Source organism: Panthera pardus, unplaced genomic scaffold (assembly GCF_024362965.1).
Source record: "Panthera pardus isolate Hobbes unplaced genomic scaffold, ASM2436296v1 HiC_scaffold_8, whole genome shotgun sequence".
In the NCBI taxonomy this organism is placed as follows: Eukaryota; Metazoa; Chordata; class Mammalia; order Carnivora; family Felidae; genus Panthera; species Panthera pardus.
This window is the reverse complement of record NW_026527013.1, coordinates 64,564,495-64,808,287: the sequence shown is the minus strand read 5'-3', so window position 1 is coordinate 64,808,287 and position 243,793 is coordinate 64,564,495. Positions and strand designations below refer to the sequence as shown.

The 243,793-nt window shown below is 44.5% G+C and overlaps 1 protein-coding gene across 2 annotated transcripts; it reads right to left on the bottom strand.

Annotated features, from left to right (window-relative positions):
- Positions 1-11,409: 11,409 nt before the first annotated feature.
- On the bottom strand, positions 11,410-135,987 carry VWC2 (von Willebrand factor C domain containing 2). Of its 2 annotated transcripts, XR_008420198.1 has the most exons (5): positions 135,878-135,987; positions 133,121-133,943; positions 110,548-110,677; positions 11,528-11,922; positions 11,410-11,442 (listed from the first exon to the last, which is right to left on the bottom strand). XR_008420198.1 is itself a non-coding variant. In XM_019451004.2 (4 exons), exons 2-4 carry the CDS (start codon positions 133,838-133,840, stop codon positions 11,771-11,773), a joined length of 1,002 nt encoding a protein of 333 aa, XP_019306549.1. In that variant the 5' UTR covers positions 133,841-133,943; positions 135,878-135,987; the 3' UTR covers positions 11,410-11,770. The 2 variants fall into 2 exon arrangements, 1 of the variants encoding a protein (XP_019306549.1); XM_019451004.2 differs by having other exon boundaries at positions 11,410-11,922.
- Positions 135,988-243,793: the final 107,806 nt, after the last annotated feature.

The following is a 243,793-nucleotide window of genomic DNA, read 5'->3' as shown; positions in this document are numbered from 1 at the left end:
TATTGTAGTGCTTGTCCTATAATTGGCATGCAATAAATGGCAGTTTGTTTCACATGGCTTCAGGAAGACTGGGTCATAATATCTGGTCATATTTTGTAAATCTCAGTGGAAGGACCATACCTACAAAAAAGATATATAAAACACCATTGATGCTTGATTACAATTTTAACCAGAAATCTAGATATCATTCGGTTAGGAATCAAAATATATGACCAAGGTTTAGACAAGGGAGGTCATGATATTTTTGTGAGGATCTGCCCTTCACTTCATTGAGCGTCAAGATCACCAGAGCTGAATGACGGGGTTAGGGGGACATCCATTCCTTGTATCTGTGGGGAGTACTGTACAAGAGCATTTTGAAAATCTGGTCATAGAGGCCCGTGTTCTAAAAGTGAATGATAATACTTCAAATCCCAGGACCTAGTGTAACGCAGAGTTTGGTTCTTAACCCCATCATTCACTAGCCTGAAATGTAAACCTATTTTCCAACTTCCCCAAGCCCACATATACTTCTCTGCAAAAAAGGGGAGAATATTAACCTGTGAGGCTAAATGAGGTAATAAATTAAAGCACCTAGCATAATTCTTGGCTTAGAGTTTATGTTTATCAATTGTCTAACAGCGGGTTTTTAAAAACTATTTAATAACCTATTTTGCTATGTATATATACATGTATATATATATGTATATACATATACACACACACACACACACATATATATATATATATATATATATATATATATATATATAACATTAATGGTTTCATAGAAAAGCATTACTTACTGGATAGTTTTCACTTTTAAAATTCTAATTTGCAAGAAATACATGCTTAGGAAGGGAATAATGCCTGAAATCAAATAAAAATAGAATGTATTGACTTGATAACATAAATATAATATATAAAGGAAAATGGGAAAAGGAATAGTTCCATAAAGTGTATTTGAAAACAGTTCTGCCTAAGATTTCAATTGCAGGAATTTTTGAAATAGAAAAGTAATCATTAAATATTACTAAAGTTTAAATGAGGTTGAGAAATGTTTACATTTCCTGAAAATTGAATTTAAACTAAGGCAGCAATACTTACAATTGCTTTCACTCATCAGACTGTGTCAATGATATCCTAACGTGACTTCATTTATATCCTTTGATTGCTGTTGGGAATTCTGAGCCTGTATAACGCATAAGTCATAGGCTTTGTGTACTTCTCTGAACTCACAGGAAGGAGTTATCAATACACATCTCTTGGGCCATCAAATGTCCATGTGCCAAGCAGAGTGCATTTTCTGTTAAACCTTCCTAATCTGATTGACCGTTTGGGTGAACACGTCTAGCATGAATGTCAGCGTCACTTAATGTTCAACGGGATTTATTCCTTTAAAAATGAGGCATTTGGCACCCAAAATAATAGGATACCTAGGAATAAACCCAACCAAAGGGGTGAAAGACTTGTACTCTGAAAACTAGAAGACACTGATGAAAGAAACTGAAGACGACACAAAGGAATGGTAAGACATCCCATGTTCATGGATTGGAAGAACAAGTATTGTTGAAATGTCTATATTACCCAAAGCAATCTACACATTTAATGCAATCCCTATCAAAACACCAACAGTGTTTTTCACAGAATGAAGAATCCTAAAATTTGTACAGAACCACAAAAGACCCCACATAACCAAAGCAATCTTGAAAAAGAAAAGCAAAGCTGGAGGCATCACAATTTCGGACCTCAAGTTATATTGCAAACCTTTAGTGATAAAAGCAGTATGATACTGGCACAAATATAGACACATAGATCAGAACAGAATAGAAAACCCAGAGATATATGGTCAAAATTAATCTTTAACATAGCAGGAAAGAATATCCAATGGAAAAAGACAATCTCACCAACAAATGGTGTTGGGAAAACTGGACAGCAACATGCAAAGGAATGAAACTGGACCACTTTCTTACACTTCACACAAATATAATTTTAAAATGGATTAAAGACCTAAATGAGAGACCTGAAACCATAAAATCCAGAAGAGAACACACACAGAAACTTCTTTGACAGTGGCCATAGCAACTTCTCTCTAGATATGTCTCCTGAGGCAAGGGAAACAAACAAACAAATAAACAAAACTAAAACCGAAATCAAAATCAAATAAAAAGCTTTTTCACAATGAAAGAAACAATCAACAAAATAAAAGACAACCTATGGAATGGGAGAAGATATTTGCAAATGACATATCTGATAAAGGGTTAGTATCCAAAATATATAAAGAACTTATCAAACTCAACACCCAAACAACAAATAATCCAATTTAAAATGGGCAGAAGACATGAATAGACATTTATCTAAGAAGACAGCCAGATGGCCAACAAATACACGCAAAGATGGTCAACATCACTCATCACCAGGGAAATGCAAATCAAAACTGCAGTGAGATACCACCTCATTCCTGTCTGAATGGCTAAAAAAACCCCAAAATACAAAACATAAGAAACAAGGGTTGGTGAGGATGTGGAGAAAGAGGAACTGTCTTGCACTATTGGTGGGAATGCAAACTGGCACAGCCAGGGTGGAAAACAGGTGGAGGTTTCTCAAAAAGTTAAAAGAGAACTACTTTATGATTCAGCAATGGCACTACTGAGTATTTACCCAAAGAATACAAGAACTCTAATTCCAAGGGATCCATGCGCCTTGATGTTTATAGCAGTATTATCTACAATAGGTAAGTTATGGAAGCAGCCCAAGTGTTGAAAAGCTTTAGTAATCAAAGCAATATGATACTGGCACAAATATAGACACATAGATCAATAGAACAGAATAGAAAACCCAGAGATAAACCCACAACTATATGGTCAAAATTAATCTTTGACATAGCATATACATATATATATTCCATTGACATAGCATATACATATATATATTCCATCGTATATATACTCAGCCATAAAAAATGAAACCCTGCCATTTGCAATGACTTGCATAGAGCTAGAAAGTATTATGCTAAGCCAAGTAAGTCAGTAAAATATGATTTTGCTTATATGTGGAATTTAAGAAACAAAACAAATGATCAAAAGGAAAAATAGGGAATCCAAGAAACAGACCCTTAACTAGAGAGAACAAATTGATGGTTACCAGAGGGGAGGTGGGTGGGGGTGGGAGGTGATGGGGTTAAGGAGGGCACTTGTCGTGATGAACACCAGGTGATTTATGGAAGTGTTGAATTATTATATTGTATACCTGAAACTAATATAGCATGTAACTAATTAGAATTAAAAACATAAAACAAAAAATAAAAAATAAAATAAAAATTAGGTGTTTGGGCTTAATTTCTACATTTTTATGTTAAAGTTAAAACAGCAGGTGCTTTGCAAAGCTCAGAGGGAATTCTGCGGTGGAGTTCAGACAACCACCACTTTCTAACATGTCTCCAACTGCTTGTGGAAATCTGTGTTTTTGCAGAAATGACTCAGTTCACTGGTTTATGATTTTATTAGATACCTATCGAGGTTTAATTATGTTATGTAAGAAGATTCAAATATGCATATAAATACTGGACAGTGAAAGTCTAAGGCAAGAAACTTATATTCTAAAAGTTGGAACAAAGTAAATGAACGCTGCAAATAACAAAACTGTTAAACTTGACCTGTTTTATTGTCACTAAGCACCAGTGTCTCCTCGGTATAAGAAATGATGTTCAACATGACAAATTTTACACCAGAAACCGTTTGTTTCCTGACCTGCATCAGAACTGGCCAGTGGCCGTGTAATGGCTGTTCACCATAAACCCTGCAACAGTGGGCATTCGTATGTCTCAGGATGCTGCAACCTGGACATTCAGGTTTGCAACTCAACCGAGAAACCAGGAGACAACAGGGAAGGCAAACAGTCATGGGAGCTTTGAGTTGCTCTTGAAGATGTTCACTGGCCTTAAGTAAGGACAGCAAAAAAACTCCGAGTTAATATATTGAAAACAAGTCAGCAAGCCTTTAACATAAAGGTATACTAGATGATATTCTGGGGACCGAATGTTCCATAGCCTGAAATAAAGAGAGCTTAGCATAAATAGTAGAGCATACGGAAAAAATAAATTGTGATGCAAAAGTGTGATATGATCTCTACATCAGGCAAAGGTAAAATGCCAAATGAACAGTATGGCAGGGGCATAGACAGTCCGATTAAGAGCAAAGAATTCTTCTCAGCAGTGACGGCCCTTAAATTGGATATTGGAAAATGGCTAATACCTCAAAATGCTGACAAGGCAGGGACTTGGGATGTAGCGGCCATGTTCGAGCATGGTTGGAGGCACCCAAAGCCTAAGGCTCTAACAGCCAGTGGTAGACAGGGGCAGGGTGTGGGCTGTGACCTCACAGTGAAGATTCCAGTCCATACACTGAGCTTGGCTGTAACTCTGGGTGCAAGTGGCGAAATTCAGTCAAAGATGGCATCTGTGTTTAGGAAATTCAACTGGGAGACTGGGGAGTCTGGTTTGGAATGGGAAGGATGAACCAGCTGTATGTGGGACAGTGAGAAGTGGCCCCTGGCATGGAAAACATATGGGTTGTGAACTCCCATTTATTCTGGGAGGAGCAAATTGCTGTCTCTGAATATGAGTCTTCAGAAGTGACTGCCCCAGCCACCCACAGCGGCTACCAGTGGGAACAGAGTGGGTGGGTAAGCCTAGTAAGAACATTATGTTGCAAGTTATACTGGCCAGTGAAGCCCATATGCTGGTGCCATAGGTGCCCTGACTGGTATCTCTGCAACGGCCTCCTTACTCAGATGACAGGGAGCCTTAATCACCTTTCCTTATTGTTTTCAAGTGAACTATAACCCCAATGTGGGGCTCAAACTCACGACCTGAGATCAAGAGTCACATGCTCTACTGACCGAGCCAGCTGGGTGCCCCCTCACCTCTCCTTATTACCTTGCGTTGGAGAAGACCGTCTGATTTTTTAATAATTAATGGAAGTAAACTTGATCTCTTGCCTATTAAAGCAAATATGGTACATTGTTAATATTTGTGAAATTTGGCTTGTGTCACGTACCAGTTCTAGCACTTTTTGGGTGGACTCTTTCGGGTTTTCCATGTAGAGCATCATGTCATCTGTGAAGAGTGAAAGTTTGACTTCTTTGCCAATTTGGATGCCTTTTCTTTCATTTTGTTGTCTGCTGACGCTTGGACTTCCTACACTACGTTAAACAACAGCGGTGAGAGTGGACATCCCTGTAGTGTTCCTGATCTCAGGGGGAATGTTCTCAGTTTTTCCCCACGGTGGATGATACTAGCTGTGGGCCCTTCATATACAGCTTTTATGATGTTAAGGTAAGTTCCTTCTATCCTGACTTTCTTGAGGGTTTTTATTAAGAAAGGTTGCTTTGTCAAATGCTTTTTTCTGAATCTATTGACAGGATCATATGGTTCTTATCCTTTCTTCTATTCGTGTGATGTATCACGTTGATTGATTTGAGAATATTGAACGAGCCCTGCAGCCCAAGAATGAATCCCACTTGATCATGGTGAATAGTTCTTTTAATATACTGTTGAATTCGATTTGCTGGTATCTTGTTGAGAATTTCTGCATCCAGGTTCATCAGGGACATTGGCCTGTAATTCTATTTTTTCCTGGGGTCTCTGTCTGGTTTGGGAATCAAGGTGTAATGCTGGCTTCATAGAATGAGTCTGGAAGTTTTTCTCCCCTTTCTATTTTTTGGAACAGCTTGAGAATGATAGGTATTATCTCTGCTTTAAATGTCTGGTAGAATTCCCCAGGGAAACCCTCTGGTCCTGGACTCTTATTTGTTGGGAGATTTTTGATAACAGTTTCAATATCTTTGCTGGTTATGGGTCTGTTCAAATTTTCTATTTCTTCCCTTCTGAGTTTCGGTAGTGTGTGGGCATCTAGGAATTTGTCCATTTCTTCCAGATTGCCCAGTTTGTTGGCATATATTTTTTCATAGTATTCTCTAATATAAAATCAATGTACAGAAATCAGTTGCATTTCTATATACCAGTAATGAAGCAACAGAAAGAGATATTAAGGAATTGATCCCATTTACAATTGTACCAAGAACCATAAAATACCTAGGAATAAACCTAACCAAAGAGTAAAAGATCTGCATGCTGAAAAATATAGAAAGCTCATGAAAGAAACTGAAGAATACCCAAAGAAGTGGAAAACCATTCCACGCTCATGGATTGGAAGAATATTGTTAAAATGCCGATACTACCCAAAGCACTCTACGTATTCGATGCGATCCCAATCAAAATAGCACCAGCATTCTTCACAGAGCTAGAACAAACAATCCTAAAGTTTGTATGCAACCACAAAAGACCCTGAATAGCCAAAGTAATGTTGAAAAAGAAAAACCAAAGCTGGAGGCATCACAATCCTGGACTTTTAGCCTGTATGAAAAAGCAGTCATCATCAAGACAGCATGGTATTGGCACAAAAACAGACACACAGACCAATGGAACAGAATAGAGAAAGGAGAAATAGACTCACAAATATATGGCCAACTAATCTTCGACAAGGCAGGAAAGAGTATCCAATGGAAAAAAAGACAGCCTCTTTAGAAAATGGTGCTGAAAGAACGGGACAGAAGCATGCAGAAGGATGAAACACAACAGTTTTCTTACACCATACACAAAAACAAATTCAAAATAGATGAAAGACCTAAATGTGATACAGGAAACCATCAAAATCCTACAGGAGAAAACAGCCAGTAAACTCTTTGACCTTAGATGCAGCAACTTCTTTAAATTTTTTTTTAACATTTATTCATTTTTGAGACAGACAGAGCATGAGTGGGAGAGGGGCAGAGAGAGAGGGAGACAACAGAATCCAAAGCAGGCTCCAGGCTCTGAGCTGTCAGCACATGCCCCAATGTGGGGCTCAAACTCATGGACCGCGAGATCATGACCTGAGCCGAAGTCAGACGCTTAACTGACTGAGACACCCAGATGCCCCTCAGCTGCAGCAACTTAATACTTGACATGTCCCCAAAGGCAAGGGAAATAAAAGAAAAAATGAACTACTGGGACCTCATCAAGATAAAAAGCTTCTGCACACCAATCAACAAAACTAAAAGGCAACCAACGGAATGGGAGATGGTATTTGCAAATGGCATAGAGGATAAAGGGTTAGTATAAAAAATCTATAAAGAACTTACCAAACTCAACACTCAAAAACAAAAAATCCAGTGAAGAAATGGGCAGAAGACATGAATAGACACTTTTCCAAAGAAGACATCCAGATGGCTAAGAGACACATGAAAAGATGCTCAGCATTGCTCAATATCAGGGAAATATAAATCAAGACCACTCTGAGATACCACACCACACCAGTCAGAGTGGCTAAAAGTAACAACTCAGGAAACAATAGATGTTGTCGAGGATGTGGGGAAAGGGGAACCCTCTTGCACTGTTGGTGGGAATGCAAACTGGTGCAGCCACTCTGGAAAACAGTGTGGAGGTTCCTCAAAAAATTAAAAATAGAACTACCCTACAACCCAGCCTAGCACTTCTGGGAAATTATCCAAAGGCTACAGGAATGCTGATTTGTAGGGCCACATGTACCCAATGTTTACAGCAGTGCTATCAACAATAGTCAAATTATGGAAAGAGCCCAAATGGCCATCAACTGATGAACGGATAGAGAAGATGTGGTTTATATATACAATGGAATACTACTCGGCGATGAAAAAGAATGAAATCTTGCCATTTGTAACAATGTGGATAGAGCTGGAGTGTATTATGCTAAGTGAAATAAGTCAGAGAAAGACAAATATCATATGATTTCACTCCTATGTGAATTTGAGAAACTTAACAGATGAACAGAGGGGAAGGGAAGGAAAAATAAGTTATAAACAGAGAGGGAGCCAAACCATAAAAGACTCTTGAATATACAGAGAACAAACTGAGAGTTTGTGAGGGGTGGGGGGTTGAGGGGTGGGAGGTGGGTGATGGGCATTGAGGAGGGCACTTGTGGGGATGAGCACTGGGTGTTGTATGTAAGTGATGAGTCACGTTAATCTGCTCCTGACACCAAGACTACACTGTATGTTACTAACTTGACAATACATTTTTAAAAAATGGCTTGTGTCCTTAATTCTGTTTTCTATATAGTTAAACTATATTTTAAACGAACAGGCATAGTTTTCAACAAGTCTCGGCTGTTGTGTGCATTGTGCACATTCCAAATAATGGACACATTAAACACAGTTCACTGCTCAAAATCAAAACAAAACCCAAAATATGAAAACACCTGAATTCTCTGAAATTTTTGGTTTTTTTTAAACATTGTGTATACATATAATGTTTGTATTAGGGGACTAGAGAGTTTCTACTTATTTATTTATTTATTCATTCATTCATTCATTTAAGTTTATTTTTATTTTGAGAGAGAGAGAGAGTGCGCAAGCAGGGGAGGGGCAGAGAGACAGGGAGAGAGTGAATCCCAAGCAGGCTCACACTGGCAGTGCAGAGCCCAACCAGGGGCTCGATTTCATGAACCGTGAGATCATGACCTGAGCTGAAGTCAAGAGTCAGAGCTTAACCGACTGAGCCACCCAGGCACCCCAAAAGGAGATTTTCTTAAACATGTTCATGATGCTACAAATTTTAAAATGGGTAAGAAGTCGTCTCTTAAACATGTTCGACCACACAAAGGAGATGAAGAAATTGAAAGTCTCAAAAAGTCGAAAGAAAAATACTGAAACAAAAGATAGTTTCGAGGCATATCAACCCCTTGCGGTCAAGGATGCTCTCGCCTCCGCATTTGCTCTAGCCTCTGGCCCAGTATGGATGCATCTAAAGTGTGCTGTGTGCAAGAATAAAAGGCAAGGTTTTAAAATTACGCAAGCTTCTGTGGAATGTGGAAATACTGACATCCATCAATGGCGGATGGGAGGGATTCTGTGACTGAAAGAATGAATCTCAATAGAAAGTCAGATTAGATCACTTCCAGAATCATCCTGTTGTTTACATAGGTCACTTCCCTTTTGCAGACACACAAGTTGGGTAATTTGGAACAAATTCATGTAATACATTTTAAGCACAGTTTCTTCTTTCAACGTGAATAAGTCCCCTAACAATTAACGGGACTCGTGGGGCAGGCTGATTGGAATACTAAGAATGATGGCTCTCCAAAAACGTCTGCACTTGAGCTTGGAGGCTCCTTGTTCAGGACTATGTCCAAACCAGAATATTTTGCAATCAGATAACTTGGACTTGTATTTCCCTCTTTATAATGCACGTATTAAGGTTATTAAACTCATTGAATAGTTTCGTTGTTAAAATCTCGGTAAAATGTTCTATGGGAAAAAAGAAGAAGAAAATAAAATTTCGACCTGCTATAGCTTTATAGATGTGGAAGTCTACACTAATGGCAAGAAATAACCTAAGTGTAATAAGCTTCTCTTAGACAAAAATGCAAATCATATCATTCCATATTAAGGATATGCAGTGTCGTCAACCCGGGTTCTGCCATGTTTGGTTTCCATATTGTTCTTACGTGGAAAGAGGACCGTGGGGTTGAAACCAGAGACAGAGTTACTCTAACAACAGCCACTGCCCTCCAGCTCTCCCAACCGTGCTGGGGACAAGGGTGGGTCACATGCCTTTACAGCAAGTGAGAGCCAGTTTCCCAAGATGGTCTCCCGTTCACTCTCTCTGCAACAAAGTACCAGGTTTCCTGAAATTCTCACAGCACTCAAGGTCCCCTTGCCATCACTTCAGAGCTCACCGCCCATCCGGGTAGGGGCTGCATCACCAAAGGAGGCAGGGAGGCTCTGCACCTCATCCACTGAGTCTCTAACGGCTGCATGCCTGATGGGGAGAGAAGAGGCTGTTTGTGTAGCGTTAGCGATAGCTAATGACCCACCTCCTCATGGGGACTGGTGCCCATTGTTGGCAAAACCATCACTTGTAGGACCCTGTCTCAAAAAAAAAAAAATCTACCTTTGGATAATAGAATGCTGATGGCCAATGCCTAGTAGGCTTTAGTGGCAAAGGTTAAGTTTTGGAAAGCAAATAGCTAATACTTCCCCTGAGTATTTTCTTGAAAATCTATGTGTGTGGAGCCCATATGGCCCACAATGTTCTTGATAGACAAGATTAAAATTAAGTGTAAGCATACGGAAAGTTCTTGAGGCTTCATTTAGGGCTGGCTTTGCATTTATTAAGGTGCACAGTGGCTCACGTTTTCACTAATGACAAATATATCAATTTTTCTTGATTATTCAACCTTTAATGATGGAATGATTTCTTAAGATACTGGATGATATTTTGGTATTCTCTGCTCTTTTTAGGAAAGCTTTCCAACCTCCCTTTGCTGACCTCTAACTGGGCTCCTGCCACAATGCACTATAATTTCTTACTCATGTCATGCCAAGGGCCAAAAGCCCAGGAAGGCGAGAAACCATGCTTTATTTCCTGTTTTTGTCATCAAATAATTTATACTATTAATATGTGCTTAATTCAAGCTCTGGGGGTAAATAAAAGTATGGGGGGAAAACTTTACAGATTTCAAATCGTGATTATAATTTTCCTTTTTCACCTTACACCTTTTCAGACTGAGAACCTTTTCACTAGTGTGCCAAGTGTCGATGCTAATGGCAGAAATATTCTCTAATAGGCCCTGCGCAAGGGTCAGGATTTGTGGCGGCAATTGAAGAGAAATCAAATTGATTTGGAATTACATGTTAACTACACAAAAGTCACAGAGCGGACATTGCCTTTAGCGCTGTTGTTTTCACATCCTGGATGGGACTCCCTTCACTCTGCTTTCAAAATACAGGGCTATCTTCTGATTTTACTCTGTCTTGTATGGAGGGTAGGTGATCATTCCAGTGAGAAACATGTGTCCATCTAGTGGAGAGCTGGGATCCCTGCACCAGGTGTAGACTTGTCTGGGGTCTGTTTTCCTCCACTCTGCCCCAATCAAGAAATCCCCCTCTCTCCCTGCACGCTTCAGCTTTACAGAACAATGCAAACTGTCCAGCCTACCCTGTTGCTTAAGTTATGAGATGACTAAAGGGCACGCTCAGAAGAGAAAGTAATGAACAGAGGATGAACCGTATGTGTGTGTCCAAGTACGGTCCCCAACGCGGAAGCATCGAAACATAGGAAAAGTGCATGCCTGTTGTCTTGGTATGATTCATCAGTGACTGAAAACGGAGGTGGTAAAACCTGTAAGTCATCAGAAGAAGGAAATGTATTTATGTGAAGTAGACTGGATCTCCTAAGGACACTAGATCGATCTCTGTGATGAAACAGAATGGGGGCAGGATTTCCAGATTTCATCATCGTATGGGCCATCGACGGGTGCAGTGTTCCCAGAGGTGAGGCAGAATCAGCCACCACAAACAACCTCGTGTGATGGAATCAGAAAGGAATCAGATATGCAGGTACGCAGTGAAGGCGGTTGACAACACAGCATTTTTAATCTGTATCTATAGAAAACATTTATATAAGCTCTCTAATAGAGGGATTATAGAAATACATTTAATATATAATAGTGTACTTCGGTGTACTTACTGTGAAAATAGCACATTTATTTAGAGAGGGGGTTTTGTGCCCAAAGTTCTTGTGGATGTTTTGAAATAGACCCATTTCCTTCTTCTGCAGGAAACGGTTACCGAGAAGCGCAAAAGGTACGCACAACTTTGCACACTCCTCATCAAAAGTCTTCTCCTTTTGGATGACATTCCCCAGAGTCATCTAGAGTGTTCACGTCTGTAAAATATTCTAGAAAAACGTCTGTTTTTTACGGCCCCGTGTCTACACCTGCCGGCATTCGTGCCTCGTGCACATGGCCTGTCTTTCAATTCTCCACGTCCCTTCCTCGTAAGTACAGTGACATATGGTACACTCGTCCGTCTTCACTTCTCTTCCAGCTGGGATGACAGCAGTTTCTGCAAAGCAGTTTGGACCTGGAACGCAGAAAAACGTGTTATACTCGCAGCGAGCGTTAATCTATAATGTATTTAATTAGGCAGTCAGCTTCACAGGATATGTTGTATTCACTGTCCCACGGATGACAGTGGGAAACCTATGCTTTAAATAATACGAAGTACCCCCACCTTTTTTGTGTGTGAAATGAAACTGGCATTATTTACATGTTTTTACGAGTGGCAATACTGTGATTTTCACGAACGGTTCCGTTTTGGGGCCTTATATGTAAGTCACACTGGCAACCATTGGATTTAATTTTAAGTAATCATAGGAAAAAGTTAGTGAAATGTAACTTTCAAAGAGCCAGGCTGAGTCTGATTCTCCAAGGCACTTTTACAAGAGAGAGCTTAAATAAGCAAGCAGCAGGTTTCTAGATGTCACCATACGAACCAATGACCTGAGGGGCTCCTGAAACACTGGCTGCTGGTCCCACCCCCAGAGCGTCTGACTCATGAAGTATGGGATGGGGCCAGAGGATCTGCTTTGATGACAAGTTCTCAGGTGCTGCTGCCACGAATGGTGGTCTGGGGCCCACGCTTTTGAAAAGCACCGTCTTAGCGTTTACCAGCCTGTGCGTCTTCCCCAGGCTTCCACGTGGGCCAAAGATCCCTAAAAATCTCAGCGTCAGCCGTAAGCTTCTCTGCCACCTGCATCATGCTCTATGGAAGGTCAGGGATATGAAGGAATGGTTGCCAACGTGAGTTGACACGAACTGTTTTTATGTTACGCTTCACGCAGCTGATCTGGATCTGAACAGCTGCCTCCAAACCTCCCTCCAGAGTGGAAATGTCAGGAATTACCGTGGCCTCAACAAGGGCTCCCAGCACTGAACTTCAGCAGCGAGTCACATTCTCATTCTCCCTTCCTTTGCTTCCACGGTCTTTGATAATATGCCCGCTACCAAAGTAGGCTGAACTGTGATGTGTGAAGTCATAAAAGAGATGGAAGACATTCACCGACACCATTTGTCAAAATAAACTAATCCAAACAAGCTCCACGATGAAAACAGAATAATTCTAGGGGTTCCTGGGTGGTTCAGTCAGTTAAGTGGCTGTTGATTTCAGCTCAGGTCACGACCTCATGGTTCGTGAGTTCAAGCCCCACGTCAGGCTCCCTGTTGATGGTGTAGAGCCTGCTTGGGACTCTCTCCCTTCTCTCTCTCTTAAAATAAATAAACTTAAAAAAAAGAAAAAGAAATTTGTAAAAAAAAAACACAACAGAATAATTCTAGGCAGAAAAACTCATGTTTTTATGGCTACTGTTTTTCACATTAGCCAAGCTGCAAAGTGTACTAGCTCCTAACTATCACACACTGGAACCTATGTCCCAGTGCACACAGCCCCTTCTCCCTCCAGGAACTCTGCTCTCTTCTTGCCCTCGGCCTCCCCACCCAGCCCTAGGATTCATCTCTTGACTTCATTTTTTCTCCCTTGGAGACCTTGAAATGTTAGCAATCATCCATCTGGGGAGGAAGCCGTGTTGCAGCTCCAACCCCCTCTCTGCTGAGCGCTAGTCCTGTGTCTCCAGCCTGCTGGTGCTTCAGTCTTCCCAGGGGTGGTCAAGTCCCTCCCCTCTGTCAGCTCTGGTGAACTGCCATATTTCACTTTATTTTTATTTTTTAAAAATTTTTTAGTGCTTATTTATTTTTGAGACAGAGAGAGGATGAACAGGGGAAGGGCAGAGAGAGGGGGAGAGAGAGAATCCCAAGCAGGCTCTGCACTGTCAGTGCAGAACCCGATGATGATCTCACAAACTGTGAGCTCGTGACCTGAGCTGAGATCAAGAGTTGGACGCTTAACCAACTGAGCCACCCAGGTGCCCCAAACTGCAATATTTTAAACACATACATACCCTTGCCCACCCAGTAGGCCAACATGAGGTCCTTTGTCTCCGCACATTCCCACTAAACCCACTCGGGACTGCCTTCCAAGCTCCTCAGGGAGGGATGGCTTCCTCAGCTCTGTGAGGTCAGAGCCGGCCAGTGCCATGGCCATGCTCTGGGAAGGACTCACTTTGTCAATACCTGCCCTACTCGGCAAGTGAAACACCCATGAATCTTATATTCTCACTCTCTTTGGCATGCTTTCTTTCCATTTGTCTCCTTTGCAGAGTTTAATTTAAGGACACAATCTCCTAATTTGCCCTAAACTCTGTCAGTGTGCTTTGCACACAGAAGACACACCATAATTGCCCAGAAAACCCATACTCATAGGTATAGGTATTTACAGGTCTCTACTCCAGAAAAATCTGGATTCAAAGTCTGATACCACTGCTTGATAGTTATGTGATCTTGGAATAAGCAATATAATTGTTTTGAGCTTCACTAGCCTGAATTACAGATGGGCAGAAGACCTGAATAGACACTTCTAATGAAGACAACAGACACATACAAAGATCCTCAACATCAACCATCATCAGTGCATATCAAAACCACAATGAGATATCACCTCACACCTCTCAGAATGGCCAAAATCAAAAAGACAAGAAATAACAAATGTTGGCAAAGATGTAGAGAAATGGGAACCCTTGTGCACTATTGGTGGGAGTGCAAATTGGTGCAACCACTGTGGAAAACAGTATAGAGATTCCTCAGAAAATTAAAAATAGAACTACTCTACTGGGTATTCTGCTACTGGGTATTCACCCAGAAAAACAAAAACACTAATTTGAAAAGATATTTGCAGGGGCACCTGGGTGGCTCAGTTGGTTAAGCATCCAACTTCGGCTCAGGTCATGATCTTGTGGTCCATGACTTTGAGCCCCACATCGGGCTCTGTGCTGACAGCTCAGAGCCTGGAGCCCAGTTCATATTCTGTGTCTGCCTCTCTCTCTTTCCCTTCCCAACTCACACTCTGTCTCTGTCTCTCTCTCTCTCTCTCAAAAACTAAATGAACATTAAAAAAAAAGATATGTGAACCCTTATGTTGTTGCACCATTATTTATAATCACCAAGATATGGAAGCTTTCTGAAAGTCCATTGATAGGTGAATGGATAAAAAAAGATGTGGAATATATACACAATGGAATACTACTCAGCCATCAAAAAGAATGAGATCTTGCTATTCGCAGCCACCTGGATGGACCTAAAAAGTATTAATTCTAAGTGAAATAAGTCATTCAGAGAAAGACAAATACTGTATGGTTATATATTTTTGCATGCGGATGCCTAATAGTTCTACCACCATTTATTAAAAAGATAATCTTCATTGTCCTGTGTTGACTCCTTTGTCAAAGATCAGGTCACTATATGTGTGCAGGTTTATTTCTGGGTTCCCAATTCTGTTTATTGACCTAGTCATCATACCACACTGTCAGTTCATGTAGATTGTCAAATTTGTAGGCACAAAATTGTTCATTGTATCCCTTTATTATCTTTTTAATATCTGTGGGGTCTGGAGTGATGTCTCCTATTTCACAATATTACTAATTTGTGTCCTCTCTCTTTTCTCTTTAGTTAGCCTGGCTAGAGGCTTCTCAACTGTATTGACTTTTTTCAAAGAACCAAATCCTGGTTTCTTTGACTTTCTCTATTAATTTCCCATTTTCAATTTAATTGATTTCTCCTCAAATTTTTATTAATCTTTTTTCCTTCTGCTTATTTTGATTTAATTAGCTCGTCTCTTTCTAGTTTCCTTAGATGAAGTTTAGACTGATTTTAGTACTTTCTTATTTTCTAATATATGCATTCAATGCCATAAGTACTCCTCTAAGCACTGCTTTTGCTGCACCCCACAAATTCTGATTAAGTTGTGTTTTCATTTTAATGAAGTTCAAAATTAAGTTTTCAAATTTCTCTTGGGACTTCTTTTTTGATCCAGGTGTTATTTAGAAGTCTGTTGTCCATTGCCAAGTATCTGGATTTTCCAGGCATCTTTCTGTTGCTGATTCCTGGTTTAATTCCACTGTGGTCTGAGGGCAGACACCATAGGATTTCTATTCTTTTAAATGTATCGCAGTGTGTTTTGTGGACTAGACTGTGGTTTATCTTGGCAAATAATCCATGTGAACTTGAGAAGAATGTGTATTGTGCCACTGTTGGATAAAATACTCAATAGATGTCAATTGTAACCAGTTGATTGAAGGTATTGAGTTCAACTATGTCCTTACTGATTTTCTGTCTGCTGGATCTGTCCACTTCCGATAGCAGATGTTGAAGTCTCCAACGTAATAGTGAATTCATGTGTTTCTTCTTGCATTTCTATTGGTTATTTTCCCTCATGTATTCTGACACTCTGTTGCTGGTGAATATCACATGGAGGATTATTATGTCTTCTTGAAGAACTGACCTATTTATCTTTATGTTAATTACCTTCTTTTTTTAAAGAAAAAAAATCATGGTTATTTATTTTTGAGAGAGACAGAGACAGAGCATGAGCGGGGGAGGGGCAGAGAGAGAGGGAGACACAGAACCCGAAGCAGGCTCCAGGTTCTGAGATGTCAGCATAGAGCCTGATGCAGGGCTCGAACTCATGAACTGCAAGATCATGACTTGAGCCAAAGTTGGACAACCAACCGACTGAGCCACCCAGGCACCCCAGACCTTCTTTTTATCTGTGATATCTTTCTTTGCTCTGAAGTCTACTTTGAAATTAATATAGCTACTCCTGCTTTCTTTTAATTAGTGTTAAAATAATATATTTTTCTCCATCCACTTCCTTTAAATATATATGTGTTTTATATTTAAATTGGGTTTCTCATGAACAATAGATAGCTGGGTCTTAAAGTTCTGATTCACTCTACTTCTATCTTTTAGGCCATTAATATTTAAAGTGGTTACTGAGGGGTGCCTGGGTGGCTCAGTTGGTTGAGCATCTTATTCTTGATTTTGGTTCAGATCATAATCTCACAGTCATGGGATTGAGCCCTGCATCTGGCTCTGTACTGTGTGTGCAGCCTGCTTGAGATTCTCTCTCTCTCTCTCTCTCTCTCTCTCTCTCTCTCTCTCTGTTCCTCTCCTCTGCTTGTGCATGCTCTGTCTCTCTCTGAAAAATAAAATGAAAGTGTTTATTGATATAATTAGATTTCTATCTACCAGATTTGTTGTTTTCTGTTCCCCTTATTCTTTGTTCTTACTCTTGTTTCCTTCTCTTCTTGCCTTTTCTGGATTTAACTGAGCATTTATTATGATTACATTTTCTCCCTTTTTAAAACACATTTTATACTTCTTTTGTATTTTTTTAAACTGTTAATGCTAGAGTTTGTACTATACATTTACAAATGATCCAAGTCTGCTTTCAAATAACACTATTGTGTCTCCAGAGTGGTGTGAATAATGACAAATAATAACAAATAATCCTAATTCCTCGCTCCCAGCCACTGCATCACTATTATTCATTTCACTTCTCCATAAACATAAAGATAGCTATCCAACTACATACATCAGCATACATAACTGAACACATTGCCTCCTGAATCATTTGGAATGGACTATTATCTGGTAGATCATTTAAGAATATGAAAAATAAAAGTTTTTGTTTTGCTTTTACTTATTCATTCTCTGGTGCTCTTCCTTTATGTAGATCCAAGTTTCTGCATTTCCCTTCTCTCTAAAGAGCTTCTTTTAACATTTCTTGCCAGGGAGGTCTCTTGGCAGAAAGGCCCCTTAATTTTTGTTTGCCAGAGAAAGTCTTTATTTCTCTTTCACTTGTCAAGGATAATTTTGCAGGGCGCAGAATTCTCTCAACACCAACTATTTTTCTCTACTCTACTTGCTTGGATGGTTTCCTAGGAGAAGTCGAATGCAGTCCCTGTATTTGCTCCTCTGCAGGAAAGGTGCTTTTACCTCTGAATTCTTTCAAGATTCTTTGCTTATCTTTGATATTCTGAAGTTTGAATATGGTATGCCTAGGTGTAGGGGGTTTTCTGGTATTTATTCTGCATGGTATTCTCTAGGCTTCCTGGATCTGTGCTTGGTGTGTAACATTAATTTGGGGGAAATTCTTAGTCATTGTCTCAAATTTTGCTTCTGTTCTTTTTTAGGCATCTTCCCCTTCTGATGTCCCCATCATGCATGTATTACACCTTATGTAGATGGTCTATGGATCTTGGATATTCTGCTTATGAGCCCATCAAAGGAATTCTTCATTTATGTTACTGTTTTTGATCTCTAGCATTCTTCTAGCATCCTGGCATTTCTTTTTGATTTTTAGAGCTTCCATCACTCAACTTACATTACCCATCCATTCTTGCGCATTGTCTGCTATTTCCATTAGAACCCTTAGGATATTAATCACAGTTATTTTAAAATCCTGGTTTGAGGGGCACCTGGGTGGCTCAGTCGGTTAAGCGTCCGACTTCAGCTCAGGTCACGATCTCACGGTCCGCAAGTTCGAGCCCCATGTCGGGCTCTGGGCTGACGGCTCAGAGCCTGGGAGCCTGCTTCTGATTCTGTGCCTCCCTCTCTCTCTGCCCCTCCCCCATTCATGCTCTGTCTCTGTCTCAAAAATAAATAAACGTTAAAAAAAATTAAAAAAAAAATCCTGGTTTGATAATTCTAACATGCCATGCCTGACTTGGATTCTGAGGGTTGCTCATCTGTGTTTTTGACCTTTGAGTATGCCTTGTAATTTTTTTTTTTTGACAGTTAAATACATAGTATATTGGGTAAAAGGAAGTGCTGTAAATAGAACTTTAGTAAGATGATGGTAAGGTAAGGGGTGGAGGGAGGGGAAGCATTCTGTATCCTATGACCAAGTCTCGGTCTTTCCATGAGCCTTTGCCTCTGGACTGTGAATTTTGCAAGTGCTTCTTAGTCCCCACCCCCACTTTGGTTGTCCAGGATGGCTAGAGTGGGCTGCACTTGGGTGCTTCCCTTCTCCCATGTGGAAGGCTGAAGTGAGGAGTTGGGTACTTCCCCTACTCCGGGTCAGTTATGTCCTGATAAAACTCCAGAGGGTTAGGCTGGCTCTGGTCAAATATTTTCCCTGGACGGCAGACCTTGTTGAAAAGAATAGAATGACCTGAAAGATTTCAAAATGGATACTTGGTCCCTCTACCTTCCATAAGACATCAGAGCGCATAAAATTATGGGAACCCTCTCCCAGGACCGGGTCCTGCTGGCATTTTTGACTGTCAGACTCATCCACGCTGAACCTCCAGCAATTTGTCAGTTACAGGCTGTGACCTCAGATCTCTGGTGGGTCTAAGAAGAGTTACTGACTTTTCAGTTTGTTGAACTTTTTACGTTTTTAGGATAGAAAGGCACCTGGAAACAGCAATGACTGATTTTTGAAGACTGAACCAGTTTTACATACCTGGAATAAATATCACTTGGTCACAGTGTAAAATTCTTTATATATATTAGAGTATTTTGTTTGTTACTATTGTAGTAAGAAATTTTGTTTACATTTATGCGGGATGTAACACGGACTTCATTGAATGGGTTCGAAAGTGTTCCCTCCTCTATTGTTGGAAGACATTGTGTTGAGGTGGTATCAATTTTTTAAATATTTGGTATTATTCTCCAATGAAACCACATAAGTGGTTTTGAGGGGAGTTTTAAAAATGATGAATTCAATTTCCTGAATAGTTTTCATATAAGTTATCGATTTCCTATTCAGATGATTTGGGGTAGTTTTTATTTTTCAAGGAATTGGTTCATACCTTTTAATTTGTGAAATTCATGTACGTAGAGCTACTGACAGTATTCCTTTTAATGTCTGTTGGGTGTAGAGTGGAATCTCTTGTTTTCTTTCTTTTATTAGTAATTTGTCTCTTCTCCACCCCTAAAATCTTTTGTTTTGCTGGAGGCGTTTATCAATTTTGTGAATCTTTTCAAGGAATCAGTTTTTGTTTCACTGATTTTTCTCTAGTGACTTTGTTTTCAATTTTATTGATTTTTGTTCTCATCTTCATTATTTTTTCTTTCTACTACTTTCGGTTTATTTTGCCTTTCTTTTTCTAGCTTCTTTAAGTGACTTAATTGACTTGAGAATTTTCCTCTTTTTTAAAGTCAGCATTTAGTTTGGTAAGTTTTCCTTCCAGAATTGCTTCAGCTGGTGTCTCGCAGGTGTGGATGGGTTGTATTTTTATTTTCATGAGACATTTAATTTTACAGACTTGTAACTCAAGAACTATTAAGGATCTTGATGGGGGAAAAATGCTCATGATAAGTTGGTACACTAAAATACAAATTACTGCAGAGAATCCTGATGACTAGAAATAGATTCTGGCCACTACTGTCATTCATGGGCAAATAAACCTCCATATAGTTTACCTCCTTAGTAACTAGGGGAATACAGAGAAACAGTTTTTAATCTTTATCAATTAATCTAATTATAAATTTAACTTTCATATTTATATGCTACTTTAACAGAAACATGAAGCACACCGAAAAATTTCACAAACATGGAAAACGAGATTTAGACCAAGTATGAGTCAAGTCACATGGCTCATGTTAACTACTGATACATTACATTATGTTCACCTGGCCTGGTTGTTATTAGAGGACGCTGGCTAAAGACGGCTAATTTCATAATGAACACAGTACATAATGCTTTTCTTACCTCTGGGACAGCCATTTAAGTTAACAGCTGATAGACATTGATAAACTCAACCTCTCTGTGTTAATTTGATGTCAGGGCAAAGGATTTGCAATTGTTAAAGCTGTTGTTTATACCATCTGGACCCCATGAACAGGTGCACCCCCTTCTCTGTGGCTGATGCACAGAATCAGAATAGCTCAGAGCCAACGGGCATGGTGCCTGCTCATGGAGGGCCGTCCACGGGAAGGAGCGTCTCATTCCCTTCAGGGCCTCCACACTCCATCTCTTCAAGTGCAGTCTGTGTTGAGTTCCCCGTTTTGCCCTGGTTACGAGCACAATTAGCCCATGATGGGTGTTCATTTAGGGTGTACTGAACTCACAATACTTTAGGCTGAAGCTCACAAATTCTAAATCAAGCCTGAACCTGCTGGGACATTTGTCATACGAAGGATCCCTCCTGGCTGCTCCTGGGTCTCCCGCAGGACCACCTTCCCCAGTGACAGCCTCAGTGCCCAGCGATGGGCTGGGAGCCCCCGGGGACAGGAGCCACAACTACGCTGCCATTTCATCCCAGGGTCTAGGACTGTAGGCAGCACAGGGCTGGAGCTCAGGAAATACACAATCAGGTTACAGTTTTAGAATTAAATAATGAACGGACATGACTAAAATAAAACTAATACAGCCCTGCTGATGGGTAAGTTGCCAATATCCTTCAGATTTTGACAGCAAGAAATGGAAAGCAGCAATTAGACATGGAATTAATGAAGAAAGGTCTCCACAGGTGCCTGGAGGCATATCTCCTTCTCTTCCATCAAAGACCAAACATTGAGGAACAGCCCAGCGCACGAGAATGACAGGGCAACGGAGCAGAAATCCATACGGTGTAGGAGCCCAGCGGGGCCAGCACTGGCTCAAGGCAGCTCATTTTATTTCAGGCACTAGACTATTGGCATTCTTTCCTTTGGAGCCATGCATTAAAATAAGATTAATTCCCAAGTATACCGAACTCCACATCAGTTTCCCATCTTGAAACAGCTACGTCTTCCCTACCCTGTTGTAAATCGTGTTCCCTACCCCACAAATCTGACTTCTGAAGATGAAATCTCCCGCTGTTATTTGCACAGAGGAAGCAACATCTAACGCATTTCAATTTCCCTCTCATATACCTGGTGTATGTTAGATTCGTAGGGCGTTGGTCTCAAAAAGCCAGGAAATACTGTTTTCCTAACATGCATTTTCATCTCCCCGCCAAGTCAAATGAAATAACCAAGTATATGTTCACGTGTTTGTGTGTGCATACATGATCACGGGCACATGCATGCTCTTCTGGGAAGGGTCTAGTACAAAATCATTTTTTAACCAGAAAGTGGGAAAAAAAAGAGCAATTAAACCAAGGAAAAATCTTAAATGGCACTAAATTATGCATGAAAACTAAACAGACTTGGTCTCTGTAGAAAACCTTCTTCTTCAAAAGAAACAGGACACACAATGTTCCACACAGTTTATGATTCCTTTCGGCTTCCTGGGAACCCGCCCTTATTCTGATTCCCGGACCTTAGGGGATAACTGCTGGGTCATCTTTCTCCTGTTCTTCCAAGTGGATCCAACTTATCATATACCACCCAGTCTGCATTGGAATTCAAGAAACAAAATAGTTCTTCATTTTTTTTTTTTTTGAGAGAGAGAGCGAGCGAGCACACAATCGGGGGAGGGGACTTCAGGGGAGTGGCAGAGGGAGAGAGAGAATCCCAAGCAGGCTCCACGCTCAGCACAGAGCTGGACGTGGGGCTCGATCCCACGACCCTGGGATCGTGACCTGAGCTGAAATCATGAGTCAGACAGACACTCAACCAACTGAGCCACCCAGGTGCCCCATTCCTTCATTTTTAAGTGAAGCAAAAGTTCTCAGAAAACGCTTTGGGGGAAATAATACGGCAGGCTCGAAGGAACGAGAGAAGTATCTTCCAAAGTTCTGAGAAATGGCGAAAGGTTTGCTGTTTAAAAAAAGTCCCCACTGTTAAATAAATTGGGGTCAGGTTTCATTAAACAACTCAGATGGGGTTCCTCTCCTGAAGATCTTTCCGGAGGCTTCACTCTGCTAGTAGGTGCTGATAAGCTTGGAGGAAGGGCTCGAGTGTGCCTGTTCTAAACTCACTTGACCATGAAGGCCTTTATGCACAGTTATTAATACCATGATGGCCATTTCTAGTCCGCAGATCGGTGTCTGGAACAGGAGGCAATAAAATACGTGTGGAAAGGATGGCTGACCCCTTCGCATGGTGCATGCAGAGCCCCCAGGTGGACACTGGGGGGCAGCACAGGACAATGCACCTGTAAGGATGCCCCGCAGGCCCATCTCCCAGCCCACACCCCCCCAAATGTCTCTAACACATTTTTACTGAACTTAGTTACAGAATTAACTTAGTTACAGAATTACAGTTGCATTAGCAACTGGTAAGAATCCATTAAAACCAGGAGAAGAAAACGGTTGACCTCAGTACTGGACATGTGTTTAAGGCTGTGTTAAAAGCAAGAGATTGGGGGGCGCCTGGGTGGCTCAGTCGGTTAAGCGTCCCACTTTGGTTCAGGTCATGATCTCGCAGTTTTGTGGGTTTGAGCCCCGCGTCGGGCTCTGTGCTGACAGCTCGGAGCCTGGAGCCTGCTTCAGATTCTGTGACTCCCTCTCTCTCTGCCCCTGCCCCACTCATGCTCTACCTCTCTCTGTCAAAAATAAATAAACATTAAAAAAATATTAAAAAAAAAAAAAAAGCAAGAGATTGGGAATGTCCTGTCGCCGGTGAGCGTGTGAGGGGGACAGTCTATGGTGTGTGCTAGAGGAGGACCAGCAGAGGAAAGGCCTCAGCGAAATCATACACGGCGGGTGCACAAGCAGGAGAGGGAGGGACAGAGCCCGTGCACCAGCGATCCAGCAAGCAGTAAAATGATGATTAATTTTTTTTTAATGTTTTATTATCCATTTTTGAGAAACAGAATGTGAGCAGGGAAGGGGCAGCAAGAGAGGGAGTCACAGAACCCAAAGCAGGTTCCAGGCTCCAAAGCAGGCTCCAGGCTCTGAGCTGTCAGCACAGAGCCCAACGTGGGGCTCGAACCCGTAAACTGTGAAATCATGACCTGAGCTGAAGTCTGACGCTTTACCGACTGAGCCACCCAGGTGGCCCTAATAAAACGTCGATTGCAGTGAATAGAACACTCTATGTGCCTGTGAAGAAAAACGTGTCCCCAACACACAGACGACAGCAGGTAACCATTACTTGTTGAACATCGATACAGACCCACTGTTGTGTGAGAAGCTTGCTGGACCCTCACCTGGTAAGCTCCGCAAGGTACTGTCTTGTTGACCTTTTTACATACTTTTCATTGTCCAGAAAAATGCACAAACACTTAGTTGTAGCGAACACAAGTCAACACACCCCTGAACCTGCCACGCCAACCAAGGATCAGGACAGGACACTGCTGGGACCTGAGAAGCCCCTGGTGCCCGGGGCCTCGAGGCTCAGCAGAAGTTGTAAGGGTGTCCGTGTCTGCACGTCGTAGGCTCAGAATCATCGCGTGCACACCCGTCCAGAGCATGCTGTCCCCAGTGCAATGCTCATGTGATTCACCCAGGCTGCTGCATGCGGCTGTATTTAGTTCATTCTAGTTTTTTTATTTTTTATTTTTGAGAGAGAGAGCATGAGCAGGAGGGGGGCAGACAGACAGAGAAGGGGAGAGAGAGAATCTAAAGCAGGCTCTGTGCTCAGCATGGAGCCCGACTCGGGGCTCCATCCAGTGACGGTGAGATCATGAACTGAGCAGAAATCAAGGGTCGGGGACTCAACTGTCTGAGCCACCCCATCCGTTGTACCGTGTTCCATTTTGTGAATATTCTCCAGTTTATTTATCCTTTCTATTATTGATAGGTGTTTGCCTTCCAAATTTGCGTCAATAGTAGAGGCTAGAGTAGCATAGTGGTAGCTGTCATGGGACTATAAGCTGGTATAAACATTCTTTTTTCTTTTTAAACTATTTTAAGTTTATTTATTTTGAGAGAGAGAGAGAGAGAGAGAGAGAATCTCAAGCAGGATCCGTGCTGTCAGCACAGAGCCCGACACGGGGCTCGACCCCACAAACCATGTGATCATGGCCTGAGCTGAAGTCGGACACTTAACTGACTGAGCCACCCAGGCGCCCCTGCTATCAACATTCTTAGACACGATGTTGGTAGTGCTCCCACCTCAGGAGTGGGGTGCTCAGGTATGTGACCTTTCAGCCATAGCAGAAACGCATATATATATATTTTCCCAAAGCACTTGTGCCATTCAGACTTCCAGAATCAGCACGTGGTAAGTCCCGTTCATCCGGATTCTTGGCAACATCTTTTACTGCTAGTTTTTATTCTATCTGATCAGGTCTGGTGGATGTGTCATAATATTGGATTGTGGTTTTAATTTGCATTTCCCTGATCACGGATGACTTCAATCTTCCCTTTCGAAGTGCACCATCCAAATCTTTTGTCATTAGTGTCCACTGGGTTGTCAAGATTTTCTTCTTCATTTGTAAGAGATCTTCACATCCCACGGGTGGGTCCTTTGTCTGATATGTGACTGCGAGTCAGATTTCCAGTTATAATTATGAAATTGCTGTCTTTCCTTTTGGCTCTTCCAAATTTGCTTCACATACTTTAAGGGTATGCAATTAGGTACATATACATTTAGATTCGTGACGTGTTCTTATTATAGTGATCCTTTTAGCGCTGGTCTCTCGTGATGGATCTTGCCTTAAAATCTAAGTCAGGGGCACCTGCGTGGCTCAGTCGATTAAGCATCCCACTCCTGATTTCGGCTCGGTCATCATCTCACAGTTCGTGGGATTGAGCCTTCCATCAGGCTCCAAGCTGACAGTGTGGTCCCTGCTTGGGATTCTCTCTCTCTCCCTATCTCTTTGCCCCTCCCTCGCTCATGCATGCACGCTATCTCCCTTTCTCAAAAATAAATAAACTTTTTAAAAAATGATACATTATCAGACATCAACGTAGCACCAACTGCTTCCACTAGTTAGCTTACAGGGTCCGTCTACATTCAACATTCAAAAAAGTTTTTTTTAAGTTTATTTATTTTGAGAGAGAGAGAGAGAGAGAGAGAGCATGGACAGGGGAGGGGTAGACAGAGAGAGAGTCCTAAGCAAGCTCTACACTGTCAGTGAAGAGCCCAAGGGCTTGAACTCACAAATGTGAGATCATGACCTGAGCCAAAATCATGAGTTGGACACTTAACTGACTGAGCCACTCAGGTGCCCCAACATTTTTTTTTTGTCTTATAGTTAAAACATCTTTAGAAAGCAGAAGATAGAGTTAAAAGAAAAAAAAACACCTCTGTGAAAATCTTTATCTTTTAATCATACTGAATTTTTATTTGACACAATGCTGAATACATTTGGGCTGAAACCTATAGCCTTGGGACTTACTTTCATTTGTCCCATCTGTTTTGATTGCTTTTTCTTCCTCTGTTGTCTTCTTGGGGATTAATCCCGCACTTCTCTTCCCTTTGATCTCCTCTCTTAGCTTGGATATTTTTCTGCTTGAAATGCTCCTTCGAGTGGCCTCTGTAGTTTGGGGCCCACTGGCCACACCCCACGATTTCTCTTCTGTTGTGTTTTCAGGAGGACTAGAAGTATTTTTGGGGAGCCTTCATTTCCGGAGGATACTTCTGTGGCTTGTGGAGTTCTAGGTGTGAATTCTTTTCGTACTTCAAGCCCCTGCTACACTTTCCTGCCCTCTAGAACCCTCGCTGAGCCGTTGGTGCTGGATAGGGCTTTGTTCCCTCAAAGATAAAATGTCCCTCCTTCGGTTCGCTCCCAAGACTTCTGGGCTCCTCTTTGGTTTTCGATGGGTTTTTACTCTTTGTGTTGCTGTTGGATTTCTCTGGGTTTATTCTACTCCAGGTGAGTAAAGTTTCTGGACTTGTGACTTCTGTTGGACTTCCTTGACCAGCTTTTTTTCAGGGTTGCTTTTTTTTTTTTTCCCATTTCATTCTGTCCCTTTATTCCTTCTGCGATGAAAACAGTCATGCATCAGACCTTCTGTCTTTCTATGAACACTTTACATTACTTTTGTCCCCACTCTCTTTCCTCTGTCTACCTCATCTGGGTATTTTCTATGGTTGGGCTTTCTTTTCTTTTTCTTTCTTTCTTTCTTTCTTTCTTTCTTTCTTTCTTTCTTTTCTTTCTCTCTCTCCTTTTTTCTTTCTTTCTTTTTTCTTTCTTTCTTTCTTTCTTTCTTTCTCTCTTTTCTTCAATGTTTATTTTTACGGGGAGAGGGGTCAGAGAGAGACAGAGAATCCCAAGCACATTCCATGGTGCTGTCCACGCAGAGCCTGATTCAGGGCTCAAACTCGCAAACCACGAGATCCTGATTGGAGCCAAAGTCAAGACACTTAACCAGCTGAGCCACCCAGGTGCCCCGACGGGTGCACGTTCTAGAGTACCTGCTCTCTGCTCTGCCTCCTCTTTTTAGTAAACCTTCTACTGAATTCGGAGTTTCTTTTTGCATTTTTCAATTTTACAACTTTTTCAATGCGATCCGGTTCTCAGGGACATTCTCCAGCTTTTCTTCTGTCTCCTTGAGCATTAACAGAGTTCTTCAAAAACCCCATGTGATATTTAATATTTCTTGATACACTGTGAGTCTGTTTCTTATTTCCTATTCTGTGGTGCTCTTCATCTGGGTCATTTGGTTTTTTTTCTTGGCCTGCCTGGCCATTTTTTATTAGATGTTAGGGCAACATTGTGAAGGCTGTGGGTGATGCCTTTGGCACGGGTGGCAGGGGACGGGAGTGGTGTCTTGATCCAGCTGACAGCAGACTGTTGGCATTGTTGGGGCTGGTCTGCTGGTCTCCCCATCACTCCCTGGGATGTCTCAGTTGAAAGCCGCTGATGTCTGTGGGGGTTCCTCCACCTTGGAGGGCCCTCGATGCCGTCCCCGTCCTCAGCCCTGCGATCCCCAGAAAGATCTCTGCCCAAGTCCCAGGCACCCGCCGCTGCTTTCTGCTTGGGTTCTGCTGGCCTGGCCTTGCACATGTGCGGCTCAGGAGTCTGGGAACGCTTAGGAGTCGGATGCTTATCCGACTGAGCTACCCAGGCACCCCTGTTTTGTTTTTGTTTTAAATGTGTGTATACTCAATCCAGCCTTAGAGCTGACCTCAGTGGGACTTTTCTGCATACACCTGTTTCATCATGGCTAAGAATAGAGCACGGGTTTAGAATTTTGTTGCCCACGTGTATCTGACTCACCATTCTCAAAGGAGAAAGGAACAGATCATAGGTAGCCCGGGAAGGGGGCACGTTCACCTGCAGAGGCCGGTAAGATGTTACCATCGTATAGGCCAGAGAAAGGAAACCCAGAAATATCAAGAGAGTAGAGCCGAGGTTAGATATTAGACTTTCTTTTGCAAAATGTATATTTGTCTCTGGAGTTTTCTGGAGGCCATCTACCTACCGTGCCAGATAGCCTCTCTGTTTCAAAATCTCAAGTAGGAATGAGTGATGGTGACACACAGGGACATGTGTGGGCTGTTGCTGAAGACCCTCAGAGGCTTCGGGAATTCAGTGGGCTATTTACAAGCCATGTTGATTCAGTCTGTCATTCCTTTCCAATTTGCACTTTTCCTTCCAGTAAAGGTTCAGCGGTCAACGGCAAAAGCCACGTGTGGGAGCCCCGAGGAGGAGTTCCAGGTCTGCAGGGATGTCCTTGTGTGTTCAGAATTCTGCCCACCCCCTGGGACCGGGGCTGCACTGAGACAGGGCTCCCAGCTTCAACCTGGCCTTCAAAGTCCCAGCGGTGCGTCCCTCCCTCCCCCCTGCGGGTGCCCCCCACCGAGCCTGCACAAAGGCTGAGGGACTTCACCAAAGCCTGGGATCAATCATAATTTTGTGAAATAGGAAAAAAAAAACAAACACTATAGTCCTAACAGAATAGCACATACCAGAACCGTAACTTTATAGCCTGATACCACACCTAAATTGTTATCTGAACAGGATCTCAATTTTGGAGGGGTGCCTGGGTAGCTCAGGTGGTTGAGCATCTGACTTCACAGTTGGTGAGTTCGAGCCCTGGGGTCAGGCTCTGTGATGACGGCTCAGAGCCTGGAGCCTGCTTTGGATTCTGTGTCTCCCTCCCTCTGTTTCTCCCCTGCTCACTCTCCGTGTCTCTCTCTCTCAAAAATAAACATTAAATTTTTTAAAAAAAAACAATGCACCTGCAGACAGACTCTGCCATGGACACAGAATAGTCCTGAAATTGAGGTGAAACTCCAACGGGAACCAAAATCAGATACTTTTTAAATCACTGAAAGGATAAAAGCAAACAAAACATAAAACTGAACAAAACCCACAAAAACTAACCTAAAAAAGGACCCATAAAACATAAAGCAGCAAAGTCTCATGGGGTCCCACAGTCGTTAAGATGGAGATCTCTGTGTCTACTAAAAGCTGAATCTTTTTAGTTAAAAGCAAGGAAGAAAAACCAAAAGAAGAGAACCAAAGGGTGGCTGGCAGGGAACATAAATACAAATCGACCATCAGAAAATCTAAATAGAAGGATTAATTTTAAGCAATACCTCATTCCTACAGAAAGCAATTCATCATATTATACAGAGAAATGAAGAGGGAAATCTTGTAATAGAAATGAAATGAAGAAAGAACATTTTAGCCTTTACGCATGCCAAAGAGCATGCCCGTGAAATACTTGAAGAAATACCCATTTGGAATCAAAATCAGAAAGTACAGTCACATCAGTTTAAATTGCCTCTATAACACAAGGCATTTTAACTCAAGGGTTTATGGCTACAGGAAACGCCATTATTGTTGCAGAGGTCAGGCTAAAACAGCGAACCCGCACCTTCTAGCACGAACATTCTTTATGTCTGAATTCTCCAGGGCTTTTACGAAAAGTGACTCAGAGCCGTGCAGACTCAAGCCCAGTTTGCCGGGGTTTCTTCTTCCATCACCACACGGTGGTGCCCGGGATGCACTTGGCATTCACCTAGCCTGGTAGCTTCAGACACCACCCAGCTCCCCGCCCTCCCTCCCCTGCGGCTCCCCAGCCTCCGGGCTCCAGCCGGTCCCCTCGGACACCCCCAGGGCCTTTTCGAATTTGCATCAGAAATTTAACTCTGATCTTCCCCAAACTTCCTTATTCTGCAGCTCTCCCCTTGGCGGGAACCTCTGGTTGCACAGAGCTGAACCCAGAGGCATCTTGGACTCCTGTCTCTTTCTCAGATGCCGCCCCCAAGCACCAGCACCCTCACCTGCTTTACCCTGCAAAGCATGGGGTGACCACTGACTCCCCACAGCCTCCAAGGCCTCCCGGGGCCCCAGTACTCTAAGCCTCAGGGCCTCTGTGCTCCCCCTGGGCCACCCTGGGCTTCCCGCTGGCCCCGCCCCTGTCCTTGCAGGTGAGAAGGGCAGAGGGATGCAGCCAGCAGCCAGCCAGCCCATCCCTCCTCTGTGCTGCCTGCCTCCTGCCCCCCTTCCCATCTGTCCCCAAGAGAGGGTCCTCCCGCCCCCCCTTCCCATCTGTCCCCAGGAGAAAGGCACCTCGGCAGTTCCTGTGTACCGCGTTCACGCCACACCCCCATCCAGACGCATGCCTGGCCACAGCAGCTGAACAGCATTTCTTTCTTCGCTGGATGCTTATCTTTCCTTCCCTTCCCTGCTTATCACTGTTCCCTAAAATTCCACTTTGTATAGTGTATCTTGGATCCAAAGAACAACCAAATTCTGTTATGTATTATGTTAGCTTCCCATTAATTTATTTGGGGGGCTGTGTAATTGAATAATTTAGGTTACTCTACAAGCATCCTTTTTGCCCCCAGTATTGTAACAGATAAAAGGAGAACAGGTATTATTTTCTTAAAAAGCGTATCTTGGCATTTCACTCTTAGCGTTAGCCTGAGTTGAAACAGACATTTCTTGTAGTTAAAAAAAAAAGTTTTTAGAAAAAATCCTAATTATTTCGGGAGCTATTACATTTCAGAATATATTTTGCTTATATTTAGTTCACTGTCATATCTCTATCGAAACATGGGATTTTTCTGCAGTTGGTCAGAGCAATTTTCTTTTTAATTTGGTTGTGGTGTAATGATCCTAATTTTATTAAATTTATCGAGACACTTTCTCTCCTTTTATGTGTTAATTTTAACTAGATACCTATTATTTGCTTCTTGAAAGCTTGCAAAAAGTCACCATGAGAACTTTTCTGAAACTAAATTAACAATTACTTCAATTTCTTACAAGCTTTTAAGACCATTCTAGTTTTCTACTTCTGCTTTTGGGACATTTTAGTAAGCCCAGAAGTATCCCACTTTTTTGAGATTTTATTTATATATTTATTTATTTATTTAACTTCTTTGAGATTTTAATATTTTATTAAATAATCAACTATGTATTAAAACTTACAATTGTACAATGGATTCCTCAGTAATACAAATTCAGCCCCACAACTCATAGCTTGTATTTTTCCCCAATTTTATAAATTAATGTTTTTCTTCTTTTTATCTGACTTGTTAGAAGTTAGACCTTTATCTTTGGTTTGGTCAAAGAGTTTGTTTTCTGAGTATCAATTTCTTTCTTTTTTTTTTTCTTTCAATGTTTTTATTTATTTTCAAGAGAGAATGACAGAGTACAAGCAGCGGAGGGATATAGAGAGAAAGAGACACAGAATCCGAAGCAGGCTCCAGGTTCTAAGCTGTCAGCGCAGAACCCGATGTAGGGCCTGAATCCACAAACTGTGAGATCATGACCTGAGCCGAAGTCAGTAGCTTAACCGACTGAGCCACCCAGACGCCTCTGAGTGCCAATCTCTGATCTTGTCTTAGTTTCTCTGTCTCAGAGGGACAGCCTGGCACACTGGGGCAGAGAAACCCTGGGCGACAGAGCAGCGGGGGGACAGGCCAGAGGACATGTAGATCCCTGCCAGTCCTGTCGAAGGGCGGACTGAGCCTTGGGCTGGCTGCTGCTTCAGTAAGCAGGGACGAGGTGCAACAGAATTCAGACAAGAAAAATACACAATTGCTTCTTAAAAATTGCCTTAATTCCCTTTTTAGGAATTAGAGCAGAGAATCCGATTCCGTTACGATTAGTTCTTTTCCCATGCTGCTTGAACGTGACATTTCCAAGCGTTCCACATTAATCTCTCCATCTGAAATCTGGGGGTTGGGAAGCCAAACGTCAGTGTGGCAGCACAACGCTTGGGCTTGTCTGTCTGTCTGTTGCTCTCCCTCCTCCCCCCACCTCCCCCACCTTCTTTTCCTACCCACCTTACACGGTTGTATACAACCATTAGAGTGGAAATCTGAACTACACAATGTACACGGTTAAAGAATAAAAGAGAACAGGGTGATGAACACAGTGGCAGTTCATTGATATGGAAAAATAATGTTTTCCTCTCTCTTTTTCTAATCTGCTCCTTATTGCCGCAATGTTACAAGATGAGGTGGGGAGCCAGGGGGCAGGCTTTGCGGAACAGAGAGAAATATTCAGGAACCGATGATCCTACTCCCTTTTGAAAGCGTTCGACAAATTCCCCATCAGGAAGGGGTTACCGCTCCGTTAGTTGTGTTTTCTGTGAATTTGATAAAAGAACAGAACGAATATTAATGATACCTCCAGTTTGTTAAGTTTTACGGCATGTGTAAATACATTCTTAAATATTTAGGCACAATCATCTTCTGTTTTGAATAATTTTTAAAATGGGAAAAACAATCTGTGTGCAACAGTTAAGCAAGCAGGTGGTGCTTGGATGCTTATCGAGAAGCTGTGTTCATTTGCTCTTAGGCATATAAAATGATGTAAAAACATAATTTATTTTCAGGACTACTTTAAACAAAGAATAGCAAAACTTTGCTCAGAGATCAACTATAGTGAATAATAAACATTTTTATTTTAATGGGTGTTCATTGCTTATAAATATATCCGTAAATTCAACTATAAGGCTGTAATAGTGCTAAACTAAATTACTAAAAATTGTTCTTATTAGATAAAAAGTAGTTTCAATCACTATTTTAAGAAGAGGGATGTTCTGACTTTTTTTTAAGTTTATTTATTTATTTTGAGAGAGACAGAGACAGTACGAGTGGGGGAGGGGCAGAGAGAGAGGCAGACAGAATCCCAAGCAGGCTCCGCACTGTCAGCATGGAGCCCAATGCAGGGCTCGAACTCATGAAACTGTGAGGTGAAACCAAGAGCTGGATGCTTAACGGACTGAGCCAGTCAGGTGCTCCACAAAAAGAAAAACTTCCTTTCAAAAGCCTATCTGTAGTTATGCTAAAAGGAATTTAACCAAATCAAAGGCATATAGGGAAAATTAATATATCCTAGAATAATATTGTGATGTGTTCCACTGATACATCAAGGCATCAAAGAAGACATCCAGATGTCAACAGACATGAAAAAATGCTCAACATCACTCCTCATCAGGGAAATACAAATCAAAACCACGATGAGATACCACCTCACAGCTGGGAGAATGGCTAAAATGAATGACTCAGGAAACAACAGATGTTAGCGAGGATGCGGAGAAAGGGGAGCCCTCGTTGCACTGTTGGTGGGAACACAGACTGGTGCAGCCACCACGGCAAATGGTATGCAGTTTCCTCTGAAAGTTAAAAGCAGAACTACCCTACAATGCAGAAACCACACCACCGGGTATTTACCCCCCAAACTACAAAACCACTAATTCAAAGGGACACATGCACCCCAATAGCCAAGATATGGAAACACTCCAAGTGACTGATGAATGGATAAAGATGTCGTCTACATACAATGCAATATTATTCAGCCATAAAAAAGAACGATGTCTTGCCACTGGCAATAATGTGTATGGAGCTAGACAATAATGCTAAGTGAAATAAGCCAGTCAGAGAAAGACAATGCCATGTGTTTCACTCACATGTGGAGTTTAAGAAACAAATGAGCCAAGGGGAAAAAAAAGAGAGATAAACCAAGAAACAGACTCTTAACTATAGAGAACAAACAGATGGTTACCAGAGGGGAGGTGGGTGGGGGATCGGGAAAATAGATGATGGGGATTAAGGACTGCACTTGTTGTGATGAAAAAAATAAAAAATAAAATGCTTTAAAAAAAGAAGTTCTCAAAGAAACTATGGCACATATTTTGTGGGTCTAATAACACATATCTTGAGTCTCCTTCTGATTATTTCCCAAGAGGACAGAAACAACTAAATCCACAGCAAATGAAGACAAAGAGATGTTTTGCCCACGGTTAGAGGTGTAAGGGTGAGCTCTTTTAATTTTTTAAGCATTTTATGAGTTCACTGTCATCCAGACTTGCTGTTACCCCCAACGTAATTTCAGGCCTGGTCTTCTGAAAGTCTCCATAGGAGAAGCTATCATACCAGATGAGGTGGAGTATCTCGTAGGCAGGCGGCACGCTCAAGACCTGAGCTGGGAAACAAAAGGGGAAGCCAACTGGGAGAGTCAGGGCCCAGGCAACGCAGCCAGGCTCTCCTCCTTCTGCTCAAGCATATTTATTGTCACCTCGTCACATCCTGGGCCAGTAACTCCTGAGGACAACTGAACACAAGTGAGACACGGAACTGGCTCCTTCAGGAAAAAGAACTGTGCCGGGATGGGTCTCTGGACAAGATCTTGGCTCCCGAGGATGGAACGGAGAACCCCAGAAAGGGCGAAACACCTGAATAGGCGAGTTACCATAGAAATGATTGACATTCGACTCTTCGATAAAGACACCAAGGCCAGGTAAACTGACATTTGATTTCAATGTAACCTCCAATCCCGCTGTTCTTTAAACTCCTCTGTCTCATGGGGCGCCTGGGTGGCTCAGTCGGTTAAGCGTCCGACTTCAGCTCAGGTCACGATCTCGCGGTCCGTGAGTTCGAGCCCCGCGTCAGGCTCTGGGCTGATGGCTCAGAGCCTGGAGCCTGCTTCCAATTCTGTGTCTCCCTCTCCTCTCTCTCTGCCCCTCCCCCGTTCATGCTCTGTCTCTCTCTGTCCCAAAAATAAATAAACGTTAAAAAATAAAATAAAATAAAATAAAATAAAAAAAGAAAAAAGAAAAAAACTCCTCTGTCTTGGGAATAAATGAAGAGCCTCCCAGGAATAGCATGAAGCCAGGAGGACTGAGTATCAAAGCCCGATAAAGATGGTAACCTGAAGGAAATCCAGATTCATCCATAAATAGAAATATAAAAGTTTATTTTATTTTACTTTATTTTACCGAGAGAGAGAGAGCATGATCTGGGGAGGGGCAGAGGGAGAGAGAGACAGAGAATCTTAAGCAGGCTCCACACCTGGCACAGAGCCTGACACGGGACTCGATCTCGCGACTGTGAGATCATGACCTGAAACTGAATTCAAGAGTTGGACACTTAATCAACTGAGCCACCCAGGTGACCCGGAAATACAAAATTTTAAAAGCAAATATAAATATATAGAATTCAGCATTATATAGTAACCAGTATAGGATGATGGACTGAGAAATAAAAGTGTGGTTCAACAGAAAATGTATCATCATGTTTTATATCAATACTTAGAACAGAAAAACCATTTTCATATGAAATTATTTAGCAGATACTCTTAGTAAAACATTGCAAAAGCAGAAAACCTTTAAATAAGAGAATGGTTTACTGAAATCTAATGGGAGTTATTCTCCTGAATGATGAGGCATAAAATTATTTCAATTAAAACCAAGGACTAGAAAAGGATGCCCCCCTGTCACCACTGTTTGATTTAAACTCAGAGACAATGAAACAAAGGAATAAAACAGCTGTACCAGACACCAGAAGCCACTAGGAGTCCATGGGGATGCTGGCAGCAAGAATGATACTCAGAAAACCAAGTAACTTTCTGAGGCTTTAAAATAAGTACACAGAAAAGAGAGGGAGAGAAATATTCCACTGACAATAGCAGGCACACCTAAAAATTAGCAAAGATGGTAAAAAGCTTCCTTAAAAAAAAAAACAAAAAAATAGTCAAAGAAATGAATCAAGAACCAAAGAGAGGTGTCTGGGTGGCTCAGTTGGTTAAGCATCTGACTTCAACTCAGGTCATGATCACACGGTCTGTGAGTTCAAGCCCCATGTCGGGCTCTGTGCTGACAGCTCAGAGCTTGAAGCCTGCTTCGGATTCTGTGTCTCCTTCTCTTTCTGCCCCTCTCCTGCTCATGCTGTCTTTCTTTCTCTCCCTCAAAAGTAAATAAACATTAAAAAAAAAAAAGAACCAAAGAGAAAGACCTACTGTGTACCAGGAAGGGGACATTTCAGATCACAAAGATTGCAGCCCAGGGACTTCCCAACTGGGACTGGGACAGAGCTGTTGATGAACGCCACTCCCTTTGGGTCAGGCCCCGAATTACCTACCGTACCTGCAAGTAGGAGTAAAGCAGAAGGAGATGACGTCCACAGGACTAAGCCTCTGCCTGATCGGCCTGCCGTATGTGCAATCTGTCTATGAAAATATCAACCCTCTCTGGGTATGTTAACATCATCGTTAGTCCCAAGTTATTCCTACAAACTTCTGCAAAGAGACTATCCAGCAAACAGTAAAAAATGAATAAATACCGAGACCAGACAACAAGAATGAAAGGTACAGAATAGAAACATAATTGCTTCAGAGATTGGAATTATCTGACACAGAATGTAAATGAAGTTTGCTGACTATATTAATGAAGGTGAAAGACGAAAATTGAGAATTTTGGAAGCACACTAGAAACTATTAAGAAAGAATCAAGCGGAAGTTCTAAAACTGGAAATATAATAGTCAACATTAAGAAGGCAATGGGTAAGAATGACACAGAGTAGATACATCTGAAAACAGAACGAATGAGGTGGAACGCAGTCGGTTAAGCATCCGACTCTTGACTTCAGCTCAGGTCCCCCACTTGTGAGATCGAGCCCCAAGCTGGGCCCTGTGCTGACAGCACAGAGCCTGCTTGGGATTCTTTCTTTCCCTCTGCCCCTCCCCTACTTGCATGCATGTTCCCACTTTCTCAAAGTAAATAAATAAACATAAAAAAAAATACACAGAGAGTATGTAATTGACATAAAGGAAATAGCAAGAAGCTGAGACTCTGGGAGTTAGCAGACTTTTTCTGTAAAGGGCCAAAGAGCAGACATTCTAGGCTCTGTGGACTAAACAGTCCTAGCCAACTCAGTTTTATCATGGCAGCAAGAAAGCAGCCATACACAACATGTAGATGAGTAAGTGTAGCTGTGTAGCTGGGCAACGTCATTTATAGAAAGACGCAGTGGGTTGGACTCAGCCAGTCGGCCAGCTTGCCAGGTCCTGGTCTAACCTATGTGAAATTAAAGCACCAATAGTTGATTAGAAAATAATGCCTGAGCAATTTTTTAAGAGATCGGGAAGAGAATTTTCAAAACTTATGAAAGGCTTTATGCCAGAGATTAAAAATATCTCCATCAAAGTAAAAGAGAATAAATAAAAAACAAACTATAATCTTGGAATATCATTATGAAACTGCAGGAGAAAGAAAACAAAAACAAAAACAAACAGCCCAAGAAAAACCAAAAAACACAAAGACAAAATCTTAACATTGAACAGAGAAAAACAGAGCAAAAAGCAGCCCGTGAATAAAGCTGAACACGGAGAGTAAAAGAAAATGAAAAATATCTTCCATTTTCAAAGGAAATGACAGTAAAACTAGAAGTACACATTGAGCAAATGTTCTTTAAGGATTCTTTCTATAAACTGAGGAAGACTTTTTGAGATTCTATATATAAGTGAACTCAGGCTGTATTTGTGTTTTTTTTTTTTAATTTATTTTTGAAGGATAGAGAGACCGAGCATGAGCAGGGGAGGAGCAGAGAGAAAGGGAGACATAGAATTTGAAGCAGGCTCCAGGCTCCAAGCTGTCAGCCCAGAGCCCGACGCGGGGCTCGAACTCACCAACTGGGAGATCATGACCTGAGCCGAAGTCGGACGCCCAGACGACTGAGCCACCCAGGCGCCCCTCTCAGGCTGTATTTGTAAACAGTTTCAAATGCACAGTGCTGAGGACATTCATTGCCACCAGACCCTTACTAAAGGGTAGTCTTCAGAAAGACTGTTATCATCACAAACACGTGAGTTAATATACATGAGTGCTGTCCAAGGAAAAGGACAATATTAATGCATCGCTATACATAGAACAAAGCTGGAGGCATCAAGCTGCCTGACTTCAAATTATATTTCAAACCCATAGTAGTCAAAACAGTATGGTGCTGGCAGAAAGATTCACATCTAGACCAATGGACTCAAAGGAACCAACACATGAATGGTCAACTCATCTTCCACACAGGTGCCAAGGATACACAGTGGGCAAGGATAATCGCTTCGGCATATGGTGTTGGGGAAGCTGGATCGCCACATGCAAACAGATGAAATTGGACCCCTATCTCACACCACACACAAAACTCAACTCAAAATGGATGAAAGACTTAAACATAAGACCTGAAATCATAAAACTCCTAGAAGGAAAGTTAGAGGAAAAGCTCCTTGACAGTGGTCTTGGGGATGATTTCTTGGATGTGACACCAAAAGAGAAGGAAAAGAAAAGAAAAAGCAAACATAAACAAGTAGGACCATATCAAATTTAAAAGTTTCTACAGAGTAAAAGAAATAATCAACAGAATGAAACACAACCTACAGGATGGAAGAAATATTCACAAGCCGTGTAATCCAATTAGGGGTTAATATCCAAAATATATAAGCAACTCAACAACTATATTAAAAAGCAAATCAGGGCACCTGGGTGGCTCCGTCAGTTAAGTGTCCGACTGTGGCTCAGGTCATGATCTCACAGTGGGTTCAAGCCCTGCGTCAGGCTCTGTGCTGGCAGCTCAGAGCCTGGCGCCTGCTTCGGATTCTGAGTCTCCCTCTCTCTCTACACCTCCCCCACTCACGCTCTGTCTCTCTCAAAAATAAACAAACATTGTCAAAAAAAAAAAAAAAAAGAAACTCAACAAAATATATAAGCAGCTCAACAGCAAAAACGCACAAACAAATCGCCTGAATAAAAATCTGGCAGGAGACATGAACAGACTTTTTCCTAAAGAAAACAGAGACGGCCAACAGGTACATGAAAAGATGTTCAGCATCACTCATCATCATGCAGGAAATGCAAATCAAAACCACAGTGAGGTACCACCACACACCTGTTACGATGGCCACGGTTAGAACAAAACAAAAAAGAAAAGTGTCGGCAGAGACGTGGAGGAAAGCGAGCTCTTCCCCACGGTGGGTGGGAACGTAAGTTGGAGCAGCGGCTACGGAAAACGGTACGGAAGTTGCTGAAACAATGTAAAGTACAACTACCATATAACCCAGTCACACAAAGGAAACAAAATCACGGTCTCAAAGAGAGATCTGCACCTTCATGTGCACTGCAACATTATCCACAATAGCCGAGATACGGAAACAACCTAAATGTCTCTTGACGGGTTAACGGGCACAGAAAATGTGATACGGGGGCACCCTGGTGGCTCAGTCGGTTGAGCGTCCAATTTTGGCTCAGGTCATGATCTCACGGTTCGTAGGATCAAGCCCCACGTTGGGCTCTGTGCTGACAGCGTGGAGCCTGCTTGGGATTCTCTCCCTCTCCCTCCCTCCCTCCCTGCCCCTCCCCTGCTCATTCGCTCCCTCTCTCAAAAAAATAAATAATAAACTTAAAACATGAAAAAAGTAATAAAGGCTTAAATGAAAGCAGCTAGCTGAGAGTGACTCTCCTGGGTATAAAAGTCATGACTCATAGATAGGAGGATGGTAACCCCCCAGTTCCTGGCTCTCTGTGTCCACCTCCTCCCCTCCCCCATACTAACAGATAAACCACAGCCGTCGCAAACCAGGACCTGTCCACCCTCAAGTCTGGGCAAAGCTGGACAAGATGAGTTAATGAACACGTGACTCAGGGGACACATCTGAGCACCAGCTCCACGCCAGAAAAGCATCTGTGTGTGCCCACGTATTTTTCTCATTTGACTTTCGCACCACCACTGATGGATCAGGCAGCAGCAGCAGCCTTCCCCCCAAGTTTCTTCTGGCATTGTCTCTAATTCTGGAAGGGAACTGGCCTTCAAGGAGAGAGTCCTGCAACGCCAGTGCATGCTAAGGAATCAATGTGGTTAAAAGCACACCTTCCAAACCTGTCAAAAGGAATTCAGCAAAGGCACCAGGAAATGAGCCCATCGAGAGCACCGCGCTGATAAATTTAGACTTTGTGTTTTAAGTTGACTTGGCAGGTTGTGTCAAATTCCTCAGACGTGAAGGCTTAGCAAATAAAGCAACTCTACAACAGTAATTAAGAGGATCGTTTTCAAGCTAATTATGCCGTGTTTCTGCATGCCAAATAAAACCGCCGTGACAGGTGACGATTGAACACAGATACCAACTGTCAGAAAAAAGGCAGGAGGAAGGGGATCTTAAAATAGGATGAAACGTCAAGGCTCATGAAAAGGAAACTTCGTCCCTTGACCCCTGTGCTGGGGCGGCTCTCAGTTACACTCATATAGTTTCGTCAAGTCGGTATTTGGCCCAAGGACTACATTAAGTATGAATTATGTAAAGAGCGTATCCCTGGATGCACCTGAAGACTTATACGATACTTAGATGAGAGTCTGTGGTCTTAAACGAACTTTTGCATACATTTAGTTATTTTTAGAACTCTGTGAGACAAGATGCTATTTTCCCACTTTATAGATGTGAAAACTGAGGTGCACAGGTAATCCGTGACTTGCCCAAACTCGTCAGCCACGAGGTGGCAGACAGAAAATCAAAATCCGGTCTTACAATGATTGTTTATGTTTTTGAGAGAGAGACAGAGCATGAGCAGGGAAGGGGCAGAGAGAGAGAGGGAGACACAGAATCCAAAGCAGGCTCCAGACTCTGAGCTATCAGCACAGAACCTTACGCACAAATTGTGAGATCATGACCTGAGCCAAAGTCAGATGCTTAACCGACTGAGCCACCCAGGTGCCCCCAAAATCCGGTCTTTTAAAATGGTGACGGGTATTGAGGAGGGCACCTGTTGGGGTGAGCACTGGGTGTTGTATGGAAACCAATTTGACAATAAATTTCATATTAAAAAAAATAAAAAATAAATGGAGGGCATATGTAGTCTCTACTGAACCAGCCATAACTGTTCCTCACGTGGAAAAATTCTCTGTATTTTCCAATCTCCTTGCACGATACATTTTAGCGTCCTACCACACAGTTGTGAATGACTCAGCCGTGGAGCAGAGGTCCTCACCAATTACTTATGTATCTGAGCCAGACTTCTGTAGGTCATGGCCTACAAAGTGGATTATTTCTTCCGGATAAGCTTCTAGAAGTACAACCCCCAGGTCACAAATTCTGAACATTTTTAACACTTGATACCTGTTGTCAAGTGGTTTTCCGGAAATATTACAGGACTTGCATTCGCTGTACAGAATGAGTGCGTTAGTGAAGCACTGACGCCTTCTGTTCATTCTTCGGCCCCTGCTGACCACGTGCCCGCTACGTGTCGCCTACCGTACAGACGCCAAGGATACAGTGGCGAAAAGACCAGGCATGATTCCTCTCCTGGAGGGATAGAGCCTAGTGGGAGACACAGACACTACCCAACACCAACAGTAACAAGTAGCCACCCTCTGTGTGTACTTACTAAGGCTGGGAGTTGTCTTCTGCACTAAATATATATGAAATAACACGACTCTCAAACAGTCCCTCACATACTATCACTGCCTCCTTGCAAGAGCAAAGTGGGGTGAAGCGGCTGACCCCGGGCCACTGAGCTAGGAAGGAAAGGGGCGTGTGGCCCCCGCAGACCGTGACCCCTCCCACCAACAGACTAACCACTCACGTGACGTCCAACCAGAGTGTGCAGCATCAAGGACACTCCCTCTCTGGTGCATCTCGCCCTCAGCACAGGGGGCCCCCACCTTGTGAAAGGAGGGGATCCAAACACTTGTATTTCTTCCCCTGTTATTTGTCTATTACAAACTCTTTTGTAGAAACAATATCATCAACAGTCTCTAGTCCTGTCTCCGAGACTTACTTTACCCATTTGGATCGACGACGTTATAAGGATAAAAGTACTTCAACTACACCTTTGCATCAGTTAAAACTAAGCTCCAGGGGAAACTGGAAGTCCAGGAAATTCCCTCCTACAGGGAGGGACGGGTGGAAGGCAGGAATCTTCAGTGGTGGTTGGAGATGGATGCACAAAGGAGGTGAAGATCCACGGCCGACTGACTCCTGGCCCCACGGGGCTTAGAAGGAAGGCGGCCTGGCCTGGGGCTGCTGATAGCCTTTTCCCATTTTTACAGCAAAGGTGTAAGTTCCAGAAAAGAAAAAGGAAGAGCATAAATGCCCCCAGGCCTGCTGCCAGACCTAGCGGCTACATTACCTTCTAACTGTTCTATCTGAATGTGTGTGGATGTGGGCAGGTGTGTGGTTTGCTGTTTCCAAACCGTGGCCCTGACACGCAGGGCAAGGGCTCACCAGGCCCTCCATCGGTCTCATTCTGTCCCCTGCCCCAGAGAAAACCTCCATCAATCTCTGCTGTGTGTGCTGTGGCTGCTTAAAGCGCACACACACACACACACACACCCCAATCGAAATAATGCAGATTTTAATTTGGTTGATTTTTACATTTAAATGAATTTAAATTTAAAAAAATTCAATGCTTATTTAGTTTTGAGAGAGGGAGAGAGAGCAAAAGCAGGGGAGGGGCACAGAGAGAGGGAGACACAGAATCCGAAGCAGGCTCCAGGCTCCGAGCTGTCAGCACAGAGCCCGACGGGGGGCTCAAACTCACGAACCGTGAGATCATGACCTGAGCTGAAGTCGGACGCTTAACCGACTGAGCCACTCAGGTGCCCCTACATGAACTTAAATTTAAATACGAACGCCTCTTGCTTATTATATCGTTACTTAGCTACCACGTCTTATGACCTTCTCTCCCTGTTGACAGAAATACAAACGCTGGGGGCACCTGGGTGGCTCAGTCCACTAAGCGTCCAACTTTGGCTCAGGTCATGATCTCACAGTCTGTGAGTTTGAGCCCCGCATCACGCGCTCTGCTGTCAGCACAGCACTGTCCACTCACATCCACTGTCCCCGCTCTCTCTGCCCCTACCCACCCTCAAAAAGAAATAAACATTTAAGAAAACACAGATGCTGCATATCAGTACATTACAGGAGTGTGGCATAATTCACTTCTCTGTCCGGCCGATGACCACTGTTTAGACAGTTTCCATTTTTTCCCCGTTATTAACAACAGTGATTTAACAAATACACATGTTCTAGTGTCCCTGTATGAAGTCCACTAGGGATTCTCTACCTACCCAGAATCAGAAACACACGATCTCAGCACGTGGCCTTGCTGTGCACGCTTAGAATTTTAAAACACGCCGCCAGACTTGTTTCCAGAGCAGCCCTTTGGATTCAGGCTCACACCAGCTGTGCACAACATGGTCTGTCCACATCCTCGCCACTCACTGTCACCCTTCTTCCTCACGGTACCGGCTGAGAGTCCGCTTTCCCCCATATTGCTTCATGGTTCCGTGAAAACCACCAAGTTTCAACATTTTTTTCACAGTGTTGTTTTCATCAATATTCCCTGTACTGTATCTGCTCCTTCCTCAAATATTAAAAAAAAATTTTTTTTTTTAGTTTATTTATTTTAAGAGAGAGAGAGAGAGGGAGAGAACACATGAGTGGGGTAGGGGCAGAGAGAGAGAGAATCCCAAGCAGGGTCCACACTGTCAGCGCAGAGCCCAACGCGGGGCTCGAACTCGCAAACTGTGAGATCATGATTGGCACCAAAATCAAGAGTCAGGCAACTGACTGAGCCGCCCAGGCAACCCTCAAATATTTTTTTATTAATTTATAGTTTTAAGTCTATTTGGATGCCAAATCCTTGCCTTTGCGTTCTTTATTGTTATTTTATTGTAGAAAAATCTCATATGGTATTTTTTTTTTGTATTTTAGTTTTTTGTATCTTGATGGAGAAAATTTTCATTCCCCTTGATATAAATTCTTACAGATTCAATGACTTACTTTTCACACGTAGACTTCTAAACCACCTGGGACTTACGTTTGCACAAGGCGCGAGGCTGTCTGGGAAGCTGGCCTAATGGGCCTTTCTCCTCCAGGGTTCTGACGGGGACCCTGCCCTCTCTCTGGGTAGGGACGGGCTAACCCCCAAAGCTCCAGCTACTGCAGCATACCTACCGCCAAGCTTTTGAAAAGATCACCTTGTAAATCTTTTCCTCTAGGGACATTCTCGGGTACGTTCCCTTCCTGCATGAGCAATGCTGCTCTTGCTGGCATGCAACTTCCCTGTGTCTTTCAGCAATAATGGGGTGGGGAGGAGTAAGCTCTCTTCGTTCTTGTGAATGTGAAAATGTCTCTGGCCTTAAATGTGAAAACGTCTCTGGCCTTATTCTGGAATGAGAGTGTGATGACCTTCAAATTCTGGTTCAGAACTGTCTGCTCTCGGAACTTTTTTTAAGTACACTATACCTCCAATGCAGAGCCCAGGGCGGGGGCTTGAACTCACGACCCTGAGACCGAGACCTGAGCTGATATCAACAGCTGGAGGAGCTTAACTGGCTGAGCCACTCAGGCACCCCACTCTGCACTTTAAAATAGGTACAGTATGGGGGCACCTGAGGGGCTCAGTCAGTTAAGCATCTGACTCTTGATTTCAGTTCGGGTCAAGATCTTACGGTTGTGAGATTTAGCCCCACATTGGGCTCTGTGCTGACAACACAGAGCCTGTGTGGGGTTCTCTCTCTCCCTTTCTCTCTGCCCCTCCCTTGTTCACACACACACCTATGTGCTCTCTCTCTCTCTCTCTCAAAATAAATAAGGTAAAAAAAAAAATTAAAAAGATACCAACAAGAGATGTTACCACTCATCTTACTTTTACTAGTAAAGTTTTCCTATAAATGGATACTATAATCTTTTATCCCTTTATGTATTTCTAATACACTTGTCCGAGGTCCATGTTGGAATGCTCTATTAGCTCTATATCCTTAGGGGTAAACTCTCCAATGCATTGGGTTCCATGGCATGTTTTCCATGGCTTTGTATTTTTTTTTTAGTATGTGTCATCAATTTTGACTATCAACTCATCCTCCAAAGGATTTTCTTCTAAGAAAGTCTGACACATATCCTGGAGCGAGTACACAGGTGTTTTGCCTGGGCTCTGTGGAATTCACCCATTCATTAGTCAGTTTTTAAAAAAAATTTTTTTAAATGTTTATCTATTTTTGAGAGAGAGAGAGAGAGAGAGAGAGAGAGAGAGAGAGAGAGAGGCAGGGGCAGGGGCAGAGAGAGACAGAGACACAGATTCTGAAGCAGGCTACAGGCTCCGAGCTGTCAGCATGGAGCCCGAGGCTCGAACTCCGTGGAGCACAAGATCATGACCTGAGCCAGTCAGACAGTCAGCTGACTGAGCCACTCAGGCACCCTCATTAATCAGTTTTTTGATAGTTTCTTGAATTAGGATGCCCCCCACAAAGATCAGTATAAAATGAGAGGGAAGAGCTACATTCCTCTCCTGTGAAGGACTCGATTGGAATCATGGTGTATTATCCCAGCCCAGGTTAATGGGGCAAATTTTCTGTTATCTACTCATGATAATATCATGGCTTCCCAGCCCTTTCTTCCAAAGGGGGAGCCTAGTTTGGCGTCCCTCGTGCACAAGGCACCTGCAACCTCAGCTCACTCGGGCAGATAAGAAAATCTCACCCCTCAAGACACTCCCTGTCCATTATTACCCAGGTAGCTATCACTACTATCATTTACGCATCTTTGAACATTTTTAGTTGAATCAACAGTAAAACAATAGAAATCTTACAGGTTGGATGAAGATTTTCCATATGTACATACTTGTGCAGCTACAACCCCAGTCTCCAACAGAAAATTTATTTCCCCAGAGAACTTCCCCATGCCCCCCACTAGCTTGAACTTCAAATACATAACATCGTACAGTATGTATTCTCTTATTCAGGGCTTGTTTTCCTCAGAATCTTATTTTTGAGATTCCACCATGTCTTGCCCATAAGAAGTAGTTCATTCCTTTTGACATCTGAGTGGTTCTGTGCGGTATGAACCTGTCATAGTTTGTTAATCCATTCTCCTCCTGATGGGCACCGAGGCTATTTCTAATTTTGAGCTCCTATGACTAAAACAGATATGTACGTTTTGGTAAATGTCTTTTGGTGGACACGTGCAGTCGGCCCCCTTGGGTGAGTAACCAAGAGCAGACGCGCTTGGCCACGGGAGGCACAGGTGTAAGTTCGCAAGTCAGTTCCTCACCATCATCTACTATTGCCAGGCTCTTTCATTTTGGCCATTCTGGTGAGGAACATCGCCATTTTATACTTTGACCAAAGTATATCAAAATAAGGATCTAAAGTTTTGCAAAAGGATCAATATAGAAAGCTATGCTATTTATTTACTTACTTATTCATTCGAGAGAGAGTGCGCATGTGTGTGTGAGTGGGGGAGAGAGGCAGAGGGAGAGAGAGAGAGAATCTCAAGCACGCTCTATGCTCAGGGTGGAGCCTGACACAGGGCTTGATCCCACGATCCTGGGATCACGACGTGAGCCAAAATCAAGAGTCAGATCCTCAACTGATGGAGCCACCAAGGCGCCTATTTATAATATATATACACACATACATATATATGTATGTGTGTATATATACATATACATTATATACATATACATTATATATATACATATACACATACACACACACACACGCAAATATATACATTATATATACATATATACATTATATACATACGTATATATATACACACACACATATATGTGTGTGTGTATATATTTATATATATTTATATTATATATGTTTATAATATGTATTTATAAATATATATTTATAAATATATTAATATATGTATAAATATTAATATATATTTATATTATATATTAATGTTTATAAATACATAAATATTCTAAATATCAATATATATTTATATATTATATGTTAATATTTATAAATATATATATTTTTTGCATGGACCTGATTTTTAAAATCTTTCATCTCTTGGACTCCCGCTCTTCTACCTGGACTGACACCTGGACTGGTGAGCCACACACTTTCAGACCTGCTCCATATTAATTCCTACCATCCCTCCCTGGAGCCTGGGTGAAAGAGTTTCTCCATTCACTGTGTACTTCGCACATGCTTAACCCACAACAATTATCGCACAGAACAGAATGATGAATCAGTGTCCACCTCTTCTTCCAAACTTCAGGATGCCATGAATTACTCAAATATAACACCACAGCCTCCTTCAGGGGTTAACCACATAGCTGGAGTTTCTAAATATTTAGAGCCTGGAGCCTGCTCCAGGGATGAGCACTGGGTGTTGTATGTAAGTGATGAATCGCTGAATTCTACTTCTGAAACCAATATTGCATTGTATATTGATTAACTAAAATATAAAAAATAAATAAAACTAGGGGCGCCTGGGTGGCTCAGTCAGGTAAGTGTCTGAATTCGGCTCAGGCCAGGATCTCATGGTTCGTGGGTTCAAGCCCTGTGTCCGACTCTGTGCTGACAGCTCAGAGCCTGGAGCCTGCTTTGGATTCTGTGTCTCCGTCTTTCTCTACCCCTCCCCTGCTCATGCCCTGTCTCTCAAAAATAAATAAATATTAAAAATAATTAAAAAAAACGAAGGCTATTAACAATAACAACAAAAAAGAAATTCACTTGGCCAAAGAAGACCAAATCTGGTATCTGCCTAGAAACAATAAAAAACTTTTAGGGGCATCTGGTTGGCTCAGTCAGGTAAATGTCCGACTTTGGCTCAGGTCATAATCTCGCGGTCTATGGGTTCGAGCCCCACGTCGGGCTCTGTGCTGACAGCTCGGAGCCTGGAGCTGGCTTCAGATTCTGTGTCTCCCTCACTCTCTGCCCCTCCCCTGTTCAAGCCCTGTCTCTCTGTCTCTCAAAAATGAATAAAGACATTAAAAAAATTCAGATAAAAACAGTAAAAAATTTTTTTAAAGGAAATAAAGAAAGCAGTATATGCCTCCTGCTAATTAAACCTAATGTTTCCATGACCTCTAAGGAGGCAGTGTCATTAGTGTTACCTCCAAAGACAAGAACTCCGTTATTGTAGGGAAACTAGACTATCAGCTGACTCTTTCTCACCTAAGATGTAATTTTCCCGGAAAAAAAAAAAACAGAAACAAAAAACCATGCTGCTAATGATTCCTAATACAAGAAACTGTCAGAAAACTGATTAATGAACATGGACCACGGGCACCTGGAAAGAGTCCACTGTCCCTACAGGTGTCTGGGGTTGGGGGAGGACATTCCCACTGCCAGTGCGTGGCAGACGGACAGGTGGTCTTTGGATCTTCAGCCCAGAGTCCTTCCCGGAGCCAGAGCTGGGAAGGGCGAGCTTCTCAGGCACCACACAGAACCTTCCCCTCCGCAGAGCATCTAGGGAAGCCACTCATCCCTTCATTTTTAACAAATGAGTGTCAGTGCGCGGGGCCTACTGTATTTAGCGTGGGCCACCGCTTCTTAGGCGGGGATGTGGTCGCCCTGCTGCCTTCCCGTCACACTCCTGTCTGCTCCTGTCCGGGTGCAAGTAACACATTCTGACGCTAAATGAATTCATGAGAACACAGCCCCCCTCGTTTTCTCATTGCTCGTCCTTTCCTGCAATCTTCAGGAGTGAAAAATCTCCAACTAGATCTTTCGGGGAGATTTTGGTCAACAGAAGCTCCTGTGGAATCGGTAAGTGATGTGGACAAATGAAGCCCGAATCCCTTCACAGCACGTTGGCTGAAATGGAAAGCTCTTCCTCACGCTCGACTCTATCCATTGGACTCCGGAGAGGCCATCCTGACATATTTGCAGGACCACTGGGTGCTGCTATTTAAATTTCATGAGCCATCTGTCTCTCGACAGTGAGTTACAGGATAATGAGGGTCATCAGTTCTGGCTGAGCCCTGCTCCTGTTTGAAGTCTCACTCATGAGTCTCTTAGCAAGAAGAGGACACAGAAGGGCTTCTGGATCCTTCTCAGAGAAACGGGGCTTCGCTTGGTTGCTGTTCCTCACTGGAACCACTCGAGGCATGTCCCCATCTCTGAGTGGGAAGGAAGGACACGTGGATCCAGTGCAATAACACAGAGGCCCGTAGACCCTGACGCAGAGCTGCTTTGCCCAGAAGTCCAGCTACGAGCCAGTGTTCATGACCATCCCATGAGGCAGCAGCTTACATCACCCCTTCCTTCCCACAAATGGGGAAACAACGGCTCGCCAGCATCCTCCACGGGAGGCACCTGACCACCCCTTTGTGATGAGACTCTGGGCCCCCTGCCAGGAAGAACTGGAGTGTGTCTCTCCACCTTTTGAGCCAGGCTGTGGCCGTGTGACCTGCCACGGCCAGCAGGGCATGAGCAAATGTAACATGAGCGGACTTGCCAAGGGCTCACACACTGGGCTGGCCCCGTCACCTCCTCCTGCAGCCCCAAGGCCACCACGGAACAGCTCCCAGCTGTTGTGGGGCATTAGGGTTAGAGTGCAGAAACTGCCGGTCAAAGCAGGTGAAAGGACAGCCAGCGTCAGGTGATGGTGACACTACTGGCACATGTCACATCTGGGACAGCTCGAAAGGGAAAAAAGGCACCTCCTTTGCTCTGGGATGTGCCTGAGAGTCGGCTGCTCTCCCAGCTGCGTACAGCAAGGGACTCACATGAGGGTGAGGCATGAGCCCGAGGAGGAACTATTTAGCTTTATAAGCAGAATTTACAGGAAACACAGGGAGCCAGGCATTTGTGGGTTGAAAAATGATGTTGCCAACTGGAGAAAGACTCTCAGAGGAAGAAACAGCCTCAGGAAAAACATACAGCAAGGAAAACTAAGGCTAGAAAGATTTCAGGCGACTCCTAATGGAGTCTCTCAACTAGTCAAAATGTCTGCCAAGCATCATGAAGTCATTGCCTTCACAAAGGCACCGTGAGATGCTGGCTGGTGCCACCAGAACATGGAGACCAGTGGGCGACTGGATAAGAATGGGGTGGGGGTGCTGGGAGCCAGCAGGTGAGGAAAATGAGGGCTGAAAGGCTGCTGAGTTTAAGCAATTTATCAAAGATTACCAAAGGGATGGGAGAGAATTCATGATTTGATCCAAGGGAATCTGATTTCAAGCACAACTCTGATCACAACCTGTCAAGATGCTTCCAACCTCCCTGCCTTGCCCGTGGCCCCTCTTCCTGACCTCTGTGTTCTTTTTCTTTAATGTTTATTTATTTTTGAGGAGCGGGGGAGGGCAGAGAGAGGGGGAGACACAGAATCCGAAGCAGGCTCCAGGCTCTGAGCTGTCAGCACAGAGTCCGATGTGGGGCTCGAACTCACGAACCACAAGATCATGACCTGAGCCGAAGTCGGACACTCAACCGACTGAGCCACGCAAGCACCCTGAATTCCGTGTTCTTATAAAGTCAATATGCAAAATTACATGTCCACACAAGTTTCAGTCGGAAAACATGACACTCACCATGTACCATTTACAACAGAAAACAGGACCTTTAAGAATAAATAGAGAGGTACCAGCAAAATGGCCTGGCAGGTGGCCCCACACTCCCATCCTCCTGCAGAAATGCTGAGAAACAAGCAGGAGCTGGATAGAACTGGAAGACTGTCAAAGGTTTACAGCAACCAAGTGGATTCCGTGCCAAGAAAAAGGCGATGGAAAAATGAAAGTACCGCTCCTCCCCCCTTCCCTTATGCGCTCCCCAGTGGGCCCCTGGCCCTGGTTGTGGGGGAGGCAGAACCCTGTGTATCTGCAAATTAGTGTGTATGTCTGTTCAAAGCTGCTTGAGGCTACCAGAAGGATCCTCACCAGTCTCTGCTTCTCCTAGCTCAGAACCCGCTCGCTCAGGGTCCCCAGAGACGGAGGGGGGAGTCTGGGGACAAGTGTACTAGGGATGTGGGGGCATTCAAAAGTGCCCAGGTACATGAGGCGTGGGGTGGGAGCTAGAGATCCGTGAAGGCACCCAATGCAAGAGGCACGATCAGAAAAATTCTGGAAAGACCCTAAGCTTTCATCCCAGGCTGACAGATCCCAGGCTCAGCAGAGGCTCGGCACAGACGGGGCCAGTCTGCGGACACTGGGAGCCGTCTCCTTTCCCACGTCTCTCCAAATAACAGCTAGCGTACAGAGACGTCAGTGACACGACGACAAGCGACGCGTTCTCTGCAAAAGCAGCGGAGAAAAGCCCCCAAACAAACCGACGGCGACAGCCTTCAAACACGGCATCCCAATCAACATGCCGGGGGAAGCCGGGGGATCTGATCTCTCATTTTATCACATGATGGTCACCATACGTCCAGTCCTTCAGAATAAATTAATGAGAAAGTATGAAAACATGTTGCCAAAATGTATGGGATGCAGGGAAAGCAGTGGAAGAAGGAAATTTATAGCTATAAATGTATACATTATAAGAGAAAAAAATCTTGTGTCCATCACCTAACTTACACCTGAAAGAACTAGAAAAAACGAGTACCCTAAACTCAGTGCCAACAGGAGGAAGGAAATGATGAAGATTAGAGCTGAGATAAAACAGAGAACAGAGAGACAATCGAGAATAACCAAAACCAAGAGTTGGTTCTTTGTTGGTTTTAAGTTTTTATTTATTTATTTTTGAGAGAGACAGCATGGGCAGGGGAGGAGCAGAGAGGGAGAGACAGAATCCCAAGGAGGCTCTGTGTTGCCAGGATAGAGCTCAAAGCGGGGGCTCAAACTCTGGAAACCGTAAAATCATGATCTGAGCCAAAACCAAGAGTCCGATGCTTAACTGACTGAGCCACCCAGGCACCCCCAAGAGTTGGTTCTTTGTAAAGATCAACACTACTGACAAATTTTAGCTAGAGAGACGAAGGAAAAAAAAAAAAAAGACAAAAGACACAGAAACTAAAGTCAGAAATGAAACTGAGAACCTACAGAAATAAGGACTGAAAGATGCTACCATGAATACTCGGCCCCCCAAATTAGATGAAATGCACAAATTCCTACAAACTAACTACTGAAGCTGACTCCATAGAAGTAGAAAATCTCAAAAGACCCAGAACAAGTGAAGATCCTGACTCAGTAATCAAGACCCTCCCAAGAAAGAAAAGTTCAGAACCCGATGGCTTCACATTGAAAGCACAATTTGCCCAAATCCTTATCAAATCTTTCTGTATAGTACAAGAGAAAGAACGATTTCCAACTCTTGGAAGAGGCCATCCTTGTCCTGATAACCGAAGCTGGACAGAGGGACTAAAAACAATACAGACAAATATTCCCAATGACTATATATGCAGAAATTCTCAATGAAATATCATCAAACCAACTCCAGGGGTGTACTGAAAGTATTATACATCGTGGCCAAGTCAGATTTATCCCTAGAACACAAGGATGGTTACACATACAAAAATCAATCTGTGCGGTATGGATCACATTAACCAATGGGGCGTGGGAACATATGCGATCATCTCGACGTAGAAAAGCATTTGATAAAATCCATCGATTCGCCATAAAAAACCATTAATTAGCTAGGAAAAGAAGGCAACTTCCTCGACGTGATAAATTGTTTAATTGAAAAACTCAGTGCTAACGTTGTGCTCAATCACGAAAGACCGGCAGCTTTTTCCCCAAATCAGGGACAAGACAACGATGTCTGCTATTCAACATTGCACTGGAAGTCCTAGCCAAGGCAGTCAGGCAAGAAAAAGAAATAGAAGACATCCAAGCTGAAAAGGAAGAAGTGAAACTATCTGTTCTCAGATAACACGATCCTGTGTATGGGAAATTCTGAAGAAATCCTAAGAAAGCTACTACAGCTAAACACTGAACTCAGCAAAAGTCACAGATCAGCATGCAAAAATCAGTTGTGTTTCTACACACCAGCAGTGAACAGTCCGAAAAGACATCTAAGAGAGCGATTCCCTTCGCAAGAGCATCGGAAAGCATAAACTATCTGAGATTAAATTTAATGAAGGTGATGAAAATCTTGTACACAGAGGACTGCAAAACACTGCTGAAAGAAATGAAAGAGTATACAAATAAATAGGAAAAAAATCCACATCCATGGCTTGGAAGACAGTATTGTTAATAAGGCAATATGCCCAAGGAAACCTACAGACTCAACACAATCCCCATCAAAACTCTAACACCCTTTCTTAGAGAAACAGAAAAGCCGATTAACTTTTAAATTCCTCGGGAATTTGCAAGAGGCTCCAGAGAGCCAAAATAATCTTGAAAAAGGAAATCATTGGAGACGCACACTTGGCAATTTCAGAACGTACACTCTAAAGTGTTAACAGTCAAAAGGCTGTGGGGTACAAGAAAAATGAAACGGAACGGAGTTCAAGAATAAACCCAAATAGTGAGTCAAAATCACAATGAGATAACCTTACAACTGTCAGGCTAGTTAGAATCAAAAACGCAAGAAGTAAGTGTTGGCGAGGATGTGGAGAAAAAAGAAACCCTCACGCACTGTTGGTGGGATTGTGAACTGGTGCAGCCACTGCGGAAAACAGTATACAGGTTCTTCAAAAAATCAGAAACAGAGGGGCACCAGGGTGGCTCAGTAGGTTAAGTGTCTAACTCTTGATTTTGGCTCAGGTCATGATTTCACGGTTCGTGAGTTCGAGCCCCCATGTCGGACTCTGTGCTGGCAGTGAGGGGCCTGCTTGGGATTCTCTCTCTCTTTCTCTCTCTCTCTCTCTGCCCTTCTCTGGCTCTCACTCTCTCATAATAAAACAAATAAATAATTAAATAATTTTTTTAAGAATGAGAAATAGAAATACCGTATGATCCAATAATTCCACTAATCGGCATTTACCCAAAGAAAATGAAAACGTTCATTTGAAAAACATATGCACCCCTATGTTTATTGCAGTATCATTTACAACAGCCAAGGGAAATGGAAACAACACAAGTATGCAATAATAGATGGATGGATAAAGCAGATGTGATTTACATACACAATGGAATAGTACCGAACCATGAACAAGAATGAGATTGTGCCACTTGCAATGACATGGGTGGAGCTAGAAGGTATTGTACTAAGTGAAATAAGTCAGCAGAGAAAGACAAATACTGTCTTATTTCACTTATATGTGGAATCTAAAAAATAAAACAAATGCACAAACGAAAAGCAGAAACAGACCCATAAATACCAAGGACAAACTTAATGATTGCCAGAGGGGAGATAGGGTTGCTGGGGGGATAGAAAAAATGGGTGAAGGGGAGTGTGAAGGACTGACATGCAACTGTGGAATGAATAAGTCACAGGGTAAAATCTGTAGCTGTAAAAGCTACCGCATAGGCGATAAGTCATGGTACGTCACCATCGTATGGTGACAGATGGTTGCGACACTTGTGGTGAACACCGTGTGACATACAGACTTGTCGAATCACTAGGATGTATACCTGAAACTAATGTCGCATTGTGTGTCAACCCCATCTCAACATAAAGATGTTAAAATAAAAAGAATACATTCAAAGAAACAAATCTATAGCTAACTGATTTTTGACGAGGTACCAAACCCATTCAATAGCGAAGGACTGTGTCTTCGGCCGATGGTGTTGGGACAGGTGGACAACCATATGAAAAAGAATGAAGCCGGACTCCTACTTCACACACTATACAACAATTAATTCAAAGTGGATCTTTGGCCTAAATATAAGAGCTGAAGCCATAAAATTCGTACAAGAAAAGAAAGGCATACCTCTTCATGACCCAACATTTGGCAAGAGTTTCTTGGCTGTGATGCCAAAACATGAGCAACAGAAGAAAATAAAAACAGAATTTCATGAAAATTAAAAACTTTCATGACATCAAAGGCCATTGTATGAAGACCATGAAAAAACAACCCACAAATGGGAGAGAATCTTGGCGAATCATTTACCTGATAAGGGCTTGCTATCCGGAGGAAAAATTACTCCTACAAGTCAACCATAAAAAGACAAACAACCAACTTTCAAAAATGGGCAAAATATACGAATAATCCTGTCTCCAAAGAGAGTGGCCAAGAAGCACACGAAAAGATGCTGCAGGGGCGCCTGGGGGGCTCAGTCGGTTAGGCATCCGACTTCGGCTCAGGTCTTGATCTCGTAGTTCGTGGGTTCAAGCCCCACACCAGGCTCTCTGCTGTCAGTGTGGAGCCCGCTTTGGATCCTCTGCCCCTCCCCAACTAGTTCTCTCTCTCAAAAATAAACATTAAAAAAAAAAAGATGTTCAACATCATTAGTCATTAGGTAAATGCAAATCAAACCACAATGAGATACTTCACATGTGCTAATTTGGCTGTGAATTTGTTTTTCTTTTTTAATATGAAGAATAACAGGTGTTATTGGAGAGAATACAGAGAAACCGAAACCCTTGCAAATTGGGAACCTCTGTCCACTGCTGGTGGGAATACAGATTGTGTAGCTGGTGTGGAAAAGTTTGGTGGTTCCTCAAAAAGTTCAACATAAAGTTATTGTGTTGCTTTGCTAGGATGGGTGTCCCCAACACCAGAGACTGGGTGCTCTGAACAACCGACATTCATTTCCTCACAGCTTTTGAGGCAGGAAGTCCAAGCTCAAATAGAGTCAACAGGTTTGGTTTCTCCCCAGCCCCCTCTCCTGGGTTTGCAGATGTCTGCCTTCTCGCTAGGTCCTCGCATGTGAACTTGGCGGGTAGACAGTTCAGTCTGCAACGGTTACCATATGACCCAATAGTTCCACCTGTGCGCACACGCCCAGAAGTGAAACCAGGGATTTGGAAAGATACTAGTTTATGCCAGCATTCACTGCAGCATTCGTCACAGCGGCCAGAAGGCGTAAGTCACCCAACTGTCCACGAACAGATGAACCGATACACAGAACGTAGCATCAGCACCCGATGGAATATTACTCAGCCACCAAAAGGAATAATAAAGTACTGGCTCATACTATAAGATGGACGAGCCTTGGGAACAGAATGCTAAATTAAATGAGACACAGAAGGACAAATATAGTATGACTCCGGTCATAGGAAATAAATAGAATATGCAAATCCTCAGAGTCAGAAATTAGATGAGAATTTACCAGGGTCTTGGAGAAGAGGAAAATCAGACTTATTACTTAAGGAGTACGTTGTTTCTGTTCGGGGTGATTGAAAGGTTTTGGAAATAGATGGCGATGATAGTTGCACAACACTGTGAATGTAAAATGCCACTAAACTGTATGCTTAAAAAACCGTCCAGGGGGTACATAGTCAGGTAAGCATCGGACCCTTGATTTTGGCTCAGGTCACGATCTCACGGCTTCTGAGATCGAGCCCCATATCAGGCTCTGCACTGACAGGGTGGAGCCTGTTTGGGATTCTCTCTCCCCTCCTCCCAACCCTCGTTGCCCCTCCACCACTCACACGTGCCCCCCGCCTGTCTCTCAAAATAAATAAATTAGCATTTAAAAAATAGTCCTGGACATGAACAGCGTAATGATCATAGACAAAAATACTGTATTATAAACCTCAAAGTTGCTAAGAGACTAGATCATAATTGTCCCCACCGCCACTAAAAAAGAAGTGATAATTATGTGATGTGATAGAGGTGTTAGTAAATGCTACAGTAGCAATCATATTGCAATACATAAATGTATCAAGATGGGGGCGCCTGGGTGGCTTAGTGGGTTAAGCATCCAACTTCGGCTCAGGTCATTATCTCACGGTTCGTGAGTTTGAGTCCTGCATTGAGCTCCGTGTTGACATCTCAGAGCCTGGAGCCTGCTTCGGATTCTGTGTCTCCCTCTCTCTCTGCCCCTCCCCTGCTCACACTCTGTCTCTCTCTATCTCTCTCTCTCTCTCAAGAATAAACATTAAAAAAATTTACATAAATGTATCCAGTCAATACATTGTACACCTTAAACTTACACAATTATATCACAATAAAAATAAGTTTAAAAATGGTTAAAATGGCAATTTTTACGTCATGTATTTTACTATAAAAACTCTTTTAAAAATATAGCAAAGTGGCATAAAACTCTTCTATGTATAAAATCATGAAACTTGAAGAAAGCCATTGACGATTTATTACACATATATACGTATATATGTGATCCATAGATAGGAAGCCTCAAAAAGGTGAAGTTCCTAACTTTCCCCAAACTAACCCACACATTCAATGCAACTATAGTGAAAATCTCAACAGAGTGTGTGTGTGTGTGTGTGTGTGTGTGTTGAGACATCACAAAGACACCTGTACCGAGGAACAAAGGGAGAGAACAGTCAAGATCATCTTGAGGGGGAACGACTAGCCTCACCAATTATCAAGACTAGTGTAAATTTACAGTCATTCAGAAAAAGCATTGACACGGCAACAGACACACGTCAGTGCGACAGAATCAAAGCCCAGTGTTGACCCTCCCATACGTAGAAAGCTGCGCCCTCACTGACTCACTGCGAATCAACGAGAATCAACACGGGGCTCTCCCCAGGGACAGTGACTTGACCAGAGACCGCCACTGTTTGCTGCTGTGCCCATTAAGATGTTGTCCGCACATTCATGGGTGATTTCTCTCTCATCATATGAATCGAGACCACGGATACTGGCTATTTCAGGTGTGGACTGACATGAGATGGAAGCGGTGCCCTGCCGCATCGGGAGGAGGAATCAGAAGGTTCTGGAAGGCCTGCGTGGTCTTCCCTCTGCCTGGAGCACGATCACCACAGGCCCGTGGAAACCAGAGCTCAGATGCCCACAGCACGGCCTCCACAGACCCTGGGGCAGACCCCAGGCTGACATGACGTGAAGTCATGGAAGCTGGGGGTCCACCTGCGTGAGTGTGGCTTGTCTCTCAGCGGGGTGGTGATTGTGGGGACAGAAGACTGCCGGCCCTCTACATCCAAGCCAATCAGAGGTCAGCACTGTGCAGTCAGGTCACACACATAAGTGAAGCAGTCTCGTCCATAAGGAGCAGCCGGGTCCCCATCAAGTCAACGAACCCACGCACGGACGATGGGGCATCTGCTGAACCTGGGCTGTCAGGGACAGTAAGAAGGAGCACGAGGTTTCACTGAGAAAGAAAATCTACTGTCAGTTAACCGCGATCCAACGTCTCCTTCAGCCACTCGTTGCAAAGCATCCCAGTGTCAAAGGTAACGGCATGCAAAAAAGGAAGAAGGGCCTTTTAGGGGTCATGAAACATGCTCGTTGCACTCACTGTCGAGAACTTGACGTGCGTGTGCTTCTTGCCGTCCCGTCCAGTCCCGACTTCACACTCTACTGAGAAACGTACTCATTTTTCTGTTTTAAAATATAGAGTCTGAGGGGACGCCTAGGTGGCTCAGGCAATTAACGTGTGACTTCTGCTCAGGTCATGACCTCACTGTTCATGAGTTCGAGCCCCACGTCGGGCTCTGTGCTGACAGCTCAGAGCCTGGAGCCTGCTCCGTGTCTCCCTCTCTCTCTGCCCCCCCCCCCCCCCACTCACACTCTGTCTCTGTCTTTCAAAAATGAATAAATGTTAAAAAAAAATTTTTTAAATAAATTAAAAAAATGGGCAGGGGCGCCTGGGTGGCTCAGTCAGTTAAGCATCCAACTTTGGCTCAGGTCATTAACTCGCGGTTCGCGGGTTCGAACCCTGCATCAGGCTCTGTGCTGAGAGCTCGGAGCCTGGAGCTGGCTTCAGATTCTGTGTCTCCCTCTCTCACTGCCCCACCCCCCACTTGCACTCTGTCTCTCTCTCTCTCAAAAATACATAAATATCAAAACAGTTAAAATACGGAATCTGAGAAGTCCTGATCCCTCCCCAACAGACAGGGCAGTGTTCAGCCTCACATCTTTACAGACTTTCTAGTTTTCTTATGACGGAGACAAGTATGTCCCCTCACTCGCCCCGGAACCAGGCAGTTCCAGCACGTGGCACTGGCCAAATTCCTGCAGCTTTTCCCTCTGAAGACATGTGGACAGCAACAGGGACCTCGCCAGGCGTAGTGGCAAACGGGACCATGCACCTGGAGCACGCAGCTGGCTCGCCGTATGGCTCTGATAACGAAAGGTAGGAACATAGATGCACCTGAAAGTACTGTACATTCTACCATGTTCTACCAGGATCAGGAAACGTTGGCACGTCTTCTCCCGCTGCATCCTCAAACTGCCTGACACCTGACGGCAGATGCCCGGGTTTCTGGTGCCTCGATGTCCTCCCAGTGCCCCGAGGAGCACCTGCCACAGACTGGCCACGTGGCCACCCAGCGCAGCCCGCAGTCAGTCGCCCATGGGAGGCCTGGTCTGCAGAGCGCGAGGTGCCCCTCTTCCCTGGGCAGTGCTCCCCACTTCCAACAGGGGTCAGAGCAGACACCGTGGCCATCGCCAGTGGCTGTCCCCATTCCAAGGTCTCCCCATCACCGCTGTGATCCTATCGAGGCTGGGGCAAGGTCTGGGCCAGGTTGAGTGCCTGGGGCTTTTGCTTCCGTCCTGTGTCCCTGTTGTTTTTAGTGAGTGTGGCGAGGAGGAAGAGGGAAGAGAGCTGGGTCAGAGCAGATGTGTGGTCACGAAGGGCTGTATTTTTATGAAAGCTGGTGACCCTCCACTTATTCTGGTCACCCCTGTCCTCAGCCCGCGGTGATTTGCAGGTGGCGGCCTGAGCCTGCAGTTCAAGGATAACGCCACCAGATGGCGCCGCCATCCAGGGCACATTTGTTTCAGAACTGAGGGCAGTCAAGTTCGGGGAAGCCCTGGAAAGCCCAGGTCCCAAATGCCTGTGCGGGATCAGGCTCTGGAGGAAGTGAATTAAGCCAGAGACACTTACACCCCCCAGACATAGGTCTGGAGGAGCGAGACCCAGCCCTGTCCGCTCACTGCAGGGTGACCAGGCTCCGACGGAGGACAGATGAGCCGTGTTGCCCTCAAACCATCATTTCCTCCGAAACGAAAGCGACAACCATACAAACAGGAACAACTGCTAAATATTGTGATCTCGGGTGTCTTCAGGCCTCTGACCCCAGAGTTTAAGAGAATGATGAAGGTTTAAGTATGGAGTGAAATCATCTCCCTTTAAAGGGCTGGGCTGGGGGCGCCTGGGTGACTCAGTGGGTTAAGAGCCCACTCGTGGTTTCGGCTCAGGTCATGATCTCACAGGTTTGTGGGTTCGAGCCCCACATCGGGCTCTGTGCTGACAGCACGGAGCCCGCTTGGGATTCTCCCTCTTTCCTTCTCCCTCTCTCTGCGTCTCCCCCAATCCCTTTCTCTCTCTGTCTCTCTCTCAAAATCAATAAATAAAAACTTCAAAAAGAAAAAAGGGCTGGGCTGCGTGTCAGAGTGAAGCAGAGACAGGGGCCATTGTTTCAGTCAATCAGCAAACACCACTGACAGCTGCTTGGCCGGGCAGAAAGTGATCTGCAAAGGTCATCCTTGATCCTCCAGGATCACAGCAGCAGGCTGCCGTGCTGCCCCAAGACCAACTGGGCAAGTGACATCCTGGCAGCTAGGTCACTCACCTGGAAAAAGGCAGAGGCTCTGAGGTTGCCATGGGGGCCCCAGACTCCGCTGGGGAGGGTCGGGGACCAGGCTGGGGCCGAGGCGTGGAGAATTCCCACGCGCTGCATGACCGGCTCCCTCCTCGGGGACACAGCTGTGCAGCCAGCCTCTGGTTGGCTTCCCGAGGCCCTGACTCCCCAGGGTACTTGTGTTTCACTGCTGCAAAGCTCAGGCAACACTCAAAGCTGGGCCAAAGATGGGACGCAGGTGACAACCTATGGGGATGAACACGTCTTCCCCACTGAGCGTCCTGCGAATGGCAGTGGGGGGGGGGGGGGTGGGGGGAGCCAGCCTGACCTCAGTCCCTGCGTTGTGGCTGGGAAGCTGTACAGGGACCGGTGGTGTCACTGATGGGCTTTTTACCCCAGGCTTAAGTCCCAGGTTCCGGACTCTCTTCCTTCACGCATGGCTACACACTGTCGAAGCCACTAGTCACTTTAAAAAAAAGATTTTTTTAAGGTTTATTTCTTTATTTTGAGAGAGAGAGAGAGAGAGAGAGAGGGAACCCCAAGCAGGCTCCACACTGTCAGCACAGAGCCCGATGCGAAGCTCGAACTCATGAATCCTGAGATCATGGTCTGAGCCGAAATCAAGAGTCAGATGCTTAACCCACCAAGGCATCCAGGCTCCCCAAAGCCACCAGGCACTTTTTTTTTTTAAGAGTTGACATAGTTCTTTAATGTCCAAATTTCCATGCAGAAGATCTCACCAATCTGCCAGCAAGTTGGTAGTCTCTGATCCTATATTCTATTTCCTGTTACAATGAAATACATTTCTCTATTAAACGCCAGAGGTAGTGAATAATAATATAAATTGTCATCACCTTTTAGGTAATAACATAATGACTTTTACAGTGATGTGGCATTGAACTCACAATCTTTTGGTCTCAACTTGGTTTCTTCTCCTTTCCTTTTTTTTTTTTTTTTGTTTCATACATGTTAATTACATTAAAAAAATTTTTAATGTTTTTTTATTTTACTTTTAATTTTGAAAATTAAAAAAATTTTTAATGTTTTTTTATTTTACTTTTATTTTACTTTTGAGAGACAGAGTGCAAGAGGGGGAGGAACAGAGAGAGAGGGAGACACAGAATCCGAAGCAGGCCCTAGGCTCTGAACTGTCAGCACAGAACTCAACACGGGGCTCGAACCCACGAACCGTGAGATCATGACCTGAGCCAAAGTCAGACGCTTAACTGACTGAGCCACCCAGGGGCCCCTATTTTTTAAATTTATTTTTTTAAATTTACATCCAGGTTAGTTAGCATATAGTGCAATAATGATTTCAGGAGTAGAACCCAGTGACTCATTCCCTACACAGAACACCCAGTGGTCATCCCAACAAGTGTCCTCCATAATGCCCCCTGCCCATTTAGCCCATCCCCCCACCTGCAGCCCCTCCAGCAACCCTCAGTTTGTTCTCTGTATTTAGGGTCTCTTATGTTTTGTCCCCCCCCCTCCCATTTTTATATTATTTTTGCTTCCCTTCCCTTGTGTTCATCTGTTCTGTGTCTTCAAGTCCTCGGATGAGTGAAGTCATACGGTATTTGTCTTTCTCTGACTAATTTCACTTAGCAAATACCCGCCAGTTCCATCCAGGTCGTTGCAAATGGCAAGATTTCATTCTTTTTGATTGCCGAGTGATACTCCATTGTATATATATCCCACATCTTCTTTATCCAGTCACCCGTCAATGGACATGTGGGCTGTTTCCATACTTTGGCTATTGTCAATAATGCTGCTGTGTGGCGTGCCCCTTGGAATCAGCACTCCTGTGTCCTCTGGATAAACAGCCACTGGGCACTATTAACAGCAGTGTCATAACAGCAGTGTCAGCTGTCACTGCTCTGTTCCCGTAGTCAGGCCTCCATAAATGCTGGTCTGCTACGAGCCAGGCCCTGTGGCACCAGTTCCACGGTGGCCCGTAAGATGTACCCACCTAGGACCTGTCAATGTGGGCTTTGTAGATGTGACTAAGTTAAAAATCTTGAGATTTTTGAGGGGCTTCGAATCCAGCGACAAGCGTCCTCATGAGAGAAGAAGACGCACAGGGGGTAGGGTCACGTGAAGGAGGAGGGAGGGGCTGGGGGAGGGTGTAAACAGCAGGACCGAAGCATTACGGTGACCGCAGGATGGCAGGATCGGATCCGGCTAGTTCTCCCTCCAAACCCTGTGAAGGCACCAGCCCTGCCTGCAGCCTGGCTGGACTCTGGTCCCCAGAACTGTGACGGCGTGAGCTGGGCTGCTAGAGACTGCCCGCCCCTGAGCACGGCCCCGCCGGCAGGTGGTCTGGAAACGGAGCCAGAGACGGCACGTCCAAGCCCGTGCCCTGGATCCCGTGGGAGGAGCACGGCTCCGGCTTCCTGTGCTCTGCGGGGGCAGGGATGGGGTGCACGTGGTCGCGGGGAGGCTGCGAGCCCCATACTGCGGGGAGCAGGACCAATGGGCGGGGCGGGCCGCACCTCAACCTGTACCCCCGACCTAACACTCACACGACAGGCACAGGCACCCCGCTGGGCGCGTCAAGCAGCACCAGCCTGGATGCACAGAGGATCTATATCCTGTGTTAGGGGGTGGGGGTGGGGGGGTTTATATCCTGTGTCCTGTACCTTGTGTTGGGAGGGAGGGAGCTATATCCTGTGTTCCTGGGTGGGGGGGAGCTATATCCTGTGTCCTGTACCCTGTATTGGTGGGGGGAGGGATCCATATCCCATGTTCCCGGGAGTGGGGTGGGGTGGGGATCTATATCCCGAGTCCTGTACTCCGTGTTGGCTGGGGGGTGAATCTATATCCCGTGTTTCAGGGGGGATAATCTATATCTTGTGTCTTGTACCCCGTGTTCCCAGGAAGGATCTATATCCCGTGTCCTATACCTTCTGGGGTAATCTATATCAGGTGTCCTATATCCCACGTTCTAGGGAATCTATATCCCGTGTTCTGAGGGGGGAGTCTATATCCCGTGTCCTGTACCCCGTGTTGCAGGGGGAGCTATATCCTGTGTCCTGTACCCCATGTTGGGGGGGAGCTATATCCTGTGTTCCTGGGAGGGAATCTATATCCTGTGTTATGGGGTGAGGGGGCCTATATCTCGTGTCCTGTACCCCGTGTTGGGGGGTAACTACATCCCGTGTTTGAGGGGATCTATATCCCGTGTCCTATACCCTGTATTGGGGGGGGGAATCTATATCCCATGTTCCCAGGAGTGGGGTGGGGTGGCGATCTATATCCTGAGTCCTGCACCCCGTGTTGGTGGGGTTGGGGGTGAATCTATATCCCGTGTTTCGGGGGGGATAATCTATATCTTGTGTCTTGTACCCTGTGTTCCCAGGGAGGATCTATCTCCTGTGTCCTATACTCCATGTTCTGGGGGATCTATATCCTGTGTTGGGGGGGGTCTATATCCCATGTTCTGGGGCGTCTGTATCCTGTGTCCTATATCCCGGGGGGATCTATATCCCGTGTTCTGGGGCTTTGTCCCCGTGACCTGGAGAGACCACTCTCCCAAGACTACACAGCTGCCTACATAGAGGTAGCAAACAAGTCCCATGGAGTGCTTTCCAGAAGCACAGCAGCCAGTCCAGAGCCACCCTCAACCCCTCCTCCACGGGGCTTCAGGTCACCCTACCGTGACACAGATCACATTAGTCCACCAGGTTAACAGACAATATATAATTTGTCAGAAGTCACATACCTGATCCCAATCAGATAAGGAATTTATTGTCTGACTCAGTCATGATGTTATAAAATGTTGTCACTTACCACTTCTTTGTTTAAAAAATTTTTTACGTTCATTTATTTTTGAGAGAGAGAGAGAGAGAGAGCAAATGTGAGTGGGGGAGGGGCAGAGAGAGGGGGAGACACGGAATCCAAAGCAGGCTCCAGGCTCCGAGCTGTCAGCGCAAAGCCCGATGGGGGTCTCGAACCCACAAACCGTGAGATCGTGACCTGAGCTGAAGTCAGATGCTTAACCCACTGAACCACCCAGGCGCAGGAGTGACCCCTTTAAAATCCGTCTATTCTTACAGCAAGACCATCGCCACAGCTCGCTGTCCTTTTAAAACACTTTGCAAATAAGAAGCCAACGTTTTCAAAGGCAGCCACAATTTGTAACACAGGCCTTCTGCTCCGTGCAAGCCAGAGCTGAATCCTGCGTGCAGGAAATTCACAGCCTCACACTGAATAATTCACAGATGCAATCTGTCAAACTGCTAATTATTCTTCCAAAGACAAACAATCAGATATTTGTATCATAATATTTTACCTCAGCCAGGAGAAACTGCCAAGGTGTCAGGGTGATTAGGAAATGTACTTGTCTGTCTGTCAGACACCGCTCGGGAAATCTGCATACGTATCAATACACAAGGAGGGAAGGCGTATGCATTGCTCTGCTGTGAAATCGTGAATTAAGTCGCCAGACAGGCAGTGAGGGACGAACGTGTCGGAACCTTTTAGGCCCTGTGCGTGCGGAGATGGTAAAGTCTGTGTGGTGCTACAGCTGCGTGCAGGAAACAAGCAAGGCGGTAACAACAACGTCACGAGGATAGAAGCGGAGAGTTGTCTTAGACGCCAAGCGTTCTAAGGAGAGGCTGCATGAGCAGAGTCCTGAAGGGCCACCGCCAAATCGGGAAGGTGGGGAAGGGCACCGCGAGCACAGGGAGCAGCAGGTGCAGAGACAGAGGTGAGGGAGTAGGTGAGGCCATTCTGCAGATGGCCCGCAGGCCCGGGGTGCAGCATGGCCCGGGGGCAGCAGCAGAGGCTGAGGCCACCCAGTACAAGTGCTTGAGTGAGAAGCTGGTGCCATGTGCACATTACAGCTGATCCCCCGGGACGTCAGGGAAGGACGAGCACCGGGCAGTGAGGTACAAACATTTTCACCTTAGATACTATTTCATCTGTCAATCCTGCAGTGGAAGGCAGAGGTGGGAGGCCAGTGTGGCAAGGTCCCGATGGATGGAGAAGAAAGGAAGGACATCAGGGATGGGAGGAGATAGGACAGAGACGCCGAGGGCTGATTTGATGGCAAGGGTTTCTGGGTTGGGCCGCGGAGCCCTCTGGATGGCGATGCATGGACACGGGGAACCAGGGATCAGGACCAGAGCCAGAGTCGTGTCGTTGCGAGCCTGGTTACGATGCTCTCTCTGTCTTCCTCTGCCCCTCTCCCCTGCTTGTGATCTCTCTCTCTCTCTCTCCCTCTCTAAAAAAAAAAAAAAATAACAATAAAAAAAGACTGAAGCAAAAGTAAGCCAATGCATGAGAGAGAGAGAGAACACAGAGAAAGAGGCAGGCCACGCATCTGAATGAAACCTGTCAGATGCTAACACAAGACAGAACCTTCGGGGCCAAGGACAGGGGTCAGTCTTCACAAATAGAAGTCCCTAACTTCAAGATAACAACCCTCCGTGGTACTTTAGAGACCAATTATAATTCCTAATAGAAGGTGTTGACATGTTAACAAGATGAAACTCAAGGATACTTTCCCAGTACAAAACACTCCTCCTCTATGCGGGACCACAGTTCCAGAAGTCTGTCATGCTGGAGTGGTGGACAGAAGCATCTAGGAGGGAAGGATTGTGTGTGTGTGTGTGTGTGTGTGTGTGTGTGTGTGTGTGCATGTGTATGCACGCTCACACACATTTCTCTTCTAGTGTATTGACCAATGAAAACTTTTTACCCTTGTGTCTGGAAAACCTGTCCCTGCGGATATTTTGATCTGAGTGCTTCCTTGTGACACTCATTATAAATCACGGCTCTACTCTGAGGAGTTGATCTGGCATCCTCATTTCCAAAACATATCTGGGGTGGCTTCCCAAAACAAGCATCGCTTTGCTTGACAACATCGCACCGTCTCAGAGGGGTCCTGGTCCCCAGATCTAGGCACGCCGAACGAGCCTGCAGGTGCACTGTCCCCCAGAACACGGGCCTGGTTCCGGGACCTCCCCTCGATGCTGGTGCAGAAGCCACCACTGCCCACGACTGGTCTCCTCGGCTCACGGCTGCCGCCTCTCTGGGAATCGGACAACAACAACAACAAATGCAGGTAAAATGCAGCCACTTGGGATGGGAAACCTCTTCTGTACCTACTGAAATCATTCACTAAAGGGTGATTCTTAGAGAGTTTTTTGTTTTTCAGTTTTTTGGTTTTTGGGTGTTTTTTTTTTTTTGCTTTTTTTTTTTGACAGAGAGAGAGAGAGCAGGGGAGGGGCAGAGGGAAAGAGAGAGAGAGAGAGAGAGAGAGAGAGAGAGAGAGAATCTCAAGCAGCCTCCGCACTCAGCACAGAGCCTGATGTGGGGCTCCATCCCACGACCCCGGGATCATGACCTGAGCCGAAATCAAGAGTCTGACGGAAAGTAGGAGAGTGCTCTGGGGCCAGTGGTCTGCTCTGCATCATGGTTGACTGAATTAATTAGCAGCAGGTTCCTTATTTCCTGAATGATAACAAAGGCACATGCGCAGAACCTCCAGAAATGTGCGCCTCATCAGTCGCTGGGCCTCCCTGAGTCACGCCTCTTCTTGACCCAGGACTCTGGGTCAAGTCAGGGCTCTGATGGTTCCTGATCTGCAACCTAAGACCTTCACAGACCTGGAGTTAGCAGGTATTAAGAAAAGTGGCTCATCCATTAAGAAAATGAAGCTTAAAGCACAACTTGAATCTGAACTTTCATGGATAGGGCCCAAGACTGGAAGTTCCATGCTGGCTATCTCTTATCGGTTATAGTCGTCAAGAAATTTTAAAGCCAAAGCCCATGGATAATCTCACGGGGTATCTATTGTTAAGCTGGAGAAACACGACTTTCCTGTAGGGTCACACCGGCCTCCACACTCTGGTGGCAACATGGCCAAATTCACTGAGACTTTCCTCTTTGGATTGGCAGGGTGCATTCTTCCATCACCTCCCGTATTTCTTCCCAAGAACGTTAGTGACAGTTCATCAGTATGAAAGTGTACAGGCTATTCTGACGAGAACGTCTCGATTAAGCTCACTGACACAGGTCCAGGGTGAGCTTTTTCTGGAAGAATCTGATAGATGAGGGTCTGCGTTCATTTCATGTCCTCAAGTACCCCTGTGTGGACCTTCCCAACATTAGTACTTTGTTCTTATGTTATCTGAGATTTTATGTTCTCCCGTATTGTTTTGTCTGAACCAGCATCTCTAACAGGCGTCCGCTTAAAATTAAAACAGAATAAAATAAAATAAAACACAGTAAAGGAAAACAAAACAAAATACAAGTAAGTCATGGCATGTTTTTTTTTTCTGAGTGAAAGTGGACGAATAATAGATTTTTAAATATTTTTTTCATTTCCTGAATGATAGTATTCTCATGTAAGTTATGGTGTCATGATAGCTATTTATTCATGCATGCATATGAACTAACATTTCGTGTCTGTTTACTGTTTACAGAATGCTAACGACGTCCCCTAAAAGAGTGGACTCTAAAAGGGTCTCCTCATAACAGTGGCTCATTTTCTAATCCAGCAGAATGTGACACTTGTCCTGGCGATCACTAATGCCCCACAGACAGGTTCTGGCACTCAGAAACGTGGAGAGGTGAGCACTGATTTCCCACAGAAGCGGGCTCTGTGCAAAACGTCCCCATGAATTATGACACGTTATGAGACCTGTGGACAAGGACACTGACTAGGAAGAAAGAGGGGCAGAAAAGTGAGCCACACTAAGTAAATCGGTACTGAAAATCTTCCCCCGTGTGCCACACAGAACATCTCACCTACTACAAGGTCCGAGGGAAAAGGCTCCATGTCCAAATCATTTCAGGAAATTGCTCTACCGGTTCTGGGAGATTTCTAATATGCACTGCCATATTGGTGCTCTGAGACGTGAAAGTCCCAGAGAAAAGACACTTGTTCATTTGCGTTTAGGCAGAACTTTTACATCCACATTTAAGTGGTGAATCCCTCACTTAAATTACCCCAACACGTTTCATTGCCTTTCTCCCCTCAAATCTTTTATTTCCACTTGCCCACAGTACCTTGAGCTCATAATTCTGCTTATTGATTTTTGCCTGATTCTCTTACTTAAAAAAAAATGCAATGTGTAATGTCTTAGGCCACCTAGCTTTCCTAAATGGCCATGAGCCTCCTCTGTGGTTGTCCGTGTCAACAGGGAACTGTCAGGGTCCTTTGGGGAGTTGCACATAAAGACCACTTTCTCTGGAACTCTTCCCAGGCCTGAACAGACAGCTTCACTCCCACACGTATTATGTCTCATCAGAAAAAATCCCAAACCGCACTCCTCCGTTCACTCAAAATAAGACCAAGTATTTCTAATTCCTCTCCTTTCGGGGGGGCGGGGGGGTGGATCCACTCAAGAAGAAAATGTTCCTTCTAGTTCTCCTGATGCCTTTCCGGTCTGTCCTCCCCCAGCCCCTCTAGTGCATTCCTGGCCCACTGATGATTGGTACCAGGAGCTGACCTGCCTGCGTGCAGAGGCTACACGTTGCCTCAGCGGCCGGAGAGAAGGTGGAGAGAAACAAAGTAAGTATACGAGGGGCTTGGCTCCTTGTGAACCTGAGGTCTATTGAAGCTGGAGTTGAAAACTCATGAGAGTTTTCCAGAACAGCTGATCCACAAAAATCAGCAAAACAGTGAATACATAGCTTATGATGCATAAAGCTTTCCTTGGAGCTACATTGAAGTGCATGTCTAAGCTCTTTGGGAAGAAAAAAAAAATCTTCCAATACCCCTTCTCTTCTCTAAATAAATAAAAGCAAAGGTATTCCCAAACATGTACTTAATTTGGGCACCTAACTCTGATCGTGCTTAGTGACCCACAGCACCCCCCTCCCGCTGCTGAACATTATCACACAGCACTGGAGTTTTACTAAGGGGCCCCCCACGAAGCTGGGGGCTAACAAGCAGCAGTAGCACTTCTGCCAAGCAGGTGGATGGGTAGAGAACTAGGCACTGATAAGGTCTGATGCCCCCATTAAGCAGCTGCTTCATGATGACCATAACTTCAATGCTGCCGTATATATTCTACAGGACTATTTTGCACTGCATTTGGAGAGACCTCCCCCAGCTCAGGTTCTCGGCAGCTCCAGAACATGGTGGCGATTCTAGTAGTTTGCATTTAGTATCCAAAGAAACATGGACTCATCTATGAGCCACGTTAGGAAAGAACTTCCGAGACTTACTCGACCACTAATCAAAGAACGATAGCTTTCTCAGGGTAGCCTTCCTTACCGGGAGTCACTGTCATAGGAGGGAGGCAGTAGGTGTCTGTGCAGGAAACTCAGTCAGCCATGTGGGCCTGAGTGGTCCATACAGTGAGAGAGAAGTGTCCCAGCATCCACTTCCGGGAAGGAGACACTACTCCCTACTCCCTGGGGTCTCACCATGGCCTTGACTTTAGGAAGACACGATTTGACCCTGAGGATCATTCATCTGGGAAAACAATGGTGGATACTTAGCTCAGAAAACACTACACCTGCTTTGAATGTTTATAACTTGAGGTTCTAGAAACACATGAATTCACAATGAGAAACGTGGAGTCCATGAATGTTAAACTTCAGTTCCGGTCAGAGGACCCCCCTTTGTCAAGTGACTCTGTCTTTAGGCAGCTCTTTTTTCTCAGGATGTTTCCAGCGATCCCCAAGCCCCCACCTGCACGGATCTGGCACGTATTATCCCGGACCTCCCAACCACGGGCACGACACAAGGAACCTTTGGCACCAGAAAAGGAAAGTGCACCTGGTTTCTATGTTACAGCCCTGCCTTATTGAAGTGGTCTCCTCCCCAGATCACGTCCAGGTGCAAGCTGCCAGGTGTCTCAACAATTATCATGCTGGTTTCTCCGCACATCAGTCCCAAAATGTGACACATGATTTAGTTCAAACAAGAATTCTGATGGGATTCCAGACATTTCCTAACAAGCAAAGCCTTGATTCCCCTTCAGTGCTGGGGACCTTAGACCATATGTGCCGGATGATGTTGCTTCTTGTGAGTTATCACCTTTGTCTGCGAGAGCTCAGGGCATCAGCTCAAGACGTCAGGGGACGCAGAGTCCGAATTCCCATCCTGCCTTCGGGTCGGGCCGCCCTAACAAAACGTCACTGACTGGGTGGTTTAAACAACAGAAATGTATTTCTCACAGTTCAGAAGGACAGCAAGTCCCAGATCAAGGTGTCGGTGACTCAGTTTCTGGGAAGAACCCTCTTCCCGGCTTGTGGACAGCCACCTTCTTGCTGTGTTTGCATCTGCAGAGAGAACTCTGGTGTCTCTTTCTCTTCTCATAAGGACACCAGTCCTATCAGATTAGTGTCCCACCTTTATGACCTATTTAAGTTTTAACAATCCTCACAGGCCCTGTCTCCAAATACAGTCATATTGGGGGTCAAGACTTCAACATGTGAATTTTGAAAGGACATAATACAGTCTGTAGCACCCCGTAATAGTTGTGTGACAATGAGCACCTTCTACACTACTTCTAAGCTTTGTTTTTTAACTTACAAAATGCACATTACATTTCTCTTGTAGAGTCACCATCAGGCTTAAATGATACGATCCTGGGGCACCTGGTAGGCTTCGTTGGTGAACCAACTCCTGATTTCGGCTCAGGTCAGGATCTCACGGTCGTGGGATCAAGTCCTGTGTCGGGCTCTGTGCTTAACATGGAAAATGCTTGAGATTCTCTCTCATTCTCTCTCTTTCTCCCTCTGCCCCTCTTCCCTGCTCGCACACTCTCTCTCATTCTCTCTCTCTCTCAAATAACTTAACTAATAAAATAAAATAAAGTAAAATAAAACAAGGCAAAACAAAATAAAGTAAAACAAAACAAGGCAAAACAAAATAAAATAAAGTAAAATAAAACAAGGCAAAACAAAATAAAAGAAAGTAAAATAAGACAAAACGAAATAGAAGAAAATAAAGTAAAATAAAATAAGTAAAGACAAAACAAAATAAACTAAAACACAGTAAAATAAAATAAAGGAAGACAAAACAAAACAAAACAAAATAAAATACAGTAAGTAAAGTAAGATAAAAAAATGAAATGAGATGAAATGAAATGAAATAAAATAAAATAAAATAAAATAATAAAATAAAATAAAATAAAATAAAATAAAATAAAATAAAATAAAAATCTCCCAGAAAATCCTGGAAAATTTTGGGTCTTTAAAAAAACTTCAGTTATTATTATGACCATCGTGACTTTAGGAAGATGTTAGTTCATCCCTCCCTCAGACCACTGCTTGCGCACGGTACGGTCTACTCGAGGAGCAGCATACAACCAACCGCACAGTTTCCAGGCCGGAGCACCCGGGGGCCCCGCTGACGCAGACCCCCTCGCCCCCAGCCACTGGAGGGATCGTGAGCATCACACCCTCAGCACCTGTCCCTGGGCTGCACTTCCCCGCGGACGAGATGCCAAGAGACAAGAGTCTGCTTCCATTCTGCCCTCACTCGGCTCGATCGCCTCTGCCAACAGCCAGACCCCCTCAAATGTCCAACCCATCACCCTAGGAGGTGAAACAGAGGGCCAACCTGCAGACCAAGACAGGATCTGAATAAGAGATTACAGGTAAATCACACTGTCAACCTCAGGAGCCTCCAGTGAGAAATGCGTCACACGCAGCACCCCAACTTTCCTGGTTGCAGACCTCCAGCACTTACTCACCAAAGATGCTAACCCCAGGCTCTGTTTCCCAGTTCTTATCATGGGCTCATGCACAGGACGGGGATACGGAACAGAACCTTCGGGAGAGTCCCGCGATCCCACAGCACGTGTACATTTAATACTTGGATTAACCAGACCCATGGACTGAGACTCCACGTCTGGGCTGGACAGCTCGGGCTTGTCTTCGATTTGCTTCCACTGAGCCATGCTTGGTCCTGACCCATCACAGACGCGGAAGAAGGCGGTAAACAGATTCTTGAACTTTGTGCTTGCCTTTTTCATAAGGATGCTTTTCATTATGTTCTACCATAAAGACCAACAGGAAACTTTCTCCGAGGTCTCAAAAAAATGAAGACATAGGATCCTCCTAAGCAATACGTTTTGTCTTACGAGCGCCACGCATCACGTAATGGACTAGATCTCTCCCCCTTGGGTACTAGAAAATGCAAAACAAAATGTGTATCTCATGTCTAATAAGTGTGTGTGACCTCTGGAAAGCATTCAGGGTCACAGCCTTGCTATTAGATTTATCTATTTTTCTCCTTTCTCCCACATCACATCATTTTTTACATTTTAAATCTTTCCCACTTTGCATCTTGGGTGCATGTTGTCCGGTCTTCTAGTTTGTCTCGGTTTTATTGAGATACAATTGCAAGTCTTTTCTGAAGTGAGGTGGGGTGCAGAAAACAAAGCTCCTTTTTCAATGTACCTTTCCCAACTTGAGTTTCCATGCATTCCCCACGATGCCAGTGATTGCCCTGAGTTTCGATGTCTGGCGAGGTTCCTGTTCTGAGCAGGTGGGCTGGAGACACGTTCAGGACTTTTCCATGCCCCCACCGAGCCTTCGGGACGCCCAAGGCAATGCTTTGAGTGAAGGATCTTCATTTTTAACCAAGAAGGGGGGACCCAAAAGTCCTTCACAGGTGCTCTCGCCTCACACAGTAAAGCACATGATCCGGTCACTTGTTATTGATTTCCCCATGTTGAATACCAGTTTTTTGCAAAAGACAGACACAATTTTCAGCCATTATTCGAAAAAATGTCTGAATTTAATTAAGTGTGATTACACAAGGCGCTGTGAAAAACGTTTGCATGGTCCATTGAGTTTCTCAGAGCGCCGGTTATTTAAATATTCTCTCACTGAATATCACAGTTGCAATTCTTAATTTAAAATCTTCACATCTCTATGGAATATGTTTAATAAAAATGTTTGAAAAGAACTGGGTCATTTTCGTTACGTTTCCCAACTCACTTCAATGGTTGCCACGTAATATCATCTCGAAAGCCAATTTTTCATGTCACACAAACCAAATAACTTAGACTTCAAAGACTCAAACTTCAAGTAATTACTGACTATATTCTTTAGCAATTAGTTGTGCACACATTCGCATGTCCTTTGAATTTTGTTCAAGGGCAGGGACAAATGTAGTATGAACCCCTGACCTGACTTCTCCCTGAGCAGAATGTATGATATAGATGTACCCACAACTAAATAGGCATTTGAGGGGTGTCTGGGTGGCTCAGTTAGGCATCCGACTTTGGCTCAGGTAATGATCTCATGGCTTGTGAGTTCGAGCCGCGCGTTGGGCTCTGGGCTGACAGCTCAGAGCCTGGAGCCTGTTTCGGATTCTGTGTCTCCCTCTCTCTGCCCCTCCCTCCCCTGCTCACGCTCTCTCTGTCTCTCTCAAAAATAAGTAAACATTAAAAAAAAAAAACGTTTTTAAATAAACATTTGACTCCTCTTTGAAAGAACAGATACCCTTTTGCATATCAAAATTCTGAAATATTTTGCCAGACCCCAAGAAAGATATTTATAAGTTTTGTGCACGCTGAAGTGTAGGTTTTGGAGGTTGGAATAGAGCCATAGGCAAAAACATTACGTGTAAAAATATTAATGAAAGCCATCAACCTATTCATTTATCTTTTCATTTTACTTCAAAAAGTTTCGCTGGTATGTTTCACACCAGTACACCTCTTGGGTGATCTGGCTAAAATAATGTGTCCAAATTAAAGTGACGGCTTGATGCCTGTATTAGATTAATCTGGAAATAGCATCACAGGCTTTTGTTAAACCCTGAATGAAAACAAGCCACTTAATGAAGCCTCCTCCTGCAGTTTCTATTCATTATTATCTATAAATTATCACGTAACGTCCAGGAATGGAAAGCCAAGGAAAATGTATTTTCATCTAAAGCAACTTAATTCATCTTCAACTGTTTTGTATAAGGAACTTGCTCATAAAATGGTAAAGGCTTCAGCGTCTTCTTTCTTCTGACTTAAAAAATTATGGTCATTATAACAAATAGGAAAAAAATTGTAAAGAAGGAAACAAAAAGTTAATAATTGTCTAAGCCAGATAGCCAATGACAATAGTTTGTGTATGTCCTTCCAGGGACAATAAATCCATAACCCATTTATTTCACTTTCAATCAGTTGTTTTTTTTGGTGCATAGGAAAACCACTGATTTTTTTTTTTTTTTTGTACTGACAATTTAGTGAACCCTCTTACTAGTTCTGATGGTTTATCTCTAGAATCTTTGGATTTTCTACATTCTGTCTTCTGCGAATAGAACTGAAACCATGCCCCATAGGCTGAACGAGTTTAAATTAACAGAAAATTGACAGTTTGTTTTTTTAGAGAATTGTTTCTCCCTATTGGTTCTTTCCAGACCCCACTAACAAACTCACTAGGCTGTCTCTGGAGAAGCCTGGACTCAAGGTCAACTGATATGGTTCCAGCTCATGCACAAGCAAGGCCTTGCATCCCTAACCCAAATGGCCTTAGACCCCAGAAGATCCCCACAGTATCTATGGGCAAACAAAGAACTAGCCAGCCGAAGGCAGCCTAAACCAGCTTGAGCTCAGCCACCGAGTCAACATCAGCACGAACGAGCCAAGAAGTATCAACAGTTGCCTTGGCTTCCTTATAAAGTCTACCTTAGGAGAAGCACAAGTTTCATTAAACATACGATGCAGGGGCTCCTGGGTGGTTCGGTTGGTTAAGCGACCCGCTCTTGATTTCAGCTCAGGTCATGATCTCATGGTTCCGGGGATCGAGTCCCATATCGGGCTCTACACTGAAAGCACAGAGCCTGCTTGGGATTCTCTCTCTTCCTGTCTCTCTCTCTGTCCCTCCCCCACATGCGCACTCTCTCTCTTTCTCAAAATAAATAAATAAACTTAAAAAAAAAACCCAGCATACGATGCGTGTACAGGCATGTTTTCCAAGTAAGCCCGTGCAACCTTACGCCCTGCTTCACATATGACAAAACTCTGCTTTCTGAGTATGCATTCATCCGAACCCTCTAAATAGAAGGAACCCACTCACTCCCACTCACGGAGACACGGCTTTGGAAGTTACTCCCCGTGATCTCTTCATTTGCCGCAAATAAAGTTTCCTTTGTGTGACGACTCCCCCGATGTGGTCACGAGATGCAACTCACCACAGAGCGGACTCACGCTGGTCCAGTTCCAACACCTTCCTTCCTTCCTATTACAATTCTTGTCCCCTCATGTCTACCTGTCTCATTGTATTTGTCAGGATTTCCACTAAAACTCTGAATGAAAAAATGAAGATAGGAATTCCTTCCTTTTCCCTGAAGAGGAGTCTTACCATCTTTCACCTTTAAGCATATTTGCTTAAGTTTCTATTTTGTCTTCATAATGTATCAGATTTTAAACTTTGTTTTTATTCCTTATTTAAGGTGGATTTTTATTTTTATTTATTTGAAGGAAAGAGAGAGAGCGTACATGCCTGAGCAGGGGAGAGGAACAGAGGGAGAGACAGAGAATTCTAAGCAGGCTCCAGCTCAGTGAGAAGCCCTAGGGGGGACTCGATCCCACGACCCTGGGATCATGACCTGAGTGGAAAATAAGAGTCTGACGCTCAACCGACTAAGCCACCCAGGTGCCTCTGGATTTTATTTTTTAGTCATGAATATGAACTGTTTTGTCAGAAACTTCTTTTAAGCATGCTGAAGCAATCCCACATTCCTTCATTTTAATCCCTTAATGTGACTGATTATCTCAACGAATTTTCTTATCTTGGCCAATCTCTGAATTCATGAGGAAATGGTACCTGATCATCAAGGGGTTTTTGTTTCATTTTGATGGATTTGGTTTGATGATATTTTCTGTAGCAATTGTTTTTGTCTGTGTTTGTGGGACTGAGTTTCAGACACTACTTTTTTCAAGGATTTTTTGCCTCATGAAGAGCTGAGTCACTTTCGTATCCTTTATTCAACCACGCACTTTATAGGAGCACAATAGATACCTGCTTCTTCAGAGTCTGTAAAACAACCTGGACCTATTATTTGTGAGCCAACTTTTAAAAACAAAATCACAGATTCCATTTTCTTTAATGTCTACATGGCTGTTTAGATTTTTATTCTTTTCTTGGATCAATTTTAGAAATTTATCTTTCTCAAACAATGTTGATTTTGGGTGCCTGGGGGGCTCAGTGGGTTAAGCGTCCGACTTTGTCTCACGTCACGATCTCACGGTTCGTGAGTTTGAGCCCCACGTCGGGCTCTGTGCTGACAGCTCGGAGCCTGGAACCTGCTTCGGATTTGTCTCACTCTCTCTGCTCCTCTCCTGCCTGTCTGCGCACACTCTCTCTGTCTCTCAAAAATAAACTTAAAAACAATCTTTAAAAATATGTTGACTTCACTTACTTTTTCAGTATTTTTGCCTACAATTATTCACCGTGTTCACAACCTCGATTATAGTTGGTGCTAGGTCTCATGTCTTTTGTCCATTTTAGGCTCCATCTTGTGAGTCCATTACTACTTTTCACTGTGATCTTATTTTCAGTCCAGTCTTACATTTTCAGGGGTTCTTTTGTTCCTGACTTGGGACAAGGTCCCTGGAGCGGTGTGAGCTTCCTTCCACCAGGGTTCCATGTGTCTAAACGTTAATTTGTGAGTCTTGAACTCCCAAGTGGAACAGGACCTCTGAGACCGTGCAGAGACCCACCTGTCTGTGGCCAGCTTCCACCTGTGTGGCCCACTGAGGCCACCCCAGCTCCCCCAGTCTTTGTGGAGTCTCTGCTCACGGAAACTCGAAACTGCTCAACGCTACGCCATCCAACCCACAGCCAAGCCACGCTGGCCAACTCTCTACCACCCTTCTGTCACTTCCCATTTCCCCCAGGCCTCCTCACCTCCTCTTTGTTCCTCCTTTTTCACCTCCCTACAGCCCCTTTTGTTCCTTCTGTTCTCCACTAGAAACCCTCTTACCTGTCTTGGCCCGGAGTTGAGTTCAGTCTACACTGGTCTCTCTCCCCGAGATGCATGGGGCCGAAGACAGTCGGTCTTGCCCCTTTCACAAGTGCCCACTGCTGCTGCCCCCTGACGATTCTAACCCGATTTCTTCCTGTCCCCACCACGTACACAGAAAGATCTGTACCCCAAGCCCATGTGTGTGAAGGGGAGCAGAATACGCCACCCCCAAAATAATGCCTTTTTGGCTCAAGGATTATTTGGAGCTGATCATTTTTGAAAGGACAGAGGCACAAGAGAGTCTCTGCAAACAGAAGGTGCCCTTTCAAGAAGAAAATTTATATTTATAAACCACCATTTGCATCTACAAGAGATGGAAGGCTAAATCACAAGAAACTCTTATCATTGGGGAAGGCAGTGCCTTAAATCTCAGATCAACCTTATGCTTGTTTACTGGGTTTTCCTAGTCACCTCCCATAACTGGGTCCCCTGCACCAGCATCTCTGTCTGTAGCTGAGGATGCTATTTAAGGTGGTGGCTTGGGCCATCCTGGGGAGTTACCCAGTTTTTCTGGGTCTCTCCAGGTAGATAGGAGAAGTATAGTCTTCTCTCCTTTTCAATCTTTTGTTGTTACAGGGGCCTCGGGCAAGAACTCATAAAATTAGAGGGAGAATGATGTTTTCTCCCCTACAGGTGTCACCTATAGCCAAGTGCCCTGTCCCAAGGAGGCCAATTGTTGGGGCCTCTAGGCAGTCCCAAACTGCCAGGTCACTGTGGTACTGACTATCTGATATTAATCTGGGGATGTTAGTTACCTTTTCTCTTTCACCTAAGCTACATATTTTAAAAACAAAAAACACATATTTACCCAGCATTTTTTAAATGTTTATTTTTGAGACAGAGAGATGGAGAGATGGAGCACGAGCACGGGAGGGGCAGAGAGAGAGGGAGACACAGGATCCGAAGCAGGCTCCAGGCTCTGAACTGTCAGTACAGATCCCGACGCGAGGCTTGAACTCAGGAATTGCAAGATCACGACCTGAGCCAAAGCTAGCACTTAACCGAGCCACCCGGCCACCCCTATCCAGCATTTCTTATGTGCAGTTGTGGGGGTTTCATGAGTCTCAGCTCTGTCTGCCATGTTGCCAGAAACCCTTGTATTTTCTACTAATACTTCACATACGTTGACATTTAGTAGGACTAATGAATCTGCTGAATAACCAACTTGCTTATTAACTTGTTGCATGAACATACATTTTCTAACTGGAATCCTACTCTTAAAGCTTTGTATGAGCTTCCAGCATGAGCTTCCTAATGCGTGATGAAAGTTCTCTGCTTAGCTTCAGTCTCCATATAATTGAACTCTTTGATTCCCATGGAGTCCCTCCTGGAAATGAATTAGCCACTGGGGATGAGGAACGGAGGACAGAGCAACATACAAATGAACTGCATCAAGTCAACCTTGAAGTTTGCCCCAAGGCCCACATAACCCAAAAAATGTCATTCAGCTAATCACAATAGCCCTGCTCAAGGATCAGAGGGGATTGTTTGGCAAAATAGGAACCCTACCTCACCCCCAAATCCAGGACTCCTGAGGACCTCTGCTAGTCTTGCCCAATCAATATACTGTCCCCAAGGTGCAAGGGCAACTTTCCAGCCCCTGTATATGATCATGCAAAGGCCACTTCCACATCCTCCTCTCTGGCCTGGATGCCTCCTGTGGGTTCCAGACTCCCCATTCCCTATGGGATAAAACCACTTGGATCTCTAACTGGCTTGCCAAGCTTAACTCATTTACAACTGGACTCCTAACCCATCCCCCACCATCTTGATGCATTCACATTCTTCTCAGCATCAACAAATATCAATCCCGTTCTTCCAGCTGCTCAGGCTGAACTTGTTGCAGTTCACCTGGACGCCTTTCTTTCATGCCCCAATCCAATCCATCAGCAAATCGTGCTGGCCCCACCTTCCTGGCATGCTTTTAGTCCTGGCTCTGCTCATCCTGATTTCCTGGATTTTGTGCATTTCCAACTCAAGACATACATAGTCTATAGGTGCAATTCTGGAAATGGCTTTTTCCCTGGAGCACTTTTAGCGTGATCTCCTTGGGGCAGGGTCAATTTATGAGCCACACCTTTAACCCCAGGGCTAGTGGAACACCTGATGGGCATTTGGTAAATGGCTTAGGAAAGGAAAATAACTCCTGGGCACAGCTCATTGCCAAGAAGCTAAGAACACTTGAGAAATCTTGACAACGTTCAATTTTATCTGAAGGTCAAAGAATCCCCACACCCTTCTGCGTTCTGGAAAATGGCTGACAGCAAAGGATTACCTCTCCCCCACATGACTTCAGTGAATTTCACAGATACTCCCGGTTTACCCATGATGAAACCAGACACAGAGCCTCCAAATCCTCATTCTTGCCTCATGAAGGATTAGCCGAACTGCTTCATCCCCAGTGACCAATCAGAAGGAAATGCGTATCAACCTCTCTCCAGGGTCCTGAATTTGGGGCCACAGTCAGCCCGAGCAGCAGCAGACAGCAATGCCTCCACCCGCACCACGCTGGCCATGTTCTTGGATGGACTATCCAATCATTCCTCCCCTTCACCCCATGGTCCCACACCCAGTTCTCTCTGCCTTGCTTCCTCTCCACCATCAAACAAAACCTATGTGGCCTAACTGGGGACATGTGCCGCTCTTATGGCCACAGCATTTTGGCCTATTGCAATGGTCCCGCCCCCCACCTGGCAGTAATCCTTTCGAATGAAAGTCTATTCTTCCTAAGTTGGAATTTTTAAATTTTTTAATTTTAATTCCATTACAGTTAACGTAGCGTTGTATTAGTTTCAGGTGTACAATATAGTGATTCAACAATTCTGCACTCAGTGCCCATCATGACAAGTGCACTCTTAGTCGCCTTAGTCGCCTTCACCTGTTTAACCCATGCTCCCCCCACCCCCCCGAACAGGTTGTTGCTGTAGTCAGAATTTCTTCTCAGTGTCAGAAAGACACGGGCACCCAGTCTTTGACCACCTACGTACAAATAGTTGGAGATCACCGCCCCCTCAGTGTCCATTTCAATGGGGAGCAGTTCTCATTATGAGAAGTCTCGCTTTACACTGAGCCCAAATCTGCCAACTGTGCATTCATTCTACCCACAAGGATCCTCTAAGCTACCCGGAATAAAACCAGTTCCTTCCCCGGGAGTACTTGGTTATTACATTTCTTCCTCGAAACCTCAAAACCTTCTCCTCTCCAGATTACATAATTACATTAAAGGAATACAACACTCATCCTCTCGTCCCTGAATCCTGGTGTCCACGCAGTAGCGAATGGTCCTTTCTATGACTGTGGGTGACAACATTTCAAATGTTAAAGTATCAACAATCAAAAGCACAGAGTAATATTTCACAACAGAGAATAATATTTCACTCAGAATTAATTAGAACAACTCCAAAGAACCACTACGATGAACAAGTTTGTTAAGAATAGCAGGAGAAGGGACACCTGGGTGGCTTGGTTGGTTAAGCGTGTAACTTCAGCTCAGGCCATGACTTCATGGTTCATGGGTTCAAGCCCTGTGTCCGCCTCTGTGCTGACAGCTCAGAGCCTGGAGCCCACTTCGGATTCTGTGTCTCCCTCTCTCTCTGTTCCTCCCCACTCATGCTCTGTCTCTTTCCATCTTTCAAAAATGAATAAACATTACAAAAAATTTTTAAAAAGTAACAGGAGAAGAGTGGGTGGCTGGGGACAGCTACCCTCCACTTGGGACCCATGGGCAGACTCCCAAAACAAAAGAAGAGTCACTCCCTACAGGAGGTGACAACACATGTTATTGCATCACTCATGTTAATACATGAATTCTGGGGCACCTGGGGGGTGGCTCAGTCAGTTGAGCGTCTGACTTTGGCTCAGGTCATAATCTCACGGTTGGTGAGTTTGAGCCCCAGGTTGGGCTCACTGCTATTAGCACAGAGCCCACTTCGGATCCTCTGTCTCCCTCTTTCTCTGCCCCTCCCCAACCCACTCTAAAAAATAAATAAATATTAAACAAACAAACAAACATGGATTCAGGAGACATGGAGATTAATGAACTTTCCAGGTTAAAACCACCGACTAGAGAGGAACCATGAAAGATTAATGTTAGATATACGCTAGTCCAGGAAAACTATCACCAGGCGAATGGGCAGGAAGGCAAGAGTAACACAAAGCAAATTCACAAATTCTGCAATCGCATCCAGTGAACTCCACCTATGATGAAATCATGATGTCAGAGGTCAGAGAACCCTAACCACACAGGGCACCTAGCACCCCATGGGGGAAGCGGTTCTGATGGAAATGGCTTCACTTCTACTCTGGGACTTCTACTTAGCTAAAGACATTTTCTTACACTTTACAGAAAAAAAAAAAAGAAGAAAGATCTACAACTTGCAAGAACAGAGAAGAAGAGAATGCCTCCGATTCGCTCCCGGGGACTTTGAAGAAGGGGGGCCCTGGAGGGAAGAGCTGAACACAGTCACGAGACAGAGGAGTCCCCACTGCAAACCCCACACCCCGTTGTGTTGACTGCTCTTTCGAAGGTGGAAGAAAAACGTCTCGGTAGCTGGAGGACAATCTGTAAAACACACCCCCCTGGTTGTAAAAATCATCACAAGCAGCAACAGAGATCTGAGAGAAGATTAACCGGAGGGAATAACAATAATGCAAAAGATAGCTGCCGATCTGCAAATGAGCCTAGAAAGCTCGGCTTCCAGTTAGCATACAAAATCTCGGGACACCACCCTTCCCACCAAAATAAGGAGCTGGATCCGCTACATAACCATAGGGGGTTTCTTGTTTAATGTGTTACTCATTTCAGAGGCAAGGGCCCCAGGTGACGAAAGACATGAGCCTCGATGGGAGAAAAGATGTCTTCGTGGCAGCAGAGTGACTGGCCAGGAGGGGGTGGCTTGTGCAGTCACCAACTTTAATGGCCACCAGGGACGGCCTGATCCTTTACACCAGCTCGGAAGCAGGTCTGCACCCAACACCTGCCCCTTTCCACAGGTTCGTCAGTGGCACAGGGGAAGTTTGGGGCAGGGCTGCAGAGCTAAGAGACCCTACGAGGCTGTCTGGGCCCTAACCGAGTGCTGTGTATGCCCTCCTGGGCACAGAGCAGACAGGAACCGCCAAAGCCAAGGAAGCCAGGAGCACAGCTGCAGAGGGAGGGGAGCCCCTCAGGGACCCAAAAGCCAGCAGCCAGGTTGTAAATGGAAAGAGACCCTGATGGTTCAGAAAGCTGGCCACGGGAATATAACACTTAAAAAAAAAAAAAATCTCAGGTCAAACTGGGCTAAAAGGATCACCATGGCCAAGCCCTGAGGACGTGATGCTGGTGGGGAATTGACTCCACCGAGGAGGCACCACAGTGCAGACATCGGGAGATACCACCGCACAGACACCAAGGAGGCTGAAGGTTCTAAGTGACAACACCAAGCCCTGGTGAAGAAGTTTAGCAACGGAGAGTCTCATACGTTGTTGGCAGGAGTGTGAAGGGGTACGAAATGCTTGAATACCTCCCGTTTCTTGTGACTTTAAAATTCTTTTTAATGTTTATTTTTGAGAGAGAGAGAGAGAGAGAGAGAGAGAGAGAGAGAGAGAGAGAGACAGAGGCAGAGTGTGAGCCGGGGAGAGGGGCAGAGAGAGAGGGAGACAGAATCGAAGCTGGCTCCAGGCTCCGAGCTGTCAGCACACAGCCTGACGCGGGGCTCCTCGAACTGTGAGATCATGACCTGAGCTGAACTCAGATGCTTCACCGACTGAGCCACCCAGGTGCCCCAATTTCTTGTGACCTTGAACACAGACCTAACGCGTGGCCCACTCCTCACTGCTCACCTAATAGCCACAGAAGTTGAATGTCCGTGCAAAGACTGGTACAAAACCGTTCATGGGACTGAATTCATTACAGCTGGAACTGGAAGAGACCCGCATGTCCATCAGCAGAGAAATGTATCTACAGACTATAGTATATCTGTACAACAGAGCACTACTTAGCAAGAAAAAGGAGCTGATATACAAATAAGCACAGAACCATGGAAGAATGTCAGAAATACTGGTTGAGTGAAAGAAGCCAGACACAAAACATCTCACGTCTGACTCCCCTTATACGGAGTCTATAAACAGGCAAAAATTACCTACAGAGATAGAAACGAGAAAGTAGGTTCCTCTGTGAATGGAGTGGGAATTCAATGGCATGTACACGAAGGGATTTTCCGGGGTGATGGGTAGGTGGATGCCTAGGGCTCTGATTTTTACAACTATCACTCAGAAGATACCTCCAGATCACCTAGATGAGAGGCCAGCGGGCATTACGATTGTGGTCTCATAGGATTGAATATGTTCGCCTACTTTATAATCTGCTGCCTGTTGGTCCTCGTACTTCCAGCCAGCCTGAAAGGGGGTGCCGAGATCCTTCCTTGTGAAACACGGACACCCTCAACACCTTGGAACTATCAAGAATAAATCAGGTCCCTTCAAAAATCACCAAGGTTAGAAAGACAACCAAATGCTAGGGGAAGGTGGAATGATAAGATTCATCTTCTCCCCAAGGCCAATCCTTCAAGACTAGCAGCCATTAAGTACATACCTCCCAATAATTACTTTACATTTAAATGGACTAAGTTCTTCAATCAAAAGACATAGGGTGGCTGAACAGATTTCTAAAACACAAGATCCGTCTATAAGTTTCCTACAAGAGACTCACTTCAGATGCGAGGACATACACAGACTGTTAAGTAAAGGAATAAAAAAAGAATGCTTCATGCAAATGGAAATGAAAGAAAGCTTGGGTAGCTATACTCGTATGAGACAAAACAGACTTTATTTTATTTTATTTTGTTAAGTTTTTAAGTTTATTTTGAGAGGCAGGGACAGTGCGAGTGGGGGAGGGGTAGTGAGACAGGGAGACAGAGAATCCCAAGCAGGCTCCACGCTGCCAGTGCAGAGCCCGATGTGGGGCTTGAACCCACAAAACTATGAGACTGTGACCTGAGCTGAAACTAAGAGTCAGACGCTTAACCAACTGAGCCACCCAGGTGCCTTTGGATAAAACAGACTTCAAAACAAAGATCGTAATAAGAAACAAAGAAGGACTTTACAGAATGATTAAGTGGTCGATCCAACAAGGGGATATAATATTTGTAAATATTTATGGACCCTACATAGGTGCAGCTAAATATTTAAAGCAAATATTAACAGACCTAAAGAGAGAGGTTGACAGCAATACAGTAATATTGAGTTTTTAACACCTCACATCAGTGGATAGATCATTCAGACAGAAAAATCAATAAGGAAACAGTGTGTCCTTGAACAACACGTTAGACCAGAGGGACTTAATAGATATATACAGAACATACCTTCTTCTCTAGGGCACAGGGCTCAATCTCCAGGATAGGTCATATGTTAGGCCACAAAACAAGTCTCAATAAATTTCAGATTGAAAGCACACTGAGCATCTTTTCCAACTACCTTGAAAGTAGAAATCAATTAGAAGAAAAAAACTGGAAAAGTCACAAATACGTGGAGATTAAACAACATGCTAATGAACTTCTATAGGTCAACAGAGAAGTCAAAGGAGAAATCAAAAAATACACAGAGGCAAACGAAAAAGGAAATGCAACATATCAAAATCTATGGGGTGCAGCAAAAACAGTGCTATGGGAAAAGTTCACAGTGACACAAACCTACCTCAAGAAACGTGAAAAACCGAGGGGTGCCTGGGTGGCTCAATTAGTTGAGCAACTCTTGATGTCAGTTCAGGTCCTGATCCCAAGCTCATGGGATCAGGCCCCACGTGGAGCTCTGTACTGTGCTTGGAGCCTGCCCAAGATTCTCTCTCTCTCCCTCTGTTCTTCTCCCCTGCTTATTCTCCCACCCCCCTCTCTCTGTCAAGCAAATTCCAATGGTATTTTTCACAGAAATAGAAAAAACAATCCTAAAATGTGTATGGAACCACAAAAGACCCCAAAGAGCTAAAGCAATCTTGAAAAAAAGGAACAAAGATGGAGGTATCCTGCTCACTTATTTCCAATTATACCACAAAGCTACAGTAATCAAAACAATATGGTATTGAGATAAAAATAGCCTCACAGATCAATGGAACAGAATAGAAAACCCAGAAATGAATTCATAGACATATGGTCAATTAACTTATGAAAAAAGAATGAAGAATTCAAAATGGCAAAAGGAGAGTCTCTTCAATAAATGGCGTTGGAAAACTGGATGGCAACATACAAAAACACGAAACTAGATTACTATCTTATGCCGCTCACAAAAAGCAACTCAAAATGGATTAAAGACTTGAATGTAAGACCTGAGACCACAGAACTTGTAGATGAAAACACAGGCAGCAAGTTCCTTGACATTGGTCTTGGTGATGATTTTTTGGATTGGAGTCCAAAAGTAAAGGCAGCAAAAGCAGAAATAAGCCAAGTGGGACGACATCAAACTAAAAAGTGTCTGCACTGCAAAGGAAACCATCAACAAAGTGAAAAGGCAATCTACTTAATGGGAGAAATATTTGCAAATCATGTATCTGATAAGGGGTTAATATCCAAAATAAATAAAGAACTTACACAACTGAAGAGAAAAAATGATCTGATTAAAAATGGGCAGAGGATCTGAATAGATATTTTTCCAAAGAATTCATCCAGATGGCCAACAGGCCCATGAAAAGATGGTCAACATCACTCATCAGCAGGAAAACACAAATCAAAACCACTAAGAGATATCACTTCACACCTATTTGAATGGCTGTTATCAAAAAAGACAGGAAATAACAATTATTGGCAAGAAAGAACATGGAGGAAAGGGAACTTTTGTGCAGTGTTGGTGGGGATGTAAACTGGTACAGCCACTATGGAAAAGAGTGTGGAGTTTCCTCAAATAATTAAAAATAAAACTACCATATAAGCCAGAAATTCTACTTCTGGGTATTTATCGAAAGGAGACCAAAACAATAATTTGAACAGAGATATACACTCCTATGTTTTCTCAGTAATTTTTACAAAAGCCAAGATAGAGAAACAACCTAAGTGTCTACTGATGGATGACCTAATAAAGAAGATGTGATGTATATATATACAACTGAACACTACTGAGCCATAAAAAGAAGGAAATCTTGCCATTTACAACAAAATGGATGGATCTGAAGTTATTATGCTAGGAAATATGTTGGACAGAGAAAGACAAAAAAAAAGTATGATTTCACTTATATGTGGTCTAAAAAACAGAACAAGTGAGCAAACACAACAGAACTCATAGAGACAGAGAAGAGAATGATGGTTGCCAGAGGGGGCAATGGTTGGGAGGTGGGTAAAATGGATGAGGGGGGGTCAAGAGATACAAAGTTTCAGTCATAAAATAAGTCATGGGGACGCAATATATGGAATTGGGACTATAATCAATAACATTGTGCATATTTGAAAGTCGCCAACAGAGTAAATCTTAACAGTTCTGACCACAAGAAAAAAGTTTGTAACTTTGTGTGGTGATGGATGTTACTTAGACTTACTACAAGTGATGTCTCGCAGTGTATACAAACGCTGAATTATTGTGTTGTACATCTGAAACTAGCGTGTCAATTATACCTCAATAAAAAAAAGAGTCAATGAAAGACTAGCAACAGTGTTGAACGTATGGGAAAATGGGATTCAGTATTAATAAAATACTAAAATGGGCTGGACTCTTGTGTAAAAAATTAGACCCTGCTGCCTTTAGGATGAATAATAAAATTCAAAGCAGTTCAAACAACTTCTCAAACTGTTAAAAGACACTGAAAATCAAAATACATACATTACAATTCTAGAATGCGCAAAGCTTCAACAAACCTGCACGAGTATAAATGTATGAGAACTGACTATTAAAACCCAAGAATGTTGAAAAACACATACAAATCTAAACATACAAAACTATAAGCCCTACTCAAAAACACAAGTGCAATCTGAGATGTCTAATTCCATTATCAGAATATGAAACACCATGCTAAGCAAGAAATTATAAAAATAGTCGAAAATATATAATATTATATTTAAATAAGGGAAGGTTATAGGGATAACATGTATACACTTAGGTGTAAGTGTTCATAAGACAAGGAATAATTAATTGCGAATAAATTATTTTTCCCTGACTTGCTAAAGATGAAAAGCTTTGCCTAAGAAAATACACATGATTCATATAATATTAAATTTACCATAAGGCAAATAATATTTTGTACTTGCTAAAAAAATACATATGGAAATCTATACAGTACACCTACTATGTGCCAGACTATATTAAATATCTTAGGTCAGTTTTTGTGACAATGTTTTCCAAAGTTTCAAAGATGCATTTAAATCTATCCAGATGTATAAGAGCTTTCCTAAAACTTAACACGTACCTGCTGAAAACTTCTGATGGTAGTGTACAAAAGTATTAATAATAAAAATTATCATTTTTTGGACAGGTAATATTTATTTCCACTCATTTTTTTCATTTTCATTTTATTTTAGAGAGAGTGTGTGAGTGGGGAAGAGGGACAGATGGTGAGAGACAGAGAGAGAGAGAGAGAGAGAGAGAGAGACAAATCTTAAGCAGGTTCCATACCCAGTGGGGAACCCAATGTGGGGCTCAATCTCATGACCCTGGGATCATGACCTGAGCTGAAATCAAGAGTCAGACACTCAACCAACTGAGCCACCCAGGTGCCCCTATTTCCATTCATTTCTGAGCAGTGTTTAATTTCAGTATGATTATTTCTTTAAGCTAAAAATAATGGAGAGGATTTTTCTTTTTTAATTGGAATTGTTAGGCCATATGTGTCTGCACCTCCAGACACACACCTTATCTGCCTACCCTATGTTTAGAACCACATCTGGTGTATTGTGGGTACACAACTGACAATCATAGATTCCCTCATTATGGGCTTTATCTTTTTGAATCCATAAATAATTTAGTAATGGCCTAGTATATGATTAATTTTTTAAAATGTCTTATGATGTTTAGCTATTTATTTTATTTTTTTTTTTGCTATAAGATTTTATGTGTGTATTGAATTTGTTAAAAAATTCTCACATCTTCATTTTAAAAGCTAAAAGTATGGGGTGCTTGACTGGCTCAGTTGGTTAAGTGTCTGACTCTTGATTTCGGCTCAGCTCATGATTGCACAGTTTGTGGGTTCAAGCCCTGGATTGAGGTCCATGCTGGCAGTGCAGAGCCTGTTCTGGATTCTCTCTCTCTCTCTCTCTGCCCCTCTCCAGCTCATGTGAGCTCTCTCTCTCTCAAAATAAACAAACTTAATAAAAATAACTAAACTTAGACTCACTGTAATGGTAGTGTAGTTGAAAAACCCTCATACATTTGACAATGAGGAAAATGACATGAGAAGTAACTATTAGGAGGTACTGGAAAGCTACCCAATGCAGGAAAAACCCCGAGTGTTTACTCTCAACAGACATGGCCAACACAGCCAAAGAATGAGGACTTGTAGCTTTTTGCTTGAAGGTGCTCCAAACACCCCCTTTCTTCTCTAGTCACAGAAAGATCAGTCACTGCTCCAGGGACAGAGTCAGAGCTGGTAATTGACGGACTTGAAGTAAGAGAGCCACAAAAGGTATGCAAAATCCAAGTACAGATCTACCTGTGTTCCTAGCGAGCACATGGGCAGCACAGAGTCTGAGGAGCTAGCTAAAAGGAAGGTGCAGGTGAGGGAGAAGTCTATCCTTGAAAGACAGAGTATATCGACTACCATCTGCAAATATGCTGCTTTTGGACAACGTGCATTTCTCAGCACGTGTGTAGTTCATGCAAAACAAAGCTGTAGCCTTACCGGCTGGAGGGATCAGAAGACACAGGTGGGATGGGCAGAGCAGCTGGAAATCTGGAGAGAAACTTGGAAGCAAGAACGCTGATAGATAGGTTGGACTTAATAGTAGTATGAAGTGAGTACGTGGTTGGCCGCTAAACTTCCCAGGCACAGTGGGACCCAAGAGGGCCAGGCTGGAAAAGAACAGTCGTTAAGCACTAAGGACAGGGTGCGGCTGCCGCACTCCTGGGGACGTCCACAGTTACGGTGTGAGTCCAGGTAAGTCTAGTGCCCACTGGAGCAGAAGAGCATCGACCCTCAGGAGAAACAAAAGAACCCAGAGTTGTTGTGGCAGCATACCTACAATGTATAGGGGTTTTGTTTTTGTTTTTGTTTTAAGTTTTTTTATTTGTCCTGAGAGACAGACAGAGCAAGAGGGGGAGGGGCAGAGAGAGAAAGAAAGAGAGAGAGAGAGAATCCCAAGCAGGCTCAGCACTGTCAGCACAGAGCCCAATGTGGGGCTCAAACTCACGAACCATGAGATCATGACCTGAGCTGAAACCAAGAGTCAGACGCTTAACCAACTGAGCCAGCCAGGTGCCCTTATGATGCACAGCTTTTAGACAAGAATTAGTAGCCACAGAAAGAAACAGTAACAAAAAATAGGTCTGCCCCAAGCAGAAGGACAAAGGCTCTAGAAACCAAGTCTGAGAGGATATAGGTGTTGGGTGCCACAGACAAAGTCATCAAAGCAGCTATTAAGAGATGTGCATGTTTTCTAAATATGGTCTTAATGAGTCTTAATGACTGGACACATAGAGAAACAAAACAGAGAGATGAAAACTGAAAATAATTTAGTGGAATTCCTGGAGATGAAAAGCACAATAACTAATATGAAAAAAATGCACTACGTAAACTTCTGCAGCAGATTGGAGACAGCAGAGGAAAGAACTGGTGAACTTAAGGCATATCAATAGAAATTATTTAATTAAACGAAAGAAAATGAAAAACGATTATGCTCTCAAAGACTCATGGGACAATATAAGAAATTTTCATATTGAAGCTGGAATCCAAGGACAAAAGACAGAGAGAAAAAGGGGTGCTTGGGTGTCTCAGTCGGTTGAGCAACCGACTTCAGCTCAGGTCATGATCTTGCGGTCTGTGAGTTCGAGCCCCACATCGGGCTCTGTGCTGATGGCTCAGAGCCTGGAGCCTGCTTCAGATTCTGTGTCTCCCTCTCTCTGGCCCTCCCCGCTCATGCTCTGTCTCTCTCTCTCTCTCTCAAAAATGAATAAATGTTAAAAAAAACTTTAAAAATAGCAGGAAAGTAACTTCAGAAATAATGGCTAAAAAACTCACAAATTTGTAGTGTATTTAGTAAGGTGGGAAGACGCAAGTGAAGAGACAAAAACCAAATTTACTTCTATACCAAAGCAACAAACAACTGGAAAATGAGATGTAATAACACATTTTCATTTAATATTGGGAAAAAATAATACTAGGGACTGAGTTGTGCAAGACCTATACAATAAAGAGTCTAAAACATCACTGAGGGAAATTAAAGAAGACCCAAATGGAGGGACAGACCATGTTCAAGGGCTAGAAGACTCCATCTAGCTAAGTTCTCTATTCTCCCTAATATTCACCTTTAAACTAAACACCTCTCAATCAAAATACAAATAGGCTCTTTGGACGAGCTGAAACTTGATTAAAATGCTTATGACAATGCAAAACCAAAGCAATTTAAAAGCAAAGTTGAAAATCTTGTTCCCAACTCCCGATTGTATCAGACTTAACGTTAATTCTACAGTTGTCCAGCGTCTGACACTGACATAAAGATAAACACGTGGATCAGTGGAACAAAATAGATGATCCAGAATTAGGCCAAATTTCTACGAATCGGTTTTTGACCCAAAAATGTCAAGGTAATTCAACAGGGAGAAGATGTTCTTTTCAACAGATGGTGCTGGCATATCAATATGGGATTAAAGTAAGCATCACCCTTTCCCTTCCGCTATTTACTAGAAGTATGGACCACGGTCAATGAATCTGAGACCTAAAATCATAAGCCATCTGGAAGACAACACAAGAGGAACTTTCATAACCTTTAATTAGGCAAATATGTCATAGATCGGACACAGTGTAAACCATACCAGAAAAATCAATAATCAGACTGCACCAAAACTTAAAACTTCTGCTCTTTGAAAGATGCCATTAAGAAAAGGAAAAGGAAAGGCATGGACTGAGAGAAAATTTTCACTATGTATACCAATGGATGTGTATCAACCTCTCTAAGCCAATTATAAAAATCAAACAGCTCCATAGAAAAACGAGCTGGAGATTTGAGCAGGCATTTCATGAAATAAGCAATACAAATGGGCATAAACCACGTGGAAATATACTCAGCATCAGTCAGCCATAAGGGACAGTCACAATGAGGTCCACTAGAGCCACCAGAATTTCTAAAATTAAACACTGCCCATGCCAAGTGTTGGCAAGGATGTGAAGTAAATGTATAATATATTTCACAAGTGCGCTGTTGACCCAGTTTTGAAGTCACGGCTGAGAACACACAATCCCCCTTCGAAGGCAGTTGGCTAAGCTCCCATTCCAGCTCCTTCCCTTATCAGGCACTCCCATTCTGGAGTTGGAATACGTACATTTCCAGCTGCCAAAGGCCCCAGTAACTCACACCCAGGAATGGCCACTCCTTATTTGGGACCATGGAATTATTCAAAATACCAACCCCCCAGGAAGCCCAGGTAGCTCCACCTAGCTAAGGGCATGCCACCTACTGTCCACAAGGCACCTCTTGTGGTTCCAGTTTGCTGTCACCCTGTCCCTGGATGCAGACTGCTGTGTGGCCCCACCCGGCAGCCTTCCCCTTTGGAGTTGTAAGAGTTCTGCCTTTCAACTATCTAAATTCCTTTGTGTTGTGTGTGACAGAAGTTAAACCCTCACTCTTGGCAGTTCTGTTCCTGGGAATCTGAGAGAGGCTTATATATGAATGTTTATAGCAGCACTATTCACACTAGTAAGAAACTGGAAACAACTCAAATACCCATCAAGCAGTCAACGGATAGACTGCAGTAGATTTGTAACCGGAGTTCAATAACATCTGATGTATCCATACAGTGGAATGTAATAAAATGTGGTATATCCACACAGTGGATGCTACTCAGCAAGAAGAAGGACAGATTTGATGCCTGCAACAACAGTGTGATGAAATCTCAAAAACCTGGCAGGTGAAAGGAACCAGACACTATGACTCATACTCTATGATTCCATTCACATGAAATTCTATAAAAAGCAAGTAAAAGGAGCTCCTGGGTGGCTCAGTCGGTTGAACGTCTGACTTCGGCTCAGGTCATGATCTCGCGGTTTGTGAGTTCGAGCCCCGCGTCGGGTCTGTGCGGACAGCTCGGAGCCTGGAGTCTGCTTGGGATTCTGTGTCTCCCTCTCTCTCTGCCCCTCCCCTGCTCACATGCTGTCCTTCCCTCAAAAATAAATAAAGATTTTAAAAAAATATTAAAAAAAAAGAAAACTATTGTGACAGAAACCAGATCAACAGTTGCCTGGGAACGAGGTGTATGATGGGGACTGAGAAGTAAACTATTCAGTTAAAAAAAGGGGCTTTTAATTACATGTAAACTAAAACCACTAAAACAATGTAAACACTAAAACTGAACTGAAAACGCTATACAATCAATATGATAAAACAAAACTAATTTAACCAGGAAGGAAAATCCATACAAGCCAGTATTTCTAAGCCACCCTTTTCTTCCTAGTACTTTTTTTTTTCAATCTCTACATCCAACATGGGGCTTGAACTCACAACCCCGAGATCATGCTCTTTCAACTGATCGAGACTGGTAGTACTTCTAGGACTTCTTCAACACTGACTACCCCAAGCCCAAATCCGCTTGTCAATTCTTCACAAATTTATTGTTTCATTTTTTTTAACGTTTGTTTATTACTGAGAGACAGAGAGAAACCGAGCATGAGTGAGGGAGGGGCACAGAGAGAGGGGGAGACACAGAATCCGAAGCAGGCTCCAGGCTCTGAGCTGTGAGCACAGAGCCTGATGCGGGGCTCGAACTCACAAACCACGAGATCATGACCTGAGCCATCCAGGAGCCCCTGTTGTTTGTTTAAAAGGTCAAAAGCTGCCTGCACTGGTCACTTCCTCAGATCTTCGTTCTCTTGTAAGACTCCCATAAATGTGTACAAATTTAATAAAATTTGTGTGCTTTTCTCTTGTTGATCGATCTCTGTTAGTTTTCATTTCAGACCCAGCCGGGGATCCTAAAAGGGGCAAGGAAAACGGTTTCCTCCCCTACACTAGGAATAATTATTTTTGGTATAGTTCACAAACTTCATTCTGTTAATGATACAATCTCGTTTGTGAGAGAATTTTTTAATAGTCTTACTATTTTAAATGTTTCCATAAAATTACCTGGAATTTTTGTCAAGTTACATTTTATGGCTTATAAATTTGGAATTATTAGCATATTGAATTGGCTCCTCTGAAGTGTATCTTTTTAGTTGAGAAAATTCTCTCCACAGATGCTGAGATACGACACAACAAACCCAGAGAAAATACGTTAAATGGAAAGACATGCTCATTTCTAATCATGGTTTGCATGGGTATGCCAAATATTTTCATAGGTACTATCTTTATAGTAACATAGAGCAACCTTCCTCAATACCTATGTTTTAAGACAAAATTCACCAAATTTTTGTTTCTCTTGACAATTTTTTTGAGTGCTCACTGAATTCAAATGTTAGAAAAATCACAGGGCTTCTTAACTTTGTGTCATTTCTGTACAGGGTATCAAGAGATCCAATTTAGCATATGAGCTCAATCAAAATAGTCTTCCCACACACTGATATATCCCAACACACAATGATTAAGTCTGAAAATTAAATCAAACACAGTGGTGGCCCCGCTGTGCAATTCGCTGTCTCTCCAGAGCCATCTAAGTACCGTCTGGATCACAGGTTTGGTTTTCACAACGGTAACTTTCTAAAGCGCCAAAAGCTAAAGTTTTTTTTCTATTTTTTGAACACCGTGATTAAAGATTTTGAATGATTCTGAAAGAAATATACAGCCAAAATATAGACAATGCCGTTATTTAAAAAAAAAATACGTTGGGGCGCCTGGGTGGTTCAGTCAGTTAAGCGTCTGACTTCTGCTCAGGTCATGATCTCGTGGTTCGTGGGTTCGAGCCCCATGTCGGGCTCTGTGCTGACAGCTCAGAGCCCGGAGCCTGCTTCAGATTCTGTGTCTCCCTCTCTCTGCCCCTCCCCTGCTTGTGCTCTGTCTCTGTCTCTCTTTCAAAAATAAATAAATATTTAAAATATACATCAAAAAACACCATTAGGCACTTAGGTTGACTCTACAGATCTTCTGAGATTAAACTGTTTCTGAAGAAAATCCAACTGGTGAAAGAGGCACCAACGAATCTGCCAGGTTTTTTTAATTCACAAAATGATGTGCTTAGATTATTTTTAAAATATTGGCAATTACAGCTTCCGTATTTATTTCTAGGATATCACAGTTTGTTTGGACGCAATTACAAATATGTGTGCCACAACGAACTTCAAATGCATTTCGACTCTACTGGTTTATTAAGTTAACAATATTATGTTTTTTTTAATAATGCTCTGCTCTGCCAAGAATGTATTCATAATAGCAAACAATTATTCTACTTCCGACCTTGAACTTTTAAAAATACGTTTAGAACAGAATGAGCAATTGCTTTAGATGTTTTACCTTTGATGGAATTAATTTCCAAAAGTTTTGCTTTGATCCCAGGAACGGAATTTCAAACAAAACAAAATGAAACAAAACAAACAAACAAACAAACAAAACCCTCACTTTGTTTTTGTTCTGAATTGATTTTCTATCTGAAGCATAGGAGAAACTGACAGAAAAGGGACATTATTTAATTTTTTTGGTGTGTTTTTCTTCTGCTATTGGAGACAACACATTGCCAGCTGTTGGTTTACCTTTTGTACGACTATAAAAACCCTGCAATGGAAAATGGGTGGTGTTCACCCAGAGTAAGTGAGCTCTCCATGAGAATTCATGGTTCAGAGATGCACAGGTAAGCATACCTTCTATCATCACACATGTGAAATCACTGTCTTTAGACAGTCTTCTTAAAATTACTACTAACTTCTGAACTGGAAGCGATGGTTTCTTAAGTAGATTTATGTGTCCCAGTTTTTCTGTATCTGTTCAGTGAATTCACTGTGGCCCCATCAGCAACTAGACAAAGTTTGTGAAAATTACAAGTCCATTATCAATAGTCTCGAGAAACAGAAAGTCAATACTATTTGCTAAATTCTCCCTTTCTTTATAATTTCATTCTTTTCCTTCCTCTCTCTCTCCCTCTCTCTTTTAGCTCATTGCTAATAAAATGATTAGTTGCAAAACAGGAGAGGTCCACGCTCAGCTCCAAGCTCTGGCATGGCTCATTTCTGTGCACACCAAGCACGTTCTCAGGATCCCCCATAGTGCCAGACTTCTACATGTACTTATGAGACTAGGCTTGTGTTGCTTCTTCGGGGTAGGGTTGTCAATTTTCATCTTTTTGGTAATTTCAAATGGTTGATGTCTTCCAGTTGACTTAGAAACCGTAAAGGCACTGTCATCTTAAGTCATGGAGAAGAGCTAATTCCAATGAGGTGAACTTTACTTGCATCTCAACATATGCATTAAACATACTTACATTCCTTCAGAACACAAAACAAAAACCAACTTCTCATCAGGCTGGTTAGAATTTGTCAACATTTCACCAGTAGGTAAAAGACCCCTTTCTAACAGGCACTGGATTTCCTTTTAATTATTATTATTTTTTAAATACATTTACTTTCTCTACAAAGTTATTCTAATGTTAAGACTAGACTGGACAAAAATGGATTTCTTGAAAACAAGTATCTTTTTATTCTCCCCTGCTTATAAAATCTTAATGAATGAGCCCTTCCTTCAGGCTTTTCATTACTCATGGGGCCTGGAGGGAATAACTCAATATCTTCATTATTCTGCGGCTCTTATCTGAGATAATGAACGTCAGGCTGCCTTGGTGATAATCATTTCATGGAGCCTGGGGATTGAAGCCGTTTCATGAGAGATGTTTCTGGCATTCAAGATGGTTCAGAGCCCAGAGAAGACATGGGGTCGAGGGTCAGTAAAGTATTCACAAGAGCTAAAGAGACAAAATTTCCTCCCAGGGTTTCTAGAAGCATGGTATGGTCAGTAATTCTCTCAAGGCAAGGATGGGCAGCTGGTCTCCCTCAGTTTACTTTAGTTAGATGAGATCAAGACCTTGGGGATACATAATCAAGAAACGTTATATTTTACATTTTCATCTGCCCAGCCATCCCCACCTGTGGGCATGGCAGGGGACAATGGAGTATGAAATGAGCAAGTTCTGTCCCCTAGCCCTGGGGCTATCCACTGCCATTTGGGAAAGACCAGGCCAACAAAGGATGGCTCCTCAGGGTGGTGGATGCCGGGGAGGGGTGCCTGAGAACAGGCCGGTAAGGAGCTTTGGCACTGGTCCTTGAAGACAGATGGGTTTTGCTTCTTCCAGAAGGGCTGCAAGGCATTTCAGGTGAACTGAGCAACCAGGGAAAAGCAGGGGTAGGAATGTGCCCACAGGTCTGTGTACATTCACCACGGGGAAGGCAGGTAGAGGGAGACCAGGCGGGGGTGCTCTGTGGACAAGCTGGGAAGCTGTGTGGGCACTGAGCCTTTCCTTCCAAGGGGCCACTGAGAGGGCTCCAAAAATCTAACTGCTAGGAGATAAATGAATTTGCGGTTTTCAGGGGGAAATGTGCCACACTTTTTCTAAATACAGTTGACCCTTAAACAACATGGAGGTCATGGGCACGGACAATCCACACAGTCAAAAACCTGCATATAACTTTTGACTTTCCTGAAACTTGACTACAAAGAGCCTACTGTTGACCCAAAGCCTGACCAATGACATGAACAGTTGATGAATGCATATTGTGTATGTTATATGTAGTATGTACTGTATTCTTATAATAAAGTAAGCCGGGGAAAAGAAAATGTTTTTCAGAAAATTATAAGGAAGATGGGGCACCTGGGTGGCTGGGTCGGTTGAGCGTCCGACTTCCGCTCAGGTCACTATCTCGCGGTTTTTGTGTTCAAGCCCCGTGTTGGGCTCTGTACTGACAGCTCAGAGCCTGGAACCTGCTTCGGATTCTGTGTCTCCCTCTCTCCCTGCCCTTCCCTTGCTCTCTCTCTGTTTCTCTCTCTCTCTCAAAAATAAACATTAAAAATTAAAAAAAAAAAGAAAATTAAAAGGAAGAGAAAAGGCATTAGAGTCCTATACCATGTTTATTGAAAGAAAATCTCTGAAGTGTGCAGTTCAAACCCGTGTTGTTCAAGGGTCAACTGTATCAATCACATTTATTTTATGTGCTAAGGCATTTCTTCTGATTTAAATAATAGAAGTTTTAAAATTTTCTAAAGGTACATGTGTGTGTATACATACCATTTGATCTGTTTCCTTTTTTAAGTTTATTTATTTGGAGAGAGACAGAGACAGTGCAAGTGGGAGAGAGAGGGGCAGAGAGAGAATCTCAAGCAGGTTCCGCACTGCCAGCACAGAGCCTGATTCGGGGCTCGAGCCCACGAAGAAGCCGTGAGATCGTGATCTGAGAGGAAACCAAGGGTCGGACGCTTAACCGATTCAGCCACCCAGGCGCCCCTGATCTGGTTCCTTTTAGAGATGAGCAAAGTGAGGCCCAGATGTGTTCGGTGGAACCGTCAGCAGCCGCGGTGGCTGGAACCGAAGCCAGCAAGCCTGCCGAGGGCTCCAGGCTGTCTTGGGGATTCTCAGATCCCCCTGCCCGGCTTTTATGTGTCTCTCGGTCCGCATGAGTGGGAGGTGACAGGGGGCCTTCTGTCTGTGGATCTGCAAAGAATAACTGCGTACTTTCGTTTTAAGCGATTATCTTGTTAATTTACAAAATGACTTAACGCTAGAAAATGGGAAAGACAAGAAAACCTGTGACTTGACAGAGCAAAGAACACTGTTCTTTCTGTGCACCCAAAACAGACTGCTGAATAATGACCTCGGAGACATTTATGCATTAGTCCCAAAGAATAATCGAATGTTAGCCCTCTAGGGCCCTCTAAGTCACCTGGTCCGGTCCATACCTGAATTCAACACCACGGACTCTGAATGCTTTTGAGGAACTGTTCCAACAGTCAGAAGCATCTCTGTCAGCCTTTCCGTGGCCACCCACACACCGTAGCCTTTTCTCGCAGAGGTGACCTGCATGCAAACGCACCAGCATTTGGGGGTTCTCGAGGGTGGAATCTAAAATATACCTACCGTGGTCCGCTCCTCACGTGACCACAGAGTTGTTCAAACAATGGCTACTGTCCCCCCCCCCCACCCCCCTCCGCCAGCCGATGTTCGGAGCATTCGAGTCACAACACAGGTTAAAATACAGACCATGTCCTCATGGGCCTACATTTCTTATGATCTATGACATCTGATTGCTTCTCATTAAAGAATTGGTGATATTTTTCTCCCATCTGATAATGCTTTACTCCATGATGGCTGATGTGCTTTTAGTAGACTCTTCGCAAATGTGATTAAAGATAAATTCCGTACACAGCTGTCAGGGTTACCAAATTGCAACCCCTCTTAAGTGAAGGCATTTGTTTTGGAAAAGATGAGATACAATTTTCAGAACTGGTGGTTTATGGCTCCCTCCTGGGGTAATGGGCTCTTTTATACCTGAAGTTTATCTTCCTGAAAGACAAATAAAACGTGTGGGTTTTCTGTTAGTGAAAGAGCAGAATGTGTCTACTGATCAACAAAGAGAGTATTTTATATCCCCTCGTGCACCCGCTGGAAGTCCTCGCAGAGAATATTCATTGGCTCATTCTCCTGGAGACGGAGACGGATTAGGGAAGCCATCCACGGGGCTCCTTATCCTCACAATGTCAGCCTATTTCTACCAGAATGCATCCCATGTAAGCGTTCTGGATGCGGTTCAAGCCACCTCTGGTAATGGAGCCATTGATCACGCCATGGATGTGGTGAAGATATCTGCCTGCTTTGGAATGAATGGCTTTATTGTATATTGTGACAATTGATTTCCCTTTTGCTGAGGACACGGGCTGGGAATATTTTAGGCCACCGTATTAATGACCAAGCAGCTTTTAGCAGATGAATAATGGCCAAGGACTATGAATGGATCATCTTCTAGAGGTCAGAGGGCCCTGCCTGAGAGGCACCACTGGAAACCTAACCTCTTCTAAGGCCGGGAAACTACAGCCGTGCTTGTGGTACAGCTTCCGGGGATCCGTGCAAAACAATCTGGCGATGGCTTTACTTTTTAGAGTTACAACCGGACGTGGGGCCCTAGGAGGCCGCAAACAGTCCTGAGCCTTCGGTCCGTGGAACGTGTTGTGTTCAACCCTCATGCCAACCCTGCAGGGCACCTACGGGTTGTCCCCCCATCTGCAGGGGAAGAAACGGAAGTCGCTAAGAAAATTAAACAAGGGGCCAGGGATTCACCTGGGAAGTCACATCTGCTTAGCTCCAAAGTCAGGATTTCCACCCTGCGGCTTCAAAACATTTAGTCTCACTTGACCACTTGAAATGCCGAGCAAAGCCTTTGTCTTCCAATGGAGCCTACTACGTCCTTTTCCAAGGGTTCCCAGCCCCACACCCAGAATGAATGCTGCAGTTTAAATATATTTGTGCCAAATAAATAAATAAATAAATTTGTGCCACTTCTGTCCTAAAGACTCTTCTCGGGCGCCTCACTGCCTTGGGACTTAATCTGACCTCGCATGTGGCAGCAAGGTTCTTGGTGAGCTCGTCTGTGCCCCAGCTCTCTCCTACCTCCAAGGCTTGTGGGACTATCCCAGCCCCTAACCGGGTGCCTTGGCTCCTGCCCAGGACCCCAACTCTTGGTTCCTCCTGCTTCTAGAGCCCCCAGAGTGCTCCTCCCTCCTCTCCCATGTGCTTCTCAGCTCAGGAGCAGCAGGGGCGGGGTGGGGGGGTCCTGGTTCCCTCACAGGATCTGTGTTTCCAGAACTCTTCCCTTCTGCCAATGTATCTCCTATAGTACACGGTGAGGATCAGTCAGTATTATGACCACTTCTAAACCCATCATGTAATGTAACTGTTACAAGATATCCACATATGTAGCCATGTGTCCATTACAGAAGAACAAAAAGGGTGCAGAGAAATCAAGCTGCTTGATCAAGCTTCTACTCTGGACACCTCACTGGATTACCGGGCAGGGCAAGAACTCCTTCTCACATCGATGACTTTCAGAACCATTTAAATCCTGTTCAAAGCGATCTTGTTAAGAAGGCAGCAAAGCATAACACGTTGCAGAAAAAAATGCCAGGAGACATTTCAGGGTTTAGGTGCCCGCTATTAAAAACAATAAGCAACAATTTCTATAAATTAAATTAACAAAAGGTTTAGCAAGGTTATCACAAAAGCAGAAGCTTTTGCTCATGTGCATGACCTTCTGTAAAACAACGTGATGATACGCATCACAATCATAAAAATGTTCCAAACCTTTGACCTGATCATCTCACTGCTGGGAATTTATCCAAATGAAATGATTCAAAAACAAATAAGGGCCACGCACACGGTCATGTTTATTGCAGTCTCACTCAGGTTTTCCCCTCTCCCTCGCCATGGTCATCATAAATCCGAGCAAAGTAGCAGACGCAAGTTATTTACAGGACAACGTCCCCTCTACACTATGAGCTCATTACAGGCAGGCACCATAACTTGCCTCATCTTTGGGTCTGCAGTAAAATAAATAGGAATTGACTCAAGGTTTTATAAAAGCAACACATGCAGGGGCACACGCGCGCACACACACACACACACACACACACACACGCTTCTCTCCAATAATCTGAAAGAAGAGCCAATTATTCAACAAAAGAACATATTTAATTATGGTGTCTCCCCAATTCTTACATCAGACTTCAAGGTGATTAGGAGCTGTGGCTTTGGAGAAGCAACAGTGAAATTAACTTTCTGTAAGAAGCAGGCCAGAGAGGGGCGCCTGGGGGGCTCAGTCGGTTAAGCATCCAACTCTGGCCCGGCTCATGGTCTCAAGGTTCTTGGGTTCATGTCCCGCGAAGAGCTCTGTGTGGACAGCTCGGAACCTGAAGCCTGTTTCAGATTCTGTGTCTCCCTCTCTCCGTCCCTCCCCTGCTCACACTCTGTCTCTCTCTCAAAAATAAATAAACATTAAAAAAAACAAAAACAAAAACAAAAATAAAAAAGCAGGCCAGAGAAGGTTTTCCAGGTGAGGACAGTTGAACACATGTCTGCACCAAGAAGGGATACAAAAAAGGGACACCAGGTCTGGTCCTCAGCAAGATCAAAGGTACCATGTAAAGGAGAGATGGCCAAACCTGGTGGACACTAGTTTGTGACCTGAGTCCCTGCTTTGTCTGAAATTGATGACCAAATGCAGTTCAGTCCGACTTTAGGAAACATACCAAAAATTAAACAATTTTTTTTTTTTTTAAATCTGCTATCATACACTTTCTGTCTAGAAGTTTACAAGTACCGCATACTTAACTCAGAAAAACAATTCTTCATAATAATCAGGTAGCAACCACTGTGGGCCGGTCTGCGTCTGGCTTGGTTTATTCACCTTACAGATCAGATTCTGTCCCAATGTTTACAAACCAAAGTGTCCTTTTAAGCTGCTCTCAAATTTACAAAGAAGAGCTGCTAATGCAAAGGTCTCAGGAGGAGTGGAAGCGAAGTAAGCTCCTGAAGTCAAGCACACACCCCCTCTCCGTCCCTCCTCTTTCCCTAACTTGTCAGAAAGGAGAAGACCCAGGAGGGATTGGGGTTTCTCTGATGACCCAGAGAATCTGAGCCTGGAAGGTACAACCTCAAGCCCAGAGTGTTAGGTAGGGGAGTGAGGAGAAACGTCAGGGGACGTCCAAAAGCTTCCCTCCAGAATAAATAATTGATGCTCACTGGGCTTTATGAGGATTAATGGCATGCCATCCGACTCGTTATTCCCACAGCACCAGAATGTAGGCAAAACAGAAGGCATGTTGGCACTCTGGTCATTTTGATCTATGCTGGGAAATGCTGACGGAAGTTGAATGCAACTTGGGCATTTGTAAAAAACAAAATTCACTTATGGATCATTCTTTGAATGGAACTTGGACATTTGTAAAAAAAATTCATTTATGGATCATTCTTTGAATGGAACTTGGACATTTGTAAAAAAAAAAATCATTTATGGATCATTCTTTGAATGGAACTTGGACATTTGTAAAAAAAATTCATTTATGGATCATTCTTTGAATAGAACTTGGACATTTGTAAAAAAAATTCATTTATGGATCATTCTTTGAATAGAACTTGGACATTTGTAAAAAAATTCATTTATGGATCATTCTCCAGCAAATTGTTCACTAGGAAGTCACTTCCTCTGAAAATCAGCATTGTGGCGTATCCCTCTTGGCAGGTCAGATTTATTACCCTTCTCGCTCTTGCTTTGGCTGCTGGGAAGCTCAGAGTCGAACCTGCTGTCCACCTGCAGGGGCACATGCGTCGGCAGGTGGAGACCACAGATCGGGGCAGCCTTTTGACTTGCCATGCAGTCGTTTCTCTCTGCCCCGATGTTTCAATGTGTAAAATATTACTACGTGTTATATATTTCCAGAAACTCTAAAATGTCCAGAGAAACACAAAGTGTAAAAGAATGCATCCGGAAATGCATCCAATTCTCCGAATGATCTCATTCGTGTCTAAAACCTCACAGGTCCTCTGTGTGCTTCTTTCTCCTTACCCTTGACCAGGAGGACATATCAAAGGAGAGAAAAAACCATTGTGTCTGAAACAGGTGGTTCTCGAAGGGAGGTCCCCACACCGGCAGCAACAGAAACACCCAGGAGTGTGGCAGCTCTTGATCTCTGGGTCGGGAGTTCAAGCCCCAGAATGAGTGTAAAGCTTTAAAAACATGCAAATTCTCACAGTGCCTGGGTGGCTCAGTCGGTTAAGCATCAGACTCTTGATCTCCGCCCAGGTGGTGATGCCACGGTTCGTGAGTTTGAGCCCTGAGTCGGACTCTGTGCTGACAGTGCAGAGGCTGCTTAGGATTCTCTCTCTCTCTGCCCCTCCCTTGCTCATGTGCTCTCTCTCTCTCTCAAAATAAATAAAAACTTAAAAAATTTTAAAAACAAATGCAAATTCTTAGACCCCAGGCCAAACCTTCAGGATCAGGAACTCTGGGGGTGGAGCCCAACTGGTCCATGTTTTAGCAAGTCCTGGAGGCAATTCTGATGCCCACCATGGTTTAGCTGGGTGAAAGGTGTGTCCTGGAGCCTGAGATCCCTGCAGAGCACTGTAGGTGCAGGAGACCCGCAGGCACCCAGTGACCTCTGTTCTCCCTGCATTCGCAGCCCCAGGTCCCGGGAAGCTGAATCATCAAAAGGAAGAGTCTAGAATGACAAGGAGAAGCAACACTTGAAGGAGGCAGAGAGGTATCTATAGCACAAGCGAGGAAAAAATCAAATGGCGGTTGTGTGTGGGGAGCTCGACTACGGACAGGGTAAGTGCATCCGAAGCCACCCGCCAGTTTCCTGGCTTTGTATTCCTCTGTTTCTCCCTGACTGCCTTTTTCACGTTAGATAAATATTTTTAGTGGGCCATGTTGAGTTCCTTTGTTGATTTTAATTAGTGTTCGAAGAATTCAAATACGCACCCGAATTTATCACAGTCTACTGTGGATTCACACTAATTTAATTTCACTAAAACAGATCCAAGTTTTTTCCCCTCTCATGTCTGCTCTAGAAGTAGGCCCTGTCACACAGCTGCAATGTTATGGAAGTAGATGAGGGGGACAGCAGCTCAGTATGCAAGCCTCGGGGACAAGACTTGTCTCTCTGATCAGTGGAAGGAGGAGAAGGACACTGAGGTCCAAAGAGTTGCGAATCCCCATCACCTTTTTCCTCTCTTTTTTATCTCTCCACTTGCTTTCTATGTGTTGGAATTGTTTAGTCATTTATCAGAAAGATATATTCCATTTCCCCCCACATATATGGGCTGCTTTGCCCTGGCTTAAGAAGTGTTGTTTGATGAACAGCGTTTCTTAATTTTAACAAAGTCCAATTTACCAATCCTTTCATCGTGGTGAATATTTTGAGTGTTCTCTTAAGTTAATCTTTCCCTACTCAAAATCATAAAGACGGTCTCCTATGTTTTCCTCTAAGAGTATTATTATTTTAACTTTCCTATCTAAATGCTATTTGGAATTTTTTTTTTTCAACAGTGTGACACAAAAGGCAAGGTACCCTCCTACCTTCTACACAATCAACCTAGCACTGTTTGTTGGAACGATTCCCCACAGTACTGCGGTATCAGCATAATCTCCTGGTCTTTATTTCTGGGTCTTTTCTGATTCTATCCTGCTCTCATTTGTCAGTCTTTTTATCTTTGGGATGTCCATTACGTTCACAGTGTACCTGTTCCAGCTTTTGTGGTTCTCCTTCAGTATTTCCCTGGCTACTCTTTAACATTTACATTCCCATGTGGATTTGAGAATCGGTTTGGTAATATCCACACACGCGCACAGACACCACTGGGCTTTTTTACCGGAATTGTGTTGAACCGATAGCTAAATTTGAGGCAGGCTGACGTTTTTACATTACTGACTCTTCCAGTTATGAACTTGGTACATCCTTCCACTTACTTAGGCCTTTTTTCATTTCTCTCAATAAAGCTTTAAGGTTTTTAACTGTGGCGGGGCGCCTGGGGGGCTCAGTCGTTAAGCGTCTGACTCTTGATTTCAGCTCAGGTCACGGTTTCATGGTTCGTGAGATCAAGCCCCATGTCAGGCTCTGTGCTGTCAGCACGGAGTCAGCTGGGGATTCTCTCTCTTTGATTCTCTCCGCCTCTCCCTTGCTCTCTCTGTCTCTCTCTCAAAATAAATAAAATTTTAAAAAATATTTCAAAAAAATTTTTAACGTTTATTTTTGAGAGACCCAGAGAGAGACAGAACACAAGTCGGAGAGGGGCAGAGAGAGAAGGAGACACAAAATCTGAAGCAGGCTCCCGGCTCTGACCTTTCAGCACAGAGCCTGACGCGGGGCTTGAACTCATGAACCGCAGAGCCAAAGTCAGATGCTTAACCAACTGAGCCACCCAGGCGCCCCTAAAAAAACATTTTTAACCATGGCAATCTTGCCATATTGTGTTAGATTTACCTCTAGGTATTTAATATTCATGATGTTACTTGAAAGACTACCTTTTAATTCATTTCTATTTGCTGCTGGTATATAGAAATACCACTGATTTTTACATATTTATTTTGTACAACAACTCTGTATCAAGTATTAATTCCGATATTTGTAGTTTCCTTTATATTTTTAATGGACAAAATCATTTACCTTTAAATAGTGAAACACTTTAAAAGTATTTCCGTAAGATTGGTGTTATTTTTTTGGTAAAGATTTTGGAAAGATTCAATGGTGAGGCCAAATGATAGAGGTTTTTCCTTGTAAGAAGGATCTTGGTATGAGTATCTCTCTCTCTCTCTCTCACACACACACACACACACACACACACACACATACACACACCATTCAGTTCTGTCCAACTCACTACATGTGGTTTAATCAAGATCTTTTCCTACTCTCTGAAATACATGGGAGAAAAAAAAACTAATTCTTAGTGCTTCTCACAACATTTTCACAAAAGTGCCTCCAATCATTTAAAGTCTCAGTATTTTTCTTAAAAATTTTATAAAAGTTTTCATTTCCTTCCCTCCCAAAAGCCGTATTTATTTTCTCGTGGAAATACGGTTGCAAAAAACTAGTCGACCCTGGAACAGTGCAGGGGTTTAGGGCACTGACCCCTGTGCAGTCACAAATCTCTGTATGACTTTTGACTCCCCCCCCAAAACTTCACCACTCACAGCCTACGGGTTGACCAGAAGTCTTACTGATAGATCACACAAGGAGTTGATTAACACATATTTTGTATGCTGTATGTATTAAATGTCATACTCCTGAAGTTAGCTGGAGAAGAGAAAATGTTAAGAAAATCACGAGGAAGCAAAAACACATTTATAGAACTGTCCTATGTTTACTGGGAAAACATCTGTATGCAAGTGGACCCACAGTTTAAACCTGTGTCAGTCAAGGGTCAACTGTATTTTCAGAAGCACGGATACTCCAGCGAGATATACCACCTTTGTACTCAGGGCTTTATGCTCCTGGAAGTACGTTGTACTACCTTGGATATGTTCTTCCCCTTCAGACAATCAGAGCTGATCCTAACAAGGCCCAGAGTCAAGGTCATGCCCTGCTTGCATGCCTGTAGGGGAGCACACAGGTGCAGAACAGAGTCTCCCGATCTCCAATGTGGCAAGTGTCTGAGACAAAGGGGCTTTACTGGAACGAGTGCTGCGAACCTCATCTGTGAAGTGCGCCTGTTACCAGAGCACACCTGACATCTTGAAAGTCCGTATAAATAATATTCACTGTTTGTATCACTGCGAACAGTGGGGAGAAAAAAACGCAGCGCCACCCAAACCATTTTATCAAAAGAAAATCCTTGGGAGATTGATCTACACAAGTCACCAAAGTGAATATATTAAGTGCACTTGATTTGTGATCATTTATTTATACCCCATGCATTCCAGGTTTCAAACTTTTGCTCCCTTGACGCAAGTGACTTTGACAGCTTGCAACTCAACTGTAATTTTCCTTCTGTCGGGAGAAGGAGGTATTTAAGGCGATAGGTCAAAACATTAGAGTATGCAGAGTAAAGGCCTGTTTACTGAGATTAAGACTTAAAACCTTTCTTATTCCATCCAAGCTATGTCTATCCAAGCATTGAATTTTGTATAAGGCGCTGGTTTTTTAATATATTTTTTAATGTTTATTTTTGTGGGGGAGGGGCAAGCAGGGGAGGGGCAGAAAAGCAAGGGAAGAGAGGATCCTAAGTAGGCTCTGAGCTGTCAGCGCAGAGCCTGATGCGGGGCTCGTACTCACAAACCATCAGATCATGACCTGAGTCGAAGTCAGATGCTCAACCGACTGAGCCACCTGGGAGCCCCATGCATTGTTTTTGATGTCCTAGAATCTGGGATTCCACGTGTAATTTTTTCTTACAAAAACATTGTTTTATGTGTGTGCGTGGCAGGGATGAACTCTAAATTATTCACTAATCTCGGTCAATGATTACAGAGAACTCATGCTCACTAGAAACTCTTCATTTCTCAAGTCAATTTTTTGCTAGGAATGTCAAACGTCATTTAATCTGTGAAGGTCAGAATACCCTATGGCCATTGGCGGCTGAAAAACCACATTCTATCTGGAGAATATGGTATAGCAAAACTTACTAGCATTTATACGATTAGGCACATTTAAATTTCTTCCTACTTGTACGCCTGAAAATAAAAAAGTTGTTGATGTTCTGACATAATTGGATCAAAACGTTTTAATACAAATCCTTCTAGAACCTGTAATCCTTCTTGAATCTGGTTTTAAAAAGCATATTTCTGCTCCTTCTAAGACTCTCGAATACACCATCCCCAAATCCTGCTTTATTCCATTCCATGCTGTCTCTCAAAGGAAGAATCCTTCAAATTTTAACATACGCACACCAATAAAGAATTGGTTCAAAAACACACTGTGACTGCCACAGGGGCGGGGTGGGGAGTTGGGAGGGATAGGTGAAGGGGTTCCAGAGGTACAAACTTTCAGTTATAAAATCCATGTCAAAGGGGCACCTGGGGGGCTCAGTTGGTTAAGCATCCGACTTTGGCTCAGGTCATGATCTCACGGTTTGTGGGTTCGAGCCCTGCGTCGGGGTCTGCGCTGACAGCTGGGAGACTGGAGCCTGCTTCAGATTCTGGGTCTCCCTCTCTTCTGCCCCTCCCCTGCTCATGCTCTGTCTCTCTCGGTCTCAAAGACAAAACAAACATTAAAAAAAATTAAAATCCATGTCATGGAGATGAAAAAAAAGATAATTTCTTTTGTTTAATGTGTATTTATTATTTTGAGAGAGAGAGATGCAAGCAGGGGAAGAGCAGAGAGAGAGGGACACACAGAATCCGAAACAGGCTCCAGGCTCTGAGTTGTCAGCACAGGGCCCAATGCTGGGGCTCGAACCCATGGAATGCAAGATCACGACCTGAGGCGAAGTTGGACGCTTAACTGACTGAGCCACCCAGGCGCCCCCTGAAAAAAGATAATTTCTAAAGATAGTTCTCTGACTCTATACCTAACCGGGATAAATCCTAAGTGTAAAAAGAACTGCAAAGAAAGATCTTGAACTTTACTCAGTAGGCTTCATGCTGGTGATGGTATAAATAGAAGGTCTCCAGTGTACATTATGGGAAAGAACAAAGTAGGAGATGTATGGATGGCACAGGGTTACAGACAGACATGGGGAAAAGCAGGGATAAAGACAGAGGTCAAAAGAGATACGCAAAACGGCAAAACGTTAGCCATAGGTAAATATTGTGAAAGGTATACACCTGTTCGTTGTGCCATTATAAATGGTTTTAAACCTTTATACAGTTTCATGGATTGGATGGAGTGTCTGGGTGGCTCAGTGGGTGAATTCAGCATCCGACTCTTGATTTCAGCTCAGGTCATGATCTCACAGTTCGTGGGATCAAGCCCCAAGTCGGGCTCTGTGCTAACAGCGCGGAGCCTGCTTGGGATTCTCTCTCTCTCTCTCTCTCTCTCTCTCTCTCTCTCTTTCTCTCTCTGCCCCTTACTCGCTTATGTGCCCATGTGTACTCTCTTTCCCTGTCAAAATAAACATTTTTTAATGTGTTTATTTTTGAGAGACAGAGAGAGAGAGCATGTGAGCAGGGGAGGAGTGAAGAGAGAGGGAGACAGAGGATCCAAAGCAGGCTCTGGGCTGATGGCAGTGAGCCCGACACAGGGCTCAAATTCATGAACTGAGAGATCATGACCTGAGCTGAAGTCAGATGCCTAACTGACTGACCCACCCAGGCGCCTTTAAATAAACTTTTTTTTTTTTTTTAAAGTTTCAGGGATTGAAAATTCCTCAGAGATTGAAATCCCATCTTCTCATCTTTCAGAAACATCCAAAGATTCTCTATCAAACTCCAAAACTTTGTTTCTGATTGTGCGTGGCAAGAGAAATAACAGTATCTTAGATACTTAAGATACCAGATCTGTGGGCAACCCATATTTAAATCAATCACTAAACAGCACTGACTCAACAAGAGGTTACTTGTGCAGTACACAGCCCTGCACCCAGCCCCTGAGCTGGTGCTGCAGCCTAGAGATGAGCCGCCCTCATCTCCGAGGGACCCCAGGCACCGACCCACGCCTCTGCAGGTTTCCTTCACTCCACACCCCAGCGAGGGCCGCCAGCCTCTCTAGCAGCCTCTCCTTCCCCACCCCGACTCCATTCCTGCCAGTTCTAACAAACCCTAGCAGAGAAAGCCACACTGATGCCCTTCCCACCCCGCAGCTGTCCGTGTGACCTGATTTTGCAAAGAGCTTAGTCTGTGCTCAAACGCCCCCCACCCTGCTCGATCGCATGGAATCTCGTGGCATCATGCCCCGTGGTTTTCGTTCTTCAGGATTAACACACGCAGAACAGCGACCCCACGGAAAGCGCGCTCTACAAGAGCTCTAACGCTGTCCGCTTACGTTCAAAAGGCCGTGCAAACCACGCCTCCACAGGGTGGCCCTTTCCACCTCAAACGCAGCGAGCTTGGTCTTCCTGGACTATCCTTCTTCCCCAGAAACTCGACTCCCCCTCCTGCACGTGTATCATGGTGGTGAAGTCCGGTACCTGCGTCTACCTCGCGAAGGTTATCTCGGCACCCCACCACCCACGCGGCTTTGACTGGCACGACTGCAGAACCTGAGCATCGTCTCAAACACCGGCAACAGCCCCGTATAACCACTGGCCACCTGCAAAGCCCGCATCGCACAGCTTCCAGCTCGGGCCTACAACCCCAGAGCGACGCCCCTCCCCTGAAACGCTCAGGCCGGGGGAACTGCTTTCGCCTCTCTGAGCCAATCTGCGGCTGTGGCCAGGAGCCCTCAGGCCACGCCCTGGGGCCCTGCAGACATCACCGGAGTCCTCTCGAAGGGGCGGGACTCGAACTCCCGAAGATGTGGTCATGAAGCCAGAGTCCGCTCACTTCCAGCTCAAAGGCTTTACCACGCTGTCCTCTTGAGCCATCTCTCTTCGGCCCACTCTCCCTGGGAACACCCTCCTGTCACATCCCCTCTTCCAGTGCGGCACCCAGAACGGCACTCAGTACTTCGGGTACAAAGTACTTCTCGTTATTCAGGATGAGAAAACGCTGTCCCTTCATAAATTATGATCAAGGACATCCTGCCGTTTCTTCTCCGTAAACCAGATGAGGCTTTTGATCTACCACAGGCTCTCACCGGAGAGGGGGTTTCTCTTCCTGCCTGATTTACTTATGAAAAATATTCAATTATGCTCCCGGTTTAATTCACTTAGTAATGAAAAGCAAATGAGCCCGGCCGGCCTGTTTGATTTGTCTTGGAAGGAGAGAAACTGCTTTGCAAGAACAAACAAAGTTAAATTAAAATGAACGACTCTCCTCACTCTGGAAATCGAAATTCTCCACAAAGCACTTCTCGATGCCCTAGAACACGGGGCCGACCCCAACTAGAGACAGCACGCCTCCTGATTGTCCCCTGGGGCCAGCGGTCACGTGCTGGGCCCGCGAGGGTGCGTGGACACACATCCCAACTCACTCATTCACGCGGCTTTGTGTTTCACGGACCACGAAGCAGGCGGTAAACACGTGCAGGACGCGGCCCCGTCGACGGGCATCTCGCTTACCATTTTTGCAGATGGGGCAGCACTGGTCAGGCTCGTACACGGGGTCCACACACTCCGTCTGTGGACACGCGGACACTGTGCACAGCACCTCTCCGTTGGCTTCACAGCGGCACCGCTCACACGGAGAGACCTGGAACACAAGCCCACGGTCGGGTCAGACCTCCTGTCCTCCTTACCATACAGACTCATGTCTTCCTTCCCCCCAGACTTCCATGGAAGACCCTGCCCCCCCCGACATGGTTTAAGAATGTAAAAAATTATCCAGAGGCGCCTACGAGACTCAGTCGGTTAAGCGTCCAACTCTTGGTTTCGGCTCAGGTCAGGATCTCGAGGTTGGTGAGTTCAAGCCCCGCGTTGGGCTCTGTGATGACAGTGTGGAGCCTGCTTGGGATTCTCTCTCCCTCCCCCCTCTCTCTCTCTCTTTGTTGCTGGCTCTCTGCTCCTCTCCCACTTGGATGCTTTGTCTCTCTCAAAACAAATAAATTTTTTTTTAAGTTAAAAAAAGAAGTATGCAGCCCAGTGGTTTGCAAAGTGGGAACAAAACCAGAGTGCCAGAGCAGAGACCGGCTCCTTCGGGGGCACCTGGCCTGTCCCTCTCAACCCTGTGTGGAGAGGCCGTGACTTAGGGACCCACACCTTGTGCCTTTTTACCAGCCTTCTTCTGAAGACAGGTCTTTCTTTCCACGTTGAACGGACGATTCACCGTATCGAATTCTTGCCTCATTGTCATGCAGGTGAGCTGCGGTCCCCCACCCCTGCCAGGTGCCACCCGGCTAGCCTGGGACACTCCCATGTTTGCACGGAGTAGACAGGAAGGGGAAGGGGCAAGGAGAGGAGGGACCTGGCCCGGCCTGGAGCTGTGTGGATATGACCTCACTTAACCCCCACGGCAGCACTAGGTGCCGGCTCCTGCACCACGGCCCTGCGTGCTGATCAGGAGGATGAGGCTCAGGTGACAGGCAGTTGGCCAAGGACAGACCTTGTGTGAGAGCCCAGGTGCTCCCCCCTCCCCTCCCCTGCCCCGGGGCTCTCCATCCATCACCCAGGGCAGCTGCGGCCCTCTCTGTGCTGGGTTGGTGCTTGCCTTGCTGTACTTGTGGCCACTGGCCCAAATTCCCGCTTCTGGATCATTCCAATCAAGCACAATAGCATTCCTGGAAAGGTTGCAGGCCCCCAGCTCCCCATCCCGCCATAGCCACAGCCCACACCATGATGGATTTTTTTCCTGGAAATCCCCGACACGGGGATCTGTCACCTGGGTTGACCCAGGACAAAGCAGAAACAGCAGATGCAGACTCAGCAGTGGGATGCAGAAACAGACGCGATGTGGAAACGTGCCTTAAAGGATCGTGGAGCGGGAAGGTGACACGTGGAGCATCCCGGGGCGGGGGCCCCAGGTGACTGACCGTGCTGCACCCACCACCCAGCCGGCGCACGTGATGTGGACAATGCCAACGACACTCACGGATTCGCCTCTGTCTATCCAATGCCAGAAATAAAAGCTCAAATCTCCACCCAATGGCCTGGTTGGTGCACAAAGCAAACGCTCAGTTCATATTTAAGGTTTTTTTAATGTTTATTTATCTTTTAAAGAAAGCACAAGCGTGCATGAACGGGGGCGGGGCAGGGAGAAAGGGAGAGAGAGAGGATCCCAAGCAGCCTCTGTGCTGTCAGCGCAGGGCTCGATCTCATGAACTGTGAGGTCGTGACCTGAGCCGAAGTCAGGAGTAGGACGCTCAACTGACTGAGCCACCCAGGTGTCCCTGTATTTCAATTTAAAGGCTTTTCTCATGCACTAGACAGACCACAGCCAGCCTGGCTGGAAGTCACGGGACATCTGTGTGAGCAGGAGTGTGAATATGCATATGTGTGAGTGTGTGTGAGTGTATGAGTGAGTGTGGTGTGGGTATGTGTGTATGTGTGTGAGTGTATGAGTGTGTGTACGAGTGAGTGTGGGGGGTGTGGAGGTGTATGTGAGTGTATGAGTGAGTGTGGGTGTGTGGGTGTGAGTGTATGAGTGTGTGTACGAGTGAGTGTGGGGGGTGTGGAGGTGTATGTGAGTGTATGAGTGAGTGTGGGTGTGTGAGTGTGAGTGTGTATACGAGTGAGTGTGGGGGTGGGGGTGGGTGAGAGTGTGTGTGTATATGAGTGAGTTAGTGTGGGGGTGGGTGAGGGTGTATATGAGTATGTATGAATGTATGAGTGTGTGTACAAATGAGTGTATGTACGAGTGTGTGTATGTGGGGTATGTGTGTGCACGAGTGAGTGTGTGTGTGTACGAGTGAGTGTGGGGTGTGTGTGTGTACGAGTGAGTGTGTGTGTATGAGTGAGTGGGGGTGGGTGTAGGTGAGAGTGTGTGTATGTGTGAATGTATGAGTGTGTGCATGAGTGAGTGTGTACAAGTGAGTGTGTATGTGGGGGGGTGTATGAGTGAGTGTGGGGGGTGTGGAGGTGTGTGTGAGTGTATGAGTGAGTGTGGGTGTGAGAGTGTGTGTGTATATGAGTAAGTGAGTATGGGGGTGGGTGAGTGTGTATGAGTATGTGTGAATGTATGATGTGTGTACGAATGTGTGTGTGCACGAGTGAGTGTGTGTGTGTCCGAGTGAGTGTGGGGTGTGTGTGTGTACGAGTGAGTGTGTGTGGGATGAAACCTCAGAGCCGCCAGGACACAATCTGACCTGGGCTGCACGACAGCCCTGGAAGCCACAACCAGTCTGGCAACAACATAAGTGCACCTTTTCCAGGAGGCTGTTGGCACCACAAGGCCCTCTTGTACCAGGACGGACTTTGCTCTTTGCTACGGCTGCTGTCCTCGTGACTTTCTGTCTCCCACTAATTCCCCTTTCAGCCAGTAGCATCCTCCCGTCAAGGGTGGATTTACTCAGCCAGCGGGATGAGGGAAGGGTCTGGCGTTTTAAAAGCAGAGACCTTGAGTTGCAAGAGACAGGTCATGGTTCATCGCGTGTCGGAGCCGTCAGAGGGAGGGCTGGGACGAAAGCCATAAGAAAGCAAACAGGGTGGAGTAGACGGTGGGGAGCCAGGCTCCCTGCCCCCAGAAGCAGCCAGGACGGTCCCATCTTAAGGGCAGGATAGTCCGAGAGGAACAAGAGGATCAGGAGTCACGGGAGCCTGTCCTCAAGAGACGGGCCCGACCTGAACCCCACGGCCACCCAGGCTGCACTGCGGGGATGCAGGACACAGCTCATTTGGTTCAGGAATTTGAAAGAAGGGGAGATCAAGCCTCCCATCTGTCCCCAAGGAGAGCTCCGTGAAAGACCACCGAGGTGCAAATGAGGATCACAGAGGCTGCAGGACCGGAGCCGGCCTTCCCGCACAAGGGAGCACACCCCGGGCGAGGCAGGCCTGGAAGTGAAGTATTTCTTCCTGCTCCTCATTCCACAACCTCACCGGGTCCCCAGTGTCCCCATGCCAGAGCCCATGGACGCCCACAGCCTGGGCGGCTACTTTCCTTTTGATTGATTGACTGATTGATTGATTTTTAAGTGTATTTATTTATTGTGAGAGAGAGAGAAAGCACGAGCAGGGGGAAGGGTGGAAACAGAGGGAGAGAGAGACAATCCCAAGCAGGCTCTGCATGGTCAGCACAGAGCGCACAGAGCCCGACGCGGGGCTTGACCTCACGAACCGTGAGATCATGACCTGAGCTGAAGTCAGACCCCCAACCGACTGAGCCCCCCAGGTGCCCGATTGCAACTTTATCAAAAATTTAACTGTGAGTTTTGCTATCACAGAATACTTAGAAATCCTGGCTCGACTCCTGGGAGATTCGCTCGTGTCTCAAACATATGAGTTGAGGCTCAGAGGCAGGATCACTGGAAGCGAGTGGGTCACACTCAGGCCTCACCTCCTACACTGCTTGCCCTTCCCAAGCCCCAGGCCGAGGTTTGCACAGGGGGCACAGCCCCCCCGAGCCCCACACAGAGCCAGGCTGGCCAGAGCAGATGGCCAAGCCCCACCGGCACCCCCAGGGGACCCTGTGTCCACTGCTGTCCCACCTGGGCCAAGAGCCCCTGCACGCCGTTTGAGTCAGAGCTCCCCATCCAACCCCAGTCCCTGGGACCCTGCCCGGGACTGGGGTCACCTCACAGAACTCTCCGGCGTCCCACAGATGTCCTGCTGGGCCCCTCCACCCTTCTCTGGGTGTGTGGCCCTGATTACTGACGCTCAGACTTCATGGCACCAACGGCCTGGCCCGCCTCGACCCTGCACGCTGACTTACTGACAGCTCCCGGGCCTCAACTGACCGAGTCCATTGCTTTGCATGTCGATGCCTCACTAGCACAGTCCTGCCACCCAAGAAAGGCTCCCTGTTGTACGAACTCCACCTGTTCTAGCCCCAGCTCGCACGTCCTCCTCTAGGAAGGACAGCACAGGAGGACCAGGCCTCTCTTCTCATTACACCTGTCACAGTGCTCAGGTGGCCCAGGAAAGGTTGCTAAGTTGCAAACCACAAAAACCCACCTGCCTGCGTGAACTCAGCAGCCAGGAGTGGAAGATGCAGCCACACAAGTTCAGGGTCACCGGGTCATGGAGGAAGGGTGTGACGGGACCCAGCTGGACTCAGACCAGCTGTTCTCCCTCAGTCAGTCCCACCAGCACCCTGCACCCCCACAAAGACATGGCCCCACCTCTGCACCCCCCGCAAAGGCGGGCACCGCCCTGCCTCTGCACCCCCCCACCCACACACAGGCACCGCCCCGCCTCTGCACCCCCCCACCCAAACCAGGCACCGCCCCGCCTCTGCACCCCCCACCCACACGCAGGCACCACCAGAGGGTCCGTGGTATCCTAATGAGAGCAACCTTTGCTCAGGATCCTCTGTGCTGGAAACACGGGGACCCTCCACCGACAGAGAAGGGGACAGGCCGCCAAGAAGACGGGAAGCTACAGCCCATGATCCCAAGAACCTCGACACTGGGCTTGGCTCAGCAGTCATCGGGGCCCATCGGGCATTCTGGGTGACAGTGACCCTCTTTCTGGCTCATCTCACCGTGCCACACGCACGGTTGGCCCCTCCCCCACCCCGCCACTAGCAGGCGCGGGCGGCTGATCCCAGCATCTGGGGGAGGTTCGCCTGCCCCGTGGCGTCACTACATTCCAAGCAGCTGTTCTGACTCTAGCCGCCAGGTCTGAGCACCCCCAAAGCTGCAGTGTCCCCACCTGCCATCCCCTGTTCTCTGTCCCACTGCAGAAACCAGAAGTCAGCCCACCCAGTGCATGAATGCATCTGCGACCCGCAACACAGACTGCCAAGGCACGCTTAGGAGTCAAAGGTGGCAACCCTTTCTCCCCTTCCAAAGTTGTCCTTGCCCCGCCAGGCCCAACCTAACTTTAAAACAACAGTACCTCTACTTAGCAAATCATAACCTACATACGGTATCGCATGCCTTGTGACAGAAATACCCTTCTTTGCAACATAACGGTTACAAGAGAGACTCCCAAGCAGGCTCCATGTTCGGCTCAGAGCCTGATGCAGGGGTCAATCCCACAACCCTGTGATCATGACCTGAGCTGAAATCAAGAGCTGGATGCTTAAACGACTGAGCCACCCAGGAGCCCCATGAACACATGCAATTTAGACGCATCGCCCAGAAGAACATGTGGGCGTTTGAGGAAAAGTCTCCATCCTCAAGCAGCCAGTATGTGCCAGGAGTGGACAGAACATGGGTTGGATAAGGACAACAGGAACTGGGCGTGAGACTAAAGATAAGCTCTGTGGCATTCCTTCATTTGTCCGAGCCCTGAACCCAGATGGACCAATACCATTTCCACCATTTTCCTGGAAGGTAAGAGCACACGTGAGAGCTGGGAGTAGTTTAGAAGACTGTTAGCCAGCTACGCACCCTGGGGCCAGCCTCAGATCCAGGGTCTCCAGTCTGGGAATGCCATCCTGGCTTCCTCGGCCAACACTGCTCACGCAAATGACAGGTCTCAAAGTGGATCTAAGAAACTTACCTTGACACCTGAAGCAGAGCAAGGAGGGACAGACCTGTCTGAGCACGTTCTCAACAAAGCGACCATAAATACAACGTGCACAGCAGAGGCTCCAGAGAGAGATTAACTTGAGACTAACTGATAATTAGTTAGACCCTCGTAATGCTCAGTAATGACACACGTGTCTGCATCACACGTACACAGGCACGAAGGACGGTGAACTAAAGACTGAACCTATTTCTAAACAAGCAAGTAGGAACAGGAACCATGATTTATAGGTGGGACAATTCTTACAGGCGAAATGATGCCAACACAAGTGGATAGTGCTTCAATCAAGTGCCCTGTACACAAAGATCTCGACCAGACAGGTACAGAAGTGGAGCGGAGAACTTCTGTACGAGTTGTGCATAAGCAGCCATGTACTTTAGCGCATGTATCTTACGTTAGTGAACTCGGTGCCAATTAGGCGCTGATCTGTACGAAGCGCTGCCTTGTGTGATCTGTAACTGCGATTATAACCACTGTAACCGTGAGAAGGACCGGGATCCGAAATACTGCAGAAAGCACGTTGATTATGAATCTTGGTCCTGCCCGTGTCCCAAATCTCTTCCCACTCTGGGAGGCAGAAACTCACTTCAGACCCCTCCTCCTACTCTCTCCTGCCGGCACGGCAGATTCGTTCACCATCCACCGGCAGGCACCTGTTTTCCTCCAATCCGGCCTAAACGCATCCTCCTGTTCCGTGCTGCCAAAGAGAGCCATTGGCCGTGTGAGAGGCAGACAGTGCTGTGTGTCACCTGAATCCCGTTGCCTGGATGGCAACCACTGCTATATTCCAATCTGGAACTTTCTACCACGACTGCTTGAGAAGGTGCCATGAAACCTCACTGCCACCAAATAAATGCACTGGCTCCTGGTGGTTAGGGAGCAACTCTGGGCTAAACGCAGATGCTTCCTTAGGAGCAGACAAATGGGAGGCAGCAGCCTCCCCGAACGATTTCCCATGTTTTCCTACATGGAATTAATCTCAACACAGAGAAGACAGAGAAGCTGAGCTGAGTATAGATCCTTCTCATTGAAAGCCATTCAACATCAAATAACCTCTTCTCCCCACTTCTCTGTTTCCTCATCAGCAGAGGTCCTCCAGTAATAACCCCCAAACTTCTGGGTTCTGCAATGACGCAAAGTGAGATTAACGTGAAAACAAAGAGGGATGCTGAAATCTGGATTTCCCTCTACTCTCCTCTCTCCCGGTCTTTCCTGCCCTTCAACACCCCTTGAATTCTTCCAGGAGCGCTGGCTTGGAGCAGAGTCTCTGGTTCCAAGAACCCCAATCCCAGGCTGCTGGTGAGTAATCAACTCATCCCAGGGTGACTCAAGAGCAGGGCAGTGTCCCCATCACATCTGGGATTGTTACGGCAACGGAGCCGGTGCAAATATCCAGGCTCACTAGATACTGACTGAGTCAAGAAAGTGACGGTTAGGGGTGCCTGAGTGGCTCAGTCAGTTAAGCGTCCGACTCTTGATTTCAACTCCGGTCATGATCTCACAGATCATGAGTTCGAGCCCTAGGTCAGGCTCTGTGCTCAAGTACCAGGGATTCTCTCTCTCCTTCTCTCTGCCCCTCCTCTGCTTGCTCTTTCTTTCTCAAAATAAATAAGCTTTCAAAATTTCAAGAAAGAGCTGAAATGAACTTGGACAGCACATCATGAAAAACATAAAAAAAAAAAAAAATCTACAGCGTTGCCTCAGGAAGAGTCGGTCAGCGCCTTATGAACAGGCGCTCAGGGATCAGACACCCACACCCAAGGACAAGGAAATAAAGGTGAATCTCTCTACAGAGAGGGATCAAGATTTGGATTCCACATTTAATCCACTAATGGGAGAGAAGACACAGTCACTAGAATGAGTTGAACACTAAGGCAGTGACTTTACAGAAGGGATCCCAGGGCTTGTAAACGCATGTTTGGAAACCAAAAGGCAAAGTGCACGGCTGGAGCTGAGAAAACACAGCCTCCAGATTCTGGAGCGATCGAGTCCCAGACTTAGGGCACAGATGTCACACCACACTCTTCCTTTTGCATATTTTTTTACCGTTCTCTTCTCTTTGCCTTTAAATAGCTACGATTTGTGCCAAGTAGCTGGGGATCCAGGCCCCCTTACTCACCCAAGGGACAAACTTCTTTTCAAATCCAACTATGGAAGATGTAAGATCTGGACGTGTCCAACCTGCAGATTTGGGGTGATGTACACACGGGTCCTGGGGCTGCGACACCAGGTCCCATCGCCAGCCCCCCAGGCTCCCTGCCCTCTGGACTCCTGCACTCTCAAAGGGAGGTATGAAGAAAATCCCACCACTCACCCCAGTGTTCAGTCTGGCTAGGGAGCTAGGGCATAAAGACACGGGAGAGAAGCTAACAGAATGGCAGACAGTGCCAGATGCTAAGTGAGCTGGGTGCATATTAAGAATTTTTAAGGCAGGGGCGCCAGGGGGCTCAGTCGGTTTAAGCGTCTGACTCTTGACTTTGGCTCAGGTCATGATCTCACAGTTCACGAGTTCGAGCCCTGTGTCGGGCTCTGGGCTGAAAATGCAGGGTCTGCTTGGGTTCTCTCCCTCCCTCTCTCTCTCTTTCTCTCTGCCCCTCGCTCACTTGCGCTGTCTCTCTCTCAAAATAAATGAACTTAAAAAAAAAAAAAAAGAATTTTCCAGGCAAAGTTGTGGGTTTGGGCTGGAACGAGAGCGAAGAGAGAAAACTCCAATATGCAGAGGATGCCATGGGGACAAGGTGCCCTTCCCAACGTCCTAAGGCCAACGGGATCTTTCCAGCGCGTCTTAGGAAGAATGAAAGTAGAGGAGAATGTCTTTCAAGAGGTAGAAATCCTCAGATGCTGAGTAATTACCCAGAAGAGATGAGATTCCTAAGACCTCAAAGGACAGAGATACCCCTAAGACACTTCACAACTGAACTGATACAGAACCACGTTTTCCACCATCGGCAGGTGTGGGGAGCCCCGGAGCGGAAGGAAATCATCCTAAAACTCAGGAGCGTTACTTCTTCAGCGTTTGCGCACCTGAGTTCTGTTTGCACATCCTGACCCTGTCACGGAATTTATCTGACGACCCTGTTGAATTCAGCAACAAGTTGCCAGAGGCACCAACTAAAAACTTTGCTGGGGATGACCGGCAGCTTCCCCAAAGTCACTGTCACATTTTTGTCACCAGATGGCGAAAGCGTCCTTTCCAGCTGCCGAGCTTGCTTTCAAAGTGCCAGGCAGCCACACTTGTTAACGTGTGATGCACTCAGAGGGAAATCACAAAGTCCCCTTCTATTTAAACCACCGGGTCTTATTAGCTTCCCATTGCCGGGAGCTGTGTTATTTGGGCGCTGGAGAAAAATGCTGGAGCGCTGCCTTTCAACTCTGCTTCCCCCCCCACCTCCCCGGAGTGAAACACACCCCCCAGTCTGGTGATTTGCCAAGAACCTCCGGGGAAGCAGCCTGAACTGGGGGTCTGGTTGGACCACCGCGCCTCTCCTGTACAAGCATCATGCATGCGTCCAAGGCCTCCCCAGGTCTCCCTGCAAGAAGCCGGGAGGTGCTATGCAGGGCACGGCTTTCTTTCCACAGTCCCCTAGAAGCAGATCTCTCCCCAAGGCTACGTCAGGTCGCTTACCTGAAACCGTCTTATTAAACTAGGCAAGGCACCTGCGAAGCTCCATTTCCACATGGGAAAACAGCAGGGTCCTTCAGGGACACCGATGCACCTGCCTGCCAGCCTGCATCCTCCAGGCCTTCCATCGGTCAGGACCAGCACGGAGTGCTCGGACCTGCGTGCCCCTCTGCCCTGCCTTCTGTTCCCCAAAGTGAGATGGGCTTGATCCTTGGCCACCTTCCAGCCTCCAGCACAAGCCACTGGCCACCCAGCGACAGAACACTGCGGCTCCCCAGGCCCTGCAGGAGAGATTATTTTTGTTGTTGTTGTTCTCTTTGTCTTTCCACTCTGTCAGAGAACGGATTTGCACACAAAGGGACTTAATTAAGAACTGTCCCCAGAAGCTGTCAGCTTTTCAGTGAGGGGAAGAAAACCACCCCGCCCACCACACAACAGACTAACAGTACAACAGTCTGACACCCCAACGCCACATCAGAGAGTGGCTTTTCCTTCTTCGTGGTTTAGCTTGTGGCAAGACTGTCTAATCACGTCCTTCAAATCCCCTCGTGATGGATTCCCTCAGATTAACACAGATCATGAGGGAACTCACTTAAGAGAAGGGAGAAAAATGCTGGCCATGTTTACGTGGTGCATTCTTCTTGGTGGCAAACAGCTGAGTAGCTTGGCTAGAAGAACATTGGTGAACATTCTGGAATGTTCTGACCTGACAGATCACACGGTCAGATGAGATGCGAAAAAGACCATGCGGGCTTCCTGTCATGGAGTGCGTGTTTGGGTCCCCCCAAAATTAACGTTGGAGCCTTAACCCCCCAGTGGGATGGGAGCTGAGGTCAGGAGGGTGGGGCCCCAAGGTTTGATTCCTGTCCTTCAAATACAAGGAAGAGCCTGGTGATCGCGGTCAGCTTTCTCCCCATCGTATGAGGACCTGGGGAGAAGGTGGCCATCTTGAGCCTCAACAGAACCAGACCTTGCTGGCACCATGATGTCAGACTCCCAGCCTCCAGAACTGTGAGAAGTAAATGTCTGTAAACTTCTGCAGTGGGGGCAGACATGTGCCCACAGTGGGCCAGCCCCTGGCCCCCAGACCCTGGCCCGCTGCACACAGAGCAGGGCAGGGAGAGAGGAGAGCCCGTGATCACAGGCAGCCAGACCGGGACCCCCATGCTGGGATACTGGGTCTGCACAGAGCCCCTCTCCTCTGACCCTGGGAGCAGGGTGCCATTGAGACTTGGGGGGGTTGGTTTACATTAATAGATGCTCTGCTCATTCAGATTCCTAAACTAAGCCCTGAATGGAAAGGACACATTGCCAACTGGGCACTGCCAGCCTGGGGCCAGCCTGGGGCCAGACTGGGGCGGTAAGGGCCCCGGGGAAAGATGTTGTTAAAGCCAAACTTCACTGTTTTAAAAATGGGAAAATCTACAGCCTCTTGTGTTAGAATAAAGAGTGAAACATAAGTTATCCCTGGAGAGAAAGAAACAGGGCTTGTTCCTCATTTTATACCTAAATGACTAAAATGAAAAATCTCTCAAAGATGGGGCGCCTGTGGGGGACTCAGCCGGTTGAACGTCTGACTCTTGATTTCAGCTCAGGTCATGATCTCACAGTTTGTGAGTTCAAGCCCTGCGTGGGGCTCCATGCTGACAGCATGGAGCCTGCTTGGGATTCTCTCTCTCTCTCTCTCTCTCTCTCTCTCTCTCTCTCTCTCTTCCCCTCTCCAGCTTGTGCTTTCTCTCTCTAAATAAATCAACATTGAAAAAAAAAAAAAAAAGCCTTCCAAGGAGTAGGCTTTTAAAAGGTGGGTATGAGGGCGGGATGTGGGATTGGTTCTCTCTGAAGGATCACAAATTCAAAATTTTTTCAGGGGCCCGTCGCGTAAGAAAACAAGGTGGTGAACCAGGTGCATGATAGCGAGTGGTGGGGACTGGGGCACGCTAGGAAACTTAACACGCTGAAACCCATAGGCACATCTCATCCTAACAACACACACACACACACACACACACACACCCCAGAAGAAAACAGAACCATGCCGCTCCGTGTTGGCATTCTTCCTTCGAGACGGCAAGAATAAGGCTTGTCCTCGGCAGGGAGGAACAAAGACGACCCAAGAAGCACGTCTGTCTCCTCTGCCCAGAGCTGGCCAGGCTCCAGGAGCAGGGCCCACACTTCCCAGCTATCAGGTGGCCACGCAGACACCCGTCTGGACGACATGTGAGGTCAGGGTCTGACTGTCCTGAAGCTCCGTTCCGTGCACAGCAGTTGCTGATTCCCGGGAAGGTGCTGGACCGCGGCCCAAGCCCAGGGCTCATGCCATTGGCCCCGCGCTCCTTTCCAAAGCTGAGCCTCTTCCAGAGCGTCCTGGAATTACAACAGGACACTGCCAGCCTGTTCTTCTCCAGATAGGGAAGTCCCCGTCCGCGGTGGAGAAGACACGACAGGGCTCACTCACAAAGACATCCTCTTGGCTCTTAGGTCCCAGAGAGCCGACCCTGGCGGTCACCAGGTGCAAGATGAGCTTTCTTCCTTGGCTTCCTGGAGGGCATGGGGACCAGAGGGGATCTCCGCCCTCAGCCGGAGGTGACGTGAGCCGAGTTGATCCCTCAGGCTGCCTGCGTCCCCGGCTCTTCACAGGCCCAGGGGAAGCCAGTGGCCTTGTCTGATTTCTTTCTCTTCCAGTCTACCCACCCCTGAAATGTCTGCATGCGTGACATGGCTAAGCCACCAGCGGGTCAAAGAACACGTGCGCAGGGCATCCTGGCCACTGAGGACTCCCTGCCCCGTGGCTGTGGGGACAGAGATGCCCCCGTGACAACCTGTCCACTGGCCCAGGGCCGAGTGTCGCTCAGAATATAACCATCAATGATTCAAGAGTGGGACCAGGAGCCCAGCTATAGCTTCTGATACCTTCACGGGAATTAATAAGTAAGAGTCGTGGCTTGTTTGAAACTAAGTTTGTGTTTTCTCTGCCCTAAGCCTCCTACTGAGGGACCGCTTTCAAAAGTCACACGACATTCAAAAGTAAAATATGAGAGGTTGTTTTTAAAGCTGAACAAGGGAGATACATTTGTGTAGCATGTCAACCTTTGAGGAAAGCAAAAAGGCAAAACGGGAGGACCAATCATTCTGGTACACTTTGGTAGAGACATTACTATTTATTTCTGAGCTGCCTCACGGACAACAGGTACCGAGAGCCAAGAAGGAGGGGCATATCATCTTGAAGTGATCTGAAGTTTAAAAAAATATTTTTCCCAACGTTTTTATTTATTTTTAGAGACAGAGAGGCAGAGAAAGAGCGGGGGAGGCAGAGAGAGAGAGGAGACACAGAATCTGAAGCAGGCTCCAGGCTCCAAGCTGTCAGCACAAAGCCCGACGCCGGGCTCGAACTCACGAACCCGTAAGATCATGACCTGAGCTGAAGTCAGACGCTTAACCGACTGAGCCACCCAGGTGCCCCGAAACATCTGAATTTTATTACAGGAGGGGCAGGAATGATCACCCACAGGCAAAGGGAGCTTGGTGGCATCTGTGATCAGCAGTCCTGGAAAGCAGGAGGGCCTTTGCAACTGCTTACCTATGGCATGATTTGGCCTAAAGCTGAGCTAGCTGCCCCCCACCCCCTGCCCTGGTAATAACTTTTTTCCAAGAACATTTACCAGTTGTATCTGATGGCATTTCCTGTTTGTTTAAGGATAAAGTTGGAACTCAAAATCCGTATCTGTAGTCCAGGTGTTCAATTCTAGCCCTCTGGATGTTGGTTATCAGGGGCCATTCTCCACCCTGTAGGATTTTGGCAGCATGTCTGGCCTCCACTCATTGGATGTCAGTAGCATCCCATCCCACCCCAGTTTTGACCACCAAAAACGTCTGCACCCATTGAACAAGTCCCCACAGGGGCAACATGACCCTCAGCTGAGAACCACTGGTCTATGCTTCAGTGAGCAGTAACTTTTCTTCCATTCCTTCTTGACTCTGTGACTTGGCTTCCCAGGTCATGTTCTCCTTCCCGAGTTTCATCCTTTACACTGCATTTTGAAGTTGCTTTACTTATGGTTCATTTGGTGGCATGCTCTATTTTTGTTTAAAAATATCTTCATTCAGCCTCCTTCCTGAAGGATAGTTTTGCTGGATACGTAAATTGGATTAACTCTTCTTTTCTCTTTGTTCTTTAAACACATTCTTCTACTGTTTGGGGTCTTTCTACCAGTGATAAGAAGTCAGCTGTTGGCCTAGTTACTGTTATTTTGAAGGTAAAGTCTGTTTTCTCTGGATGCTCTTAAAATCTTTTGCCTTCAGTGCTCTGCAGTCTCACTATGATATGGCTACGGGTGAATGTATTTTTGTTTATCTTTCTTTTTTTAAATATTTTTTAATGTTTATTTATTTTTGAAAGAGAGACAGAATCGAGCAGGAGAGGGGGAGAGACAGAGGGAGACACAGAATCCAAAGCAGGCTCCAGGCTCTGAGCTGTCAGCACAGAGCCCGATGCTGGGCTGGAACCCAGGAACCTCGAGAACATGACCTGATCCGAAGTCAGACGCTTAACCAACTGAGCCACCCAGGTGTTCCTGTTTACCTTTCTTTAAATTCCTAGGGATTCATTAATTGGAAAATCAACTTCTTTCAACTAGAATGTCTGGCATTCCATCTCTTCATTTTTCCTGTATTTTCTACTGCCTCTTCCAGAATTCTGATCTGATCCACGTTAACTCTTCTCTGTCCTCCATGTAACAAAGCATCTCCTTCTTACGTTCCATCCATGTGTCCATATTTCACTCTGGGTGACTTCTCCAAATCTATCTGCTAGTTCGTTGAATTAGCTTATAACCTGTACCTGATGTAAAGCTGAACCCTCCCATTGATTATCAATTCAAACTATTATATACTGCTGTATACAAGTTCTACCTGATTCTTCTTCAAAACTGATCAGTATTGGGAATATACTTGTTTTGTCTATCTATGCATTTTATTTCAACATAGAGTTTTTGCATATTAAATAGTCTCATTTTTATTCCAACATCTGGGTCTCACTGGATTACTTTAGTCTCAGCAAACTCTTGCTTACGATGCCCCTTCTTGTGTGTAATTTTAATTTTGCTATCACATTCTTTGGAATGCTACTTGTGGGGATTCTTTGCGGCCCCGGGGGAGGGTGCATTCCTCCTGGGGACATTTGTTTCTATCAGACACCTGTCGTCATTGCCAGCCAGGGACGCCCCCCCCCCAACCCTGCCTTTCAGCACAAATACCCCACCTGGATTTTCTGGACCATCCAGGGAAGCAGCTTCATGCTCGTAAGACAGCACATGCACTAGATACAGAAAATGTTCAGAAAAAACCTGTCAGCTCAACTCAGCCGTGAGGCCCATCCAGGGGGGTCTGTCTGCAGTCCTCCTTTGCAGGACATGCTTTTTGGGGGAGCATGGCCTTATGAGATACACCCCGGTGTGATGTTCTCTCTCCCTGGGGCCATGGGTTTGTCAGGTACCCCAGCCTCGATCCCAGGCATCAGACGATGCTCTCAGATGGTCACCACTGCAAGGCTGACTTTCCTGTCTGGATTTTACCTCTAGGGATTAATTTTTCTCAATTTTTTTTTCCCATTTCAGCTGTGCTTTTAAGAAGATGAGTGGGTTTTTTTTTTTAATGTTTATTTATTTTTGACAGAGAGAGAGAGAGACAGAGAGACAGAGAGCACGAGTGGGGGAGGGGCAGAGAGAGAGGGAGACACAGAATCCGAAGCAGGTGCCAGGCTCCCAGCCATCAGCACAGAGCCAGACGTGGGGCTCGAACCCACAAACTGTGAGATCATGATCTGAGCAAAGTCGGGCGCTCAACCAACTGAGCCACGCAGGCACCCCAAGATGTGTTTTCTATGATATCTGGGATTTCACGAGTTTTTTTAAGTGCTGGGTTTTCGGGCTATTAGTTTTCTCTATTCCCGGGCAAAGGGTGGTCTCACCACGTTTAAAGCAAAATCCTTTCCACCATAACCAGAGATCATGGCACAGAGCCACACGGCTTCTTAATTTTCCATCCCTATGCTTCTCCATGGGCCTCGGGCTTCTGAGAGAACTCACAGGGCCATGGGCAGATGCCTGACATCATCCTTTTCTGCAGATTCGAAAGGCACTCCGTGTCCTGGCCGCACCCCAGTGCCCGACAGAAATAGAATGAGAAGTGAAATCCAGCTGGCAGGATCTCAGGCTTGGAACAGAAACAGCAAAAAAAGGATTTCCAGCTATGTGGTCAGAAGCATACCACAAAGGATGGCTATAGGGTACACAGGCTAGGTGGAAAAGCATCATCTTCCACCCAAACTCACAATTGTGCTCTTTGAGACAAACTCTTCTCCTCTTCCCCCTAGAAACCTGTCCCAGGCATGCCCTGTCATTTAAAAACAAACCTTCGACAAGAGTCTAGATGGGCAGCTTCCAGCTGGGTGCCTTGCAGAGCCCCACGATGCTTCTCACAGCACATCACACACCTTGTGGTCACTGCCTGCGACGTTGGGGTCACTGCCCGTTTACTGGGGGCACTCCAAGGTTTGGCGTTATGTCTCCAGGATCGTGTCCAAAGCCTGGCAAGTATTTACCCCCCAAAATATATTTAAAAATGTTTTCTTTTGAGGTTTGTTTTTGAAAGAGAGACAGACTGTGAGTGGGGGAGGGGCAGAGAGAGAGAGGGAGACACAGAATCCGAAACAGCCTCCAGGCTCTGAGCTGTCGGCACAGAGTCTGACATGGGGCTCGAACTCACGAAGTGTGAGATCGTGGCCTGAGCCGAAGTGGGACGCTTGACCGACTGACCACCCAGGCACCCGCAAAAAAATATTTTTGAATTAAAAAATGCAAGAAGAAATTCTTGTTGGGATTGATCAGATTTGGAGATACCTTCCACCAAAGGAAATATTTATGGGAAAACCCCAGAGAGGCCCTCCCTAATGCTGAACCTCCACAGTCAGTCTTCCCAGGGACTAAAAACCCTCCAGGGGGGTAGTCACCTCCCACAAGAGGCACGCTCACCAGGGAAGCCCCCAGAAACCACATTCACCTGGCTGCAGGCTTATTCTCTCTCTCTCTCTCTCTTTTTTTTTTCAGTTTGTTCAGAGCTTTGTAGGTTCAAATTGCCTTCACGTATATCTCATTTACTTCTCATAAACTGAGAGATAAGCAGGATACTCTTTACTTTGGACCACTGGAAAATAGGAGGCTCTGAGAATTGTTCAGGGGTACGAGAATGAAACAGAACAAGGGCTCACACAGACATCTTTAGAGGGTTAAGTGCTCTGTCCTAGAGGACGCTGAGACCCTCCACTTGCACTGAAGGAGGCGGACACTCAAGATGTCCTACTCGGAAGGACACAGATACTTATTTTGTTCTAGATGGCCTGAGTCAAACCCACAAAAATAACCCCTTGGCCAAGTTGGTCCAGCACTGGACACAAATGTGGGGCAGGTGTCCCAAACCTGTTCGAGCTTTCCCTTCTCCACGTACCTGGGATTCTCGTGGTCACACACAAGATGCCACTTCATGACCATATGGTCACGGGCATAAGATGGCATAGTTGGAAGGGCAACAGTCTAGGACTCAGATCCTGGTTCCATCATTTACTAGCTCCATAACTTGGATCAAGTCACTTAACCATGTTGAATTTTGAAGGTCAACACCTGGCCACACCGGAAAGTTTCAGAGAAAGCATATGGACTTCCCCCTTTAAAACAATTGTTACTCTTAGTGATCCTGAGTGGCTCAGTCAGCTGAGCGTCTGACTTTGGCTCGGGTCATGATCTCGCAGTTCATGAGTTTAAGCCCCACCTCAGGCTCTGTGCTGACAGCTCAGTGCCTGGAGCCTGCTTTGGATTCTGTGTCTCCCTCTCTCTCTCTCTGCCCCTCCCCTGCTAGTGCTCTGTCTCCCTCTCTCTCAAAAATAAATAAGCATTAAAAAATTTTTAAAACAAACTGCTACTGTTTAAATGGCTTTGGGCAAGAAAGGCAGAAACTGACAGGTCCAGAATTGAGAAAATCTTACTCAGAACCCAACCAAACTCAGGCTTAGCAACAACACAAGCATCCGGCCGACTAGAGAACATTAGCTTTACGCAGCTTGATTCACTGTACTTTGCAAAGGTAAATAATAATAGTATTGTTTTATGTTAAGTAACATCAACCTGAAGAACGGAAATAAATACCATGCAACTGAAAAATATGATGAATGTGTCTCTCTCCTGGCACCTTTTCATAATTGCAATAGAGATCTACTTGGAGCTTTTGATTCCAGATTTCATGGAGGAAGTTTTTTCATTACTAAACTTCTGGAAAGGAGATTCTGCAGCAGGGTTAATCATGGGTCAGACACTGACGCCCTGGGAGAGCCTGGGCTCCCCGGCGGCCCCACATCCCCGTGCCTGCGGATCTCTGTCCAGCTGCCTCCGGTTCAACAGGCCTCTCGCTCTGAAAAACAGGCGAGCAAGCAGTACTTATTAATAATGCAGCGTCTCTTTTTCTTCAAAGACTTCCACAATTGCTAATCAGAGTTCCTGATCACTACGAGAGCCACCGCGGACAGGCGGAACTGGCATCACACGACCCAGAAGCCAAGACGCGAGCAGTGTTCGTGTTCCTGGAGGGCCTTATCCACAGGCGGGGGTTGTATAAATTGCTTAGATGCTACAAAGCACTGGGACAAGCTTGCAGACCCCGCTTCTAACCTCACGGTCCCCCAGGGCATCAGGAGACCCCGTGAGGGGAACAACTTAATTTTGTGGCTTAAACTGCAATTGTTTTCTGTTGGTAAACTCCAAATCTGACCTGCTGCCTGCCTTCCTGCCTGGTAGTCATCGGGGCAGATCTGAAACTGCTCCAGGGAGCCCCCACCGGAGAGCCACTCATTAGTTGTGTCTGGCTCACAAATCTACCGCCATAAGCAGTACAGTAGGTCCTAACAGCGCTCGGAATGGAATAGGCACAGAACGACAGTGGTTTAGGTGGGCTGCCTGCCTGGCTATGCTTCTCGGGCAGTGAGTTTATCACCAATCACCCCTGCACCTTCTTTGTAAATTCTTTCTTCAATCGTACTTGCCAGGGAGGCTTCCCCTGGCCACAGTCCTTGTATCTCCTTGGGCTCGTCCATGTGAGGTCAACTCTGGCCTCCGACACCTGTTATGGCTATGTTACAGCCTGGACTGTGCCCTCCCTCCCAAATTCTCAGGTTCAGGTGCCAACCCCCGGTACCTCCAACTGTGACCGTATTTCAAGACAAGATCTTTACAGAGGCAATTACGTTAAAATGAGGTCATCCAGGTGGGCCCCAATCTAATATGACCTGTGTGAGGAGACTGGACGCAGACGCACACAGAGCGTGAACTTGGTGAGGACACAGGGAGAAGACGGCCGTCTACAACGCCAAGGAGAGAGGCCTCCGAAGAAACCAACCCTGCCCCCACCTTGATCTCGGACGCCCAGCCTCCAGAACCGTGAAACAATAAATCTCTATGGTTTAAGCTGCCTGGTCTGTGGTCCTTTATGACGGCAATGCCAGCAAATGAGCATGTCCCCAGGAAGCAGAGAACACGTGAAAATGCCATTCATTTTAAAATAAAAAAAAAAAAAAATACAAACCAGCAGACCAGGCTTCCTTCTCCAAAGTTGGATACCTGCTCGTGTAAGTTGAAGAACAGACCACTTGGTGGAATTTGAGACGCAGTGGAGAAAACTCCACCAGCAACTACATTTTTACGTGGCTACACAAATTAAGTTGCAAACACCCCTAGAGACATGAGGATGTTACTCTAGTCATTATCAGCGTAAGGGGATTTCGTGGGCGTGGCGAGTGAGGTCTTCCACTGACATCTGGCCGAGATTATCAGCCAAGCTGCGAAGAAGAGGGATTGTGATGGCGTCTGTAGGGAGCAGGGAGAGGAGGGAAAAGACGAAACTGTGAAAATTGGGCAAAGAGCCACATGCCCAAGAAAGAGCAGCCCAGGAAGACGGAGGGAAGCCGCCTCGCAGGGGCCAGATGCACAGCATCACAGGCACCAGGCAGGATCTGTTTCCCAGACAGACGCCCAGAGTGAGCCCCCAGCCTCCATCACTACCTCCCTCTCTCTGGGGAAGCACAGAACTGACGCCTCAGACACCTGTGTGCCTCCCGGGGAAGGAGGCCCAGCACTGGCTTCCCTTTCCCCTCCTTCCTTGCTGCGGTGACCAGCATTCCAAGCAAGACACACACGGACCACAACCCCTGTTTCCTTAACCTTTTCTTCGGAGAAGAGCAAAGCGCTTCAGACAGAACGTGCTCTCCTTTTTCACTGCCCGCACACGGTGCTGTGCAAACTACAGACCACACTAGCGGAGCTCTCGCTGAAAGCCCAGAACCTCCAGAGCAGAGAGGTGGACAGTGGTCGTGCCCAGGCACTCGGCACCGCAGCTGGGCGTAACTGCAACCCCCCTAGTCACAGAAACGAGCATGACATACACATCGTGCAGAATGAAATCATTAGGGGGTTGTGCGTGTTAGGGGAGCAAGCGCGACACCGAACGCGTAGAAGCTTTGCGACATTCATGCACGTGTCCATCCTGGCAGCCGCTGATGACTGGATGAAAGTTGAGAATGAAGTACCACTTGGAGACGAGAGATGTACTTAACACTCAAAAGAGAGGTTCATGGGTACCTTAATTCTTCCCAAGAGTATCATCTCTCCAATCTCCCGTTTGTTGCCAACATCCCCCATCTCCAGAGCCTGCAACACGTTCTGCTTCCTGACCAACGATTTTTGAATCACATAAGAGTCCCCCCCCACCCCCACCCCTTCCCTGGCTCGCAAAGGCAGCTCCGTGGCACCCAGCACTTAGCGATGAATTACTACAACACAAGTTTGAATTCTTCTGTCTGTCATCTCAGGCAAATGACTGGCCACCTTGTGGCGTGTCTGGGATTTTTAGATCAAAATGCAGCTGACTTCGTGAGACTCTTTTAGGAAATGACTATAAAACAAGATACAATGGAACCAACAAATGCAAACGATAAAAACTAACGACTTGCCTTTGTTCTTATAACCCTGAGAGATTTTTCTCATGAGCCTAAAACTCAAGAGAATTATTTTGTTGGGCTCATGCCTACAGCCCCGGCCCAGGCCAACATGGAAGGTACCCCTGGGTAGGGAAGATACCTCTTCCCAGGGTAGATACCTACCTCTGGGTAAGGAAGGTACCTCTGGGTAGGCACCTGGGAAGGTACCTGGGTTTTGCCAGGACCTTTGCTTCAGCACCAACGCACCTGGGGAGACGTGTGCCCGGCTTCCCACTAGCAAGGGAGCCTTGTGAGGGCAGGGCGCCTACCTAACTCCTGGTGTATGGTCAGGGTCTGGTTCATAGGAGTTTCTCGACAAAGTTGTCTTTGTTTCTTCGAAGGGCTGGAGTGAACAACTGTGCTAAACAGGCTGGCCTGGGGATGCATCCTGGGCATGAGGCCGGCCGTTAGAGCTCCAACCAGCCTTAGCTAACAGATGAGGAAAACAACCCCAGAGGAAAGATGCGATTTGTCCTTGTCGTGCTGGTTAGTGGCAAGGCCAGGATGGACACCTGTGTTTCCCGACTCTAAATCCCAGCACTCCTTCCACACTTGCTACCTTATCTACAGATCAGTCCTTCCTGGCTTTCTATTTCTACCACACCAGGGATTGATTCTTCAAATTCCTTAGGGGCCATCACATCCTGGGCATATCCTGAATGTGTGGATCTCCGAGGCTGGGCTCCGGGGGCCTCCAGCAGGATTCCTTTCCCCCTGCCTTCCCTCCCTGCTCAGTGCTGGGGGTTGCAGGCCCCAGGACGCCCCCTGTCACCCAGAAAACCCTCTCTCTGCCCAGTCAACAGGCCACGTGTCCAGACAGGCCTCCCTTGGGGGGTCTGGATGAAGATCTGTGCAGTTCTGCCCAGGCCACAGAGCGGGGGAGAGGCAGGGCTGTTAGAGTTCCCCGAGGGACCAGCACGTGCAAGGGGCCAGCATCTCCATCCAAACCTGTGCCCCAGCGGGGCTGGGCTTCTGTTTCACATAGCAGCATGTAAGGGGAAAAGCAGACAATGTGCATTAGCACAGCTCGGCCTGACTCATGAGTCTGCTTCTTAACGGCAACCTTGTCTTCACCCTGTTATTTAAATATTCTGTGCCTCAGTTTCCTCTTCCCCATCAACCGGAGATCACAGGTAAGCATCTGTTTCACAGTATGTTATGAGGTTTAACCAAGTTAACACACGGGAAAAGCGCGGCCTGCAGCCTGACGCACAGTAGGTGCTCAGGAGATGGCCAGCGCTGTAAACACTGTTACTAGTATGCCCCTAAAATAATAATAATAATGATGATAATAATAATAATAATAATAACCCTAAACCACACTTTCTGGTTTTTGCCATCCACTGTTTTGGCATCCAATGATCAAGCATTTTCTTTTCCTTTTGAGGACATTTGCGTGATACTCCAACCCATAATCTGGGGAGATGGCTTATTTATAGGAATGGTCTCCCTTAATTAGCTATTAGCAGAAGACTATACCCCAAATGGCACGCCGAATTACCCCGTGTTTGGAAACAGGTTGAGCATTTCAGCGGCCACGCTTTTTAAATTAGAAGCAGTGGATTACCAGGGACAGCACAGCCAGTAAGTGCTGGGGGTTGGGGGGCGGCCGTCCCCTCAATGCCGTGGGCCTCACCCTCTCCAAACCCTTTCACGGCGAAGACCAGAGAAATTAACGTGGATCGGCCACTTTGCCTTAAAGATTACCTCCGCTCTGAAAAGACAGATCGTGTTGAGGGGACGCGAGCACAGCGCTGTCCGCCTCTGGGAACCAGAACGCGCCTCTTCTTCAAAGTGGGGGCGCCTAGCGCGCGGGGAGGTTTCACCCCGCGGCGGGAGGTGCAAAGTGGCCCCGGCGGGCGCTCGCCTCTTACCACGAACTCCTCCAGAGTCTGGTAGGTCTTGCCCCGGAACTCGCAGTAGTTCTTCCTCTCCTTGCACTGCGGACAGCACTGGCTCGTGTCGACGTGGATGCAGCGCGGGTGCAGCCGCGGGCACTCGGGCTGCGCGCACAGCGGCCCCTCCTCGGTGCACAGGCACGGGCAGGCCGAGGGGCCCGGCGCGAACTTCTCCCCGATGGCGTACACGAAGCCGCTCTCGTCCACGCAGCCCTTTCCGCGGTAGTCCGGGTACGCGTACTCCTCCGGCGGTTCTGGCGTGGGCGCCAGGTCCGGGCCGGCCGCGTCCTGGGCGGCGGCGGCGGCAGCGGCGGCGGCGGCGGCGGCCGGGGGCTCCCCCTGCGGGGTGTCCCCGCGGGCCCGGCCCTGCAGGTCCCCGGCCTTGGCGCCCCCGCCCTGGGCGGCCCAGGCCTGCTTCTGCTTGCTCCACGCCTCCCGGCCGGCGAGCCCGCGGCCGCCCTTGCTCTTCCAGTCCCGGCCGCCGCCGCCCTCGTCCCTCGCGGGGCGCCCGAGCTCGCTCACCCGCCCCGGGCCGTCCCGAGACGCGTGCTCGCGCTTCTCCTGGCCCGGCTGCTCCGGCGCCTGGGCCAGCTTCTCCAGCGGGATGCTCGGACTGCACAGAGCCACCATCAGGCAGCAGGTGACCAGGAGGGAACTGGACAGCGCGCCAACTGCCATCGCAGTGGAGCTGGGCATCCCCTACCACGTCCCGGCGGGCGGGCGGGCGGGGAGCGCGGCCGAGGGGCGAGTCGCATTCACAGCCCGGGGGCGCGCCGCCGCCAGCCGGGAGCCGCCGTCCCTGCGGAGAGAACAGCAGCACAGCTGAGCCCCGCGGCCCGCGCGCGCCCGGCCCCCACCCGGCCCCGCGCCGCCCGGCCCCGGCAGCGCTCTAGAGGAACGAGCCGTGCGGCGCGGGCGGGGGCAGCATGCCCAGCGTCGGAGCCCCGCCGGCCCCCCAGACCTCACAGATGGGGCACGCGGACGTGGCGGCGGGGTCCCCGAGAGATGCCGGCCGGCGGCGTTTCTCCCGCGGCCGCGGCTAGCGGTGGGGACGGCCCTGGGCGGGTGGCGGAGCCGCGGCTGCCGGAATGCAGCGAGCCGGTCCCGCGCCCCCCTGCGAAACTCGGATGGAGCCACATAATCCGGGAGCCCGGGGTGTGCCCCCTGGGGTGCCAGCCACGCGGTCTCAAAGGTTACTCAATGGAGAATTCCGCAGTGGAGTTGGGCACGGGAGACCGTGCGGGAGGATGTGGGGGGACCCCCCTGGCTCTCCTTAGGGCCTTTGGGGAACGGGGAGGGAGGGGGTTAACAGAGCTCCCAGGACCCCGTGATTCATTTCCCAACAACTTTTTAAATGCCTGCTGGACAGGGAGCAGAAGCCACATCCCCGCCCTCCTCCCCTGGCCCAGAAGCTCGGGAGGATGTCCCTGACCGCCCCCGGCGGCGGGGTCGGGGGTCCCGGAGGCTTCGGCTCCCCCACGGGTCCCCCCGCGCCCTGCCAGCCGCTCAGCAACTCGGAGCGTTGGCGAGAGATCCCCGAGCGGGCCGCAGCGCTGGGTTCGTGATCGCTTTCACCCAGGGCGGGGGGGAGGGGGGGTGGGAGGTCGTAGCGGTGGAGCCCGAAGTGCCCAGGCAGCACCAAGCAGTGCGTTGGGGGAGCTGGGGGTGCAGGGCGGGAGCGAGTCCCTTTCACTCTCCCCATCTCCCAAAGCCTCTCTGGATCCCAAAGTTTCTGCCGCCCAAAGGGGCCACGAGAACCCTAGACGCGCCGCAGGGTGCGGGCAACCCAGCCTCTCCCCACCTCGCCGTCCATCCTCCACCCCTCCACCCGGCGCGCTCCAGGGGGTCTTTACCCCGCCCCCTCCCACCGCCCAAACCCCCCTCCAGGAGACCTAGAACGACTGTGCCCTGTGCTCACTCCCAGCCCCGGCTCGATGGACCGCAGCCCAGGGCGAGCCACCAGATTACAAACTTGGGGTCGGGGGTTCGGGAGGATGGGGTCCTCCCGAGCAGCCAGAGGGTGGAGCGGTGCCCCGGGCGCGTCCCGGAGCTCTGGGCGCCGACACCCCACATGCACCCTCGGGCCCCGGGGGCGGGCGCGCAGCCTACATACATGAGCGCAGGGCGCGGGCCGGACGCCGGGCTCGCGGCGGGCTCCGGGTCGGCAGCGGCGGGCGCGGTCCCCGGGCGCCGGCGCCCATCCTCCTGCCGGCGGGGGAGCCGCGCGGGGCGCAGCGCGGTGAGGGCAGCCCCACCTGCGCGCTCCGCCCGGCGCGTGCACCCGGCTAGGGCGGCTCCGCGGGCTTGCCCGGCGCGCTGCCCAACTCGCGTCCGCGCCCGCGCCGCCCTCCGCCGCTCCGCCCCGGGTCTCGTCCCCGCGGCTCCGCCGCCGAGCGCGCCCTGGGGCCGCCGGGCTCGGCCTCGCCTTCTCCAGCCGCGGGGCGCGGGGAGGTCGCCGCGCCAGGTGACCGGAGGCCGGGCCGCCGCGGCGCGTCGGAGGGAGCCAGGAGAAGCCCGGAGCGCGGCGGGCGGGCGGCCGGGCGGCCGGGCGAGTGGCACCGGGCCGGCCAGGGAGCCCGCGCGCCCGCCTCCCGCCGCCTCCCGCCCCGCGCGCTCCCCGCTCCCTCCGCGGCGGCCCCCGCTTTCTCGCCAGGCGTCGCTGCGGCGGCCTGGCGCCGCGGGGAGTCAGGGACCTCCCGCCCCCTCGCTCCCGCGCCCGGCAGCGCGACCCACCTGTCAGTCCCTCGCGCGGCCGCCTGCCCACCCCGGCTGCCATTCTCCTGCCTCGTCACTCACTCTCCACTGCGCCTTTCATCCGCGCCTTTTTCTTTCCTTGATTCTTTTCTTCAATTTCTTCCTTCCTAATTACCCCCCCCCCCCCCGCCCCGGCCTTCCTGCCTGTGGACAGCTTGGTTTGGCCCCTGTTGAAAACCCCCCAAACTCTTCGATTTGGAATTCGAAGGCCGCGTTAGCTTAGCCGACTGTCGCGAGTTATTTTCCTCTTTGCATGCGGAGACACAGAGGTGTATAGACGGGTGAGAGTAAGAAACGCATAAAAATCCGGACAGCGTCCCTTCTGAATCTCTGCCAACCTCTCTCCCGCCCCTCAGTGTGCCTTTCCCTGCTCGCTCTCTGTCCGCCACAAGTAGAAACGTCTCGGGTTAATTTTGTAAGGATGCTCAACTGCTAAGCAGAGAGCCCCGTGCGGTGCAGACTTGGACTTGCTCTTTGATCCTGGGCACCGGATAGTAATGTTACTTTTCCTGGATAAAGGGGGAAAAAAGGTACCTGTTCAAATTAACTCCAAAAATGGAATTTTTGTAAGGCTGTGCATTCCCCGGGCTACATCACCAGAGAATCCCTGAGAACACTCCTATGCAGAACACCCCTCTTCCCCGCCAAGGTCAGGCTCTGAGGGGTGGGAGAGGGGAGGAGGACACTGAGACAAATTCCTGTTCTCTCACACCAGATGAACATGGAGTGCCACAAAAGACAGGGGGCCACAGGAAGCCTGGGCTTCCCCTTAACCACAAAACCTGTGCTTCCCCTTAACCACAAAAACAAAAACAAAACTAAACTAAACTAACAACCAAAAAAAAAAAAAAAAAAAAGAAAAAAGAAAAGAAAAGAAAACCCAACAACCCAAACCAAAAAAACACAAAAAACAAAACAAAAAATAAATAAAAATTAAAAACCACTTTCAAAATGATTTGAGCCTTTCTGCCTTAGAGTCCCTAACGTCCCTTCTTCCTGTCACCTCACCTGGAGAGGCAGGTCACATTGTCCCAGGCTAATTCTTCTGCAGTCTTTTAACTATCACATTTGTTTTGCCAACTGCTGTCATGTGGTTGCACTGGGGGTGGTCCCAGGTACAGGTGACTAATAACAAAACCCTACAAGTATGTGCCCAAGCTTCTACTTCTAGCTGAAAAATTGGTTGGGGGTCCGATTGAGGGAATCATGATGTCTCTATATCGATCCCGCCTCAATCAGTGTTCTCCTGGAATCAGAAAGCCTTTGTCCCAGCCTCCTGGGCACAGTGGAGAGCCACAATTATGAGACAGTGAGGCTCACAGGAAGAAGCCTGACAAAATTAGGAGCTAATTGTGCGACCCAGCATCCAAACCACTTTCTGTCAGATGCTCTCAGAGGTGGTGGGATAGAATGAAGGGGGGTGGTGGGGAAGCAATTTTAGAAGGATTTCTGCCCTTAGTGAAGAAAAACAATACCCGTGCAGCCTTGATTAGCTGAGAAATTCAAGGAAGTACTGGGACTTTGCAGGCTTCAGGAGAATTTATTGCATTGGCAATAAATTGTTCAGTTCCTTCCTTTCTTCCTCCCCCCCCTCCCTCCCTTCCTTCCTTCTTTCCTTCCTCCCTCCTTCCCTCCCTCCCTTCCTTCCTTCCCTCCTTCCTTTCTCCTTTTCTATTCTTTCTCTCCTTCTGTATTTGTCTACTGTCTCCTCAGGCTACAGATTAAGAGGCAGCAGCAGACAGATCACTTGGTGTCTCAGGAGCTTGCTTTTCCCATCTTCAAAAGGAAGAAAAGAAAATCTGCAAATGGATAGGAAGCCTGGCGTGCTCTGGGACTGTGGCATATTTCTGCCCCCAGTATGTTCCTTCCGTCTTTCCTTCTGGGTGCTGGAGTTAAACCCATCGGCAGAAGCACAGCCTTGCTTACTTAGCAGTGAGTCTGAGAATAAATGCCCATCCATCCTGAGCAACAGACAGAGGAGACTGGTTCCAGGCTAAGGTCAAGGTTGACTCTTCAGTTGTCTTTTCTATTTTAATTTTTTTAAGTTTATTTATTTATTTTGAGAGAGAGAGAATCCCAGGCAGGTTCCTGCCAGCGCAGAGTCTGACACAGGGCTTGAACTCAGGAACCACAAGTTCATGACCTCAGCTGAAATCAAGAGTGGGACACCTAACCAACGGAGCCACCCAGGCGCCCCGTCTCTTCTGTGCTAAATAAGAACATGATACAGTTTTATATGTCTATAATGAAAATTACCTTCCTCTCCAGGCAAGACTCAGTTTGTGTCTCTGTGACAGGCCTTGTGGCAGCTGACTTTCTCACAACTCTTGGGTGGCTGTAGCCTCTTCCTAAATGAGGGGCTCATTTGAGCCATATTTGGGTCATATTTCTGTGCTTAGTCTGGGATCTATGTGGCCTACGTGGAGGAAGGAAAGAAGGAAGGAAGGAAGGAAGGAAGGAAGGAAGGAAGGACAGGAGGAAGGGAGGGAGAGAGAGAGAGAGGAAGAAAGAAAGGAGGGAGGGAGAAAGAGAAGAGGAAAGAAAGAAAGAAAGAAAGAAAGAAAGAAAGAAAGAAAGAAAAGAAAGAAAGAAAAAGAAGAAAGAGAAAAAGGAAAGAGAGAGAGAGGAGTGTAGGAGGGAGGAGGGAGGAAGGAAGGAAAGGAGGAGGGAGGGAGGTTGGAAGACAAGGAGGTTGAGAACAAGGGAGGAAAACGCCAGAAGAAACACACTCCTCCCTCATACAATGCTGGGCATGGTCACACTGCATCATTAACACCCATAGTGTTAGTACCCCCAGTCCCGGGGAAACCATTATTGTTTTCCATTTTGCCAATGGGAAGTCACAGAGGTCCTGAGTTCACTAAGGTCCTGAGTTCACTAAGGTCGCAGCCAACTCGGCTCAAGCCAAGTTAACATGGGAACCTCAGTCTCTAATGGGTTCTCTTGTCCTGGCGCAGCACCACTGGTGGCCTCCAAGGAGGCCTCTGTGGGTCACTTAGTGCTAAGTACTTAGCACACCGCTTCTCCCCAGCCCCCTACTCAGCCACTCCGGAGATGTAATCACTGGGCCCTACAACCCCGAGGACATGGAAGGGACCAGACCAGACTGTGCGCCCTTGAGGCCAGTTCCTGGCCCTCCCGAGTGTCTCGTGCTTTAGAATTATGCCGGGAACTCAGATGACATCTGCCAAGGAATCAGGGCACAGACTGGTGAGTGCCTAACTGAAAGGGGGTAACTTGATGAAATGTCTCCAACCTGGAACAAGAGTGGTGAGGATCAGGCTCGTCTTGAGGGGACAGACAGGACAAGAAACAGGTGCGTGGGGATGGGAGGCACATCCGAGGTTCCAGTCGGTTGTCAAGTCGAGGAGATGGTCCTCGAAAAGAGGGACAAAGCCACCCTCTGGAATGGGGGTGGCCAGGTGTCTGTGTCTTGAGAGTGGATAAGAGACTGCGTGAAATACGATATGGGAAGAGGTTTAGGATGACTTCACACGAGGCCAGGGCCTGTGGGGACTGGAGATCACCAGCACAGAGGGGGCAAGCGCCCTGTGCATTTTCTCTGCTGGGGATGCAGGCCCTGGAGCCGGCTCCAGATGTGGGCGGTGCACCCAGCCCTTGCCAGGGGAGGAGCTGCGGAGCAGGGTCCTGGGACTGACAGCCTTCGTCAAGCTCAAGTCTGGCCCAGGCCACAGGGCGGGCTGTGACTGCAACACTGTTTACCAAAAATGCGGAGCCCTCACTGTCTCCCACTGATTGCCGGGGGCCCCATACTCAAGCGTTTCCTTTCATTTCGCACAAATCCTGGGCACAGCTGCCTTTGACTTGAATTCTGGACTCTGGCCAGCAAAGAGGAGGAGCGATAAAACCGTCACCTTTCAAGGGTTCGAAGGAGTAAAAGCTACTTCCCCAGGCCGTCGAGGGTGAGCGGGACCTTTTCGGTCCAGACAGAAGGGTGACCACTAGTAACTCAGCTTAATGAGTGGGGGAAGCCACCTTTGGTCCTCTGCTGGCTTTTTAAGGGTGTGCACAGAGCAAGCCTGGTGGTGAAGGGAGCCACTAATTAAAGTTCTGCTCTGGATTGGGCTACCGGTCAACTCCTGCTTACCCTTTGATGCATGCCTAGGGTTGAGAGTTACTGCTCCTGGGGCCAGCCCACGACACAGACCGCTCGATCACGCTGCACTTCGGAGACTCACCCTTCTGCTGTCGTGCCAAAAGTCAGCAGCATCTGTTCAGAGAATGGAGTGAATGACTCACAGATTTTCTTCTAAAATCAGGGGCAAAACCTGAAAGGAGGCTTCCAGGGATCCGGTATTAATACACGCTAAAGTCGTGCACTGCATTAACATTGCACACCGTAGACACCTTGACCACTGAGAAGGTTTCAGAAACAATCGTTATGAAACAGGGGCCCATCAGCGGGTATTGGTCTAAGGAGGAAGTTGATGGCAGGTGCTGGGTGCCTTATGCGGACTCTGGGAAGGATTTCCTTGGGGCTCATCCCAAGAATCTGGAATCCAGTCTGGAGCACTTCTGATACAGGGTATGTTTTCTTTCTTTCTTTTTTTTTTTTTTTTCATGTTTATTTATTTTGAGAGAGAGAGAGAAAGAGCAGGGGAAGGGCAGAGAGAGGAGGAGACAGAATCCCAAGCTGACAGCACAGAGCCCGACATGGGGCTCGATCTCACGAACTGTGAGATCATGACCTGAGCCAAAATCAAGAGTTGGAGGCTTAACTGACTGAGCCACCCAGGTGCCCCCAGGATATGTTTTCTCATGACTGCTTCTCTGGCCCATGGTCCTCCGCAGAGTCAAGCACCAGGCCCGGACATGGCACGTCCAGAGGCCTGGCACTACTTATACTCTGTTCCCAGGACCCCCAAAGCGGGCTACGCAGACATGCCTGGCTGGGCTGATAGCAGTATGAGGGGAAGGGTGTTTCCATATGGACTAAACACAAATGGGCGGTACTTGTGTCTTTGGTGGAGAGTCAGGCAATGCATCTTCCTGGGATGACTTCTCTCCCAGGCCCCAAGCTGCTTGGTTTCTGGAACCTTCCATGGTATACCAAGGGGACTTTGAAATCCTCTGGAGCATCTCAGCATTCTCCCTGAGGTGACGGCAACCCTACAGGAGTTAGTGCTGAAGATGGTCGGTCAGGACACTCCTTGGGCTCAGACATGAGCAAGTGATTGGTGACAATCCTGACCCCATTCGCATGAGCCTCCTGGTCCCCAGACGGCTTCTGCGCAGACACTGAACATGGGCCCGCCCGGGTGTCTGGGCCTTAGATGGACACAGCATGAGTGAATCATAAATCTCAGATCAAAGTGGAAGGGACAGGCTATTCAGGAAATGGCCATCGGTTGGCACTTAAACCAGGAGAAACCGAGGACCAAGGGAAATGTGGAAAGCGCGTGATAGGTGCCCGACACTGCCCTGGCACACTCCCAGGCACACCTGAACAGGTTTCCTCCCCACACGGAAACTTCGGTGGAACCCACCTGTACGGGATCCACCTGCCAGACTGGGGCAGACACCAGCAAACTGCCCAAGGAGCCTCCTCCAACAGTCTTTTCTTCCCTCCCAAATCTACCCCCCTCAGCATTCGTAAGATGATGCTACACATACCTGTTCAATCGTGTCTCTCCCCTCCCATGCTCCAGCGTCATTACCACGAGTCGCTTGTGTATTTCTAGCGCCGAGCTCCAGGGGCATTGGTGGCTCGTGGCCGAGCCGTGGCGACTGTTTATCGAGTGAATTAACAAAAAAGTGCAAAGGACAGGACACCAAGTGCTCTTTGTGATCTTTGCCTCCATCCCCTACTACTGCCCCTCCCCCACACCGGGCTGGATCCTGAGAACAGCCAGGCGCCTGCGTGCTCCCTTAGAGGCCTCCTGACTTTTCTGTGCCCTTCACTGGGCTCTCCCAGGCACCCACTCTTCTTCCTCTCACCCAAGAGCATGCAAGTTAGGTTTTATCTCCAGCTGTGAAAAGACGCTCCTGCCTTTTAGCGCCAAGCTCCAGGAGGCCTGGGATGTCCCCACAGCCCTGGGCCAGGAGGAATTTTTTTTCCATTGCTCTGCCTATGCCTTCTGCATCCTGGTCATACCTTAACTCTCTTACAATATTCAGGAAAGAAATCTGTTGAGGGTTGGATGGAGGGTTGAGGGATTCAACACCTGGTCCCTACTGTGGGTCAGTGGAGAGTGACTGAGGTGTCCCCTGGCACTGGGCATTAGACACAGGGTCCCTGGCACACACTTGAGGCATTGGTCTTCAGAATCAAGCCATGAGCCTTCTTTATCTTATTCTTTACATCCAGTTGTTCAGTTTGTCCCCTGAGTCTGCTGGTGCTCCTTTGGTCTCCCTGGAAATGAACTCCCCAGCTAACGTGTGTTTCATCTAGAGATTGGATGAGCACCGCTTGGAGGTTCTGTCGTCAAGCTTGGGACTTTTGGCACACCGTTGCTTGTTTGCTTCAGGTTGAAACCCATCCACTAATCGGTATTCTTGGATAAAGCTTTCTAACAATTGCAAAGCCACTGTAGGGGCCAAGGGCAGCCTGCCCCCAAACGTGCCACTTGGACAGAAGTTACGTAAGAGCCCGTCTATGGAAGGATCCTGAGACCCCCGTCTCCCCTGGGAAGCAAGAAATAAATCTCTCACGTGAAAGGCACTGCCCCCTGTACCAGGAGGTACGGGGACATCCTCATCCCAACAGACAGGAAGTTTAGAGCCAAGAAGGCTGTAAAACTAACCCTTGTTACTTTTTATGAATGGATTACCCCAGCCCAATTTCTGGTTAGAATTCCTCATTCACTGAAGCTCTCAAAGGTAAGTTGTCTGTGTTCAGTGAAGTCCTCGCAGACATATGGTCTCCTTGTCTAAAAGGTATCAAAAGTGCCTGCCTCAGTCGTTTCTTTAGGTCGTGACTTAGACACACGTGATAAAAATTCTGATTTCCTCTCTTGCTAATGTGTCTCATGTAAATTTCATTCTTAGTCCATCTGGATGACCTTGAAAGGTAGAGGAAGAATTTTTCCTTCCTTTCCTTCAATCTATATTTCCACGCAAATCAGAAATATGCATTTCTTCCTCGGGCCCCAGAGGTATTGTCACTGTTCATCCATTTGAAGTTTACTTATTCGTGCTGATTATTGGAGATTGTAGGCAGGTACAGATACTTCCATGCTATAGATTTATAACTATTTGCCACCCATCCAGTGTCTCCCTGCCCCCTCTTTTTTCTTTTTTTTTTTTTTTTTACTGGCAACTAACACTAACCTGATTTTCCTGCAGAGAACCAAGCCCTACTCCCTTCTCAGCCACCTGCTTCTCAAGCAGAGCTGGGGAGCACAGTCCCTGGTCCACAGTGGGAGGCCAGGAGTGCTCGTGCGGTCCTAGTGAGGACCATGACAGTCATGCTTGAACCATCTGAAAACAAAAGCTTTTCTCTTTCCCACCGGACTTGAGTCTTATAACCATCAAGGCCGGATCTGCCAGGTGCTTCACAAGCCATAGATTCAACCTGACACTGAGACAGCACCGAAGAAAATCAAAGCAAGAAAAGAAGACAAATGAAGTCCTGAAAATGTCACGCGAGGTCCTCAGAACCTGGAGAAAGCTCCACTTGATGTCTCCAGTCGCCAAGGCCAACGTCTCCCTCTTTTGCCCCCAGGGGGATTTGAGTTGGAGTTTTCTATCACTGGCAAATTCAAAAGCCCTGATAAATCAAATGGTTCACGGACTGGATTCACTGATATCCCAATTCAGACAGCGGCCCCAAACATATCTGCAGACCCCCAAATCCCACCACAATGGTTAGACTGTACATGGCTTCAGTCCTGCCCTCAGCATCCTCAAAAGTGCCCCCTCACTTGGAAATTAAGCCCCCGCTTCCTTTAGCACAAGAATGCCTTTCATGCTGTTCCAGCAAATCGGTCTCTGTGTGCTCAGAGGCAGAATTGTTCCTGAATTGTGCAAAGAGTCCCCCTTGCCAGCTCCACTAGATTTTTTTTCTGGCAGCCCCAGCATCCAATCAAGATTTCTGGATCTCTTCCAATTATAACACCATTTAGAAATACTCAGCATTTCCCAGCCTTGAATAATGTATTGATCCCTTTAAAAGGAGAAAATATTCTCACAGACCCCCGATGTTTACTTACATTCTCTTTATTGTAATTCTACTTAAATATATGCAAACGTAAAACACTACAGACTCTTAGGCTTACAGCTTTTAAGCAAGTATAAAAATGAATTTACAGATCAGATATAAAAGAAACTACAAAACCAATGAAATGGAAATTAACCACCTTTGGTGAAGGGGACAGACAGACGAGAGGGCCCTCCTGAAGTCCCATAGCTGATCACAGTGTGGGAGGCTCGTGTCCCTGGTTAGTCCTGTTCTTCTGAGCTCAGCATCAGGACAAGACTCGGGCATGGTGGGGTCTGGATTCTCCAACATTTTTCTCTATTCAGATTGCTTCAAAGCTTCATTAGCATGACTTCTTGCAAAGTCACTGGCCTCCACTCAACACAGCTAACACATTGACGTACAAAGGCTCGTTGTTGTTCTTTATTAAGTCTGCGAGTATCAGAGTTGCGCCAAGCATGGTATCAGCCTAATCATCAACATAAGTGAACCACGCGCGGGACATGAAATCACATTACGCTCCTCCATAAGGTGGTCACCTGAGGGTCTCGAACGTACACTGGTTTCTAACCAACTTTATTGAGGAACTGTTTATACACAATGCGTCGCAGGGATTTTATTTACTCTGATGAATGTTGACAAGCGTATATACATGGGTGACCACCATACCAATCAAGATATATATTGTTACCGTGGCTCCTGGGTGGCTCTGTCTTTTAAGCATCCCACGTCAGCTTTGGCTCAGGTCATGATCTCATGGTTTGTGAGTTCAAGCCCTGCTTTGGGGCTCTCTGCTCTCAGCGATAGCAGCGTAGAGCCCACTTGGAATTTTCTGTCTTATGTTCTCTCTCTGTGGCGTTCTCTCTCTCTCAAAAATAAACATAAAAAAAGATATACATCGTTACGCTCAGTTCCTGCTCAGGGGTCCCTTCTCTGACCGCTAACCCCTTCCTTAACATCGGCAGGCCCGGGAAAACTGCTTTCCTTCTGCTAGGTTAGGACTTCCCATACATGGCATCCTGTGGTACCATAGAGCCTTCTGGATCTGGATCTTTCACTCACTCTGATGTTTTTGAGATGTTAACGTGTGTTATGTGCACTGGGAAACCGTTCATTCTTCTTGGTGAGTAGTTTTCTGCTGTCTGCTGTCTGGCTCTACCATAGTTTGCTTTTCTTTTTCTTTTTTTAAATTTATATTCGTGTTAGTTAACATACAGTGTAGTCTTGGCTTCAGGAGTAGAACTCAGTGATTCATCTCTTACATATGGCACCCGGTGCTTATCCCGAAAAGTGCCCTCCTTAATGCCCATCACCCATTTAACCCACCCCCGAGCCCCCACTCCAACACCCTTCAGCTTGTTCTCTGTATTAAGAGTCTCTCATGGTTTGCCTCCCTGTCTGTTTTTATCTTATTTTTCCTTCCCTTCCCCATTCATCTACTAAGGGATGTTTGGGTTGTTTCTGGCACTTAGGATAATAACTCATATGATCATTCTTGTACAAGTCTTCTTTGAATATTTGTTTCCATTTTTCTGAGAAAGAGAATTGATGAACCTGTTTTTATTTGATTACTGTTAATCGGGTTAAGTTCACTTATTCTGATGATTATGTGTTATATTCTTCGAGATTTTCTAAGCAAAACTTATATGGGCTTCAAATAAAGCCAGCTTTAATTATTCTTCAGTCCTTATTAGTTTTTATCTTTTAATGACTCACTACATTCTTTGGGGATCACCAAAAAATGTGGAAGAAAAGACTCAGAGCTTTGTCTCCAATCATACATGGGAAGCATTCAAAATAACATGATTAAATGCAGTCCTGGCTATAGGTTTTATATCTGATGTCCTTTATTGGCTTGAAGAAATTCCTTTCTATTTTTTCTTTGCTGATTGTTTTTATGATGAACAAGTGTTGAATTTTGTCCATCTGTTCTGCATCTGTTAACCTGATCATAAGATTTTCTCTTAATGTGTGAATTACATGGATGGAGTTTTGGATGTTGAACAAATGTTGCATTCCTGGGATGAACCCCATTAGGTCATGATGCCGGATCCAATCTGCTAATATTTAATGAGGACTTTTATGTTTGCGGGCAAGAGAAATATTGGTAATTTTTTTTTCTTGTAAGATCTCTATCAGGTTTTGCTATTAGGCTGGCTTCACAGAAGAAACTGCGACGCAGTTTCTCATCCTCTCTGTTCTGAAAGAGCTTAACGTGATGTCTTCATTAAGTGTTTGATGTAACTCACCAAGGAAGCCATCCACGCCTGGAAGTTTTGGGAGGAGGTCGTCAGGAGGACGTGACTGCAGGCTGACCCGAGAGCCAGAACTGGGCAATCAGCAGCTCCTCACCCGCCCTGTTCTGGGAATGTGAGCCCCACTTGCCTTCCCTGCTCCCAGAATCTGCCCCAAGGACATAGCCTTAACAGTGATGTGGGTCCAGTGACTGAGCCCAGTTAACGCCTCTGTATAAGCTTTCAGATGTGGGGGTGTGGCGGAAAGGTCCCCATCTCGCGGAACCCCATGCTAGCCTTCTGCATAAGTTCCCTGGCTTATGACACCTGCTGCTTCCCCATCCCGGGCGGCCACCCGTCTTCGTCTCTCTCTGCCCTCCGGGGACGGGGCCGGTTTCAGATGTCACCCAGGAAGCTCCCGAGGCTGTGAACCAACACTTGTGAGTAGGTTTTTAATTATAAATTACCTTTTAAAAACAAATATATAACAATTCAGATCTTCTAGTTTGCGCCACTCTGGTTAAGATATTTTCAAGGAATTTGGCCATTCTATTTAAGCTGGCAAATTATTTTGGCATGGTGTTGCTCACGATGTGCCTTTGTCATCCTTCTAATACCTGAAAAATCCAATCCGTAGTTGTCACAACAATTTCATCCTTCTCACGTGTGTTTTCTTTCTGTTCTCTTGAAATTTTATCAATCTTTTGAAAACACGAAAGTTGGGCTCCATTGATAGGCTCTATAATTTGTTTTCTATTTCCCTGCATATATGTTGCTCTCTTTTCTTCCTAGTGTTTTTATACTGGAAGCTTAGATAATTGATTTTCTATTAAAGTATAACTATTTAAAGGGGCTCTTGGGTGGCTCAGTCAGTTAAGCCTCTGACTTTGGCTCAGGTCATGATCTCCCAGTTCGTGGGTTTGAGCCCCGTGTTGGGCTCTGTGCCAACAGCTCAGAGCCTGGAGCTTGCTTCAGATTCTGTGTCTCTTCTCTCTGCCCCTCCCTCGCTTGCTCTCTGTCTCTCAAATATAAATAAACATTAAAAAATATTTGTAATTATTTAAAGCTCTTAATTTTACTTTAAAAAACACTATACCTACATCCTATAAATGTCTTGTCATCATTCAGTTCAAAGTGTTTCCTAATTTTTCTGGGGATTTTGAGGACCCATTTCTTACTTAAAGTCTGCTGCAAATTTTCCAAATATTTGGATTTTTAAAACGTATTTTATAATTACTAATACAGAATTTTAATTGGATTGCAATGTCAGAGAATGTAGTATTTACTATTTGAGTCCTTTGAAATGTACCAAAGCCTTGTTTCATGGCCCAGCATGATCTCTCTTGCTCAATATCCATTGAGGCCTGGAAAACATTTTGTGTCCTGCAGATATCAGGCGTAGTGTTTTACAAATGCCAATTATGTTGATAATATTATTCCTATCTTCTATATTCTTAGTGAGTTTTTGTTTGCAAAAATACTCTGTCATTTACGGGGCACTAAAGTCTCCAACGAGGACTGTGTTTGCTGTTAACACTTGCAGTTGTGTCCATTTTTGCTTCATCTATTTCCGAGTTGTTATATATTTTCATACACATTTATAACTTCTTGATTGTTCGCCCTTTCTGTCATCACGCAGAGATTCTCCTCCTATCGGGTGGGTCAACCCAAAAGAGGCTGTGAAGCAACCCAAACGGGTTTATTTGGGGTCTTAGGGATTGCAATCAGGGAGACACAGAGTTGACCCAAATTGAGACTGTGCTCCGAATTCCAAGTGGGGAATGCAGGCTTACAAAGACAAAAAAAAAAAACAAACCAAAACACAAGGTTACATAACTTGTTTTGAAAGAATTATGATTGGTGCTGGCAGAATTAAACTGACAATCTAATACATGATGGGCTATTTAGCTAACAGATGCTGCATTATCTCTGTTTCAGTCCAGGGTGGAAGGATGTGTTCCCGGAGGTGGGCCAGGTGCAACTGACAAGTTGCAATTAACACAAGTCGAAAGTTCATGGTGTTTGGGTAATTGAAACAGGAGACCTGCCCGGGACCAGGCTTCCTCCATACCCTCTGAACACAAATTTGCCTGACTCTTAGCAAAGCTTGCTTCCCTTTGGAATCTTCTTTCGTGTGGACAGTACTCCTGGTCTGAAATTCTATTTTGTCTGATACAGTCACATCAATCTGCTTATGCTTACTGCTGGTCCAGTCTTTTTCTCTTCTTTCAATCTTTCTCCACACCTTTGTATTTAACGTTCATCTCTTTGGAAACAGCGTAACAGTGGGCAGGGCCAACCTGGCCATCCCCAGACGTGAGCATCTGGTCCTTCTTGAATGCCTTTTAAATGAAAATCTCTGCCTTTTATTGAAAGGGTTTAGTGCATTTTCATTTACTGTAATTGTTGATATGATCAGGTTTACAGCTACCATCTTGGTATTTGTTTTGTATTTGTTTCTTATGTTTTTCATTCCTTTGTTCCTCCCTGTGTTTTTCTGGATTGATTGTTTTTTTTTTATTATTATTATGTCATTACATGTCTTTTATGGGCTGGTTTTAGCTAAATGTCATTATTACTTGGTCACAGTTGCCCCAGGGATTATAATAAGTGCCCTTAACTTCATCACAGTCTGTCTCGATTAATGTTATAGCATTTCATATGTAGTGCAAGAACTTTACAGCATTATAATTCCATGTACACCCCACCCCATTCTTCATGCTACTGTGCTTATATAGCTTACTTCTACCTGTGTTATAAACTCCAAAAAAGTATAGTTATTATTTTTTTACTTTGACCAGTCATAAAATGTTTTTAAATGACAAAAGAAAAAACCCAAAGTAATATTTCTATTTACTTACATCCTTACTCTTTCCAGTGCTCTTAATTTCTTTCTATAGATACCACTTTCCACTTGGCATCCTGTTTGTTTCCAACCTGAAACATGTCAAGTAGCTGGTCTTCCAGCAAAGCAACAAAATCAGCCTTCATTTATTGGAGCCGTTGACTTTATTATCAAAGATTCTTATTGCTGGATGTTGAAGTGTAGGGTGATAGCTTTTCATTTTCCACAGGACTTTAAAGTTTCAATACTTTTGACATTCTGTTGTTTTGAGTGAGAAGTCCAGTGTTTTTTGAGATAATTTTTAAGTGTTTATGTATTTCTGAGAGAGAGAGAGAGAGAGAGAGAGAGAGAGAGAGAGCACAAGGAGGGGAGAGGCAGAGAGAGAGGGAGGCAGCACAGAGCCTGATGTGGGGCTCGAACTCACAAACTGTGAGATCATGACCTGAGCCAAAGTTGGAAGCTCAAATGACGGAGCCCCCTGGGTGTCCCAAGAAGTCCAACATTTAAAAAAAAAAACAACATTGTTTCCCTGGATCTATTCTGGATTTTTCTTTGGCTTCATTTAAGATTTTCTATGTATCATTGGTTTTAAGCCATTTAAGTAGGCTGTTACTAGTTATCCTTTCATTTGTATTGATCCTGATTAAATTCACGGGGCTTTCTGTATATCTGGGTTGCTGTTTTTGATAAAGTTTGACAACATTTTGGCCAACATTTAAAAAAAATTATTCTTCCTTCTTGGCCTGTCTCTCCCTCCTGTTCTTCTACTGGGGCTCCAAATCGCACGCACTTCAAATGCTTGACAACCCACGTCACTGGGGCACTCTTCATTTTTCTTTAAATTATTTTTTTCCCCAGGTTTACTGAGATTTAACTGACATACAACATCGTATTCGTTTTGGGTGTACGGCATGATGCTTTGATATATGTATGTATTGGAAAATGATTACCACAATGAATTTAGTTAACATTCATCACTTTGTATAGTTGCAGATATTTTTCTTGTGGTGTGAATTTTTAAGAGCTACTCACTTAGCAACTTTAAAATATACCATATAGTGTCGTTGACTGTGGCCACCACGCTGTACATGACATGCCCAGAACTTACTTACCTTATAGGTCTGTCCCGGGAAGTCTGTACGTTTTGATCACACACCTTCACCCATGTCACCTGCCTGCAACGCTCTGCCTCTTGTGACACGAATGTCTTCTCTGTGCCTATACACTTGGCGTTTTTAGATTCTACATACGAGTGAAACACAGTGTTTGTGTTTCTCTGTATGACTTATTTCACTCAGCAGAATACCCTCAATGTGCAACTCTTTAGTCACAAACGGCAGAGTTTCCTTCTCTTTCCATGGCTGAATAATAATCCATTTGTGTATATAAACCACATATTCTTTTCTTTTAATATAATTTATGATCAAGTTGGTTTCCATACAACACCCAGTGCTCACCCCAATAAGTGCCCTCCTCCCTGCCCATCACCCACTTTCCCCTCTCCCCCACCCCCCATCTACCCTTGTAAACCACATATTCTTTATTCACCTGCTAGTAGATAACTTAGGTTGTCTCTTTGTCTTGGCCATTGTAAACGATGCTGCAATGAACATCAGGGTGCATGTATCACTTCAACATAGTGACTGTGTCCTTCCACCGTGTGTGTAGAAGTAGAACAGCAGAGGAAGCTCCACACTGTTTTCTGTAGTGATGGTACCAATTTACGTTTCCACCAGCAGTGCACATGGTTCCTTTCTCTCCACATCTTCCCCAGCATTTCTCATCTCTGAGCTTTTTGATAATAGCCATTCTAATGGGTGTGAAGTGATATCTTGTTGTGGTTTTTACTTGCATTGCCCTGATGATTGGTAATGTTGACACCATTTTATTTCTTGTTGACCATCTGTGTGTCTTCACTGAAAAAAATTTCTGTTCAGTTTCCCAGCCCATTTTTAAAAATTTTCTTTCTTTCTTTCTTTCTTTCTTTCTTTCTTTCTTTCTTTCCTTCCTTCCTTCCTTCCTTCCTTCCTTCCTTCCTTCTTTCTTTCTTTCTTTCTTTCTTTCTTTCTTTCTTTCTTTCTTTCTATTGTTGATTTATTATTTTCTTTTAAATATTTATTTTTAAGATAGAGAGATAGAGAGTGAATGGGGAAGGGGCAGAGAGAGGAGGAGACAGAGAATCCCAAGCAGGCTCCATGTTGTCAATGAGAAGCCCAACACGAGGGTCAATCTCGCAAACTGTGAGACTGAGCCGAATATGCAGCTTGATCTCATGAAGTGCAAAACATGGCCTGAGCTGAAGTCAAGAGTTGGATGCTTAGCTGACTGAGTCAGCCAGGCGCCTCTATTTTTTTGTTTTAGAGAGAAAGAGAGAGTGTGTGAGCAAGGGAGAGGGGCAGAGGGAGAAAGGGAGAGAATATTAAGCAGGCTCCACACTGTCAGCATGACGCCTGACTCAGGGCTCAATCCCAGGACCCAGGAATCATGACCTGAGCTGAAATCAAGAGTTGGCTGCTCAACCGACTGAGCCACCCAGGTGCTCCCCATTTTTTTAAAGTTTATTTATTTTGAGAGAGAGAGATAAAAAAAGAGTGAAAAAAGAGAGAGCAAGAAGAGAGGAGGGGCAGAGAGAGGGAGAGAGAGAATCCCAAGCAGTCTCTGTACTGTCAGCACAGAGCCCCAAGCAGGGCTTGAACTCACAAACCATGAGATCATGACCTGAGCCAAAATCAACAGTCGGCCGCTTAAATGAACCACCGAGGCACCCCTTATTTTATTTTATTTTTATTTCCTTAAGTAATCTCTACAACCAACACATGGCTCGAACTCATGACCTTGAGATCAAGAGTTGCATAGTCTACCAACTGAGCAGACCATGCACCCCTATGATCATACTATTTTTAAGTTTAATTTTGGTAATGTGATGTATTACATTGTTTGATCTGCATATCTTGAACCACCTTTGCATCCTTGGAATAAACCCCACTTGATCATTGTGTGTGATCCTTTTAATGTATTGTTATATTTGGTTTGCTAATATTTTGTTGAGGGTTTTTGTACCTATGCTTATCAGGGATGTTGGTCTGTAATGTGTGTGTGTGTGTGTGTGTGTGTGTGTGTGTGTGTGTGGTGTCCTTGTTTGGTTTTGGTATCAGGGTAACACTGGCCTCCTAAAATAAATTTGGAGGTGTTCCCTCCTTATATATCTTTTAGAAGAGTTTGCAAAATTCTTCTTTAAATGTTTGGTAGAATTCACCAGTGAAGCCATCTGGTCCTGGACATTTTTTTTTTTTTTTTGATTACTGATTCAGTATCCTTACATTATTGATCTGTTCAAATTTTCTATTTTTTCATGATTCGGTATTGGTAAGTTAGATGTTTCTAGGATTTATCCATTTCTTGTAGGTTGTCCAATTGATTGGTTGTCTAATTGTTCATAGTGTTATTTGTATTTCTGTTGTATCTATTGTGATGTCTCCTCTTTCATTTCTGATTTTATTTGAGTCATCTCTCTTTTCCTTGATGTGTCTAGCTAAAGTTATTTTCTGTTTTGTCTATCTTTTCAAAAAACCAGCTCTTAGTTTCATTGATTTTTGTAGTGTCTTTTTAGTCTCTACTTCATTTATTTTCTCTATTCAATTAAAAAATATTTCCCCAGCCTATAATTCAATTTAGATGATTTATATTAACTTTTCTTCCAATTCATTTTTCATTTTTTCTCTGTGTCTAATCTGCTGTTAATACTATACAGTTAAGAGTTTATTTCTGATAGTGCATGATTTGGTTCTATGATGTCATTTATGTAGTTTTTTTAAATTCCTCCTAAGAGTCTTCATCTCTACCCTTTTCTTATACTTAAAAAATATATTCCTTTAATAGTTATTTTAAAGTACTTACCTGCTGGGGCACCTATGTAGCTCAGTTGGTTAAGCGTCTGACTTCGGCTCAGGTCATGATCTCTTGGCTGATGAGTTTGAGCCTCACATTGGGCTCTGTGCTGACAGCTCAGAATCTGGAGCCTGCTTCAGGTTCTGTCTCTGTCTCTGTCTGCCCTTCCCCTGCTTATGCTCTGTCTTTCTCTCTCTTTCTTTCAAAAAATAAATTAAAAAAACATAAAGTACTTACCTGCTGGCTGATTCTAAAATCTGAGCCATCTGCTGACTTTGTTTCTGTTGATTGATATTTCTCCAGAGTGTGGTTTGCGGTCATTTATTTCATTGCATATTTATTTATTATGGCATGCTGATGTGCTGAACATTTTCTAAGAGAATAATATATGCTGGAAAAAAGTATAAGTCTATGCATAGACAGATGCAGTTTAGATATAGACAAATATTGATACACATACAGATATAGATATATTCTCTTTATTTTAGGCAACTAGTTTGGCAACTAGAATATTTGGATTGATCAGTGTGATCTAATCATGAGTTGAACTGGTCAGATGGAGTTTCTACCTGTAACAGCAAATCTAGCACCAAGAGCTACTTCGTTGATCAGCTTGGCCTCCAAGTTCCTGAAACACCAAGGGATGTCTACCTTCGATTTGAACACAAGTGGACTTGGGTTGATGTTTGCATCTTTGTTTAGATTCAGCTCATCTGCCACTTCAGATTTTGGAGGGGAGTCCAGGCTTCTTCCTCTTGCCGTGCTCCAGGGCTCTGGAGTCACACAAGAAGGCGGCCACACCTCAAAGATATGAGACTGCCAGACTGCAGTGTCTCACATCTGCAACACCCCGAGACTTCCAGCCATAGAAACTGAGGCCAGGAAGCTGAGGTCCAGATGCTGCAGGAGTGAGACTCACAGACGGAGATCTCATGGTCTCTTTCTGCTCTCTAACCTTACTCTGACCCTCTACCACCCTCAGCAAAATTCATGGGTCACAGAATTAGGGTAGAAAGGACTGCCTTTGCCCTTGTGTCTTCCCAAGATTCCGGGGTGGTATGCCAGCCGAGCGGTGAATCGGCACGTTTCATGGTTTCTTCTTACCCTAGCATGCCTTCTCCACTTGAGTTATACCCCCACCGTTCCTGCCACCAAGCTCAGTAGTGATAGGAAAGGGTGCTACAGTCCTGGATCACCAAGACAGGCTTGTCCTTCTAGACTTTCATTCTGTCAGGTTTCTTTGCATCCACAGTGCCTCTAGGAAGTTGCCTTTGCCTTTTTGTTGGTGCAATGGGCGTGATTTTCTTTTTAACATCCTTCTGAATACTAACTGGAAATGGAACCTGCTTATATGATTTTTAAAAAAATATTAGAACAGTGAAACCACAATTTTAAATCTATGAAACAGGTACAAATATGTCAAAGCTTATGTCCCAAAACACTCTGGCCCAAATTTGGCAAAAAAATATGTTAGTCAATGACAGCCTTTGGGACGTGAGCTTCCTAAGGGACATGACCTCACCCTGTAAGCCTCTACATAGAACATCAACAGTCAGTAGCCAGCGGTCCTATTTAATACAGAAAACTGAATTCCAGGCCCTAGGAACAGGATGAGAGTCTAACATTAAAAAGTAAGGCTTCTTGGATACTAACCTTTTATCCCATATGTTATTTGCAAATATCTTTTCCCATTCCGTAGGTTGTCTTTTAGTTTTGTTTGTTTCCTTCACTGTGAAGAAGCTTTTTATCAAACTCACACCCAAAAAACAAATCATCCGGTGAAGAAGTGGGCAAAAGACATGAATAGACACTTTCCCAAAGAAGACATCCAGATGGCCAACAGACACATGAAAAGATGCTCAACATCACTCATCATCAAGGAAATACAAATCAAAACCACAATGAGATACCACCTCACACCTGTCAGAGTGGCTAACATTAACAACACAGGAAACGACAGATGCCGGCGAGGATGCACAGAAAGGGGAAACCTCGTGCACTATTGGTAGGAATGCAAATTTGTGTAGCCACTCTGGAAAACAGTGTAGAGGGTCCTCAAGAAATTGAAAATAGAACTACCCTATGGCCCAGCAGTTGCACTCTAGGTATTTATCCAAAGGATATAAAAAAGTAGATTCAAAGGAGCACATGCACCCCAATGTTTATAGCAGCACTATCAACAATAGCCAAAGTATGGAAGGAGCCCAAATGGCCATCAATGGATGAATGAATAAAGAATATGTGCTATATATGTGTTATACGTATATATGTATGTGTGTATATATATATTATAAACACACACACACACACACACACACACACACACACACACACACACACACTAGAATACTACTTGGCGATCAAAAAGAACATCTTGCCCTTTGCAACAGTGTGGTTGGAACTAGAGTGTATTATGCTAAGCAAAATAAGTCAGGCAGAGAAAGACAAAAACCACATGATTTCACTCATATGTGGAATTTAAGAAACAAAACAGATGAACATAGGGGAAGGGAAAGAAAAATAAGATAAAAACAGAGAGGGAGGCAAACCATAAGAGACTCTGAAACACAGAGAACAAACTGAGGGCTTCTGGAGGCGGGGGTGGGGGTGATGGGCTAAATGGATGATGGGCATTTAGGAGGGTGCTTGTTGGGATGACCACCGGGTGTTGCATGTAAGTGATGAATCACCGGGTTCTACTCCTGAGACCAGTACTATACTCGATGTTAACTAACCTGAATTTAAATAAATCAATTTTTTTTAAAGTAAAGCTTCTTATCCTGGACCCTTTCCACTTGGGATTGCCAGAAAAAAGGCATAAATACCTCAGAAGACATACTTCTACTAAAAATATTGTGTGTTGTTTAATCAGAAATTCAAATTTAACTGAGAATCCTGCATTTTTATTTGCCAAACCTACAACCCTATTTCTATTTCTATTGCATAATACCGACTCTTTATGTTAGCCGTTTCTACAAGAAGACGTGATCATGAAACTCTCCCCTTTTTTTTTCCAAATCAAAAGGTAAAAACAACCAAATGACTTTTTGACCTTCTTTCTTCTGTGTGAATAAAGTTTTGCTGATAGAGATTTTTGACATCCAGTGAAATCACTTACGATCCTGGGATTTGTAGAAAGGATCGTAGCAAATGTTTTAGGGAAGTAACATCTCTTTCATTCCATTGTAATTTCCTTGAGGGAAGGGACACACTCGTTTTACTGATATTAACAATGATACGAAGGGCATTTAATACCAAAAAAAATATGTTCATTTGAGGACATTTGGAAAATTATAACCTTGCCTCAGAAAATACATTTAAAACAATTCACCACCCAAGAGAGGCTCTTTTTACATTCTGATAGATTCTTTTTACTCTTTATATAAATATAAGAAGTGTGTGTGTGTGTGTGTGTGTGTGTGTGTTCAATATTTGTAGATTCACTCTACCTCAGCCTTAAGCTGCCAGCCTATACCCCTACACATAGTTACAGAAATAGCCTGAAAAGATCACTTTAAACGCTGACTACATACATGTTTAAACATACATTTGCATTCTGAAGCCCTAACATGCCATTCTTCTCTTTGTCCTGGTAAACCAGACTCCTGGCTTCTCTGAGTGATGCGTGCGATCGTAGATCTCCCAGTTAGAATCTCCCGGTTTCCCTTTGCTGAATGCCCATCTGTTCCCGTAACAGCAGCTAATTGCTTGCTTGCTTTTTTGTTTTGTTTTGTTTTTGTAGCTTTGAGTCCAGGGAGTATTTGGCTTTCCTTCCCCTTGTCACTTGCTGGCAGATGGAAAAGCTGTTCCCACCCCACGCCAGAGCGGGCAAGGGCCATCTTGAGTGGTGGCCGTTCATTGCTGAAGGAACTATAAAACTGACCCAAACGTGGAAGATATCTTGGAATTCTTAGAGGTAGGGTTAGGCCATCTCCGTGGCCTAGAAATAGCTTTTGATGCCTGTTTATTGGAAGATGAATCTTACCTGCAGCAAGTTTACTGCAGTGACAGATAAGAACTCTTGGGGACTCTGTGGTCATCTGTGCAGTTAGTATTTGTGGCCTTCCTGATGGTTGGTACATGGAGTATTTCTGTTGTACTATGTTGTGTAAAGTTAAGGGGCGACTGGGTGGCTCAGTTGGTGAAGCATCTGACTCGTGATTTTGGCTCAGGTCATGATCTCACGGTTGGTGGGTTCCAGCCCCGCGTTGGGCTCCGCACTAGCAGCCACAGAGCCTGCTTGGGATTCTTTCCCTCCCTTCCCTGCCTGTGTTCTCTCTCTCTCTCAAAATACCTAAACACTTAAAATTTTTTTAAAAAGTTAATACGTTTATGTGACAGGTGGCTGGGGATATCCCGACCCAGACGGGTCCGTGCTTTGTAAGCTGTGGATGTGGGCAGGCTCCACCTCTCACCCCTGCAGATCCCAGCTGGCCCCCGTCCTGGTGGTAGCTCTGTGCTGCCTGGAGTGTGGCCAGCGTAGGAGAGCAGAGGTCCTGCTGAAACTCGGGCCCTCACAGGCTTCATCTAGACAGCGGGGTCGGGAAGAAGCAGCAGTCAGCGGGCCACGCTGCTGCCCAGACACCGTCTTCGCGCTTCCCTTCTGCCTTCCCCAGTGGTCCTCACCTCCACCCTGGACTCCTGCACCGATGGGAGCCTTGCTTTTATTTCAAAGTCCATTCCAGGTTTCTGCTTGCATTTAACCACATTCAGGGCAGCAGTGAGGTGATCGAAGGGGATGGTTTTGAAAGCTAATTAACGTGGGTTTGCACCGGCCTCCCTCACTTCCCCAGGTTGGATGTTCTGAGCCTCAGTTTCTCACTATTTACAAGACAGAGTCAGTAATGTCCACTTCAGACAGGTGGGCGTCTGGGTTCAGGGCTTCCTGAGTATGTTTTCTCCTGCAAGGAAAGCCCCCACAGGGGGATGCTTTCTATCCTCCCTTTAATTGACCCTGGAAATCTGTCTTAAGCACTGGGGATTTTTGTTCACAGAACTCCTGATTAATTTCACTGCAAGCTCTGATCCGGGCGCCCCCGTCCCCTCTCCTGTCGGGAAGTCCCCCAGTGCATTCTGCATAGACTGTTCTTTCCCAGTGGAATCAGGGAACCCCTCTAGTTGATGTTGACCCGAGGCTCTTAGGTTTGAAGCACCTAGTAGGTGCCATCTTTTTCACGAAGCCTTCTCTAGCCGCTCAGCCGTGGATAGCTGTTTCCCTGTGTCACACTTTTCCGCGCCCAGTTCTGTCACCATAAAGTGCTCCTGGCATGTGATGTTGCTTGTTGAGTGAATGTTTACCCGAGGAGCTTGTCCTTTCCCCCTTACAGAGTAAACCCTGTGAGATCAGAATCTTTATCTGCCTCATCTTTATTTCTTTCACAGACTCTGGAAAACTGCCATGTGGTGCAGAAGATTCGCAGCAAATGGTTTTTAGGAAATTGATTCATTTATTAAAACATAAAGTGCTTGCCCACACAGTCTCCCAAGATCTTTTGCCATTTTATGTCCTTAAAAGTCCATCCTTATTGATAAAGCTTCTTCTCTGGTCTCTAGCAAAAGAATTTTCAGTAAATTATGGCATACTCAAAGCATATTTAAAATGGTAATGCCATTTTACTGATTACATGGAAAGCCTTGCATTCTAAGAGAAAAGGTCGATTGGGGAAGACGGCATTATTACACATGTGTATGCATGTCAACCCAGAAGAGCATAAGCCAAAAGGTTAATGGTGGTTCCTTCTAGAATATGGGACTCTATGTGACTTTTTTCATGTTTTTTAAATCTGTGTTTCCTATTCTCCTATGATGACCATATTAGAGTTTATTTATTTATTTATTTATTTAAAAAAATTTTTTTAACGTTTTTATTTATTTTTTGAGACAGGGAGAGACAGAGCATGAATAGGGGAGGGTCAGAGAGAGGGAGACACAGAATCTGAAACAGGCTCCAGGCTCTGAGCTGTCAGCACAGAGCCCGACACGGGGCTCGAACTCACGGACCGTGAGATCATGACCTGAGCCGAAGTCGGCTGCTTAACCGACTGAGCCACCCAGGCGCCCCAAGAGTTTATTAAGAAAAAAAGAAACCAATGAAATGTCACAGCTAAAATAAAAAAAAAATGGATGCCGTAATTTTGGGACATCCATCCGGTTTTCAAGGTGTGAGGCACTGTTGCTTTGAGGGGCCTGGTAAGCCTTGGGTACAGCCACAGCTGGCTTTGCTCACAGAGGGTTGGACTCTTATTTTTAGTTTGTTTTTTTTTTTTTTTTTACATTTTGAAATGTTTATTTATTTTTGAGAGAGAGAAAGTGTAAGCAGGGTAGGAGCAGAGAGAGGAGGACCGAGGATCTAAAGCAGGCTCTGCACTGACAGCAGAGAGCCCGACACGGGGTTTGAACTCATGAACTGTGAGATCATGACCTGAGCCAAAGTCAGACACTCAACCTACTGAGCCACCCAGGTACCCCTGGACTTTTGTTAGATAGATTTTTTTTTAATGTTTATTTATTATTGAGAGAGAGAGAGAGCATGAGCAGGGGAGGGACAGAGAGAGAGGGAGACACAGAACCCAAAGCAGGCTCCAGGCTCTGAGCTGTCAGCACAGAGCCTGACACAGGGCTTGAACCCACAAACCAAGAGATCACGACCTGAGCTGAAGTTGGATGCTTTACCTACTGGGCCACCCAGGCGCCCTAGGACTCCTGTTTTTAAAGCTGTACCTTCTCAAGGACAGTCTCCAACCTGCAAGACTTTTCTCAGTTGAAGTAAAGCCCTGCAAAGGAGGGCTGTTGTCTACTTAAATGCTGTACCAACATACAAGGAAAATTACGAATACCAATCCATACCAAATTTAATATTGTGAGCAAGGAAAACTCTGACCTTTGAAAATCTAAAGAAGTCAACAATTTATAAGCCCTACGTGTTTTTCAGTGTAAAACACAGTTGGCGTTAGACAAACGAAAGTGTTGCATTTTCCAAGCAGAAAATATCCAGGTAACTACTGGAACGGTGCTTATTAGAATGCCATTTTCCAGAAATCTCTATCATTTTGTTGCCGCCTCTGACTGTGCCCCTGTGACGTCCCCTTCCAAGGGGGCTTGGTGCAGAGCAGAACAGCTATCGACAATCATGAGCTCCGGGTCAGAGATCAGACGCACTTTCACACAACTTTTATCCTCTATAATTTACATAACCAAGTGCAATAAGTATTTAATACTTGGTTTTAATTAAAAACTGTATTATGGGCGCGACTGGGTGGCTCAGTTGGTTAAATGTCCGACTCTTGGTTTCCGCTCAGGTCATGATGTCACGGTTTTGTGAGTTCGAGCCCCTGCGCAGGTCAGGCTCTGCGCGGACACTATGGAGCCTGCTTGGGATTCTCTGTCTCCCTCTCTCCCTGCTCCTCCCCTACTCACACGCTCTCTCTCTCTCTCTTTCAGAATAAATAAATAATTTTTTTAATTAAAAAATAAAAACTGTATTCTGGACTATTTGAGACCCTACTCCCCTAAATATAAGTAGATGCCTTGGAATCCTCATTAACTAGACCATGTGGGGAGGTCTGTGCTTCTGTTCGTTGATTTTCCAGGAAAAGAATGTGTGTGGGAACAACCCAGAGTCTTCAGATTGGTAAAATGCCCCACGATTTGCCGTCCCTTCTAAATTTTAATTTAGAAGATAGAGGCATACCTTGGAGATATTATCGGTATGGTTCCAAACCACTGCAATAAAGCAAGTATTGCAAGAAAGCAAGTCAAATGAATCTTTTGTTTTCCCAGTGCATATAGAAGCTGTGTTTACACTCTACTATAACCTATTAAGTGTGCACTAGCACTGTATCTAAAAAACGTACCCGCCTGGGGCACCTGGGTGGCTCAGTCTGTTAAGCGCCCAACGTTGCTCAGGCCATTATCTCACAGTTGGTGAGTTGGAACCCCGCGTCCGGCTCTGTGCCGACAGCTCAGAGCCTGGAGCCTGCTTCAGATTCTGTGTCTCCCTCTCTCTCTGCCCCTCCCCCACTCATGCTCTGTCTCTCTCTCTCAAAAATAAACAAACATTAAAAAAATTAAAAGAAAAACAAAATAAACGTACATGCCTTAGTTCAAAATATTTTGTTTCCGAAAAATGCTAACCATCATGCGAGCTTTCAGCGATCTGTAATCACTGATCATGGATCGCCATAACAAATAGACTGATAATGAAAAAGGTTGCAGTGATGTGAGAATTACCAAAAGGTGACACAGAGACACGAGTGAGCAAATGTTGGGAAAATGGCACCAATAGACTTGCCACAAACCTGCAATGTGTAAAAGCCCACAATGTCAGTTTAGCACAATAAAGCAAAGCGCAGTAAAACAAGGTGTGCCCATAAATGCTCACCTGTCCCCTCTCCTCGTTTTAATTCCTGTAGTTATTCTTACTTGGCCATTGATGCAGGACATAAATGCAGCAGCTCTACTCTTTGCTCTAAACCTTGTTTCACAGATGAGGAAATTCACCCGGGAGATTGTGCGGTTTCTCCTTGGTCCCACAAAGGGCCACCATCACAGGAACATTCCCCTGGGATGTCCATTCCTATTCCCCAGCAACACAAACAGTAGGCCTTCCCTCAGATTTCCCAGTGACATGCTACTCTCAAACAGTCAAATGCTTTTAAGAAATTGTTTTATTTTACTACGGAGAAAATACTTTACATGAGATCTACAATACATGATGAATTACATCGACTCTCAAATGTCGAGGCAGTTTGCATTCAAGAGGAAAACGAACTTGGTCGTGACGTAAGATCCTTTGTACATATTTTCTGGATGTTATTTGCGAGAATTTATTGAGGACGTATGCATCTAGGTTCGCAAGTGATATTATTATGTGGTTTTCTTTATTGGTACTGTCTTCATTCTGGTATCAGAGTAAGGCTTGCATCTTAAAATATGTTCTCCCTTTTTGCGCTCTGGATGAATTTGATTCCTTTTGGTATTTTTTCGTCCTTAAGTGTTTGTCCGAATTGGACAATAGAGGCACGTATACTGTCAAATTAATTTAAAAAAATTTTTTTTTTACTTTTATTTATTTTTGAGACAGAGAGAGACAGAGCATGAACGGGGGAGGGTCAGAGAGAGAGGGAGACACAGAATCTGAAACAGGCTCCAGGCTCTGAGCTGTCAGCACAGAGCCCGATGCGGGGCTCGAACTCACAGACTGCAAGATCATGACCTGAGCCGAAGTTCGTCGCCCAACCGACTGAGACACCCAGGCGCCTCAAATTAATTTCTTTAATAGGTATAAGACAATTCGGACTATTCTTTTATGCTTTTATTATTTTTTTAAAGTTTATTTATCTTTAAATTTGTTTTTAATGTTTATTTATTTTTGAAAGAGCGAGCGAGAAAGAGAGCGAGGGTGACAGAGAATCCCAAGCAGGCTCTGCACTGACAGCAGAGAGCCCAATGCAGGGTTCAGTCTCACGAACCGTGAGATCATGACCTGAGCTGAAATCAAGACTCAGACGCTTAACCAACTGAGCCACCCAGGTGCCCCTCAGACAACTCTTTTAAAGAATTTCGATTCCTGGCTAGAGAGTTGTTTGTACTTTTCTCTTATTATCCCTTTAAGGTATATGGAGTCTGTACAGTGATGTCACCACTCTTACTCCTAATGTCTATATTTCTTTCATATTGTTTTTATTGCTCAATCTGATTAGATGTTTTATAATTTTATTGATTTTTCTCAAAGAACCAGTTTTTTGTTTCACCATTTTTTCCCCTATTGCTTTTCTATTTAAATTTAATTGACTTTGGTTCTTATTTTCTTCCTCCTCCTTCCTTTGGATTTAATTTGTTCTTCATTTCCTGTTTTCTCAAAATGACCATTTAGATAGATAACTGAGTTGAGACTACCCTTCCCCTGTAATATAAGCATTTGATGTTATAAATTTTCCCATAAGTGCTGATTTAGCTGCATTCCACAAATTTTGATGTGTTGTGGTTTTATTTTTGTTACATTAAAAATATTTCCTATTAATTATCTTGTTATGGGTTAAGTATTTTGTTTAATTTCCAAATATTTGGGGGGTTTTCCAGATACATTTGTCTGTTCGTTTCTGTTCTATTCCCACTCTGATCCAAGAACATTTTTAGTATAATTTCAATATCCTCAATTTGTTAAGAGTTGGGGTGTTTTTTGGCCAGGAATAAAGTCTATTTTGGTGATTGTACTATAGGCACTTAAATCCATGGTTGGAAGTGTTCCATAAATATCAATTTGGTCCAATTGGTAGATAGTGCTTTTCAGTTCCTCTATATCTACACACTTTCTATGATATTGATTATTGAGAAAGGAGTGTAGAAGTCTCCAATTATAATTGTGGATTTCTATATTTCTTCTTTCATTTTGTATATTTTGAGGCATAGTTGCTATGAGGGAAATTATGCAATGACCCTCTTTATCCCTGGCCATACTACCTGTTTTAAAGTTAATATTCATATAGAAGCTCCCTTTTTAAATTTGAATAATGTATCTTTTTACGGCCTTTAACTTTTACCCATCTATGTTTGTTTATGTATGTATGTATATATACATAGGTATGTTTGTATGTAATCTCTATTCCCGACATGGGGCTTAGACTCATGATCCCAAGATCAAAGAGTCATATGCTGTACTGACTGAGCCAGCCAGGTGCCCCTGTGTCTTTATGTTTAAAGTGGATCTCTCATAGATATCAAATATTTGGGTCTTCCTATTCTATCCATTCTGGTGATCTCTTCTTATAAATGCTGTGTTTAGATCATTTATATTTAATGTGGTTTTTGATATGGTTGCATTAGGATCTATTATCTTGCTAATCATTCTTTGTTCTGTCTCTTTATACTTTTTTCCTCTTTTTTCCCTTTTTGTGCATTAACTTAGTATTTTTTTCAAAGGTTTTATTTGTCAGTAATCTCTACACCCAATGTGGGGCTCAAACTTATAAACTCTAGATCAAGAGATGCATGCTGCACTGACCGAGCCAGCTAGGTGCCCTTAATTATTTTTTTAGGGTTCTCTTTTATACCCACTTTTGGATTATAATTTGGTCCTCTTTTTTAATATGTAGTTTTGGGTGGTTTGAGGGGAGATTTAGATTATACATCTTGAATTAATCACATCCAAGCTTCTAATATTATACCACCTTTTCTGAAACGTAAAGATATCTCAACTGAATTCATCCAATTTCTTCCTCCCGTTATTTGTGATGTTTTGTCATACATTTTACTTTTAACATATGCTATAAACATAGAATGTGTTGTTCCTATGTTGGTTTTTCACAATGAATCATATTTTAAAGCAATTAAAACTAAGGAAAAATAACTATGTACCTTCAAAGGTAACACGCTCATTTCTTTGTGCCACATTTCTTCCTAACATCCTGTACCCGTGTCTGAACAGCTTCTTTTACCAATTCTTACAGTGCAAGTCCAGATTTTATCTTGCAATCTCGGCTCTCTGATAGGTTCAAGAACAAGTCTGATTTTGTAGATTATCCAAGTTTTTTTCCTTGGAGGCAGGTTTGGAGTAATGCTTCCCAGCTTCCTAGATCTTAATTGGAAACCAGAAACAAGGCCTTTTAATTGAACCCTTTATGTCCTTTTCTTCTTGGAGGGCTCCTTGAATTATTTCATTGGTGGTTGTCTTGGCTTTGTTTTCTTGGTTATCTTTTTCTGAAACTACTTTTACTGGGAGCTTCTGTCTTTTTTTTTTTTTTTTTTTTAAATTTTTTTTTTTTTTCAACGTTTTTTATTTATTTTTGGGACAGAGAGAGACACAGCATGAGCGGGGGAGGGGCAGAGAGAGAGGGAGACACAGAATCGGAAACAGGCTCCAGGCTCCGAGCCATCAGCCCAGAGCCTGACGCGGGGCTCGAACTCACGGACTCACGGACTCACGGACCGCAAGATCGTGACCTGGCTGAAGTCGGACGCTTAACCGACTGCGCCACCCAGGCGCCCCGGGAGCTTCTGTCTTGAACCTAAAATTCTTACCTTTTATATTTCCCATTTTTTAGGCTTTCAAATAATTTTTCATAGATTTCTTTGACCTTTGTACATTCTGCTATTTGGCTTTATATTCATGCTATCATATCTTCAATGCTTATGAATTCTTTACTTGTTGCTGAATGTAATATATATGATATAAATATATGGTATATATATGTCAAATGTGTATTTACATATAATTCATATTTATTAAGAATTATATATACGATTTATATTCTTCTGTATTAAGAATTCTTGGGTTCCTGGGTGGCTCTGTTGGTTAAGTGTCGACTATGGCTTAAGTCATGATCTCACGGTTCGTGGGTTTGAGTCCCACATCAGGCTCTGTCTCTCTCTCAAAAATAAATAAACATTAAAAAAATTTAAAAAGAATTCTTACGTATTAAGAATTATGTATGTATCTATAATTCTTATTTATTAAGAATTCTTATTTACTAAGAATTATATACAATTAATAATAGATCAGTATATGTAGGAATATATAGTACATATAATATATAATGTATATATGAGATAATATCTCATATATAATAATCACATGAACTTCTTAATTGTATAAATTATTTAAATTATTTAAAGAATACTGAAGAATACTTTCTTAAGTTTATTTATTTATTTAGAGAGGGAGAGAGAGAAAGAGCATGAGCAGGGAAGGGGCAGAGAGAGAGAGAATCCCAAGCAAGCTCTGTGATGTTGAGTGGGACACTTAACCTACTGAATCACCCAGGCGCCCCAATTTTTTTTTGTTTTACTTTTCTTCTGCCAGCATGGTCTCTATTTCCTCCGAATTGTTTTTTTTCTCTCTATTATTTCAAATAGGAAGCCTCTCTTTTCCCTGATCAGAGCTTTCTTCAGATATATGATAATACATGGCTATCTTCTCATAATTAAGAGTAGGGGATTGAAAAGCTAATTGGAAGCTCTGAAATGAGTAGGGCTCATTAGTTTTGACCTCAACTAGTTAGAGCTGTTTGTGAGGGTAATTACTGACACTATCTTTAGGCCTTTCCTATTGGGTTCGTTGAATTACCCCGGAGGAGAGTATTTCCATCTCCTGCGAGGGGGCAAGGCCTTATTTCCATTAGTTATTCTGGGAGCTCCTTGTGCGAAGTGGGGGGTGGGTTCTCTGATCCCGCAGTCAGCCTGTAGGGTCACTGGGCTCTCCCCTAGTGGTGAGCACAGCCTCTGCCCTCCAGTTGAGCTAGAAATTACCCACTGCCTTTCCAGGCTCCTGGCAGGTGCCCAGCCATGTAGAGAATGGGAACGTCCATGCTGCACTGGTTTTGTTTCACATCTTGCCTTCACACAGTTGTAGAATTCCCTTCCTGTTCCCCCTCCCTCCCCTCTTCCTCCCCTTCCCTCCCCTCCTCCTCCCCTCCTCTCTTCCCTTCCTCCCCCTCCTGCCTTCCTCTCCCCCTCCTCCTTCTCCCTTCCTCCCCCTCCCTTCCTCCCCTTCCCACCTTCCTCTTCCTCCTCCTATACCCGCTTCTTCCTCCTCCTCCTTTTAATTTAAAAACGTTATTTTTTTATTCTGAATAACACAGCCTTTGTAAGTTTAAAGACACTCTGCCACAGGAAGCTGTTTTCCTGGGGTCATCACCAAGAGGGAGGGAGGCCTGGCGGATTCAGGAGCATGCGCAGGAAGCCGTGGACACACACTGGGGTTACACTTTCACTCCCACCTGCAGCAAACACACATACAAACACCACAAGGCAGTGTGCGCGAGATCGGGGACGCACAGACGGTGACTCTTTGACTGAAGTCCCTTGGTTTCCAGAATTGTTTCCCTAGGCTACTCTCCTCATATTTTCTTCCATTGGCCAGTTTATTTGTGCATTTTGGGAGCATTTCTGTGACTTATTTACTGCACCCACCTTACGTCTATAACTGATATGTTGTTTGGCATATTGAATTGATGAAAATCACTGAAGTTCTATATGACATTGCAGGGGGCAGGGTGGGGGGAGGCCTAAAACACTGAAAGAAACAATCCCCGTGGCAGGGCTCTGGCCAATAACCAATGACTCAAGGTGCTTCTGTAAACGCCAAAAAACAAAAGACAAAAACAAACAAACAAAAAACCTTTTCAAATCTGAAATTAAATATTCATATATTTTCCGTGTTAGTAGCAGTTATAAATCCTCTGTAAGCTTACTTAACTGTGTGTTGTTGGCACCAATCTTGACCAGAATCTCATAAAATACATGAGCTCACCAGTTCCATACATATGATAATTTTTATCTGATGGATTTCTGGCAAATACTTTTCAAATGCAGGTTAACTTGATTTTCGATTCATGTTTTATAAATAAGTTAATGAGGTGGACGCATGATTTGCAAATGCTTGGAGCATTCCAAGAAACAGACTCATCCTCGTTTTTTTCCAGAGAAATACTGAAATGCATACTTACGAAGTAGGAGAGTGATATCAAAAAAACCCACAAATTACTTAAAATGACCTCTGAATTGCATCTGGTGAATCCTTAAGTGTGCAAACATGTGACAGCTGTATGGAAAGGCACTGCACCTGCAACCCCAGCCCTCACTCCCCCTACCCCCACCCCAGGCACTGGGTCCCGTACCCCCATCTTCCCTTTTTAAAAACAAAAATGTTTTTAATGTTTATTCACTTTTTGAGAGAGACAGAGCACAAGCAGGGGAGGGGCAGAGAGAGAAAGAGAGAGAGAGAGAGAGAGAGAGAGAGAATCCAAAGCCGGCTCCAGGCTGTCAGCACAAAGCTGTCAGCACAGGGGCTGGAACTCATGGACCTTGAGATTCTGAACTGAGCTGAGGTTGGATGTTTAACCGACCGAGCCACCCAGGTGCCCCTCGTTCACTTCGCTGTCCCCGCAGCATGTTGGTGACTTCAGACGACTGGGCATCACGCTAGCAAACTTCCTGGGTCTTTCTGAATGCTGTCCATCGATGGCGATCTCATGGTGCTGCGTGGGGGTGCCTGTCGTAACTGCACTCCTGCACCCGTTTTTCAGGGCTCTGCAGGGCTCCACAGGGGTAGGTGTTGTGTTCGGAGCATAACTCTGCCTCTGGTGTGGGGGCTGGGGCGGGGGCGGGTACTTGCCCTCTGCAGATTCCTTGCACCTGCTGAGTCTGGGGTGTCCCGGGTCCTGGTTCAGGATGCAGAGCTGGGTCTGTACTAGGTCCTCTGTTCAGCTGCAGGACTGACTTGCCAAGTGGGACACCAGACAGAGGACTGCTCCCCTCAGGAGGACAGAGGAGGATGGCTCCCCTAAGGAGGACAGCTGGCTCCCCTAAGGAAGATGGCTGGCTCCCCTAAGGAGGACAGACGGTTCCCCTAAGGAGGACTGATGGCTCCCCTAAGGAGGATGGAGAAGGACGGCTCCCCTAAGGAGCATGGCTCCTCTAAGGAGGACGGAGGAGGATGGCTCTGCTAAGGAGGACTGATGGCTCCCCTAAGGAGGATGGAGAAGGACAGCTCCCCTAAGGAGGACAGACGGCTCCCCTAAGGATGGAGGATAGCTCCCCTAAGCTGGCCTTGAGGACCAGCACAGGGACTCTGCAAACCTGCCAGGCCAGCTGGCCAGCATGGAACCATCTTCTGGTCAATGTCGTACTGCACCCCATGTCGTGAACAGTCCTTGTGGTGAAGGTCTCAGATGCTGTGGTCTGGTGGTCATCCCTGAGCGTGGGTGGGGGAGGACCCCTCCGGCCCTCGGCTGCAGGAAGCAACTGGAGTCTGTCCATCCAGCACATCAGCGGGGACCCCCCTCTGGCTGGGTATCCAGAGCTACTCCATTGGGATTGGAGGTCCCTGGGGGGGGGGTGACTGACCCTACCCCACGTCCGCCCACGGGGGAGATGGGTCACTGCGGAGGAGCTCGAGGCTCTCTGCCTCCCTCCTCTATGTTTAGCCCCATCACTATAGTAGGTCCAGTTAGGGACGGCGGAAGGTATCACTTTCAGGACTTTGCACGTAAATCAAACCCACTTCCTACTTGCCTCCCGGCTGGAGACTCCCTTCCTTCAGGTCTGCTGGGCCTGCTCCCACCTCACCAACTCCCCCTTAGCTTAGCAGACCTCCTGTTCTTGTCCCTTCCCCTTGTTCCACTGTTCCTGTGAGTTTATGTCTCTTTTCAAATTAACCTTTATTTTTAAAGTGTATCTGGGGCGCCTGGGTGCCTCAGTCCGTGAAGCCACTAACTCTTGATTTCTGCTCAGGTCATGATCTCTGGGTTGTGAGATTAAGCCCAGTGTTTGGCTCTGTGCTGACAGTGCAGAGCCTGCTTGGGATTCTCCCTCTCTCTCTACCCCTCTCCAACTTGTGCACATGCTCGTGCTCTCTCTCTCTCTCTCTCTCTCTCTCTCACAATAAATAAACTTAAAAAAACAACAAAAAAAGGAACCATCAAACTCCCTTCCGAAGTGGCTGCACCATTTTGCATTTGTACTGGCAACACACAAGAGTTCCCGTTGCTCTGCACTCTCGCCAGCACTGGCTGGTGTCCGTGTTCCGGATTTTGGCCGTTCCCATAGCTGTGCAGTGGTGTCTCACTGGGGTTTTAATTTGCATTTCCCTGATGACACGTGGAGCGTCTTTCCCTATGTTTATTTGCCACCCGCTCGTCTTTGGTGAGGTGTCTGTTAAGATTTTCCGACCCACTTTTCAACTGAATTGTTTGTTTTCTTATTATTGCCTTCTAAAAGTTTCTTTGTATATTTCGAATAACAGCCTCCTCTCAGATGTGTCTCATGGAAATATTTTCTCCCCGTCTGTGGTTTGTCTGCCCATTCTTTTGACATTGTCTTGCACAGGGCAGAGATTTTAATGAGGTTCAACTTCACGACAGCTTCTTTCACGGATTGTGTGTTCAGAGGAAAACCCTCTAAAGGGCTGACATATAAGAGAGGACATTATAGATTTCTTTCTAAGTCAACATGACTATCCATGAACATGAAAAGAATTCTATTTGAAATATAAAATAATTACATATTAGAAAAGGTACGTGAAGGGGCACCTGGGTGGCTCAGTTGGTTAAGCTTCTGACTTGAGCTCAGGTCATGATCTTGCGGTGTGTGGGTTCGAGCTCCGTGTCAAGTTCTGTGCTGACAGCTCCAGAGCCTGGAACCTGCTTCAGATTCTGTGTCTCCCTCTCTCCCTCTCTCCGCCCCTCCCCTGCTCGTGCTGTGTCTCTCTCTATCTCTCAAAAATAAATAAACATTAAAAAAAATTAAAACTACCCCTTCAAGCCATCAGGACTGCAAGACCCCGCTCATAATTGACCCCAAGACAATGATGGACTTGACCTTCACTGCCTACCTGCATGCTGTACCCACCGACCTCTGTTCCACATTGTCCTTATTTAAACCTGGAAGTTATTTTCAGCACTTTGGAGACAGTCTTTGAGACGTGAACCCACTGTCTTCCCGGTGTTTGCCTCCCTGAAATATCTTCCTTTCCTTTCCTCCACCACCTAATTTCTCTGCCTTTGGATTTTGTGAGCGGCGAGTGGCCGAACCTGGTCTGTCTGGGACCCCGGAGCCAACTGCTCTCACACCCCTGTGCCCTGGCTACAGTTCTGTGGTTTGAAACCTTGTTTTTCACTGAGAAATCCATACCAGGATTTTTTTTCTTCCTATAGGAGCGTTCTGGTTTCCACAGAATGTTATCTGGAAAGCCCCGTTTTATAGATGGGCTAGCATGAACTGTAAATCGTTTCCCTTCCAAAGCGGAGATGGGAAGTGTCTGCACAGCTGCCATTGTGGCAGTGCCATAAAACGTCCCTGCTCTCTTAATTGTCTTCCTGTCGAGGAAAAGATAAAAGAAAGACATCAAGCACAGATCATCCTTAAATACCTTAGGTGCTTGTGGGAGCTAACAACCTTACTCTCGTTTTTTAACTAGTAAACTCCAGAGCTTATTAGCAGTTCGGATGGGCTTTTGGAACGGTGGGGGTTCAGGGCTGGCGGCCAGGAAGAATTCTGGAGACGTCTTTGGTACAAAAAACGTGAGTTTATTAAAGCACGGGGACAGGACCCGGGGGCAGAAAGAGCTGCACTGGGCTTGTGAGGAGTGACTGGTTCTATAGAGGCCTCCAGAAGGACTTCCATGTGCTAACAGGACTCATAACATCCCTGAGGCCTTCCTGTTGTCAGGCTAAGGCTGTTTTCCCTCCAGGAAGGCATTAACTTCAGGGAGGTAGTGAAAGAGCAGACCTAGGCCGGCCGACTAGTACCTACGTCCCCGACATGGCCTCAGAAAGAAGTTCCCGCTCAAACCTCAGACCACGCCTCCTCCCCTTGAGTAACTTATGTTTTCTAAGAAAGCAGGCTACCCATTGATGCATTCTTCCGAAGTCTAAGGGGGGAGGAGGGGGAGTGTGAGAGGCATGGAAAGTGTGAGTAGAGGAGGGAGGGCTTCTCTCAGGTAGGGGCCAGAGGCAGGAGCCCTCAACCCTGTCCAGGCTTAGAATGACCTGGGAGCATTTTACCCCTCCCCAAACCAATTAATCAGAGTCTCTGGGGATGGTGTTTGGTGCTAGGTATTTATATAGCACAGCAAGGCTGACAGCCAATGGTTAATAGGTGACCAGTGAGAAACGTTCTGTATACACTGAGGCCAAATATGTTAGAGAGCCTCAGACACAGTGGTTCTTAAACTTCAGGTGCATCAGAATCTCCTGGAAGACTTGTTCAAACACAGATTGCTGAGCCCCACCCCCAGAGTTTCTGATTCAGTGGGTCTATGACCACCAGGCCCAACATTTGCATTTTTAACAAGTTCCAGGTGACGCTGATAATTGCTGATCTGGGACCACAATTTGGCAGCCAATCGGCTGAGACCACGACCTTTCCCCAGCCAATCGGCTAAGGCCATGATCCCTATAAAACCTTTGTGCTTTTTGAAACTCGCTCTCTCTCTCTCTGGTATCTCACCGCTGCGTCGGTGCAGGTAGGCGATTGAGCTCGAGCTAGCTCAAATAAAGGCTCTTTGCTTTTGCATCGGACTCGGCTCCCTGGTGGTCTTTGGGGATCACGAATTCTGGGCATAACAGTAGGAGGTTCCTGGAGAAATGTTCTGCTCTGTACTTGCCTCGAATATTTGTCAATGGGCTGCAGGTTTTCAGGAAATATAATGTCACCTGCCATTTCCTTCTGGCCTGTGTTCCCCACATCACTACGGTGGGGAGGGTGATGCTGGGGCTCCAGGAAACTGAGTCTATAGGTTTCTGGAGATGAGGCTATGGGTAAGATTGCCATTTTTTGTAATTTCCTAAGATATTTGTAAACTGATGGAGACCCACGTCCCATAGGACCTTGATCTCTATCAGTTAATCTTTTGTTTTCTTTCCTCTCCTTTGTTCTTGCGCAGCGGGGAGTGTCCGAGTAATATCACACATTTCCCACCTGGGAGGGAGCGGGTGCTCCCTTGTCCCTCAGTTGGCCCTATGCTCCCTCATCAGTTCACATTTATCCTGGGAATTATGGTTGGTACAGGAACAAGGAGGAAAACGAGAGTCAGCCACTGTCCTCAGATGGTGTATATCAGCAGGAGTATGGGACTACTAGATAGAGAAATAGATTTTCACCCAGTGGATGCGGTGATAAGGTTTGGATTTGTTGTCAGAGGTCTGGTCTCATACGGATAGAGGGGCCTAAGGTGGGGACTGTTGGGGTCAAGGCTTGGGAATTCCCAGATCTGTAGATGCCTTTGAACATGGGAGCTCCTCCAAGGCCGTGGCGACAAGTGGAAACAGCACAGTGGCTCACATATCTGAGGGTTGGGTTGGGTGCATTTCCAAGCAAGTGATTTGCTGGCACTTAGCGCAGCTGAGCAAAGCGTTCATGATCGGGCCTCAGCAAAATCCACAGATGTTTGCAGGACACACAGTTTTGATGACACCTACAAAGAACAAACTTAGATGCAAGCCTATTACCATGTCAGTATTTTGCCTTCTGTCTGTCTCTCTCTCTCTCTCTTTTTTTTTATATATAATTTATTGTCCTATTGGTTTCCATACGACACCCAGTGCTCATCCCAACAGTATTTTGCCTTCTCGACTACACCTGCTTCGCACCAGGGCTGAGATGCAGTTCGTTCAGTGGGCTTGGCTAGGACAGTTGTTTGTGTTGTGGACAGCGTCTGGTCTGACTGATCTCGGTGTCCATTCTAAATGGTCACTGTCTGCTCCACAGCAGGGTTGAAGCCTGTGAATGTTGCCTTTGTGATGCATTTGAATACCTAGGAGAGGGCTTGGAAATGAGTTTGCCCTTGGGAATTCTGGAAAGCTCTTAACGACTTTGCATGATAAAGTAAAGGGAGGAAAAGCTATTAAATGTAAAGAGCAAGCAGTGGGAGCCAGAGATGTGGCCTGAATGAGGGCATTTAGGGGACCCAGTGCCCATCCCCTTGAGTGGGGAGATGATCAAATGACTGGAGAGGTTAACTTGTTGCACTGAGATTATTATTTTTTAAACACTATCCAGTGTGTTCATAGGAGATCTAAATGATGAAAAGGGTGCAATAATCCAAACACCCCTATTTTCATCACCTGCCTTAAGAGCAGGAGCAGAACCAGGTCCCTGCAAAGTCTGTTTCCTCTTGAACTCCCATCTCCTTCTTGGTCTGCAACCCCAGGAATGAGTCCTCTATCCCGGACACCGTGTATCTTACTTAGTCTTTCTGTATGGTTTTATGTCAGTCCCTCTACATTTACTTAGGTTAGCATGTTTTGAAATTTTATAGGACAGTGTTACTCTGTGGATATTTTTCAAAGATTGTTTGTTTGTTTGTTTGTTTATTTATTTATTTATTTACTTAGGAGGGGGTGAGGGGTAGAGAGAGAGAATCCCAAGCAGGCTCCACGCTGTCAGCACAGAGCCTGACGCCGGGCTCAAACTCACAAATGCTGATATCATGGCCTGAGCTGAAACCAAGAGTCGGTCACTTAACCGAATGAGCCACCCAGGCACCCCAGTCTGTGTGTTTTTGTTTTTTTCTTTCGCTATTTTTTTTTCCTCCCAGGAAGCATCCACTGTCATAAAATGTAATCATTCAGTTTTAGTCCTTCCCCACAATTTTGTTGTATGAAAATACCAAACATCGTTCCTCCAGATTCTCCTGTGGTGGGACATTTTGTTTATTTCCACTTTTTTGTTTTTCTTTCCTATGACCATCAACTATGAATGGTATTGTGCTATCCCCTGTTGCACACACCCAAGAGGTTCTCTAAGGTGTACAATTGGGAAGGAAAATGCTAGATCATGGGATAGGCAAGAAATGGTCCCATTTCTGTATGACCGACCGTGGCTGTCAACTTGCTTTGTTCTGTGTCTCCCTCCATCACTAGGGGTTATAAATGGCTTCGTCATGGCTTAATTAATTCGTACCGAATTCTAATAAAGTTAAGTTTATCTTCACATGTATATCTTTTTGTCATTTATGTTTTCTCCCCACTGAAATAAATACCTATCTAAGTAGTTTGCTCAGTTTCTTTTAGGTTGTTGTTCTGATTATTACTGAGTTTCAAGCTTTTCTAATATGTGTTTCCTATGGTCCTTTGTTGATTACAGATGTGGCAATATCTTTACCAAATTCTGGGTTCAACTTGTCACTCTTTGGGTTTTTTTTTTAAACTTTTTAGTAAAAGATCTTAATTTTAATGTAGTCCATGCATCAAACTCTTTTTCTCACCTTTTGAAGCAATTATGGATTCATTGGAAGTTACAGATACAGTACAGGTAGGTCCCCATGTACCTTTCCCACAGTTGTTCCAATGGTTACATTTTATGTAACTGTAGAAAAATATCAAACCCTGGGAGCTAACATTGACGTAGTGTGCGGTTCTCTGCCATTTTATCACACTGTAGATTTATGTAACAACCACAGTGAAGACAGACGCTCCTGCTGTTCCTTTACAGTCAGAGAAACACCCCCGCTTCCTGCAACTAACCCTCACCTTGACAACTACTAATTCTTTTCTTAAAAATTTTTTTTCTAAAAATGTTTATTTTTGAGAGATAGAGACAGAGCACAAGTGGGAGAAGGGCAGAGAGAGAGAGGGAGACACAGAATCTGAAATAGGCTCCAGGTTCTGAGCTGTCAGCACGGAGACTGACACAGGGCTCAAACCCACAAACCCTGAGATCATGACCTGAGCCGAAGTCAGACGCTTAACTGACTGAGCCACCCAAGCGCTCTTAATCTTAAACCATTTTTAAGGGTGCAGTTCTCTGGTATTAAGCATGGGCATTTACTGTAATTGTGACTATATTATTAATATATTTAAACAAATAGCTTTTTGTGTCAGTGAGTCTGTTTGTTTCTATTTCTCTAATTTCTGCTCTGACCTACTTCTGTTAATTTCCTTTTACTTTCCTTAGGCTGTTCTCCTGTTCTTTTTTGTGTTCCTAAATTAGATGCTTCACCTTTTTTGGCAGGCTTTCTTTTACCTGTAATGCAAGCATTAATGACTCTGAGTGTTCCTTCACAGTTCATTGGGTAGGGATTAATGTTCGTTATTTTTCAAATATAAACATTTTCAAATTGCTTTTTGATTTCTTCTTTGACTTATGAATCGGTGAATACAGTATTCAAAATGTTCCAATGTGTACGTAGTTTTTATCTGTTTGTTATTGATTTCTAGCTTAATAGTTTCTTTTCTTTTTAATTTTATTGTTTTTTAATTTACATCCAAATTAGTTAGCATATAGTGCAACAATGATTTCAGGAGTAGATTCATTAATGCCCCTTACCCTTTTAGCCCCCCCCCCCCATCCCAGTAACCCTCTGTTTGTTCTTCATATTTATGAGTCTCTTATGTTTTGTCCCCCTCCCTGTTTTATATTATTTTTGTTTCCCATCCCTTATGTTCATCTGTTTTGTCTTTTAAAGTCATCATATGAGTGAAGTCATACAATATTTGTCTTTCTCTGACTGACTAATTTCACTTAGCATAATACCCTCCAGTTCCATCCACGTAGTTGCAAATGGCAAGATTTCATTCTTTTTGATCACAGAGTAATACTCCACTGTATATATATGCCACATCTTCTTTATCCATTCATCCATTGATGGACATTTGGGCTTTTTCCATACTTTGGCTATTGTTGATAGTGCTGCTATAAACATGGGGGTGCATGTGCCCCTTCAAAACAGCACCCCTGTATCCCGTGGGTAAATGCCTAGTAGTGCAATTGCTGGGTTGTAGGGTAGTTCTATTTTTAGTTTTTTGAGGAACCTCCATTCTGTTTTCCAGAGTGGCTGCACCAGCTTGCCTTCCCACCAACAATGCAAAAGAGATCCTCTTTCTCCGCATCCTCGCCAACATCTGTTCTTGCCTGAGTTGTTAATGTTAGCCATTCTGACAGGTGTAAGGTGATATCTCATTGTGGTTTTGATTTGTATTTCCCTGATGATGAGTAATGTGGAGCATTTTTTCATGTGTAGGTTGGCCATCTGGATGTCTTCTTTGGAGAAGTGTCTATTCAAGTCTTTTGCCCATTTCTTCGCTGGATTATTTGTTTTTTGGGCATTGAGTTTGATAAGTTTTTTTTTATAGATTTTGGATACTGACCCTTTATCTGGTATGTCATTTGCAAATATCTTCTCCCATTCTATCGGTTGCCTTTTAGTTTTGCTGATTGTTTCCTTCGCTGTGCAGCAGATTTTTATTTTGATGAGGTGCCGGTAGTTCATTTTTGCTTTTGTTTCTCTTTCCTCTGGAAATGTGTTGAGTAAGAAGTTGCTATGGCCAAGGTCAAAGAGGTTTTTGCCTGCTTTCTCCTCAAAGATTTTGATGGCTTTCTGTCTTACGTTTAGGTCTTTCATCCATTTTGAGTTTATTTTTGTGTATGGTGTAAGAAAATGGTCCAGGTTCATTCGTCTGCATTGTCGCTGTCCAGTTTTCCCAGCACCACTTGCTGAGGAGACTGTCTTTCTTCCATTGGATATTCTTTCCTGCTTTGTCAAAGATTAGTCGGCCATACATTTGTGGGTCCATTTCTGGGTTCTCTATTCTGTTCCATTGATCCGAGTGTCTGTTCTTGTACCTGTACCATACTGTCTTGATGATTACAGCTTTGTAGTACAGCTTGAAGTCCGGGATTGTGATGCCTCCTCCTGCTTTGGTTTTCTTGTTCAAGATTGCTTTGGCTATTTGGGGTCTTTTCTGGTTCCATACAAATTTTAGGATTCTTTGTTCTAGCTCTGTGAAAAATGCTGGCGTTATTTTCATAGGGATTGTAATGAATATGTGGATTGCTTTGGGTAGTATTGACATTTTAACAATACTTGTTCTTCCTATTCAGGAGCATGGAATCTTTTTCCATTTTTGTGTGTCTTCTTCAATTTCTTTCATAAGTTTTCTATAGTTTTCAGTGTATAGATTTTTCACCTCTTTGGTTAGATTTATTCCTAGGTACTTTATGGTTTTTGGTGCAACTGTAAATGGAATCGATTCCTTGATTTCTCTTTCTGTGACTTCATCGTTGGTGTATAGGAATGCAACCGATTTCTGTGCATTGATTTTATATCCTGAAACTTTGCTGAATTCATGAACCAATTCTAGCAGTTTTCTGGTGGGATCTTTTGGGTTTTCCATATAGAGTATCATGTCATCTGCGAAGAGTGAAAGTTTGACCTCCTCCTGGCTGATTTGGATGCCTTTTATTTCTTTGTGTTGTCTGATTGCAGAGGCTAAGACTTCCAATACTATGTTGAATAACAGTGGCGAGAGTGGACATCCCTGTCTTGTTCCTGACCTTAGGGGGAAAGCTCTCAGTTTTTCCCCATTGAGGATGATATTAGCGTTGGGTCGTTCATATATGGTTTTTATGATTTCGCGGTATGATCCTTCTGTCCCTACTTTCTTGAAGGTTTATATCAAGAAAGGATGCTGTATTTTGTCAGATGCTTTCTCTGCATCTAGTGAGAGGATCATATGGTTCTTGTCCTTTCTTTTATTGATGTGATGAATTATGTTAATTGTTTTGCAGATATTGAACCAGCCCTGCCTCCCAGGTCTAAATCCCACATGGTCGTGGCGAATATATTTTTCATGTATTGTTGGGTCTGGTTGGCTAATATGTTGTGGAGGTTTTTTGCATCTATGTTCATCAGGGAAATTTGTGTATAGTTCTCCTTGTTAGTGGGGTCTCTGTCTGGTTTTGGAATCAAGGTAATGCTGGCTTCATGGAAGGAGTTTGGAAGTTTTTCTTCCAGTTCTATTTTAGAACAGCTTCAAGAGAATAGGTGTTAACTTTTCCTTAAATGTTTGGCAGAATTCCCCTGGAAAGCCATCTGGCCCTGGACTCTTGTTTTTTTGGGAGATTTTTGATTACTAACTCAATTTCCTTACTGGTTATGGGTCTGTTCAAATTTTCTATTTCTTCCTGTTTCAGTTTTGGTAGTATATATATTTCTAGGAATTTGTCCATTTCTTCTAGAATGCCCATTTTATTGGCATATAATTGCTCATAATATTCTCTTACTATTGTTTTTATTTCTGCGGTGTTGGTTGTTATGTCTCCTCTTTCATTCTTGATTTCATTTATTTGGGTCCTTTCCTTTTTCTTTTTGATCAAACTTGCTAGTGGTTTATCAACTTTGTTAATTCTTCCAAAGAACCAGCTTCTGGTTTCATTGATCTGTTCTACTGTTTTGTTTTTGTTTTTGTTTTGTTTTGTTTTGGTTTCGATAGCATTAATTTCTGCTCTAATCTTTATTATTTCCTGTCTTCTGCTGGTTTTGGGTTTTATTTGCTGTTCTTTTTCCAGCTCCTTAAGGTGTAAGGTTAGGTTGTGTATCTGAGATCTTTCTTCCTTCTTTAGGAAGGCCTTCATTGCTATCTACTTTCCTCTTATGACTGCCTTTGCTGTGTCCCAGAGGTTTTGGGTTGTGGTGTTATCATTTTCATTGACTTCCATATACGTTTTAATTTCCTTTTTAACTTCTTGGTTAGCCCATTCATTCTTTAGTAAGATGTTCTTCAGTCTCCAAGTACTTGTTACCTTTCCAAATTTTTTTCTTGTGGTTGATTTCGAGTTTCATAGAGTTGTGGTCTGAAAATATGCGCAGTATGATCTCAATCTTTTTGTACTTACTTAGGACTGATTTATGTCTCAGTATATGGTCTATTCTGGAGAACGTTTCATGTGCACTGGAGAAGAATGTATATTTTGCTGCTTTAGGATGAAATGTTCTGAATATATCTGTTAAGCTCATCTGGTCCAGTGTGTCATTCAAAGCCATTGTTTCCTTGTTGATTTTTTGTTTACGTGATCTGTCCATTGTGAGTGGGGTGTTGAAGTCTCCTATTATTATGGTATTACTATTGATGAGTTTATGTTTGTGATTAATTGATGTATCTATTTGGGTGCTCTCACATTTGGTGCATAAATGTTTACAATTGTTAGGTCTTCTTGGTGAATGGACCCCTTAATTATCATATAATGCCCTTTTTCGTCTCTTGATACAGTCTTTATTTTAAAGTCTAGATTGTCTGATATAAGTGTGGCTGCTCCGGCTTTCTTTGGTTGACCATTAGCATGATAGATGGTTCTCCATCCCCTTACTTTCAGTTTGAAGGTGTCTTTAGGTCTACAGCGGGTCTCTTGTAAATAGCATATAGATGGATCTTGTTTTCTTATCCACTCTGTTACCCTATGTCTTTTGATTGGAGCATTGAGTCCACTGATGTTTAGAGTGAGTACTGAAAGATATGAATTTATTGCCATTATGTTGCTTGTAGAGTTGGGAGTTTCTGGTGGTGTTCTCTGGTCCTTTCTAATCTTTGTCGCTTTTGGTATTTATTTATTTATTTATTTATTTATTTATTTATTTATTTATATTTTCATCTTTTCTCCCCTCAGAGAGCCCCACTTAAAATTTCTTGCAGGGCTGGTTTAGTGGTCACAAACTCCTTTAATTTTTGTTTGTCTGGGAAACATTTTATCTCTTCTATTTTGAATGACAGCCTTGCTGGATAAAGAATTCTTGGCTGCATATTTTTCTGATTCAGCACACTGACTATATCCTGCCACTCCTTTCTGGCCTACTAAGTTTCTGTGGATAGGTCTGCTGCAAACCTGATCTGTCTTCCCTTGTAGGTTAGGGACTTTTTTCCCCTTGCTGCTTTCATGATTCTCTCCTTGAGTGTTTTGTGAATTTGACTATGGTATGCCTTGTGGATAGTCGGTTTTTGTTGAATCTAATGGGGGTCCTCTGTGTTTCCTGGATTTTGATGTCTGTGTCTTTCCCGAGGTTAAGAAAGTTTTCTGCTATGATTTGCTCACATAACCTTTCTGCCTCTATTTGTCTCTCTTCCTCTCCTGGGACCCCTATGATTCTGATGCTGTTCCCTTTTAATGAGTCACTGATTTCTCTAATTCTTAAATCATCCTCTTTTGCCTTAATCTCCCTCTTTTTTTCTGCTTCATTATTCTCCATAAGTTTGTCCTGTATATCACTGATTCTCTGTTCTGTCTCATGCATCCTTGTCGCTGCAGCATCCATCTGTGATTGCAGCTCGGTTATAGCAATTTTTATTTCATCCTGACTAGTTTTTACTTCTTTTATCTCCACAGAAAGGGATTCTAATCTATTTTCACTCAAGCTAGTATTCTTATTATCGTGATTCTAAATTCTGGTTCAGACATCTTGCTTGTATCTGTGTTAGTTAAATCCCTGGATGTTGTTCTTCCTGCTCTTTCTTCTGGATGAATTCCTTTGTTTTGTCATTTTTTTAAACGTTTTTATTTATTTTTGAGACAGAGAGAGACAGAGCATGAACGGGGGAGGGTCAGAGAGAGAGGGAGACACAGAATCTGAAATAGGCTCCAGGCTCTGAGCTGTCAGCACAGAGCCCGATGCGGGGCTCGGACTCATGGACTGCGAGATCATGGCCTGAGCCAAAGTCGGACGCCCAATCGACTGAGCCACCCAGGAGTCCCTGTTTTGTCATTTTGAAAAGAGAAAAGGAATTAATGAGGAAAAAAAATTATAATTAAAATATTAAAATTAAAAAAATATTAAAACTAAAAAATTAAAAGCACACACACACACACACACACACAAAATCGAATAAATGATGCTAGATCCTAGGTGTGTTCTGGTCTGGCTGTTGAAAGTGGCTTGATAGATTAGAGAAAAAAGGGTGGGGGAGGCAAAAAGGAAATCATTTGAAAATTTGAAAAAATGATTACACTGAAGTAGAGTAAAATGAAATCATGGAAGTAAAATAGAATTTTATTTATTTATTTATTTAAAATAGAATTTTAAAAATTTACACAAAAGTAAAGAATATAGAATATAGAAAAAATTAAAGAAAAATATTTTTAATAATAGTTAAAAATAAAAATTATTTTTTTCTTTCTGTATTCAAGAAAAACAAAAGAAACAAAAAAAAATGGTTTGAAAATTTGAAAACATGAATACACTGTAGTAGACTAAAATAAAATGATGGAAGTGAAATAGAATTTGAAAAAAATTTACACAAAAATAAAAAATATAGTAAAAAATTAAAAATATTTTTAACAAAAATTGAAAATAAAAATGAATTTTTTCTCTTTCTGTATTCAAGAAAAAGAAAAACCAAAAAGAGAAAAAAGAAAAAGGAAAAAGAAGAAAGAAAAAAATCATTTGAAAATTTGTAGAAGTGAATATACTGTAGTAGAATAAAAAAAATGATGGAAGTAAAATAGAATTTGAAAAAATTTACACAAAAGTAAAGAATATAGTAAAAAATTTTAATGGAAAATATTTTTAATAAAAATTAAAAATAAAAATGAATTTTTTCTCTTCCTGTATTCAAGAAAAAAGAGGTGAGAAAGAGGAAAAAAAAGAAAGAAAATTGAATAGGTGGACCTGCTAACAGACTGAAATACTACTGAAATTACTTCGTTTTCCCCTAAAAGTCAGACTATGTAATGCTTTATAGTCCATAAACTAAGTAGGCGGTGAGACGAGCTCTTGAAGAGTGAGGTTGGCCCAGTTGGGTGGGGCTCGGTGTAACAGCTCCACTCTCCACTAGATGGCGCTCCCAGCCTTCTGGGGTGGATTGCTGCAGTGCTCCTAGTTGCATATGCGCATGCGTGGTAGCGGCGAAAATGGCGCCACCCAGCTACCCAGTCTGTTTTCTGGGATCGGCAATCGTGCACCCGTCCTCTGTCTTCAGCTTTCATCCACTCCTTGCTTCTTCACTGTCCGTGACCAAGCCCCAGGCAGTACCTCTGCCCAGAGGTCTGTCTCAAATGTGGCTGTTTTCCCTGACCCCCTAATTCCAAAGGACTGCGGCTTTGACCCAATCCTCCCCTCTGCGGGAGGGTCTCGCTGAGCAATGGCCGGGTGCGGCTGTACCCAGGAACATTTGCGGGTCCACGCTGCTGCTGCTGCTGACCAGAGACTACGGCCAGGTGCCAGCCCGCCCCAGAAAAAGTTCACGGGATTGTGTAGCAGCAGCATTTCAGGGATTTTGGAAAATGACAACACACATCTGGCACCAGGCTTCACCTTTAATGAGCTTGTTGCATCACCAGCGAGTGTGGCTGCCCTCTGGGGTCTGCTGGGACCAGGTGGCTGCAACAGTCTCCACCAAATGGCCTTCCAGCAGTGGAACCGCTTTTCCCCATGTGGCCCGAGAACCTCCCGGACCCCACTCTGTTCCTGGGGATTCACCCTTCCCACCAGAGCACCGCCAGGTATGGAGCTGCGGGGTTGCAGCCTTTGTGCTCCCCTTGTTTACTACAGTCTTAATGGAATTTAAACCCTCTCCTTTCTCCTTTCTCTCTCTCCCTTTTTAGTTCAGTCCCTGCGGCCATTTCCAATTTTCCACTTTCTCTCCAGCTGCTTTTGGGGAGGGGTGCTTTTCCCCTCCTCCCCCCTACCCCTGGCTCCATCCTCTCTGCACCCACAAAAGCGGCTCCCTGCCCTCCGTGGCTTCTCTCTCCCCAAGTTCACCTCCCCGCACCATGTCCTTGCTGAATTCTGTGGTTCAGGTTGTGCAAATTGTTATGTTAATCCTCAGATCAGTTTTCTAGGTGTGCAGGATGGTTTAGTGTTGGTCTGGCTGTATTTCACGGATGCGAGACACACACAAAACTTCCATGCTGTTCCGCCATCTTGGCGCCCTACTCCCTAATTGTAGCTTCTTATGTATCTATGATTTGTATTTTGTATCTATGATAAATTTGTACCTATGATTCAAAGCTTTGAAATGTGTTGTAGGGGCGGTATGCCTGGATGGCTCAGTTGGTTACATGTCTGACTTCAGCTCAGGTCATGATCTCGCAGTCTGTGAGTTCAAGCCCCACGTTGGGCTCTGTGCTGACAGCTCAGAGCCTGGAGCCTGCTTCGGGTTCTGTGTCTCCCTCTCTCTCTCTCTCTGCCCCTCCCCGGTTCACACTCTGTTTCTCTCTCCCTCTCAAAAATAAATAAACATTTCTTAAAAATTAAAAAGGAATGTGTCAAAGTGGCAGATAAGGAATGAGGGTTCTTCCATGGTTCAATGTGTTCATTGGGTCAAGTTGGTTCTCCTTTAGATCTTCTGTGGCCTTAAATGTTTCCTTTTTTGTGCTTGGTCTGTTATGACTAGATAAGGTATGCCAAAACCTCCAATTACAGCAGCCCTGGTTGGGGCACCTGGGGGGCTCAGTCAGTTAAGCCTCTCACTCTTTGTTTGGGCTCAGGTCATGATCTCACGGTTCATGAGTTTGAGCCCCGCATCAGGCTCTGCGCTGACAGTGTGGAGCCTGCTTGGGATTCTCTCTCATCCTCTCTCTGCCCTTCCCCTACTCAAAATAAATAAATAAACTTAAAAAAACGATCAAAGAAAAGATCGTCCCTTTTTTTGCATTAAGGTTCAGCCTACCTCTCACCTCACTGTTTTCGTGTAAATATTTATAAATATTTTTAAAAGTTGAAAGCATTTTATGGGGGATCCCTGTAAAACCACCACCTAAACATTCAGGTGACAGTTTGCTCTCCCTTTCTCCATATGTTAATCCAGCTTATTCTTTTGACATATTTCAAAGTAAACGGTGGTATCTTTCCCTTTCCCTTTAATATTTCATCATGCATAACTTTAACAAAAATTGCTTATGCTTTAACGTTTTTTTGGCGGTAAAAGTTACTTACAATAAACACACATTTAAAAACAATTTTTTTAATGTTTATTTAGTTTTGAGAGAGAGAGAGAGAGAGAACAGAGTGCGAGCAGGGGAGGGGCACAGAGAGAGGGAGACAGAATCTGAAGCAGGCTCCAAGCTCTGAGCTGTCAGCGCAGAGCCTGACATGGGGCTCGAACTCACGAACAGTGAGATCATGACTGGAGCTGAAGTCGAATGCTTAATCGACTGAGCCAGGCGCCCCTAAACTGCATACATTTTAAATATATCTTCTGGTGTGTTTCACAGAATGCACATACCTGTGCAACCAAAATCCCTACAAACATACAGGCCATCACCCCTACTTAATGTCTCTCCCTGGTAGATCCCTGCCTACCCCAAGACAGCTATCTCTCTAATTTTTTTTTTTCTAGCATAGATTACTTTTTCCTACTTTTAACTCTTTTAGATGTAATCATACAGCATCCTTTATTTTAAGGCTTCCTTCATACAGTGTAGTGATTTCGATATTTATCCATGTCGTTGTGTGTTTCTTTCTTTTTATTGCTTTTATGTACAAATGAAATAGATTTCCTTTGTACATATGGATGCACCATAGTTATTTTATTTATTTCCCTGTGGATGGAATCATGGGCTGTTTACACATCTTGGATTATTGTGTGAATAAAGCTACTAAGAACATTCTAGTACAATCTTTTTTTTTTTTTTTTTTTTTTTTTTGGCGGACATACCTGGGAGCAGAATTATTGGAATACACACACACACACACACACACACACACACACACACACACACACACAGCAGCCAGTCTTTTTTTTTTTTTTTTTTTTAAGAGTAGTTGCACCATTTTGTATTTTAGTCAGCAACAGATGACAATCCTAGCGTTCCATGCCCTTGCCAACATTAGATATTTTCTTGTCTTTTTAAATCTTAGTATTGTGGTGGGTATGTTGTGATGAATAATATTAGTCTTTATCATTGTTTCCTGGATGATTAATGATGGAGAACAATGTTTTATATGCATATGGGACATATGGGCATATATTTTCCTCTTTGAAATGGCAACTCAAAGCTTTCGTTCATTTTTTTATTGGCTATCTTCTTTCATTATTGTGTTGTTAGCTTTATAAAGGGTGCATATAATCCTCTGTCAGATATATTTTTTGCTAAAATATCCTCCCAGGATCTGGCTGAACCTATTCTTTTTCTTAAATTATATCTTTTGATGAGCATTTAAAAAATTTTCATGAAGTCTGTTTTGTCGATTTTTCTCTTATTGGTCAGGCTTACTTTTGATTTATATAACTTGAGGCTATAATATTTGGTGAATTCACAATCAACTATTTGATTATTTTTGGTGAAGTGTATCTTTTAATAAGTATATAGTAACCTTATTTGTCTCTTGAAATGTTCTCTGCCACATCTCTTTCCCTATGTAATAATGATTTTTCCATGTAATAATGATAATCGTAGTTTTGGTCAATATAGCTAGCAATCTTTTTCTACCATTGCATTTTGATCTCTCTGGATTTTTAAATCTTGCATGAAAATCTGTCACTTAATAAGAATCATTAATTCTTTTACACTAATTTTAATTCTGATATATTTGAATTTCTTTCTATCATTTTGTGCTTAACTCTTTGTCCTTTAGACTGGATATTAGTCTTTTTTATGGACTAATATTTAATATTAATCAGCATTTTTATGGTTTTCATGAACAAAATATGATTTTCACATGGATGACTTAACTTGGGTCATTTTCTTTCTAATTTCTGTGCTATTTTTGTTCAGTATTTTGGTTTTACCTTGTTTTGTTTGACTCCACGAATTGAACAGAAGTATTACTGGTCTAGTTAGTAGATTATGGTACTAATGTGTTATTAAAATAGTTACTCATGCTGTTTTCTTATTTATCTGACTTTTCGGTTCGGGTTATTGGTCCCTATTGGGAATGTTGTTAGAAGTTACTTAAGTATTTCTTGGTAGGAAACTCTTTTTTTTTTTTTTTCCCCAGTAAAACACCTTTATTCCTGTAGCTGATTTTAAGAATCATTGTGCTTCTGGGGCGCCTGGGTGACTCAGTCAGTTAAGTGTTCCACTTCGGCTCAGGTCATGATCTCACAGTTCGTGGGTTCGAGCCCCACGTTGGGCTCTGTGCTGCAGGCTCGGAGCCTGGTTCTGATTCTGTGTCTCCCTCTCTCTCTGCCCCTTCCCCACTTGTGCTCTGTCTCCTGTCTCAAAAATAAATAATAAAAAAAATTAAGAAAAAGATTCATTGTGTTTCTGATTCTGAGGATTGGTGTTTTTCAGCCATTCTTAAAAATTCTCAACCATTACCATAACCAATATTACCTCTTGCCCAACCCTTTTATAGTCTCTTTCTTGGATTCTTATTAATAATCTTCTGTATGTATCAAGCTCTTCTTTATGTTTTTTATGTTGCCTATGTTTCTAAATATTTTATACTCTTCTCTCTATGCTGCATTCTAAATAATTTTTCATACTTTATATTCTTATTTACTAATTTCATCTTTAGCTGTATCTAATCAGATCTAACTATGTCACTGAGTCTCCAGTTTTAATAGTTATTTCCTAGGGGCGCCTGGGTGGCCCAGTCGGTTAAGTGTCTGACTTTGGCTCAGGTCACGATCCCACAATTCATGGGTTTGAGCCCCGTGTTGGGCTCCAAGCTGACAGCTCAGAGCCTGGAGCCTGCTTCGGATTCTGTGTCTCACTCTCTCTCTGCCCCTCCCCTGCTCACACTCTGCCCTCCCCTGCCCCGTCTCTCTCTCAAAAATAAACATTAAAACAATCAAAAATTTTATTTCCTCAATTTTGAAAAGTTCTATTATTTCTTTATTTTCCTCTGAATCTATGTTCCCTTGCTCCTTGCTTATATTTCAGAATACTCCTTCTCTCTTGCGACACTTGCTAAGCATAACCTATGTTCTGTCTCTATTCATTCTGATAACTTCATTGTGAGACTCTTCTTGGTTGGTCTTATTCATACTGCTTGTTTCTTTAAATGTTTTTTTATCATTTATATTATTATTTATTTTTATTTTGTTATTATTTAATTTTTTATTATTTTCATTATGTATTTATTGTTTCTCTGAATGATTATCTTTGAGAGAAACCATTTGTGGAAATTTATCGCTGGTGGGGGCTGAAATGATTTTCCTTCAGAGATTTCCTTTTGTTGTTGATATATGATACCATCGACCAAAGACTATATAAAGTTAAATTTTTCCTTTGAGGTTTCTCAGGCAACGGTGGTAGCACAGATTTAGTCTACAAACTCTAGTTAGGTTTGATGAGGGAGATTTAAAGAAAAAAATCTTCACCCAGATTTTAGCTACAAACAAACATGTTTCCTAGTGTTTTGTTGATTTTTCAGCATTTTTTCCCCCATCGACCCTCAACCTGAGGGTGTGATGCTCAACCTGAGGGTATGAACCTCCAAACAGGGGTCATGTTTAGACTCCCAGCTGTGAGCCTGTCCTCACTTTGAACACCTGGTCCTTACAGAGATACTTTTCAGAACAAGCCTGTTTAAATGAAAATTCTTCATGTTGCTAAGACATAAACTCCTCCGCCCTTCCTAAAACGTCTTTAGGACAGTCGGTTTTCCAGCTATTTTAATTCCTTTGTTTTGTGCCTATGTGTAACCTGAGATTCTTTCTATCAGTGTAGCAGACAAGAGAGGACATTTGTAGAATTTGTAGACAATTGATACATTCATCGTTTCAGTGGAAATAGTAGTTTAGACTGAGAGATAACCTCAACAATGTAAGAACACGTGAAAAGATGCTCAACATCACTCATCATCAAAATGTAAATGAAAACCACAATGCGGTACCACCTCACACCTGTCAGAATGGCTAAAACCAACTACACAAGAAACGACAGGGGTTGGCGAGGATGTGGAGAAAAAGGAACCCTCGAGCACTGGTGGTGGGAGTGCAAACTGGTGCAGCCACTCTGGAAAAGAGTATGGAGGGTCCTGGAACAGTTTAACTATCCTAGGATCCAGTAACTGTCCCACTGCGTATTGCCCAAAGAATAGGAAAACACTGATTTAAAGGGATATATGCACCCCAATTTTTATGGCAACATTAGCTGCAATAGTCAAATCATGGAGGCAGCCCAAGTGTCCATTGATAGATGAACGGATACACAGATGTGGTGTATATATATATCGATATCGATATATATGTATATATCGATATCGATATATATATCGATGTATATCTATATATATATGTAATGGAATATTAGTCAGTCTTAGGAAAGAATGAAATCTCGCCTTTTGCGACAGCATGGGTGTATCTGGAGAGTATAATGCTAAGCACAATAAGCCAGTCAGAGAAAGACAAATGCTGTATGATTTCACTCATACGTGGAATTAAAAAAAAAAAAAAAACAAAGCAAATGAGCAAGGAAAGAGAGAGAGAGAGAGAGAGAGAGAGAGAGAGAGAGAGAGAAACCAAGAAATAGACTCAACTATAGAGAACACATAGATGGTCGTTAGAAAAGAGGTGGGTAGGGGGATGGGTAAAACAGGTGATAGAGATTGAGGAGTGCACTTGCCATGATGAGCACCGGGTGTTGTAAGGAATTGTTGAATCACTATACCGTATACGTGAAACTAATACAACACTGGGGGTTATCTACACTGGAATTTAAAAAAAAAAAAAGTGTGATCTCTGAGAAATTGTCAAAAATGTTGTGAAGAGTTTTGAGTGTTATAGGGTATGAATTATGTACAATAAAACTTCTCTTTTGGGGCGCCTGGGTGCCTCAGTTGGTTAAGCATCCAACTCTTCATTTCGGCTAAGGTCATGATCTCGTGGTTCGTGAGTTTGAGCCCCACGTCGGGCTCTGCCCTGACAGCACGAAGCCTGCTTGGGATTCTCTCTCTCCCCTGCTCTCTCTCTGCCCCTCCCCACCTCGCACTCTCTCTCTCTCTCTCTCTCTGTCAAAATAAATAAACTTAAAAAAATACTTTTTCATGAAGTAAGGACCCCATCAGACTTTTGACAAAAATTAAAAAAAAAATCATTTCTTCAATGTCAAGTTTAACTTTCTCTCTTTTCTTTGGATTTATGTCCCCATGGAATATCTCCTGCAAGTGTTATGTTTTCTTCTATACTACTTCTTTATTGAAACCAACTGTGACACTTTAGAAGACATTGTTTTTCTTTAACTCCTTGTTTTCCTTGATCTCATGGGTACCACATTTCATGACAATGATCATCAGATGAAAAGCCCAGCAGGGATTGTTGGATGGGTTGAGATTGAGTTTGTCATTGAGCCGTCTTTCTGTCATCTGTGGATTTGAAAAAGGGCGGCCCCTTTATACAACTCAGCATAATCATATTTCAAAATAATTTTCTGAACATGAGCATATCATGGACAGTAATTCCTGGGGTAAAGAACAAACTAAAGGAAATAATTACTTTCAAGAATGAAAACATAATTTAGTGTTAAATAGTTCACGTCCGAACATTTGTTTGGATCTTTATTATAAATTGCAGTGTGTTCCATAAATGCTCGATTCGATTTAATTCAGATACTCATTTGGCCTTTTTACCAAGCCTGCTGTTAATTGCTTTAGGAGAACCAAATGCCTGCCATCAAAAAGAAAATATAAGCAATCAGGCACTGTGTGAGCATAGCAGGTGCAGGAAACAAAAAATAATAGATGATTCCCACCCCTGAGCTCCTTCCTGCAAAGACAGACTTGGTGATGGTGCAGTTATCTGTGTGGCTCAGCTTTGTTGCTGCTGTGCCCAGCTCAGGAGCAGATTTGCTTAATTGGGATCATGTATTGATTGTCTTAAACCCCGCCTCTGGAGAAAGCACTAATGCTACAGGCAAATAAAATAACATATGTGAAAGTGATTTTAAAAACTAGTCGCTCATTATGCAAATGTAAATTATTATTGTAATTATTACTTTCAAAACCGTTTTTGTTCCCGAACTCTGTCTCCAGACTCTTCTTTGTAGCATCCACATTTAAAACCCAACGGTTGAAATTGAGTAATTGAACTGTGTTACGGTTTCTGGTCACTGACCACACCACAGTTTTTTGGTTCACATTTTCATGGTAATAGAATCGCCACTTAAAGCAATAATAGTTGTTTTTAACTGCAGAAAAATTCTGTAATTATTCTCTGCTCTGTCGTAAAAGCAGCCAGTAGATAATATTGCGGTGGGGCTCCTGCTTTGGTTTCTTCTTGTCCTCCAAAGGTCACAGCCTGGGTTGCGTACTTAGATTCTACTTCAAGTAATAGATTTTGAGGAAATTATAGGACACGTGGAGAGAGGTTTATGGGTCAGATTTGTGGGAAAACAGTTTTGTGATACACAAAACTGTTCATAATAGCAAAATATCAGAAGCAACCTCTTTATCTGGTTTATATAGACTGAATAAAACTTGATGTATCCATATGGTAGAATATTATACGGTGATCCAAATATTTATGGGGAATTTTTATGAGATTATATACATGGTATGATTTTCAGTGAAATAGTGGCAGTTGGGATTATTCATATGTTAGGATTTCAATTTCGTATAAAAGTTTGGCAAAAATATTGGGTGGAATGCATATAAAGATATTTCAGTGGTTCCCTGGCGATATGTAGGTGATTTAAGATATTTTTTTACACTTTTTGATTTTTCCTAAATTGTAAACAATGATGGCTTTTTTTTTAATCATGAGGACAAAAGATTAATGTTTTATTAAACATGCAAAGACTGTCCTTTAAGACAGGCATCAAACAACTACCCCCAAATCTAGCTGGCAAGCCGAATTTATAAAACTGTGGTTGGGACACAGCCACACTCACTAGCTGATATATCTTCCGATAACGCTTCACGCACAACTGCAGGGCTGAGTGGGTGCAGCTGAGACCACGTGGTCCGCAAAGCCCAAAGTATTTACCACCTGGACCTTTGCCGGGGAAGTGTGTTGTTCCCAGTTCTATGTTGTCATCTTGCTATTAATCTCTCCCAGCCACTCTCATGGCCACGTCTGAGAAACCGTCAGCCAGAACCACTGCCCAAACTCTTACTTATTCAAAGCAGGGGCTCTTCTCCATGCATGTCTCACTGTCAACTTGTCAGGAGCCCAGATCACACTGCTGCTCTGTCACCTCTCAGGGTTTTCTGAAAGCTTGGACACCAGGAGCGCACGGCTGGTAGCCATGACTGTTTCTTGTGGTCTTACATTTGCCACTGTGTGGTTGACATTGTGTCTGGAATTGCCGTCAATGCTTCTGCTGGTACCGAAGCTGATGTGGACCCATTTACCTCCCCCCCACCCCCCAGGCTATCATTTCCCCATGGCAGCCACTACGTTGACTTCCCCACATCCTGATGAGTTGTATGAGCTTCTTCAGTTCTCTTGAAGCCCTTATGCACACTTTTGGGGGCCCAGTCTATCTTGAGACAACCCCACTTGTGTGTCCTTGACTGTACTCCCTACTCATGGGCAGTGGGAAAGAAAATTGATTTTCCCATTCACAAGGAATGCACGCAGATAGTCCCTGTCCTTTAGTTTAAAAAAAAAAATTTTAAAAATTAAAACAACAAAGCCACAAACCAAAAAGTAAAGTTCGTGCCATCACCCACCTACATAGTTCAAGCATGTTTCAAGAACTTTCTATACATTATTTGTTTTAACTGTTCTGAAGAATCTGGTAAGTTTGAGGCTATATTACGGATTTCCTGACTTGCTGGTGATAAATCAAATCTCTGAATGTTAACGTCGTTAAGTCAAGAGCTTACCTTGTCTGCTGACACAGAGATTCACGTCTCACATGAATGAGCTCAGGGCTGCAGCCTGAGAGGGGCCTTTCCCAGCCCGCCTTCCTGCTTCACAAGCTCGTCTTTCTGGAGCAAAGATTTCTGTGTTCTGTGTGACTCTAGCTCAGTCCTTAACAACCAGGAACCCTGACCTTTCCCATTTGACTTATGCAAGCTTGTGTTTAATGTGTGTCCAGAAGTTCCCATTTCATTCCGCGTGGACCTTCTTGGGTCTCTCATGGCCACGGGTCCCTACTGTTCAGTTGTTCTTACATCAGATTTTGATAACTGCCATCCGGTTGAATACTTTGGATATTGACTCATTGATTAGGATGTGATGAGGCTGTCACTCTATTTCAGACTGAGTTTTGAATGTTGTGTCTTTCTGACTCAAGCCCATCCATACAGCCTGGGAAGGGAGGTGTTGCTGGGGCCTTTGTCTGCTCTTGCAGGCATCAGTTCTGAAGGGTTCTTGTCTTATCAGAGCCCCTCCCACCAGTACATAGTTCCATTAGAATTTTGCTTACACACTCAAGATCCTCCAAGATGTTGCATTATAATTATTATTCATCAGGTAAAATGGAGCTGAGCACATATATTTTTTAAAGTGTTTATTTATTGTTAAGAGAGAGACAGAGAGACAGAGAAAAAGAGGGAGACACAGAATCCAAAGCAAGCTCCAGGCTCCCAGCTGTCAGCACAGAGCCCGACCCGGGGTTCGAACTCATGAACCGTGAGATCATGACCTGAGTCGAAGCTGGACATTCAACCGACTGAGCCACCCAGGGGCCCCAAATATATTTTGAGCTTTGTCAATGTTATCCAAAGAAGATTCAGAGGAAGCTATCAGAAGAAAGTGGGAAAGGCTCAGAAGAGCTCAGTAACACCCCACCAGGCAGCCTGAGCTAACGCCAATGCCCGAGGAAGACGTGTGACAAGTTGTAGCTGCTGAGTCTCGGGTCCTCTTATGGTGGCTGTTCCTTTCACACAGCCCTTCAGATACCAAGAAAGTTTCCTTCCCCAAGGACAGCAGACTTTTTAAGCACCCTAACCACAGCCAACACTATCACAGATCTCCCTTGGGAAGAGAATAGAAACACCACTGAATATGTATTTTATTTCCAGATTGAATGCAATTCACTCACCTACACTCCTAAGCCATTAATCACATTTATGTGAATTTTTTTCTTCGTCTTCTTTTTTTTTTTTTTTTTTTTCCTGCAAGAAGGGATATGGCTGCATCCATCTTTTAAAGTCAGCCTTCATAAATCTGAACATGGACATCATGTTCAGAGACAAACGTCCCGACTACCATGCAGAGTGGAGGCATCATTTATCCGGAGTCAGGGGAACACCAGATCGCCTGCTGTTTGCCGTGCCTGCAGTGGGCGAGATCGCATATACCTCCTTCTCGAGCACTGAGCTGAAGTCATGTTTTTGTCACATTAGTCACTCACTCTTTTAGGCTATTTTCTGCCTACCTGCCCCCACCATAGGCATGGCCCTCTTTAAGAAGGCACATCGGGGTCTGTGGACTGCACCATGCAAGGGCCTTCTCTGTGTGCACTTCCATTGCAATGTGTAACTAACCAAGGGTTCCTTTCTGAGGTTCGCGTCGGGAGAGGGCTGGGTGGTCTGTTCAGCCTCAGATGGAACAGATGGAGGGGCGTGGCCCCTGGGGGAAAAGAAAAACTAGTTATTCCTTGAGGGGAAGGCTCCTTCCCTGGAAGGAACCAGTCTAGGATGTCATTTTATTATCCCTGACTTAACCATTTTAAACTTTGTGGAATAAAAATATTGTCGGTGGGGTTATTGACATTTTTAGGAAGGTGGTGTGGCTGGACTCGACACAGAAGGCTGGCTGAGATGGGCCTTTGATGGCAATATGAGCTGTGACTCGAGTACTCACTGAGTGCAGGGCCTGGCCCTTGAACATCGCCCATGAGTCACTCAGTATTGTCAGAACCCTAAAACTGACCGAGCTTAAGGGAGGTTGAGTTAACTCAACTCTTGACAAGAAGAATTTTATATGGTGGACACCAGTTTGTGTGCAATGAGGAATAAACTGGTCAAGGGATCCCATTTTCTTATGAAATGCAATGTTGGTGCCTTCACTCTTTGAAGACAGTGGGCCACTTGGAGAAGCTTGTGAAACCAGAAAGCTGCTTCTGGAGTTCAGAACTGAGCTGGTTTTATTGGCTGAGCTCACTTGATGCTTCCACATTCACCGTATGTTTTTGTCCAGTCCCAGGGCACCCTCAGCTACACAGCCAAGCACCTCCTCCCATAGAAAGAGAGAGGCGTGATATCTACAAAGTCTGCTTTCCTGGCCCTGCATTTCCCATGCTTTTGTTGCTAACCCACCTGGCTTAAAAAAAATATTTATTTTGAGAGCAAGAGAAAACATGAGAGGGGAAGGGCAGAGGAAGAGGGAGAGAGCTCATGCTAAGCACAGAGCCCAATGCGGGGCTTGATCTCACAACTGCAATGTCACGCCCTGAGCCAGTATCAAGAGTAGGACGCTTAACCAACTGAGCCACCCAGGCGTCCCTCACCCACCTGCCTTTTAATGGATCCCTATTCCTAACTAAATTCAGTAACATCTCAGTCAGGTATTGTTGTTTTCTTTGGACTCAGTTTCATTATATGACTGTGTTGTCGCCCTGATCTCCCATAATTTCACTTACAGTATTTCTCAAACGACAGTCTTAGGACATGTTAAAGATCACCAAGTGGGGGGATAGGCAGGGGAAAGGTTTATGGCTGCCTCAAATTAGAAGCTTCTTCCACAGCAGAGAGGGAAAAATGCACACCTGGGTTCTTCACTCCTCCAACCCAAGCAAAGTTTAAAATGTGTGCATATTATCTTCTCTGTTATTTAATTTTTCTTTCTATACTGCCTCTTGTTTCTTAGTTCCTAAGTTCCTCCCACTCAAATCTTTTCTCTTATATCCTGATTATTCCAGCTGTCCCTCAGATGCTTAGCTTCTAAAATTATTTCTTCCTCTTTCTTTAGGAATTTTTAGGAAGGTGGTGTGGCTGGACTTGACAAGGAAGGCTGGCTGAGATGGGCATATGATGGCAATGTGAGCTGTGACTCGAGTACTCACTGAGCTCAGAGCTTGGCCCTTGGAGTTGTTCCTTCCCTTAATAGAATATTAGAAAAAAAGGTCAGTTTGATAGTGATGACATAGGGTAAGCATAGGGTAAGTTCAAGTTGATCAGCTATATTCAACCTAAGATTTAACGGGAAAGATACAGACAGTGGGCCAGTGGAAGGGCTGATGAGGTAGATTTAGAAAGCGTGATTTTTTTGATTACTTGGTAAATTGTTATTAATACACTTCTCGCTGTGTACTAACATGAGGTGATGCAATGGATCTTGTAAAAACTAAAAAAAACTGTTCATGTTCAACATCATAGGGGGGTCCCACCTAGTACAGTAAGACAAGAATAGGAAATAAAAGGCTTGCAATTGGAAAGGAAGAAACAAAAGTGTCTTTATTCTTAGCTTATCGGATTGTCTACATAGAATTGATCAAAAAGTTCTTAGAACTGTAAGTGTTTATAGCAAGGTGGGAGGATACGAGGATAATGCATCCAAATAAATTAATTTTCTATATACTGGCAATGAACAATTGGGATTTGAAATACAAAATACAATGGTACCCACAATGGAAATATTTGGGATTAGGTCTTACAAAATATGTACAGGATATATATGCAGAAATCTTCAAAACTCTGATGAAAGAAATCAAATAAGATCTAAGTAAGTGGATAAATATCTAATGTTCACAGATTGGAAGACTCAGGATTAACATGCCAGTTGTTCCAGACTTGATCTATAGAGTCAATGCTATCATAATTAAAATTCCATGAAACTATTTTGCAGATATTGACAAACAAAAATGAAGGTTTATTAGAAGATACAAAAAGCCTGTAATAGTCAACGCATGACCGGATAAGAACAGAGTCAGGGGATTGACACTACTCGACTTAAACACTTACTATAAAGCTACAATAATTAATACGGAGTAGACAGATCAATGAGCAGAATAGAGGGCCTCAAAACAAACATAAATAAATACAGTCAACATATCTTTTACAAGGGAGGAAAAGCAATACAATGGAGTAAAGGCAGTGTTTTCAACAAATGGTGCTGGAACAACGGGACCTCCATGAATCTGCACATAGACCTTACACTTCTCACAAAAGCTAGCTGAGAATGGGATCATATATCTATATGGAAAATGCAAAACCGTAATATATCAAGAACACACAGGAGAAAATCTATGTGGTCTTGGGGTTGGTGATGAGCATTTGTTTTGTGTGTGTGTGTGTGTGTGTGTGTGTGTGTGTGTGTGTGTTAGAGTTTATTTATTTTGAAAGAGAAAGAGTGTGAGCAGGGGAGTGGCATAGAGAGAGGGAGAGAGAGAATCCCAAGCAGGCTCCAGTGTGGAGCCCCATGTGGGACTTGATCCCATGAGATTGTGAGATCGTGACCTGAGCTGAGACCAAGAGTCAGACACTTAACTGACTGAGCCACCCAGGTGCCCCTGTGTGTGTGGTATTTTTTTCATAAATAAGATGAAAAGCACAATCCACAAAGACAGTATGGTTGGTTGGATGCTATTATCATTGAGAACTTCAGTTCTATGAAAAAACACTTTCTAAAAGAATGAAAAGGCAAGCCACTGTTGGGGTGAAAATATTTGCAAAACACATATATGGTAATGTCTTACAGCCAAAATATATAAAAAGTTCTTAAAAACTCAGCAACAGGAAATCAAACAACCTATTTAAATAATGGACAAAAAACTTGAGCAGACATCTAACCAAAGACAACATATAGATGACAAGTAACTGTAAGAAGAGATGCTCAAAATCAATTGTCCTTGGAGAATTGCAAGTTAAAATGCCACTGTGATACCACCCCCACTCAGTAGAATAGCTAAAACCCAAAAAACTGACAACACCAAATGTTATTTAGGATGTGGAGCAACAGGAACTCTCATTCATTTCTGGCGGAAAAGCACATGGTGTGGCTACTTGGCAAGACAGTTTTGCAGTTTCTTACCCAGCTAAACATAGCTTTCCCGTACAAGCCAGCAGTCACACCCAGATGTTTATCCAAGTGACCTGAACACTTATGTTCATGCAAAAACTTAAATGAGAATGTTTATAGCAACTTTATTTATAATCACCTAAAACTGGAGACAATCAAGATGTCTTCCAGTAGGAGAATGGGTAAAAATCAGTTGTCCCTCCATACAGTAGAATAAATGCAGAAAAAAAGAGAATTAGCTGTCAGGCAATTAAAAGACATGGATGAATCCTAAATGCACATTGCTCAGTAAAAAGAAAAGCCAATCTGGAAAGCTTCATGCTACATGACTGAAATATACAACATTAAGGAATCAAAAGTATAGAGGCAGTAAACAGATCAGTGGTTGTTTGAGATATTCGAGCAAGTGAAAGTGGGGGAAAGTGGGGGGAAGTGAGAAGGAAAATGTTGACTAGATGGAACACTGGGAATGGTGGCACTATTCTGTCTGGTACTGTAATGGTGGGTACATGACGTTATGCCTTGTGCAACTTACAGGTATGTACAGCACGATGAGTGACCCGTAATATATGAAAAAAATCAAACAATCACTTAGAAGGTCAGGGAACACAGGACTGATGCAGAATCCCACAAAGCAATCTAATTGTATTACAAATGTATGAAACCATCTGACTGAAGGAGGAAGGAGAACAAGGGACTGACCTGTCATTTTGGAAATGAATGGAGTCCGTAAGACTAAAGGCAAGAGTAATTTTATATAAGCATCATACTCTAGTGGCTAAGGTTGTTGCTCACAGGGGTATGCTTTAATAATCCTGATCCTGTTACATATGTATGCTGGAATTAAATAAGTAAGTAATGGGACGGTAGATGGTTGGAGCCAGCTGTCTCTCTGTTGGAGTTGGTGCTACAGGGAAGCAAGGAGAAGGGGCCAGAATGATCCATGGATTAGATGTTGTAATGGATCAGAGGTGAAGACATCAGTAGGAGCTCAAAGTTTAGATTATAGATACAATAGTTCTATGGAGAGATAGTTATAGATATCTGTGTGTAGATCTATGTGTATATGTGGGTTTGTACAGACACAGCTCTGTCAGCTGAGTGGGGCTAGAAGCAGCAACAGCCCAGTTGAAGTGAACACACCTAACACCTGAATCTTGGCTTCTAAATACCATTCTCCAATAAAAGGAAGCAAGGATCCTGGGAGAAACGGCTAATTCCGGGATTGGAGAAGGAAATACATAAAATGAGTCAGAATTGTCTTGTTGGCTCAAAAAGTTGGGAAGTGCTCAGAACAAAATAAAGCAACAACAACACACACAAAGCAAAAGCAAACCAATTTTTTTTTTTTCAACGTTTTTTTATTTATTTTTGGGACAGAGAGAGACAGAGCATGAACGGGGGAGGGGCAGAGAGAGAGAGAGACACAGAATCGGAAACAGGCTCCAGGCTCCGAGCCATCAGCCCAGAGCCTGACGCGGGGCTCGAACTCACGGACCGCGAGATCGTGACCTGGCTGAAGTCGGACGCTTAACCGACTGCGCCACCCAGGCGCCCCAAACCAATTAAACCCCAACACAATGAAAACATTTCAAAGGGACACAAGAGACAACCGAAAATCTCCAATAGTGAAAGCTGGAAAATTTGAGCAAACAAAGACATAAAATAGTATTGGATTATAATCAAAAGCATGAAATAAACATCCAGCAACCCACACTTACATAAATGATTGAATAAAGAAATAAGTGACGGTGAGCAGTCAAATCTTCTGTATAGAAGGATTTCTACAACTTTATGTTGGTTCTCTGCTCTCAAACAGGTGCAATGTAACTCCTCACTTCTTAAATGTAAGTTGTACATAGTGACTTCCTCCTTCCAAAGAGCACACTGGGAAAAGGGGTGAAAATTGTAAATCCTAAGTGGAGAAACCTGAGAAACAGTTATCTAGAGCTCCAGTGGTAACTCGTGTTGCTAATGTGCACCCTTGATATCATGGGATGGAGATAGCAACTTACCTCTGTGGTCTTCCTCCCCAAAGCCCACATCTCCAGTATAATCATGATCACACAGCTGAGGAGCCCAAGGAGACAGGACAACCAACCATGGTACCGTGGTTAGGGCACTAGAACATAAAAAAAAGGCATTAAATAAAAATCAAAGAAATCAGCTCATTGCAAGAAGTGTACCAGAGTTATGCACAAAATATTAGACTATTAGTTATTATTAATAATAGTATTATACTATTGACTATTATACTATTAATAATATCCTCTATTATTATAAAGAAATAGAATATATATACTCTACTGTTATTATAATATTATACTGTAAATTATACAATTTTTAGTTTTTCTGTAAATCTAAAACTGTTCTAAAATGAAAAGATTTTTTTTTTAAACAACTAAGAGTCGTTTCGCGAAAGTTTCAGCTAAACCGCCTTGGATCTGCAGCCTTTTTAGAAAATGATTTGTACCGTCCACACTGAGGTGACTTGGAATGTGAGCAGGGACCTGGCCAACCTGTCATCTTGTAGGGAAGGTAGAAAAGAAGCCATCGTGGATCCCTTTATCACAGGCATTAGTAGCATCGGCATATTTAATGCAAACCTTTTGGGAGGGTCTGCCCTCCCAAATCCTAAATGTCTTTAGGCTTCTTCTTTTTCTCTTTCGTGTTAATACAGGTGTATCTGCAGTGAGTGGTGGCTAAAATAAAGGAACTTTGCAGATACTGGAAACCCTGCCAAAGTCTAGAGAGATATTTCATGAGACTTACACACTCCCATCAGGTATTAGCCCTGGGCTCTTTGGGAATGTTCTTCTCCAACCCAGTAATGGAACAATCCACAGACTGCTAGTTTTGGGTGGGCCCAGAAGGACAGACAGCTTTGGGGGCAGGTCCAGGCTATGCTATGAATATTCCTGCCCTATAGTCCAGTGGATTTAATGGGGCTCAACTAGAAAAATCTATAGTAATTAAGACTGCCTTCAGGGCCCCTGGCCATCCCTAAAAGGAGAATCACAGGGAAGATCCTGAGGGGTAGAGCAGAGCCATGCTTTCCTCTGTGGACAGTTGTACCCCTTTTAACAGTTCGCTTCTTGCTTGCTAGTGAGTCCTGGGAGAGATTACCACTTGCTATGAGGTAGACTATAAGACTTGAGGTTTCCATGATGAATGGGTCAATATCCAATCACAAAACTGTAGGCTGAAGAGTACAGCAGCAATATATTTTAAAATGGAGTGGTATATACATACAATCAGGCAGACCTAGAAGGCATTGACAGTCTGAATGAGAAGGCGACTAAGACTTTTTATTCTTTCTTAACCTTCTCTCAGCCCAAATCTATGGCCTCAAGGGAAATTCTCTTTGGCCAGTTACCAAGGAGGAACAACATCTCAGTCCTGGTTTTCAAAAGATGCTGTGGAAATATACTGGCATCAGCCTGAAGTGAATTGCTGTCCCCAGTAAAACCCCACTCAGGAATGTCCCTGAAAATTAGTGGTGATGGGCAATCCTTCCAAAGTATAGGACTTCCAGAAGTAATGTCAGGCTCTTCATTTGGAAAGGAAGAAGAAATGGCCAGAGATGTAGATATAACTTAATCATGGAAAGTGACCTCTGGTTTGGACAGTTAATCAAGGATTTGGAATTCATTGGGGTGGTGATTTCCAGCACCAACAACAAATTCTCCAGATACCAATTGGGTGTCCAACAGTTCAGTTCAACTCTGACGATACCTGGAGTTAGCGTCAGGTTTCACGGATTTAAGAGACTGGTCCCATAAGACTGTCTTCCCTTCAGACACCAGCTGCGAGTCCTGGGCCCACATACTTATAAACTGACTGGCTAGAAATTGAGGGTTGCCACGAGCCTCTCCTCAGGAATGAGAATTTTAGAACGGTTCATAGAACTCGGAGAAACACTTTACTTACATTTACTGGTTATTATAAAGGATATGTTCAGGAGCGACCAGATGGAAGAGACGCATAGGGTATGGGGGAGGTGTGGAGCTTCCCTGCCCTCGCTGTTCCTGTTCGAGCCACCCTCCTAGACACCCTCCCAGCCTGTCCATATGTTCGCCAACCCAGAGGCTCTCCAAATCTCATTGTTCGAGACTGTTTATAGAGTCCAATCTTAACTCCCCCACCTCCTTTCCTGAGGTAAGAGGTGGGGCTGAGAGTTCCAGCCTTCTGATCACTTTGCCCTCTGGTGACCAGCCCCATCCAGAGGCTGTCCAGAGACTCTGCCCTAAAGCAATTCATTGGCATAAAGTGGTATGATCTCCAAGGCCTCAGGATAAATCGGACACTCCTCTGCTCAGAAAACTCCTGGAGTTTTAGGAGCTCTGTGCCAGGAAGCAAGGACAAGAACAAATACATTATTACACCGCAATTAGCGAGAAGGAATTTTAGGGAGACAGGAGTTTGGGACTGTTGCAATGGAGGGAGAGGTGAGGATGTTTGTGTCTCATACAAATGTTCAAGAAGGTCATATGCTGCAGGAAAAGTTCTTGGCAATGGAAGTGATCAAGAAAATCCATCCTGTGGATATGAGCCAGCTGCTGTCTGCAGCCACATGGCACTTGCTCACTGGCCCATGTGTAGTAGCCATCAAGTGGGGGCTCTGCTTGGGGTCAACGTACGGACCGAGGCTGATCTCACGAATGCCATGCTGGGCCAACATTGGGCTCCTCTGGATTCTTCCAGAAGGATGCCAGTTCCCTCGGAACAGAGATTATGCTCACATCGTAAGCTTCCTAGAATGGATTGGGAGACACAGCGATCTCACTTCCCTGGTGTAGATTCGTTTTGTGTGCTCAGAATGCTTCTATCAGCTGCACTGGTCTTGATACTTGCTCTATCATCTAGGAACAACTAGCCTGATAAATTCATGTTACATGTCCATTGATGGTTTAGGTACTGTTGGAGATAGCCACCCATCAGATTGGATTGCTATTCTATAGGATGGGGTATATGATGGGTCAGGGCCAGCATGCGGATAACTTTGACAGGGTCTTTGCCTCCTGTCCCTCCAATCCTGACATCTGTTGATCTAGAGATCTCGGTTTCCAAGGAAGGAATGCTTGCATCTGGGGACGCCACATCAGTTCCTTTCAGTTGGAAACCGAGAGGGCCACTTGGCTAGTTGTGGTTCCTTGGGATTTTGAACCAATTGGCACATGGAATTTCTGAACTCTTTGGGATGATTGATCCTGATTATCAAGGGGATACTGGGTTGCTACTCACAATGAGAGTAGGGATTGTCCAGCTAGAAACTAGGGGATTCTCTTACTTAGAGTGCCTTTTAGTAATTCCAGGTTCAATGGTAGGAGTCATATGCCAAGGTAATGACTCTGTAAAGTGAGGACCATTAAGCACTCTGCCAGGGGAAGAATGCGAATCAGTCAAAGTGCTAATTGAGGGCAAGAGGGCCCAGTAACGGGTGTGAGTGAGAGAAGTGATAAAGATTAATGACTGCCTCTTGACCAGTTAGAGAAAAGGGGAGTGAACCAGTTGTAGATTCTTGCTGTGTGCACAACAGCCTGACCCCTGTTCCACACGAGCCGTATTGGTGGTGGTTCAGAGGTTATCAGACCCAGTAGAGTCACAGCCACACGTCAGCAGGAGAACTGCAGATCCATGGGCTTCTGGATTTGGAATGGATGTGATAAGCAAGGGGAGAGGGTGAGACCCTTGTCCTTGGACGGTTGTTGGTTCTAGACGCATGGAAGCATGCTGTTGTTCCTCATTGGTAAGTGGGTGAGAACAGATGCTGAGTAGCAGAGTCAAAGGGCTGTGCTGGTCCTGAGCTTGGCTCTGCGACAGAGTGAAGGAAACTTCATTAAAAATGGAGTCAAGAAGCCCTGGAGGGGGCGCTCTCACACAGGTTCCACCCCTTGCCACCTGCATTGCCAGCAGGAGGAAGGAAAGTCATTCCCAGCTTGACAAGGGAGGACTGTTCACATAGGAATTTTATCTCCTGCATTCAAGAAAGAGAAGAAAGAACCTCTCCCTGCTCCAGCAACACCACACTAACAGCCCCTTCCAGCCAACAAGAAACTGTCACAACCTCAAACTCTTGTTCTTCCCCGGTGCACTTTTGTTCAAAACAGCCCTCCCCAGTTTCCTCCTGAAACCTAATAAAAGCTGACCTTCCCTTTGACTCTTTGGACTTGCCTGTGTCTTGCCAAAGTTTGCCTGTCGCGAATTGCAATTCCTCTGCTCTTCTCAAACTACTTTTTCTAGTAAAATAACTGGCTACTGGGGCACCTGGCTGGTTCGGTCGGTGAAGCCTGTGACTCCTGATCTCGAGGTCATGAGTTTGAGCCCCGCACTGGGCATGGAGCTTACTTTTAAAAAAAAAAATGTCATGAATCAAAGATGCCCTTGGGTTAAAAATAAATAAATGGCTATTTTATTTTTAAGGTTGATGCCTCTTTGAGATTGTCATCTCATCTTTCTCCTTCTTTGCTCTGTCTCACAGGGGGTGCTCCTCTATGCAGGCTGAACAATCAGGCTCTTGTGTCAGCTGCCTCCCAGCAGGGTTGGGTCAGTAGGAGGCACTGAAGGGAGCAAAGGGGAAAAGAAGGGAGAGCAGACAGACCCACTGGGATGCCTCTAGCTGCTGGGCTCTGGAAACCCTCTTCCTTTTTCCCCTCTGTCTAGGGCTCATTGATGATGGCTTCCTGATACGGCCAATCTCTGGCTTCATTGTCTGCCTTTGTCTTCTCAGGTCTCCCATGTTTGAGGAACCCACTCTCTGAATTCAGTTGTCTCCCTTTCAGATACCACAGAGGGCTCTGGGTTCCCGGTTGGACCTCCTTCATGGGTGTGCACCCCATGCAGGTGCACAGGGTCCTGCTCTTTGAAGGGCCCTCTGCTCGTTTTGGTGCTATCACCAGATTGAGACATTTCGCTTTGTCCTGGGCCACACAGATAACGTGGCCAGGCTTGCTGACTAACACACACAGCAACTCAGAACTACTGGCGGTCCAAGCCCAGAGCGGGGTCTTGTCCTTGACAGGACTGCCTGTCTAGGGCTCTAGACATGGGGTGGGATGTTCACTCAGACACGTAGACTGAAGGGCAACCTCTAGCTCCATCAAGGGGAGAAGCAATGCTGTTGGGAGAAAGTGCCATAAAGCATAATGATGGAGGCGGTGAGGTAAGATTATAAACAAGATCGTGAATGACAAAGTCAGAAGCCAGGAGAACTGGCTGTCCATTGTCGAGGACTCAGTGGTCTGCTGTGACACCATGAGCAGGGTTGGGGTCTCAGTGTCAGGGGGGCCTGAAAGCCCCAAATGGACCATCCAGGTTCACACATTTTGTGCCCAGACGGTTTTCCTTTCTCAAGACCCGGTTTCCCTTCATAACACATTAATGCTGTTATTGGGTCATCTTGGAGACCCAGACAGTTTCTTCATTTTGTAGCCCACGTGTCCTAGATATCCTGAAAGAAGGTACCCATGCCAAGAAAATGTCGTTAACAAATTCAGTCTTTTGCAAGTAGAAGTACAGCATGGCTGCCGTCCCCAAGAGACTGCATTCTGAGCCAAAAGCCATCTTGCGCCATTGAGTCTTTGAAGGAGGTTCCTATCCAGAAGATTACGAGGTTTATAAACCCCTAATGGAGGGAACGAATGCAAGCCTTTGCATCTTGTTTATAAGGACAATCACTGCCAACGTTTATATAAGGCACGCTATGTTTCGGGTAGCGTGTTAAGCACGTGTATCTCTGGCGATGTCCATGAAAAACACCATGAGATAACGATTATTGGTGTACTCATTTCACTGCTGAGAAAACTGGGGCTTGGAATATTTAAATACTGGTTCAAAGTCGCATAGGTAAGGACTGTTAAAGTTGGGGTTCACGTGTAGCCAGTCTGCCTGCAGGGACTTGGCCTCCTTGTGCAATGGGAAACTAAATTCTGGCTCCATTAACGCACCTAATTATATTGACGATGCTTAAGAAGGCTATTCATGCTGTCATTGCTTGGCTGGAACCAGTCCTTCCATGTAACCACGGGACGGCACCCTCTTCTCTGCAATCATGTTGCCCTGGGAAATGACCCACCATTCCAGTGTTTAGAACATTGGGTCTGGTCACTGACTTGCTGGCCTGCCCCCTCCATCAGTCCTGTGTCTCTTGAAAAAAAAAAAAAAGTAATGCTGTATTTCTGATGTCAGCATTTAGAGTTATGCCTCACACTTAAAGTGCCTAACACACATCAGGGGCTAGGTGTGGATGAAGGGGTGGATGAAGGAATATGGATAATTCTAGAATCGGATTTGGGAGATTGGGCAGGGGGGAGGTGCAAACTTGGCCACTCCATCTCGCTGTTCTTCTGATGCTTAACTTCTGCCCACCTCACCTTCTGTGGCCTCTCTGCTGTCATGGTAACTGCTGATACTCTCTTGTTATCCTCCCCTTGCCAAGTGCTTGGCAATTTGCAGTTTTTATGAACATGGCTAAAGGGAAATTCTTGTCTTCCCGTAGACCTTTCTTCTTCTTCTTTTTTGCTAGTCTTGACAACTCCTCCAGAAATCAAGAAGTCCATCGGGGGGATTTAGGGAACGTCCAAAGCCTCTCCAGCCAGCAGAGCCCATATCATACTTCTCAAGGAAATTTTAATTTCTGCCTTCAAGGAAGCCCTTGGATTTGTAGAGTTCGGCAGAGAGAGTCTTTGTTGATGCTGGAAGAACATAGATATTTGGTAATTCTTCTGTGTTCCTGCCCCTGCTTCAGGATAAAACTTTTTATTTTGCACATTTCTCCTCCCAACTCCTGCCAAGTTAGCATCTTTTTTTTTTTTTTTTTTTTTTTTTGACTTAGGAAGAGCTGGGAGCCAGGAAAAGGTACCAGTTTTATTTAGGTAGTGCAATATTTTATTTCTATCTTCAAAGCTGTTTTTACAGCTTCTGCTTTTCTCATTCTCCTCCAGCCAAGCCATGGTGAAGAGACGGTTCTATAGAAGCAACTGTCTTTTGCTTTCCTTTCTGACTCATAGGGTAATGTGATTAGTCACAAAAGAAAAAGACGAGACTCCATCAAATTCACATTGTGATCAAGCACAAATGTCGCGCGTACAGGTCAATATGGTAGTGTTGTGAGGTGAAGCAACACGAAACCTCTCCTATGAAATAAAATGAAAAGCCCAACAAGCTCTGGTTAGGTCCCAGCTCTGACATTCTCTAGATACAGAATCTTGGAAAAGTTCCTTTTGTTCTCTGAGTCATATTTCCTTTTTCTATGAAATGGAGGTGATAGGGAGTTGTGCTATCATTTAATGAAAAAAACCAAAAGTCCTACGTAAAGCATCTATAATAGTGTCTGGCAAATAGTAGGTGTTCAACTCTTTTCCAATTTTCTCCATTGGAAACTGGAGATCAAGTGTTTGTATAGTGGAACCCATATGTCATCCTTTCCCGGGATCCTAACCAACCAGCTGTTCTACCACTGCTTGGAACCCCCAGTGGTCACCTACCCCCTTCCTTGGAGCCTGGTCTAAGCCTTCGTCTGAGTCACTGCCCTCCACGGATCCTGTTCTAAGTCCTTAGAAAGGGTGGAAGAGAGAGTGACATAGAATAGAGGCGGCCTGAGGTTTTGGGTTTTCTTTGTCTATTGCATCGTTTCCTTGCCCCATGCCCCCCTGGTCAGAAAGGCCAACATGGCTGACAGGCTATGTCATAGCTCCTAAAGATCCCCACCTCTGGGTCTCACTCCTGTTGTCTTCCCACCTCGAAGGTGGGCAGGGTCCGCGACTTGCTTTTCTCCAATACGGCAACGGTGACGTCCTTTCATGATTACGTGCGGTGAGATCGTGTGTCTTTCTAGAAGACTCTATGGTACCCTCACATAGCGGCATTCAAACTAATTGTTTGTTCACAACCACTCAGCAGAACAGAGCCCCTTTGGAGCCTGACCTCAGTTTGGTGTGAGCCTTTCACACGTGGGATACTGCGAGACGGAGACCATGCGCACAGGCTTGGCCCGAACCAAGGTGTGCCTCCTCGCCCTTAGCTCTGGCTTCATTCCTTCGCCTGCTCATTCCTTGTCTCCAGCTTTGGACCCCAGTTAACTGATGCTTTCAAAGCTGACTTACAGCTTTACCTGAAGACTCCTGACCCGCTTTCTGACTTTTCATTGAGCACTTCTTGGACAGACTGTCTGGAATTCAGAATTCCTTGTCTTGACCATCTACTGCCCTCTTAGTGATCTGTTGCATGGGCTGCCTCAGTGGACCTGACCTGGCATTGCCCACCTGCGTTCCTGTACTGCAAGAATAGAAATATCGTAGTTGTTTCTTTCTTTTTTTGTTTTTGAATAACAAGGTACAAGAAAAAACTCTGGTTCTTCCCCCCTTTCCTAAACCAGTAGAGGGAATTTTATCCTCATTAATCATCATGTTGGCTTTGCCACTGCCTATTAAGGTCATTTGGATGCCGGCATCCAGTAAATTTGCTAATTATCCTGGCTTTTGTCCACTTCAAAAAATGATGAATGCGTTGCCGAAATAGTCATCCATATCAATGATACGTTTGTAGGACAAATCTGGACAAAAGGTAGAGTCTTAACTCTCTGATGTAGTTGGAGAAAAAACAACCCACATATTTTCTTCACAGAAGGTAAAGTAAATACAAGGAGAGTATTTGTTGTAACATTTCAGAAGAGATCTTAAGAGAAATTTAAGACTCTTGTGCTTATGAGGTTGAACCCAACTACACTGATTCATTTCCTTCATGGTTCCTTTTACGTTATAGCATACACAACATGCAAGTGTATATTAACACTCTTAATTAACATGCTTAATTACCATGGGCTCTCCTTTAGCATCGTATGATTCTAAAGCCCAGAATTCACCTCAAATGTTGATGTTCCAGAGGGAGATGCCCAGTTTGCTCTCCGAAAACAAGGGAGTGAGGCAGAAAAGTCCGGCGTCTCCTTGCTGCCTCCTGCTGTGTCTCGAAGCCCCAGCAGAAGATGCCATGACCACACATCACTGTGCCTCGGGTTCTTCGTCTGTCTCAGGATCTTTGTGGAGTGCTGGCAATTAAAGGCACGCATTTTACTGTGCCAGAAACGTGTGCCCGCAGCCCCCGATGGAGACTCCCACCTTCTCCACGGCAGCCCACCAGGCGGTAATAACTCTCAGTCTTAGTCCAGGGCTACATTCAAACTGACCACGAAGGAGAAAATGCTATAGCTTTTTCTGTTTGTTTGAAACCTATTCCTTGAGTCATGGATTTTTAAGAAACACTTTTCCCCTCGACTGTTGTGTTTTCAAAAGGATTGGCCGTGGTCTTTGATGTGTTGTGACCGTGTGTCCGCTTTGAACCGAGTGGTGGTAATTGTGGTTCCCTTTTAAAGGAGGCATTTCACCAGGCACCCTGCTGGCTACACATTTTCATTATCACCCACCATGTCTTTATAGTGCAGGTAGTAGTATTTTTCTTTGAAACATGAGGAAACTGAGGCTCAGAAAAGTTAAGTGCTCAGAAACGTGACTTCCCAGTCCCGCCCCCCTCCTCCTCCCCCAAAAAAAAACAAGAAAAAGAAAAAGAGAAGAGAAGAACATCGGTTTTCAAACAGGGAGGCTCACACATATTTTGGTGAGCAGAGCAAGCTCAAATGGTAGGTGAGGTTTGGCACAGCCTATAAAAATGCTCACATCAATTTAAAAACACGACACCAGGATTGCATACTTACTGAATAGAAAGGTATATATACTCAATACGAATTAGTCAGGTGGTAACTTAAACTGCTGTCTAGTGAATAAGAGTATAAAAACTGAACTTATATGGGTGCCTGCGTGGCTCAGTTGGTTAAGTGCCCGACTCTTGATTTCAGCTCAGGTCATGATGCCAGGGTCGTGGGATCGAGCCCCATGTCGGGCTCTGTGCTTAGTGTGGAGGCTGCTTGGGATTCTGTCTCTCCCTCTCTCTCTGCCCCTCCCTTGCTTGTGCATGCTCCCTCTCTCTCTCTCTCTCTCTCAAAATAAATAAATGAACTAAAAAAAAAAACTACACTTATAAAGATGTAAGTATGTTGCTTAATTCTGAGCAGGCTTGAAATCTGATCCCTGCTCCCTTCTGGTACCTTTTTTCTTTGAACAAGTGTATATGAAACCTGTAGGAAAATGCACACATTCATGTATATGCAGGAGGCAGATCTGACAAGTGTTCAGATTCCAGAAGTCTTCTGCTTGATTCAGGCATGTAGATAGATCCCACCCACCCTTCTCAGCCAAGGTGGAACCTGTCCTGTTTTGTACATTCTTCAGGAAAGAGGAAGAGTTATTCCCTCACCAGGCGTCCCAAGATTTCTTCTGCCAGAGATTTTTTTCTCCCTAAAACAAATCTATTTCACAGTCGCAAGTAAAAGCTGGCTGTGCTTCCCCAGAAGCTTCTTGTTGAAGTCAAATTCCTTTCAATGCTGGGGCTGGTTGATTTATTGGCCCCTATTCTTCACGCCTCGCTGTATCCACATGTTTTGCCTTTGTTGCTTTGGTAATCCTACCACAAAGGCAAAATGGACTTCCTCATCCGTCAGCCATGGGCTGTGTCTTGTTGCCTTGTTTTGGCCACTGGGGTAGGAGCTGATGGTACCTAGGGCTTCCATTGGGTGAATTCCCTTGAGCTTCTGTCATTGATCTGGAAGTAACAGAGTCCTGTAGCCTGTTGGTGCTGTGTGGAGGAGGAAGGACATGTGGAAGGGAGTTGCCCCTGCGATACCCTAACATGCAAACAAGAGATAGACGCTTCGACTTACAGGCCACTGAGATTCTGAGGTTGTCTGTTACGCAACCAGAGGTGACCGTTACAGATCCCTCCTAGCACTTCCCGGGATCCAGACCCTCCTGATTCTTTTGTTTCACCCCCCACCACTTGTCCCCCAGTGACTCCCCCAATGACTTCCATAGGCTGGCATCTGCTTGAGTGCGACATGTCAGCTCCTGTTGTTTTTCTGTTGGCCCGAGTGCCTGTGATGATTGGTCTCAGCCTTTGGTCTGCCTACAACTCCAAGAGAAGGTAATGCCCACAAGGATAGGGAGGCTGGCTTTGGGAGCTGGAGGGCTCTGCATGGTGGGTACAGACCAGGTAAGCCTGAGTGCATATAACCACTCTAACCTCAGTTTTCTCATCTGGAAAATCTGGACAATGGTATCTTGCAGGGTTCTTACGAATATTACGCTTGTACAGATCGCTTGTTACACTAGGTCAACCCGCTCAGTAGGATGAGCTAATGTGAAGCATTTTTCCTTTTTATGTGAGGTCCATATAAGAATACTTTACCGAGGGCGCCGGGTGGCTTTGTCGGTTGAGCGTCCGACTTCAGCTCAGGTTATGATGTCACAGTTTGTGGGTTTGAGCCCTGCATCGGTCTCTGTGCTGATGGCTCAGAGCCTGGAGTCCGTTTCAGATTCTGTGTCTCCCTCTCTCTCTGCCCCTCCCCTGCTCATGCTCTGTCTCTGTCTCTCTCAAAAATAAACTTAAAAAAAAAAGTCTTTTAAAAAATGTTGATTTCACTTACTCCGTCTCTTTCTGCCCCTCCCCCGCTCATACTCTGTCTCTCTCAAAAATAAACAAACATAAAAAAAAATTGTTTAAGTTACCTTATCTTAGGAATTACTTATTCCCATCTCCCAGGCTTCTGTCTCCCTGTTGCCCAAAAAGGAAGCTCACTTTACTGAACCGAGATTAGGAAGACCCTACACTCTCTGAGGGGGAAAATATTTCTCGTTCAATGCCGGTTGGTGCATAACAGGGATCACATCTCTCTTCTACTGACTTGAGCTCCCCTCCTGGATTACCACCGCTTGCTGCCTTCATCTGCTGACCCAAACTTTCTGAATCACCCTCCACTATCCGTGTCCCGTTTCAACACCCCACCCGCGTCCCTCCGATGGTGCATTCTGTTTACTTCTTATAACCAGGAACACTCAATATTCTTGCATGTTTCTTTCAACAGAACATGATGGACATGATTTTTCATATGGAGGAGTAAACAAAGTCAGCTTGTTTCCTTCTGGGGACCAGTAACCCTAGAAGCTATTAATTTAGACTGGCAAATAGGAGTTTGAAAAGCATTTCCCTTTTTAATGATGCATTCCTTGTAATTCTATTGTGTTACATTTGGGATATAACGAGAGAGTCCTCTTGTGGCTAATTGAACACCTGTTGTAGGATGGAAAGATCTTTTTTTGTTGTTGTGCTCTAACCACGAGTGCATTAATTACGTTGCTTTTTTAAAGAGGAAAAAAAAATCAGGCTAAACACGTTTCACAAGAATTAAAGAAAAGCAAGTGAAATGTAGGTTGCATGTAGTGCTGTGCTGTCTACACATTTTCAGGAGCACCAGATTAAAATTGGAATGAAGGTCATCATTCACACACACTGCATTTACTTCTGATAATTTTTGTAGTCCTTTGGTGCCTATTTCTTTGTGCAAGTTAAGGAAATAACTTTGTTTTCCGTAACTTTTTGATAGCTTTGAAGCAAGTAATTAACTATTAGGGATTTGTACTTCTAAAGAAGCATAATGTACAAAGAAGGAAAGAGTTCCCATTTGGAAGTCAAGGAAATGTGCGTTTGGGAAACTTACGACGCGTGTGAAATTTAGAAATGTCCTCTCTGTGTCTCTGTTTCCTCAACTGTAAAACAGAAATCATAACAGAGACAGCAAAAAGAAGTGGTGAGATTAAATGCTGTCTCCCAAACATATTGGGTCCTGACAGTGGAATAATATTTCTTTGTTTAAAAACATGATGGAGCTCTTTTCCTCATCACGGGGGGTACAGACCCAGTTGAGGTTGCTGCTGTCGACCTGGATCTGGTGTAGACACCATCTACTAGTTCACTGTGTGGCTCTGAAAGTCACCTGCTCTCTGCAGTCTCAGGCTGGTCAACTGTGGACGGGAGTTATTATTACACAAAATTTTAGAGTTATAGAGTAGGAGAGCATATCAGAGGGCATAATTATCAATTGGCTTCACAGCATTCCTTTTCTCGTGGACAGCTTTATTGAGATAAAAATTATACACCACAAAGTTCACCTACCTAGAACAAATAATGGAATATTTACTGAGAACTCATCTCTGTAATCTATTTTAAAATTGGGTTGTCTTTATTATTGAGTTGTAAGAGCTCTAAGTATTCTGGATATACATTCTTTATCAGATATCATTTGTGAATATTTTATCCCATTTCCTTTCTTCCTTCCTTCCTCCCTTCCTTCCTTCCTTTCTTTCCTTCTTTCTTCTTTCATTCTTTCTTCTTTCTTTCGTCCTTCCTTCCTTCTTCTTTCTTTCTTTCTTTCTTTCTTTCTTTCTTTCTTTCTTTCTTTCTTCTTTCTTTCAACACTGGACAGATAAAAGTAACACAGGTTCTATCGCTGTAGGATATTAGGAGTCACTTGCTACTAATACAGTAAAACCCTAAAAGAAGCTTCCATTTTCTTAATTTGCTCTGCCATGCTACCTCTCTTTCTGCACAAGCTGTTAGCTGACATTTATCACAGATAACCAAACTCACTGTCTCTGGTGTAACTGTAGTTTGGAGAAACTACCGGAAGGAAGGGTGTGTGGCTTGGGAGTCAGGCAAACATGGATTGTTTCTGTGTAATTTGCAAATCACCTGTCTTTCCTGGGCCTTGGTTCCTGTTTCTGGAAACTGGGAAAATAACGCTATCCTTACATGGATACTAAGCTTAGAGGAGATGGTATATATAAAAAGGTGTGTATAAAAGCACAAGACAGGGGCGCCTGGGGGGGTCAGTCGGCTAAACATCCGATTCTTGATGTCAGCTCAGATCATGGTCTCCTGGTTTGTGGGATCAAGCCCTGCCTTGGGCTCTGCAAGGACAGTGTGGAGCCTGCTGGGGATTCTCTCTCTCTCTCTCTCTCTGCTCCTCCCCCCTTGCGTGTGCACTCTCTCTCTCTCTCTCTCTCTCAGAATAAATAAACATTAAGAAAATTAAAAGCACAAGACAAAGACACAGTGGATATAAATAGATGGCTGCTTTTTTTCCTTTCTTACTTGGTTCAAGGGCTGTGAATATAAACAAAATAGAAGAGTTTCAGTTCCCAGGAAACCCACATTGACAAATATGCACCATATAAGCCTAGGTTTCAGGGGGAGGTCAGGTGTGTCCAGTGGGTGGGTGAAGAAATGAGTGAAATGGTTATACTCTCATATAAATCATTACAGAAATAAATATTCATTACATAAAAGCAATTAAGCCATTTGGCTTCCTTAGAGTTGTACGTTCAATGGCATGAAGCTGACATTTTTGTCTCTTCCTACATTGTCATGGCTTTAGTTTCTCGGGGCTCACTGAAAAGGGAACTTTCAGTAACTGAGGGAAGAGATCCTTCTGTGGACTTTAAATTCTGTCTTTGGCACAGGATTCGGGTTTCTAGGTGATATTGTGAGATGGCCTCGCGTGCTCCCCATGGCCACGCGTCTGCCTCTCCCGTCATCTGCTCTTGTAATCAGTACCTACCTGGCTTGTCTGTCCCTGGCCCTATCCTGTCCACACTCAACACAATGGTCAGAATGGCCTGCTCACAAGACACAGCTACACACCCTTCCCCAGGACCCCTTTTCCCATCTCTTCCTGGTTAATTCCTACTTCTTTCTCCAGGACCCACCTGCTCCGATCAAATGAAGCCTCTCCTGATGTCTCTTATCCATGTGTCCATTATAGCTTTTCAATCACTTGTGTGTGTAGATTCTTCTCCCTTAAATTATCAGTTCCCCAGAGGCTGAAGACCCGTTACTCCCCGTGTCTCTGGTGGGCACACCCCAACGGAGTGTGTGGCTCCTAACACACATTTGGTTCGGATGTATTGAATCCAGTAATTTACTCCCACCAAGGACAGCGTGAGTAGCTGTCAGGCCAACCGCTCAGAATGCTGCTGTCCAGGGAGGGACTCTCGCCAGCCCGCTCGGTCCCTTGGTCTATTTTAGACGCCGCAAACAACAGAGTAATTTGGCAGTCCAAGGATAATTTTCCACCAAAGAGTCTTCTAATTCTTCCTTTCTGCTTTCCTGTAAACATTTGCACTTGCTGACACAACTTCTACTTAGCATTTATTTCTCTTTTTAGCGAATTAGGCTCGTTATTGCCTCATTTGCATACAAGGCTCCCTACTTAAGAAGGGTTCACAAATCACAATAATTAATACTTCCTCGCACTCGATATCACCTATCTCCAAAGCAATTTAAATTTATTAACTAAGGCAGCTAATTGGTAAACAAGTATAAACCACCGCCACTGTGACAGAGAGTGGGGAATGGAGATATGGAGGTTCGAAGTGATTTGTCTAAGCCATTCAGCAAATGAATTGCAGAGAGAGTTTGCACTAGCCAGTGATTGGCTCCCAGCCCTGCATCTAGACTGCTGGCAATGTCCGTGGGCACGAGCAATGGAGGGCAATTAGCTATGCAAATCAGGTAATTACATACATAAATACTCCTCGCCTCACGCCACGTCTCTTGGCCGGGGACAGCCCGGTTAAAGCCAGGTCTTGAAGGACCGTATTCACAAACTCAGCAGGACTTTGAGCTCAACCTCGGTGGGAGAAGAAACTATTATCCAGTGAATCTTGTCTGCCATTTGGGTTGTGTAAGGAAATGTCTAAATTCTCCAGTTCAGTACAGTCTGCAATGAACCTCTCCTGCCATGTGGATAGGGCATGTGCTGTCTCCTTGAGAAAAAGGTAAGTTAATCACATCATCATTAATTCAAGGAAGACATTCGTCAAGATGTTCTGCGATGGGCGTTTGGGAGACAAGGTGGTGAAAAAGACACCGTCTCTTCCCTTGTGAGAATTATCCAGGGGAGCATCTGTGTTCCGGATGTTTCTATGTGTGTGGAACTCTTATATTCTCCCAGGAACACTCTGTGTGTGTGTGTGTGGTGGTGGGGGGCGGGGGGGGTTGATTGGTTTTGTTTATAAATGGAAGCCGGGAAAGGTGAGGAGACTTGCCCAGCATTGAAGAAGGTGGGAGTGAGTGCCTGCAGATTTACACTCAATCTGTGTGACTTCAGATCTCATGTATCGTAGCGCGTTTATTCGGGGACAGAGCAAAGTGCCCAAATCAAAAGTGATAAACTTTCGCAAAGTGAAATCACCTAAGCAACCGACATTGGATTAAACCTCACCCATTAATAATCAGAAGGACCGTTTTGAGCACTTGCTGTGAGGTAGTTGCTGCTCTAGAGACTGTATCCTCTTCCTTTCTTTTTTTTTTTTAATGTTTATCTTTGAGAGAGAGAGAGAGAGGGTGTGTGTGTGCAAGAGAAGCAGAGAGAGAGGGAGACAGAGGATCCCAAGCAGGCTCCGCACTAACAACAGATAACCTGATGCGGGGCTCGAACTCAAGAACCAGGAGATCATGACCCGAGCCGAAGTTGGATGCTTAACCGACTGAGCCACCCGGGCGCCCCTAGAGACTGTAGCCTGTGGATCACCATCTTACAATGAGGGCATGCAGACCAAGAGAACAGCATAGCTCATACTGGGTGGAGCACAGAGGACCGTGGGCTCCTCTCTGCTCGGCCAGTGCTCACGTCTTGTGCTACACACTTTGCTTTCCTTTTCCTCTACTAGTCTGTCATTTTAGAGACTCCCAGCTGTGTTCAGAGTGTAACTCATATTTTGGGTTCATTTTGATCTTCTCGGGGGCTCCAGGAGGCCGGCTCCTTGCTTACGGGTGATGGGCACATCTGGGGTGAGCCATCATGCTGCACGTGGGGGATCTGGACGCTGTGTGAGGAGCCTTGATGGCCCGTGGTACCTGTTGTCGAGACGTGAGACGTGGAAGGTACACACACAGGGTATATTGGGAGACATAGAGAGGCAGGGAGATGAGCCAAGAGGGAGAGGCTGAAATTAAAATATAAACAGCACTGCTCAAATGCATTCATTCTGCTCAGTGCATGCCAGGGAAGGCGGAGGCGGGGGGGGGTGGGCAGGGATGCAGTTAGAGTGGACCACCTCTATGCCTTTAGGCAGTCTTGCATGAGGGAAGGTCGCATGACACATGGGGACACGGTCTGACTGCGTGCTCTCTCAGCAGCCCTCCCTGGGCTTTGGTGTCCTGACTCCAAAGCTCTAGAAGTTTCCACAAGATGACCTTGACTTCCGGCCTTGAAGATCCTGTAATTTTGTCTCGTGGTGAGTGGGTGAGTGTTGAGGTTAGCAGGGCCATCGATACAGCTGCCGGGGTTGCTCCTGCCTGCGCCCGGATCCCAGCTCTGCAAAAATTGGGGCAGCGATAGTAACCTCCATACAGTGTCGTTGTGAGTTGAAAGAAGGAATATCTGGGAAACTTCCAGAACGATGGCTGGCATCTCACGAGGCTCTGTGAGAGTGTGCGCTGTTAATGGACTCGTGGATGGCGTCTGCCGGGAGGGCAGGACTGTGCGGTTCACAGCTGCGTTCCAGGGCATGACCTGTGGTTGGTTCCTGGCACGTGCTGGTGGAGGCTGAAGGGTTCGTTGAAGAAAAGATACAGGGGCGCCTGGGTGGCTCAGTCAGTTGAGTGTCTGACTTTGGCTCAGGTCACGATCTCACAGGTTCGAGCCCCGCACCGGGCTCTGTGCTGACAGTGTGGAGCCTGCTGCAGATTCTCTGTCTCCCTCTCTCTCTCTGTCCCTACCTCCTGCTCCCCTCAAAAATAAATAAACATTAAAAAAATTTTTTTAATAAAAAAAAAAAGGAAAGATGCAGAGAGCAAGGCTTAATCTCAGGGCTCTGTTAATGTTGCTGCCATGACCCCCTCATCTCCTCTATTTATTCCTTGGAGCATAGATGTAAAGAAAGACCCAGATCTTTTCCGCGACTTCTCTTAAGCTTGAAGTCACCGTATGTATCCGCTCTCCTGCGACACGTGGGCCTGACTTCTCAGTAAGCATAATCCCGAACTAATTAGAATCGGGTCTCCTATTTTAGGCTTACGTGGATATGCTCCCTGCTTCTCCCTGGCATTTATGAATGAGCACGTCTTCCCACATCCACACTGTAGACTGGGAAGGAGGAAGGTGGCTGGGGTGAGCCATAGATGAGGGACTTATCAGGAAGGGGCCGCACCGAGCAGGTGGGAGAGAAGAGGGTTCCGAGGACCAGAATGTCTCTTTGCAATATTTGCTTCTGGTGTGGGTGTTACATCTGTGGTCCTAAATAGGGATGCTGGGGGGTGGGGTGGGGTGTTGGCTTAAAAGTGGAAATCAGGAGGTGCTTTTCAGCATTCCTGCCAGCGTGCTGTTCCTGTCTCAATGAGGTCTGGAGTGAATCTGATGCGTGTTCTGGGAATAATGTTAAAAACATAAAGTCCAGAAAGCAATTACATTTAAATAAAATCACGGCTACCCAGAAATAAATACGAGGAAGCAAATGTTACTCTCGGTGAGAACATCAGACCGCTTCATCTCTCGCAGTGGAGAACAGACCATCTTCTTTGATGTATCTTTGGCAGATTAATTTTTTTTTATTAAGAAGATAAATAGTACACAATCAACACTCCAATCTGGATAATGTTGAAAGCAGCCGATTAATCTGAAATGAGAGAATTGCACCCAAATGAACTTACCCTGCAAGGAGGGCCTCATGTATCATGAAGAAAGAATCAGATTAAAATGGGCAAGCTTTGTAATAAAACTAAAGCAGCAGGCATCTGGGAATTCAGCCAAGGAGATGCTTGTGGCTCCAGTTTTTCATGAGGAAAAAAATAGAATTTTAGGGTGTCCTGGGATAGGTGTTTTTGTTAGGTGGTACTCTATTGGTGTATGACAATGAGATTTCATAAAGATATGGACGTTTGTACTATTTGTATTTATTTGCAAAGTTTTGAAATTTATTAAGATATATATATATATATATATATATATATATATATATATATTTAGAGAGAGAGACAGAGAGAGAGCGAGCATGTTTGCTAGTTTTTCTGAGGGATGGTGTGCATGCTGGGGGCTTAATAGAACATTCTGAAAGTGTGAGAGATGACAAATAACTCAGTATGAACTAGTTTTGAGTAGGACATCTTGGATGACGGGTACCATCTTGGATGTATTAGATATTCAGTATAGGCGTTTTAAAAAACTAAACATAACAGATATTATTCATGAAGCAGTCACTGTATGCTCTGATTTAAAAACTTACCTGGGGGCGCCTGGTTGGCACGCAGTTGGTTAAGCATCTGACTTCAACTCAGGTCATGATCTCACCACTCATGGGTTCTAGTCCTGCGTCGGGCTCTGTGCTGACAGCTCGGAGTCTGGAGCCAGCTTCAGATTCTGTGTCTCCCTCTCTCTTGCCCCTCCCCTGCTCCCCTGCTCTCAGAAATAAATAAACATTAAAATAAAAACTTACCTGTATTCTCCTTTTCCACTATTAAAAATGTATCCCCTGTCCCAACGATGGACATGCCTAATTTTTTCATGCTTTCCTTTGTCTTCACCTCCCCACATATATTGTTTTTGTTTATTTCACATAAATATCATCACACTGTAAACAGACTTTACATTAAAACATCAATTTAGGGCACCTGGGTGGCTCAGTTGGTTAAGCATCTGACTCTTGATTTCAGCTCAGGTCATTATCAAATGGTTTGTAGGATTGAGCCCTGCATAGGCTCCATGATGGGCAAGGAGCTTGCTTGGGATTCTCTCTCTCCCTCTCTCTCTCTGCCTCTTCCCCGCCCCCATACATGTGTTCTCTCTCTCTCTCTCAAAATAAATACACTTGAAAGAGTATCAGTTTAATATAAATAATTAGTAAATTCCATGACACTGTGCATTTTGGACATCTTTGTAGTCATTGCAGTAAACTGAGTGAGTCATAAACCAAAGTTTAATGAATGATTCTTCCGCTATTGGACTTTCTTCCTAATTTCCTCTCTCATAGAGCAGTGTCTCCTCACCTGTATGCATGTCTGTTTCTGTAGATGAGTTTTACATGGAGCGGCCAGAAAACTTTCTCAGTCAGGTGTGTTTTATAAAACATTTTTATGGTTTTAGCAAAGCCTCTACCAATTACTGGGCAGCCAAGAAGGTGGCCTTCTGGGAACACATCCAACACACTGTTGTCTGGAATCAGGTCCCTAGGAGTGGACCACTGGGATTGGGTTAGATTGGAATGGTACGGCATGAGAGCCAAGGAAATGGCGACAGGGAATTAGGTAGAAGGCAATGGTGACGGTGAGGAGAATGAGTTTTATTCTCTTTCTCCAGAGCCATGCCAGCCCTGTCTTGGCGTGTGGCAGGCTTGTGTGCTGGGTGGGTGTTTAGTCTGGGCCAATCAGGGCCATCCAGTGCCCCAGCCTTAGTGGTTGGTTGGGGAATGGACTCATGGCTTGAGATGGTCCCAACAGAGTGAAGCGGAAGACATTGTTCAGAGGGCTATGAGGAGACACTCGTGGTTTCCCTAGATGGAACATAAGAAGCCCCAGCATACTGACAGCCATCTTTCTGGAAGCTAGGGCAGCACCTGCAAGGGTCTGGGGCCCATGGAATCCCAGAGAAGCAGCCAAGGGTGTCAAGAAGACTATGCATGAAGCCTACGGACCCTCAAACTTCTCAGTTACCGGCTGGATAAAACTCCCCTATGATGTAGGATAGTTGAGGTGCTTTGTCTTTCTTCCATATGGACAGATCGCAATGACTTAGGATCCTAGGTTACGCTGGAATGAGAAGGGGAGGGAGCCATCAGTATGGAAAAAGATCAGGAGCCGGAGTTATAGGAGAGCAGGCAGGAGCTACGCAGGACAGAGAAACAGAGGAGTGAAAGCATTCTGTGGGTCTGGTCTTGCAATCGATCTCTTTTAAGAGACGAAAGCTCAGATGAGTTAATTTGTGAATCAGTCCAGTTTGGAGCATTAGGTAGGGAAGTCAGAACTGAGCTGAGATCTGGCTGATCCAGCACTCCCCCCCCCCAACTACTTTATTTTTGTCTTATCTCCCTTCACAGAAAACCCAAATAGGGCCAGCTCTGAGGTATGATATAAGATTCCTCTGTGATGGGTGGGTTCACACCCTGAATATCCTGTAAGGACTTTCTCTTTCACTGCCAACATTGGAAAGTTTGTAGCCAGAAACAAATGAAAGTTGGACTTCATCTGTTCAGGGACCTGATTCGGCTAGGTATTGGGGACTTGGTACACACATATAAACATGGCTGAGTCACATTCATTTGCACGGATCTCGTCTTGCCTTTTGAGTTCCAAACTATAAACAGCCTCATAAGGAAGAACACGATGGACAAGTGTTCGATCTAATGCAATGCAAGCTTGCTAAATACTTTATGGGGGAAAAAATGGCATTTTATATTCTTTCATGGGACCCCGTGGAAACTCTGGGGTGGGCTCCGTGGCATTGACATCAGTGGGATGTCAGTGGGATTTTTTGGGAGAAAAAAAATCTTCATTGCACATTTCAATTGTATCACTATTGTTGACATACAATTATCGACTTGGATTGATTCATTAAAGAGAGTTGAGATTGGGGCCCCCGGGTGGATCAGTTGGCTAAGCATCTGACTTCAGCTCATGTCATGATCTCGTGGTTCGTGGGCTCGAGCCCCACGTCGGGCTCTGTGTTGACAGTGTGGAGCCTACTTCAGATCTTCTGTCCCTCTCTCTCTTGGACCCTTCCTGACTTGTGCTTTCCTTCTCTCTTCAAATAAATAAATAAACTTAAAAAATGTTTAAAGAGAGTTGAGAAATTTTCCCTGTTGTCAGTTTCAACCCCTACTCGATGGATGAGTCACCCATGAGGCAAGGGGTCAGGAGAACTAGACTCCCTGAGTAACGTCGGGGGTTAGCTAAGTAAACTTGAAATATTTGTATGTATGATTAAGAGGGCAGAAAAGGAACCAAGAACAATTTAGCATTTATGATGTGCCAGTCACAGTGCAAAAGGATTTATAAGCATTACCTCACTGTGTCCTCACAATAATCTCATAAAGAAAGCGATGTAATCACCATTTTCCAGATGAGGAAAATGAGCTTCTGAGAAGACAAACAATACAGCTAAGGAACGACCACATTGGATTTAAACTCCCATATCTGGATCTAAAGCCACTGCCCATGCCTCTTACGTCAGGAAAACCTTGGGCATAAATCTAGTTCTTGAGATTTCAAAATATGGAGTCTTTAGTTAACAAATAGAATTTAAAGAGTACACAATAGAAGAAAATGATGTACCAACAATATATTTCGGCAAAGTGGAGCTCACATTATTAAAATATTTGTCATATTCAACTCATAACACTTAGAAAATCAATTCCTAATTTTAGCATTGATAAAAAAAAGGCCGTATTATTGTGTCCAAAACATAATTACAAATCAACCACAAAACCTTCAGAGTGAAGGTGGGAAGGAGCAAGGGAATACAAATATTTGAGTGTTCTAATTTTTCCTTTGTGACGTAGGAATAATGCACCTACTTTTTAGGTGATTTAACAAAGGCCTCGTACATTCCCGATCCATAGTTTTCAGAATACCGAGCAGTTTTTTAAAATGTTGATTTATTTTAGAGAAATAGAGAGAGAGGGAGAGAGAATGAGTGGGAGAGGGATACAGAGAGAGGGGAACAGAGGGTTCAAAGCAGGCTCTGTGCTGTTAGTGGGGCTTGAACTCACGAACCGTGAGATCATGACCTGAGCCGAAGTCAGATGCTTAACCAACTGAGCCACCCAGGCGCCCCCCGCATGTTGAGCATCTTAACATCTGAGTGGTGATGTGGCTCTATTGCAAGATGTTAAATAAAACAAGCCGTTGGGGCTAGGTCCTACAAAATAAACTCAAAATAAACTGAAGCGAACCTCAAAAGCCACCTATACAACCATCATTTTATTTTAGTAATCCATCTTAATTATGGTTTTTCAATAAGCAGGATGTGTTTGGACTAAAGTTTAAAAAATTCAGCTAAGAAAAACTCTAAAAGTCACCAGCAGGGTGCCAGGCTGGCTCAGTCGGTTGAGCGTCCGATTCGGCTCAGGTCACGATCAATCGTTTCGTGAGTTCGAGACCTGCGTCGGGCTTGGAGCCTGGAGCCTGCTTCAGATCCTGTGTCTCCCTCTCTCTCTGCCCTCCCCTGCTCACACTCTGTCTCTTAAAAAAATAAACACTAAAAAAAATTTTTTTTTAAAAAGTCACCAGCAATCGGAACCTTTATAAGTAAAAAATAAAAGGGATTCTAGTAATAATCTGAACCTCAACCTATTTCCTCTTGGATCCCACACTGATCAGCAGCTAGCCGAAGAGTTGGGGGCAGACCCAAGCTGCTGTCCGTGTTGACCACGGACTGCGGGGGGCTGAGGCGGCTTCCCTGTGATTCCAGGGCAGTGACCGTCGGGGGCCTGCCAGTGGGGGGGTGTTTGATCCCTCCCCTCTTTGCTGTTGTGGGGCCAGACTCCACTCCAGGCAGACAGGAACAGCCTTCCTTCTCCTCTCTGTGTTGGGCACAGGGCCCGCCTGGGCCCGAGGAGCGTGCATGGCTGGACCTGGGGGGGAATCATCTGTGCAGCCTCTGCCACCTGAGCCGTGGGCCGAGGCATCATCCTGATGCTCCATGCCCCCAGGAGCCCACGGTCCTGTGGGTTTATATCCACCAACCTCCCTGTCTCATCCATTCTGCACCAATGGAGTCTGGGGCCAGGTGGGAATGCAAATATCTGAAGGACTAGCCAGCTGGGCAGCTGCAGACGGCGAGCTTTGGAGGTATAAACGGGTTATCTTCGGGGTCTCCTGAAGTGCCAGCCATAAGCCCTGCCACGCACCTTCCTTTCAGGACCTGCCCTGGCCGCTTCCTCGCTCACTGCAGAGACAGGGAAGAGACTAGAAGCAGAACCAGGCGCAGGCCTGGTGCCCAGCAGAGCTGTCGCAGGAGAACCGACGAAGGACGATGGACAGAGGGCAGGGAGATGTGAATTTATACAGCGTTGCTAGAGAGAAATGCAATCCAGTGAAGCCTGGACACAGGAGGGGAGCCCTCCGAGAAACAGGCTTGTCCTCGTGGAAAGTGCCAGGCCTTGCTCGGGTGGCACCTGGCTGCCTGTGGCAATGGCCTGAGCAGAGTTTGAAACAGCTGACATCTGGGCCTAGCCAACAGACACACTGATTGAATTTGTCTGGAGGTCAATGGCACTGTAGCATCTTTGAGATTCTCCCCAGGTGATGCTAATGCCTAGCCGAGGTGGAGAGAGCCAACAGGACCCTCAACATGATGCCACGGTTCCTGGATATTCTTCATGTCTACTTAATTAGAGATCGCGTCTGGGTGCCACAAAGGCACGAGGCATCGAATAGATGAACCAAAAGGAAATGTCCCGGGTGGCAGCCAGAGCTGATGTTCAAGGTCTCACACCGAGCAGGTCAGGGGGCCTGTCCTTCTGCGTGGGAGAAGGGCCTTTCTTAGGGCCAACAGCAGCCAGACGCACACGGGGTCGCGGTGAGAATAGAACACGCCAGTCCCTCTGCTGAGGCCATGGTGCTTAGGAAAGAACATCAGAGACTCACGTTATAAACTGTGAGGAAAGGAAGAGCAATCGGGTCTGGGGGTTAGAAGTAGTTGTAGATGGGGCACCTGGGGGGCTCAGTTGGTTAAGCATGTGACTCTTGATTTCGGCTCAGGTCATGATGGCAAGGTTGTGGGATCGAGCCCCCCATCTGTTCTGCACTGAGCACGGAGCCTGCTTGGGGTTCTCTTTCCCCCTCTCTCTGCCCCTCTACCCCTTCGCAAGCTCTCTGTCTCTAAGATAATGGTTAAAAACAATAATAATTTCTGACAGACAGAAATTGGCGTTTTCCTTCAGAATCCATCCAGGAGGAAAGGGCCTGTGATCCTCTTCCCCTCTTTCAGGGCGGTGTCCTGAGGAACTCTGGCGTTTCCTGGCAGGTAGTCGGGAGCAAACAGCTGGGTCCCTGCCTTCTTTCACTAGAGCAGCCCGGCTTTGTACTTTGTACTGTTCTATAGACTGGGGTTTTGAATCAGATTTTTTTTTTTTTTTTTTTTTTTTTAGGGAAAAAAATGCTGAAGTGCTGGAAAAAAAAAAAAAAAAAAAAAAAGCAGCTGAGAAGCCATGGCCTTAATGTTAAATACATACCATGATCATTCCAAAGAGTGGGCCCAATGGCCCTAGACCAGTCCTTTATTTGTCATCCCTTATTAAATCACACGGTCCCTGTGCTCTCGCTAGATAGACAAGCGGGGCTGGGGTCACCCCATCCTGTCTGCTGGGCTCCAAGGGCAAAGCAAGTTACAAAGACGGACTTTTGACACAGTTACTTCTGGCCAAGTATGTGGCCTGCTGTACATAACAACACGGGTTTCAACTCTCTGGGTCCACTTCCACTTGGGGCTTTTGACTGGGGGTGGGTGGCGCTCCTAATCTTCATGTTGTTAGAGAGTCAACTTATTTTTACGACGCATATGAAATCCATTTTCAAATACTGTTTTGTAAACTAACGATTTGGACCCCAAAATAATACAGGGAAAAAAAAAAAGGCATGAATGCAACCCTCTTAGTTAATATTTACGGATAACACAATGGGAATGTGCACATCAAGCTCCCAGCCCCCAAAAAAGGACATGCAATTGAAATGAATTTGTTTATGTAAACAATAAGAGACAGATGAAGGCGACTGGACTTTCTTCTTGCACTACATCAGCTTTTCTAAATTGGTAGGTAGTTCACACTCCAGCAAGGAAACAGGGGCTGCAAACTTCTGAGCGAATGCGGAGGGGTTAGCAGCTCCGAGCATTTGAATCAGGACGAGGGGAAATGGGGACAGGGGCACATCTGAGAAAGGGTGCACACACGAGTGCTGGGCTCAGGCGGGCACGGTCACATGCACGGTCACACACCCGCGTACCCTAGCTGGGCAACAGGAGATATTCAGCATGAAAGCGGGACGCTGAGCCCTGGGAGAACAGGCATGGCTGTATCCAGTTCTTTCCTTCCTTGGCTGGAACTTAGTATCTCATTTAAGCCTCTCTGAAGCCTTACAGTGGCTTTTAGAGACCAGAAGTGAAGCTCATCATCTGTGCTGGCTCCTGTTGGTTTGTTTTTTAAAATAAAAAAATAAAATAAAATAAACAAAAAAACAAAAACAAAAAACCTCCAAAAAAACAAACAAAACAAAACAAAACAAACAAACAAACAAACAAACAGAAAAACCAAAAAAATGTTCCCTGAACAATAACGGCTCTACACCCCAGAGGGGGCCCCACTTGGCTGAAAAAAGAATCATGTTGGTCCCATGCCTGGGAATCTGGATGAATCAATCCATCTGGAGGGGTCTCGAGGATCTGATTAAAATTTTGGGTGTGTAAGCAGGTTTAGAGGCACAGCTATATGGTTTTCATAGCTGGGTTGAAAATGTTGGAGGTTGCGATATTTGATTCTAATTTTATGCTGCATAATATGCTCCGCTGAGGATTCTTCGAAGCCTAATGAACCAGCACAAATAAGTTATTTCACATAGGTTAACACCGCAAAGGATAAGAATTATCTGTCTTGTTTTTCTAACCTTTAACTTGAATCTCTGTTGTGTTGTATTAATTCAAGTGTTTTTTGTAACTCTTATCACCTCTTTTTCAACAGTTGTCTTCGTGTTACCTTATTTTTTAAAAAAAATGTATATTTAGTTATGTATATGTATATATGAGTTATGCTTTATAAAGAACAGCTTTGATGATTCGAGTTTTAGCAAAAAAAGAAAAGAGGAAAAAAAAAAAAAGAAACCTGAAAAGGTAATTAGCAAACTCACAGATATCTGCATCAAAAAGTAGACTTGGGGGGCGCCTGGGTGGCTTGGTCGGTTAAGCATCCGACTTCGGCTCAGGTCATGATCTCACGGTCCGTGAGTTCGAGCCCTGCGTCAGGCTCTGATCTGACTGCTCAGAGCCTGGAGCCTGTTTCAGATTCTGTGTCTCCCTCTCTCTCTGCCCCTCCCCTGTTCACGCTCTCTCTCTGTCTCAAAAATAAAAATAAAAATGTTAAAAAAAAATTAAAAAAAATAAAGTAGACTTGGCCTTAAGAGGTCTGACAAGGCAGAAGGCTGCTTTCTCTGGGTGTCCCCCAGAAGCCTGAACTCCCTCCCTGGGCTTCAAGATTCCTCCTTCCCTCCTTCCTTCCCTGCCTCCCACTCACTTTGTCTTGCTCCCAATGTTTTCTTGTTTTCGTACACTGGGCTGCCCCAGACTCAGACTTAAGCAGCCTCTCAGTTGAAACGATTAATGGGCTCATTGTAGAGTTTGTGTCCCAATTTTCAACGACTGAAGGAAGAAACGGACTTCTGCAGCCTGCGCTCACAGTGTGTTCCTGTGGCAGGTCAAGGACAGCCTGGCCGACAGGTCTGAGGGACGGTGTCCATATGCAGCCACGGGAGCCAGTCTCTAAGGGATGTGGATGCGAACTGATCTGTGGATGACGGACTGTGCCCAGAGGACACACGAGTCAGATAAATGTTTTCCAAGGGCCTAGTGTTGAGTTAACAACATTCACTTGTAATGTAAGAGTTGCAGAAGAAAGGTAAGGAGAGAAGACTTGAAGTGTGAAATTTTAGTAGAAAATTTCCCCCACTCACGCTCTGTCTGTCTTTCTCTCTCTAAAAAAAAACCAAAAAACAAAAAACCAAAGATTTAAATAAATAAATAAATAAATAAATAAATAAATAAATAAAGGACAGGATGGATACCATGGAAGATCTACTGGGAGACATAGAGGAAAAAGTGAGAAAAGTAAACAAAAGAAATTGGAAATAAAAATATGTTGAGGGGCACCTGGGAAGCTCAGTCTGTTAAGCACCTGACTCTTGATCTCAGCTCAGGTCTTGATCTCAGGATCATGAGGTCAAGCCCCATGTTGGGTTCCATGCTGGGCATGAAGCCTTCTTTTTGTTTTTTAATTTTTTAAGGTGTATTTGTTTTTGAGAGTGAGAGAGACAGAGCATGAGTGGGGAAGGGGCAGAGAGAGAGGGAGACACAGAATCCAAAGCAGGCTCCAGGCTCCGAGCTGTCAGCACAGAGCCCGATGTGGGGCTGAAACCCACGAACAGCGAGATCATGACCTGAGCTGAAGTCGGATGCTTAACTGACAGAACCACCCAGACACCCCTGGGCAAGAAGCCTTCTTAAAAAAAATTTATATACAGAAAGAATAGAGAGAAAATGAAAAACATAGTATAGAGGGAAAGGTGATCCAACACATATACAATGGAATTGCCAAAGAACAAAACCAAACCAATAAAATGGAAAAATATTTAAAGACAATTGACGAAATATTAAGATTACAGCTTATACCCTGAAGATTATACCAGATGCCAAGCAAAACTTTACCTAAAATGTTAAAGATTAAGGCGTAGAATAGTGATGTTAGTGGAACTCATGTATAAATAAATACTTGGCAGGCGCCTGGGTGGTTCAATTGGTTAAGCGTCCGACTTTGGCTCAGGTCATGATCTCACAGTGTGTGAGTTCGAGCCCCATGTTGGGCTCTGACACCTCAGACACCTCTCACACCTCAGAGCCTGGAGCCTGCTTCAGATTCTGTGTCTCCCTCTCCCTCTGCCCCTCCACTGCTCACGCTCTGACTCTCTCTGTCTTTCAAAAATAAATAAACGTTAAAAAAATAATAAAATAAATAAATACTTGGGTATTCACACAAAAAAGAGCAAGTCATTTATAATGGAAAACAAAATCGGTCCCAGACTCTCCACAGCAACATGCAAGTGTTGCTTGCATGTGTTGCAAGTGTTAAATATTAATATTTAATATTTAATATATTAAATAACTATAATAACTTGCACATTCAGTGCAAGATGGTAAAGTTACACCAAAATATGTGCAAGGAAAGAAACAGTGAGGCACGTATTTTAAATTCAGCAGTTGTTCCTCTAGAGTAAAGGCTACAAAACAGGACTTTTCAACATTCAAGGACTCAGAGACTATTTTTTCTTGAGAAACTTTCAGGAAGACACTGTTGAGCCACCTGAAACATTCTTGGAAAAACTATGGTAAAAACCTGGCAGTGGGTACTGAACCCAGTTACTAGCTGATGAGGACGAAAGTTGTCGATAGTGACCAGAGAGAATGGAGATGTTGTATACACTACAGGGAAGTTGAAACAAGATGGGAGGTACAAGGTGGGCAGGATGCTCTCTGATCACCTCACCTTACAAAGCGAGAGTGGAAGGAAAACTATGAGTTTACAAATCCTCCACTAAAAGTTTAGTGTAGGGGACAGTACATAGGGGAACGCTAAGAAAGAGAATACGGTTAAATTGGATGGGACACAAGACCATGACGGGAGAAGGCGAAAGGGGGTAATCCAGCTTTATCATGGCTCATGGTTAGAAGTAATGCAAACAGGGGCACCTGGGTGGCTCAGGCGGTTAAGCATCCAACTCTTGATTTCAGCTCAGGTCACGATCTCAGGGTTTGTGAGTTTGAGCCCCGTGTCGAGCTGTGTGCTGGCAGCACGGAGCCTGCTTAGGATTCTCTCTCTCCCTCTGTCTCTGCACTTTCTATGCTCGCACTGTCTCCTTTCTCAGAATAAATAAATAAAACATTAAAAAAAAGATAGTTACAAAAAGAATAGAAACACCAAATAATCAGAGGTAAGGAGAGCATATCACTTATAGTTACACAGGTAAACACTAGGCAAAAATTATAGGACCTCACGACACACACACACACATACACACACACCCCTGAGGCACATAATAAAAGACTTAAGGTAAAAACCCCAGAGAATAACATTAAAAGACATGAGAACTTTAGAACCTACATATGTGCCATGTGTAAAAATGTAAACAGGCTTAGCTCACAAGAGGAAAAGGAATAAAACTTTTTCATGTTGGCTCACAAAACAACACGCAACTCTGTGATGAATGTAAGAGTCATAGACCCAAAAGGATTCCAAAGCTTAGCAATGACATGCTATTCAAAGACAAGGAACATGAAGCAAAGGTAGAGAAAGGACAATTCATGACGTTACATCTGATGAAATGGGCTCCACTGAGAAATTTTTACACGAGACAAAGAAGGACACTTAATCATGTTAAAGGACACAATTGCCAATGAATATATCATCTAAGTGTCTGTAAGGCAAAAGGTAGATTACAGCCTTTTAAAAAGCAGATGTTCTGAGAGATTAGATGAGAAACAGAAATTCACTAGGAGTAGGAGAAATTAATTCACTTTTGTCAGTAGAAAAGGATTGGAATCACCCCAAATAAGTGAAACTGTGGGATTCCAAAACACTATAATTAACAAGGCTTATCTGATTGGTATTTATTAAAATATGTGCACTGAAAACAATATATCTCCTTTTCATAAGTGCCTCTGTAACATTCACAAAATTCGACCATACATTAAATGCAGAATATGACTAGGAATTCATTGTAAAAATCAGAAGCCAACCAAATTTTTTCCTCCTGGAACTTGAAGTAAACTCACTTATCTCCTTGGTCAAAGAGAAAACAAGCACAAGTAGAAATTATATGCCGGGGAGGAAAAACTAATAATGAGAACAAAACTCAAACCGTGGGTCTAGAGCTGAAGACTACTGACAGAAAATCTTAGCCTTAAATACTTCCACCAACAAAACACAGGACAAAAAAACAAAGATGAAATGCCTGACCCAGAAGATTCAGGACAGAATGAAAAAAAGGAAAGAAAAGGAAGGAGTTACTAGAAATAAAAGCAGAAAACAATGAGGTATAGGATGGAAAATGCTGAATTAAATACATGTAGAGTTGATTTGTGATAAGGACAAGAAGATGAGCAATTTACCGATGTGGTCAGGAAAATGCTCAGAATTAGAAATGAAGACAACATCACCACAAAGAGTAAGTCTATGGAATGATGCATTTACTTTGCTCAATCCCATTTATTTGTAGCCCTGGGGGGGCGGAAATGAACATAATCGCGTGAACATCTCTACATGTTCTGAAAAGCCATTGGGAAACAATTTTGAAAAGTCTTGAAGCAATCAATTTAGTAAGTTAAAATAGGTAGATCCCTGGGTGGCAGGATTAGAATGTATCTGCTTCCGCCCAGATCCTGGATTCTGGCATCATTTCGGTAAGAGCCACGAACCATGTAGTGATGGTAACTGTCAGCTTCTATTATTTTATGCTGTATTGGAGATACTAGCAAAAATATTTAACAAAGAGAAAAATGGATGTAGAAAAATTAAACAGAAATTAAGATAGGTGCCATGTGAAACTTATTTGAATGAAACCCAGGAGAACCAACTGGAAAAGAAAAACAGATAATCCAAGAATTCAGGCTTATTATAAATAAATCAATAGCTTTCATAAGTAGACCCCACACCCAATTAATGCATATTAATAGAAAAACCATGCCATTTACCACAATAATGGATAGAGTAAATACTTAGGAATTGACTCTACACAAAATGTGCAAGACCAATGAGAAGAGAACAATAAAAAATTTAAAAAGATAAAAAATAAAATAACTATAACAATCGAAATACTTTGAAAAGGATTCTTGAAAAATAGAAATATCTACTATTTTGTGGATGGGAAGTTCAACTTGATAAAGGTATCTATTCAAACATAAATAAACATTAAAAATTAAAAAAAATAAATGTATCAGTTATATCTAAGTCAAGTTATAAATTTAATGAATTATAAATAACATCAATTACAAATTCTATGTCATATGGTTATGAATTGTAAATAAAATGTCAGTAAGTTCTTTTTTGATGTGAATTATATAAGATGTTTAAAATTATATTGAAAAAGAAATTTAAACAAACTAGACAGGGATGGAAAATCGATGCAGGTAGATGAGTCGTAACAGATTATTAAATACTTCTGTAGAAACATAGCAATTAAACTAGCATAGCACTGGTCTACTAATATGTGGACTAAAGAAAAGATCAAAATGCATTATACATATATATATTTAACATAAATTAAAGTTGGTGTCTCGAATCAGTAGGGACAAATAAGGACTATTCAATAAATATTATTGATAAAATGAGGCTAGCCATCTGGAAAGAAATTAATTTGGATTGCCATCTCACACTGAACAGCTGGAAAGATTCTATGTGGGTCAAAGACTTAAATATAATTAATTGAAATTAGAATTTATTTATAAACTTTCAGTGGAGAAGTTCTTTTAAGCATAATTTAAAATCCCCAAACCACGAAAAGACAGTCTTGAAAACTCTAGTACATTAAAGGCAGGAATCAACCATAAGACATGTAGTTGGCAAAAACAAATAAACTAGGCATAGTCAAAATGCAAAGGATTGGGGAGAAATGTTCCTATCCGTATCACAAATAGCTGATTTACTTGGTATATAAAGAGATACATCAGATAACGTGGTTAAGCTCCCTCAAACTCTTGTCGGATTGGCAAAAACAAAAAACAAATGGAAAATTTGTTAATATTCTCTATTAGTAGCCTGTAGACAACTGAGAATCACACATATTGCTAGTAGAGCTATGATCTGAAAAATTTCTATAGGAGAATATTCTACCAATATCAATCCAAATTACCAATGCTTATACCTTTTGGCCCACTGATGCTACATATAGGAATTTATCCTCTGAATATATTTACACATTAAAAAACCAGTGTATGATTGTATTATTCATTGCAACATTCCTTTTAAATTTTTTTTAATGTTTATATTTATTTTTGAGACAGAGACAGAGAATAAGTGGGGGAGGGGCAGATCGAGAGGGAGACACAGAAACCCAAGCAGTCTCCAGGCTCTGAGCTGTCAGCACAGAGCCTGAAGCGGGGCTTGAACTTGTCAACCGTGGGGTCTTGACCTGAGCCGAAGTCGGACGCTCAAGCGACTGAGCCACCCAGGTGCCCCTGCAACATTGCTTTTAATAGCAAAACAAAAAATCCTGCATTTTCATCACAACAGAATGGAAAAATTAATTCGGATCCTTTTTTCCCCTATAAACTGAAACGTTAAAAAAAAAAAAAAAAGAAAGAAAGAAAAAGAAAGGAACTCTCCATGTAGTAAGTGGAAATTTCTCCAGCGTGTGCATTTAAGTTAATAAACCAAGATGCAGTAATCTGGGGATCACATGCTACCCTTTGTGTCAAAAAAGCTGGAAACTGAGGCAACATCGTAATTTTTGTTTGTACATTCATGACGTATGTCTACAAGGATATACAAGAAAGAGTAATGGTGGTTAGTGGTTGGTCACCTCGTTGGAGGTGAAATGGATGATAATTTTATCAATACCGAGCAGAAGCACTGGCGACATTTCTCATTCCTCTCTTGGACTATTTGGTTTTGAACCACTTGAATATATTCTTTCCAAGAATTGAGTGACTACTGTGAATATAAAAGTTACCGTATGTCTTTGTATTTGGCTGCAGGGGAAATGCAGCCATTTCTGTTCTGGATGGATCCTAGTGAGATTCGGTGATGCAGCCAGTTCTGGATGGATCCCAGTGAGATTCGGTGATGTCTCTGAAACCTAGTCTAGACCTTTCGACTGTCTGTTTTTTGCTATGGAAATTGCCAGGTGCCTCCTTGTACTTTCTCATGTAATGGAAATGATTACTTTTTTCCCCACAAGCATTTTGACAATTTTCACCTAAAGTGTCAGTTATGTCTCAGACACGAGTTTTTCCTTGTATGTTAATTTCTTAATAACTAATTACGCTTGAGAGCTCGATATCAATGATTTTAAAACAGTTGGCCTTGAACAACGTGGGGGGTTGGAGGTGCTGACTACTCCCTCCACCCATGCAGCTGAAAATCCACATATAAGTTTTGAATCTCCAAAGTACTCTTAAGTACTTATAGCCTAATGTTGACTGTAAGCCTTACTCATAACATACACAGTCTAGTAACACATATTTTGTATATGTATCACGTACTGTATTCTCATAATAAAGGAAGCTCAAGCAAAGAAGATGTTACCAAGAAAATCATAAGGAAGAGAAAATACATTTACAGTGCTGTGCTGGATTTATTGAAAAAAATAATCCTTGTATAAGTGGATCCGTGCAGTTTTGTTTAAGAGTCGACTGTAGTTTAAATAGCAACGAAAATTGCTCTTTAGGAAATATGGCAAGAACTGTGTTATAAGTGCACATCGTTTATAGCATTGATATTATATGGGATAGATTATGGAATCAATGTGGTTATAGGTTGTTTATAGTCTTATTAAATTTGAGATAGGAAAATTTATTGTTTGATTATATTTCTGGTTGACGTTAATTAGAGTGACCCTGACCTACAAATAGAGATTCTTTTTACATTACATTACATTACATTACATTACATTACATTACATTACAGGGCGCCTGGGTGGCTCAGTCGGTTAAGCTTCTGATTTCAGCTCAGGTCATGATCTCTCGGTTCATGAGTTCGAGCCCCACCTTGGGCTCTGTGCTGACAGCTCAGAGCCTGGAGCCTATTTTCGATTCTGTGTCTCCCTCTCTCTCTGCCCCTCCCCTGCTCACACTGTGTCTTTCTATCTCAAAAATAAACATTAAAATGTTTGCAATTAAAAATTTTTAGTTTGTATTTTTTATTTTGTATTTTTTAAAGTTTTTACTTAAATTCCAGTTAGTTAACATACAGTGTCATCTTAGCTTCAGGGGTACAATGTCGTGACTCAACACACACAGCCCCCCAGTGCCCATCACAAGTGCACCCCCAGGCTCCCATGGCTGAGCTGAGGTTTGTGGCAACACCAGACACAGTGAGAAAAGACGTGTGCGCAGCTGGACAACCCAGGTGTCCCGTGGGGACACAGGTGTGGTGCACCCATCACCGGTTCAATGATCTGTGTGGACTCACCACCTAAGTCCAGGCAACGTTTTCCAATTTTCCTCGCTTTTGCTCTTTGATCCACGGTTCGTGTAAGGATGTGTTCTTTCATTTGCCTGTGGTTTCGGAGGCCCCACATTCCCTTCTGACCTTGATTTCTCCCTCGATGCCACTGTGGTTGGAGAGCACGCTTTGTGTGATCTCTGTTCTTTCACATTTACGGATCCTTGTGTTCAGGTCTCGCAGAGGGCCCATGCTGGAGAATGTTCCAGGTGTGTTTGAGAGGCACGTCCCCCCGGCTGTTGCTGGGTGGGGTGTTCTGTAGACATCCGCCAGGTCTCCTTGGTTTACGGTGTGGTTCAGCCTTCTCCCTTCTTGTCCACTTGTGATTTATCATTTCTATGTGTCTGCCTCAAGAAATGATGGCATAGAAGAATCTAGCATTTCTACGATATTTGAAAAATAAGTCGTTGTGTATCACTGAGCCTTATCCCACCAGGAACCCTTTAAAAGACCAAACTGAAAGTATCAGGACTTTGGAAATACGGCATAACGTAGACATTAGGCCGCCGACATGGAAAAGCATCTGAAAATATGAATGTATGTTGTTTCTCTCAGTGTAGGATGGGTGTTTCCGGACTGTCCACTCCCCTGTTAGGTAAAATAATGAGTTGTGCATCAGCTTCACGGGTTCTATTGCTCATTCCTGGTCCACGAGGCTTTTCTGTAGGAAATAACCCAGAACAGTTACTTTTGGTTGATTTATACTCTATCACAGATGCTTGCTGTTGTCTTTCCTCAGATAGCTGTGATTTTCACAACAGAGAATTCTATGTGGAGAGATGAATTCTGGAATGTTTGCAGCAGAGACATAATGCAGTCACCAAAACCCGTTTTCCTTTCTTCTCTGGCTTGCTTCCAGACTGGTGGTCTGCTAATTTTGCATCTCAGGGTCCCTTGACGCTTCGACAAATTGTTGGTGACCTTACGAATGCTTTTGTGTGCATGCCTTCTGTGCGTTGGTATTTGCTGCATGAGAAAATTAGAGACATTTAAAATAGTTTATTTTAAAATGACAAAGATACCATGTTAACATAAGTAAACATAAATAACATATTTCTCTTGAAAAATAACTATATACCCCCCCCCCCCCCCCAAAGAAAAGATGAGAAAAGTGGCATTAAATGTTTGGGAACCTCTGTAATGTCTAACTTAACATGGTGTAGCTGAGTTCACACACCTGTGTCTATATTCAATCTGTTGCAATCTGTTGTTTTGGCTGAAGTATATGGAAAAGAAATATGACTTCACACAGATACATAGTCGCCAAATGGAGTAGCATTTTGATCAGCTTCTCATAGACATTAACTGTTGCTAAAATTATAGATATTCTTATTTGATTCTATAGTAAATCTGGACAAGAAGTAATTTCTTCTTTTTTTAAATGTTTATTTATTTTTTAGAGAGAGAGACAGAGACAGAGACAGAGAGACAGAGTGTGAGCATGGGAGGGGCAGAGAGAGGGAGACACAGAATCCTAAGCAGGCTCCAGGCTCTGAGCTGTCAGCACAGAGCTGGACATGGGGCTTGAACTCGTGAACAGTGAGATTATGACCTGAGCCAAAGATGCTTAACCAACTGAGCCACCCAGGTGCCCCAAGAAGTAATTTCTTAAAGGGTAAAAGTTAGTTGCAATCAACTCCACATACAGGGGTGCATTAAAATCCTTTTGTCTATCTTGTACTTTGGATAAATTTTTCATCCATGCATGATTTTTGGTGCATGAAGTATTGATCATTTGGAGAGAATTGGTTCACTTGTTTCTACAAATCTTCCTTTAACGGTTAGAAATGTAAAAGGCCCGAGGGGCGTACATTTTCACCAGCCACACAGTGTAAGAAAGGAGGAGACTCTAAATTTGTGGGGCTATGAGGCATGAAGAATAATGGACTGTAGACATTCTTCCCCCAAAACAAAATCAGGAGCTGATTAAGGAAACTCTCCCAATCCTGGGGAGGTAGATACCTCATGGGCTTGTGAGCACTGGTTCCCCACATGCTGACAGAGAGCACACTGGGTGCCTGGTGCCTGGTCTCCCCCGTATATTGCACGTGTGTGACGATCACATAACAGACTTGGTCTTCAAGTTATCAAACCCTTTGGGAGCCGTCTGTACCTGAAGGTGGATGTTGTATCACCCAGGCGTTGTGATGTTTGAGCTGGTTGTGGTACTGAGATGGGAACTGAACTCAGTATCTTCTGTGGGATAAGAGTGAACGCTTCTTCATGGGAGAAAGAGAATGGAATGGATGTCCAGGCACAAGAAGAGTTGGCTGTGGCAGAGACTGTTCTGGATTCCTCACACCCCATTTCCTTTCCCCCGAGTACAGAGTTGGGCTCCATTTTGGAATATTTCTTGTAGTTACATGGGGTTATGTAGGAACTGACTGTGTGAAAGGGTTGCCATGAGGTCAGAAACATTAATATTGGTCCATTCTTTTTTAATTTATTTTTTTGTTTTAAAATTCATTTTTGACTTTGAGAGAGACAGAGACAGTGTGAGTGGGGGAGGGGGAAAGAGAGGGAGAGAGAGAGAGAGAGAGAGAGAGAGAGAGAGAGAATCCCAAGCAGGCTCTGCATGACATGGGGCTCAAATTCACAAACCATGAGATCATGACTGGAGCTGAAATCAAGAGTTGGACACTTAACCGGCTGAGCCACCCAGGTGCCCCGATATTGTGCCTTTCTTGAGTGAAATGGTATTCTGTTGTGTTAAATAACAGATTTATCTATTGTTGTTATGGTAACACTAGTCTTACTTAGCTAATATAATAGTATTCCCCTTTATTAAAAAAAAGTTTATTTAATTTGAGAAAGAGCAGGGAGGGGCAGAGAGAAAGAGAGAGAGAATCCCAAGCAGGCTCTACACTGACAGATGTGGGGCTTGAACCCATGAACCATGAGATCATGACCTGAGCCGTCATCAAGAGTCGGATGCTTAACCCACTGAGCCATCCCCGTGTCCTGGTGTTCCATTTTTTGAAGCTTATGATCTGCTTATTTCATAGTTTCTGTGAGCCATAGGGTGGCTGATTTGATAGCAGTTCAGTGAAACATGTTGTGGGGAAGTGTTTGATTACTAGCCCAGTGCCACCCAGAGTAGGACACAGCAGCTGAAAGCCTAGTGAAAATATCTTTATTAGATTGTGATGGTGTCAGAGGAATGCTCATGATTCCATAAAAATCATCCAAAGGAAAGAACATTTGCAGCTATAACATCATCAAAAATAATGACCTTTTCTAGAAAAGACACTAAGGCTATCTACATTCAGTAACTTCAGAAATATAAGCTGCTTTCTGTTTCCCCGTTTGGTCATCTCATAATTTTGAGCCTATGTGATTTCTGTATGTTTGCTCAATCCTTATGCATGGGGGGGTTGATCATATCCAATAATATCACCTTAAATCCAATGAGGACTATCCCTTAGCATTAAGAGTCAGGGGACGATTTACTTCTATGGGTGCCCTTTGAGCTGAATCAGTATCTCTATTACAACAGGCATCTCTGGTTAGATTTTACTTTTTTTGAAAGAGAGAGAGAGAGAGAGGGAAATCGCATAGCAGGACAGAGGGGCAGAGGGAGACAGAGAATCTTAAGCAGGCTCCATGCTCAGTGCAGAGCCAGATGGGGGACTTGAGCCCATGACCTTGGGATCATGACCTGAGCAGGCTCCATGCTCAGTGCAGAGCCAGATGGGGGGCTTCAGCCCATGACCTTGGGATCATGACCTGAGCCAAAATCGAGAGTCAGACACTCAACCAACTAAGCCACCCAACTGCCCCTCTAGTTAGATTTTAAAGTCAACTCTTAGAAATGAATTGGTCACTCTAACCATAAAGTGTCAAATTTAACAATCTATGTATAGACAATCATCTGAAATAATCCAGTGATTGGTATTTAGGCATGTGAGGAAAATTCCCTACTTGAAAGTATTTCATAAAGGAAAACAAGGCTATAAAGTGGCTGTTATTGATTTTCAATTTGATTAGAGAGTACTTTATGTACCAGATAAATAGACAGAAAAAGAAGGTCTTGAAAGGGAGACCTCAACTAACTAACTAAATTGGATTTGGAAGCAATTAAAGAGTAGAATTAAGCTTGCAGAAAGGTTAATCAGTAATACTTAAGATAAAATTGAGAAACAGTGGATCAAAACAATTTTAGAAAATAAAATGAAATAGAAAATAGAATAATGTAACTTAATGTAGGAAATGACAATGAATGAAGCAAATGGTAATACTGTATATTATGAAAGGTAAACCAGGAGAAAGCAAATAAGAAAGCCTCCAGCATTTCCTAATAAGAGGATGTATCCTTGGTGGGCCTGGGTGGCTCAGTCAGTTAAGCATCCAACTCTTGATTTTGGCTCAGGTCATGATCTCACATTCGTGAGTTCAAACCCTGGGTTGGGGCTCTGCTCTGAGAGCATAAGCCTGCTTGGGATTCTCTCTCTCCCTCCCCCTCTTCCACTCTCTCTGCCATTTCCATGTTCATGCACACATGCACATTATCTTGCTCTCTCTCTCTGTCTCTCTCCCTCTCTCTCCCCCACCAACATAAATAAATAAATCAAAAAAAAAAAAAAAAGAAAGAAAACTCATCCATTTCTTCAATGAATGCAAAAATTTTATGTAATGAAGAAACATGCTGTCTTCAACAATAAAATGCAGAAGGGATTGTGATATGTCCAAACAATGGAAAATCATAAAGTGATAAATAATGAATGCCCCATACCCCAGGTGTAATTGAGGGAACAGAGCCAGACATAAAGAAATAAGTATTTTGTAATTTTATTCACGTGAAGACATTATCCTTAGGACCAGAGGATTTCTTTATTTTTCCATTTTTGTATGTGAATACTTTTTATCATGTCCTATACTCATGCCTCAATAGGTGGTCTGTGCTAATGTTCTTGACTGTCATCAAAACATCATTACTCACTTGACTTTTGTTTTTCTCCTTATAAACTTCTCAAAAATAGGGGTAGCCTGCGGAAAGTACTGGACTCACGTCAGGAGGATTGAACTACTAGACTTCTCTCCATCCTACTAGCATTGTGTAATCTTGGGAATATCATGTAGTTTCTTTGGAGATCAGCTTCCTTGTTGGCATGCCAGGTAGTCGTTGACAGATTAAAAGCAATGACGTCCAACTCCTGGGCCAACATAACTGCAACTATATAATTTGATTTAAATAACAGGGGCGCCTGGGTGGCTCAGTTGGTGAGCGTCTGACTTCGGATCGGGTCATGATCTCACGATTCGTGAGCTCGAGTCCCCACGTCGGGCTCTGTGCTGACAGCTCGGAGTCCGGAGCCTGCTTCGGATTCTGTGTCTCTCTCTCTCTCTCTCTGCCCCTCCCCTGGGCGGCTCTGTCTTTCCCTCTCTGAAAAATAAATAAACATTAAAAAAATATAACAGTATGGCACTGTTTTCTTTCCTAATTAGACGGGTGTTAACCTGATCCTTCACTATTTGACTTAACTGCTTCAAAACTTTCGATACGTAGCGGGTAGTCTTACAAAGCTCCAGAGCAAATGATGATATGACTATAACCTATCAATAACAAGGAAATGCTTGTTTGCATCAAGCAGATACTGTGAATAGCACACATTTGTAAATATAAACCAGAGTTAACACTGTGGCTGGTGGTCTCTTCCAAACTAAAATGTACACGTTCCTGAAGCAAATGGGAACTGCGGCAGCTGTAAACGCTGGACTTGCCAATTTCACAGTTGTTTGGAGACTGCAAATTAGTGGTGCTTGTGCTGTGCTTGGAAGCCATTTTTGCCAAAGAAAATAGGAAGCAATTTTACACGAACATGGATTTTAAAGCAAGTGCATAGGTTTGGAGAGCACGCAGGTCAGAGGTTTGCATCAGACTGACACTTTGGATAACGAGCATCATGGGGAAACTTGGTGTCACTTGTCTCTTGGAAACTGTGACCAGGCTTTGACCTTAGAGGAGCAAAAGGAAAATTTCTTTTCTAACAAAATTGGATATATAAGCGTGTGGCATGGAGAAGCAAGATCTCAAAAAGGGCGAATTCCCCTAGCAGTGGATGAGTTATGTGCTCCTTTTATACCTTTTTAAGACTGTAGGAGTAACAAAGAAAAAAAATCAAATCAAATTCCCATTTCTCAGAGAAAGAGTTACGATTTATTTTTACCAAATTGAAAGCTTTTTGCAGAGTAATTCTCCATTCTGCTTTTCTTTATGTAACATTCAGTCATACAAATTTCCCAGGGCACCTGGGTGGCTCAGTCGGTTGAGCGTCCGACTTCAACTCAGGTCATGATCTCGCAGCTCGTGGGTTCGAGCCCCGTGTCGGGCTCTGTGCTTATGGCTCAAAGCCTGGAGCCTGCTTTGGATTCTGTGTCTCCCTCTCTCTCTGCCCCTTCCCTGCTCACGCTCTGTCTCTCTCTCTCTTTCAAAAATAAAAATAAACATTAAAAAAACTTTAATCATTTGAATTTCCCTCCATCATTACTTTTTTTTTAAATTTTTTTTAACGTTTTATTTATTTTTGAGACAGAGAGAGACAGAGCATGAATGGGGGAGGGGCAGAGAGAGAGGGAGACACAGAATCGGAAGCAGGCTCCAGGCTCTGAGCCATCAGCCCAGAGCCCGACGCGGGGCTCGAACTCACGGACCGCGAGATCATGACCTGAGCTGAAGTCGGACGCTCAACGGACTGAGCCACCCAGGCGCCCCCACTTTTTTTTTTAAGTTACATTTGGTGATTGCACTTTGTGGGTACACTCTAATTTCTTTGACCATGATTCTGTGTTGGAGATTCCAGTTTTCGCTCTTATTTGCACAAGTGTGGTGAATATATAAATCTCTGCCTGTGTTTTTGATAGTTGTCTTAACATTTTTGCTGGAAACAAAACTATGGACCCAAAGGATGTCCTAACTTTAAGGTTCTGTAAATGTATTTTGAAATTGCTTTCTAGAAAATATTTTATCACTTGTATCCACAACAGTTGTCAACTCTTTATTCATCGTTAAGTTCTTATGGATTCATACATTTGAACAATGACATGATTCCTTGACACTCTGACCTTAACATGGACTAGAGGGACTGTCTCTTGTATTCTGATTTCCCTCAACTGCCCTCGGGAGGTGAGAAGCCCAGGGATACAAGGTCATGCCAATGCCTGCAGATAAGCAAAGTTTACTGGTCAAAGCACCTTCAAGAATTTGCTTTGGCCAGTTTGGGGATTTGCTCCAAGTAGTGGGGCCTGTCTGCTTCTTTGGAGTGCAAATAATTAGAATCTACTGGTCTACCAGTTGAAATATGTATTTCTCTGGAGATATTTCAAATTTTTGTTTTTTAATGTTTATTTGTTTTTAGAGAGCGAGAGAGACAGAGTGTGAGCTGGGGAGGGGCAGAGAGAGACTCTGGAGACACAGAATTGGAAGCAGGCTCCAGGCTCTGAGCTGTCAGCACAGAGGATCGTTTTTTTTTTCTGGAAGCATTTTGTTTTCCTTGATTGTGTTTTCCTGTCAATCGAGTTCCCAGGACCCTGGCTGGAGCACTGGAAAATCTCATAACATTCATTGACTGGAGGGATGGCTGTATCACTGAATGCTTACAAGAGTTTTACCCGTGTGAGAGTAGGTACCAGTTGAGGTTCAGGACAGGGAGCCAGTTTATTAGGTCCTTTTAGGCTAGGTTCTTTCCTCCTAAGCTACTTCAACAAAGGAGCATTATCTAATTCATATTCTATTTCATTTTTTCCAACCACTTTTGGGGTTGAATTGATTAGGCCATCAGTCTATAGAAGGGGGTTCAAGACTTGGAATACAAGGAATAATGTAATTAAAGCATAAAATGGGGACAACTTCATGGGGTTGATAACCTTTAAATATAATTCAATGTAATAAAATGCACAATCACTTTTATTTCAGGGGGACAGAAGTCATTTTAGCATTCCCAACTAGGAAGGATTTTTCCTCCTCCTCTCATACTTTCTTGGCACCTAAGAGCTATCACTTTGAACCCTTTGTGTCAAATTCTCCCGGGCGCTGATTGTATATCAGACAAGTATTTATTTGCTTTTTTACTCATTGTTTTTGTCTTTTTTAGTTAAAAAAATGTTTATATTTCATTTTAGTTCATTTATTTTTTTTAAATGTTTATTTATTTTGAGATAGAAAGAGAGAGAGAGAGAGCAGAGGAGGGGCAGAGACAGAGGGAGAGAGAGAGCATCTGAACTGTCAGCACAAAGTGGGGCTCGAACCTATGGACCATGAGATCATGACCTGAGCCGAAATCAAGAGTCAGACGCTTAACCAACTGAGCCAACAGAACACCCCTTAAAAAATGTTTATATTTTAAAAATAAATGGCCAGCCAACTGAAAACCTATTCTTTAACTCCAATTTTCTCTTCTTTAAAGTTAAACTGTTGGACTATTTTATTTATTTATCTATTTTTTGACAATTTTAAATGACCCCGCACCCCATAGATTTTCCCTCTATTCCTGCTTATTTCCCAGTTTGTATGAACAGGTCCCGGTCTTACTCCTTTCACCAAAAAATGCAAAATACATTTCCATCGTGGCTCTTAAGGGCTCCAGTGGTCAAAATGAGGGCAAGAAAATCTTTAGAATAGCTAATTAAGTTGAATTAAAAGAAATCCCTGCCACTGCTGTTTGATGGGGACAGGAATCCATTCCTATGTTCCTGGTAATCAGATCTGCTGGATGAATCCTTGTATTCATCCTCCTGAGTCTATCCACCTTACGATTTGAATAAAGAACATCCATTCTAATAGAAAACGAAGTAATTTGATGATGAAACATCCTGTGTTCCCACTGGACAGAGGACCACAGTCGCACTGGTGCAGCTGGCATTTGGCAACTGGGGGGTGGAAATCCGTTCTTCTTGCCTGAGAATTCCACCTGTGTGTCAGGTCCTCCCTGTTGGTGGTGCTCCCTCGGTCACCACAGAGGTTACGACTTCCGGGGGGAGGCGCCTTCACACTGAATGGATTTGTGACCTTCAGATTTGGTAGCGCTTGAGCCTGTGGCCCTTTTGTGTTTCAACTGTTTTATGAGAAACCCCTTTTTGTCGTTCGGAACTTTCAAATAGAGTAACCTATCCACAGACTTATAAAATAAGTGGTATTTAGCAGTTTATAATACGTGCGAGGGTCCCTTGCTTCTCTCTTCCCCGTCCTCTTTCTTTCCATTCAAGGGTCTTAATTTTGAACATATTTTTTTCCAGATTCTTCTGGAAGCCGATTCTATATCTGATAAGTACTTATTTAATTGTTGATTGACTGCTTGATTGACTTTGCACATGTACGGTGACTTCCTGCCAGGGCGTCAAGGGCCACTAGTACATCTTGGGGTGAATTAACATGCACCCCTTCTTACCATGCATACATGTTTGGTGCCAGACCTCACTAAGGGATTGGAATTCAGCTCCCGCTCAGCCCCACTGGGTGACCCTCTGTGTACAGGTCAAAACCACAACAGGTGCATGTGGCACCCTTGCTCCTGACTCTAACAGACCAGGACTGGACCTTCCTGTCATCAGCGCCCCCATCTCCATCATCTTGCTTGTCCCTGACTGTCACTCCCAGGACTGGGTCTGATAGACGGGTGACTTTCTCCTGTTAATTTCTTCTGACTTTGGCCCATCCAGCTTCTGTGTTAGTCTTCATGCCTGGATTAGGTTGACCCAGTCTTTTTTGAGTATTTAAACCTAACGTGCACCCAACATTTCATCTTGGAACTTCTATGCACCCACTAACAACTCAAAGAAATGCTTCCCTTAAAAATGGCAAGATGTAAGTCCGAAAGCCTGCTGGTATATGGCTTCCAGGAAGTAATTTGTATCGAGTCAAACTTAGCTATGTGCCCAACATAGTCATCTGAGTCATGGATTTTGCCAGGTTTAT

Excerpts from the sequence above, each read along its gene's own strand:
- VWC2 (XM_019451004.2), bottom strand. The coding sequence starts at position 133,840 with ATGCCCAGCTCCACTGCGATGGCAGTTGGCGCGCTGTCCAGTTCCCTC. Across the intron at positions 110,678-133,120 it reads AGACTCTGGAGGAGTTCGTG|GTCTCTCCGTGTGAGCGGTG; the intron begins GTAAGAGGCGAG and ends CTTGTGTTCCAG. Across the intron at positions 11,923-110,547 it reads CTGCCCCATCTGCAAAAATG|GTCCAAACTGCTTTGCAGAA; the intron begins GTAAGCGAGATG and ends TCTGCGTTCCAG.